The following is a 288011-nucleotide window of genomic DNA, read 5'->3' as shown; positions in this document are numbered from 1 at the left end:
TAGTACTAGTATACAGTCTGTCGAAAATGACGTGACAAATACTATCATCCCCGTCATATAGTGTACCCTAACCTCACATTTCATAGCTTAACTGAATAAATATTGCGAAACCAAGTTTGACTAATAAAAAAGTAGAAAAGTGCAGTTATTGTAGTTAAACGTTGGTAAATTCCTTTGTGAGTGAATTAGAATTAAGATCATTAACGAAAAGAATTCGATTCATCTTCTTGAAATAATCATTGTTAAAAATGTTTATACTAGCAACGTATTATACATAGATAAACTGCGTATGAGTAACACTACGTTTCAACAATGACTTTTAAGTCACATAGCTGAATAATGCTGTTAGTCTATGAACTGAAAATATAAAATTAAAACGTATAGATAACAAAACTGGAAACACATTTCTTAGTTTCTTAATTTGGGAGTCTCCATTGACTAAAGAGGTTTGTTGTTTATTATTCTTATTTAAAACGTTAGTGATATAATAGAAAATAGCTTAATTCAGAAGCTATTGAATCAATATTTTTAATTTCGATATTGAATCGGTATCTTAAATTTTATGATAACTTTTATGCACTTGGCTCTAGAGTAAGTGGCATGGCCAAGCGCGTAAGGCGTGCGACTCGTAATCCGAGGGTCGCGGGTTCGCGCCCGAGTCGCGCTAAACATGCTCGCCCTCTCAGCCGTGGGGGTGTATAATGTGACGGTCAATCCCACTACTCGTTGGTAAAAGAGTAGCCCAAGAGGGCGGTGGGTGGTGATGACTAGCTGCCTTCCCTCTAGTCTTACACTGCTAAATTAGGGACGGCTACCACAGATAGCCCTCGAGTAGCTTTGTGCGAAATTCCAAAAAACAAAAAAACAAACTAGAGTAAGTGATTCCAACACTCACTACACGAAAAAGGTTTCCCTGTACCCCTCCCCTTACAGCCCTCTTGTACTCCCGTCACTAAATTCGTAATGTAGTCTTTGTAATCGGATTACTTTATCTGGATACGTGCATTTTGGCTTTTATAACTCCTACTATTTCGGAAAATCAAGCGTAACGAGACGCACACTGGCTTTTATACAGGTTAGGCCCGGCATGGTCAAGTGGGTTAAGGAGTGCGACTTGTAATCTGATTGTCGCGGGTTCGCATCCCCGTCGCACCAAACATGCTCGCCCTTTCAGCCGTGGGGGCGTTATAAGTAACGATCAATCCCACTATTCGTTGGTAAAAGAGTAGCACAAGAGTGGGCGGTGGGTGGTGATGACTAGCTGCCTTCCCTCTAGTCTTACACTACTAAATTAGGGACGGCTAGCGCAGATAGGCCTCGAGTAGCTTTGCGCGAAATTCAATAAAAAAAAATAATAATGCGTTTAACACTTGTATATTATGTATTATTATAAAAACAACAATAAATATTTAATTAACCATTCTAAATCTTTATATTTTCTAATTTTTTTCACTCCTTACTGTTATAAGCTATATTTTTAATCAGATGCGTTGCTTGGTTCTTAAAAGACTAGGGGCTCAGGCCCATAGGTGCGAAAATTTTGGGTTTTTCAGTATGATACAGAGCATGTTTTTCTATTTTCATTTTTAAAACCATCAACTGGAGATTCGGGTCGTGGACCCCGTGTACAAGCGCCTAGCGACGCTTCTGTTTTTGAAGTTGTAATTTGTTTGTTAACTAGAAGGAGCTACGAAACATTAAGTGCACCTAGGAAATTCCTAGTTCACAATGGCCCATGTTGGGAATAGCGGTAAATCTATAGATTTATAATACAAAAATGTGATGTTATATTCCAGGACAGCTGCTATGGATATTAACACTTGTAGTAAAATAAGGCAGAGGATAACGTTTCGACCTTTTTTAGGTCATCTTAAGGTTAACAGACGTTCTGAGATGCATTAATCCTAGCATTGTTAATTATCAGAATGGTTGGAAGGCTACTTATAATTAGGCCTAGGACAGTGTTTAAACTTGTAGAAACGTTAAAGGAAGAAAGAAATTTGTTCTCGTCACGTGGGATGACAGTCAAAATACTATTACGAGATAATTTAAAATAGCCCAATAATAATGTTACCACATCATCTTGCTATTTTCTAGTTTTAATTAACCATTTTACCTCTATCTTTTCAAGTTCTTCATAATTTATTGGTCTGTTGTCATTTTTCAGTTTCCTCATGCTTTTCCATTTTCTATCAGAAACATTGCAATTTAATTCTTCTTTCACCTTTTTTAACTACAAACAATTTTAAAATAATAATTATGTTAAAGTTCATTTAAATTTATTGTATTCGTAATCTGAGGTTTGCGAGTTCAAGTCTCCGTTACACTAAATATACTCGCCATTTCAGCCGTTGGGGCGTTATAAAATAACGGTAAATCTCGTTATTCGTTGCTAAAAGAGTAACCGAAGAGTTGGCGGTGGGTGGTGAGGACTAGCTTTGCGCGAAGTACAAAACAAGCAAACTCTCTTTTAAAGTAAGGCCCAGTTGTATTTAGTCTATGTTAAAAGGGAAGAAAATGCGCTTAGTAGAAGTTTTTGGTTTGATAAAGTCTTCACTTCGTTAACAGGCATTTGGCTTACTGTTACTAAATTTCCGTGGGTTAATTAAGATATATTTTCGTTAATTTAGCGCGTTCTCTCTTTCCTTTGTGCTTAATACCATTTGTTTATGTTGGAAACAATTCTCGTATATAAAAATGTAGTTTGATCTGTTTGAATAATTATTAAATAATATACGAAATAATCAGCGCAGATTTTCTTTAATAGATTGATTGCTACTTTTGTCCTTTAAAACACTTAAGAGCGTCAAGGGAGCTTTTTTATTACTTTTGTTTTATAATACACAGTTAACATGCTGTAAGATCAGTTCTAAAATTACGTATATTTTACTACATATTACCACCTATGTCAACATATACACAACTTTTACAACCCCAAATGGCACCGTAGCATGTGTGCGGACTCACGCTGCTAGAAACTGCGTTTCGATACCCATTGCAGGCAGAGCACAGATAACCCATTGTGTAGCTTTGTGCTTAATTTCATATAATCGATCAATCAGTCACAACTGTTACATTTTCGGTGTGTAACACAATCCAATCGTGATAGGTATTTGGTTTTAATTTAGGGGTGATTAGAAATTTGTTGAATTTCTTTTCGTCCCTTGCTTGACGTATATGATAGTCATGCAGCTTTGCGCGAAATTCAAAACAAACAATGTTAACTTACCCATGACAGTATTCTGGAAGTTATAACACTATATTTCAAAAGTTTTTTCCCAGGTCTAGAAAACTGGAGACAGTTTGAACATGGCCTAATGATTATAATGTATTATCTAGGAGGGATCTGAGATCTCGGAATCAAGACGTGACTTACTACACACGCTTAGCACTTAAATTTCAATAAGAATTGCATTGTAGTTTTGTAAAGGAGACAATCAAACTCCGCTATTCGATTGAAAATGATTGTTTAAGGCAATTCGTGCTGTTGGCTCGTTCTCTTTCTTCTGGTCTGTTATGTTTGAGCTACGAGGATCTTTGACTTGACAGTTTAGTATTGTGTATATAAGGCGCTCTTGAGGTATACAAACATACTTAAATTGAAATTGTTCTGAATATTAAACACTCGGTTATCCTACAGTAGAATTTGAACTTTTAACATATTATGGTTCGTGTGATCTCGATAAATTCCTTTTATTTAATAATTCATTTGAAAAAAAATAAGTGATTTGTTTTTTGTAATTAATCAGAAGGCTAAACAGTGGGCTTTATCTGCTGTACTCACCACAGATATCGAAACGCAAATTTTACTATTATGTGAATTCACAGACTTATCAGTGTGCAACTGGGGATAAAAATAAATAAATAAATGCAGATTAATTTCAAAGTTCAAAGTTGTGTGTCTGAAAATCATGCTGAGGGCGTTGTTATCAGTTGTAACAATCGAGGACTAGTACGTAAAGTGGACAGTAGTATTAATGGTTCAGCAAATGTTTGAGGGGTTAAAGAGATTTTTTTTTTTTTAATTTAATAGAATCGTGTATTAATGGTTCGAAGTCAAACATTAACTTGATTAAGTGATTTCTACTCTTGTTTCGTAGGTTTGTCGAGTTAATTCCAGATTATTTTTAGCTGTAACACTGTTATGTTACATGTATTGTAGAATATTAAATTTAATTTGAGGTACAACGTCGATGAGTTACTGTATCACTACTAGTCTGTTGTTTTTTAGACTGTTGTAACGTTTAGTTAACGAGTTATAATTATTTTACTTATATATTTTACTAAATTTTGTTATCAACCTTTTCTCACTGTTTTGCGCGACTATCGCAAGTGATTAAAAAAAGCGTTGGATTTGTTGACAACGTTCAAAATTTATGCTGTATCACTGTTGAACATGGGTGTTATTTTGTGAAATTTGTATGAACAATACAAATAACAATGTTATACAATTGTAAATTTATAATCTAAGCTCTGATATAACAACAGAAAGATATTCCATAATGTTAAAGATGAATCTATTTTTACGTCAAACTTTGGTCTCAACATCGGAACGATGAACACCACAAACTAACATTTTATGTAAATAGCATTTACGTAATATATTAACGGTAATATGTGGCATTTGTGAGGATCTACTCTAAGAGAAGTTTTGATGCACTTTAACAAATTATTGAAGTCTTTTAAAAACAAAAGTTGCATGAAATGAGAAGGGTATAAATTGAGTTGTTTATATTTACTGATATCTACACATTCTCTTTATTATTACACAGAGTTAATGTAATTTTTTCTTTTTCATTTTATTTGTTTCAGGAAGGAATATTGTCAAACACACCACAGACTGTATGGTGGTTTGTGGCAGCTGACTTATGACAAATGACTGGAATGGTGGCTCTCAAATATGCAAAGTACATATAACTAGTATAGTTTTGTGTTATCTAGTATAACCACATATCATAAATGCATTTTTAATTTAAAATATGTTTAGAAGACTCTTTGAAAGTAGAAAATATTCAAAGAATCATTAATAACTTATTTTTATTTATTCTTTGAAATTTCATTCTTTTGGTAGAATCATGATAGCATAGGCAGCATTCTTGACATTGAGATATTTTCTTGGTACTGACAAGAAAGTTAATTTTTGAATGTCTTTATTTCTTTATCTCTTCAGCAAAAGGTAGATTTTGACATCAATAACTAATATAATGTGAGGTGAAATTAATCCTGAAGGTGTGAAAATTATCATTTGTGGCTTACACTTTTAGATTGGTAAGTCACGTCAAACTTTCCAAATGAAGATGTTTGACAGAAGTCAAGTTTCAGTGCTCTTGACAAGAACAGTTGATTATTTGTTGTGCATGTCTGTATTAAGGATTTTGTGTATCATGTTATTCCAAGGAGATCCAGATAGTCTTATGAATTTGATTAGGAAAGACAATTATAAGAAATCTGATACAAAACTGTTCTCATCTGTCAAGGACGTTCAATAAAGCTCTGCCCAAGAAACGTATTTACAGAAAAATTATACTTGCACTTCTCTTTCAGTCAATGACATTCAAAGAAGTAAATGATGGATTGAAGATTAGAGAAGAAGCTTTTGAAACAGCTAGATTGCACTTATGTCAATTGAAGTCTGGGTTTCAGAGTACAGTAAAACCTGTACAAGCCAGAAATATTAACATTTTGCAGCATTATCTCAATATTTCTCTTATAAAAGGCCCTCTGTATGGTGGAACCCATGTAACAAGGATGGAAGACTATATTTCACCTACTTCATCTATCAATAAGTTGGATTATAACTTGAGTAAGATGGGAATACATTTTTTTTGATTAAATATTAATTTATTATGTAGTTAATTTTTTAAAAATATGAAATTCTCAGACATTTTGCTACAGTAAGTATTGGTTTGATATATTCTGTTCTTTTTTCTGCTGCCATTATTTTTGTAGTTAAATTAGATTCATGATTTTTAGGAATATTTATCTTTTTAAGTGCAAAATTTTACTCTTTGAATAATTCTCACAAAAAAAAATAAATTCCTATCTTCCCTAATTTTAAAATTTCAGGAAAATTTACCATGGGTAATAGGTACAAGTGAAAATCTACACTGTTTCAAAAATTTAAGGAAGAATGAACTTCCTGTGGAATGGAAAGCAAATAATAAGGCATGAATGACAAGTGCTATATTTGTGGAATTTTTGAACAAATTAAACAAAAGAATGGAACAAGAAAATATGAATATTCTACTTTTCCTTGATAATGCAACTTGTCACCCAAAAGTTCAACTTTCAAATGTTCGTTTAGTCTTGCTACCTCCATGTACAACATCAGTTCTACAGCCACTATATAATGGAATTATACAGTGTATAAAATTGAAATACAGAAAATTGATGCTTCAGCATATTACTGCAAACATGGACGACTGTAAGAGAACATCTGAAATGACCATGAAAAGTGACATGTTAAATACAATTGCATTTTTAAGTCATTCAATCAAATGTGTAATAAAGTGCTTTCAAAACTGTGGATTTATTCTTAATAATGGCGGAGATTGTGGAAAAATTGTTTGTTATAACGATTCTAGTTAAATCCAAACTGATTGAGAAGATTGATTTAGATGATTTTGTGAACGTAGAAAGTTTTATGAATGTTGACAAGAATGTTTTAACAGAAACTGATGAAATTGATTTAAAATCTATAATAGAATTGCAAGATGGTAACAGTGTAAGAGATTCAGAAGATGAACAAAATGGAAAAGATAGTGAGGAAATAGAAATTCCAACTTCATTGCAAGTGTTAAGTTATATTAACACTATTAAATTGTATGCAAAAATCACAGAAGAAAATTAACTACATGTAAAGGGCGGAGAATTGGCATTCTTTTTAACTGCATGAGATAGCCCATTAAAAAAACAAAACAGTTGAAATTGGACACTTTCTTCAAATAAATTTAAGATTTTGTGTACTTTTGTATATTTGAATGTCTATTTTATTCTTATTCTAATAAAGATAGCATAAACAGTATAATAACTTCATTCACAAACATCTTGCTTCCCTTAAGTCAAGCAAGTACAACGTTCTGTTAAAAATTATTTATAATTAGCAAAATGCGTGTTCACTGTCTGAGTTGGAAATTTTACTTCGTCCATGTAATTCTGCCTTCGACAGGTTTTACTGTACCTACAATACAATTTGTTTAGCATTACTGCAGGTGAGCTGCAATGAAAGGGGTAGAATTCATATTGAACAAATCAACATGAAAGCTACATCTTGAGGAACAAAAAAGGTTAAAGTGGATGGTAAAACAGTTAATATCCATTGTTTTACTTGTCAGAAAGTAGAGTACATTTATTGTGACTATCTGAAATGGTTCTTGAATGCAACAGCTAGGATATCATGTGCCGTCATTTGACAAGAGACACAAAAGGATGTTGACAATGCCTTTGGTATATTATGTCACAATGGTGGTGTTTTGGAACAAAGAGTTGGTCAAATTCCAGTGGAAGCTGAAAACCAAATATCCTGCAAAATGCTAACAGAGTTTAAACATTTCTTAAAGTATAACTTTGATGCTTACATGGTAAATGATTGTGCAGCCAGGCATGACATTTACCCCTCGAGGTGGATTCCTGTACATGGCGATAGGACTGTCCAGAGAAGGCTTTGTTCTTTCAGTTTACCTCTTCTGGGACATGAACATCCACCCATGTGAAGGGGTGGAGATTATTCTGGTGCATTGTCCTAACACCACTTTAGCCTTGAATTCTTGTAGACAGGTGGCCTTGGGGTGTCCTCTCTTCCCAGAGTCATCTGGTTCACTTTGGCTTGGGTCAACCAAGTACCAGTGTTGGATGTTCTTAACAGGTGTTATAGACATTGTGTCTGATGCTGGTGGATGAATACAATACTCATGAAACCCTTGCATTGCTGCAGTGTCCTAGTTTGGCATTGCAGTGCATTCTCTCATGGGGCTACATGGTGGGTAAGGACAGTGAACACTGAAATGTTTTTACTTTAAGTGTGGATACCCCCATTCATGAAGAAAAAAAAAAAAAAGTAAAATTGAGAAAAACAAAATATTTGTTGAACAGCCATGAATGAATGACTTTGTTCAACAGTAATCATCACAGTTGATTTCTGTACCAAGGTTTTTCATTTTGCATTAAAAAGGGGTTAGAGGGTCTTCAAGGCTTGGCTCCATGCCAGTTGGCAGTCAACTTGAAGTGAGCAATGTGAAAACAAGCTTTTCCAAATAAAACCCTCTATTGGACTTTAGCCATTCTGCTTCCTCAAGGACTGGAAAGAAGTCCTAACTTGACTATACCTTGGTCACAGTTTTTTAACTTGTTTTCTTTTATCTGAGACTGATGCACAAATATGTTGTCTGTGTAACATTCCAATTGCAATAAGCCACATTTTACTGTTTTGCTGCTGTTACAACTCTCAATGATGGCACCATTTTATACATGTTTTGTCCCAAGGATGGTGACACTATCCATCTTAGAAATGTGTTTAGTTTTTTAAAGGCCATTAATCTTGTTAATGCTATTTAAGTTTTTTAACTTATACATTAGACACTTTTTTAATGTGATTCCCTTTCAAGAATCAAAGTACATCTAGTTCGATTTGAAATTAGAAAATGGCTGTAACGTCAAATAATACAAAACCACGACTGGAAAGGCCGACTTCAGATGACTAACGCTGATGTTTGAACTACCTGTTAGTCACCCTGGCAAGTTATAATAATTAAAATTTTGCTACAAGTCTTTTAAAACTTGTTACTTTCTGATATCAGCCATAACATCAAATAACTCAAAACCAGGACTGAAAAGCCCAACTTCAGGTAACTAATGCTGATTTTTGAACTTGTCCGTTAGTTATCCTGGCGAGTTATGGTAATTACAATTCAGAAAGACCTTTACAACTTATATCACTGTAGTGTTTTCTCTTACTGCTGTAGACTAGATATAAAAATTGGATTTAATGCTTTTTATGTTTTTAATTCAAAAATTGAACTTTGTTTTGTTTTACCCTGATTTCCTTTTATGAATTTTAATAATATTACTTAAAAATTTTAACTTTTTACTGGATGTTTGGCACAGATAGCTTAGTTGCTTTGCACCCTAAAATGCCAAACCAACCAACCAAGGTGTTTTTGTGGTGTGCTTAATCTCCACTCACAAAGACAGAATTATGCTGCTTACTAATTTTCTGATTTTGACATTTACATCATCATTCCACCTGCCACAGTCAATTGAGGCTGTTCATCTGAACTGTAAGGTACAGCTATACATTCCCAACCTTCTCAGGTGTTTCCAGTGTTAGCAGTTCAGTCATTTCAAGACAGCATGTCATGGTTCTTTAACATTTATTCATTCTGGTGGTAAAAACCACAGTGCCTGTGAGTGCAAACTGAAACCACACTATCTTAACTGTAGTGGTTTACACACCTCTCACTTTTATTCTTGCCCCAACTGGGTGGAGGAGAAAGAAATGCAATGTTTGAAGACTGTAAACAATATCTCCTACCCAGAGTCTTGGAAGGTATTGTCCCCCACTCTATCTCGGTTGTATATGCTGATGCACTCTATTCCAATGCTACAGCATTCACTCCGAACCATGGTGTATACTTGTCCTGTTGTAGATGATTCAGATGGACCTTTCAGGATTTCATATTACAATCATATTTCCAGTGGTGATTTACACCAGGATTGTATTACTGTTATCTCACTTTTCTCAAGTGTTTTGATGGAAATGAAAATGAATCATTTGAATGTCAAGAAAATGTACATTCATTAAGACAACTCAAAGTGCTCTCAGAATGAATTGCTAATTTTTGGAATGCTTGTTAGCTCACCAGCATGGTTTTGAATTGTAATTATTTGTGCATATTGACACGCAAGATGGAAAAGGATGTACTGACATGTATTTTGCTTCTGCAATGCATTATGTTAAAATATGTCAATATGTGAAATAATATAATATCTCCAAGGGAACTCTTCATAGCATTTCAGAGCAATGGTTGTTCATGAGAAAGTGTCTGAGCTTTAGGTTGAAAATAAAGTGTTCCATATTTCTCGGTGAGGTGATGTTTGATGGAGCTAGACTTCATATTTGAGTATTCTGGCATGAATTCTTTTGTAGTTGATTTGAAGGTCCCCTTTCACTTGGTGTTATCTGTAGATGTGGATGATAAGGAAAATGTTGCTCAAGATAAAAACTGTGAAAGTGATTTTATTGATGAACAAAACAAACTGGAGCTAGTGAATTATAATGATCACTACACATGCATTGAGGTACGTACATTGCAACAGCAAAACATCATAATCTACTCTGGAAATGAAGAGGGTGTTTGTTGAAAAAGACAATGAATGTGGTGTATGCAAGCACACATTCCAAATGCAACAGCAAAACGTCTTAATCTACTCTGGAAATGAAGAGGGTGTTTGTTGAAAAAGACAATGAATGTGGTGTATGCAAGCACACATTCCAAATACAACAGCAAAACATCGTAATCTACTCTGGAAATGAAGAGGGTGTTTGTTGAAAAAGACAATGAATGTGGTGTATGCAAGCACACATTCCAAATGCAACAGCAAAACGTCGTAATCTACTCTGGAAATGAAGAGGGTGTTTATTGAAAAAGACAATGAATGTGGTGTATGCAAGCACACATTCCAAATGGTGAGAAAAAGACAAATATGTCATTATGGTAGAACAAAGAAAGATTTACTCCTGGTGTCATTGAAACATGCAAAGAAACTCATTTATCAAGGTTGTGTGGATTTTATTGATACTATGAAATGAGGTGAGACAGCGTCATCAGTGAATGATTCTGGGACTAGGAAAAATGCTTGCTACAGTGAAAATATCTGTTGGATTTGTCAAGTGATAATGAGATTTACAGTCTTGATTAAATCATTGATAGGAACATGCAAGAAGCATGAAACATTGCAGTTGAAACCCAGAGGCACTTGGGAGCCATATTGAAGGATAATTACTGAAATTGTTGCACCATCCAATTACTCAGTTGTATCTACTCGGGCTCTTGCAGAGATCAAGAAAAATAATACCATTGATCAAGGGCAAAGCTATTGTATCTATGTAACAAAGAACAAAAACACAAATAAATAGCCAAGGTCTGAGCAGACAAATAAAAAATGCCACAGATACACCTAAGGCAAAAACCCACCAAAAATACTAAGTTTGCTACTGTCTACTTTGGGAGTTAAGAACTTGTGATAGTGTTGCAAAATCTGCAAATATTTTCATAAAACTTTGTGTGGAATTTTAGTTCAACCTGGAAAATGCTAAAATTAGTTTTATCTCATTCTGCAGTGATGTTCTAGATTAAGGTCTGTATCTCAGAATGGCTAGTATGAGTATTAACACTTTTACTAATAAAGCGGAGAACAACATTTAGACCATCAGCTCAAGTATGTTAAGGTCTGTTATGGAGCCTAAATTCTTGGTGCCTGGCCTTTGGAAGCATTGTTAACATAATAAAAACGGGGGAAAAAAACCCCACAAAACAGCTGTGGTAAGTCTGCCACTTTAAGGTAATAAAAAGACAAGTAATACTTTTATTCAATTACAAAAGTAAGTGAACACTGTTGTAAGTTACTCCAATAAACTAAAATGTGTGTGTGATTTAAGGAGTTTATCAGTACGTATAAAAGGTTTGCGTGGACTTTAAAATTTGTATTTATCATTTAATGGGCTAATACCCACAGAATACATTTTAAATGGAGCGTCATTAACTTCTCACAAAGTAAATGAAAAATGCAGCTGTATTGACCTTTTTCATTTGTTACTTTTGCTACAGAAATGCTCTTGTTAATTCATTTAATCTGAAAACTAATATTCAGTTAATTGATAAATGAAGTTTCTGTAAGAGGTGAAATGTGACAAATCTTGATAAAGCTCAGTAGAGATGATAAGACTTACAAATATAAAGCTACCACAATCTTAAATGCAGTTATGAATGTAACTAGACAAAGGTAATGTAACTGAATCAGTGATATAATGTCATATACACCCAAATGTTACTTAGTTAGTATTAACTATTTCTGATGAGAGCTTTAATGAACAGGAGGTAAAGCCAATAGTGGTCATTACATTAACCCTTTTCCGATGGTCATGGGTCAAAAGCCATGTTATGGCATTTGTTGACTTGCATTTAAAATTTTATTGAACTCCTGTTTTATTCATTTATGTCGGTAAAGTTCAAATCAACTTGTATATTATAATTCAAACTTTCATATTATATATGAGTTAATTTCTTAATTCAAAAATAAATACTTAAAAAAACAAAAAAAAACACCTAAATATAGATTTTATTTGTCATGTATGTTGAATGCAGCTCTGGTTAAAATTAGATGTTTTGATGCTAAAACGCAAAGTTGTAGTTTTGTACAAATTATGAACTCAAATTATCAATATTGACAAGCTAGAATATAAAATAAGAATCTCTTATTTTGCTGAGATATGACTTATGTTCTGAATCAGACATAGTAGTTCTGTTCTCTTTCTTTCTTTGAAATTGTCTGTCACATACTCTTATTACAATACATAATGTGAATAACCAATCAACAGCTCATAATTTCTCCCTACCAGTTTCCTCAACTGTTTTGATTTGTGAAAAAGCTACCACATTCTTTTGATTTTGAGAAAGTAAGTTGTGTCTTGAATCTGCTTGAAGTTTCATATTTTTTAAAAATCTAAATACATCTTAGTTACTAAGCTTAATAAATATTTACCCATAACTATTAGTCTGAAGATACAATGCCTGAAACAAAATGAGCAAAACTAAAACTTTAGCTAAAATGTGATGTGTGAAAAGTTAAAATTCAAACAAAGCATGCATTAGTAGATGATAGTGTTTTAGACCAGTAGTTCCCAAGTGGTGTGCTGCAAAATTTTGTAAATGTATGGCATAAAGTATGGCTTTTTGTGACAATGTAAAATAATCAAGTTTATTTAGGCCAACATAGTCTCATTATCCTAACACCGAGTGTCAAAGTAGAGTAAATAGGAAATTTCTGTATGCATGATGGTATTTGCATGCCCTCTTGGATGCAGGGTCAGATGTGTCTGCTATGAAGTTAACCTCATTTTCCTAGTATGCTATAGGTACAAAGAGTTTGGGATCCACTGTTCTAGACTATGCTTTTTTAAATTTGTAATGTTTCACCAAAGTTGTATTGAGATCACACAGTGAAATTTTGGTTTAATAAATAGGACATTCATAATAGTTTAGAAATGGTTGGAATATATAAAAATGCAGAGTAGTTTGTTGATTAAGTCAGCTAGCTCAGTGGTGTAAATTTTGAATTGGATTTATAAAAACTGTAGATATGAGAATATTAGTAAGTGAAGTCACTATTGGGACATTGCTTATTTGTGAAGTTTAAGTGATCTTTAATTATGCAAAACAAATTGTTCAAACAGTTTAAAGTATAATACCACATTTGAATTCTATTTCATGTTTACTTTTTAGTTCATATGTGTATATATTTTTCTGTTCCCTGTAAGTTATTTAAATGTGGAGTTGGAAATTGTTTCTTGATGCAATTTACAAAATAAGTTGATTAGTAGTTGAACTTCTTTCTAGAAGTATTATTTTAATCATTCTAAAGCATTTATACACAAAAATTATTTAACTGTACAATACTAATTACTAAACTTTGAAAGTAACTTTTTTATTTTAATATCTCTATTACCACTGTCACTTTAAGTTAAATTCCATTTTAAAGTTATGGTGAAAGCTGGCAAAATATTTAAAACCAAAGTGCTTAATATTTTTATGGTAAAAGCGATTTAAACATTTAATCCTTCTGTGATTGCATGAATATGGTTTGAGAAAGACAATGTATGCAGAGTCTATTACAATAAACTTAAAGTTCCATGAGCTAAAATAAAATTAAAGATTCTTGGCTATTGTGATCCATGTTTTTTTCTGTTTTTTTTTTACATGTTTGTATATCTTTGGTATTCTGTAAAGAACATATTTGATTATAAAAACTGAATTTATTATTTAGTCAAAAGAGAATGTTTTTACATATTTGTGGATCAAAAACTGACAGGTTTGTAATTATAAGGTTTTAAATGTTTTTGTTTATTTAGTTGTAAATATATTGTTAAATTTTTAATTTTTGAATAAATGTATGTAATTAGAACTAATCAGGAGGAGCTATGTATGTAGATCACAACTGGAAGTCAACCTAGTGATTATTATAAATAATTTAATGTACTATTCTTACTAAAAATGATTTAAAATGCATTGTTTTGTCTTTTGGATGCTCTTGGTGTTACCAGTGTTTTTGACGTAAAATTGGTAATGTGAAATTTTTCAGCTTAGAAGATTTAGGTTAGTCCTAAGTTAATATACTAACCTTATCATGCAAAATTTTTGTAATAAAAATATGTAACAGGTAACAAAATTAGATATAAAATGTTCTAGCGAACATTGTTTATAAAAGTAACACTAACCCTTTAAACAGTGGGAATGATGCACGTAGCATCATCAATTGATGATGGCTGCTGTTTAAGGGTTAAAAAAAATACAGTATAGAACTGTAAACAAAGTATTGTACTAGTGCTGTATAGTGATTCCCTGCATGCAAAGGAACTTTTAAATGGTGGAGGGGGTCTTTGTCTTGTGAAAACAAAACCTGTCGACTGTGTATTTGTGGATTTCTGTACATTTAAAATTTTGCCCTTATGTAAGTGTACTTAAAACCATTGGTCAATGGTAATTTCTGTATGTTACAGACACATTTTTTTTAAACAAAAAGAAACCCCATATTCAGAATGTATTTATCTTAATAATTACTTGTATGAATGGAAACAGTTTCACCATAATTATCTTGAGAATCATAAGATTTATACAGGAGATCTTGGATGTGTTATTTTATATCCATTTTTGAAGCTGTGTAAAGACAATTTCATTGATAATTTGTGTTGTTTTAAACATGCCACAATAAGCAAAAATAAATGGGGTGTTTCTCTATATACATTAGAAAAAAGCAATTGTGAACATTAATGTTACAATTGAAAAATTATATTCTTTCAATGCAACAATTGCAAACTTGAATAAAACATTACATGCCTTTGTTATTGTGTCAATAAAATATACCTTGGCAATTTTTAAGCAGTGGTCAAGCAAAGAAAACATACTTGAAAGGAATTAATGCAGCACCACGCTATGTGATTTAAAAAAGTACTGAGATGTACGTATTGTGTATTTATTAGTGTTTCCAAGATACACATAGATGTGTGTTTGTGTGCATTTATCAGTTGGTGTTTCCAAGATATGCATTTTAACTTCTAGTTTTTACTTGTACAAATATAGTGACTTTCCTTAGAGAAATGTTTAACAAACATGAAGGGAGCAATTTGGAGTGTTGTATGATGTCAAGGTGAAATAGATACTGTAATATTTCTCACTTTGATGGATTTGTTTTTTTTATGAAAGCTACATTTTTGCAAAGAGGTTTAGGTGAGTTTCTTGTTTCTGAAAAGAATGCCTGTGAAGAAGAAAGTATTTTCTCAGATTCTACCATAAATATTATATCCAGTTTATTAGATAATGAAGGTTATGAGAACCTCATGAAAAACATTTCTAAATTCTAAATCACATTCTTCACCTCAAACGATTAATCCTGGTAGTGAATCTGTAGTTCATAATAACAGTACAGGTGGAACCAGTGCTGGTAGAAAACTGTTAGGTTAGAAACTTGTGTAGAGTCTGATTTTAATTTTTTTCTAAAAGATAGTTATATTGTATTTTAAGTAACCAATATTGTACTTCCCCAGACAATTATAGTGCATATGTTAAATGTAATGGTATGTAAATGTTTCTAAATTGTTTAGTAATTTTAGCATTTCACCTTCTTAAAGGAAATTTCTCATGATATAAATCCCTAATTCTCACCCATTAACTTTATATGTCCAGACATCTTGATTGATCTTTTAATTAGTGTGCAAGAATGAAACTATATACTATAACTTTTAATCCTGTAAGTGTATCATTATTTTTTGTAAGCTTTTAATAAAGATTACAGAAAAGTTTTAGTTGAGTAATTTTACTAAAGGTGTGTCTATGCATTTATAGTTATAACCTTATTTAGGCTCTAAGTAGTATGATTTTCAGCTTGGTTAACATGATATTCATGTATATTTAGGTAATTAGCAAAAAGTAAAGTTTTTGTGGAATCCTTCCACGTATATTAACAAAAGTAAAAACAGTAAACTGATTTATGGATGTTAGTGGCTTAATAATTGGGTAAAATAAAGATAATTTTAGGCTTGTATACAGATAAGACTTCATTTTAATTAGTTATTGTATATAGCTGAACTATTGAAAAAATTGTAATCAGAATGAGCTTGCCCATTACGTAACTTTTGCTATTGGTTAAAAATAATGTATACTGAGTGACATTAAAATTGCAACAACTAGTAAAATGAGGTGTTTCAAACAGGTTGAGCAGTAACGGTACAAACGTGTCTGGATTTTAATCATGAGTATTTTCTGAAAACAGTTAAGTAGTTCAGATCTTTTTAATCAGCATGATCATGTGCCAATATTTAAACCGGTCAAAACTTACCCATCCCTTGTTGTTGTACATTATGTGAGAGTATGAAAAAACTTTTGTATGCAGTACACACTGTTCCTTTAGCCTGTAAAATGCTAGGTTTTAAATGTTTAATTTCACCACAAAGAAAGATACCACGGCTGATGCAAGAAAACAGAGATCAGGTAGTTAGGATGCTAATGACAGGGATGACAGCAGCCAGGGTCATAGCACACTTTGGGTGCACTTTCATGCATGTCCACACACAACAAGGGTGTGTACAAATTGTTTGAATGAGAACAATGTGAATGTTCTGGACTGGCCTCCATAGTTGCCCAATATGAATCCCATCGAGCATCTATGGGACATTCTGGATCAGTGCATCCATCAGCAGGATTCTGTCCCCAGCTCTCTCACTGAACTACATGCAGCACTTCTGGCTGAGTGGAACATCATCCCCCAGAGGCAGACTGACAATCTGGTGACATCTATGCTGCATAGGATCCAGGCTTTTCTTGTGGCAAATGGAGGACTTGCCCGTTATTAGTGTTCAGGACATTGAAATCCTGATTAAACTGTTTGTGTGCAGTTTCTAATCATTTGAATATTGTGTAGTGCAAAGACATGATGAATTCATGATATGTACATTTAAAACTTATGTTTAACCTAGCATATTAAAATTATTTAACTGTATGTACGTTGTTGCGTTTTTAATGCCTCAGTATATTTGCAAACATCAAAGAGAGTTGACTTTTTTTTTAAAGACAGTTTTTGATGGGATGGCATATTATATAGGTTTGATTTCTTGGTTTATGTCTCTGTAAGTCAAGATTATCAAAAGCTATATAATGAGCTTTTGTCTTAAAAGTTAAAAATATGAAACTATATATTTGTAACTTATGTTAAGTCAGAAGCTCAAATAGAGATGGAAAGAATATCTAAATTTGGAAACATGAGTTGTGTGATATAGAAAAATCAAGATTGAGAATTTAAGTATATCTTTTTTAATATAAGAAAGTAAAACATTAAAATTTGATTTATTATTACATTTTCATGCAAAATTTATTGATGTATATTGATAATAAGTTTCTTCAATTACATTTTGAATGCAACCACATGAAAAGGATATAACATTCATCCTTTTACCTGCCAATATCTAGAAAAGGTTGTGTAAAACTAAGCCTGTTATAACAGTCCAGTTTACACATGATAAAATTTAAATGTTTTAATATTGTTCTATAAATTTATTTAGGAAGTTTTAGAGATTAAAAAGAAATTGAGATTTTTCAAATGGAGAAAAGTATTTTTAATTTTATCTTGAAAATTACTTTGGATTTAGAGCAGTCATTACTTTGACTCCATATGTTTAGGATGAAATTCCTAGTGAAAGTACTGCACTAAACCTTCTAAAATTTTCTTATCTTACTCTTAATAACTTGTTAATATATTCACTTATGACTCGAGACTTATTGATTTTTAATACTTACTAAAAGCTTAATATGTTCTGTACATCTCTCCAGGTTTATTAAAAGTTACATTATGAAAACTTAAAGGTCTGTTTACAGTCAGTTTGTAGATCAAATCAACTGAACCAGGAGTGATTGAGTTAACATCATCTTGTTTTAAAGAACCATTTCATAGTGCTGGTTAACATGAGCCCCTTTTATTTTTTAACATGAACAAGAAAACTTATCTATTGGTTATTTGACTATTGCTACAAAATAATATGTTAGGATTATCTTAATACTGACTGAATATTTTACAGGTATTAAACACAAGTCCTCGACTACTAACAAAATTAAGAACTTCAGAGGTGAAGTCTTCAACATCTTTTGGGAAAAAAGTTTGTGTGTATTGTGACAGTGTTTGGTAACTCCTGTTCCCTTGCAAATCATGGGCTTATTCATTGTAGTAAACAAAAATTTACATGTGCAGTGTGTCGTAAGACCTTGCATCATTATAGCTTGTGAGTATTCATAAGCATTTTATTTCATTTTTTGCTTTAGTTTATCAAAAGGTATATCTAAATTTATATATAATTTAAAACTTTTATGAATTTATTGTGCTTAATTTTGTAGCACGTTTATGTTTATGTAATTTAGTAATGAGGTGTTTTGAGTCCTTTGTTGAAGATGTATTTTTCTTTGCTTAGTTTACAGCTAACAACCTATCTTTCCAGGTAGAACTGAAAACGTCTATTTCCCTGAAACACCTAAAAACAGTATCGTAAACTTTTTAAAAGAATTTTCACACAAAACTATCAACATAATTTTACAGAAAAGAAATCTAAAAACAACCTTGCACAAAAATATATTCTATAAACAACTTACAAGACAACATCAAAATTCTAAAAGCAGATAAAGGCAATGCTATAGTTATAATGAACACATTAAAAAAATGAACAACATCATCTCAGATACAAACAGATTTAAACTACAAATCCAACACATATGCGTGAAAACCAGTTAAACAAACTACTACTACAAATGAAAAAAAAACAACACAATCTCAGAAAACATTTATTCTTACCTACAAAAGACCAACTCATGCACACCACAACTATACGGCATCCCCAAACCTCACAAACCTGATATGTCGACCTACGAATTATTTAACTACAACCTTGGGAAATATACAGCGTGGATATTTTCTAAATATGCAACATCAGCCGGCTCCTTTTTCAAACACTTTCAACTTTAAATATATTCTTAATCAACTAAATTATAAAGCCTTAATTTCCAGTTTCAATGTAATCTCCCTCTTCACAGAAATCCCAACAACTGAAGCCTGCAAGATAGGTTTAGAACTATATATTAAAGACCCCAACCAATTAATACATTTCCCCAGCAACCAATTAGCAATTCTTATAGAATTCACTACCACCAAAACTAACTTCATGTTCAGTAACTAAAACTATCTACAAATAAATGGCGTAAGTACAGGGAATCCCATGTTACCAGTTCTAGTCAACATTTTCATGACAGATTAAAACACAAACATACACCCACCATTGTATTGGTACAGGTATGTTGATGATACACTTGCTGGATTCACATCTACAGAACACACATTTAATTTTTCCAATCACATTAACTCTACACCCGAACATTAAGTTCACCTGTGAACAGTAAAAAAACTAACGAAATAGCATTTCTTAACCTCAAAATCACTAGAACTGATACGCAACTCAAAATAGAAATTCACAGAAAAATCACCCATACTGGATTATACATTCCCTGGAACTCAGCACATGAAACAAAACAAAAACTCAACATATTAAGAAACCAAACAAACACAGCCAGACACTATGCTCACCCAATAAAATTAATGATGAAATCAACAAAATAAAACACTTCCTCAACAAATTTCCTCAAAAAACTACAGAACAAATTATATGCATGCACCTAGACCAACAACAAACAAACAACAATAAATCCCAAGATACAATAAACTACAAAACCTTATACTTCTGCATACCATATGTTCCCGACATCAACGTAAAAATAACCAACATTTGGAAAAAACATAAAACACAATGTTCCAGTAAACACCAAATTTATTCAAAAACCAAGTACAAAACTAAAGTCCATACTATGTAAAAACTACACTGAAAAACACAATACAAACATAATTTATAAAATACAATGCAACAACTGCCACGACTTCTATATTGGAGAAATAAGCAGAAAAATGGAAACCAGATTCAAAGAATGCAAAAAAATACCTTCACACATTTTTAGACACTGCAAATCAAATAAACACCCAGATATTAAGTAGGAAAACAAATGCAAAATCAAAGAAGCCCTACTTATACAGCAACTAAAACCAATATAAAGAAACACCTTTATACTTATACTAATTAATAACCTAACATCTGCATGCAACACCCCCTACAATCCAGTACCTGTTTATACTCTCTTCCCTAAGATATGTGTCCATTAATGGTCACATTCAAACTCACTCTTTCTTAAACTGAAGATGACCTAGGAAGGTAGAAACATTGTTCTCTCCATATCGGTAAAGGCGTTAATACCCATACCAGCCATTCTGAGATACATTTTTATTTCAAGTGGGTTTTTCATCATCAAGAATGACCTGAAGATTATTCAACTTCAAGTTTGGAGCACTAAAATCTGCAATACACTTTAAATGTACATTGAGACATGGCTAATGTAGATTTATATGTGTATGTGTTTTTATATATATTGTATTCATATTAAATTATATCTAAATGAAGTTAAATGAATAAACAAAATCATGAGGAAGGATTGTATTAAAAACAGAAAATCCCAACCTCTGATTAATTATATTGTAACTATAAAATTTTCAAGCCACAAACCAAAACACATTAACATGAAATTTTTTAAAATATGCTACACATTTTCAAAACAGATTCTAGGGTACAAGCTACAATGAGGGATTATAAAATGTATCCCAGGTTTTGGAGGTGACTGTGGAAGTAGGACTCACATTGCAGTGGGGATACACTGTCTCTCAGTCTTAACCTCCAATTTACTAGTGTCGCATAAGAAAGAGAAATTAGGAGAGCAAGATGTGGGTGCTCAAGCCCTTAATGTCCCACATCTATATCACCCTTCACTGCCTGCAGACAGTTGTGGTAAGGTGACTGCTCTTCCAAGTTAGAATAAGAAAAAGATAAATTTAAAAAGATGAAAAATGATAATAAATAAATTAATAAAAAAATGAAAGTAAGGTACTACCATTTGGGGTTAAAAAAGATTAAACTTGCCTCTTGAAGTTAGCATTCCTGTCCCAAATATGGTAGAGGCACTAATTAACATGATATTAGCAAAGTGATAGTTTACTGTAACTGTCATGCTTTTATATGCAGCTTAAGGTGTACATTCACATAAAGTAGTGCCAAGTTCTTAGATTACCTTATTTTTAATAAACAATTTTTTTAGTAATTTTTAATAGAATTTCACTGATTTTACTTTCTTTTTATTTATTACAGAATAATATAATAATTTTATCTAAAATTTCTTTATTAAATCCATTAACTATTAATTTTCTTCTCAGTGTATCAACATTATTAATGAAATATTGTAATTTATTACAAACTTTACAATATCTGAATAACTACAAAGTTATAATATTTTTAATAGGGTGGGTATGGCACATTACTATATAAGGAGGGTAAATCATAAATTGGAAAATCAAAATATTTTCTTTTATCAAAAATATTTATATTGATATCCTTTTTATAATTTACTTCTAAATGTTCATTTGTATGGGCTGGGTGGAAATGATTTTAATTTAAGAAAACATGTTGTTCACTATATGTCTTATTTTCAGAACTGTGAATTGAGGAGAGTGATTGGCATTATTTATAAGTGATTTTTACCTTGTCATGACTGTGATATCCTGGTTGTAAAATAACTTATCTTTACTTTGTATCTCTTATTTTGTAATCAGTCATGGTGTAAGAATAAAAATAAAAGAAAACATTTATAAAAATTAATTTATGAATAAAAGAATAATAACTGAATATTTTACATTTAGAAATCAACATATGCTTGTCCATGGCATCAGGAAGAAGATAATTTGTGATTTTAAAGGTTGTGAAAAAACCTGTTTCACTGAAAGTTCTTTGAAGAGACACAAAGAGAATCATCATCATTACACAGATAACACAGTTGTTGTGAAACATAAAAACAGAACTGGGAAAAGAACAAATTACCCTTCATACCATCTTGTACTAAACTCAGTCATTAGTTCAAAATCATTAAAAGTGGTTTGTTATGGTAATAAGGAGGAAAATATTAATAATAGTGGAGAGCAAATAGATTCTAGATTATTTCATATTTCAGTTATGGCTGTGTCTTCATGTCAGAATGCTAGATGTCCAAGTCTTAAACTAAAAAGCCTGACAGAAAATTTTATTTCTAGATCTTGGCAGAATGGCTGTGACATTGTGTTCTATAAATGATAAAGAAAATGGTATGTTGCAGGAAGAGGAGTATAATGTTCCAGTCACAACTTCATTAACTAGTTGTGATGTCCTTGTTCCTGTATCAGCTATGCAAGTCCCAGATTTTACTTCTAATGCTGCTTTCAGTTTAATACCTGGTAAGATGAATTGTGAAACACTGAAAACAAATAAAAAATTGCATCTATCACCTCAGACCTCTGGATATAATGTTAGCTCTTCAAATTGTGATAACAGTGAAGATGGAGTTGGTGATTCTGGAGATTCATTTAGTAAGTACATTATTTCAAATTTAGATACATGTTTAAAGTAATTTTGTTTTAAGCCCTAAATAAATTTGCATATCATAAATATTAAAGGGAGATGCACAATTTTGTGACACGTTCATTTGAGAATAGTCTAGAGGTCTTAATTTTGCAATACGTGTTGACAAAACAAGTTTATATTTCATGCTGTATTGATTTTGTTAATTATATTTGAATAATTTCTTGGACAAACATCATTGTGATCATAATTATCTTTCAGGAAGTTTCAACCAACCAGCATATTCTAACATAATTAAACTGAAACTGAAATCTTGTTCATCTCTAAATCGTCTTCATAAAAAACCATATATAGTTTATAAGAAAGGGTCTGCCAAATCCAGTGCACTCACCAAGTACAGGCCTGTTCCTGTTGATGAAAGAAAGTTTGTCTGTCCAGTGTGCCATAGGGCTTTCATACAACATAACTATTTGTGAGTATGAATAGAAATTATCAAAAGGTTTAACCTTGTCCATTTTCATCAGAATGTGAGGCCATCTTTAAATCATACTCTCTATCTGTAATTGATTCAGTAAAAATGATGTGTTAGAGTGTGTTTTCATTTAAGTGCTTCTTCATTCTAATTTTGTGTAATATTATCTCCTCTAGATGTTACATGTTTGTAATTAGGTTGACAGTCACCATATAAACTCTTAATAATTACATTTAGCTAATCTTCTTTATTACATTTGACTACTTTTGCACAAAAGGGAAAAATTAATGTTAAAAACTGTGTAATAATTTCTTTAATTCTGTTACAAGTTTATAACCAAAACTGTGTAATAAAATGTAAAGAATATGACCAGAAAATGATAACCATTAAGTATCTTAAAATTAATAAATAAATTAATATTTAGAGGTTTTATTGATATTTGTTTTAAGTTGTGAAATTTCTAAGATAATAGGGTAACTTCTTTAAAATGTTCAGATACATTATATTGACACACCTTTTGTGTGGTTAATTTTATTGTAATGCCAAAAAAAATCAAAAACATGATTAATGAAAGGTTATCTTAGAACATTAAAAGTTGCTTCCCTTGCATGTAAGTATAAAATATGCCCATAAAAAACTGCAAAATATAAAATGTGAAATCATAAACTTGCATGTATCTCCACATAGACCCAATGAACCTGCATACCAGATTTGATGAAGATCCATTTACAAGGGGTAAAGTAATGGTAAAAAAATGCAAATTATATACTGGAAAACTGAAAATTTATCTCTCTATCAACCCAATAAATCACTGTCAAATATGGTGAAATTCCATCCACGAGGGATGAGGTAGTAGTTAAACGTATAAAAACTGCACTTGGAAAATTGAAAATTTGTATTCATTCCCACTTGGACCTAATGAACTTCCAGATCAGTTTTGAAGATCCTTTCACATTCTGTGAAGTAGTTATACAACAGACAGTACTGTTATATATTATTACTCTATTTTTCAAAATTTATATAGTGAATGATTCTGTAAACATCTTTGTGGATGTGTATAACATACAATTTTTTTAGAAATTCATATTTATTTCCAGAAATTTAAGAATACAATATATGGTATTTTGCAAAACACATTTGTAGGTTTTTTTTAGACAAAAAAACTTAACGGCAGTTTCATTTAAACTTATTAAAGTTTTATATCAATGTTTTTTTAAAATTACAAATACAGATTATAAAATAATGTTGAAAAAATAACGTTTGAAATTTTTAATTATTAGGATCAGGCACATGTTTAGTCATCAGAACAAGAAACCATTTTCTTGTGATGCAAAAGGTTGTGAAAAAAGCAACACAAATTTTGCATTTTTAAAGCATCACAAAGAGTGTTACCATAATATTACAAGTGTTATCCAAGATTCTGATGCTGTTTCACCTCATCCTGATGATATTTCTACCACTTCAATTGTGATTTCAGAGACGAGTGGTTTAGAACAACTGTCTTCAGAATCACAACTGCAATTGAACACATTCAATCAGAACCAGTACACTTCTAAACAAATTGAAGTCCTATTAGATACTGGGAACAAATATGATAACAGACAAAGTCAGGAACAATACAACTCTCAAACCATAAACACTGCTGTTTCTCTTGTAGCACAAGATTATGGACAGAATACTCTTTGCTCACAGGACATAAATTCAAAACGCATGTTGGAGAAAAGAGAGATTGTAGAAAATTATTTGGATGTGAAAGAAACGCATGAACAAACAGCTTCTTTAAAGCTTCCAGATTATCAGAATCAAAGCAAAGAGAATAACTTTTCTAATTTTTCTCAACAGCAACAACCAGGAATAGTAAATAGCCAGGAAGCTCAGCAACTTTCTCTTGTTGTACCCAAGTTTCAGACTTCTCTTAGAAATGCATCTCCTACAGTTTTAACCAGCTACTTAGTCAACACTGATGTTGATACAACACCCATCACTTCAGGAGGAAGTTTATTTCAATTTCTTCAAAAACAGACTGTTTTCTCTTCAGCAATTTCCAATTTACTATCTAATAATAGTGGCACCAACGTTTTTCAAAACACACCAACTGCACTTCAAACTTCACATAGAAAAACATGCTATCCTCTAGTAAAACAGATGTTATATTCCTCCCAGACTCTTAATTTGAACTACACTAATTGGATGAAAAAATTGAACATTACCCCCGAATCATTCCATCCTCAATTTCGTAGTCATCATCCATCTGATCAACTGACATACTTATTTACTCAGGTAAACTTACATTATTTGTGCAGTACTTAACTTTTTGTTCCTTACATGTTGGTTTCTACTCTAATCTAACGTACTATTAAATTGCATTAAGTGTATACTGATATACAAATAGATTTAAAGATTTGTACTTTCTCAACTTGAATCTTACAAACAGCTTCGTGGCACTTTTTTATTTTAGTCTTTATTTTCTTGTTTGTTTACTTGTTTTGTATGAATGTTTGTAGCATTATTGAAGATCTGTTTTTTTTCTACTTAAAAATTATAATTAAAAATTAATACAGTGATATATTAAACTTTTTCATTCACCATCTAGATAGCAGCTATTGACATTTTTAATTATATTTTTGAATTACATTGAGAAGTCTTAAATTTAATATTCACATGGTGTCAGAATTTTGTATATGTAGCTGGGATTCTTTTACAGTAGGTTTTCATGATTTGTTGGAGATAGATTCAAACAGAAAATGGACAGTACACAATCAACTTGTTTAAAGTAATCTATTCAAAACAAGACAAAAATAGGTTTCCTATTGTGTAAAGAATTATGTACATAAGTTGCATCTATAACTAAATTATTTTATAATTACTTTATAATCCAACTGACAAGATGATTTTTTTTCTCTAACTCTTATCACAATAGTATCAGTGAATAGTTCACTTTTGCTACCCTCTCAGTGTGGATTCCTGTACATTGTGAGGGGACCTCCCAGGGAAGGTTCTGTTCTTTCAGTTTACCTCCTCTGGGATCTAAACATCCACCCACGTGTTTGCCATACGTGGTGACCCATAAAGGGGAGGAGAGGATCCTGGTGGTTGAGGGGTCCAATCCTAACATACCACTTTGGCCTTGAATTCCTGTAGATGGGCAACCTTGGGGTATGGCCTCCCTAGTGTCAATCGGCTGGTCCACTTGGGCTAGGTTCAACTAAGTACCTGTGTTGGATGTTTTATTAGGTGTTGTAGACATTATATCTGATGCTGGTGTTTGGGTAATGTGCTCACAAAATCCTGGCATTGCTGCAGTGTCCTTATTTGACATTGCAGTAGTCTCCTCATAGGTCTCCATGATAGGTGGAATCAGTGGGTATAGACAAATTTTTTTATTATGGATCCTCCAAATAAAATCTTAAATAAAATAATGAAAAAACAGTTCATAGGTAAACGACCACGTCTTGAAGATTCTGAGCGGCAATCTTCAACATCTGTAACACTTGTATCTCATTTTCTTGTAGTACATTCTCTTTCAGACAAACTTTTAGGGCAAATGTCTCCCCTTTTTCATTGAGAAGAGTCTAGAGCAGGGGTGTGCAACAGGCGGCCCGCGGGCCACAACCCGGCCCGCCAAGCCATTTAGTGTGGCCATAGTTGTTGTAATCTAATCATGTGGCCTGATCTGTAATCCAACGCAAATGGAATATTTTTAAAAGCATCGATCCTACGGGATTCCCAGGCTTCGACTCGACAAACTTCTAAAATTATCTTTGCTAGAGAGGAGCAGGCCGAATTCGATTGGTCGGCCTCCTTAGGGCATGAATAGGTGACGTGCACTAGCACTATTGTCTACGACTCAATGTCATGTCCTGAACTTCGCCTTCGCCCGCTGGCGACAATTTTCCCTAACCTCTGCTGTCCGTCATTCATTATTGGTGAAAATTTTATTACCTTTTACAGTTACTACAAGAGATTGAAGGTAAATTGATTATTATTTAGCATATTGTTGTGACTTTACTGAATTTATTAAAATTTTTGCTTTCAGATGCATCTGATTCTATGTACAGTGTGACCTCGTTATTCGCGGGGTTACGTTCTTTACCCTCCCGCGAATAGCGAAAACCGCGAATATTGGATGCAGTTTTAAAACGTATATGTATGCGATTATATACTATATGAAATGCTTCCCAAACACTAATGATACTTATACTCATTGATGCAGTAATAATGTAGCAATATTGCATACTGTTATGTATTTCACTAAATTGTACCGTGCGTTACCGGGCTGTGCTTTGCCGTTTGCGTTGTTGGGGAAGCTGAGGCAGTCAGCCAATAGCAGTCCAATCTTGTTTGGTGAAGACGACAATTGATAAAACGGCTTGATTGAGTAAATACAACAGAAATCTCCTCGAAAAGCCCTTTCAGTCTCTGTGACCTACAAAACGCAGTTCGCGCATAACCCGTGAATATGCGGGGCCGCGAATGGCGAACCGCGAATAGGCGAGGTCACACTGTATTTTGCTATTCTCAATTAATTTAAGTACCGGAAGGCTATGATCGGGATGCCAATTTAGAAACATGTGTTTCTGTCCATAAGAGGTTCCATGTGTAAATAAATTCTGTTTTTTCTACTTTGCTATTTTCGTGAGAATAATTTTTGTTTTGATTTCAGGGCTAGTAAAATGTCAGCAGTTAAGAAACGAAAAATTGATGATGAGGAAGGTTATTCAACAGTGAATGGTGCACAAAATATCTTGTTGTCCCACATAATCAAGGTGTTGTCTGCCTCGTCTGTCAAACTACAATTGCAGTCATGAAAGAGTACAATATTAAGCGACATTACGCAACTAAGCACTCCTCCCAGTTTGATGAAATTGTTGGTCAGGCACGAAAGGACAAAATTGAACATTTAAAACATCCATTGAAAAGCAACAAGGTGTTTTACCACTTTCAAGAAAAATTCAGAACTGGTGACAAAACTGAGTTTTAAGCTTTGTGAATGTATGGCAGAAAAGGGAAAGCCTTTCAGTGATGGAGAATTTATTAAAAATTGTTTAACAATATTCACAGAATATGCATGTCCAGAGAAAAAATATTTGGTGGAGCAAACTAGCCTTTCCGCTTTACTGTCTCACGAGGACAAAAGATCTTTCAGAGGACATCAAAGAAACTTTGAAAGAGAGATTGAATTCGTGTGAAGCTTTCAGTCTGGCTTTGGATGAAAGCACTGATATCAATGACACATCCCAACTTGTCATTTTCATCAGAGCTGTTACTGCAGGCTTTGATGTTTTCGAAGAGTTTTAGATATGGCAAGCCTTTCCTCCACAACCACAGGACAGGATATTTGTGAACAAGTGCTTAAGGTTGTAGAAAAGTTTGAACTGAATCCTTATAAATTATGTGGTGTTACAACAGATGGTGCTCCTTCCATGACAGGTAGGACAAATGGATTCACCAAGAAATTTCTAACTGCAATTGGAGCACAAGACGTAGTTGTAAGCCATTGCATTATTCACCAAGAGAGCTTGTGCACCAAAGTTCTGGATTTTGCAGAAGTCATGAAAATGTCGCCCAATGCGTAAATTATATTCAACACGAGGATTAAATCATCGACAATTTAAAACTTTTTTAGATGAGCTGGACAGTGAGTATTCAGATGTTTTGTACTTCTCTGCTGTACGTTGGCTTAGTAGAGCTGCTACTTTGAAGAGATTCTGGAATCTGCGAGGAGATTAAGTTCTTCATGGAGAGCAAACGTCAGAATGTGGACTTCTTGAGCAATGAGAACTGGCTGAATGACTTAGCATTCCTCACAGACATTACACAGCATCTGTCTGATTTAAACTTAAAACTACAAGGGAAAAGTCAACTTGTGAATAAGTTGTTTGAGCATATTTGTGCTTTTGAGAAGAAATTGGAACTTTTCCAGGTTCAGTTGAGAAGAGCCATATTGACCCATTTTACATGTCTTGCAACCAGGAAACTGGAATTTCTTAATCTGGATTGCACCAAATATGGAACCAGTGTACAAAAGCTGCATGATGAGTTTGCAAACAGATTTCCAGATTTCAGACAAACTGAAATTAGATTGAAATTGTTTGCTCAACCTTTGATTTGGCAGTGGAAGACAGTCCTGATGATTGCCAAATGGAACTCATTGAACTGCAGGCTGACATGGACACTAAAAGGAAATTCTCTGAAAACAGTTTGCTAGACTTTTACAAACTCTGTGTACGTGAAAAGTTTCCCAATTTGTCCGTCATGCACAAAGAATTGCCTCCCTTTTTGGTAGCACCTACTGCTGTGAGCAATTTTTCTCCAAAATGAAGCTCATCAAAACCAAATGTAGAAGTCAGCTGACTGATGAACATTTGACCAGTCAGTTAAGAGTGGCAACCACTTCTGTCAAAGCTGATATTGACAAGCTCTGCAAGGACTCTAAATTTCAAGTGTCGCACTAAAATGATCACTCATGCAAAATATAAAATATTATTGCTTGCATTTTGAGAATTTTTTTTAATTTATTGTGCATGTACACGAATAAGCTTGTTTTTTTAAGTGGCCCCGCTTGATTGATGAAGTTGGTTATATGGCCCACCGACGAAAAATGTTGCACACCCCTGGTCTAGAGGGACTTGCTGACTCTCCAAACTCAGTCAGAAAGCTTTGCTCTAGTGACAAATTGGTGGAAACATCCACATCTCAGCACAGTGAACTCCTCTTACATTCAAAGGCAATTGGGGATATACCTATTGAAGTTATGCCTCATGCTACTTTGAATTTGTCATGAGGGGTTATTGTTGAGAGGGATTTGAATAACATCCCCGAGTCAGAGATTCTGGCTGGTTTCTCCACCCAAGGAGTTTCTGCAGTGAGGCATATCTCCACTCATTTTAACATTTACATCACCATGTCCACCTGCCACTATTAAGGCAGGTGATTTTAATTACACACTACAGCCATACATTCCAAACCCTCTTAGATGTTTCCAGTGTCATTGGTTGGTATCCCAACGTGCGCTCGTTGCAGTGGCAAGGACTCTCATTGCGTCAATTGCAATGGCTCTCACCCATGCTACTTTTGCTCCTGCCCTAAATGGTTAGAAGTAAAAAAGGTGCAGTGTTTGAAGATGATTCAAAACATTGCTTACTTATCGAGCTTATCAGGCTCGAAAGTTGCTGTTCACCACTTCATATCAGACGTGTGCTGCTGCACTTCATTCTACTACTACAGTGGGACTGCAGATGGATCACTGTGTGCCTTCAAAAGAATCATTCTCAAACCAAATGAAAAGCCTTTTGACCTCCATGGTTAAAAAAGTTGATGAATCAATGTCAACACCCATCTCTGTCTCTAACATTCATTAGCAAACTCAAAGATCCACTTCCTTTGGTTTGGGGTACAGGCATTTCCTCAGGTACTTTTTCTCTCACCCCAAAATGCAAAATGATCATTTGTTCACGTCTTCAGTTGCTGGAATAACAAAGACCTAACCCTTCAACCCAGGTCAGGATCCATGGAGGTCAACAGATTTCCCTCGAATAATGACAATAAAGAAAAAAAAGACATGGTCGTAAACAAAAGGACTCTCCACCCAATTCACCTACACGTTAATAAAATTGGCCACCTTGATACAGTGGAAATTTTGAGGTTTATATTCTAATCTGGACAACATCAAAGCACTAATTGCTTCCTACCATCCTGTATGTCTTTTCTTATAGGAAACATTTATGAAACCTGCCAATACAGTCACCTTTTGGCAGTTTTTTTTTGTACAGAAATGACAGGCTGTCTGATGGATGAGTGCATGGACAGGTGACACAGTTGGTTGATCAGCATGTGCCCACTCTGTCTTTGCCACTCGACACACCCTTGGAGGCTGTAGCCATCTGTGTTTCCTTGGGTTGTACCATCACTGTTTGTTTTCTCTACCTGTTGCCTAGAGAGACATATGATCAATCAAACCTTGATACTCTCATTGAACAGTTGTCACCTCCCTTTTTAATCCTGGGATACTTTAATGGACATTATCTCCTCTGGGAAAGTGCTGATATTGATGGGAGGGGTCATTCTGTAGAGCGTATGCTCTCTGATCACAACCTTCCTCTTTTCAATACTGGTTCTTATTTTACTTATTTTCATGCACCTAGTCAGTCCTTTAATGTTATTGATCTCTCAGTTGGCTCCCCTTCACTGTTCTCCCACTTTTCATAGAGAGTTGACAATAACACATGATGCAGTGATCATTTTCCTATAATTTTGAGAGTGACTGGCCATGGTTGATGCAAACTGGCCCTCTTTCACTGCTCTTGCAGAACTTAAGAGGACTGTGTGCCAGCAGTAACTGACTATTATATAGACAGCTGCTCAATGTATTCCTAAATCCTCAACATGTTTTCCATGGAATCCTCATCCTTGGTGGAATCCTGCCTGCCACATGGCATGGAAGGTTCAAAAACGAGCTTCTTACATAGATATTCCACACTCTCGCACCACATTGCTTTCCAGCAGTTCCGTGCACATGCTCGGTGGGTAAGATGTCAAAGCCAGAAGGAACTTTGGATTAAGTTCACAACCATCATATCTTCTATCACCAGTTCAAAAGTCATATGGGACAAGATTTGGAAGGTCAGTGGGCAATATAATTCTGTCCCCCTCTTGATCTTGCTCTTGATGGCCAGGAAGTAGCTGATATCTGGTACATCACTGATACTCTGGGTGAAAGCTTTTGCCAGGTATCTAGCACTTCTGCTTCATCCTCTACTTTCTCAGCCATCAAGACTCGGGCAGAGCTACCACCTCTTTCTTTTCAAGCTGATTGTCTCTGTGATTATAATCATCCCAAACTGGAACTCAAACTGGCCCTTCATCGATCAAACCTGATAATATACACTAAGAAATGCTATGCCATATATCTCTTGCTCTTCTTCTGATTGTTTTTAACTTGATCTGGCAAGAGAATGTTTTTCCTGATGCCTGGTGCTGGGCTATGGTCCTACATTTCTCTAAGCCTGGGAAGGATCCCAAGGTTCCTTCAAACTATCGTCCAGTTGCTTTGATGAGCTGTTTCTGTAAGACCTTAGAGAGGATGGTTAATGCTCATCTTGTTTGGTTCCTCAAATCAAACAACCTCCTCTCGCCCACCCAATGTGGGTTCCAACAACAGTGCTTCACCATGGACCACCTGATTCAACTTGAAACGTCAATTAGAAAAGCCTATCTCAAACTATAACATCTTGTATCAATATACTCTGATGCTGAGAAGGCTTATGATACAACATGAAAGTATGGCATTTTGCGAGACCTCCATTTATGTGGGTTATGTGGGCATTTGTACATTTTTGTTAAGTTTTTATGGACAGGAGATTCCAAGTTTGTGTGGGTTTGACACATTCTCATTCTTTTCTACAGGAACTTGGAGTCCCTCAAGGCTGTGTTTTGAGTGTCACACTTTTTACTATAAAGATTAATGCCATCACTGAACAACTCTCTCTTACTGTTGCAAATGGGCTCTATGTTGACAACTTTCACATCGTATGTCAGTCATTGAACATGAGGTATATTGAGTGGCAGTTACAGACTGCCTTCAATTGTTTACTTAAGTGGACCACATCAAACAGATTTAACTTCTCTCTCTCTAAAACCGTTTGCATGCACTTTTGCCACTAATGGGGTATTCAACCTGATCCTGAACTCTGTATCAGTGAAGTTGGTTCTACCTGTGGTCCCTGAGACAATGTTCTTGGGGCTTTTCTTTGAATGTAAGTTGAATGTCAAGCAGCTACGTGGCCAAATGCACAAGAGCACTGAACATTCTCCATGTCCTCTCTTCCATTCCTTGGGGAGTGAATCAATGTTCCATGCTAAAGATATATTATGCTCTTATTTGATAAAAACTAGACTATAGGTCACTGGTTTATGGCTGTGCCAGGACTTCAGCCTTGAAGATGCTAGACCTCATTCATCATGAGGGATTTTGGCTCTGCATTGGTGCTTTCTACACTTCCCCAATTCAGAGCTTATACATAGTCTCATCAACCTCCTCTACCCCTCTGTCATTTGCAACTGTTTTTACTTTATGCTTCAAAACCTCAATCCTTACCACAGCATCCCACCTGTGGTTGTTTTCCTTCCTTGGTGAGCCATGCTTTTTCAGAACAGGCAATCTGCCATTGCTCCTTTTGGTCTTTGTATCCAGGTGCAGTTGGATGAATTAGGTTTGTCCTTGGATAGCATTGCTGTATCCACTGGTCAGCCCATCCCACCATGGCTTATTACAGTCCCCAAATGTGACCTTTCTTTAAGTCATCTGAGAAAAGCAGATACTCCTGATTGGAAATACTGTCATTTGCTGAACATCTTTTGAACCATCCTTCCATTCCTACTTATACAGTTGGTTCTCTGTGACTCTGTGGGCTCTGCCATGGTTTGTTTTGGGTTGGTGGTTGTGTACACAATCCCCTCTACAGTTTCTGTATTCACTGTTTAACTGTATGCCATTTCTCTTGCCCTGGATCACCTAGAAGCAAAGTAGTACTCAAATTGCACTATTTATACTGACTTGCTTAATTCTCTAGTGGCCCTGGAATTGCTTCACGTTAGTTCTCATACTGTTCACGCAGATATTCAAAACCGATTGGCCTATTCCTCTTTAACATCTACTTGTTCTTCCTGTAACATCCTGTTCTTCTGGATACCAGACTACCTTGGTATTTGCAGGAACAGGCTCGCCAACACCACAGCTAAATCTGTCTACTCTGGCACTATCACTGCTGTGCCTGTTCCATACATGGACTATGGTCCTGTATACAAGGCTCGGCTCCGTGCCAGTTGGCATTCAACCTGAAGTGAGCATCGTGAAAACAAGCTTTTCCAAATAAAACCCTCTATTGGACTTTGGCTATCTTGCTTCCATGAGGTTAAGAAGGAAGAATTTGTTCTAACTAGATTACGCATTGCTCACAGTTTTTTTAACTCAATGTTTTCTTTTATCTGGGGCTGATGCACCAATGTGTTGTGTGTGTAACACTCAGGTTACAATAAGCCACATTGTACTATTTTGCCATCATTATGACTCTGAAGGTCCACACCATTTTAAACATTTTGTACCAAGGTTTATCCGTAACGATAAACAGTGTTATTGGCTATGGTGACACTGTCCACCTGAGAAATGTTTTTAGTTTTTTAAATGCTATTTAAGTTTTTAATTTATAAATTAGACATTTTTTTTAATGTGATTTCCTTTTAAAAATCAAAGTACATCTAGTTCAATTTGAAATTAGAAAATGGTTGTAACATCAAATAACTCGAAACTAGGACTGGAAAGGCCATCTTCAGGTGTCTAATGCTGATGTTTGAACTACCCCTTAGTCATCCTGGTGAGTTATAATAATTAAAATTTTGCTACAAGTCTATTAAAACTAGTATTACTTTACTCTCTGAAATCAGCTATAACATCAAATAACTCAAAACCAGGACTGGAAAGGTCAGCTTCAGGTGACTAACGCTGATTTTTGAACTTACCCGTCAGTCATCCTGGCGAGCTACAGAAAGTCTTTCACAACTTGTATCACTGTGGTTTTTTCTTTTATTGCTGTAGACTAGATATAAAAATTGGATTTAATGCTTTTTATGTTTTTAATTCAAAAATTGAACTTTGTTTTGTTTTACCTTGATTTCCTTTTATGAATTTTAATAATTTTACTTTAATTTTAACTCTTTACTGGATGTTTGGCATAGATAGCCTAGTTGTTTTGTGCCATAAAATGCCAAACCAACCATCCAGCTTTTGCTACCCCTGTGGAGTACCACAGTTGTATCATGAACTTCAAATAATTATCTCCTTTTGATCAAAGTACACATAGATGGGTTCAGTGACTTTGGAGTAACCTTGACAAGACAAATTATACTCCTTATCTCTATTGAATTGTGTTAACTTCATGTTTTCTAACTTGTTTCTGACTGAAGTGTCTCTTCCGTTGCTTTGTTTGGTCACCTAGTATGTGTGTGTGTATATATAAACATACACACACCTTGTTCACAAAGGCCTTGAACTTTCTTTTAACTACACAAGCAATATTATAATGTAACAGTACTCACTTGGTGAGAAAAATACCAAAGGTTCAAATAATTTTGCAGCAACAACACTACAACACACAGTGTACGACTCTTAATAAGTATAACTATCACGTTTAAAATAATTACTTTTAACCTTCATATTATGAAAATAACCATTGATTATTAAGTCACAAAATAAATTAAATAGTAATGCTCACACTTAACAGTCTTGTATATCCAACTCATGGCATAGTCTTGAATTTAAATTGACATGTAATTTATAAAAAAAATGTCAAAACTAAATAAAATAATGTGTTCATAGCAAATGACTTCTGGAATATTTGAGCATGGTAGCAATAAAAATGCTCAATATATGAAATTGTTTATTGTTAAGAATAGTTTTTTGTTTTTTTTCTCATGAGAACATTTTATTATTAGCATGGAAAGTATGTTGAGTAAAATTTTAAAACTGCTTTTCTTAAATTTTATTAGATAATTAGTTTTACATGTTTGCTTATGCATTGCCAGAAAATTATTAGTTGTTTAAGAATCAGGAACTTTAGTTTTAAGTGTAATTTTCATACTTGCTTTTAGGGCAAGCCCTACAATCATTCAAACAATGTAACGACAGACTTGGGAAACATGTACGTATTTCTTTATTTCTGTTTTATATTTGTGAGTATATGTACACGTGTTTTGTAAATTTTTAGCAGTAATATCTATTTTTTAAATTTAAAATAAAGTTAGGTTCATTCTGTCATTTTATAGGAACAAACTAAATTTCATGAGGCTTAAAATAAAACACACTAACAATGAAAAATGTAGTGTGTATAATTACCACATTTTTTATTTCTTTAACTCTTTCAACATGCACTTGGTCAATTTGACTGATGACATTTTTTTAGTGAATTATTTTCAGTAAACTAAAAGAAAACAATTTGTCTCTGAGTATATTGAATTGTTTTTTTACTAAACTGTATGCAAAGTGAATATTAAAAATACTTCATCTCAAAATCTTATAATTTCGTTTGCGTATTCTCTAAAAACTTGTTAAATACATTTCAAATGTTTGTTTTAGTTAAATTATATTTTGTCTGTTATTTTCTCTGCCTTAACTCTATAAAAGATTGATCAGTTTGACTGAATGTAATCACGAAAATAAAATCAAAATAAATTTAAATTACCCTTTTTTTCTTTCTTAAATGACTTCAATTTGTAACATGAAACATCTATTGATACTTAACTTTATTGTTTTATTACATTTTGAACCACGTCTAACAATTGCTTGCACTGCTATAAGTTGTATGTCACTGTGAGGAGCATGCTCTTGAATTACATTACATATGAACTGCTCGTGCACTTGCCCCATGAAGACTTATTATTTATTGTGCCTAATCTAATGTTAACTAACCTAAAGAGATCTGTATATTTACATCTAAGTTGCATTCGTAATAATAAACAATGAATAAACATGAAAAAAAAAAGTAATGATACGTGTAATTTCCCCTAACTATTACAGTTTTTCTGGCTTTTCAATTATGGGATAAGTGCTTTTACAAATTTATCCAAGCTAGTCATTGTCTTTCATCTGAAACTTGTATTAATAGAGAAATTGAGAATTCTATGTTAAGAAGCCATTGTTATATAATACATCATTTCATGGATGAAAATCTTGGCTTTCTGTTGGTTATACATAATATAGAATTAAACATAAATGAGCACCATCAACAAAACAGAAAATGTGACAGCTGGGTGTGGCAAGAGTTTCTGATTTTCTATTTGATAGCTCTGGAACTAAACAAAATTGAAGGCTATAAAAAGAATGGTTTGACTAAATAATGATGATTTTGTGGTAATTTACACTAAATTTTGTACTTATTTGAGGAATGGTGAATAAAATAGAGAAAGGGACACAGAAAAAATGTCACATTTATGACAGAGAAAACTAAGGAGTTTTTATATATTGTCTTATAAAATTAAGAATTTAAAGCTTGTGTACTATTAAATTATGGATTATTAGCTATGATTTTATGCTATTTTAATTCGTATAACATGAAAAGTAGTTAGTTAAAATTCTAAATGTAAGTCACTAAAACTTTGTGACATGCACGGTGAATGATGCCTGGGCAGAGGGGTAGATAGTTACTTTCATGTTAAATCTAAACTGATAGTTTTATCTTGTATTGAAGCCCTCATATATGAGCCCATATATCTATGACATGAAAGGTTGTATTTGACTTGTAATATAAGCTAAATCCTTGTCATAAGTTTGGAAAGAATATATACCCAATGCTTTCAAACTCATTTTTGAGCAAATGAGAATTGTGACCCATTCTTCCTGGGTGGGATGCCCATGTTGAATTTATTTATAAGGACTGGTATCCCTCACACTGGGTAAATTGAAATGCTTTTAGTAAAGTGTTTTGTTCTGTGACACAGTAGAACAGTGCAGGCCAGCTTCAAACTCACAACCAGTGTACTATGAGTTCAAAATGCAAAGCCACTTAATCACACTACTTACCAAAAATCAGAATATCCATTCAAATACAGATTAGAATTTTTCTGTTTAAGGGAAATGAAAAATGGGATAAAGTAGCCATGATGAGAAACTCCTGAAAATCATATTTTTGTTTTTTTTCCCACTTGGTGGTGGTAGAAAGTGGTACAAATTTTGTCAGTTATAAAATTACATACATCTCCAATTGTTACTATGTGGTTCTATTTTTCCCCATCTACATCTCAGTTAATACATTTTTTGCTGATGTTCTTCCTTTCCTGGGAATAGGGTGGAAGTAAGTTATACACATGTGACTTGTGGTGCTTTTCAAGAGGGGAAATTATTATTAATTATATTGTGACCCTTGCATGGGCACTTGGATGGCTTTTGCAACTGACTTTTATATTGAATCCTTACCTTTTATGGGATGGAACAATTTGCTTATTTTAGCTGCAGAAACTACTTCTTGTAGGACTCTTTCTGGACATACATTTCTTTGCTTTCCAGTGCCATTAAATTTAAGGGATTTCCAGTCTTAGAAATTCTACATCCCCAACTTGAACCCATATTGATGAGTTAGTGCTTGAATGCTTTTCATTTAATTAGGACTGCAATACACACTTCTCAAAAGAGATTAGTTTTCTGTGGCATCACACTACCTATAAGATACCAAACAGTATTTTAATATAGTTCTGATGCGTGTCATTTCACCACAACTTTGTATTGGCTGTGTTTTTTATATAGCTCACTAAACTGCATATTTCAGATCATTTTAATATAATATAGACAACCTCATCTCTATTTCCCCTTGTGTTAAAATATTCTCCAGTATGTTGATTTGAAATTCTGTTTTCAAAAGCTTAAAGTATGTTCATGTTGGAAATATTGAGCATTTCATTTTTAAAAAGTGTTAAATATTAGCCTAAAATGTAAACACTTTTTTAGACTTTAAAAAAAAAAAGAAGAGAACTGGATAAGGTATATATATAGTTTTTACATATATTTGCAGAACAGACCTGAAAAGTATTATACAAATGTTTAAATATTTAAACAAGTACCATCAAATAACTCCAGTTTTTAATGAACCTTCCAGATCCAACAGAATCCAGTATACACCACTTCCTGTCAGTCAAAATCGTCAGGTTGCCATGATTCCAAACAGTAGTAGACAGTTGCTTAGCTCAGAAACACAATCTGCAGCATCACAGTTGCAGTTTTTAGCATTCCTTTGGAGTGTATCTCAAAACATTGGAGCTTTATCAGACTCTGATAGGCAGAAACAAAGACAATGGAACCCTCAAATCATAAATATTTCTTCCAACTTAACTGATGAAAGGCTTATGCCAAATACTAGTCATTCAGAAGGCACAGTAAATTCAGAACAGGCATTAATATTACAAGAGACTACCAAAAATAATTCAAATATAATTAAGACTGTTGACAACTCAGATTTAATGCAACTTTCAAAGTATCAGAATCAACATGAATATCAACAACCAGAGATATTAAATAGCCAGCAAGTTCATCAGTTGTTTCCTGATGTGTCTAGTTGTCAGGTTTCTCAGATAAACCCATCTCCTACAATTTTCGGTCATATGATCAAGACTCAAGATGATAGTACTATATACGCTACAATGGAGGAAAACTCCTTGTCATTTTGCAAGCAACAAGATCAGACTGTTGATCATTTGGAAAGGACTGGTTCTTTAACCACTTGTAATAGGACAAGCTATGTCCCAAATAAACTAATTGCACCTGGAGATCCTCTTCTAGAAAACAACCCTTTGACACCACAGGATCAACCAAAGTTTCCCAATTATCTTTACTTATTAGTTCCCCGTGGACAATCAGAAGGATTGCATTTTACGCAAAAGGCTTTTCTTCCTCCTTCGTATCCAAGTGATCATTCATATAACAAGGTATTGTACTTGTGGATTCAGGTAAAACTTGTTTCCTTTTTGTGTGTATATTTAAACTGATGAATTAGTCCAACAAAGTTTGGAGTTGATAGTTACATACAGAAAAGTTAAATTGTTAGGTATTTCATACTTAAGAAATGAATTAGGGTTAAGTTGGGCATTGAATGTTTTAATTTTCTTTCCTTCTTGTTCTGCTTCTTCAGATTTTGGTTTTTGTTAGCTTTAAGAATTTTATTGAAATTCTATTTAAAAATAGCATTTTTTAAACAAATTTTGTAGAATAATATTTATTTTTGACTATTGCTTTCCAAATTTATTTGTTTCTCATTGTATTACTTATACACAATGTTTTTAAATTCTAAATTGAAACAGCTATACTGAAAAAAAAGTTCTGTACTTTGTATCTATTGTATGGTATATCTGTTTGGAGGATCTGCTATACTTTTGACAACTAGAACTTTATTTTGTTAAATATTGTATTTGTTAGTTTTGATACCTAGAAGTTAGTTTTCACAACACTGACTATCACTTCATTAATCATATAGTCTTGTAGCCCAATAGGTTTTAGAATGTTAAATTTTGCAATGAAATTTTACAATCTGTCCATTGTATAGAGTTATTGTGGTATGGATTATTATTGAAGCTGTTTAACCAAGTAATTCTAGCTTATAATAATAGATTTACCCAACAAGTCACACTTACAAGTAGTTTTTTTAGCTACTTGTTCAAAATGAAATTTTTTGATTAACTAAATTATATATTTTTTAATATCGTGTACTGTTCTTCGATTTTTTTAAGAAACCAGACAACGTGTCAAGACTCAAATCTAGAAAAACGAAAATCTGGTTAGTGCATGTTTTCTTTATTTTATGTGCATGTATCAAGTATGGTAAACTGGCATGCAGGACAAAAATATCAATTTGGACAAAGCTGATAATTGGTATTTATAAAAATAAGTTTTTGTAGATATAAACTGATAAATTTACGGATTTTGTTACAAAGTTCTATTTTCTTGAAGTTAAGTAAAATGTGAAAGGTATTTCAGTTCTTACACACACACACACAAAAAGAAGCTCTTCAGTTGGTAGTGGAATTATGATTCATAACAATTGAAGATACATAAATAGAAACACCACTTTAAAGGTATGGGGCTGTTAGATCAGATAGTGTTGAACCATTAGTTCCTTCAGATGACAGTTTAGAAAAACTAAAGGGATTATTTACACAGCTTGTATAGAATGGAGGAAATAAAGAACAAGATAATAAGTATTTCAAGTGTAACTTGAAAATACGTATTGCCTGGAACTGCAAACAAAGTTTGTAGGAAATAAAAACTAGAAAGAGTGAATTGCTACAGGTGTGGAAAACCTGGCCAACACAGCCAACACTGAGGAATCAACAGCTATTAAGACTCTGAGGTATATGTCTTCAAGGCTAGGTAAATAGAGAAAATGATAAAGGACTATCCAAGCATTGAGAAACAGGAATTAGCTGGATGTAAGAGGTGAAATTCAAATTGGAATACCCAATCCCTCTCAAATGAAATAAAAAGTCCATTGTTTAAAACAAAATGATAAACAGGTTTATTGATGGGAAGCCTTGCAGTATGTTGATTAATACTGGAAACTTTTCTAGGCTTCATGATGTGTGGGTAATTCACATCAGAGTTCATATTCAAAACATACTTCATGGGGAAAAGTGTATGTGAAATTAGTCCAGCTTCAAATAGCTTCACAGTCAATGACAAAGAAATTTCTATGCACTACATGGCAATTGCCACACCAAATCTCGGTGAGAGCATTTATTGTACTGTGAGACATAAAGTACTAATACCAAGACTTGTGAAAAATAGCTACTGAGCCGTAACATAACCAAGCATTCAAGTATGTCCTGATGGAGTAAAGGTTGATAGAACTGTCATGGATCTAAAAGATAAACATTTTATTAGAGCTCTTAACACAACAATTTTGTAAAATTCATGTCAAAGGAACAATGCAAGATGTGATGCCATACAGATAGTACTTCCACATTATTAAACATTGAAAGTAGTTGCTTTTGAGGAACTGTGTAAGAAGTCTGATGTCAAACCTTTTGATAATGACAGTTTTCTGGGATGTGTAATCAGCACAGAAGAAACATCTACAGATCCATGGAAGATTGATTATATCTAGAAATGACCATCACTAAAGAACCTACTTGTGGCTAGACAGTTTCTTAAATTGTATTCCAGCTGTTATCATTTTGTAAAACATGAAAAACTATTTGCTTGAACTTCCCCATTCTACATTCTGAAGTACTCTGTCATCTCCATGACATGCCAGTAGCCAAACACTTGGGTTTTAAGAAGCCACTGGAAAGAGTAAGAGGAAACTTCTATGTTGTTGGGTACCAGGGTTCTATAGAGTATTGGCTATGAGTGGAAAGTTCCATGAAAGAAACAATATGAGCAATTAATGCACTATTGCATTGGAGCATCACCTGAGAGAGAGCTGTTAACAGTGGAAATAAATATATTATGATTGTGATGGGCTGTTTCACCACAGCCAAGGAATGGTCTTGGAGAATCTCCTGTGAGGAAACTCATCACCAAACTTGTATCAATATTTGTTGTTCTCATGAAACTTCAATCAGAACATGGAAAGAACTCTGAATCAGACTTATATACAGAAATGTGTCAGATTTTTTGGTTTAAAATGTCCAAGACAACAGACTTTTCTTGATCATCTGATAGCATATTGGAGAAATATAACTACACACTGTTAAATCATTTAGTCATGCATGTGGATTAATATTAGCAAATGTTGGATAAAGATCTTCTGCTGTTACTGCTGCTATCAGGGACTCTGTCATTACTGATATTCAGGAGAGAACTGAATGTTCCATTGAACTTTCTCTACCCTCATCTGGAAAATAATCATTCAGAAAAGTCTTACACAGTGAGTCTCTATGGTGGTAATGCAGATAATAATGAATCTCACGAATACAAGAATGGATAAAGTCCAAAGTTAAGCAGGTGCTAGGAGGGGATCATGTGCTGTACTGAAAATAACTAAGGATGTGGTTTGCCATATCTAGAAGAATAGATGATCCATACCAAAGATGACTGTTTTTTGGAAATATGTTGGTGAGAATATGATCAACTGGGTAATTCCAGAGAAGAATTTCTCCACAGAAACTCATCCTGGAGTTTCTGTCAGGACTACTTTTAGGAGGTCATGAAGGCTGGAGCCATTGGTTGAATCTGTGGAGAGAACCCCAAGCAACAAAAAGAAATAATACACCATTCTGTTTGTATACGATGGTCTTCAGAAAATAAAACCATAAAAAAACTTGGTGTATGGACAATATAGTGTAATTTATTTTTATTACGATTACTCAAGTACTTCAAAACTCAACAAAAGGTAATCTTGTAAACTGTATATTTAATATTTTTATTTATTTCTTAGGTAAAGAGTGCATGATATTAAAATTGAATAATTTTGTGGGAGTAAGCATATAAAGTTCTACACTTTATCACGAGTTATTTTAATATGTTCAAAAGTATATTGTGGAACACTTTTTTAATTTATCTAAATTCATATTTTGTATAAAATACATATTTTAAAGCAAGTCCTTTGTTGATGTTTTATGAAAATACAATTCATTTTTGTGAAACTACCACTTTTCCTTGAGCATTTTTGTGAAGGATTCATTTTTGCTAGAGTAACTTTTTTTAAGAAGTTTGTTTTTCAGTTCATTATATAATGAATATTTTCAAGAATTGCTTCAGAATTATTATAAAATGTTTGTAGAAATACATCTTCTGTGGATTGATTTTCATCTCAAGTTGTATTAAGTATTTGCAAAACAATATTTCAAAATAACTTTTGAGTCTCAATATTTCTATAGTGCTTTTTAAAAACATTTTTGAAGAGTTTTTGGAGTTTTCAAAGCATTTTTATTTATTGCAAATTGTGTAAAAAAATTGTGGTAATTTGCACAGTTGGGAGCAAATATGTGTGTGTGTGTGTGTGTATCTGCATGTAAATATATTTATCTATGCAAACACACATCTCTGGAATTCTGTATTTTAAGTCAAATACAAGTCTGCAACACATGAATATTGTTTTTTTAATATCTTCTGATGATCGCTCATTGATTTAATGATTTAAGATTACTCATTCTTGTTCATTAAACTTGTCATCAAATATGCATAACTACTACCCATATTATTGTTAACTTTGATCAAAGCTAGCTATCTACATAGATCAAAACTAAAATTATATAGCTAGTACTAAGGATAGCTATTTAAAGGTAATGTTTAGACTATGTTACTTATAATGATTAGAATACATTGTGTCATCAGTTTGGTACCCTCACTGTTGATGACATTTTTGCTGTAAATGCTTTAAAATCATGAGGTATCATTCAGCCCAGAAAGCTTAGGTTAACAATGCAGAATTATCATTGTAATAAAATAATAAGAGTAAAATAAAATAGAAATAATGCACAATAAAAATGGATATATTATACATTTTAGCCAAAATTTGTCTACACTGGTAAAAGTATCACTTTTTTAGAATGATGCCAAGTAAGAACTAACACACAGTGGTAAAAGTTGTATTTTGCTAGGTTAGCTTACTAGATTAAGCTTATTCCTAGATATATAAACTAAAAAATGTGAAATAATCTTTATAATAATAGAAATTGAAATTGGTTATAGTAAATGAAAGTATCCTTATGGAAAAGAGAGAAAGCTAATTACAGTTTACCTTTTTGGGCTTAATGACTAAGTTCAAAATGAATGCCATGTTTATAAAGGCTGCCACTTTGCACACATTCCATAAAATGCTCTGCTTACATGTCATCCACATGATCATTGGTGTAAATGTGGAACAAATGAAGTAAAAGAACAGGGTACCTTGTTATAAGGTCTGTTTAAAGTTTATCAGTTAAAAGGTATATGAAGCTTGTTATGATAACCTACACACATTATCCTGCACTTGTTATAATTATAACCCTGAAATTGTTGCTGAAAGACCTTTTAATTTGATCCATAGTATAAAGGTGAGTTTGTCATAATTTGCATATTAAGTATAATTTGGATTGAAATAATCGAAACAAGGGCTATTACACCAAGATCCCTTTCTTTCATAACAGTCACTCTCTAAGGCCATTCAAGAAATGTGTTGTTGCTAGTGGTAGGGCAAATAGGATTGTAGGTTGTATTGATAATAATATTGAATATGAATCTGAAGAGACTGTAATTTTATTGTACAGGTCACTGCTTAGACCACATTTAAATTCTTATGTTCAGCCTTTGGCTCCTAACCTCAGAAAAGATGTCAAATTGTTGGAAAGGGTTCGGAAAAGGGTTACTAGAATTGCGTTTGGGATAGGGGAGTTGTGTGAGGAGAGGCTGAAATCTCTCAAATTGTTTTCTCTTTAAAAAATAAGAATCAGGGAAGGATCAGATAGAGATGTGTAAGATTGTAAAGGGAATTGATATTGTTGATGTATCATCATTGTTTTTATATTTTAACAGTGAGAATAGTAAGACTAGGAGACACAACTATAAATTTTGACAGGGTAGGAGTCATCTTCATTTAAAAAGCTCTTTCTAGCAGGGTGATTGGCCTTAGGAATTGGGCTGTCTTCAAATGTTGTAGAGTCAGTAAGTTTAAATGAGTTTAAGCAAATGCTTGATAAGTATATGAGTAATAAGGGCTGAATAAATTTTTTTACTTGTCTTTTTATTTGAATAATTGAAATGGACCAGTAGGTTCCATGTTGTCCCAAAACATTGTTTTACTATACACTTTAGTGAATGAGCAATTATGTTTTATCACATTTTTTTGTTATAATGCTTTGAATATCAACACTCTCATAGATTTTTTATTCTCTGTGAAAGACCTAGTGTGAATTTTACTTCTTGTGTTACAAATTCTTTTGCTTATCTAAAACATTTTTATACAACCATGATAACAATGAAAAAGATACATGCATCACATTCACAGATTTCATTAAAAAATTGTAGGAATATAGCATTTTCCATTTTAGTATTAAACTGAATAATTTTAGGCTTTTTAAATATGCAAAAAAAAAAAGTGTGATGGCAGTTTATTTAAAATTTGTGTGTGTGTGTTGTGCTGTTCAGGTGCAATTATTCTTATACAGATTATAAGTACATAGTTTTATATACACATTTTCAGCGTTGAATCGAGAGCAGTTAAATGCACATTGTGCCACAAAAAGTTCAAGAACAGATTTGGATTAAATGGTCATATGAAACTACATGGTGGATACAGAGCACAAGTATGTAAATTATATAGTGAATATATGAGTATAAATATATAGTGAATATATGAGTATATGAGTATGTAACTTTTGAATACTGATGTTACTTGTTTCTGTTATATGTAATAATGCAGAAGTAATATTAGAAAATTACTTGCACATATATTATTTGTTATTCTTAATTTTGTATATTTTTATGAACTGTTCAGGATGTAGATTACTACTTGGAATGTTTTGAAAGACACTTCATAGGTTGTTTTATGTATCATTAGTCTTTATGATGAAACTTGTCAGTAACTGAAAATTACCTTACAGACAATGTTGCTGCTGTTCTAGCAGCATAAAGAATAAATCATACTTATTTATTCCATCATTAAAAATTATAGTTTTGTCTTCAGAATAGCTAAAAAACATTTCTTTCATAGCATTGTTTGAAATTGAAAATTCATTCAACAACTATTGTTTAAAGTATAGTCTTTGCTATATTTTTTGTATTATAACCAACTAAGTACGAGTTGCAGAGGCAGTAAATGTGACAAAATTGAATACACAAACATACATGTACATATTTTATGTTTTGGTTTGTCTTTAAAGTGATATTCCTTTAAACGTCTTAGTTGATTTGTATCAAAAAAAAAGTATGTGTTCAAGAGGAAGTTTGTATGTATTTTATATTTAAATAAAATGTCATATTTGTTACCACTGCATGTATGGTGGTTGCATTTGAGGACTCAGTAATTAGATGGACACCTGAAATCATATACTGAGCATCAGTTAAGTGGTTAGCATCTCTGGATAGTAAACCCAAATATTCATCATTCTTTTTATCTGCCTGTCTATTTTGTATGGAATAACTCTTAATTTATTTGTTAAAACAATAACCATATGAGCAGAAAATTTGCCAATTACTATATCTCTAGATGTTGACCACCTACACCAAATATAAATTTTAATTCTAGCATCCAGTGGATTATCTAACAGGACTGATTATTAGGCCTTATTGAAAAAAATGCTGAAGATGAATAGTGTCAGTTTTATATAACTACAGGGTGGCCCATAAGTCCCTACCCATCCATATGTTATTATGTTATATTCAATTATGCATGTATTGTAAATTTGTTTCTTTTTTTTTCAGAGACATATGGCCGATGTAAGCCCATTTACACTTGAAGAGCATATTGTGTATAATATGCAGTGAGAATAAGGGACAGCACACAGATACACTGGATACATAGATATATGGATGGGTAGGGACTTACGGTCCACCCTGTATATATATACATACATTGGTCAAATATAACTGAAATTCTCCTTGAAATATTCATTTGATAAATATAGTGACTTACTGATCATGTTGCACCTTTAATCCTTTTGTTACAGGCTCAGCATAATATACACTAGTTTGTTCTACACATTTGCATATGTTAAGTATTTGCATTATAACTTTTGATACAGCATGTGAATCTTCACAAAGCTTGATAGACTTATAGTAAAGATTAAAAGTATTTTGTATACAAAAATAAGATTTTTTAACAAAATATTTTTGCAATAAATTTGTTTATGAAAATAGTCTATTTCTTGGCATTTTGAATGCAAAGTGATTTCATGTTATGATTAAAGACACTATTCTTTGTCCCAAAAATCTCAAATATTATTTGCATAATCTACTAAATGCATGTCAGATGTTTGTTTTCAATAAGACTATTTTATTTTCTATTCTCAAACTGTGTGAGGTCTATTACTTGACCAACTTCATAAACATAAAAAAGTTAGGAAATAAATATTAATTATGCTTTTTTTCATGCTAGAATTATTACATATTAAAACACAAAAATACAAATGTTCAGTCCAAGTCACTCAAGTCTCATAACACTATAAATTTACATATATATTTATTATTGTTTTATATTGACCCTTCCAATCATGCCTCGCTAGTATTACATAATGTGCATTGACATGATGCACGTGCCCTTATGTTCAGTATCCAGTAATATAAAACTGATCTTAATGGACTAGTATTTTGTAATATACAGTCACATTTTAATTATTATACATTATGTATATAGATTATTACTAATTAGAAATAAATTAGTAAACTTATTGTTCTTAAAATATAGAACAATAAATCAAGAAGTAAAACAATTATACCCTTGTCGCTACCATCTTTGTATTCAGTTGTTGCAGGACATAAGTTGCTTAGCCTTTTAAAATTTTGCACTTGGAGGATATCAAACAAAATTGTTTTCAGGTTTTATATATGAGCAGTTGAATAACCAAAAAATCATAACTATACTGATACCACTGTAATTCCACTGTAATTTATTAAGCTTAGTAATTAAGATGCATTTAGATTTTAAAAAATATGGAACTTTCAGCAGATTAAAGACACAACCTACCTCCTTGAAATCTTGGATAAAAAGAATGTGGTAGCCTTTACACAGATTAAAATGGCTGAGAAAGCCACTCTGGGGACATTGTAAGCTATTGATTGGTTATTTACATGTCATATATTGAAGTAAGTGTATATAAGGGACAATTTCCAAAAAATGGGAAAGAGGTGAATGGTTCCACTGTGTTTGATTCAGTACATAAGCCATATTTCAGGAAAATAAAAAGATATGAGGTTCTTATTTTACATTCTAGCTTGATCATGTTAGTGATTTGAGTTCCTAATTTCTACGAAGCTATAGATTCAATGTTTCGAGATCACAAACATCTAAATTTAAACAATTCTGCATTCAGTATATGACTTGACTCACCAAAATCTATATTTAGATGTGTTCTTTTAATATGTACTTTTAAATTTAGAAATTATAATCTACAATTTGATTCCAGACTTATTGACATAAATTCATAAAATAGTAGTTTGATAAAATTTTGAATACAAGTCAACAAACACGATGACATGGTCTTTGACACGTGACATGTCACAAATGGATTAAATATGAGATTCCAAAAACAGCATTGATTTTTACTGGTGTTCTTTTTTGTTGAGTGAATTAAATTATGTTCCTCTTTTCTTTTTTTTTCCAAAAGAGATGCTGCTATTGCCTGAAACCTAGAGCAAATGTACGGTGTTGTTATATCAGATGCAAAAAAGTATTTCATTTTCCTCATTGTGGTCTCAAAAATTATACACTAGATGAATTCATTGGAAAGCCTGAGTAAGTACTTTCTTTGTTATGATCAAAATAAGTATGTACTGCCTAAATATTTTAGTGATATGTATGGCACTATAAATAAATATTCCAGTAAATATGAATTTCAAAGTAAGAAGTTGAATGTCAACATATGTTTCATTTTAGTGTTATGAATTACCTTTTTGTTACTTTGAAAATATTGTTTTTGACAAAGCTATAAAAATATTAAATCTTCCATACAAGATTGGACAATGTGATACTGTTGTAACTACTAACTAGCCACCAGATTTATGACATGAGGAAAAGTACCTTTAATATGGAATTTACTTTTCACATGGATTACACGAAGCAAGTACTCTATATATTCATGAATAAATCTTTATTATAGTTTATTCAAAATGCTTCATTAAACGTGATTTTTTTGTATATTAACTAAAAGACTGCCAAATTTTGTGAAAATATACATACTATATTGAAAGTTAGAAGTAAATCTATAGTCTCTAAACAAGTATAGAGAGGTTACATGGTCAGTCATATAGACTTAGACCCAATTGAGAGTGTTAGTTGAGTTAATCATCCAGCTCTACCCACTACAACATAAAATATTACAAGAGGATTTACAAAACTTTTATTGTTATGTGTTAGTGGTGCAAAATGAAAAAATAGTTACCATTACAGGTGTAATCATATCAATATATCATTTTTTTATTTTCAGCAGTGATAATAATTTATTATAGTTCCATTTAAAAAATATGTTCTTGTTCTATTTTAGTTGTTACTGTATAAATCATAGACCGAGGCAAGAAGTTCGAGAAAAGGATGGAAGAGGCTCAGGAGTATCTGATTTGACATGTTCTATCTGCCTATACCATATAGAGAACAAAGAATCTCATGATGTGCTTAGAGCACCTTGTTGCATGTATACATCTTTTCACAGAACTTGTGTTCAGGTAGGAAGAGGACCATCAACTGAACAAACTTGTATGTGTTTAGTGTTGATACTTAAAGGGTTGGTACAGACCATGGAAAGTCATGGAATTTTGTAAAATGAGGGGGATATTGTTGTTTTGTTGCACTTTGATCTGTATCTAACCACAAAAGTTAGATAAACGTTTGTCAGTATATTGTTGTTTTTTGTACAAACAAAAACAATACACTTATAATTGCTGCAACACAGTTATGTTGGTTACATATAATTTGCATGTTAGAAATAAGCACTGGACCAGTCAAAAGTAATTGGTGATGTAGTGCTCAGATTTTTCATCTTATGTGCTTTTGTGTATGTAGAAAAATAACAAGACTTGACAAAACTTCTGTAAGTAACAATGCAATAACAAAGTAACAATAACAATTTAAAAATCAAGTAAAAACTTTTCAGAAACATAGGTTTGTAAATCATGGAATATTTGACAACAGTAACTGTAAATTAAATTTATTTTGAAGCAAATTGAATCAGCATTTTTGATACACGCACATGGATGTAACTTTTTAATTTGCAAAACCAATAAAATGTCATTTAAATTTGACTTTTGGAAAAGTTATTGTGTTAGATGAACATGTACCAAGAGTCATTTGAGCATCTAATAATGAAATGCTTAAGTATGTAATTACTATTTCTAGTACATTTGCTATTATACTGACATCTTTTTTGAATAATGTTGTCACATGTTAGATTCTGATGCACATGGTGTGATATCTCTGAATTCTTAGTGTGTTTGTTTTTTGTAACTTCAATTTAATAGCATGAAAAAGACAGATTTGAGTAAATATTTGTTTTTTGTGAAAAGAATGGTGGTGTTGAAATGGTTTTTAAGGTCTAAGTAGACAGATAAAAACAAGATCTGTAATATTTTGTCAGTGGTGAAGTATATGTACTTTATATTTAAGAAAAAAGATGAACATAGGTGATGATGACTTCTTTACCAAAAGATTATAGTCAAGTGATTGACTTTGGTACTGTGCCTCTTTTGGAAAGAGGAATGTAAATAATCTGTTACATTCTATAAGAGCTATTCTGAAATGAGTAACAAGTGACTATACTGGTCATGCTTGTAATTTCAAATCATATTTAATTAGGTAACATCTTTGAAATAAACAGCATCTAGCTGTCATTTACGTGTGACAATTCTGTCAGTTTAGCATGCTTATAACATTTTCAAGTATATTTATAATAACTTTTTAAAATAATGTATTAGTTACTTAAAAATTGTCACTTTTTAATTTGAGACCAGCAAGTGCATTCATTTGAAATTAAAACAATGTTGTTAAAATATGGTGGCATTTATTTAACTGTATATATAATGATAGAAATATATTGTATGGAGGGTTAATTGTAGTTAATAGGAATGGAATTCCTGGCCATCACATCTATCAGTTACTTCCTCCATTGTTGATTGTTTCCATTCTGGGTACTGTGTTTCCTTACTTGCCTAATACAGTAATTTCAGTTGTAAGTATTTCATGGTGTAAGGTGTACTCTTTAGTCTTGGACTACACTTTTTGACAAACAATTCACTGACTTTTTTTAGGCTTGACCTTGAATGTCAAAGACAAAATTTCATTAGAATAACATTGAGGGACTTGAACAGTTTGTGATTGAATGGAATAAGTATAGTTTGTTTTTCAAGTATTTTACTAAACCAACCATAACTTTAAGGCATGGCTGTAAGTTTGTGAACATTTGAAATGATAGCCTATGCCAAATTCATTTCTTTGGTCCTTAATTTGGTAATAACTCCAGTAAATAGGACCAAATTATTGCAGTGATGTTTCTGATCTGTGGTTCTCTTTTACAATAGTATCCTTCAATTTGCTGCTTAGTGTTTGAGAAGTTTATAAGGTAAACACTCTCTTGTGCAATTTTTCCATTTTTATTTATAACTCTGAAACTTCATCATTTGTTTTTAATCTTGTTTTTTTTTGGTTCTGTATTGCTTAGTAATCTTATTGGAATATTTATTTTAAAAAGAAATTCATTATTTCTCCTCATACAAAGGCCTATCTGTGTTTTTATGGTAGTGCACAATGGTCAAGAATAAGCCTTGAACCTAATACGTATGTGGCACGTGTGCTGTCTGGATTTACAGCTCGGATCTTTTGCAGTATGTCACTGCATTGCACTAGTACGTGCACACTGCCATCTATAAAGTGTGCTTTTTTAATCCTTGTGTAATATAATATTGACTAACCAGACTGTTATCAACTCTAAATTTCTCCACATATCTCTTCTCAAAAACAACAGAATAATGAATACTGAATAAACTTAACGTAATACAACTGATGCAGAATAACATACAAAATTATGGCATAAATTGTTTTAAATGTGGTCCATTGTCATGAAAAGAACACATCTTCATAAAACCTGCATTAGAATTGTTATAAACATTAATTCGTAAGAATCAGAGGTAGGTTATAAGTAACACTTGTAGCACCAGTATGTGATATTAATAACAAAATTATGAGCAGTTATCCTCTGAGTTCCCATACTTGTCATATAATTACAGTTACTAATTTTATAAAGTACTACTAGTTTAGAAGAAATAGGAATTTTCTTCATCTTAAGTTTCCTTGAGTAGCATTTTTGGCCATCACTGCCCTCTGTTAGCACAAATTTTTAATGCACACTACTGTCCTTTTACACCCAGCTTCTGCAAATGATCATGCAGCAACTCTCCACCAATAGGAGTGTGACACAATTCCTGTAGTAACCAGTATAACAGTGAGTGTAAGAGTATTTCATTGAATTGGTACAAACATGCACAGTCAAATGTATTAAATATTATTAGAGCCATTTGGCAGTACAAGTTTACTTAAACGTATGCTATCAATATGTGTGACAGTTTAGTCTTCATACAAGTTGGAGATAAAACCTGAAAAACATCGATTAATATTGATTGCAACTTGGTTCCTCAATTTGAGTGAACACAAGGAAGTTGACATTGGATTGTTGTTTCATTTGAAATGTTCTGTACAGGGGTGAAATGACTAACTTCTTTCCCTTTTAAATATTAATAAAATTTTGTTTCTCCACTTTGTTAAAAGCTATAGCCATTCTGTTTATCTGCAGATAACAAAAACTTAATTTTTTAAAATTATACAGAAATCATCCAAAGTTGCATGAAATTTTGAACAGCTGTATGAAATGGAATTTTATTTTTGTTCAGTTTTACCATGAAAAGTTAAATCTTTTGAAATAAATTGGCTTATTTTGATGTATCCTGTCTCACCACTGGGAAGTTAAATATGTTGCATTATTCTGATTTATTACCATCAAGAAATAACACATGCTTACGTGGTCTGATCTATTCTGTATGGCCATCACGAATTAACGCATGTTGGAATATTCTGATGTATCCTGGTATAATAAAATACAAACACACATGTTAGCATGCTTTGATGTATCACGTTTCACTGTCAATAAGCTACTCATTTTGACATACTCTAATGAATTCTGTATCACCATTAAGAAGTAACATTTATTTACATACTCTGTATCGTGTATCACCATCAACATAATACATCAATATACTTTGGTGTGATCTATATTACTACTAAAGTGGTAATTACTGAAAGAAGTGTGCTTAGTTAAATACACTGATTGGAAAAAGAAATCATTGTAAATTTTAAATAATTGTGACTTTGATGGGATCTGTATCCATTTGAAGCACATAACCATCAAGCATACTTCATCCTTAACCACCTGTACAAACACGTTTCCATTACAAATATGGAATTTTCAAAGAAACCTTTAATTCTTCTTTCATCTCCAAATCAAGTTACAAGAGGAAAAAATCTAGTTGCAGACTTAATATTTTAAAAGCTATTATTACTTACTTGGGATCCATCTGAATATGATATGAGTACCAAAGAAAAAAAAAAAATTTATGTATGAGGAAAAAAGAAAGTAACACCATCATTTATAAAGAATGCTAAAACTAGAACCATGTGTCTTCTTGGGTCTGGATGATCAGTAGGTAAAAACTGAAAGCAGGTGTGTCTTAGTAACCTTGGTGATTTCAGCTCCAATAGTGTATATTAAAGTTGTTGCAGTTAAAAAGCTCATTTGGTACCTGCCCTGTGAAAGTGAGTTTTCTTGGGGCACCCCCGTTTCCCACATGTCCAAATCTTAGGCATTGGTTCTTTAGATCCCAGCCAAGGCAATATCCTTGCTCAGCCGTGAATCATGCCGTTTGAGTTGATGTTTCGTTTCGTCTCGTCTGCTGTTCTGTCTATGGACTCCAGCCTGGCCTACTTCCCTTGTACTGCCTTTGTCTCGCTCTCCTTCCTCACCCATCATTTTCATACTGCCCCACCTCACTTCATCGCCTTAAACGAGTCAAATAAAAAATACAGGAAAACTCCCACGTAAAAGTAAATAATCTTCCATGAGCAGGGACAAAGAGGAACTACTGGCCACCCCTGTTGGGGAGAGAATTCATCAGATTTCTCTTTCTCTAAACTAAATCCCTGCCAAGTTTGTTTCATTTCTTCTCAGGTCTGGGCAGTCAGCAGGTAAAACCACTTTTATCGCTACAACTTAAGAAAAACTTAAAAATAAAAATTTGGTTATAAGATGTACATTCAGATGCTTTTACATGTATAGATATGTCATTCCCAAATAGTTTGATTAGTAGGAGTATTGCTAGATTTTGTCAAACTTAAGATCTATTAAATAGTTCATGAGGTTGTGTATTGCAGTACATTTATTAACTTTTATATGTGGACAGTTATTCTTAACTAACCAATTTTTCATCAAAAATCCAGTTATGACTAACATGTTACTTATCTAATTTCAGCTTTTGATGCTTAGCCCTAAAACAGTACATGTTTTATGTGTTCTCCACTGTACTTTCCTGACTGTTGAACATTTGGTGTTTTGGTCACACATAATTTGTGTTACATTTATATTTTAGCTGTTTAGATAACCATAGACAGCATTTGTTTTATCTACTTGTGTTTTTTGTGTATATAGGTACAAACAAACCATTTTCAACAAGACTAAGGCCATTGTTTATAAATACTGTGCATAGATTTGTCAGAAAAACTTCACAACTAATCAGATTTATGAGGCTTCTCGCATGCACATGGTTCGTATAGTACTGAAAAATGTACAGAAACCTGTTTTAAGTGAAATATCATGAACAAAATATTTACATTGTTAATATTAATGCCTTTTATGCTACCTTATGTACTGAGTTGACAGCTTTATAAGAGATAATGAATTTGTTAAATTTTTAATCTGTAGTCATTCCTAATTTAAAAGTTTAATGCAGTCCTTCTCAAGTTTACTAGATTTTCTTGTCAGTCTGAACCCTCATAACCAAATTGTTCCTCTACTGTATTTCCTGATGAATACCTATATTTCTGTGTTTCAGAGGCTAGCCCTGCATGCAGGGCACTTCTTCAAGTGTCCTGTATGTAACAACAAAGATCTGTTTAACACAGAGATGTGGAAACATGGCATTCACACACAAGAACGGTAGGTGATAAATTTACAACTGTTTTGTGTTGTTTCTACAAAATTAATAAGGGTATTTCAACTTATGATTTTGTTGCTTGTAGTATTATGTATTTTTTCACCTACATAATTTTCTCAGTACTCATCCATACTGAGTACCATAACTTATTTTCTTTGAGGCAGTACTTGTTCTGCTTTTTTAGATGCACGTCCATTTTATTGTTCTGTCAGAAAGCATTTATTCATTGACACTGAAATTGTTGTTTTTTATGATTACATGTATGTTTTTCTTTTTCTAAAACAAGTCCACTTTCATCTAGCTGGGAACCTTTATTTTTATTTAGAACTTTACCTCTCATCTACATTAATATTCACTCTTGCAGCTACTGAATACCATCCTGTACTTTTTGTTTAGCATATTGAAACATGTCTGTAAATTTTACTTGTGAATTAAAAAAAAAATGATCACACATAGTTGTGGACTTGTGAAGTGGACATTCTTGACTGACTTGACTGAACTAATGCCAATTTTATCTTGTTAATATTTGAAAAACCTGAAAAGTAAACCACTTTTTTCTCAGATGTTTTTATTCAGTATTTTGCTCATTCCAGTTTTAACATCACAGTTTTGATTTAGGATTAACACCTTCCACAAGTTCTAAACTTTGAGTTTTATTTTTGCTTGATTTTCCATGACTTGTATGAAGGAAGGGCATTTGATATTTTGAATTTGAATTTGTTATTTTATTGAATTATTAATTTTCACAACTTTCAGTTACCTAGGAAAGAGAAAAAAACAGACTTCGGTATCAAATATTGTTTTTCTATTAACAGGAATACCTTTTTCAAACAAGAAGAAAATGCCTTCGGAGAACATAGAATAAAGTATTGCCAGTGTGATGCGACATACTGTATTTGTCCAAAAGGAAGAAAGTTTAGCTCAAAAGAAAGGTAAAAAGTGCATATTCAGATATTGAAAATAGAATCATTTTAATGCCATATAATTATTCTTCAGTCTTAAAGAGTGACTGTTCTATAATTTCAAGGAAAATTTTTAACAACTGATCACTTTCAGGATCTAAAAGTGTTATAAAACTGACCATAGGGAGGAAAAAAACATTACAGAAAATAAACAGCTAAATTCATCGAAATAAGATGTGAAAACCAAGCAAAAAAAATAACTTGAATTTGTTTTTCTAAACTAAAGTAGGTTAATTCAACATAAATAGATTTGAAAGAACATTTAAATAATGAACAATAAAGTTTTTACTTTTCAAAAGACTAAAAACTAGTCAGACAAATTCTGTGGTGGGGTATAACAACATGCACTATTGTTTTTAAAATGTATAAATATAAGGTATTATGTTTTCTGCTGGTACAGTGGTAAGTCTGCAGATTTACAACACTAAAATCAGGGGTTTGATTCCCCTCGGTGGACTCAGCAGATAGCCTGATATGGCTTTGCTATAAGAAAAACATACAAACACACACACAAAGTAATGTGTCTTCTCCAAAAGCTATCTCTCCTTCAAATGTACCCAGTTTTCAAATACTAAATTTTTGTAGCACAGTTAATATGTTCTTGAAGAATATTGTTTGTTATCTGGTGAAATTAAAGGAAAATGACTTGATGAATTAGAAATTTCAGATTATAATATTTTTTCATACAGATTTTGTTTTTGAGGACTTCAGCTTATTTTTTTAAAGAGTTATTAGTACATAAATATATATATATATATAAATGTTTGTTTTCAGTGACTGGGAGATTTTAGTCTGTAAGGCTTGTGGATCTCAAGGCTGTCACCTTCTCTGTAGGGATCCTGACTGTCCAAAACCTTTCTGGGAATGCCCTAGATGTGTAGATATAACTGAGAAATGTAAGAGAAGTTACTCATAGTAGCTGTAATGCTCACTTTATCTCTAATCTCACTGCTGTATGGTATGTAGCTATATAAATTTAAATTACTTCTTGTGTTTTAAGTCAAGCAATACAGCATAGCATTTTGTGGTTTGTAATGATTGTGTAACTTTAATTGCTAAGATGTGACACCTTGAAAAAGTGAAAATTTTAAGGTGCCATGAAAAAAAGAGATTTCAAACCAGGTGTTGAATGTAATAATCTTTACTTTGCCCACATATATGCATTATTAAGTTGTCCATATTATCTACAGGATTACTTATTAGAGGTTATGCTATTAATAAAATTATAAGAAATGTTTAAGATACTGGTAACTCCTACATTTGACTGTTCTTTTTTTGTTTTCAAACCTACATCAAAAAGAAAACTTTCGTGTAGTAAAGTTTTTTTTTCTCTTTTCTCTCCCTGTCTCTAAGTCAAACTAGCATTTTTACTTTTAAACTTGTAATAAGAAAATAGCAAAGGAACTTGCACAAAATAGTGATGTAGCAACTTATTGTTATTAAATCTTATAAAGACTGAGAGTAAAAAAAAAATTATTAATTATAATTGACACATATAAACTTATTACAGATTAATATAACTTTTTAATTTTAGTTGCTGTAGTAGATTAAGATGTTTGATTTGGAGTGATTAACTGTGTTTCCATTTCAGTGAAATGTAGGATGTCTGAAACTAAATCCAACAATATGAATGACAATGACTTCATGGAATTAAAAGCAAGTGGGGAAAGTAGCCATTCAGAACTTGCTCATAAAGTTTTGTTAGCACAAAACAAAAAGAGGACTGAAAATTTGGTAGAAGTTTCTGCCACATTAGAAGAATCTGGAAAAGAGAGAAACGATGTGACATCAATAACTGACTTTGACATAAGAGAAAAAATGTTGCATGAATGTAAAGTAAAACTAGTTCATTTAGAAGATCTGTATCATCAACACCAGAGAGATTTTACAGTGATGTCTTTTCAGGATGACAATTTTAAGAAAAAAGCAAATGTAAGTGAAGAAAAGAATTCTAAATCATTTCAAATCAGTAAACAGGTTACAGATAGTGATAAAGTTACTCAATCAAAAGTAACTCAAAAGGTTCAACAAACTTGTCATTAGGTAAGAGTGCCAACTTTGAGCACTGGAGCAACCCATGGAAGGACTTTAATGATGTTAATTTAACCTCCAATAAACCTGTATTCTTTCAGATAAATCATGGAGTAACTCCTGGAATGTATCGTTTGGATATATTTATGAGACAAGATGATGGTAAACCCCCAGTTAAGCTGGGATTTTGTAATCTTTCACTTCCATCAGTTAATCCAAATGACAAAAACCAACCAATATCAACAGTAACATTGGAACAGTTACTTTGTGATTCAGTTAGTAGAACTAAGGATGAAAACCAAAGCAATTGTTCCACTTCATCGAGTGAAATAAGAGACTTTAAATCAAGTTCAGAGGAAAAGGTAGGACCTGAATCTGTCTTAAAAAGTTCATCTTCTAGTAGTAAAAATTACCTTAAAGAATTGCAGTTGTCCAGGAATGTGGAACATTATCACAGTGCAAGTAACCATTTAGCATACAACCACGGAAGTAAATTACAAAAACCAACAAATGATCATGACATACCAGATTATATATCACCAACCTCCAACAGCAAAATGCATCTAGAAACAAAGGACGATAGAGTGCAAGAACTACATGTAAGTAAAGTGTGTGAAACTACAATCTCTTCTTCTTGTGATGTTCAAATCATTGATAAACCAGCAGATATCAACTGTAGATTAAAATGCACTGCTCAGAGTAAATGTGTTTCTTCAGATATGAATAGCTTTGGGGATGATTCTAATACACATTGTTTGTCCCAAGATACTGCAGTAGATGGTAACTCAGTCTGTGGTGTTGCATCAGAAAATGAAGACCAACATTGTATGGCAACTTTTCAGAGTATTCCTGCAAATTCCACATTCACTGAAAGTGTGACTACATGTATTAATACTTCAGGTGTATTGAAAACAGCAAAATATGATACAAATCAAAAAAATCTTACAGTTTTTGAAATAAGTAACAGTATAAGTAGTGTTTATGACAAAGATCAATCTGTTATCAAGCCAGAAGAAATTAGCATCTTCAGCTCTGGTGTTGAAGCTCAGAAAATAAAAGTAGACAAAGTGGATTTACACAGTACAGAAAAGTCCACAAGCCAGAAGCATCGTTCTGTTTGTGGACTGTATAAATATACAAGGGACATTCATGGTCAAAACCATCCAGTGATGGAGTCACAAGAAGTCACTATCTTCCATTCTGAAGATGAAACTGAACAAGGGACAGAGGAAGATAAAGTGGAACTACAAATTTCTGAAGAAATAACAAGCAATTCTCTAGTTCATTTAGAAAATACTTCTGCCAGTACCACTGAAAACTTAGATTTACCACAAGACATTGATCTCACCTGTGATTCAAATAAAACTCCAGAAGTGACTGAGGTTGATAGAATGGAATTACAGAAAACATTTAAACCCACAAACCAGAATAATTGTGTGTTTTTTGTAAAAAATAACAACTGTAATTTTCAAGATGATGACTTGCCAATAATTGTACCAGAAGATCTCAGTCTTATTCATCCTACTCATAGAATGGAATTAGAAAACACAAATAGATCAACAGGCAAGAATGATTCTATATTTGTTACAGAAGATAACTACAAGTGTGCTTCTCAAGAAGTTCAGCCAATAATTGTACCACAAAACCTTTATCTCAATGATTATTCACCTACAATACCACAAGTAACTGAGGTAAGTAGAATGGAATTAGAGAAAGCAAATAAATCAACAATCCAGAATGATTGCATGATTATTGCAGAAAATAATGAGTGTACCTTTCAAGATGAAGACCTGCCAGTAATTGTACCACAAGACATGAGTCTCGTTCACCCTACTATTAAAACTCCACAAATAACTGAGGCAGATAATATGGAATTAAAAAAGCAAATAAATCAAGAAGCCAGAATGATTACATGATTATTGCAGAAAGTAATAATAACAGTACTTTTCAGAATGAAGATCTGCCAGTAATTGTGCCACAAGACATCAGTCTCATTCCATCTGCACTTGAATTTCCACAAGTAACTGAGGAAGATAATATGGAATTACAAATTACTAATGTGTATTCACTAACAGATTCCTTGGAAGAAACAAGTGAATCAGATCAGATGGTTGAAGATATTTTGTCCACTAGACAATCTGAAGAATCAAGACCACCTAACCCACGTGACTTGAGAACACCAAGTCCTGTTTTATTTGAAATCTATAGCAGTGATGAAAGTGATTGTATTATTCTCAGTGACTCAGAAACTCAAACTAAAGACAAGTAATGTAACACCAGAACTTTGAATAGATGGAGAACACTACCTCTGCGCTAAACGGCACATCATTTTTTTTTCTAAGTAGCATCTTTTTACTTTTGTCAGAATTCAAGAGCGAGTGAGAATTGGGTGAAATTTATATGGATAACTGTATTTGGAATTACTTTTAAGTATTGGCTGTAGACTTGATAGTCTTCATAGTAACCAATTGTAATGACTCATTCTGATTAAATTATCTGTTTTATTCTGATCAGTAGTTAAAATGTTTTATGAAGAAGCTAAGTGACATGGAGGATGTCACCTTTCATTTAAGCAAATATGAAAATATTTGATTATGAAAAGCTAAGATTAATAATCAAATGCCTGCAGAGATTTTAGTTAGTATCAGTATACAGGGTGGGTCAAAAGTTGCTACTAGAGAAAATGTTACAAATACAGTTGAAACCAATTTAATTATGGTTTGTTTCAGAGTAATAGCTAGAGTTTAAGCTATAGTCTAAATGAAAATTTTTTATCCACTTTTACACTGCCCTTTGGTAAGATTTTTAAATGATGATTTTGTTTCTTCATTCTATCAGTTTTAATAGCAGATGTAGTTTTCCTGTATTATCTAGTTAAGTAAGGTGATGTCTGTATGAAGATGTGAATATTCCTTATTTTAACTTGCCATCAACAGTAAAGAAATGATTTATCTTACTATTGATGGCAGCTGTTGCAACTAGTGCTATTTAACTTAAGAATAAGAAGTGATAACAACTTACTGTAGAACTAGTCTTCCATATATATATATATAATTTAAATAAACATTGTAGTCAAACAAGTTCTGTTAGAAACTATTAAAGCATCAGTATTAACTTATCTAAGAGTAAGTGAAGTCAGAGGAGTCTGCACCTCTGTTTTGTAGTACTACATTAGTCAGTTTTGTCAATTGTATTTTTATATGAATTAAGTCAAATGCATGTAAGCATATACGTAACAAGGCATTTTTAAAGATTTTGTCTGTGTTAATGTTTAGTAAAATTAACATCACTGCCACATCCAAGTGCAGATTTATCTTGTTCATAATATTACCTGGGACACTATATAAATATTCTGTTTATTCCACTACGTAAAATAGATTTTCAAATTATTTGCATTAAGGTATTACACACATTCTCAGGGCATAATTTCTACACAAGTTAAAGGAACCATTTATATATGGCTTTTTATTTTACTTGTGTAGCTTTTGCTTGTTTTTGTGACCCATTATCCTGTGGTTTTTACACTTGGGTCTTACATGTAGAGATATTAGATGTCACTGATGATACATCTCTGTGTGTATGTGCATGTGTAAATTTGAAAAAAATGTTCTGTAGGCTGAATTTTATCAAGTGTATAATTAATGAAGTCTTTTTTTTTTTTTGGGGGGGGGGAATAGATCCATAGAAAAAAAATTGTTTTACATAACTGGTGTGTCAAGAAAAATGAAACACTAAGTGGAGTTATGCTGTTTTATGTTTTTCTTTCTAAGTAATATTGTAAAGGTTATTTGTACTTTACAAATGAATTTTGCATGTGTATTGTTTTACTTATAATTAAGATGTAATAATTGTTTTATGATTGTCTCACTACTGAATCTTATGAAAATAACTGGACTGTCAAACTGAGAGCCCGTAAAAGAAAAAAAGACATTGGTTTATTTCATGAATGTGTCCTTTGTTTACACAAAACATATGTTCATGCTGTCAATAAAAGAAGGTTGAGAGTAACACCAGATGTGTTAAATGATCCCCATTCTCCAGTACTCAACGTGTTCCTATGCCCTATGTCATGGATACTAATCCTCTAAAACATATCCTATAATGCTTCAAGTAAACATTATATCTTTCACACTTTTACCCATGGCTTTAGAAATATTCATTTTGTTACCATCCCATTTAAAAAAAAAACAATTTTTGTGGAAAAGAAAAAAAATTAATTGGGGTAATTGAACATTTTTTATTTATTAATTTGAAAGTAGTGTTTCCAAAGTAAATCTATATTGCTTTCTTGAAAATGAAGTAATTTGATGGGCTTAATTGTAAGAATTTTGTTGTATTTTTTGCTAAGTTTTAACATTAAAGCTGGATGGGGTGGGTGATGGTGGCTTGTTGGTTAGTTTACATGTACTAAAAGTATTAAAGATTTGCAACCTGCAACCACAGGTATTGACCAGCTGCCTTCTATTAATTCAAGAATGATTGATGATGATGCACAGATAGCCTTTAAGGAAGTTCAGCATCAGCATCACTAAGTTTACCATTGCATTTAGTAACAAAAAAGAAAAGACCAAATGTTAAGTACATGGCCAAACTTCTTATGTGTGGAAGCATAGGCAGAAGCTTAGCATACGAGACTGTGCATCTGAGGTTCCATGGTTTGTGTTTTTGAGAAAAAAAAAAAGAAGAAAAATCTGACCCTTGGGACTGTGGGTTACTACAGAGTTTACCAAATATCTCACTATTAGGTATAATAAGAATTGGTTGTGGGAGGTATTTATTAGCTACTATAGACTTTAGACCATTGATTCCTCTTGTTCGCTCTTCTATGTAAAATATTTTCTCAACCCAAACGAGCCATTTTTGCATATAAGATGAAACTGCTTAAATTATATTGTAATGTGAAAATACATTATAAAGTTAATATTGTAAGAAGTGGTCTGTGATATTTTGGGATCAGAACCAGCTGGTCATCAGATGGGAAAAAAAGCTAGGGACTACTCCTTTAGTTATCACCCAAAATTAATGGTTAATACGGATAACTCCAGTAGGTTTGTATAAAATTCAACAACAAACAAATGTATTGAGATTTTAATACTTTGGTTTTAAAGAAACCCCATTTAAGTTAGTCCTTATTTGAAATCTAGTATAATAGGACTTATCACTATTTTTTTTTCTTGCAAGCTATGGCTTCCATTAAATAAATTGTGTTGGGTTGCAAAAAACTTAATTTAATCTAGATGTATCATTGTTACTTACAAAACCTCAACTAGGTAAAATTCCAAACTATTATATTTGGTAAAAAAAATTATACAACTAGATTTTTAGTTAAAGAATAATTTGTGAAAAATTATGTGAACTGTGTTATGTGTCTGTATAAACAAAATTTGGGTCATCATTAATGTGCATTGTAATGACAGTTACTGTTTGCCTTTTGTTATATCGTGTTTTCTGTCCCCTTCTATTAATATAGAATGATTTCTTATTCTAGTATATATGCAGTTCTGTGTAACTCTGACAAGAATTATTAATTTTTCCTTTGCTCTAACTACCTGTTGTTCTGTGTTATTTCCTTGAGGTAAAGCTTTGTCTACTAGTTTTCTCAGATGGCACATTGTAATATTTCAAGATTGCAACCTTATTTTAGTAGAGGAATGAATCACATGGGTGTTTTAGTTGTTAGTCAACCTGGAAAAGTATGACATTGTATCTAAATATGTAACTTAATTTCTCATACTATAATATGTTTGGTACAATTTGAAGATTTATAGGTTTGTGCAGATTTCCAGAGAATTTAAAGTCTTTAATGAAAAAGTGATTGTCCTTTGGTGAATAAACACATTGGTTTTGTATTAAAAATAGATTTTCACCATGGTTTGTATTTCTGTCCAGTCTCCTCCTTTACACAAATTTGATTAGTCTCAGTGAAATTTAGAATTATTTTTGTGATATTTTTTATTCAAGTATACTAGACTTTATTCACTTTTGGGTGAAATTGGTTTCACCTTAAAATACTGCAGTGTAGGTGGATAGACAGCAGAAAATGTTAGCCATAAATAGGATATTATTGCTGAGTTTTCTACTTAAAGGTGTATTGCCAGTAATTTGAACCCTTATGTTACTAAATTTCAAGAAATGACTGTCATGAAGAATAGCATTTTCAACAAATAGAACTACTCATGATGAAGAGGGAGAGTTGGCCGCTTAAGAGATATCATTGGTTGAGTCTAGAAAAAGCCTTCTAGATGTAGAACTTTCATCAGCAGTTTAAAGCTGCAAGACTTTGATTGCATCTCTTTTTTTTTAGCATCATACTTGGGAATATCAGCTGACATCTGGCACACTGTAGACAGCAAATTGATTATTATCCAGAGAATCTCTTACTGAAAGGGAAGCATAGATAACTGAGGGTTGCCACAGTTAAGTGGTATCTGGTGAGTCTGAGCTATTAGGGAATGGTCTTTACAGGATCCACAAGCTATTATCAGCCAGAGTTATTCAACCCCTGCATTAGGATTAAGGCCAGTTCAGAAAATTTGTCAATCAGAGCTGATTACCAGGTAAATGAGACAATGGGCACTGAATGGTGAAGATGGTGGATCATAGGAAAGTCACAAGCCTCTTTGAGGTAGGAAGTATCCTGCCAGTGTGATCATGGATCACATAGAAACCTGAAGTTATACATTGTTGATGTATGAGCTGCCAGAAGTAACTTATCACTCAGCCATCGTGGAGCAGTGGCATACCACTTATTGAAGTCATGTCTATTACACTGTACCTATGTTGACTGAAATCTGCAAATGAGATACTTTGGCTGGAACTGCTTATTCACATATTCGTGTGAGTAAGGCAAAGTGGTTTACCCCTTATGTTTGAAGATGCAGTGAGAGAAAATTTAGATTATTTTTTAAATGTCTTAAATAGGTAGCTTCTTGGAACAGGTAGTCTCCAAATCAGGTATCTAAAGGCTGATTCTGAATTTAGATATTACAACTCTAAATTTCATGAAGAATTTTGTTAACGTGCAACTATAAACTGGGAAGATGTCTAAGCCAAAATGTGTCAACAGTTTGACCTTGTGGAAAATATTGCAATTCATCAGGCTGAGTCCAGAGCTTAAAAAGAGAAATGTTTAACCACCTGTGTGAATATTTTACATTATTTACAATGGTAGAAACAGTATCTACTGTGACAAAAAACAGATATGTTATTTTGAGCTGACTGCAAGAGAGTTAGAAGCCTAACTCTGTTTCTGTAACTCATACCTTTTTCCCTGAAGTATTTACTTCATGCTTAGACTTAACTGACTGCTCATCCTCCAAACAATGTTACAACCACTCTGATTTCAATGAATGAGCAGAGCTATTCTTGTCCTCTCATGAATGTTATTCTACAGTCTATGCCAATGATTCCTCTTCCTGGAGATTCTCTGAAACAGGGGGAAAGCTTTTGCTTTGCATGTGAAATGTTGAGTCATCAGAAAATTAACTGCTCATACCGTGCTAGTCAGCAAGGTGGCAAAGCTATCAGTTTTGATGACGTTTGACTGTAGAAAAACCAACAAAAACAGTACTGCTGCTGCTAGAATACCAGAAAAACTTTAAAAATCCACATCAGACTGGTCATTGTTTCATAAGAGTGCAGTAGACAGTTTGCCATAAGATTTAATGTATAACTCAGCTCTTGGAGATGAATAAAGTTTGGTACATGCCTATATTTGGGTACAATGACAAGAGAATTTTTGGTTGTTATAGGAGTGGCCAGAACACTGGTTGGTCTCGTGATATATCAGACCCTCCAAATAAAGTCACTACTCAGGCCAGTGGACACTGACTTCCTTCTAGAAAATGGATATATATTTTTGAGATCTTATTCATTGAACAAAAGTACTTGGCCAAACCTTGGTTTTGGCATTGATATCCATGGTGTGAGCATACTGCAAAAAGTATTGGTAAGTTTTTGATTTGAACATATCAACTGTTGTACTGTGGGAGAGTTATTCAGTGTCAGTAAGATTGGGCCTACTAACAGTGATTTGCACGAGTGCATGTGGGAGAGAAGTACAGCTCCTGTGTATACACAAGTAGTGTTTTGCAGTTTACTACAGATGAGGTTTGATGTGTCCATGCTGTATGATGCACTTTCAAATTTCATGCATGAAATGCTGCATTTCTTGTTCATAAAGCAAGTAACATTAGATTATGCAGTAATCTACCTAAGAAAGTAAGAAATGCCAGTGTTATTCTGGAGTTTTATCGTTAATCAGTTATCCAGTCTACTTCTGCAGTAGTTATGAGCACAGTAAGTGAAGCAGAAATAGCTGAAGCTAATAACAACTCTAGGGTTACATCCATCACATCCTATCTCAGAGCAAGTACTCTGTTGCCAACACATCTAAGGTTGCTATGAGATAATTGTTCAATCTGGAATAAATGCAGTGGCAGCAAGTCAGAGACTTGTTGGGAGAGAATATGCTGACATATTTGAGACAATATGGCCAACTGAGTTAAATGACAGTAACTTCTCATCACAGAAATACAGACAACATATTTCTGATCAAGCGACTGACGTACAAATTTCCCTGGAGCACGAGGAACTAAGCCAGATCTTTGATACAGTGGTTTACCAAGGTTCTACGTTGATTTTAGATGGGTGATTGCAGTAACTTTCATTGACTCCTCTTTTTTTTGTAGGGGATAGATGAAGATTACCACTGATTCAAAACATAGACTTGATATTCAGATACGAGCAAGTTCAGCTGAAGGATGAGAGCAGACCATACATTGCTTGTAGCCTGAGGTATGGCCAATAAGAGGTTTCATTATGCTATGTGGTCTGGTTAATGTTTGTGCCACTTTCTTCAGACTAATGGAGCTTGCATGAAAGGTGCTACAATTGGAGAAATGCCTCGTCTATATCTGATGTCTCGGTGTTTGATTACTCATTCAAGTTAGTGGCTGAAAACCTGACAAAGAAATTTCAGGGAGTTGAAAAATAGGCTTTAAACTGAAACCAGGAAATTGTATGCATCAGTGGAATTTCTTGTTTATCCTGTAGGAAGAGATGGAGGAATAACAAATCCCGTTAAAATAGCAGTGGGTTAAGACATTCCTCAATTTGTGATTGGGCAAGAAATCTGACATGGTATCTTAGCTTTGTTTTTGTCATATTATTGATAGTTCATAGCAAGCTTCTTCAAGGTCATAGCGTCATTGTACATTCTCACTAAAGTTGAGAGTATCATAGATACGGAGGGAGGAATGTGAACGGGCATTCTGATCCCGAAAATGTGCTTTAATGAAGGTTCCAGTGTAAGTATATCCATAAAAAAAAAAAGTTGAGCTCTTATTGGATATCAGTACCAGTAGAATTAAAACATTGTCATTGTACTTGCAGAATGAAGCAATCGTACATCCAGTCATACTCTCTCAAATCTACAACTGTGAAATGTAGACACAGGACAGTGAAAAAAGAATTGCTTGTAGTTATAGCCTTCATAAAACTACTCATACTATCAGGTCATCCCACAAGGTGAAGTCTGAGAATTTAATACAGTGCATCACAATTTCTGTATTTGTAGAAGGCTTTAATGACAAAATTATGTTGTAAGAAATGTATAAATATGTTCAGACAAATGAAAGAAACTAACCAAACTCCACTTTTGCAGATCATTATTCAAATAAACCCTTATGAAGAGAGAGAGAGATGTGTTTGAGGAGCACATTAGGCGTATAGTGCTTTGAATTAAAAAAGGCAATAGTGCAGCAGAAACTACACGAAACATTCAAGGTGTTTATGGTTCAGAGTCTCTCAATGAAAGAAAATGTTGAAGATGGTTTCAGAAGTTCAGATCAGGTGACCAGAGCGTAAGTGATGCGCCACGTTGAAATCGCCTTGTTGAGTTTAATGATGACTTGCTGCTGGCTGCACTTGACGAAGATTGTGCTGTAACAGTTAAAGAACTAGCACAAAAGCTTAATTTAACCCATTAAACAGCTCACCGTCATCTGCAACAGCTTGGAAAGGTGTCAAAACTTGAAAAATGGGTCCCCCATGATTTGATAGAAGCCAATCTTAGAGCAAGAGTGAACATAATTCACCTTTTCTGGACAGGTTAGTGAGTGGCGATGAGAAGTGGATATGTTATAAAAATGTTAAGTATTACAGACAATGGCTCAGTGCAGCTAAACTGACTAAAGCACAGCCCAAAATGGACCTCCACCCTAGGAAAGTCTTGTTAAGGGTTTGGTGGAATATTGTTGGTGTGATCCACTTTGAGTTGCTGCCACTCAATGTAACGATTACATTAGACTTCTATTACCAACAGTTAAAGCGAGGCCTGGCATGGCCAAGCGTGTTAAGGCGTGCGACTCGTAATCTGAGGGTCGCGGATTCGCATCCCCGTCACGCCAAACATGCTCGCCCTCCCAGCCGTGGGGGCGTTATAATTTGACGGTCAATCCCACTATTCGTTGGTAAAAGAGTTGGCTGTGGGTGGTGATGACTAGCTGCCTTCCCTCTAGTCTTACACTGCTAAATTAGGGACGGCTAGCACAGATAGCCCTCGAGTAGCTTTGTGCGAAATTAAAAAAAAAAAAAAAAACAGTTAAAGCGCTTGAATGTTACACTGAAAGAAAAAGAGGCCTGCCTTGATCAGTCGTAAAGGTGTTGTGTTATATCAGGATAATGCACAACCCCATTCAGCAACAATCACATCTGCAAAGATTGAAGAGCTAGACTGGGAAAAACTTCCACATCCTCCTTATTCTCCAGATCTTGCTCCATCTGATTATCATCTATTCCAAAGTTTGAAAAACTGGAAAATAGCTTGGAACACATGAAGATGTTAAAACTACCCTCTCTACATTCTTTTCCTCCAAACTACAAGAATTTTATAGAAGTGGCATTCAGAAGCTTGTGAATCGTTGGCAGGAAGCAATTAATAATAATGGAACAACATTATTGATTAAATAACATTAAAAGCGTTTCAAATACTTTCTCTTTTTCTGAACCTAAAATCGGATATTACTTAAGGGAAGCATGGCTATGTGTATTGGTCAGGTGGTGACACAATGAAGTCTGGGAGGACGAGAAGTTTAAGAGGTGTTAAGATGTGTATTCTAAGGGGAATATAGACATGTGTATGTATGTAGAAATGCTACTTAACCAATATAAGTTTTTAGCACTCTTCTGTCTAAAAATTCGTTTTATAACAGAATTGTTGTAATTAATGTGATTATTTTAAAATCCTATACATCTAACTAAACTTCTGACCGAGTGAAATTCATCTGATCGTACATTTGGAATCTTGAGTTTTACTGTTTAAGATCAAATTTTTAAAATTCTATCTCTTTCTTTGATAAGCGGGTCAGCTACTGATTTTTACCATCTCCACATAGAAAATTTTATGTTGCACGATGCAAAACCACTTAATTAAAAACCAAGATGGGCTTAATATGCCCAGGTGGTTAAGGAACGCGACTCGTAATCCGAGGGTCGCGGGTTCAAATCCTCGTCACACCAAACATGCTCGCTCTTTCAGCCGTGGGGGTGTTATAATATGACAATCAATCCAACTATTCGTTGGTAAAAGAGTAGCCCAAGAGTTTGCGATGGGTGGTAATGACTAACTGCCTTCCGTCTAGTCTTCATACGTATAATTTTTTTTTAAATTTTATTTTAGTATTGTCGCTATACTCTAATGAACTATTTTAAAGGGTCTGTGTCTTATGTGCATAATTTGTATTTATACCTTCATTACGTCATTTTTTATTTTATATTTCTCACCTCATTTTTACTGTGTTCACGGATACATTTTTGTGTTCAATATTAAAGGTCTTGTTTGTTTCTGTAAATTTGTTTTCTTGATTTCACGCGCTCTATTTGTATTTCATTTTACACTTTTATGTCAATGCACCGCCAACCACTTTAGCGAAAACACGTATATTTACCAATATAGAATATGTCCCTTACTCATGTTTAGTATAATTAAAGATTTACCGCTCTTTTCTCACACACGCTTTAAAAAAACAACAAACATTTATTTGATTAAGTATATAAATGTATAATAGTTGTTTTCAGCACATTTCTCTGTACTTCCTGCAAATGTTTTTTTCTATTCTATCCTTCTGTATATTTGACATTTGTTTTGTACAACTTGTACACACTGTTATTTTTATCGAGCCGTTTTCTGTGGCTACAGAAAAACTAAAATAGTTGTACTGCTTTTCAGATTATTGATTTTCACCTCCACTTAATTAACTGTTCACTGTTTGCCACTGTGTGTAATACACACACATTGCATACTGGAATACATCATGTCGAATTTAAACATGAACAAATGAAATTAAGTTGTTTTTTTTATTTTGTTACTTGTGTTGCAGTAGTATTGGCAAATCAGAAATTAAAACATATAGATTTGTTTGTTCGTCGTTGTGTTGTAATACATAAGCTACAGACCATAACTCATACGTTTGATAGAATATCAAGATATATCGTTGCACCCACAACTGAGCATTTGATTTTATGCAATAGACGACATTAAACATTCTTAAAGTTTGTAAGGTGGTAAACTAATTATTTCTTTTAAATGATGTGTTCTTTTTTATAACAAACTCTTCAAAAAAAGAAACGCAAAAAAGGATATTTTTTTATTTTAGAGAAATATATGTAATAACGTTACAAGCTCAGAGTATGTGATGTTACACGTGTTAAGGCACTGACTGTCAGACCAAAATGACAATAAAAGTTGTGCACTTTGAAAACGGAGGAAAACAACGGATTTTTCGCCAAAACGCATTCGTGTCCAATAAATTTGTTTGAGAGATCTGCATGTTCTGCAAGTGCAACATGTGCAAAATCCCTATAAAAGTGACGGGTTCTCGGTTTCCACAGCTCAGTGTTAAGCCATCGACACGCAATACAGTTACGCCAAGACTGACTGAAGCACAACGCAACAACGGCATTGGTCGCTTGGAAACAGGCGAATCTCGATCAGATGTTACCAGAGCTGTGAATGTCCACCCAAGCACCATCACAAGGCTATGGAATCGTCACCAACAACATGGATCAACTCGTGACCGTCCACGATCTGGCAGACAATATCGCAACATCCGGGTACGTCAGCTTCGGGATAGGACCACTACTGCTTCAACCATACTAGGGCTGCGTAGGATTTCTGATCAGACCGTACGCAACCGTCTACGAGATTCTTAGGACCCATGTGCAACCCATCATGGTGAACGTCAACGACGTTTTTCAACATGACAACGCCCGTCCTCACACAGCCCGACTCACCACTGTCTTCTTGAGACACTACAACATCAACGTTCTTCCCTGGCCCTCCAGATCACCAGATTTAAACCCCATCAAACATCTTTGGGACGAGTTGGACCGACATCTGCAATGGCGACAACCTCAACCGTAGACTTTACCTCAGCTTGCAGCAGCTTTGCAGGCTGAGTGGACAGCTATTCCACAGGTCATCTCATCGCTTCCATGGGCAGGAGATGCCAAGCAGTTATTGATGCTCACAGGGGCATACTCGTTATTGACGTTAAACTTCAACTAGTGAGCGTGGACTTCGCCTTTGCAGACTTTGGATGTTTAGCAGTGAATGTGCAAAGTTTCACACATGTCATACAGGACTACCCGGAATAAACTTGTTAACAATTTGTCTCAAATTTTGACTTTTGCGTTTCTTTTTTTGAAGAGTATATATGCATTTGCACATAGCATGTCGGTCAAAAAAGGTCATTATGTTATGTTCACCCTCATTACCTATTCGTTATGAAAAGAAACACTTGAAGTAAAAATGTATTTCAAGACGGCTGGTATGGGTATTAAAACTTTTTATTATAATCAAGTAGAGAACACCTGAAGATGTCCTAAGAAGGTCGAAACGTCGTTCTCTAATTTATTTTAATAAAAGTTTTAATATCCATACCAGCAGTCTTGAAATATACTCATTACCTATTGTTCTATGCCATACACTGTAGGTAACATTTTGTCTACTGATTGAGGAAATATAATTGCAAAACCGTACTATGAAAGCAAGCAACAGCTTCTTCTGGTGATAATTCGGGTGTTAAACAAGACAAAAATCTCCATTTTCAAATAGGAATGACCAGTTAAACGATTGTGCTAGTGACCCTGTGAAAGTATGATTATTTTCAACTATGCAACTGATGATTTCTCAGAATGAGACGAATTTTAAGATTTACAACTTATACAAATTTTTATAGAACTTCAAATCTCCCTCCTGAAAAAGTCATTGCTATATATGCAAATAAACACATTTAGAATTAAACAACAAAATCGTTTTCGCTACATGTTTGTTTACGCATCCAATCTTTATACAAACTCAGTTTCAGAAAAATTTAGAATTACTTTGCAATATTTCCTGATGGAATCTCCTCTTATATAATGGACCCTTATTCCCGACGTGACACGACCACAATCTTTCTTACTGTTACGTTTTACCGTCACTGTTTGTAACGTAACCATGTTTGTTTTTGCTCGTTGCGCTACCTTAATTTTTGCTACAGAAATCTGTCTAGTGAGAAGTCGATAATTTGTATTTGCTAGTATTCAATCTTTTAATGTCTCTTTGTCATCAATTCACACTTAGTGAACAAGATGTTCTTACTTCCAATGAGAAGAGTGAAAGGAAGGCCTTTTATTTGACAACGAGAATGGTTTAGTTATTAATTTAATAATTAATTGACTTCATTTATGAGTACCTTAAAGTACATCATCATAAATGTTAATCATATAATTTATTTGAATAAATTTTACATATAACTTTATTCTGTTTTCTCCTAAAGTATATTCCTTGGTGCTTTTTTTTCTAGTAGTCCCATAGTAAGTTAGCGGTAGTTCTACGGACGTAAAGTGCTAAACTCCGGCGTTCGATTCCTCATGGTGGACAAAGAAAATAGTCCAAGGAGACATTGTCTTAAAACAAACAACGATTTTTAGTAGTTTTAAATATTGAAGTGTTTTATGTTACAAATCACGATTTACAATAAAATGTAGGATAAGAAAATATTTAAATATAAGATGAATAAATCTTATATTAAAAGAGTGTTTTATTTTGTTGAATAAACAAAAGCACTACGTCTAAGATTTTTAAAATTATTATAATTTGTTTCTGTTTTAGAGCAAAATCACATAAGACTATATCCTGTGTCTACAGCAGGGAATCTATCTCCAGATTTTAGTGTTGGAAGCCCGTAAACTTGCGCTGTCCCATGGGCGATTATTAAAATTTGATAATACTTATTGTGAAAAATTTATTTTTTCTCTAAAGTTACGACCCGGCATAGCCAAGTGGTTAAGGCACTTTTTAATAATAGTTCCCTGATTTTCATTATGACATAACATTTTGAATATACCACATTTCCTAGATTTCACTATAGCAGTTGCCTCATAAAGATTAGAATCCGCTTATTGCCAATTTTCAATTGGAAGTGTAAATTTCAGCGTTGCAACCGTGGAAAAACATTTACGCACAGTGTCCTGTAATATGACGGTTTCTCTCAACAAAGTGAAAACTAAAACAAAGCGTATTTGTTGGGAGAAAAAGAACAAGAATTTGTTTATACATCTAAGCCGCATTGATCTATCTGCTGCGTCTACCGCAGGGAATCAAACCCTAGATTTCAGAAATGGAACTCCGTAGACTTACTGCTGTCCTACAGGGGAACGAGAAACGAGATATCAGATATACATTACAAAACTCGAAACTGTTAAACTTACAAAGTTATATATTATGCAAAACTTCAATAACGTAGTCCAAAATTTTGTAAGTATATTCTTGACCAATACTTATCATTAAAGTAGTATTCAATTCCTTATTTTAATTACTAATTAATGTAACTATGGATGACAAGTAAACACTGAACAAAAACTAGAAAATTCCAAAAGAAAATGTTTTTGCCTTACCTAAATCGTTGTAAACACTTTGGTTGATTGGGTTTGCGCATTTAGAAAAAACAACACAAAAACAAACAAACAATCATATAAATCACGCTAATATCAAAATGCAATAAGCGAATGGTAACCATGACTGTTAGTTTTTCGGTTTTAATCAAGGCTATTGATATTTGATGTAAACATACCTAATCAAGTTAATATTAATCAACGCTATTAGTTTATTCGCAAAAAGTGTAGTTCCTTTTATGTGAATGCCCTCAATCAAGAACAGGCATAAAAAACTTTTGTTTCAAATTATTTGTACAAAGAGATATCAGTGCATAATTGTCCATAACTTTTGACCTGATAGAGCGAAAGCAACAAGTCATCAGCAAAGTGCGTTAAAGCAGCGAATAAAATCTGAATCAGATAAGTCTGTACATTCTAATTACGTGTCTCTCGCTGGTACAGCGGTAAGTCTACGGATTTAAAACGCTAAAATCAGGAATTCGATTCCCCTCGGTGGCCTCAGCAGATAGCCCAATGTGGCTTTGCTATAAAAAATTACATACAAAAGCACTAAACAAACACAAGTTAAAAAACATTACTTAAACCCAATTCCTGGCAGTAATACATTGAACTGTAATTAGTTTTAGAATTGAAGCACACAGGCTGGAAATTTATACATGTAAAATAACTGTTTTTAGTCGTATGGGTTTGTCCTGTTGCAATAACTTCGATTCGTCGTAAGGCCCGGCATGGCCAGGTGGTAAAGACACTCGACTTGTAATCTGAGGATCGCAGGTTCAAATCCCCGTCACATCAAACATGCTCGCCATTTCAGCCGTGGGGGCGTTATAATGCTACGGTCATTCCAATTATTCGTTGGTAAAAAGTAGCCCAAGAGTTGGTGGTGATGACGAGCTCCCTTTCCTCTAGTCTTACATTGCTAAATTAGGGACGGCTAGCTTGAGTAGTTTTGCGAGAAATTCAAAACAAACTTATCATTCGTCGTAGTTTCTATGTACGACATACCATGAATGACAATTCTCAATTGCTCTTTCAAAATCTCATTATTTGTTATTTAAAGGATTCCGTAATAACTTAAATGTTTATATATTGTTTCCTACAACAATCTCAAACAGATAAACATTTTCAATTCGAACAAGTGTTTCGTATTTAATGTGACAATAACATAATACTAAAGACAGTGTTAAATCGAACCACTTGTCAGTTCAACATTTATGCTTGATTTTAACTTTCATCAAAAATTCTAGACATAAGTTAAGCTATTATGTTTTAATTTAGTAAATAAATATAAATACGTGCAAGTAAAATCCACAACAGTTGTTCTCTATCCCAGAACATGAACTTCAGTACTCACTACGACTGGTCATACCACCACTAGGTGCCCAAAATTTACATTACATTAAATATTACATTTTTATTTTGTAAAAAATAAAAAGTAATCATCGTAAACTTACCACTACACTTGTCACCTTTTCAGTTTGAAAGTCACGAACTTGAAAATATTTATAAAGTTTTACTAATTAAAGATTATTGCAAGGTATCACTTCAGGTTTTTAACGTAAGTACTCAAATTTGTATTAAATAATTTATTTGGGCCATTACCATGTTTTTAATGCAAGTGCAGGTCGTTTAGTAAACAACAGGATCTAACGGAACAATTCGAATTACAAGTCGCTTAGCAACTAGTAGAAAAAGAACGTGCCCTAAGTTTCTTTACAACTGAAGTCTAACAAGCTAAAATAAAATAGTTTAAAAGTTAATAAAGAAAGAAAGCCATATTATTGTTGTGGTTTGTTAAAACACAATACTAGAAAGATAAAATCAACAAGATAAAGTGACTACTTTTATAACAGCATTAGAGTCGAGGCAAGATTTGTTTCTTTTAATAAAAGGTTTTGTTTGTTTGTTTGGGAATTTCGCACAAAGCTACTCGAGGGCTATCTGTGCTAGCCGTCCCTAATTTTGCAGTGTAAGACACCACCCACCGCCAATTCTTGGGCTACTCTTTTACCAACGAATAGTGGGATTGACCGCCACATTATACACCCCCACGGCTGGGAGGGCGAGCATGTTTAGCGCGACGCGGGCGTGAACCCGCGACCCTCGGATCACGAGTCGCACGCCTTACGCGCTTGGCCATGCCAGGCCTTAATAAAAGGTAACAAGCAAGTTTGAAAGGCGAATCCATGATTTTGGTTAATGCCTGTCGGAGGATTACAATCATGTGTTGCTACTGCGATGGCTTCTTTAAATTTTCTCTTGTCGATATTACAGATCCTGACAATTATTTCTATATTCTTGAGGTCAACGTTGTGGTTTTCCTCACTAGTTGAATAATACAATGGCTGAAATTTTAACAGAAGCTTGTTCGATGTCTCTTGTATGTTATTTCATCTTAATGTTAAACAGGATGTTTGGTTTCTCCGATGTATTCTTTTTTACTTTCACGTGATGCACTGGAGACAATGTTTTTTTTTTTTTTCACGGATGTTGTAACTTAACTTTAGCTAAAAGGTTGTGTAGGTTAGTTGGGCTGTTGAACACAGCTTGAATGTTAAATTCACATTCTTCTTTTCACCTTTCTCCAAGTCTTGGAAAGTTGGATGTATCATCATCCTATGTTTATTTTTCTTATTAATGGAGTCTTCCCCATTAAAATTTTTTCGAAGGTCTTTTTTTACCAATTGTTTGGGATAATTATCATTAATAAAAGTCAGTTGAAGTTGTAGAAAACTAGTTTCTATGTATTCGTTATTATATATTCTATGCGTGCTGCATGCGTTTTAACTATATTTTCAACACATACGGGATGACAGGATTTGAAGGTTTTTTTGTGTGTGTAGGGGTTACTTTTCGATACAGTTTTTTATTTTCTGGTAATCATTATTCTATACAACCAGAAAAAGTAACCAGTTATTTATATCTAGTTCTTAGGTAAATTTCGTAGAAGCATATTGATTATTTAAATGTAATAATTTTTATATGGCGTGCTATATTTCTTGACTTTATAACATTGTTTTATTTTAGCTTACGAGGCTTTAGGCTTATAGTTTTACGATGTTGGTAGGTAACAAGTAATTCGAATTGTTCCGTTAGATTTTGTTTAATAAACGCATCGCACCCATCAAAGGCTTAGGTAATTGGGCCGAAAGTTGCGCGTTAAAAAACTAAAAGGGAGTTGATAATCCAAATAAATTACTTATTACAAATAATTAGGTGTTAAATCTATAAAAATGTACAATAAAACCATTCTTACAAAGTTAGAGGTAACTTTTCTTTTTAAACTATCAGTACGTTAATTCTAACTCCCCATTGTTTCCGGTATCACATTTTGAAGTTTATTCTGCGAACACAATATTAAAGTGTTTTGAGCTCATATATCAAAGGCAACTGCGGCAAAATGTTAAAGAACAATTTAAGTGCAACAAAATTCATTTTGTTCTTATACCAATTCATGATTCCACAAAGTAATTCATAACAAATTCCTTCCTTCTGACTTTTGATAGTTTAACAATAATAATAATAAAAAGCCAATGTATCATTTTATATTTGTACGCAAATTCCTTCAAAAACAATTTTTTAAAGTAAAACTCGTAAGTCCTATTAGGTATAAAAATAGGCTAAATTGATATTAACCCTTAGGTTAAGTTTTGAGTACTAACGATATTACTTCATAAAACGATTCAGTACTTCTTTTCACGCGTTACAGGTTTCATCGACTGTTCTTCAGTTTTTAAATATATTATCAATAACATCCTGTATATAAAAGATACTGGGTAGTAATGAAGGTGTGTTAAATATTATGTTTGTTTGTTGCATGTAGCCCACTTAATTTTGATGTGATGGGCAAGTGTGAAGGCGAATGATTAACAGCATCTACCGCCAAATGTTTTGTTACTCTTGTCCGACTGAATAGTAAGATTTGACAGTATTTTCGAGGCAATGGCTGGGAACCATGAACCCATGTATTCATAATCCAAGCATGATAACACAACTAGTCCATTTCTTAGCCCCTGTTCTCACTTGAGAATACATCAAACTACAACTAGAATGAGTGCAACACAAAGTAGAAAAACCCTTGGTTGAACCATTTACCCAGTTGAGAAGCACGGCCCTAGATAGTGGAGGACAACAGAAATGTTATGGGGAAAATCTAGAAAAGGCAAAAGATATGGGTGTGGGACAACTGTTTGAGGAGTTCTGAAAATGAGTTTTTAACCAATAATAAAATTATTTCAAAGGATCAGAATTGCAAGAAGTGATCTAGGCTGTGATCCTTACACTTTGTTCTTATTCTTGCTTTTCTCCTTGGGCAATAAGAGATCTATCTTGTCTTAACAAATTTTTATTTAATGATATACAACTAAAATCTAAGTCTATGAATGGGAGTTTGTATATGAACATTAAAAAAATTAGAGATATAATTATTTTGTTCTGGGATTTAGAAGTGATCTAGGCTGTGGTACTTACCAATCTGTTCTTATTCTTGCTTTCACCCTTGAGCAGTAAGAGATCTGTCTTGTCGTAACAAATTTTTATTTAATGATATATAACTAAAATCTAAGTCTATGAATGGAAGTTTGTATATAAACATTCAAACAATCAGAGATATAATTATTTCATTCAGGGATTTAGAAGTGATCTAGGCTGTGGTCCTTACAAATCTGTTCTTATTCTTGCTTTCACCCTTGAGCAGTAAGAGATCTGTCTTGTCGTAACAAATTTTTATTTAATGATATATAACTAAAATCTAAGTCTATGAATGGAAGTTTGTATATAAACATTCAAACAATCAGAGATATAATTATTTCATTCAGGGATTTAGAAGTGATCTAGGCTGTGGTCCTTACAAATCTGTTCTTATTCTTGCTCTCACCCTTGGGCAGTAAGAGATGTCTTAAAATTTTATTTAACAATATACAACTAAAATCTAAGTCTATGAATGGAAGTTTGTATATAAACATTCAAACAATTAGAGATATAATTAGTTTATTCAGAGATTTAGGTTTCTAGTGTCAAGATAAAAGTTGATTGACATGTACACATTTTTTGATATATTATTTGAACATGAAATTATAATATCTTTAATAAACCAGATTCACAAAGAATACATCAGAACTTACAAAATCTTACAAAGAAATGTACCTCATATTTATAGTCAAGGTTTTTGGACATGCATTTTAAGAATTAGTTTTAGATACTGAAATTTTGATTATGGAACAAAAATCCCAAAAAACTGGAGCAGCATTGATGGTGTTAATATATTTATATTCTTAAAACTTGGACACACTGCTTGGCACACTATAGTGTGTGTTAATACTACAGAAAACTTATAAGAGGTAAACATGCTTTGGACTACAGTTTCATAAATTGGTTTTGAGAAAGAGAATAACCTTTAAAGTAAAATATGCTTTCATATATTGAACACTATGATAATTCTGTACATCAAAAACTTTAAGGTTCATATCAGTTATTTTAGTTATTCATAAGTAACGCTATTTTTTACTGCAAATTCAGAGATTTATATCAGTAAATCTATTCAGTTTGAAATACCACAGTGATGCATCTAAAAGAATTAATCAGCTGTGTTTGGTAATTATGGTTGTATACTGAGTCCACTATGGAACTGTTCATTTTGTACCTGTTACTTGGGGATGGAGCTACTCCCATTAAATTCATATTAAAGAGCAGAGAGATAAAACTTTTTGAAAAATCAGTAGTAAGCTACCAACAGTAGAAAGCAAGCAGTTAAAAAAATAAAAAAATACTACAGCCCTTAGTTTTAGTACATGTGTACATAAATATTACTTAAATGATGTACAAAAAACAACCACCATATTTTGTTGCCTTATATAAAAGAGTTAAAATATACCCCAATGAAAAAAATTACAGCAAGAATAAAACAACTCTTAGGAAGATAAAGGGTTTCAAGTAGGAATAGTTGAAAGGACTTGAAAGCACATTACAGGCATACCTTTAAACATAAAGAACCTGTTATTAAAAAAAACACGCTCATGGGTAAATGCACACTCAAGTCTATTATATAGGGTATGAAACACTGTATCCATGCTCTGATGATCTTGTAGAAAATAAGCATTACCAATCAAACAGATTATTTTACACAAAACAGGATTTAATTAAAAGAAAAATTCCAAAAAAGGTGTACACTTCAATATAGACAAAACACTGTTTACATGAAAATAGAAACTATCAGAAATGTATTTACATGTTTTACATAAAATCTGACATGATTGTTATCAACATGGTTTCTTACAAGATAAAAAGCTATCATGCAAACATAAAAAATAATGATCACATTTGGAAATCAGTACAAATAAAACCACTGGATTATGTACATTTCAATACTGGATATTTCACAAGACAGTAAATACAAAAATATCTCATAGCGACAGATATCATAATTCTCTAATATGAGCTTTACACTTTTAGGGATGAATATTAGCCAAGTCCACAAAAATTTTTACACACGTACAATGATCATGCATCAAATAGTTTTGATAACTTCAGTTAAAGACCAGAATAAGCTCTAGTTTTCACTGATAGAATGTATTAAATCTCTAGTTCATCTAATATGGATATTATGACAAACATAACAGTCCACTCAACATTAAGTCACATTGTTTCTCATCACTTACTAACTGTATCAATATCTCTAAGTTTCAGAATAAAATCTGAAGTTAAAACTTTTAATTTATTCATAATATATTCTCTAGACAAATCACAATACATTAAAATTACAATATATTCCTTTAGACATTAATTCACAAGAAATTAACAATTTTTATTCTTTTACAATGATTTTAAAGAAATGAATGAAGGCCAGCATGGATATGTATATCCTTTACAGCTACAATTTGTATACCATTACATTATGACATCATTAAGTAAGAAAAAGCCACAAGGTTAAATTGGTTAAACTGAAATTAAGAACTTAGAAGAATGTTATTCAGCAAATCACCAAATACCAGAAACTGAACAGAACAGAAAATGTTACCCACTCTAATAAGAGAACGTTTAATTTATGTTCTAAACAATACTTCTTTCTATTAACTTTCCTAAATCAAGGATTATTTTTAAAGTTTAAAACACCTATAAAGTTTATTAAGAACAACAAATATTTATATAACACTTAAGTTATGGCACACATGAAAGAGCTACTTCCCTGGAGCTTCCTTATCATTCATTTAGTTCTTTTCAACTGGATTACTTTACAATATTGTATATAGATACAGATGGTAAAATAAAAACAGGCAAAAACCTGGAGATTCTTCAAAACTGTATGAAATGTAAATGACCAGACAATTCTCCACTTGATATCTCAGTAATTTTGTTTTTAACAGAAAGTATCCCAAGATAATGGGTATATAATAAAAATTATGTCTTCTGACTACAAAACTGTTTGTAGTAAAATGCCACTTTGAAAGTATAAAATAAAAAAAAGAATACATTCTGATTGTCGGTTTCTGTTTTAAACAATAAATTATTTCTTCAACCTTACACCCCCCCCCTTTAATGCAGGCAGGCTTGAGCTAATAGAACATGCATACCACATGGCCATCCAACAAGATTATTCTTAAAAAAAACAAAACAAAAAACAATACTATTATAACATTCATATTAAAATAAGGCCTTAAAAAATGAAGTATTGTTTTAGTTTTATAGCTAATATGTTTAGAGAAATATAAGCACCAAACTATCTTCACTTGCTTGTAACAAATCCATAGAAACTTATTTTGTTGAAAAAAATATCAATTATCTATACATCTAATTACAAAAGTTACCTTAAAATTCTTTGAGTAAAAATTTATTTTAAATAGAAGTTTACATGTAGAGAAATTTCATATTCTGATTGTAAAATTTAGTAATAAATTTAAAATATATTTAGAAAATTTAGTATGCTTACTGTACTTTGTTTTAACACATTACAATTTAGTAATACACTCTTAAAATACATTTGAGAGTTCTGTTTACTTAACCAATAGACTGAGTCTTCAAAATTTTGAGTTTGTCATTCCATTTGCAATGTTTTAAGGTTCATCCTTATTTACCATTATAAAAACCTCTATGGTTAATGCAGGTAAACCTTGATCTCCTATCCCACAGGTTTTATACTAGCAGCTTATTTTAGCATGCACACAAACCAAATGGGTGGCTCAAATGGTGTAGTCTTAGCATTATGACCAAAAATATGTGATAAATAAAATAATGACAATAATTTTTAAAACATTTTTTGAAAGACAAATGCCGAACTAAGTATTATGATTTTATAAAATATCTCCATTTGGACTTGTAAGCTTATCTGAGACAACACAATGTTTCTGTGATAACAAGCAGTTCAATCATCATTTAAGTGTTTAAACTTCCAAATGAAAACTGGCATGAAGAGTCATGAAACCAACAATTTAGATTTTTTCCAGTTATTATACATTATGCATAAGAAATTCTTCTGACAACAAACAAGGTAGAAATAGTTGCATTCAAACAAGTCTAAAGCCAACATTACTAGTTTCTGACATTGAAATAGTTGTTTTTGCAAGCTTTGTAAAAAATGCAAAGTTAACATTCCAATTAACTAGTGATTTTCTTGCACATCAAAAAAGCACTTGAAACACTATTTTTTTAAACAACTTGCCAAAATTTTAATATGCTAATCTGACATTTTAAAAAAAAGACAAATGGATGAAAATGTGACATCAGAGGAATGCATTACAAGATAACTAATTTCCCACCAAACAGAAGGTATACATGTGTGCATGGAAAAATCAGATAAAAGAAAAAGCACCTGTCACAATCTGTCTGGCAAATAATTTCTTCTTGTTTTTTCATGATTCATGACATTTTTCTTGTTAAATTACTTTTGGTTCAATCAGTGATTGTTCATGCTCAGCCACATAAATATACAAGTATTTTTCAGTAACAGAGATAATTTCTGAAAATGATGATGTATATGAACAAATGGTTTGTATACAATATTTCCTACAGTTGTGCTACAAGACTTGTGCACAGTTAGAGAGAGATCAGTTAAACTCACCACATGATAATAGAACTCATTTTCAACAGACCAAATAAAAACTTGATGTCAACAAAAAAAATATAAAACTTCCAATATTTAAAAACAATTAAAAAAAGAGCTATACAATATAATGTTTTCCACAGACTTCAAGAGTGGAAAACAAATTACATGTATATGTTGCTATTAAAGGCTGTAGGCTCTCAACATAACTTCTGTTCCGACATTTATACAACCTAGTGTGCCACAAGGGATTCTTATCACAGCCTGCAGCAACCTTAAAGCTTCTGTACAATAAAAGGAACAAGATGATCAAATATATACAAACTGAGAAGTTTTTGAGTGTCAACATTATAAAACTTACCTAATTATATTATCTATAATAATGGCATTTATTGGCTATTGCCAGTCCAAAACGACAAAATGAAACAAAAAAATATGTTGGAGTGTATCTATTATCTATTAATGGTTTTATTATACAGAAAACAAAAAATCCTGTTCAATTAAATTATATACAAATATATTTTGAGCAGGAATAGTTTCCTTTTAAGTCTTCAAATTTTTTCTCACAGTTCTAATTCACCGGATTTACACTATATAACAAGCTCATCTCAAATAAAATGGAAATTTACCTTCTTAAAATATAACTTACCAGTATTTACTTCCACCATTTAATGTGTTGGTTAGCCAACATTCCATAATACTACTGACAGTGGATACAATAAACTGGACCTTGTCCAGAAGTTGAGCTTTTTTTTTTTCTTCTTCTTAAACATAAACTGGCCAGCTTCCAAGTATATTCTTTGAGCTATCTCTTGGTATTACCATCAGTTGGACGATGAATCTTCATGTGAGCACTTCTAGCTTTGACCTTGCTAAAAACTCTAGAATGACAAAATCCAAGAACATTTTAAATTTGATTTCTGGTTATTCAGTGTAACATGATCATTTATTAAATTACATAACTCACCAAATCAGTTGCCTTAATTTCAACATCTTTCAAATCATGTGTGTATAACAACTGTCAAACTATTTAATTCTCAGAATACAGGGTCGGTCTATTTGATTGACCACATTACCTCTTTGTACTCAAGTCTTTTTAGATTTAATACTTCTAACTTTCAACATAGTGTGTATATATTTTCACAAAACTTGGCAGTATTTTAGTTAAAGTCACAAGTCTTTAACATACAAAAAAATCAGATGTTTAGCACTGTGTTCATAATAAAATAAAGATGTCTATGAATATAATGAGTATTTGTTTTGAATAGTCCATGTGCAAAGTAATTTTCATGTTAAAATTAAAAATACTTTTCATCTTATCTTTCCTTAGCATAATCCCTAAAACCCCTAAATGCACTGCAAACATTTTTTTCATTAAAACTTTGTTATTTTCTCTACCCTATCTCAAAATGGAATTGGTCAATTTGACTGACCAATCACCAAAACAATTAAATCTAAATTACCCTTTTTGTTCTTTTAAGAATAACTTCAAATTGAAACATGAAACTGCATTCATTTATCCTAAGTAGCTCTAAGTTCATAACAGTACATATCTATTTATAATTAAATTTTATTGTTTCACTGCCATTTACACTGCTTCTGACCGTTATCTATGCCATTATAACTGTCAATCCCTTGTGGCACATGCAGCTTGAGCATATATCTCGTGTCAACTAACCTAAACATACTCCAATTTTTTACATTTTAGTTATTTTTATAATTATACATAAAAAATAAACATGAACAACAAGAAATAAAATATTTAACCAATCTTCTCTTTTTGCTCTTGACTGAGTTAACCCTAATTAATTTTAAACTAATCATAGTATCGCACTAAATTTTTATTTAATTCAATAATGCACTAAACAATACAGAACAATAACATCCAAAAAGTAGACAAATTACCTTACTTCTCAAAACTTTTCTGGCTTCCTAACTAAGTGACAAGAGTAGTTACAAATTCATTTAAGCTGGTTGTTAAACTTCCCTGTTAAATTAAATATTATTATAAATGTGGTTTGTCTGAGCAATAACAATTTTTTAGAAAGTAACTTACATTAAATTTTGTACTCTTTCAAGGGGTTATGGATAAAATAGAAAAGATGAAATGCTAAGAGAAAATGAGTCAAGTCACATTGGGGGAAATTCAAGATTTTTTAAAATATTGCCTTGTAGAATTAAGAATGTAAAACTTAAATACTATTAAAATATAGATTAATCACTAATATTTTATGCTATTTTAATTGGTATAACAAACAAAATGTGGTTTAACAAAATTTTGAATGTAAGACTAAAACTTTGTATCATGTGCAATAAAGGGTACCTGAGGCAAAAGGGTTAACACTCTTGCTAAGGGCATTTTTTTCTGTGCATATCACAGTATTTTTTGTAAGTAAAATTCAAACTTTAATTAAACTACTACTTATTAACTTTATACCAATTAGTGTAGCATAAAATCATAGCCAATAAGCCATATTTTAATAGTATACAAATTTTAAGTTCTTAATTGCATAAAATATTTATTTAAAAAATCCTGAATTTCTCCTACTCCGAGAAGTGTCAAAATCATTCTCTAGATATCTACTCTTCTGTTACTTATTCACCACCCCTCAGATAAGTTCAAAACTTCAAATAAATGACTCACTATAATATCATCATTGCTCAGACAAAGCATAATTTTTATAGTCCACAAGCTTATTAGATTACAGAGCTTTCAAATAAAGAATCAAATTCCTCTTGTCACACCCATTTATCACATCCTGCCTTTCAGAATTTGTTAACATTTCTCTCTTACATGTAATACTATATTATTTATAACCAAGAGAAAGCAACGATTTTCATTTGTTAAATGAATTATTATGTTGTTTTTTGTACAGAGGATTGCCAATTTTTCTTTCAGTACAAGCTTCCTTCTTACGGGAATCATATCAACTAGCTTGGATGAACTTTTAACAGCTTTTGTTGCAATTAGAAAGCCAAGAAAATTGCAATAGTTGTGGGATATTGTCTGATATATCAATGTTCCTACTCTACATTCTTTCATGCATTATTTAAACAAATAAAAACCACTGAGTGCACTACTTCTATTAATATAAAACAAGTAGGGTTAATTGTCATGGAAAATATAGTGAAAAATAAAAGGCCCAAGTAAGTACTTTATTTCTTGTTTGTTTGTTTTTTAATGTGTATGTATCTTTATTATTATAAAAGTAACTACAATGTAAAAATAGAAACTGCTTCAGGTTAGATTTAGTAAAATAAATAATAACACTGATATAATAAAAGTTTTTATGTGGCACACATGCAAACAGTTTGTGGGTAATATAATTTGATATTGTTATGTGAGCTGTAAGTGACTTACAGCTTACAATGGGACAGACAGTAATTAAACATAGTTCAAAAGGCAATAAAACAATAAAATTTAAGTATAAACAGATGTACACTATTATGATTTTAAATATACTAAGGATAATCAAATGCAGTTTCATGTTATAATCTGAAGACATTCTAGAAAAAAAGGTATTTTAGGTTTATTTCAATTTTTTCTGGTGGTTACAAGGTTGGTGAAATTAACCAACCTTGTACAGAAAATAAGAGAAAATATAAATGTTTACTGGGGAAAAAAAATATATTTAGAAGATTTTAGAGATTATGCGAATAAAATTTGAGATATTAAGGGAGAAAATTTTTTAAAATCTTACAATGAAAATCACTTTGCACTTGAACTAGTCACAAAAAAGTTAATATATTTATAGACACCATTAAAAAAAATTTGATTTTTTTGCAAATAAAAGACTTGTAATATTTACTCACAAGTCTACAATTTAAATTTACTGTGTGTAACTATAGTAAATGAGACAAGCTTGAAGTAAAACAAACATTTGTTGCTAAAAAAACAAAAACAAAACAGATTTGTTACAGAGTATTTGTACTCAAAATATACAGCTGTGAATTGATGCCATAAGGCTACTTCAGACTCTGACAGGCTTGAGTGCAAAATAACGTTATGTAAAAAATACAAATATCCTTGCCCACCATGCATCTCCAGTTATTTTGCATTCACTTTTCTCTACCACAATCTGTTTTTAAATTCAGCAGTATAAGATATAATGAACAGTTAATAATTCTGTCATCAAATATACAATACCATGTTGAAAGGAAATCTGTAAAAAGGTTGTAGCATACATAATTTAATCCATATTTATGCACAGAAGGTTAATCAATTATATTCAACAAAAAATGTTTCTCATATCAGACTTGTAAACTCAGAATAATTAAAGTTATAATTTGTGACTATTTTTGTAACTTATTTGTTGATTATCTTCAATGATACTGACTATCAATTATTTTATGGGAAAGTAATCATTGTAACAAATACTCATACATGATTGATTACTCAGCTTTACTCTTACCATTTTAATACTTTAAAACAGACAATCTGCTATACCTGTTTGTTAAAACCACAATATTCTGAGAATGTCTCCCAAACAATTTATGTCATTTTAACCATCTCTTAAATATCACATTCCTTTCATTCACTATTTGACCAGCACAAAACATCATAGAATATGTTAATCTAGTTCAAAATAGATTCATTACATTATTTGAGAACTATTAAGTTAACAATGGTTTTGTATTTAATTACTACCTACATATAAGAAGACTTGAAATATGTTACCAAACAGTTATCCAAAGATTTTGACTAAACTGTTGTTTGTTTTAGAGCAAGGCCAGATCAGGCTACCTGCCATGTCCATTGTGGGGAACTGAACCCCAGACTTTATCATTCTGAGTCTGTATATTTATCACTGTCCCACCAAGGGACAATTAAAGTGGAACAAAGAGATAAAACTCTCAATTAGGGATACAATATTGTAGTTAAAAAACAATTAAAAATGTGTTATTGATAGTTACATATAAAATCACTCAAAATTGTAGTATTATTCCCAGAAATAACGAAAGTGTTGAATGACACCTTACAACAATAAACACATACCTTCCACAGACTTGGCAGGGAAACTGATCTTGTAACTGTGGGGCTGGTTCATAGCCACTAACTGGAATCTCTCTTCCTGAAGTGGTAGTGGTTGACAACAGTGATGACATGGAGCCAAACAGTGGTGATGTCTGGTTGCTGAACTTCAATGGGCCATTGTTTAGTGGTGTTTCCAGCCTTTTCATTTCATCCTGAAAGAAAAAAGCCTGTACAGTAAAAGATTTAGACCATTATGAGTAGATTATTTTTTGCAATTTGATAAAATAATCTGTCATAATTTGGTTATTTTGTAATTTTCATCAACCTGCTCAGTGTTATTAACACACTCATTAGGGGCCTGCCAGAGTTTGTTATTCAAAATTGACCTTTATATTTTCCATATACTAACATTTTCACTTCAGACTTGACCAAGTTTATGACCCCAAACTGACATTTATGGTTTCAATACCACAAGTTCCAACATGTTTTGTGTATCTTCATAAAATTTGTCCAGCTTTCAGTAAGCAGTACAAGACATTTACAGACATAAAATAAGAATCCCTTCCAGTCTGCACACTAAATTAAAAAACTATATCTTAATTAAAAGCCTTGACAATGAGTAACAGTAAATACAGAACATACTGAATAAGAACATGACTAGGAAAACATATTTTACACAGATACAGTTCTAAAAGTGATCTTTATCTCACAAAATTTCCATAAAAAAAGCCTCAACCACTGCATATTGAAAAAAATCTAAAGCTGCCAATAAATTTAAGACATGAATTTAAATGTTCTTCTGAACACTGCCAATCAATTATGTCACACCAATTCAACCAAATGATGGACATTTATTAGCCATTAATAAAAGCTTAAATACTTAAACACATCACAATACTTCTTAAGCCTCTAAAATTCTTGAAAGATAATAATTGGCTTTGTATTGAAAGTGTGCCCTACTTACTTTGTTGTCAGGAACTGTGTTTACAGAGTTGTAAGTAAAGGTGTCTTCATGCACTGGGTTTTGCAGGTTTGATCTCAAGTTATAGTCTATACTTTCTTGTTCTCGTTTCCTCCGTATTGACCTCAATCGTTTATATTCATCTGGACACACCTTCTTCCAAACATAGTAAAACTGCACACATTGCTTCACTGTTTTCGTTCCAATCTGAAATGTACTCAATGAAGTTACAACTAAACATTTATTGAAGATATATGATCCATTTTATAACTTCAAAACTTATAATGAGTATATTATAACAAATCCTTATATACCAATATTTTGTCACTAAAACCTACTTTAAACCCAAAAGAAAGATACTGATCAGAAAATTACAATGGTGTCATAAACAGTCCAGATTAATAACTACAAACAATGGAAAAAAACTTGCACAGTAGCTGACAACGAAGGTTACAAGCATACTTTTAATAATCTAATCATTCTGATATATTATGATCAAAAAGTGCAATTTCTTTTACATATATAGTCCATTTACTACCTGGATCTTTTTTTGGTATTTTGATTACAAATTTGGTCATCTCTTTTAACAGCACTAAATCAAACTCAATGCAAATCTTCTAAGTAGTATCTAGTTTCTGCAAGAAACAAATTTACAATTTAGTGTTTTTATAAATTTAAAGTTGTAAATATCCAAAATCATATCATAAGACACTTCCAAAAATGGATTACATTCTCTGTCTTAGAATATCAATGCTTTTATTAGTGATAAATATACATTTTATATATCCAGATAGTCTGGACTTGTTTGACACTTCTTTTAATACTTAATTTTCTGACTGAAGCACTTCCCAGCTTCAGTGGTAAAAAAGATGGCAAATACAATAAACTTTTAGCAGTGACCTATGATCTCATCTATCAAAGTGGTTTCACAATTACTTTTATTATGTATTGAAATTTTTGCCTACAATATTCTTGGCTATATTGAATAAATACAATGATTTTTATTAATAATAAGTTACTCTATTCAATAAAAAAAATTGAGTCTTTTGAATAGTTTATTATCACAGTGCTTATTAAATATAGCTAAACATTCTTGATGTTTAATCATTGAAGAAAACTCCAGCATTAAAACAAAAATATTAAAAGAATGAAAAGAATTAAAAAAGACTATAAAATTTTCAGAGACCTCTGGTTTGTTTCTAAATATTATAAACTTTATGAAAGTTTATAATATGTAGTGTAAACCACTGGGAGCTCTTCTGAGTAGCCAATATTTTGATAGTTTGCAAATTAAAGCTAAAGTGATTACTTTATTTACTCTATATTGACACAGACAGATCAGATCTTTTCAATCAAAGTATCTGATTTACTGGCTCTACCTGTTTGCAAGTTTGGGTTTCACTGATAACTGTTCAGACCATTTACTGTAACATCACAAAATTATTTCAGTGAAGGTCTGTAGTAACACAATTACCAACATTGAATGAAAAACACCTTAAACAAGACAAGAATTGTTAAATTTTTTAAAGAATGATGTTTTTTTTTTGGTAAATAAATATCCATACTTTGGGATGAGTGGAAAAATTCTAAACAAACTGACAAACCCATTATTTAAAAGTAAAACTCTCCAGAGTTGAAATTTTTTTAACACTTCTTTGTGAAGTTTACTAAAAATGTTTAAAATGATAGTAAGATTACATTATGTAACAAAATGTTTACTTTTTCTTGTTCCTGAGCAGAAAGTGTTATTTCCCAATTTCTTATGCTTAAAGTAAATAGAAAAGATCTATTTTTCTCTTCAAACTTTGCTTCTGTGACCTGGGTAATGAAATTTTCAAATGTACCAATTTTCCAGAACATTCCAGGTAAATTCAGTGCTGAGTAGCTGGATAGAGAATTTTCTATAGTAATATATATATACAGGGGCTCACCTCTCACCACTTCAGTTTAGTTCTAATTGCCTAAGTGAACACACAGACCTATCTGATCTTATCAGAGATGGCATCAAGAAGCTGCAAGCATTCTCTACATACATTCTGCTATGTACATGGCCAATTTATCAAGACAAGAGCAAAATAATGCTGTGTGACAGCATCTGGTAAAATGGGTGAAGCCTACAAGGCATATTCCAGCAAGCCTGTCGGGAATCAAGATAAAGCCCTGGGCACCTCATTTTACCCGCGAGCACTGCAAACAAACTCCAGAAGGTAAGACAGACAATTTTTGCTTGCTTGAATTGTAAGATTTTATATTATACAAATTTTAGACCTTTTAAAATTTGGTGCACTTCAAAAAGGAATACAACAGCATCAAGACCTTGCTAGAATCCTTGAAGTATGGCTGGGAGGTTATTGAAGACTTCAGAATGGTGGCATTCCTGATGGGTCTCCAAGGAGGCTTTATCAAGTTTCCCTGTTATCTTTGCCTTTGGGATAGCAGGGATACTGCAGCGCACTACAACAGGAAGCACTGACTACAATGGACCGAGTTCTTTGTGGGGAGGCACAATGTCAAGTGTGAGCCACTACTGGACTTCCAGAAGGTGTTGTTCCCACCATTGCACATAAAATTGGGACTTATGAAACAATTTGTCACAACTCTTGATAATGAGTCTGCAGCCTTCAAGTACCTTCGAAACTTCTTCCCTGAGCTGTCTGAGGCAAATGTCAAAGTGGGTGTTTTCGTTAGACTGCAAATAAAGATTCTGGAGTGCACAGAATTCCCCAAGAAAATCAGTAAGAAGGAAAAAAAAAAGCTTGAGGCAGCTTTGTTGCAGTGGTTCAGGGCTTCTTGGGCAATCACAAGGCCAAAAATGTGGAACTGGTTGGGGCTCTCATGAAGAACTATGGCAAAATGGGCTGCAGGATGTTCCTGAAAGTCCATATCCTTGACGATCATCTTGATAAATTCAACAAGGACACTTGAGCATACTCAGAGGAGCAAGGTGAGTGCTTCCACCGAGATATACTGGACTTTGAACACCACTACCTAAGAGCGTATAATGAAAACATGATGGGAGACTGTATTTATTATTATTATGTATTAATAACAATTAAAGCTGGAATGATACCAATGTTATTCTGTTGTGAGTTTGAAAATGAATAATTACTGTTATGATGCTACTATTCATGTTTGACCAAATAAATTAAAGAAAAAATTAAATTGCAAGGCACATGTCACATAAAATATTAATTATATAAATAGTACACTTCTGACCAATTATTGGTATTAAGATTCTAAAAATAATGTAAGAAAACAAAATCCTGGTAAAGAAAACAACACAAAATAAACTGACAAATTCATCACTTTTAAAGCTATTTAAAAAAAGAAAAATTGTAATTTACTTTTCAAACAGGCTGGAAAACAATTTATGCACAGTGTCTAGAATTACTTTTCTCACAAAGTTTGTTAAAATAACTATAAAATATTCCAACACTTTGTTAATGGTGAATTATGAAAAATAAACCAACCTCTTTAGACATCCTAAAGAAATCTTTATCACATTTATTCAAAGCATGATGGTATGACTCTACTTCTTCTGTATTCCATTTGTCAGTTTCTGTACAAAAATAAAGAAATTTTGTCCTCCAAGGTATCCTTTCTTTAAAGAAGAGAACATCTTTACACATACTTTTTTTTAAAACAAAAACACAAACAAAAAACAATTATTTCACTGTTTACTACTGGGAAAAAAAAGGGCTAAAGAAATCAATAAGTGTCTTGCATAAATGTAAGATTGAACATTTTCCCCATTTTCCTTTGCAAATTACTCTAAATAAACATTAAAAAAATGACACCTGAAAGGTGCTATATGGTTTGGATAGGATTAAAAGATAATTTGCATTTCACGAAAGTCAGGCATATATTCATTTGGAGAGAATCTTGGAACAAGATACAATTTCATTTTCTTACAAGAATGTGACAGAATAGTGAAAGTACTGCAAATGAAAATAACTGACATTCCTGTAAAAAATTATACAAGGTGTTTCTGCACAGTCATTCCTAATTTTGAATTGACACAATACAAGGAATTTATCTAGTCAACAGCTCCCAAACAGTGGGATCTGACCATCACTCTTATAACTCATCCACAGCCCCAAAATGATCAACAGAACAAACTATTGACTCACAGTACAAACAATGCTAACTACTGGGTCAAACCCAAAATAAAGGTTTTTAAAATACTTACCTGTATACTGGTAAGTATGAAGAGGATGACTTAATGGAAATAGAGGATTACAATTCATAAGCATCAAGATACTTTCCTATAAAGAAAAGATCAACAGTTAATAGTGAAACAGCAAAAATCAGCTGAATACTTTTGGTATGCACTTTTACTAAATCCTAATAAAAATAACAACAATTTGAAACAAAAAACAGATCAGAAAAAAATTATTTGAAATTTCTCACAAATGAATAATGCCAACATTGCATTATAAGTAGGGCCCAAAGCATGTGTTAATCAAAAGAGACTAGAACAGAAAAAAAAATTTACTGACACAACATGCATTTATCATCAAATGTGTGCATTTCTTTAGTATTTCTTTAAAACTATAGTTTTCATGGTATTGGGTTTAAATTATAAACATGTAAATCACTCAAACCATAACTAAAAATATGTATTCATTCATTATGAAAGTATATCTGTTGTCAGTGAATTAATCACACAGTCCTTAAGGTCGTTTCACAGAAATTTAAATCCAAGTAGATAATCATAAAACTATGTTTTTAGGAGTAAAGCTAAATCTTCTCTTTCAACATATTTTTTTTTTTACACCATTTAAAGTATGATTTGATAAATTTATGATCACATTAGTGGGATTTCCTAAAAGTGATCTACATATGTGAATTTATTTTTTTAATAAATTATTAATTTTAGAATTTTACTACTTAGGAGGAAAAAGTACATACCCCTAACACATCTTTTTAAATTTCAATTTTTCTACATCTAATTAGCAGTTCTAATTTTGTACCCTTTATTTTATTATACATAATTTCATATACTAATTTTTTTTTTAGTTTCTTTATATTGTGTTGATACTTTTACACTGCAGATGACAGTTTCATGGTTTATCAAAAATTTATCAATTCACATCTTTGAAATCCCTTTAGTATATCAATGGCATCAATCTTACTATTGAAAAGTGTGACACTTAATACACAGCCCTGAGGGATGCCAAGTTCCTGTAAAAAAGAATGGGGAAGTGTTGAGCCCACACAAACTTGAAATTTGTAATAAAAATGGACAAATGGGTACACAACCCATATAAGAGGAGGTCTTGCAAAATGCATCAGGTGGCATTGACCATGACCAGTCTCTTTCAAAATGATAGGAAAATGATAACTGACCTGTAGGTGACTGTCAACACTCCATGAAAAATTAGGGAGCAGACAGAGAGATCAACAACAGGAAAAGACTGACTAGGTGCATGAAAATAAGTATTAACACCAATAATGAAGAGAGAAATGTTGTGATCCAAGATGTCAATTTTCTTAACCACGGAGAGCAAGACTTATCATGTGGTTTGAAAACGACTCTATCAAAGGCACATAGAGACCTGTCTGCATTCCCACTTTAGCAGTGGAAGGTTGTGCAGCAGTATATGTCTGAGATGGAGTGGCAGACAATAACTTCCATACCTCTGAGTAGGAGATATTGTTTATAGTTTTCAAGCCTTTCACGTCTTTCTTCTCCACCCACTTAGGGCAAGAAGTAGAGTAAGAGGGGTGTGAACCACTACAGTTGATACAGTGTGGTTCCAGTTTGCACATGCAGGTATTGTGGTCTTTGCTACCACAACAAGCATATGTTAAAGGGTCATGACATGATGGCTTCAAGTGATGTAACCACTGACACTGGAAACATCTGAGAGGGTTGGGAATGTATGGCCATACCTTAGTTCAGATAACCTGCTTTGATTGTGGCAAGATAATGTGGTGATGTAAACGTCAATATTAAAACATAATTCTGTCTTTGTGAGTGGAGATCCATGAGAGAAATGCCTTGGCTGGACAAACTAGTGAGGATTTCCAACTTGGGAATGTTCTTTAAATTCCTCTCAACTATAACTCCTCTTGAAGAATTCAAAGTTACATGAGGAATAACCTCAATGGGTATATCCTCAGTGGCCTTTTATTTCAAGAGGAGTTTGGTATGTTGTGGTAAAGATTTTTCCACCACAATGTCTCCAGAACGTAACTTCCTTACTGACTTGGGGTAGCCAGCATGCCCCTCTAATCCCTTTTGAATAAAAAAGGGAGACATCTACCCTATGGATTTCATAGATAAGGAATGCAAGATTAAAAATTGAGGTACAGAATCTTATGATGACTGTGACTGTACAACAGAGACATCCACACATGGTCGTTTTATGATTTTTGTTTTTTATTGAATGGGGGGTATCCATAATAAAGGCAATACATTTCAGTGCTCACTGACCCCACCCAACATGGAACTCTACAAGAAGATGCACTACAATGCCAAACAAGGATGCTGCAGCAATGTCACAGTTTCGTGAGCACTATACTAGAACACCAGCATCAGATATGTGGTCAGATGTTTAGATCTCAAAAGATTAGAACAGAACCTTATCTGGGAAGTCCCCCTCACCATGTACAGGAATCCAAACAAAGAGGGGAACATGAGAATGGTGGGAATCCAAATGAAGTAATATTAACATCTCATTAGAAGTACCTTACTTTTTGGCTATCACTTAAAGTTTTTTAATTCTACATGTACATACACATACATATTTATAGTTATGTCTTTCTCAGGATTGTGTTTTACAAGAATATTTACAATCACATACAATCAAAACACTATGAAAAATTATAGTCATAAAATAATTTTACATTTGGAATCCTAGAAAAGTCATTTGTGAATTTGTCTATAAAAGCATGGTTATAACTGTGATATACTAAATATTTTAAAATAGGCTTTAATTTTTAAACCAATCTTTTTTTTAATGTAATAGCACTTTGTTTTTCACTATACAAGTAGTAGCAATTGTTACTAGACTGCCAGCTTATGGAGTTCACACTAAGGGATTAATTATATCAAATTAAAGCTAGATTTGATTTTTTAATGCTTCTCCTTTACTTACTTCCACTAAGCTGTCAAACATTCATAATTCAGGATTCACAAGTAATAACGCACACAGAGTGAAAAGTTTTATGAAAAAAAGATATGTAATTTTTTTTTTTTTTTAACTCAATACAACACAGTTTCTAAAGATCTACTAAGTATAATAATACTACATGAAGTAAGAACAGAGCTAACTTGCAAGTTTCCTTTAGACAGATGTAGCAAATGCAAAGCATATTCCTTGTTCCGTCCACTTCCAGGGACGACAGCACAGCAGGAGAGATCAAGAAAAGCCTCAACTGTTAAAAGAAAAAAACAATAATAAATTCTTGATTTGACGATAAAATTACAGAAGTATTAAGTTAAAAATTATACATTTGACAGGGTTCCTGCCATTCAAAGTTGATTAAATTCAATTACTTACTTTCCACGATGTTTCCCGACCTGTGGTGTCTTAATTATATTACTCTACTAAAGGTTAGACAATATAAAATGTTAATTAACTCAAACAAGGCATAGAAAGGTAGGATGATAATCTGGGAGTTTTATACTAACAGGCATCTGGTGAAAACATTATCAAAGAATATATGGGTGCCTATCTGAACATGTGTAATGTATCAATCACTGGTGGCTATGTATATCAGTAACTAAAGAGGAAATGGATGCATATCACAGGACTATCATGTTTTTCTTATATTTGTAACAAGGAGATAACTTTCAAAACCACTTTCCATTTGTCAAAAGAAAAGATGCCTGATTGTGAATTTATGTGACTGCTAGAAAGTTTTGTGTACAATTAAATGCAGTCTGTGAATCACAACAGTGAAACTACCTAATAATACTTGACATATGAATCAGTTATCAACAGTTAGGTCAAGAAGCTAGTGAAACAGACACTTAGCTTATTGCCAAGATTTCACAAGATGAAAAAGTTCTGCTGTTGGCAAGCACTATTAACCTTATGCATACAAGCAGACCATAGCATGCACACCACAACCTTTTTTACAGAGTTAGATTCAGATCTTAATCAAACAACTTTATTATAAATGTAAGTCAATAAATTTGGCATCAGTTATTACTTATTTAGGTAAAGAAACTACTGAAACAATTACTTGGCTTATTGCCAATATTTCATGAGATGAAAGTCTTTATTATATGCAATGTTAAGCAACTGGGAAAAAATATACACAAAAATCAGCTATATTTAGTTTTTAACTTGCACTTGAAATTTTCCACGACTTTCCATGCTATGACAATTATTTTTCAAGTTCCATGATATTCCAGGTTTTCAAGGACTCATGGAAGCCCTGATGCGAGTTAAATAATTAACTTAAATTATTTAAGTTAATGCTAACATTATAAATACTTTTTAATTTGGAATTGCAGACAAGATGCAAACAAAATAACTGCATAAATATAAACAAACAAGCACAGAATAATTAGTACTCAGTTGTGGCTGTATTCAGAAAAACTTGTCAGTAACATGTACAGAGGTGTTTTTGCTATTAAGCAAGCAAACAATAGATATTGGACAATCCTAGATTCAAAAATTTGTCTTCAGGTAACTACTGGTATATCAAATGGACAAACTGGGGATATAACAAGACAGCTACAAATAACTGCTAACAGTATCGATAATCAAATTATTAAACACAGGTGTCAGTTTGGTTTAGTTTTATTATGTTTAGTACCCTGCAAAATGGGGAGGGGCATCTTAAAACTCATATTCTGTACCATTCAAGAAATAAAATACAAAATGGGCACTAACTTTACAGTATTGTACACCTGAAAAGTTTGATTCCACAAAATAAATGTTTTTGTTTTATCACCTGTCTGTCTGAAAACTGTAAAATTTTTCCAAGATTATTGTTTTATCTCAGAGATTAAACTTACTCTCTTCATCTGTCCAATTTTCACCTGATGAAGGATCCCACAGTTTATCAGCTTTGTGTTCACACCAGAGGGCCTCCTTCTTGTTAGCTGTTGAAAAACAGTCCAGTTAAACAAGTTAAAATAAAACATACATGTTAATAAATGAAAATAAATGCAATGGGCAATGTTAAAAATAACTGACTGACCTGAATCAAACAAAGACCAGATTTGGTATATACAGATTTTATTGATTTAATGTTACTATCTGAATGAACTGAATAATACTGATAACCTAGAGAAAAAGCAGCTAATCAACAGCACCTATTGCCAATGCTTGGGCTACTCTAGTTTAACTAAATAGTAATATTTGAATATCACTCTTTAAATGCACCCAGGAATCTCTACCAACGTATAATACTGTTTTCTCATTTCAACACCCTTGCCATGATTGTCAAGTTTTGCAATGAGGACTTCATATAGCACAAACTGGAAATATCAATTAAAAGTTACCCCTGATCAAAGCACCCAGGAATCTCTACCACCATCTATTAGAGCAAAATTATCGAATATATTTTTTAACTTGAAAAGACGCTCACGAATTATTCCTCAACCCAATATAATACTGTTTTCCCATTTCATAATACTGTTTTCCTATTTCAACACCCTTGCCATGATTGTCAAGTTTTGCAATGAGGACTTCATATAGCACAAACTGGAAATATCAATTAAAAGTTACCCCTGATCAAAGCAAGTTACATATTTAAGAGAACATCTGAAAAAATCAAAGCACTGATTAGAATAGCTTACTTTCTTTATGCTCTTACTGATAAAAATTAGAACATACTGTTTCATCAGTTGGAAACCCTCAATGCCAGCAATACCTTTGGCAATAAACTGAACAATATCTCATGAACCCTAGTCAGCCTAAGATACCCAAGCCAATTCCAAATACACTTAAGAATTGCCAGACCTGATTTTGGTAGTAATAATAACATCATAAAATATATTTTTATTCTTGCTTGTTTGTTTAAACACAGAGCTACACAATGGGCTATCTGTGCTCTGCCCACCACAGGTATCAAAACCTGGTTTCTAGCATCACTAGCCTGCGGACATACCACTGTGCCACTGAGAGGGCTTTATTTTTGCAGAAACATGATAAACCATTTTAGAAGCATCTGATACTGAAGTTGTTTTTTTTTGTAGCACTGATTTGTAAACTTGAAGAAAATTAAAAGCCAAGTTCAGTTGGCCACTCACATAACAACATAGCTTTGAATTATTCAGAAAAAATGTAATAATCAGATTTCTTCAGAAGAATGCAAAGTTCATAGGATTGTGTCACATATACCTCCTTTATGCATTTATACACCTAACAATTAAAGAGATGCTTCTATAATTTACCTCTTGTTTGTTAGGGTTTGTTTCAGGTGCTAGGTTCACTATAAAAATGTTTAATTTAAAATGTGAGACAGAATATTGGAGTTCTATAGCATATGAATAAAACAACTTACGATTAAACATGGGCAGCCTGGCTTGGAACTGTGGCCCAATGTTGACATGACTGAAATTCAAGATAAATGTTGTGAGTTCAAGAAAATAAAAATTGGTAACATGAATATATAGTATCACTTATATTCTACATCAATTAAATCAAACTTAAAAAAAAGATTTATTTTATACTCTCTGTTGAGTTGGTAACGTTGTAAAACCCAACTTGAAAAGGTACCAGGACTATCACATTGGATAAAACCCTCATAAGCAAATCATTTTTACTGTAACCAATAACACCCATCAGTTAAAACTGTGTTATGTAATCTTAACAATAATATAACTTACTAGTAAGCCAAGACAGCTGATTATAACAATAGCATGCCCAACTTTCTCTTCAAGGTTACAAGCTCTTCATATCAATGAAAGATCATTTAAAGTTTATTTGTGATCAAGCTGTTATGAAATTAGTATAATAAACACTTTTTCCCATTTTATTTATTTACAAGAAAGGTGGTCAGTTTAGAATCTTTTTTTTTCACAAATTAATTTATTAGAAGAATGAGTGTGTCAATATAAAAGACAAAAACTGTACATGCCAGATTTGTGAGAATGTGAAAAATCAGTATGAGAGATATCATGTTGTTAACATATTACATCAATACTATGTCATACTTCCAAAGATGATACCCACTAATATGTAAGAGTCTGTAGATTAGTCACAACATACCCCCTGTGTTTATTACTTTGAAAATAGTTACAGAAAATGTTATTTATTATCAAATCTAATAATAGTTATCAATTCATGTGTTGATGAGTGGTTGAATTTTAAGTATTTTTATGTTATGGTACATAACATGTAATATGTATTGTTTATGCACTGCACTGTACCATTTGAGGTAAACCATGGTCTCATGTAACATGCCCAGTGTTGAAGTTAATCTCCAGTATTGTCATTTAGTCATCTGCATCACCCTTGTTAGTAGATCCCCACTTTTTGTAAGATGCATAAAGTATTTGCAACTTGTGATGTTGCAAACATCTGACATATTCCTACCACCCTTGTTCCTGAGTAACACCGGAAATATCAGCCACTTATTGGATGACAAATTAATGATGAGCTGAAGAAGAGAGACTAATCTATCATACTTGTGACAAAAAAAAGGACACGTTTAATGTTTGAGAAAAGTTCTAGTATATACAGCTTCTTCTGTTCATGTTAATAATTCAAAAACACAAAAGTTTCCTCGGAATGCCCAGAGAATTTAGGAAATACAACCACACTTCGAGTTTGTTCTGAGGTTAACTTCTCCTGATAAGTTCATTCCAGCAACTCAAATTACCCATTGCTACAGTCTGTTGGTCATTTACAGCCTGGATACAATGCACAATGTAAAAACAGTCTTCATATGATCCCAAAGTAAAGAACTCATAAATTAGATGCATGCTCATCCACAACAGCCTATATGTGTTCAGTTTTCATTCTGGACTGGTTTCCTTCATGTACTATATGCTATCGTTTTTGCCCCTTCTTTAGAACATACGTAGTTTTAGTTTTAAGATCCATATCCTCTAATAATCCTACAGTGTAACAGAAACTTTGATGAACATCAAATAAATCTTTCTTTTAAAGCCATTTATTAAGTTGTTCAATCTTTGATGAAATATATTTATCACAATGAGAGTATCATTATTCTTATCTTCTTCAAGCCACATCTCTAAGATGCTGAGACAAATTGTGGATGCATCAACCTGCACCCTCAACCACCACTGGGTACGTTACTGGCCACTTAAGATTCTACACTAAAATCTTTACTTACTGTTCTTTTTGATGCAGATACATGTACCAACAACATCAAGGAAATATGTGTTCTTTTCATTTATACAGATTCTGAGCAAATGGCTTTAAGTGATTTGAAATGAGTCCTCCGTGGATGAGGTAGTGCACTACTCCCAGTGTTGATACAGTTAACTGTTGCTTATGTTTTTCTGTGACTTGTCAATTCCACACATTCTACACCTTTGAAGCATTAGGAAACCAAGTCTTCCACAGAGTATGAAGACAAAATTTGCCACAAGCTACTGTCTCCATATGCTAGACATTATCTGCAGGTATCTGTTCTGTTGTCCATAAAGAACCAGTCTGTGTTTGATCATGCTATTTTCCTGCTGCATCCAATCATAATTTTGAAACATATTACCATTAATGTCATAAGTACAACCTGGTCATTGTTTTTTATGACTATTTGTAACAGATATAATGTGTAAGGTCCCCTAGAGCAACTAAAACACAATTTTCAATCCAATGTATTGTTCTGTGATGCAATTAGCTATTATTGCCCTTTAATGATACCCACATTTTCCAACAGACTCAGAAGCCATTGTCATTTTAGAATTTCATGCAAACTTCAGCAAAAGGCCAGCTTTGCATATCCACCCCTATTTTTGATTAATTTTGTTTCTGTATTATTCTATAAACTACCAATGTTCGCATACTAGTAATTATTATTTTTCCTTTTTTTTCTAGAGTTAATAAGTTATTTTGTTATTTTCATTTTGTTATCATCTCCTCTCTCTTTTTTGTCATTATTTCCATCTTTCAGTTATTTGTTTCAGAATTTTGGGCAAGAGCACACAAAATCTATCTGTGCATAGCATTCCAAATTTTGGACAGGATAGAAAGAAGACAACTAGTCAACAGTATCCACTGCCTACTCTAGGGATTCTTCTGTACCATTAAATAATGAGATTTGACTGTCACTCTTATAGCACACCAGGGCCCAAAAGTACAGACTACATTATACAGTAACAGGCATGTCATCAATAACAAATCTTTAGATTCACAGTCCAGGAATGCCAGCCACAGTCATGTAAAGCTCACCCATGAATTATGCAAATAGAAAGATAAGAAACCAAAAATGTCTTCAACTTACGGATGGATATCCGTTTCTGGGAGATCAGTCACCTCTTCTTCAAAAGGTAAAGGTTCAGGTGCACTAACGCTTACTAGAATTTAAAAACAATTACTACATGATATATATATACACATCTTTTTAAACCAAATGTAGAAATACAATCACATCAGGATTTGGTTATAATTTATTTCACTGCAACACTTGATCAAACAGAGGTTATTTTAAATGCATATCTCATGGACTATAAATTAAAACATTTAACTCATGAACAACATGCTAGTACTCCCAGTGCAATAAAATGTTTACATTTTGTAAGCATCTAACCAAATGGGATTATTAAAATAATTTAAAAAATTATTACATCCTTATCTCTACTTGATATGGCATTATGTAGATATTAAAAAAAACAAAGCAGGTAAAAGCATATTTTTTTTTTCTGAAGACCAAGTACATGATTCAATAAAAAAGTGTCACAGGCATAACACTCAAATTAAAAGCTGTGTAAAACAAATTTAACAGTTCTACAGTGGGTTAGACTATTAAGCCAGAAAACAAACACTAGCTCTGATGTTTCTGGTTTATTTCTTCAGATTTTCTTTGCTGCAACTTCTACTGTTTGCCAAATACAAAAATCAGTGAAAAACCTTAACATTTATGCTTCACTAACTAACCCATAATACACCATAGGGTTTAATAATTTATATTATACATCTTTAACACTAATGGATAAACAAAGCTAACTCACCTCTGCGACTTAAGAGGGAGCTTGGAGTAATAGGTGCAGACTTTGGTGTAAGACTGCCTGACCCTGGCAAGATATGCCAGAAAAGTCTAGAACCATTTCTAACAGGACTTAACATAGGTGGTGGGGTATACGGTGGAGGACTTGAGGTCTTATTCTCATACCCCGCTGAGTCTCTGAGACGTGGAGATCGAAGTCGACTATGAAAACCAGTAGTGCTTACATGAGGTGGTATGTAAAGTGGCTGTTTAAAAAACAACATAAAAGTTAAATGTTTCTTACCCTATAAACTTTCATATAAATACTTTAAAAATAAAGAACTTATCTTCACACAATAACTCTTCTGTCTAAACTGTAAATAGACATTTTCAATATTTAAGGAAAAAATCTTTATCAAGTTGCTATTGAACATAAAGATATTTATCAGCAACTTTTTCCTATACAGAATATTGCCAACCTGAAATTATTTATTCATAATCTGCACTTATTTGTGATTATCAGTCTTTTGTTTTGGTACTTATGCAAACTAAAAGGTAAATTACTATGATATACTTTGACATGGATTTTTTTTGCTTCATATGACAGTACTTTTTTTAATCTAGAAAAAGCAAAATACTGTACAGAGTACAACAGAACATAAAAATATTCTGAATGCATGCATATAACATTTCTTTAAACAAAACTATTTATTTACTAAATCAACTTTTTTTAAAGCCCACATTACCAGTAACTATTCAAATACTGTAAGATACTAGTAAATAGTTGATCTGATTAACAAATAATGAATTCTGAGAAGAACCATTACTGTCTAAATTTGGTTCCTATTTAATAGTTAGGAAAGAAAAAAAAATACTATTATGTATTTCAGACATCAGTATAATTTGTATTTTATGGTGAAATGAAGAACATAAAATTACATATATACCTGTTCTTACAATACATAACTCATATAAAATTATACATGATTTTTAAACCATGGAGGGTCTCACATATCCAGCAATTCACACAGTTTCCAAGACTTTTAAGGACTCCAACATCAAAATTAATCTAAAACTCATGCACAAGCCTCACATCTTTTGACCAACAACCTGAAATTGCCACCGAATTTTGCAAGTTGACTCTTCCTTAAATTCCAAGTCAAAATCATCATGTAACTGGGAATATTTCTCCCCAACTTTTTCAAGTACATGGAATTTGCAATCGCTATATGAAATATTTAAAACCCAAAAACTATATTATACATTAAGTTAATAGTAATAAGTTGATTGATTAAAAACGATCAACTGATGACTGGCCAAATAATGGTCACATATTTATCTTTTATTTCAACTACAGACATGGAAGTTTAATGAATTTAATATAAATAATGGAAATTGCATGAAAAAAAAAAGTTTACAGTTGATCATAAACCTAAATCTTAACAATAAAGCCATCCTACATATAGTTCAACTTTTCAAATGCTTTTTACTTACAGTAAATTATACTGAATTTAAACTGCAAGCTTAAAGATATATATATGTTGGCTACATAAAATTGAAGGATATTATAGTACCATAAAGCAGAATATCACACTTATAAAATATTTCACTAGATGAAAAGCTGGATGTCATTAAACACACACACATATATATATATATATATATGCTTACAAAATATGTGAAAAGGTAAGAAATATTAGGCTATCAATAAATACAGTTACTGAAGTCCACTAATATCTGTAATTGTAAAATTTGCTAATATTCAGAGGGATAATTCTGAGGCCTGAAAACTAATAAAACAAACATACACAAATATGGTGATATTTATGGTATTTAATATGTTTTAGTTTATTTGACCATTTTTGAAAAGTCAAAAAATAAGCAGTGAACTCATCAATTGACCAACTTGCCAACCTTGATAATTAGATAACACCATTAAGCAAAAAACCCTTATTGTACCTTATTGCACATCACTGTATCCTAGACAAATTTGGATCATATTAATAATTAATGTGGGTAAGTACCTGAGACTAACTTTTAATGACAATAAGTTGTATGGCTTCACATTTATGTTCTCACTTCCATAAACACAATTTGAATAGGACAGATTGATTTAAATGCCAAAGATGAAATAATTTACGAATGTGTTTGAAAACAGAATTGAAACAAACCTGATATTAAAAGACAATTTTCACCCAAGTTTCTTTTTTCCCCATCTGTTTGCCATGTTGGATTTATGACATCATAAATATGGCCACATCTTATTTTCTTAAAATACAATAAAGAGAAAGCAAATGCCAAACATATACTAATGTGTTTAAAAACTACACGTGAAGAACTCTATAGCAAAGCAGAGAAGATACTCAATTTAGTGGATGTGCACTCTCTTCATGACCCGATCTTATGATCTATGGATAACAAACAACAATCTTCACAACTGCCCACAAAGGGGTACTACCAATAACAAGCTTTATCTTTTAATTAATTATGAAAACCTTTATTTTATATTTCAGAATGTTCATTTATACAATTGCAATGCTGATGAATTCACTAAATATTCTACAGAAGCTGTAAAATTATTTCACACGTGCACACACACACAAAAGAAAAATATTTTAAATGGAGCAGTCTAGAGTATAAAATATAATGTATTACTGGTCATAGCATAAGTACACTAAATAATAACAAAATACAATCTACTGCTTCAAAAGCACAAACAAACCTAGAGTAAATACAATGCAAGTTGAATCATTACCCTGCACCCTCTGTTGCACTTCACTACAAGTGAATGTTTTCTTGATTTTTTTCAAATCACAATAGCACAAAAATGTTTATACACCATTCAGCAATACAACAGTTTGTAGAAAACTTAGATGTGTTACAAAACATTTATTACAAGCAATACACTTTTATTATCTATTCAAGATATCTCTTAACTTTTTTATCTAATAGTGGGGTGCTTCTCACCAAACATATCCAGCATTGTTTCTAAGGGTGGGGGTGGAAGATGAAGCTACTTCAGGACTGTGAGAGAATTCTTTTAGCCTCAAATAATGCACTTCAAATAATAAAATATTACTACAATTTTTAATGGTGAGGTCTTGTATTTCTTGAGTATTATTTTGCTTCTAATGATGATTTAAGTGGAAAATATTCATACACTATCAAATCCAAAATCATCATTATTCTCATTCTGACCATAGAATACTGGTATGTTTGTGACAATTTTAATAAAAAAATACTCCATATCTGGAAAATGAGACTCAAGCAAGAAGCATCCTTTGGCATAAATTTTGTTTTGGTACTATTTTCAAAACCTTTCATGATGAGGACCATAGTTAATTTAATTTAAAAACTGAACCATAAACAAATAAAACAATATAAGTGAAATATTCAGTTCTTGTATAGTGTTGTAACTTTATCCACAAAAAGAACCTTATAAATTAGAAACAGTTCTCCTAAGCACCAACATAATTGCACATATCAACTGTGCAGGAATTATATTTTATTATGGTGTGAATGTTTTTTTACAGACTGGTGAAATATGATACGAATTAATTACACTAGTCTTACAAGTTGTCTAAACACAGATTTTTAGTTATTTGGCTTCCAGACTGAAAGTTGTTCTCATTCATTTCTGACTGAGTAGCTGAGGGAATTGCTTTAAGGCTATAACAAGTTCAGAGTGAATGGATAAGGGAATTATTTTAACCTTTTTCCCCAGAGAACCCTCCACTACAAATGAGAGTTAAATGTTTTCACACTCAACATTTTATTTAACTACTTTTTGCTTATGTTATACCAATTAAAACAGCATAAAGTCACAGCTAATAATCCATATTTTAATGGTATTTAAGTTCTAGGTTTCTAATTTTACAAGTCAATATTAAAAAACAGAAATTTCCCCTATTGTGACATTTTTCTAGGAATCTTGTCTTCTCTATTTTATCCACTACCCTTTGAAAAAGTACAAAGTTAAATGTAAATTACTCACTATAGAATCATTATTATTCAAACCATAATTCTATAGGCTACAATTTTACTTAGTCAAAGAGTTATGAATAGAAAATTGGTCTCTCTTACCCCATTCACCTTAATTACATTCCTTCTTGCAGCATTTGTTAATACTTCTCTCTAACGTTTAAGCATACATTACTTATAACGAAAGAAAGTCAAGGTTTTCATCTATCAAATAACACAATGTATAATGTTGTGTTCTAAACAGATGATAGTCAATTTTACTTACAATTCAAAAAACTCATATTAAAAACTTAATGACTAGTTTGGATTAATTTGTAACGACTCTTGTCGCACAGCTAGAAAGCCAGAAAAATTTTGAAAATGGTGAGAAATTGTCTACTTTTTGCATGGATTAGTCTATGTTTCTTGGTGCATTATTTAATTAGAATAAAATGATTTAGTGCCTTATTACCATTATTATAAAATAGTAGGCTTATGTATTCTATAAAATCAACAACAAGAAAAAAAAAAGATTATGTAAGTACTTTATTTCTTGTTTATTCTTTATTAATTATTGTAAAAGTAACTAATATATAACAAGTAGGAAAGTTTTTAGGTTAGTTAAAATTAGATTAAATAAAATAAATAATGATATAATAAAATGTTTCATGAGGCATGTGAGTAGCATACAGGTAACGTAACATGATAGTGTAATGTGAGCTGCATGTGCCACAAATGATTTACAGCTCATAATGGTACAGACAGTAGTTAGACATAGTTTTAAGAATAAGCAAAAGTGAAATAAAACAAAAGTTAAATAGATGTATACTATTGTGAGCTTAAAGCTTAGGATAAATTAATGCAGTTTCATGTTACAATATGAAGTCAATTTTAGAAAGAAAAAAGGATAATGTAATTTTTTTTTTTTTGGTGGTTATGAAATCAATCAAATTAACCAATCCCATTTTGAAATAGGCTAAAGAAAATAACAAATAAAATACCCAGTTTTACTGAAAAAACAAAAAAACATCTTAAATGCATTTTAGAGGTTAAAGGGATTACACAAAAGAAATTTGAGATTTTTGAGATAAGTATTTTTAATTGTAACATGAACATTATTTTGCACACTGACTATTCCAAGCAAATACTTCACTAAAAAATGATTTTTTTGTGTGTGAAAGACTTATGATAACCGAAAGACTGCTAAATTTTGTGAAGATATACATACTACATTGAAAGTTAAAAGTATTAAATCTAGAAAGACTTTAAACAAGTACGAAGAGATCATGTGGTCAGTCACATTGACTGAGCCTGTGTTGAGAGTGTCAAGGCACTACCAAATTCAGAATAGCAAAGGGAATTATTTTAAGACACTTGTGCCTCACTAAGTCAGTTCAATTATTATACTTAAAGAATGTTATTTGTATGTCATTATTCTTTATTCTTGTATACTTTTTAAAAAAAATAATGATCTAATGTACAGGTACCATCACTATAAAAACATGCTTATTAGCAGGCTGATGAAACAAAGTAAAAAACAAGGATTAAAATGTAAGTAATGCTTTTTTTGTTTATATTTCTTATTTACTCTATAAAAGTAACTAAAATATAAAAATTAGAAGCTTGTTATGTAAAGTTAGATTAAGTAGAATACCATAAAATAATAAGAATAAAATATTTCTAAATGAGGTATGCTTGCAAATTGCTCCTGTATTGTGTCATTCTATAAGGTAACTTGAACTATGGTGTTCCTGTGTTCACTGAGTGATTTATAGCTTATATCACCAGGATTTTTCATTGGTCAGATTCAAAAGGTAATAAAACAATAAAATTAAGCAGAAACAGAGGTAGAATGTTATGAGTCTTAAGCTATTTTAATCAAACTGTGGGTTTCCTTTACATAAAGTTATAGGATACAGAAAATTACAGATAAAATATACAGCTTTACTGAAAAAGGAACCTCCTAAAACATTTGTTTAGGAACTTTTGAAGGTTATGCAAATAAAAACTGAGTTTGAAGAAAAGTATTTTTAATCTGAACATGACACCTCATACTTGAACCAGTCACCCTGACTCCATACGTGCACAGAGAAATCTTTAATATAAATATTTAATTAAAAAACTTGATATTTTGCATAAAAAAAGAGGTGTAATGTTTACTAAACATTTGCCAAATTTCATGAAGGTATATCATGCACTTTGAGTTATAGTATGCATACTTTCATAGTGGTTGCAAGGTTGTGTAAAATATGAGCCTGTGTTCATGGGGTTAAAAAAAGTTTAATCAATTTTATGTCCATTTCTAACAAACCAGCTCTTTTGGGCCTCACAATCTTTGTGGCTCAACACTTAGAAATTTTCTAGACATATGTGAACCACTGACTTTGTGCACACTGGTGTACAGGAAGAACAGCTGAATGTAACGTTTGTGTGATATAATACAATTACCTTATTTTTGAAGTTGTCAATGGCCAATGGGCTCATACAATAAGCTGATACTCATTTCTGAATTTTTGTTCTTAATCCTAAATCTTATTTAATGCTCTTGTTATGGGTTTCATCAAATTGGCTAAGTTTATGACCCAAAATTGAACTTTAACTTTTAATGTTTTTTGATATCTTCATGAAATTTTGCAAGCTTTTAGTAATTATTAAGAAGCATTTGTAGTCAAACAATCAGAATTCTTTAATGAAGCATTGTTACTAAAATGTCTCAAGAGTTTCATGTAAAGATCACAAATACTTTTCTTCATTTGAAATACCTCAAATTTCATTTATATAATCTCAAACCTTCTACATAAATTGCAAACTTTTTTTAGAGTAAAAAAATATTTATTTTTGGTTATTTTCTCTACACTAACATACAGGGTTAGTAAATTTGACTGGCTTCATAATCATCATTAAATAAAAATCTAAGTTACCTTTTTCTTTATTTCTAGAATGACTTGAAATTGTAACATAAAACATTTGGTTATCCTGAATAGCTTTAACCTAGTAACAGTATACATCCGTTTATACACAAGTTTTGTTTTATTACTCACTGAACCATGTCTAACTACTATTTGTGCCACATAAATTATAAATCACTTTGAAAAAATGCAACTTATATTTTCACACAGCATCACACTTAGCTGAGAATATTATCTGATAAGTCACAAGTTATACACAAAGTAAAAATATAGAAGGAAACTGTTCCTAACCTCTGGTCTATGTTTTCTCTTCCGACGAAGAGGGCTTGGAGGGAGATTATCCGGACTGAGAAACACGTTATCATCATCATTACTTTCATCCAACATTCTACAAGGGGAATTGACAGATAAACCTGATGGAACTGACAGAAAATTTACCTTAGAATCAGTGGAAGTCAGTGAAATACACGTTTCTGAGGCACTTTGAGCAACTGTTGGCTCTTCAAGAGACTGACCATGTAGATCCCGCTTTTCTTGAACATTAAGTACAATATCATTCTGCACTAAATTCACAGAACTACCATCATCACCATGAAGAGTACAGAAATCAAGGGTATTTGTCTGATGGTCTGAATTAACATCTAATGTTAAGGCATTTTCTGTCCTTAAGAAGTCCTCAGCAATTAAAAAGGATTCTTTGGCATCTTCTGTAAGCGGTGGTGGAGAATGAGCAGCTTCTGTGTTGTTCAACTGTTGTTGTTGAAAAGCTTCAGCTGCTTCTACAAAAAGACTGGTAGAAAAGATATCATGAGAGAAAAAGTCTGTTGAATTTAGTTGAGTAGGTGTAGTTGGAGTTGATGCTGCATGAAACACCTCAAGCATTGGAGGTGGGTCACCTGGATCAGAACCAGTTCGGCCTGTCCTCTTAAATACAGCTTTTTTTCTAATTAGGTCAGCCAAAGCATTATTAATAGAACTTGCACATGGACGTTTGGGTGGGATAAAGTGATCAGAATCCGAATGTCTTCGAGTTTTTTCTGTTGGTGGTTTAGGAATCCTAAACTGCTGCTTCAAGTCTCCAATTTCTTTTTCAAAGTCAGAAGATGGAAGTGTTGTGGTAGGAATAGAGGCATCACTGGAAGGAGCACCACTAAAAGCACCTGGGTCTGAAATAGGAAAATTCGTAAAAACTGGACTATCTTGGGGAATAGGACTCAACATAGGCATTTGAGGAGTATGTGCCTGAACCTGTGGTGATAGTGCAACCTCTGAACTTTGCTGAACAGCCTGCTCCAAAGGTGGAAATGCAAATTTTGTTCCTTCAGTCTTTACTACAAAAACTGCAGAGGTTGAGTTTTCATGCCCTATGTTAGCTCTTTTTTGATTAATTTTTTCCTCAATCAGTGCACGAACATTCATACTTGCTGTTTGTAATGGTGGATTATGCCCACTTCCTTCTTGTTTACGCTCAGCTTTCTTTAACTCTGTCTCTTGCTGAATTGAGGGAAAAAAACAAAAAAAAACGCACCTAAGTATTCACAATGTTTCACACAAATTATAATAATGTAGAAAATAGCCAAACAGAAAGATCTGGTTTCTTTCACCTGAGTTTTATAAAGAAAAGAAAATGGTTATCTGCAAATGCTCCCTTTCATTGTAATACACTTCACATACATATAGACAATTACATAATTGCAAAAACAAAATGTATGAAATAGAAATCAATATACAACTGAACAATTAACTTTCAGCACCATGCAGGGAAAGTGCATTTTTAATTTCTAATGATTTACATATTTAACACAGTGGTGTTAAGAAAGTGTAGTAACAGTGGGAATACAAATTCTGTATACATGCATTCTTTTTACTGTAAATGTAAAAAAGGCAGAAAACTAATTATGCACAAAATATTCTGTGTTTCTACTAAGTACTACAATCTGTGACAAGTGTTTGGTAGTTTTTGAAAAAGCTACAATAAACAGTGAAAATTTCTGAAATATTCAATTTTTAATTAGATGATTAGAGCATGGTTTAATAGCCACACAGAAGCAGAAATTATGTGGCAGATACACCACTATAAAAATTATAAAAATGAAGAACCAAAAAAAAAAAAGACTAAAATATAAGTACATTTCAAGTACATCCTTTAAGTATTATTATAAATGATCCATAACAAATGGTAGGCCACAGAGTCGTAAAGTTTGGACGAGGCATTCCCTCAAAAACATGGTTTTCATTTGAAATGCACATTCTTAGACTATATCTCAATACAGGTGAAAAGCAGAGAAATTCACTTTTAATTACTAAGGAGCTATGGTTTTCTAGTTGAAACTAAGAAACATTTTCAATCTGACTTTTTTTTTTTTATAAGGAATTATTGTATTCTTTGTACAGGTATTATTGTAATTATCTTCAATGAAGACAATTACTTAACTGATATACACATTTAACAGGAGTACAAATTGATCTGTTTGTAGACATTTAAAGGTTTGTCAACTTGAAAATGTTTATTTTTCTACAGAAATATTTCAAATAGGTGTTAAATAATATACTAGTTTATTATGAAGAATACTCAAGTGAATAAATATTAATAAAAGCAAGATACACAAATTTTTAAAATATTGATGGGCTTACTTTGCAAGGTGATATTTTTCTGGAAATCATTAAGTAGTTTGTATTTGCCTCTGCTATATAGTTCAAGTCTAACTTCCTAGTTTGCCTTTTTCCTTTTCCTCTGTAAAGATATTCTTGAGGGTGGAAACTCCCAAAAAGTAAACCAAATCAATGCTATTACTGTTGGGTTGTTGTTAGACTGCACTGAGGAGTATATGAATTTATACCTATGTAAACTACCTCATTTGTTACACAATATTTTAACTTTTTTGCTACAAAGTTTGGTGCCTGCAAATACCACCCCACCCACAAATGATCGTTTTTTTTCTGGCATAAAAAACAGAATGAATTAGACAACAGGACATAACCAATACATTTTATCAATTAATGCACACACGTATCAAGTCTTGACAAAATATATAATACAAAATTTACATACTTTTTTGAAGTAACCACCATGAAGTCTCATGTGACCATTTAATGCTGGTATGTTTTTGAATTTCCTCTGGCATAAACTGCATTCAACAGGCTTTGGTTCACAGCTGAAAAATATGTAAAATTACCTTACTTGTATTTGGTTAAATGTAAGAAATATTTTAACACAACACTAACAAAGTTTTAAAAAGTTACAACATGCAATTTGACAATAATTTTAAGTTTCTTGGATGCAGTAAAACTACCCTAAAACAGTTTTATTACATTTAAAAAAATTACATTAACATTTTTTTAAAAGTATAATTCTCAACCCTTGGTCAACAGAACTTGAAAGATCTACAATGAGAAAGACCAACTTTCTTGTTTATTTTAGTGTAAGGATGTGCAACAATTACTGCATTAGCCATCCCTAATTATGAAGTGAAAAATGAGAGAGAAGAAAGATGGCTAGTCATCATCATTTAATGCCAACTTTTGGGGGTACTGTTGTCAAATCCACCAGTGGAATGTTTTAATGGTAACAGAGCAGATTGACAGACCTCAGATGCACATTCTGGCAGAACTACTGGGCTGCAATCTAACCTAAATTCAATTTGTATATGAAATTTCATCAACTAACATACTTATTTCTGGCAGTGCTACCTTTATACACTGTAGGATCAGCTTCCACAGACAGACAAACCTGAATATTTGTGTGGTTATCTTTGGCTGAAGAAGGGGCCTAATGAGGGAAATAAATTTGAGAACCATTACACTAAAAGACAACAATGTTTCAAGTTGGTCATTTTATAAAATATAACACAATGACTCATGCACAAAACAAAACTACTAACTTGATTCCTGAATTTGTAGGTGTGGAGTTCTGTATGCTGTAGGACTTGTCCTGAAAATAAGTTTTAAAAAATATAATAAAGTTAACCACGTCTTTAGAGTATACACTTCCATAATTTGGCAAAAGAAGAAAAAAGTTCAAATTTTAATAATAAGGAGCATTAAAAACAGACATGTATCACTCCAAGAACTTTGACTACTGTAAGTTCAAATTAACATATTAGATCTCAAAGGTTATTAAAGCTCCTGTTATTAACTGTAAAATGGCACAATTCATAAAATTATTTATACGACATTAAGTTTTTACAATGAACACCTTTAATGTAATAAAATTCTCACAGTTTAAAAGCATGTCTACAATATTTCATTGTTGTATTTAATTAATCCACTCCATATAAATTAAACCACTAGTATCACTGAAATATATAGACATAATAATAACTTTCAAACTACACTTATAATTAGCATGGATAAATATATAACATAACCTTAAACATAATGCCAGATTATTGTTATTTATTTTTCATATAAACCTAGTTTTTTCGTTGTGAACAAAACCATAACTTTATATTCTTAGCAATAAAATGACCTTCAAGTAGTTACTTACCTCTGAAATATCACAAATATTTTCCTTGATGAATTGCTCTCATGCTGTCAAAAATCACATGACTAGATTCTGAATGCCTTTAACCCTTAAAACAGAGGGAATGTTGTAGGTAGCAGCATCCACTGATGATAGTTGCTATTTAAGGGTTAATACAATTCTAAGCATGTATCAACTTAGCCAGAGTTCTCTTTTCTTCCAACTTCCACAACTTTTTGTGCCTTCTTCACAAGAACATGCAAAAATTTTTCTTACAGACCACAAATAATATATATTTTGTAGTTGTGATAAAAAAACTATATTTCTCAGTTGTGCAGAGGTGGATATATATATTCTATATATATATCTATAGAATGCAAAATTTTAATAAGGTAGGCTTATTTCAAAACACTAAAAACCAAAAATCAAACAATGAGATGGAAGAGGGAAGTAGAACATGCCATAAGGACCAATGATTCACCCAAAGATGTGATTAAAAATAATTTTACAGAGTCCCAAACAAGAGCTAAAATAAATATGCTGAATTATTTGCAGGAGAACTGAATGGACCATATTCATACAAGACTGGACCAAAATCAGGACATTCAGAAATTGTTTTTCTTAGCATGTACCTCATCATTCTAGGTAGCATTTATCTACCTGTGAAGTCATATACATTCTCAAGTGTGATGAGTACAGGTAGCAGCATAATAGTTAATCATGGACAGAGTGTAATATGTTGTATCCTGTTCTTCAAATGGAGGATTCTTAGATGAGACATGACTAAGATTCTCTCCTACATCTTCATAGGAAATGACTAGCTAATTCAGGCTTTTAGATGGGTTAGACAATACTAAAACAGATGCAACAGGAACACCAAATAAGGTTAAAAAAAAAAAAAGTTCCCCATTGTGGTTGTAGCTATGGAACACCAGCTGTAAAACAGTTGTCTCCATATGGGGTGGAAAGACACCAACTGAGGCATAACCCATTCGTTCAGTGTCAGCCCAGAGAGTGGATTTTTTCTATGACAATTACAGAGGTATTTATAACATGTGATAATCATCCCAACTGAATGAATACATTCAAACAACATTTCATATTAACAGATTGATTCTTTAACCTCAGATGACCACATAACTGTTAAATGGGGTGTTGTCAAGTATAGCTATGCTTAGATTATCATATGAATAATAACTAAACATAACATAGAACTACTGGGAATTCCATCTGGCTTGAAAAATTAAAACCAGAGGCAATTGGAATTCTAAAGATGAAGAGAGAGTTATAGGATATTAAATTCTGAGAATGAAGTCATTCATAAACTGCCACTTTATAGAATTTACTTTCAAGAATATTGTAACTGAGATGCCAAAGACATTACCAAATAGCAAATTTGGCAAGATTTAACCCAAAATTCAATTTTAAGTTATTTGGGCACCTCACAGCAAATTAAACAGATTAACGGTTAACTGCACTAGCTAACGTTAAATATAACAAAAGCAAGATCTAAGAAGTATGATTCAATGTAAGGTATATAAAAAAAACAACAAACCTTTTCTGAAAACCATTGAAAGTTTTGTTTTGTGAAAGATAATGAATAGCCATGAAAATACATAACCATTTTTCTGAATGAGCATCAGCACCAGTCATTGTAGATGACACAACAGATCAGAAAAATTTACTATCTCTCACAGCTCAAATTTTAGATAAGAAGGTTCGATTTCAGAATAAATATGAGGTATTTTGGGAAAACAAAGTGTGTTAAGCATTGAGGGCATAGATATTAGAATGTCTTGTGATCAACATAAACAATAAAAGTCATTAAGGGATCAAAACAGGGATAAAAAATGTAGCATTAAACCTGAGTTTTATCTGTGGCAATGTATAAGAACTTAGGGTTATTGAAAACAATGAAGATAAAACAGATTGATGGCCTCTATACCATTTGACAGTAGCAGATAAGGCAGCTCTGCAAAAGGTCATAGGAAAAAATTATGAAACAAACACACAAGGAATGAGGCAACTGGTTAAGGGGTTAGAGATAAAAAAGATAATATGTAATAAATAATGCCAAAAGGCAGTCCTAACTCAATCGACAGACAGCCAAGGATGTCAAACAGTGATGTCAAATAAGTTTCCAATTTCTTGATTCCTTTAGAAGCACAAAGAGATGGGAATAAAATCTTGGAGAAGTATCATAAACAATTTTGCCTCCTTTTTTGAGCAGATCTAAGGTTTCCTGATACAGACTCTGTATGCAAACTGTACTGAAAGGAAACAAACAACTGGATGAACAGAAAGAGGAGGACAATGAAAATTAAAGTAGAAACCAGACTAAAAGATCCATCAAAGTGTTTTAATATGATACTTCACAGCCTGAATAAGAAATTCAGTTGAAATGGAAGTCTGTTTAAATCAAGAAGATCCACCTGTTTATTTCTACATCTGCCCATTCATTAGAATTGAAAGAATAGAACAGAGCTGGCACAAATTGAATGAAAAGTTGACAAGAAAGGCAAATCTAGAGGAAAAGTATTACTTGCTGATTGTCTAGAGAATGATCGATGACCAGAAGTCAGTAAACATGATAAAACTGTGATCAGCTCTTTATGGAATGTTTCTCTTGAAATGCAATATAGTTCAGATTAGATTCCTGCAAAGAAAAACAATGTAGGAAAAAGGATCTTTTAAAGATACTGAAATGTTGAAATGGGAAACTACTGCCTTGCAACATAGCAAAATGTCAAAAGAGAACACAAGAGCCATGTGACATCAAAAATTACATCAGTGAGAACCACAATAAATGAAGACTACGAAGTAGAAATTTGATTTTAATTAAGGAATTGAAAAAACATGAGTAGCTAATAACTGTGGTAAAAAAGAATGTGAGAGGTAAGAAGTGTAGTGGAAGATGGCCTCACCAAAAGGCAATCCACATAGTGTGTGGGCTATTTACATTTTGATCATTTCCAAGAGTATCAACAATTTGAACATGAGGAAAAAAAAAACAAGAAATAAAGGTTTAAGAAATGGGTTAATAATTCAACATGATATTAACATCTTCAAGCATGTAAGAAACTGATTCAAGATTTAAAATACAACATAATGAGAAAAATAAAACAAAAATCAGACCATCAATAATAGCATTGAGACTAACTGATAAATACTGCTCTACAGAAATTCAAACAGGCCTAAGCACAATACCAGTTTTGTTTATCATTATGAGAAAAGGGTGAATGTTATGCAATCTGAGTGTACATATGATAGTGAAATTTACCAAGGACACCAGCAGATGATAAACCATTGATGATCAAAGTACACTGATAAAAGAAGTCTGAAGTCATTGCTACAAGATCTTCCTGCACACTAGAAGCAGACTACAAGTTGTAGAATTTCCATTACTGGCAGAAGCATTTACATAATTGACTTCAAAGTACATAGTGAACAAAGTTAACTGCATGAATGTCAACAAAAAATTATGGATTAAATAAAAAAGGCACATTTTATGTACATTCTCCTAATGTATGCCATGTATTGTGTTAAGAACATTTAGAGCCCAACATCATTTTTATTAACAGCACAAGTCAAGGATCAGAATATTACACTTCTACATTCCTAAGGAATTTCATCTTTTCAGTTAGCTTTCCTGATTGGGAGTCTATGTTCCATTTGTATTCCTTTAGTTATGACTAAGAAAGTGAATGTATTGCATGGATTAAATGAAAAAACATATAAATATGGGAAAGTAATCTTCCTGATAGCTTTCCCTTGAGTGAACATAACTTCATTATATCTATCCCTCCTAGTATTTCAGACAGAAACATATGGGATTCAGAACCATTAATCACAAATGAGATGTTGTATTGATAAAAACCACAGCAGTTTATAAAATCAAACTTGTACGAATCTGAATTTGTAGATAGCTGCTTTTAGTTAATCATCTTTACACTCAACTTACTACCAAAGGTTAAGAGTTCAGTTTGCCAACAGTTAAACACTTACAATATGTAACATTTAAAAATGATATACACATATTAGTAAATTAAAAGATACACTCAAAACCCAAGAATCTAAGAAATAAAATATCTCAAACAGCTGATAAAATACAGGTGTCTTTCTTGAGATAGATAACTAAAAATAAACATGTAACCTGAGCAAAGTACTGTATCTGTGCCTATATACCCAAGATTGGCTGATACTGGAATTTTTAGATATTGTATTGGGGTGTTTTCACACATCCAGATGTCCCTAAAATATGCATGTATGTGTATGTCTATACAACCATAAACACACTAGTGGCATGCAACAGCCTTCAAACAACTCACCCACTTACCAGACTACAAAGAGGATGCATTTTCATCAGAATACAAAACAAGTAATTATTAAAGTTGAATAACTCCTTCTCTTAAATTCATTTTCTTGTAAACCTTTAAACAAATCAATAAACATTCAAGGAAAAACATACATTACAAAAGGCAAGAAAACAAATTTACCAATCTAGTCTTAACAATCAGATAATAAAAACATCAGGGAATTCTTTAGATCAGATTGGTATTGGCAACTAATGTGGAGATCGATCACAGACTAAACTGAAAAATTATTTCTTATATGAAGATATCATGAATCACAACTTCAAAAGTTCTAATATGTTTCATATAACTAATTAGCAATAACTTGAACATGAATCATATAAGGAATAACAGAAATACAAGTTTACCTGAATCCAGGAATACGATATCTGACCAGCTGGGTGAGGAGTACGAAACAAAGGAAGAAACGATTGTTGAGAAATATGCTGCTCTTTTGATTGTCCACTGTGAATTAAATCAATAGGCTGGGAAGGAGTCAATAGCTGCTGTAGCAAAGGAGTGTGGTTTTCTACATGTGGAGCTTCAGGAACAGTTGGTGTGTTTGGAACAGAGTTGGTGCCACTATCGTTGGGTAGAGAATTAGACATTTCTGAAGAGAAAACAGTTTGCTCTTGCTGTTGAAGAAATGGGAATAGGTTTCCTCCTGAAGTGATGGGTGTTGTATCAACACCAGTGTTGACTGAATGGCTGGTTAAAACTGTAGGAGATGTATTTCTCTGAGAAGTCTGAGACTTAGATACAACAGGAGACAATTGTTGAGCTTCCTGACTATTCAACATTCCTGGTTGTTGTTGCTGCTGATGTTGTTGAGAAAAATTAATCTCTTTGCTTTGATTCTGATGATCTGGAAGCTGTAAAGAAGCTGTTTGTCCACTTGTTTTGATTACATCTGGAACATTTTCTGAAGTCTCTCTTTTTGGTAATGTTTGTTCTGAATTTCTTATGCCTTGCGAGTGAAGAGCATTCTGCCCAAAATTCTGTGCTAAGAGAAAAGCAGCAGTATTTATGGTTTGAGGATTCCATAGTCCTTGATTATTCTGTCTATCATCATGCTTATTTCCAGAATCTGATGAAACTTCAACTTGTTGAGGAGTGTTCTGATGGAATGCTAGAAATTGAAGTTGTGATGCTGCAGACTGTACAACTGAGCTAATCAGCTGCCCATCACTATCTGGAACAATTGCAGCCTGGTGACTTTGACTACCATGAGGTGGAGCATACTGGATTCTATTGGCACTGGAAGATTCAGTTAAAACGGGAGTCATAGCACTGGTTATAACACTCGTTGGAAAAGAAGAGTGTAGAGATGTTAGTCCTACATGTGCCATGGCTGGTATCACAGCAATGTGACCAGGCTGAGGGGGAATTGTAACAGGTGCTTGAGTAACAGTGTTGTTATTATGATGATTCTCTTTGTGCCGCCTCAATGACCTGGCATCACAATAGCTTTTTCCACAACCTTCTGCATCACAAGCAAATGGCTTTTTATTCTGGTGGGTGAGCATATGGCCATTCCTAACAATAAAAACAAAATACTTTTTACATTTAGCACCTTATTAACTTATAAAAATATTTTTGATGTGCATATCATTTAATCATATTTTAGGACAGTAGAAGCAAAATCACTCGCTGTGTAATTATGTGACCTATAAGTTTACAATAAAATACTCAATGTGTATGTATGTAGAATTAATTCAACAGAGTAAGCATGCACTTAATTTGTATTTTAAACAAAGCGTTTCACTGCCTAAAAATTCCGTGAAATTGTGCTCTTTTGCCAATGAAGACCACAGTAATAAAGAAATAAAATTTTGTATTGATATTCATTGCAGAATCTACTCTATGTGCCTAAACATTATTGATTCAACAAATTAGATAATTAAGTCATTCTCATACCTGTCGTTCAAAAAAAAGAAAAGAGTAGAACCAAAAAAAATAAATACAGATGACAAACATAAACAAATTAACCGTATGTTAATATGAAATACTGTTTCTTGAAGTAAAATTCTGAGAGAAACATTTGTTAACCCTTTTGCAATAGGCTTGGTATAAAATACAGGTTTCTATACACTTTTGTACATGCTAAGTATTTATATTTTAATGCAGGATGTGTACCTTCACCAAATTTGGTAGACTTAAAGTAAACAATACATGCCTTTTGTACACAAAAGTTAACATCTTCCTAAACTTATAATATATTTCCAATAATACTTAACTCTGCTGACAATACAGCTTTTTTTCAACATTGGATTTGCCTATCTTAAGCATTTGTCTCCTGTGCTCCAGTCTTTTATATCCACTTAAACACTTTCAGCAATATCTAATTTGTAAATGTCTTCACCCTTATCAATTTATCCTATATCCTGGTACTGTATATAAGCACCTCAGTTAGATAATGTAATCCCTTTTTCAACACATTAACAGGCTCTTAGATGGAAGGCAGGGAAGGAGAGTGTCAGTGGAGACAAGTATTATTGTATCAATACATTTTCTCTTTAAGAAAATATTAATTTCTAAAACATACTTATCATCCACTGACACTATAAATGGAATCCCATAATGAGGAGTTGAAGGGGCAGTGCAGGCATGATCCATACAGAAAGTTATTGCACATAAGTGTTGTACCAAGATAAAAGTGGTGCAGAAGTGGGGGTGACCACAGTACATTCAGAACCCATATGCTCTACAATCAAAACCTAGTTCCTATATAAAGGGTGGAAAAATACATGAGTAATCACCATTACAGGCCAGTCTCAACCAAACATCTGAGGTTTCGCAACTTGATCTCCATATCTCATTGGTGGCAAGTGTTACTGGACTGCAATTTTATATACACTGGTGGCCAAAATCTTAAGGCCAATTAAGATAAAGAAAAAATATGCATTTTTCATTGTTAGACTCAACCACTTATATGAGTAGAGCTTAAAAAAATGAAAAGGGAAAATGTAAACACTATGAAATTAGCCTAAATACTAGCTGGTCAAAAGTTTAAAACCATACTGAAACAAAGCATTAATCAGTAAACATGTAATGAAATTTAGTCATTTGTGTTCAAGCATTAGCGTTGTCAACATCTACCACTGACATCTCCTGTGTTACATTGGGTAAAAACATGGCAAAGGCTAAAAAGCTGACAGAGTTTGAATGTGGCAGAATTGTCGAGCTGCAAAAGGAAGGTCTCTCTCAATGTGCCATCACTGGTGAGATTGGGCGTAGTAAAACTGCTGTTGCAAATTTTATTAAAAGACCCTGAGGGATATGGAAGGTGAATTTCAAGTGGTTGGCCCAAGAAAATTTCACCAGCATTGAGCAGGAGAATTTGATGGGTTGTCTGGCAAGACACCAGCAGATTGTCGAACCAGATTAAGGACCTTACAATAAGATGGCATCTATGAGAAAAAGGCTTTAAAAACTGTAAATGCCTTCAAAGGCCACGCCTCCTTCCACATCACAAAACAGCTCGGTTAAACTTTGCCGAGAAGCACCAAACATGGGACATAGAAAAGTGGATGAAGGTTTTGTTCTCTGATGAGAAAAAATTTAACCTGGATGATCCAGATTGCTTCCAACAGTACTGGCACGATAAGGATATCCCACTGGAGACATTTTTCTATGTGACACAGTGGAGGAGGTTCCATCATCATCTGGGGTGCTTTCTCCTTCCATGGAACAATGGAACTTCAGGTTATACAGAGGTGTCAAACAGCAGTTGGCTGCACTGGCATGTTGGAGAGAGCATCCTTATTGACTGAAGGCCCTCGCTTGTGTGGAAATGACTGGAACTTTCAGCAGGACAACGCTGCAATCCACAATGCGTGCAGGCCAAAGGACATTTTCATGGCGAATAACGCGATTCTTTTGGACCATCCAGTGTGTTCATCTGAACTGAACCCCACTGAAAATGTTTGGGAGTGGATGACAAGGGAAATCTATAAAAATGGATGTCAATTCCAAACAGTGCACAATCTTCATGAAGCCATCTTCACCACTTGGAATAACATTCCAGCCAGCCTTCTGCAAACACTTATATTGACCATGCCAAAGTGAATGTTTGCAGTTATTTGCAATGCAGCCATGCAACTTACTACTGAGACCTCTTGTTGGGCATTTCCTACCCTGTTTAGGACTTCTTTTTGGTATGGTCTTATACTTTTGGCCAGATAGTATTTAGGCTAATTTCCTAGTGTTCACGTTTTCCCTATTAAATGCTAAAAATGTTTTTTATTTTTATTTTCCCTTTTCTTATTTTCATCTTTTGAAGTTCTACTCAAATAAGTCGTTGAATCTAACATTGCAAAATTCATATTTTTTTCTTTATGTTTATTGGCCTTAAGATTTTGGCCAGCAGTGTATGCATATATACATACACACACTTTTTACTGAATCCTAACCTGCAGCCACAGAGAAACACATTTTACACCAGTGGAACCATGATGAGAAAGTAAATAACAACTCACTGGACAAACTTTCTCCTCCATATGAAGAAGTCCAAAAGGCAACACCTCAGACTCAGTATTATGGGATTGTGTATGCTGTACTCAACCAAAGGAACAAAGTTCATCCAGTTTAAAATCATGAACATTCATCCTAACTCTTCGAACAAGCAAACAAGTGATATTCCATTTGCCCCTGAAATTATGGGAGAAGATGTGGAACCTTCACTCAATCAAGGGCCTAGGATGGGACCAGTCTGCATTTCCAATTATGAGGAGATAGTGAAGCCCCTTCCATGAACAATATATGAAACCAGCATTGATAAAAAAAAAAAAGGGGCTACATACACCCCAACTGGACAGAGTAGTGTCAAATATGAACTGGAATTACAAGTACACTCTTGCAGAGGCTGATGCCACTCCTACTGACAGCTGGAAAAACATTCAGGGACGTAATTAGGAGAGCCTCCAACTTTGATCTCTTCCCCAAGTGTGAAGGAACACACTAACACTTTAGAAGGAAAGCCTCTGTCCACCACCCTAGCGACTGGAAACCAGATGCAATAAGGACTTCTAGCTCTACTAGTAGAATCTGGAAGGTAACGTATGTTGGAGATTGATTGATTGATTTAGTGTTTTATGGCACAAAGCAGCTAGGCTATCTGCGCCAAACGTCCAGTAAAAAGATAAAAATAAATTAAATGTAGTAAAATACATAAAAGGGAATAAATGTAAAACAAAATATCATTGAAAAACAGAAAAAGTATAAAATCAATGTTGACACCTAGTCTACAATGTTAAGAGAAAAAGCAGAGTAAGAGAAGTTGTAAAGGACTTTCTCTAGCAAAATGGTAATGATCATAACCCACCAGGAAGACCAACAGCTAAGTACAAGAACCACCGTCAGTCACCTGAAGTTGGCCTTTCCAGTCCTGGTTCCGGGTTATGTTGTCATAACAGCCATTATCAAAAGGTAAAATAAGAAAAGTGTTAAAAGACATATAGCAAAATCAGAAGAAATTAAAAGTAAAGTAAATATAGTAAAATTCGTAAAAGGAAACAAAGGTATAAACAAAACAGCAATTAAAACATAAAATGGTGTAAAACCAATGTTGACATCCAGTCTACAAAGTTGTAGAGGACTTTCTGTAGCATAATGGTAATGATCATAACCCACCAGGATGACTAACAGGTAAGTACAAGAACCACTGTCAGTCACCTGAAGTTGGTCTTTCCAGTCCTGGTTCTGGGTTATGTGTCATTATGGCCAGTACTAAAAGGTAAAGTAATAAAAGTGTTAAAAGACATGCAGCAAAATTATAAGAACAACTCGCCAGAATGATTCTCTTTGATTCTCGTTGAAAATCATAACGATGGCAGGAAAATAAAATGTGGCTTACAGTGATTTGAGTGTTACACAAACTACACACTAGTGCATCAGTTCCAGATGAAACAAAACGATGAGTTAAAAACTGTGACCAATGCATAGTCTAGTTAAAATAACTTCGTCCTTCCAAACCTTATGGAAGCTAGACGGCTGAAGCCCAATATACGGTTTTATTTGAAAAAGCTTGTTGTCACGTTGCTCACTCCAAGTGGACTGCCAGCTGGCACGGAGCTGAGCCTTAAATACAGGACCAAAGTCCATGTACAGAATAGGCACTGTGGTGATAGTGCCAGGGCAGATAGATTTAGCTGCCATGTCTGCAAGCACATTCCCGTGAATACCAACATGGCCTGGTATCCAGAAAAACTGGATAGAAGTAGATGTTAATGAGAAATGGGATAGTCAGTTTTAAATATCAGCAAGAACAGGGTGTGAGCCAATGTGAAGTGATTCCAAGGCCAGCAGAGAACTAAGGGAGTCCGTATAAATAGTGCAGTTGGAGTACTGCCCAGTTTCAATATGATCCAGGGCAAGAGATATGGCATACAGTTCAGCAATGAACACAGAAGCTGTAGAGGGGATTCTACGTGCAACCACCGAACCACAACAAACCATGGCAGAGCCCACAGAGTCACCTGATCCTGAACCATCCATATAAATTAGAATAGAAAGGGTGTTCGAAAGATGTTTAGTAAATAAAACACTCCACTTCCAATTGGAAGTATCTGCTTTTCTCAGATGACTTAAAGAAAGGTCACATTTGGGAGCTGTAATAAGCCATGGGGGGGGATGAGCTGACCAGTGGATTCTGCAATGTTTTTCAAGGACAGACCCAATTCATCCAATTGCATCTGGATGTGAAGGCTAAAAGGAGCAATAGCAGATCATCTGTTTTGAAAAAGTAAGGCCCACTGAGGAAGGAAAACACATCCCAAGTGGGATGCTTTGGTAAAGGAGCGTAGTTTCGAAGAATACAGTAAAGACAGTTGCAAACTGTGAAGGTGCAGAGAAGGTTGATGAGATTCCACATATAAGCTCTGAATTGGGGAGGTGCGGAATGCCCCAGTGCAAAGTCGAAATCCTTGATGATAAATGGGGTCCAGCATCTTTAAGGCCGAGGGTCTGGCAGAGCCATAGACCATTAATCCATAGTCGAGTTTTGAACGAATAAGAGCACAATATATCTTTAACATACAACATCGATCTGCTCCCCAACTAGCAGTAGAGAGGATACGAAGGATGTTCAGCGCTCTTGTGCATTTGACTCACAGCTGCTTTAAGTGTGGTATAAAGATCAGCTTATGGTCAAAGATAAGCCCCAAGAACTTGGTCTCAGGGACCACTGGCAACGAAACTTCACCAATATGGAGCTCAGGATCAGGGTAGATATCCTGTTGGCGGCAAAAGTGCATGCAAACTGTTTCAGAGAGAGAAAAATTAGAGCCGTTCACCGTAGTCCACTTCAGTACAAGATTGAGGGCAGTTTGTAGTTTGCCACTCAATATATCTCATGTTCAACGACTGACACGAGATGTGAAAGTCGTCGACATGGAGCCCGTTTGAAACAGTGAGAGGTAGTTGTTCAGTGATGGCATTTATCTTTATACTGAAAAGTGTGACACTCAAAACACAGCACTGAGGGACTCCATGTTTCTGTACAAAGGAATGGGAAAGTGTCGAACCCACACGAACTTGGAATCTCCTGTCTATTAAAAAAATTGTTTTATAAACATGGGTATATGGCCACATAACCCATATATATGGAGGTCTCGCAAAATGCTATACCTCCATGTTGTGTCATAAGCCTTCTCAATGTCAAAGAATATTGAAACAAGATGTTGGTGTTTGAGAAAGGCTTCTCTGATTGATGTCTCAAGTCGAATTAGGTGGTCCGTGGTGGAATGCTGTCGTTGGAACCCACACTGGGTGAGCGAAAGGAGGTTGTTTGATTCGAGGAACCAAACAAGACAAGCATTAACCATCCTTTCTAAGGTCTTACAGAGACAGCTCGTCAAAGCAATTGGACGGAAGTTTGAAGGAATCTTGGGATCTTTCCCTGGCTTAGGGAAAGGTAAAATAATAGCCTGGCACCAGGCATCAGGAAAAACATTCTCCTGCAAGATCCTATTAAAATCAAGTAGAAGAATATCAAGAAAAGCAGGAGAGAGATAGCGCAGCATGTCATAGTGTACATCATCAGATCCAACAGATGTACTGTCAGACCAATGAAGGACAATTATAGTAAAAAAAGACAGTCAGTTCGAAAGGAAAGAGGTGAACGCTCTGCCCGAGTCTTGATGGCCAAGAAGGTGGAGGAAAAGCAGAAGTGCTAGATACACGGCAAAAGCTTTCACCTAGAGTATCGGCGATGCTCAGTACATCAGCTACCTCATGGCCATCAGAGAGTAAGATGAAGAGGGGAACAGAATTGTAGTGCCCACTGACCTTTTATATCCTGTCCCATATAACCTTGGAACTGGTGGTAGAAGATGTGCTAGTTGTGAAATTAATCCAAGATTCCTTCTGGCTTTGACATCTTACCCACCTAGCATGTGCACGGGCCCATTGGAAAGCAATGCGTTTTGAAAGTGTGGGATATTTACGGAAAGTATCCCAGGCCCATTTTGAACTTCTGTGCCAAGTGGCAAGCAGGATTCCACTACGGACGAGGATATTGTGGAAAATGTGTCGAGGTTTTAGGAATACACTGAGCAGCTGCTTGTATAATACAGTCAGTTACCGCTGCCACACAGTCAGCTATTAATGGCTGACTAACGATGGCAGGATCAAGTTCTGTGAGAGCAGTGAAAGTGGACCAGTCTGCCTGATCCAGCTTTCACAAGGGTATGTGGGTAGGGTGGCATTGACCACGTCCAGTCTCTTTCAAAAGTATAGGAAAATGATCACTGCCTATTGGATTATTGTCAACCCTCCATGAAAAATGTGAAAATTATGAAGGGGAGCAAACCGAAAGATCAATAGTGGTAAAGGACTGACTAGGTGTGTGAAAATAAATGGAAGAACCAGTATTGAAAAGAGAGAGATTGTGATCAGAGAGCATACGCTCTACAGAGCGACCCCTCCTATCAATAACAGCACTTCCCCAGAGGGGATGATGTCCATTAAAGTCCCCCAGGATTAGAAATGGAGACGGCAACTGTTCAACGAGAGTATCAAGGTCCGACTGATCATATGTCTCTCCAGGGGACAGGTAGAGAAAACAAACAGTGATGGTATGACCCAAGGAAACACGGATGGCTACGGCTTCCAAGGGTGTGTTGAGTGACAAAAACAGGGTGGGCACATGCTGATCAACCAATAGTGCCACCCCTCCATGTACTCGTCCTTCACCACAGCCTGTCATTTCTGTACACAGAAAACTGCCAAATGGTGACTGTATCAGCAGGTTTTAGAAATGTTTCTTGTAAGGAAAGACATACAGGATGGTAGGAAGCAATCAGTGTTTTGATATCATCCAGATTAGAACGTAAACCTTGACAGTTCCATTGTATCAAGGTGGCCATTTTTAATGACGGGAAGGCAAAGTGGCTGGAGAACCCTTCTGTTTACAACCACGTCTTTTTTCCTTACTGTCTTTATTTGGAGGAGGTCTATTGACCTCCATGGATCCTGACCTGGGTTGATGGGGCAGGTCTTTGTTGTTGGAAGGGGATTACAGTCATTGAGAACACGAACGAATGATTATTTTGCATCGTGGGGTTGGAGAAAAAAATGTATCAGAAGAAATGCCTGTATTTGAAACCGAAGGATGTGGATCTTGATTTGTTGGACTGTATGGGAGGAACAAAGATGGGTGTAGAAGTCAATTCATCAACCTTTTTAACCATGGAGATCAAAAGGCTTTTCATTTCTTTTGAAAACTATTCTCTTGGAGGTACAGAGAGGTCTGTCTGCACTCCCACTGTAGTTGTGGAAGGAAGTGAAGCAGCATATGTCCAAGATGGAGTGGCGGACAGCAATTTCCGAGACTCAGGATAACTAATGTTATGGGTCATTTTTAAACGCTGCACCTCATTTTTCCTCCAACCATTTTGGGCAAGAATGAAAGTAGGAAGGGTGGGAACCATTGCAGTTGACACAATGTGGGTCCATGTCACACTCATAGGCATCGTGGTTCTTGCCACCACAACAAGCACATGTCAGGGAACCACGATAAGATGTCTTTGAGTGGCCGAACCTCTGACATTGGAAACATCGAAGAGGGTTTGGAATGTACGGCCATACCCTGTACATTAGATAACCTGCCTTGATGGTGGCAGGTGCACGTGGTGATGTAAATGTCAAAACAAGGATATTTGTTGGCAGTGTAACTCTGTCTTTGTGAGTGGAGATGCGCCTCACTGCAGAAACTCCTTGGGTGGAGAAACCTGCAAGAATCTCTGACTTGGGGATGTTCTTCAAGTCCCTCTCAACAATAACTCCTTGTGATGAATTCAAGGTAACATGAGGGGTAACCTCAATAGGTACATCCCCAATTGCCTTTGAATTCAAGAGGAGTTCACTGTGTTGGGATGTGGATGTTTCAACCAATGTTTCCAGATTGAAGCTTCTTTACCGACTTTGGAGAGTCAGCAAGTCCCTCTAGCCCCCTCTGAATAAAAAAGGGGGACATTTTCCCTAAAGGTTTTTCTGAAAGAGAATGTAATATAAGAAAATGGGGTACAGGTGTTACAGATGTTGAAGATTGCTGCTCAGAGTCTTCAAGACATGGTCGTTTACCTATTGACCGGTTTTTCACTATTTTATTTAATTTTTTTATTGGAGGATCCATAGAAAAAAACGAAAATTTCGGTACCCACTGACCCCACCCACCATGGAGCCCTACAAGGGGATGCACTACAATGTCATGCAAGGACATTGCAGCAACACCAGGGTTTCGTGAGCACTATACCCAAACACCAGCATCAGACACAATGTCCACAACACCCATTGAGAACTTCCAACACTGGTACTTGGTTGACTCTAGCCCAAGTGGACCAGCCGATGGATACAAGGGGGGCCACCCGTCTACAGGAATTCAAGGCCAAAGTGGTGTGTTAGGGTTGGACCCCTCAACCACCAGGATCCTCTCCTCCCCTTCATGGGTCGCCACACACGGCAAACACGTGGGTGGATTTTTAGATCCCAGAGGAGGTAAACTGAAAGAACAGAACCTTCCCTGGGAGGTCCCCTCACCTCAAACAGGAATCCACACCAAGGGGGTATGTTGGAGAGCCCCAAGGAACAGTGCAACTGGTGAACCACATTCAGTGCAAACACATTCCCTAAATTTTTAATAGTAAACTGGTCCTGATTTATTCAATCTGATGATTAGCAGAGACAGGCAGAATCTTCATTAGCTTGACTCATTATAATCCATGAGTGGAGGTCCATAATAATATGGTAATATCATCTGGTTAGTGCCTAAATGATTTTATGAAATAACTCCTTCTACAGAGCCTGTTGCACCTGGTAGTAAAAATAATCAAATTGTTTGCTTGTGTGTAACTGGATAGAGAAAAGCACACCAATCTGTATAACACTTGCTACAAAGTGGGATCCAGTGGAAGCAAGATGTAAGAGACCCTCAAAATCTCAAATATCACTTCATTGATCTTTCCAACCTCCTTAATAGATTCAGTTTTTTTTTCAGACAAACTTTATATTTTACCTATTATTTTTTCTACTGTAACTATATAGGATTGGTTAATTTGACCAACCTTGTAACCATCATAAAAAATTATGAAATAATCATAAGTTATATTTTGTTATAGAATTTATAATTTGTATAATTATATACACAAAAATACAAATGTTTAGTCTCAATTTTGTAACCTTATATATATATTATTATTTTCATTGCACTCACTCTTCCAGCCATGGCTAGCTAGCATTATAGAAGTAGCAATGACACAGCACATGTGCATTAATGTTACTATATTCAGGAATATAAAACTAACTTTTACAAAATACTTTGTCTTAACTGTGTTTCAGGGGACAAACATTTTGTAAAATAGTCACATTTCAGTTATAATACAGTACAGACGTATTTATAAACAATTCTCTTCCAGTTATAAATTTTAAACTCATTTTCTGCTTGCTGTAGGTTGCTAAGCTTTATAAAATTTCCCAGTAGAGAATGCTAAACAATGTTTTTAGGTTTTATATACATGTTTGAAATTACTGAAAATAATAACATATTTTATCTGTATCATAAAACACCATTATAATTTATTCAGCTCAATAACTAAGCTGCATATTGATTTAAAAAATATGAAATTTTGAGCAGACTAAAAACACAACCTACTTCCCTGAAATTACGTTTCAAAAGAACACGTTGACATCGTAATACGTCAAAATTGCTGAAAACACTACTAGGGACACATTCTAATCTTTCTTGTCATAGCCAGTAGTAAGTGTATATAACAGCATGTTTCCAAAAATGGAAAGAGGTGAGCAGGGCCACCATGTGTGATTCAGTACAAGCAATATCCTAGCAAATAGAAAAGACAGGAGGTTCTTATATTATATTCTACCTTGTCAGTACAGGTATTTAGAGTTCCTAATTCACAAAAAAACTACAGACTTTGCATGAATACCATGAACATCTAAAACTGAAACAATGCTTCATTAAACATACCATGTGACAGAAAAAAATTGATATTAAGGTGTATTTATTTTAGTTACTTTTAAAATAAGAAAATAACTGATGTATAATACTAAAACTTGAATTAAGGTCTTCAATTTGATACCAATCTTACTGACACGGATTCAAAAAATATTAATTAAAAAAAAATTTAAGTGCGAGTCAAAAAACACAATAACATGACCTTTGACCCACATCTCATGTTGATAACTTTAAGTTAGGTTAATCAACCTCACGAGAGATTTATAATTTATTTATTTATAAGTCTACAGATGCATAATATTTTATTTTTTACCTTCTACTGAAGAGACAAATTCTTTTCTCTCATTTTTTATTTTTCTTTTCTGCTTTTTTTAATGTAAGTTGTACAAAATCCTTTTTCAAGAATAATCACACATAAAGAATAATACACATATCTGAAAGAAAATATATATTATCATGTTCACATGAAAACTTGTAATGCCATATAGTTTAAAATGCAAGTAATTTTTATATAGTAGTGAAGACGAATCTCTCCAAAACTTTTGATTCGTATTTTGAATATGCTATATTTTCAAAATTAGTTATCATAAGCACTTACATATATATTTATCTACCTTTACACACACACATAAATTTGCATTTTAAATAAACATAGTATATGAACTTTACTGAATATAAGTACTGAAAGTATTTTTTAATTTCAGATGTAAATTTTTAATATATGACACAAATTTATATAATAAATATACATTTATTCTTTGCTGAGTTTCTGACTTCCCTCTTTAGTCTAACTTTCTAGTTTCTAATTTCTAATACGATGGTCAAAAAACAGATGGGTGGACAACAGAGAGTAAGTACAATATGTACGGTCAATTTTTTTCTTCACGGGTTAGATAGAGAACCAAGAGTAAGAATTATTTGAACACTATTGCTATGGGTGTCCTTTACTGTACACGTAACAAGGTTTTAGTGTCCTATATTCAAAATTTCATTCAACTAATTTTGGGTTATGCTATATTAATAGACCTAAAACCTTAGTTAATAATTCACATTTTAATAGTATAAAAGTTTTAAGTTCTTAATTTTACAAGACAATATTTAAAAGATTCTGAATTTCCCGTACTGTAACTCATGTGACACATTTTCTCTATGTATCTTATATTAATTTTATCTACCTTCCCACAAAAAACTATGAGTATAAAATTAAACATAAATAATTTGCTATAAAATTATCATTGCTCAAACAAATCATAATTTTTATGGCCTTCAATTTTGTTTGGTTACAGACCTCTCCCTATCACACCTACCTGTTACATCCTCTCTTTCAAGATTTGTTAATAGTTTTCTCTTACATTTAATTATACATTCCTTATAACAAACAAAAACCAAGGTTTTCATCTATCAAATGACATTGTACAACATTGTGTTGTGAACAAATAATCATTAATTTAACTTAGAATATAAGCTCAGTTCCCTTGGGAAAACTAGCGACTAGCTTGGATTTATTTGCAACAGCTCTTAATTAAAAGTCCAGAAAAATTTTTAGAGACAGGGAAAATTATCTACTTTTGGCATGTTATTAGGCAATATTCTTTGGTTTATTATTTAATTAAATACAAATTATGTACTGCATTACTACCTTTAGTATAAAAAAGTATGGTTAAGCCCCATCGATAATAGACAGAAAAAAAAGATTCAATAAGCACTTTTACTTTTTCTTGTTATTCATATTTATTAATTTATTATAAAAGTAACTCAAATGTAAAAATATGGATTTTTTTTTTGTAGGATTAGTCAGAAGTAATTTAAGTAAAATAAATATTTCATATGGCATGCTCATGAACAGCTCATAATAGCTCGTGGTTAATGTGCAGCACATGTGGTAGTGAGACATGGTTCAAAGGGTAATAAACAATAAAATTTAATTATAAATAGATGTATACTGTTACTGACTTAAAGCTACTTAGCATAAATGAATGTAGTTTCACATTACAAGCTGAAGTCATTCTAGAAAAGAAAAAGGGTAATTAGATTTTTTTTTTTAGGTAGCTACAAGATTGGTCAAAGTGACTGATCCTGAATTGAGAAAGTAACTAATAAAATAGAATGTATCAACAAAAACAAACATGTGAAATGTATTTAGGAGGTTTTAGAAATTTCATCAAGGATATTTGAGATTTTTGAGGTGAAAAGTATTTTTAGTCTCAACCTGAAAATCACTTTGCACACAGAATATTCAATATATTCACGGACAAAACTTTATTTTAGTTTATTAAAAATACTTCACTAAAAATGTGATTTTTTTGTATGTTAAAGATTTCTAATGTTAACCAAGAAACTTACATAATTTGTGAAGACATACACACAATGTTGAAAGTTAGAAGTGTTAAATCTATAAAGACTTTAAATAGGTACAGACAGGTCAAGTGGTCAATCAAGTTAACAGAGTCTGCACCGAGAGAGTTAATGATGGTCTCTTATTTTCACAAAAACCATAAAAGAAGTTACTGAAGCATTTTATTCATACTCACAAATGATCTTGTCGTTTGAAAGCTTTATGGCACACCTGGCAAACAAACTTTCGTTCATCACTATGAGTGAGCTTGTGTTTTGTGAGTGCACTGGAATTGGCAAATACCTTGTTACAAACTGGACATGGTTGGTTCCCAGGACGATTTGGTGAGGAAGATTTTATTGGTCGAGATTTAACTTGCAGTTTATTCATGTTAGTGTCTGTTGGTTTGCGACTACTACCTGCAAAATTTGTGAGTTTTTAAAAATCTTTTTCATTGAAGCACTACCTGACTACCAAGAATATAAACAAATATTTTAAACCTAGAGATGCTTTGAATATCCATATACTAAATAAGCCTGAGAAGACCCCCCCACACACACACACTTCATATTTTGAAAATGTGCAAGAAATTTTGTAAAGACTTACTTCAACAATTTTAAAGGATAGTAAATTTCCTCAAATTTTTTTCTTCCAAACATACTTACACAAAATTCAAATATAAAACTGTCTTTAAAATTTAAAATTCAAATTAAATGTAACCACCTTACCTAAGAGTTTTCCAGAAACACTAATTCCACCTAAATTATCATTATGACCTGAAGATTCCACAGCAGGGTTAAATGTCTGAGGTGAAAGATGCAAGTTGTGACTTGTTTCCATGAAGGCCTCATGACCTACTTCACCATCTAATAAACTGAATGTTGTATTTGTAGTAGAATCTGGAAGTCTAATGCTTCCTCCTACACCAACAGTCATTCCAGGAACAAGTAGTCCATCAAAACCTGTTAGTGAAGACGTAGTTGGTACCTCGTACCCTCCTTCTTGCAACATATCATGTTCATTATAATTTATGGCACTTAACATAGCATCGCCTCCTCCCTGATATCGCAACATCTGGTGGGGTCGAGAAAGAATGCTGTCTGTCAGACTTGTTAGACTAGGACTTGGATGTCCAGCATCCTGAAGGGAAGACACAGCCACAACTGACATAGGAGATAGCCTAGAATCTACTTGCACTTCAATGTTGTTAATACTTTTCTCCTGCTTATCATCAGAACCCAATACAGAGGATTTTGGGCTGATGGATGAAGTTGAGAGAAGCTGATGTGAAGGGGAGATCCTTGTTTCTTCAGTTAAGTTACCAAGTTCTTGTTTCACAAGACCTTTTGTATCTAATAGTTGACGAGCAAGACTGCTATCTGGTGGAAATAGATACAGCTGCTGGTGTCCAGCACCACCTAACACAAAAAATATAATTATATGTTAAAGATTTTAACAAGTTCTGGAACCAAGCTACAAAATATTCATGTAATGTAGTCTAAAATGTACAGAATTGTTCTAACAATAATGTTTGTTTCCAAATGTCAGTTTCAGTACTTTAGATGAGTCAAAATAACCTCCATTCTCTTAAATGGGATTTGCACACTTTTCATAATAAACTCCCATGACTTTCCAGAACTTTGGAAAAAATTCCCACAGTCACACAAATGAAACTTACAAAAGCAGTACACGGCATGGCATGTAAACACACACAAAAGATAAATGAAACTGTTCAGATATTTTTATGGTCATTTAAACTACAAATTCATTCACCATTTACAATAGTTCTTCCTCTTTTAGAAACATGCCATTATCATTTTTTCAACAGGTGTAATACTCATCACATGTTGAAAGATAGTTTGCATATCAGTACAAGCACAGACGAGAGAAAAGAAAAATAGTTTGCAAAGGTAAACCTGTATTCTGTATACAATTTTAGTAACAGGTTAATTCTAATTAGTTAATTTTAAATTACAATAAATTTTTGCTGTAATCATCATTGTGAGGTGAATAAAACTGACAATCAGGGAGACAGGACTCATCTTTAATAGTCATCCGAGATGACTGAAAACTTCCTCAGATGTCCAACTTAAATCTCAGTGTTGTCTGATGGACAGCTTGTGTCCCAGAACAAATCCTTACTTAAAAGAGCATCATAGCCTATGGTACACTCATGCATATAATAATAATAATTTATGTTCTTGACAAAAATCATCAGTAAGTTCCCTAACAACGAAATTGAAAATTTGTACACCCCACAAAAATATCTTCTTTGTCCATTTTTTGTTTAAAAATGAATTTACTCTGCACAAGAGAAATGTTGGTATAATTCACCAAAATGAGCTGAGAACATTAGTAAAAGTTTGCTTTTGTGATTGGCTAATAATGCTGTTTTTGTCATTAAACTTCCTAGTGGAAACAAAATACACATCTGTGCTGCCTTATGCATGTTAATTTTGTATGGAGTCCAAACGAGTACAAATGGCTATGCAAGGCAAGAAAGTAAACTGGATGCAGTTCAGTTACATCACCACACACCATATTGTGTTATGTCTGTCATACGAACAATGTGAATATCTTAAGTTTGTTTCTTGTAACAAAAAGTTAATCTCAATTACACTTGACTAAAGCTTAAGCTTTCATTACCAGATTCTTTTTAAACACACACACATAAATATATCACAAAAACAAAACACATTTAGTATCTTATGCAAAAGTGAAAATTAAAAATGTTTTTCTTAATAGTAAATTATTCATATGTTGGTTTAGGTTTAAGACTAAAGTTACTACTGGTCATACCAACTATTGTATTATCTTCTTCTGTCAGCTTAGCTGCTATCATGGATTTGCCACCTGATCCATGATTAAGAACAATAGGAATAGCATCAAACATGCTAAAGGATTCCAAAGCTCTTGTTTTGTTCTTAATGAACTTTATTTCTTCACACCCTTCACGACTCATAGGTATTGCCTCTCCCGTATTGCCAATGTCAAAGTTCTTTGAACACAGTTTATAAGGCACTATGTTTGCCTAGGTCTGTCTCTAGCAATAAGCGATATTGTGTACTAGAAAGCTAATACACGCTGAATGTATTTATCTGATGCACAATGAACACCAACAGTTGAATCCAAAACCTGAACTTTCAGCTGTACTGAATTATGCACATAGTTAGTATTGGCACAGTGTTTTCTAAATATGTATCATTTATGAACAATTCATTCTTTCTGAATGACTAGTTAAAGTGAATCATAAGAATTAAGACACAGTCCACCTGAATCAATTCTTTTGATCCTACCAAATGAAAACTGACTCAATGCTTTACTGATTCTTGTACATATATCCTTTTTTAATAGAAAAACTGACTCAATGCTTTACTGATTCTTGTACCTACATCCTTTTTAAATAGAAAAACGAACTCTATGCTTCATCAATTCTTGTATCTATAATATAGCTTTGTTACTAGATGCTTTTCAAAATTCTTGATCACTGGCATCCACAAAATTTCTTACTATCCTAAGGACTACTTTTACAAATTTATTTCATTTTAACATTATACTCCCTTTAGCTAACATATAAATAAAAACACTGAAAATATAGCTTACAACACTATTATATTTCAGGACTGTAGAGTTCCTTGAACAACCCTAATACACACATAAAACAGTGCACTAAACTGCCCATTCACAAAATATTTTTTATGTCTTTCTCTTCCAAAGCCTGTGGTATGCTGAACTGAATGACCTCATATTTGTTATTGTCGCTGATTGTCCTTTCACTGGAGCAGGGCTCTTCCTAGGTAGTTGATCAAATTAATCCACTAGCAGCTCCACCCTTGAAAATCCCCTGCAAGTAGTCTCAACAGGAACTCTGGTACCCTCAGCAAGTTAATTTTCTGTTGACAAATTCTCTTCTGGAGTTACCCAGCTGACCATTTTTCTCATTAAGATACATTCAAATACAACCATGGTGGATAACCTTGGGTTTAGATCACCTCCCCTCCTGCATTCTATAAACCATGTCAATGATTCTTTTCGGTATACAGCCCTTCCCAGCCACTTACTTAACTTTAGAATTTGGTCTTTATATCAGTATTACAATGTCATACAGCATCACCTCAATGGAATTCAGTCGTATGTGCATTAACATAACAAAGACATTTCGTTTTATAAATATAGGTAATTTATATCTTTTCTAGGGTAATGTTATGAATGATACTGATGGTGTTCCTCAGTTCCTCTGCATGTTCTTGCAAACTGATTGGTGACTATCCTTTGGATTCACATACAGATGGCTCAATGGTACTTTAAGTTCTCTTCCAAGCATGAGTGATGATGGCTGCCTGTAGCTTCAAGTACCACTACTTGATAACTCAATTAGCAGTGAAACATCCTGATTCCAATTTTTCATGCATCTCTCCAGGGTGCTGTCAGAAGATGCACAAATAGCTGCTATCCTAGTCCTTTTGATCCTATTTCCACAACTTAGGCTGATCCCCGATATGACTGAAGTTCTAAAGGTACACCAAAACTTCTGATGTGTTTCTTTAATAAAGTTTTTGATTCATGGTTAGCAACAACATATGCTTCTGGCCATTTGGTGAAATTTATTTATTCCCAAAGTTACTCTGTGGCAGAGGACCGAGCACAATGAAAGCAACACTCTTAAACAGTGCTCCAACACAATACTTCTCTAGCTGCCCATAGTGTTCCTTTGATGGACAATTTCACTCAGAGTAGAGTTCTTGCATTTTACACCAATTTTCTACAAATCCCTAGCACTCAATCAAATAAAAGCATTCTCTTAATTGTTCCAGTGTTTCCTTAGCACCTATGTGTCCAGTCAGTGGAAAGTTGTGAAGATGATGGAGCATTTTATGACACAAATTGCAGATGTAATAACTGAAGTCTTATTTGTAATATAACAAGCCTTCTAGTAACCATAATGAACATTAATGTGTCTGAGTCATCTTTTTCTTTGTGTTGTATGGAGCAACTTTTTGCCATAAGGACCTTTCCATTTTGTTCATAATCTACTGAATAACTGATTTTACACTTACATCATTTATCTGAGTTTCTTTCAGTGGATCACAATAGCTCTTTATAACTACTGGATGTCACATCTTCAATTACACCTTGTTGTGCTTTAAACTAGTAGTCTTTACTACTACTACTTTTTCTTATACTGTTTACAATTTTCACTTACACATGGTAATTAACATAATTTGTCAGCATTATCATAGTCCCATCCACGGCAGTGCACGAGTTGTACCCTTGAAAGTTTTGAAGCTATTTTGCTATTTGACCTTTGGGATTGCAAACATTCATTAGCTACTTCATTGCTGCATGATGTATTACAGAATCATTCAATTAAACAATGACAGAAGAGCACAGTCCAAGATGTCCTTTTAATTCATGCAAGTTTTTTGCTGTTGGCCAATTCTCAACTAAGTCAGCCTTATATGGATCTGTATATACTCAAGACTGCCCTGAGTATATATGCCCCAGAAAAGGTGCCTGTTGATAGAACAATTCACACTTCTTAGGATTAATCTTATAGTTTTCTATCTTCAACTGATTCAGGAATTTCTCTTCCTCTTCACAAATATTTTAAAGGTATTCCCATGTGCTTTTGTATCATACAGGCAAGTACAATGTTTCAAGGTAGCTCAGACAATGCATTCCACTAAATGTTGAAATGCAGCATGTATATTATTGGGTGAAAATATGCCCAACTCCAATCAATGTAACTAATAACAAATTAATTTATTTCTTCAACTTACAGTTGTACCTGTAGGCCCAAGTTCACATTTCCACTTTCAACTGATTTACTCACTAATAGTACAATGGCTAATGTACAAATAAACTCCAACTTCAAAGCTCATCAATCAAGTAAGCAGATATAAATTAAATGCAATATTAATTAAAATACTTCATGGAAGGACTGTCACTATCAACTGAAAACTGATTCTTGTATTTATAATAAAACCTTGTTTCCAGACATTTAGCAAAGTCTTAGATATTATAGGACTACTTTTACAAGCTTACTTAATCTTAATACCATGCACCTTTTGTAATGACATCTAAATTAAAACACTGGGAGTGTAACTTACAACATAGCTCACCATAACCAAGTGCTTCAGTCTAAATGTACTAATTCTGTTTCAGTGAATGAAACAAACGAAGTTTTTAAATTGACTTGAATCAAATGAGTCAATTGAATAAAGTGAACTGAACTGCCCATCACAAGTATTTTCAGTTGTTTTACATATTTAAATATTGGTAACACGCACACATACACTTGCCTATAATTTTGCCGTAACACATTTTTCATACTGCTAGAGCATAAATTAAACATTTTTTAGTATCAACACGTTTAAATTTTTATTAAATCAAAGTATTTATTCTTTACTAACACGAGCATGCATAAAAATTAAAAATCAAGAATCACAACACCCATAATTTAAGCATATTACATAGTTGCCACACACACACTGAATTTTTCCATGACTCAACATATTGAAATTATTTTTAAATTTCAGCACTTTTCAGAATCTGTACACACCAATGTTTACAATAATCTACAAACAAAACTGTCTGAAGTGTTTAGCTGTCTTTTTCCAAATGACAGTTTTAGTACTTTTGTTAGGTCAACATACATTAATAACAGAACATGTATAAATCCTTCTATTAAAAATAGCCTAAAAACATACAACGTACATTTTTTTTTGTCAAGCTGATGAAAGAGTTTGATAGAAAATTAAAAATGAAAAATTAAAATGAAAGTACTAACTGAAAGGTAAGTGAAGAGCAGCTTGCAAAGATTCCCCATTTCCATGTAATGTTAATGTTTCAGCAACACTTGAAGGTGGAATCATAACATAGGCTTGGCTGGAAATAGACGAGTGGTGGGTAACACTAGTCAACCTTGATTCTTCAGTTATTTTGAGGGTTGTTGTGGAAGGAGAGGTGGGTGGAGAGGACTGCTGCTGCTGAAACCCTGCAGACATTCTATTCTGTTCTTCGAAATTGAAGCCAAGTATAATTTAGAATTATATTTGTTTTTTGAAGGTTATCCATAAGGAGAAAATTATAACTTCACTCGTACAGTTGCTGTTTTCTGTATGCTTCAGGATAGCAGTTCCAACTATCCCCACATCCATAAAGCCATTTTTTTCTAGTACCTACATGAATCTGAAAGTACACAAACAGGTAAAAATAATCTAATAACAGTAATTTAACAAGAAAAATGAAGTCTATTTAAAACTATACCCGATAAAATATTTTAGTTCCAAACCATAATGTGTAAATGATGAAATTTTTATAACATGTAATGTTTTTCCATAGGAAGCCAGGCCATTAAAATGTAGCAGTTTGTATTAAAAAAATCTGAAAAAATAAGCATATAATTGTGGAATGAATTATTCCTACCTATTTAACCTAAAGCAATGTCTGATAAGGCTTCCATTTTGTTTTAACTATGCAATGGAATAGAATGATATGCATTATAATTTACTGAAAGACTACCAAAATGACAAAAAAAAATCATTATATAATGATTTATGACTGTTTTTGAGTAGTCAAGTTGGAAGACTTAAAGATTACAATAATGTGTTTGGTATGGTTAATAACATAACATTTTGTGTAATGTTTTATTTCTTGATGTGTAAAACTGGATCACTGATACTAAACAATGCTTTCATACAATTAGTACCATCTCTTATGATGTGTTATACAGAGTACACTCAAATTATTTATTTTTATATAAATTTGTCTTCTTCCATGAGACTTGTGTATTGCAAAAGATTTCTCTTAACACTGTTGCTTGTAAACATTTAAATGCTATGCTTACAACATTTATAATTTGAGTTAATTACAAAGTAAACTACCTACTAATATAAAGGAGAGAGCTTGAGGGAATTAATAGGTTTTTGGTTTTGAAGATATAGGTAATAAGTTCTTAGATGTTAGTGATAAGTTAATGACAACATGGATTTCTAGTTTGAAACTGTTAACCCTATGAATACAGGTGGGTCAGATGTGCATTTCATAACTTTTTAGAGTTACATTCAACATTTAAATAATTTTATAATAATATATATCAATAAACTTGACATCAAAAGTAATCTAAAGGTTTGTATTATCTCAATTCTTATTCCCCAAAAATTGTCCCTTTTCTGTCAGGAGCCTCATTTATTAATATCTAGAAAATTTTCAGTCTATTATCATGAGACCTTCAAAGAAAGGCAAATAGTTTGAAATTAATTTATATGAAGAGTACAAGAACTGGAAGTAATTTATTTGATATTTAAAACTTTGAGAGGTTGTATAATCTGATGTGACTGCTCTATTTGTGAAGTGAAATGAATAAACTGGAAGTGCAAACATGACCACTTCGGATAATTATTATTAATTGGAGCTATGGCTAGTTCTGAGCTTATTTACTGTGCACTTCTAAAAAGTAAATTTATATGAATAGCTGTCCTGAGTTTGGTATTATCAAGTTGTTAGGTGGAGAGATGCCTTAACCTCTTGCTAAGAATGAATCAAAGTATGAATGTCATGATTTTTTAAAGGAGCTACATTCAAAATTTTAATCAAACTACTTTATTTTCTATATAAATAAATTTGCTATCAAAATGTAGACAACAAATATTTGTAATTTAATAAATATTATAAAAATACTTATTCTCCCCTAGTATGAGAATTGTGACATTTTTTCTCTAGAGCTTCTCTCTTCTCTAGTTTATTTACTACCCCTCCAATACGTATGGAATTTCAATATATATTACTCATTATAATAGATATTACTCTGATAAAGCACAGTTTTTATAGCTTTATCTTATGTACTTACTGAGCCATAAACAAGAAAATCATACCCACCTGCCACATCCCACTCTTTTACAAACTGACAATAGTTCAGATGTTTTATACAATATTACTTATAACTAATAGAAAATAAAATTAATGAACTGATGTATTATATTCTGCTATTCTTGATCGAGAGAATTGTATATTTTGTCTCCAGTCTGAATTTTTTTCTTACATTATGAATTCAATAAGATCAGCTGATTTTTCAGGTTCTTATTATACAGTTAAGATAAGTCATGTGTCACAAGCTATATCATACATCATTTGTTGACTCACACTCAAAACTTTATTGAGCTAGTATTTCCTGAATGTATTTCATTAAGTTTGATATCAAATTATAGATAATTTAAATTTTGGTATGAACCATTAGTTAATTTCTTAATTTAAAACTATATTTTACAAAAGAAGTCCTAAATATAAATTATGTATCACATGTTATGTTGAAAGAAGCATTGGTTAAGATTAAATGTTTGTGATGTCCAAAATCTATACTTTTGTATGAAATAGGAACTTAAATTACCAATATCAAAAAGGTAGAATATCAAAAAAGAACCTCGTATTTTTTCTATTTGCTGAAAAATTGTTCATACTGAATGGAACACACTGGCTCCACTCACCACTTTGGAAAATGCTCTTTCATACACTTTATCTATGATATGTGAATAACAAATCAAGCTCAGAAAGTCCCCTTATGACTTTCCTACCCATTTTCAAGCATTCCAATATTATATCATTCTTTCAATACAAATATTCAAACAGGCAAGTTTATTTTATTTTTTTAGACCCAAAAACAGTTTAGTTACCAAAACTTGATAAATTATAGTGGAATTCTATGATATTGATATAGTAATTTATGATGTTTTGGTTATTTCAAATAAATACACTTAAAAAAATTTTTTTTTCCTGATGGCAAAAGTATTTTTACTCTTACAATGAAAATTACTTTGCATGTCAGATAATATGCAAAAAACAAAAAGGCATGAAAAAAACAGTTTAACAAACTTTAAGATTTAATAATAAAAAAAATATATTTTGTGTATGAAAGCCTTGTAATGTCTACTGATAATCTGCCATATTTCATGAACATATGCTTACTAATTTTATAGTAATAAAATGAAAATTATAACAAGGACAAAATGGTTATGAGGTTGATTCTAGGGACTGGTCCAGTGCTGGAAGATATTATTTTTGTGGTTACGAACTGGGTGGATGCAAATAGAAAGGTTGAATCCAGTAGCACACAACATTATTTTTATAAGTTAACATACTTTAGCTGCACCTCTGATAGTAACAAGGCCATAGTGACATTTATGATAACGGTAATCCTAACAATATTGCTGTTTATAACAACATGGAAAATTTAATTTTTTTTTACATTCATTTATAGCTCTAATATTTTTAGGCATATAAAATAAATTTTAAAGAACTTGCATTTAAATTTTTTGAGCAGCTAAATTACTGTGTGTTGTTTCTAGCAATTTTAACAAGTAACAATTATGAAACTTAAAAGTTCATTTGTATATATGGGCTTCCATAATCTAGAATACCATTAGTATATACTTTAATAACTTGAAAGTAAGATGGAAAAGGGTGGTTTAGTAAATATGAAAATGGTAAAAAACAAAAAAATTAGTGTTCCTGAAAAATTTGACATTCTAAATTGCTTATAAATAAGCCACCATAATCCTCTGTTATGTGTACATGTGCTTTCTTAAAGCAAAGACACAAACTATATGTGTGTGTTCTCTGATAAAAATCAAACTGCTGATTTTAGTGTTGTAATCCAAAGGCTTACAGCTGTCCAATTTGGGACTCTCCAATATATGCAAGATATAAAAGACCATTTAATGTAGGTAGTATTAATTATTTTGCCAGTTAATATTTCATGATTGTTTGTATTTATAACAGAGTTAAAAGATGACAACTGTTGAATGTTGTGTTTGTAAGTTATTGATGTTGAGGCTGTGGAGACTTGCACAACATATCTATTAGATATATATTGACAACAAGAGAATGGGAAGAGAATCAAAACTAAAGCCAAGTGAAAGAGTTTCAGTCAGAGAAAAGTTAAAAAAAAAAAAAAAAAAAAGTTAACCTCTGTAGAAGTAAACAGCCTAATGGTTAAGTTAAAGTGAGATTAAGTTTCTGACATTTTAGGAAAATAATTTGTTTCATCATATGGTGTTCTAAAGCACCTGAATTTGTCTGTGTGGACTTTGATAAAAAGCAGTTAATTATTTGGAAGTAGGCCAAAATACAAAAAAATACAAGTATCAGAAGTTTAGGCTAGAACTGCAGTAACTTAAGAGAAAATATACTGATACTTCTGTGATGAAAAATTAAAGAAAGAAAATGGAAGAGGTGAATTATACACCGATAGTGTGTAAAATAAAAATATCTCAGCTTGTCAACTGAATTTGCTCAAGTGAATATTTGATAAAAAAACTGTATAGTATTTAACGTACAATTATGATACGCAAAAAGAATTTTTGTACATATGTTTAACTTTATTTGAATATTATTTTAAAACAATTTATTTATTTTATCATTGAATTTATTGTCAATGTCATATACATACTGTAGAAGAATCTTTAGCCCAACACACCTATATATTTAACTTACTTCATATAAAATAAAAAAGTTCTTAACATTTGGCAAACTATAGCCAGGATTGCAGTGTTAAATGGTAATAGAAGAAAACATGAATGAGAGCAAAGCTCACCCAACTGAAGGAAGAAGGATCCAAAGAATAATAAAGAGTCATGGCCAACTGATCCAAGCTGACCAAATTTTATGAACATAAGACAGATGCTTTCTTAGATATGAAAGGTTTGCTCAAAGTCAGAACTGGAAGAAAGGTGACTGAGCAGTCTGTCTCAGCCCATCCCACCAATAAAAAAATCTACAAGTATATGCTGGCATGATGTCAGAAGGTGACATGGACTATGATAAGTTAAAAGTGGCTTTACAAAAACAATATAGACTTCCTGAAGGTTTTCACCAGAAATCTAAAGATGTCAAACCTAACACTGGAGAAACTATATTTCAGTTTGATGAACATCTATGGTGATACTTCACAAGATGGACAGATGGACCAATTTGTACAATAACAGTATTATGTCACATGGTCAGACATAATACTATTCCTAAAGAAGAAATCACCAAAAGACACAGGAGTTGATGAAGCTGGCAGAACAGTATATAGAAGTCCACTGAGGGGGGTATAACTGTTAAGTCCATAAAAATCCAGCTAACTTGAAAACCAGTGATGGTTGATTAAGAGCAAGATTCTATCAAAGGTGACAGGAGTTGATAGACAGAGTAGAAAACATGCTGTGTTTCCTATAAAATGGGACACATTGTGAAGGAGTGCAAGTCCCTCACTAGCAAGCAACAGAAATCTCAACATAAATCAGCTGGAGCTATTTACAAAGATAGTGCTGATAAGAACTGAGAAGAGTGACTGTCACTATGAATGCTGCTGCCATAAGAAACAGAATGAAGACAACTCATCAGCCTCGCAAGAAGAAAAGTTCCATTATCATGATTGACCACTGCATGGCTACTGTTCAGCTCAAGTCAGAAAATGGATCAAAAGTGATTAAAAGATGCCAACTAATCATAAAATTCCAATATATGAAGGTTATATACTTATATATCAAAGATAGAAAAGTGAAAGTTGTAGAAGACATCAAGTGCAGTAAGAACAACCAGTCTAGTATCTGATAATCAGACACTGTGCATCACTGAAAGTTATATAAATATCATATAATGTGTTTATCACTTTCAATTCTCAACTGCAGTGATATTTTTGGCTCACTATCGTTATCTTTGTTGTGTACAACTTTTTTTATTGCTCCCTCTTTTCTGAATACTTATTTTAAATGTTTTTTAAATAATGTTTTCTCCAAATAACTGATGAATTTGTTTTCCATTATATCTTTTGAGTTATTTGAAGTTTTCCATACCTAACTATAGTTTCTATATTTTCTGAATGATTTGGCATATTTTCTACTGGTGTTTGTGTATTTTACAACTAACCAATGTTTTGCAAATTTTCTCTCTAATTATCAATTAATGTCCATTGTTTATCACTTGATAGGGTCTCTACAACAAATTACCTTTTTATTTCTATATGTAACTACTGTTTCATGCAAGTTATATATTTTAGGAATATTCTGCACTACTATTTATATAAGGTAACAGATACATCAACAGGTAAAGTATGGCTGTGTCTGCTAATTGATGGGTTGGTTGGTTTGGTGTTTTATGGTGCAGAGCAACTATGCTATCTGTGCCAAACATCCAGTAAAACAAAACAAAACAGTTTAATTTTTGAATTAAAAATATAAATAGCATTAAATCCAATGTTTATATCTAGTTTACAGCAGTAATTGAGAGTTGTAATAATGGCAAGACAGTAAAATGTGGCTTATTGTGACGTGTCACACACACAACACATTGATGCATCACTCCCTGATAAAAGAAAACGAGTTAAATAAAATGTGACCAATGCATAATCTAGTTAGAATAACTTCCTCTTTCTTATCCTTATGGAAGCAAGACAGCCAATGTCAATAGAGGGTTTGATTTAGAAAAGCTTGTTGTCACGTTACTCACTCCAAGTCAACCACCAACTGGCACAGAGCCAAACCTTTAATACAGGACCATAGTCCATGTATGGAACAGGCATAGCAGTAATAGTGCCAGAGCAAACAGATTTAGCTGCAGTGTCAGTGAGCTTGTTCCCACAAATAACAACATGGCCCAGTATCCAGAAAAACTGAATGGAAGTAAATGTTAAAGAGAAAGGGGCCAGTCAATTTTGAATATTGGCAAGAACAGGGTGAGAACTAGTGTGAAGCAATTCCAGACCCAGTAGAGAACTAAGCGAGTCAGTATAAACAGTGCAATTTGAGTACTGCTTAGCTTTTATGTGATCCAGAGCAAGAGAAATAGCATACAGTTAAGCAATAAACACAGAAACTGTAGAGGGGATTCTGCATGCAACAACAAACCATAGCAGAGCCCACAGAGTCACTGATTTTGAACCATCTGTATAAATAGGAATGAAAGGATGGTTTGAAAGATGTTCAGCACATACCAGACAGTATTTCCAATTGGGAGTGTCTGCTTTTCTCAGATGCCTTAAAGATAGGTCACATTTGGGGATTGTAATAAGCCATGGTGGGATGAGCTGACCAGTGGATACAACAATATTATCCAAGGACAGACCCAATTCATCCAACTATGCCTGAATATATGAAAGCCAAAAGGAACAATGGCAGATCATCTGTTCTGAAAAAGCATGGCCCACCAAGGAAAAAAACACAATTCCAGGTGGGATGCTTTGGTAAGGATTGAAGTTTCAAAGCATACAGTAAAGTTTGTTGTAAATGGCAGAAGTGTATAGGAGGTTCATGAGACTCTGTGTTTAAGCTCTGGACTTGGGAAGGGCAGAGCCAAAGTCCCTAATGATGAATGGGGTCCAGCATATTCAAGGCTGAGGTCCTGGCAGAACCACAGACCAGTGACCCATAATTTGGTTTTGATCATATAAGAGCACAATATATCTTTAGCATAGAACATTGATCCATTTTCCAAGTGGTGGAAAAGAGGACACAGAGAATGTTCAGTGCTCTTGTACATTTGACTCATAGCTGCTTGATGTGTGGTATAAAGGTTAGCTTATGGTCAACGATAAGCCCCAAGAACTTTGTCTCAAGGACTAAAGGTAACATAATTTCACCAATATGGAGTTCAGGTGGCAAAAGTGCATACAAATGGTTTTAGAGAGAGAAAAGTTAAAACCATTTGCTGTGGTCCACTTCAGTAAATGACCGAGAAAATTCTGTAATTGCAGCTCAATATACCTCGCATTCGACGACTGACATGAGATGTGAAAGTTGTCGACACAGAGCCGTTTGTAACAGTAAGGAGTTGTTCAGTGATGGCAATAACCTTTATACTGAAAAGTGTGATATTCAATACACAACCCTGTAGAAAAGAATGAAAAGTTTTAAATCCACATGAACTTTGAATAGCCTATCCATTAAAAATTAAAAAAGGGCAAATGACCATGTAACTCCTATAAATAGAGGTCTTGCAAAATGCCATACCTCCATGTGGTATCATAAGTCTTCTCAAAGTCAAAGAATATTGAAACAAGATGTTGGTGTTTGAGAAAGGCTTCTCTGATTTATGTTTCAAGTCGAATTAGGTGGTCCGTGGTGGAATGCTGTCGTCAGAACCCACACTGGGTGGGTGAGAGGAGGTTGTTTGATTCAAGGAACCAAACAAGACAAGCATTAACCATCCTCTCTTAGGTCTTACACAGACAGCTTGTCAAAGCAATTGGATGGTAGTTTGAAGAAATCTTGGGATCCTTCCCAAGCTTAGAGAAAACTAGGACAATAGCCTGGCACTAGGCATCAGAAAGAACATTCTCTTGCCAGATATAGTTAAAAACAATCAAAAGAATAACAAGAGAAGCAAGAGATAGATGCCACAGCATTTCATAGTGTACATCATCAAGTCCGACCGATGTATTGTCAGACCGATAAATAGACAGTTCGAGTTTCACCAGTGTAAAGGGGCTATTATAGTCACAGACACAATCAGTTCAAAAGAAATGAAATGATCTCTCTGCCATAGTTTTGGGATGGTTAAGAAGTGGGAGAAAGAAGCAGAAGCACTAGATACCTGGCAAAAGTTTTCACCTAGAATACTGGAGATGCTCCAGGTATCAGCTACTTCCTTGCCATCACAGAGATCGAGAGGGGGGACAGAATTATATTGCTCACTAACCTTTCAAATCTTGTGCAATGAGACTTTGAAACTGGTGATGGAAGATATGCTGGTTGTGAACTTAATACAAAATTCCTTCTGGCTTTGACATCTTGCCTACCATGCATGTGCACAGACCTGTTGGAAAGCGATGTTGTTCGAGGGTGTGGAATACCTGCGAAGATTATCCCAGGCCTGTTTTTGAGCCTTCTTGTGCCATGTGGCAGGCAGGATTCCAACACAGATGAGGATACTGTGGAAAACGAGTCGAGGTTTTAGGAACACACTGAGCAGCTGCCTGTATAATACTGTCAGTCACTGCTTCTGCATAGTCGTTTATTGATGGCTTACAGATAATGGCAGGATCAAGTTCTGCGAGAACAGTGAAAGAGAGCCAGTTGGCTTGATCCAGCTTCCACCAGGGCACGAGTCGAGTGGCATCCACCACAGCCAGTCTCTCTCAACATTATAGGAAAATGATCACTGCCCCATAGGTCACTGTCAACACTCCATGAAAAATGAGGGGGAGCAGACAGAGATATCAACAGCAGTAAAAGACTAACTAGGTGCATGAAAATAAGTATAAACACCAGTATTGAAGAGAGGAAGGATGTGATCTGAGAACATATGCTCTACAGAGTGACTGCACCCATCAATATCAGCACTTCCCCAGAGGGGATTATGTCCATTAAATCCCTCAGGATGAAAAAGGGATAGGGCAACTGTTCAGTACGATCATCAAGGTCCAAATGCTCATAAAGGCAAGGTGGAGAGAGCAGACATCAATGGTATGACCAAAGGGAACACAAATGGCTACTGCCTCCAAGGGTATGTTGAATGGCAAAGACAGGGTGGGCACATGCTGATCAACCAACAGTGACACCCTCTATGCACTCCATCACACAGCCTGTCATTTCTGTACAAAGAATACTGCCAAAAGGTGACTATACTGGCATGTTTCAGAAATGTGTTCCTGCAAGGAAAGACATATACAATGGTAGGAAGAAATCAGTGCTTTGATGTCAACCAGATTAGAATGTAAACCTTGACAGTTCCATTGTATCAAGGTAGCCACTTTTATTTATGTGTAGGCAAACTGGGTGGAGAGCTCTGTTTGAAATCATGTCTTTTTTCTTTATTTGAGGGAAGTCTGCAGACTTCCATGAATCCTGTCCTGGGTTGATTGAGCTGGTCTTTGTTGTTAGAAAAGGATTCCAGCAACTGAAGACATAAATGAATGATAGTTTTGCATCTTGAGAATGGAGAAGATGTACCCAAGGAAATGCCTGTACCCAAAACCAAAGGAAGTGGATTTTGGGGTTTGCTGGAAATGTATGTTAGGGACAGATATGGGTATTGAGAATGATTCATCTTTTTTTTTTTTTTAAATTAAACCATGGTGGTCAAAAGACCTTTCACTTGGTTTGTAATGATTCTTTTGGAGGCACACAGAGATCTGTAGTGGACAGCAACTTCAAGCCTCAGGGTAAGTAATGTTTTGAATAGTCTTCAAATGCTGCACCTCTTTTTCTTCCAACCATTTAGGGATGGAACAAAAGTTGACACAATGAGGATCCATTTCACACTTGCAGGCATCGTGTTTCTTGCCACCTAAACAAGCACATGTCAAGGAACCAAGACATGATGTGTTTCAGTGATCAAACTAACAACACTGGAAACACCTGAGAAGATTTGGAATGTAGGGTTGTACCTTGCAACTAAGATAACCAGTCTTGATGGTGGCAGGTAGACGCAGTGATGTGAATGTTTAAGGACATTGGTTGGCATCTAATTCCATCTTTGCAAGTGGAAATATGACTCACTGAAGAAACTGCATGTGTGGAGAAACCAGCCAGAATCTTCGACCCTGTGATGTTCTTGAAATCCCTCTCAAAAATGACTCCTTGTGATGAATTCAAAGTAGCGTGAGGTGTAACCTCAATAGGTATATCCCCAATTGCCTTTGAATGTAAGAGGAGTTCACTGTGTTGAGATGTGGATGTTTCCACTAATATGTCACCAGAGCAAAGCATTTTGATTGACTGTAGAGAACCAGAAAGTCCCTTCTGAATGAAAAAGGGAGACATCTATCCTAAAGGTTTATCTGAAAAAGAACGTAATATAAGAATATGAGGTACAGGTGTTACAGATGTTGAAGATTGCTGCTCAGAATCTTCAAGACATGGTTATTTACCTATAGACTGTTTTTTCACTATTTTATTAAGATTTTTAATTTGAGTATCCATAATAAAGAGAGGGACATTTTGGTGCCCACTGACCCCACCCACCATGAAACCCTACGATGGGATGCACTACTATGCCAGGGTTTAGTGAGCACAATACCTAAACACCAGCACCAGATACAATGTTCACAACACCTGTTGAGAACATCCAACACTGGTACTTGGTTGACCTGAGCCCAAGTGGACCAGCCGATTGACCCTAGAGGGGCCACCCATCTATAGCAATTCAATGCTAATATGGTGAGTTAGGGTTGAACCTCTCAACTACCAGGATTCTCTCCTCCCCTTCACAAGTCACCATGTACAGCAAACATGTGGGTGGATGTTTAGATCCCAGAGGAGGAAAATTGAAAGAACAGAACCTTCCCTAGGAGGTCCCCTCACCACGTACAGGAATCCACACTGAAGGGCTAATTGATGGGACAGCTAAAAGTTCCCAGAGCAAAAAATGAAAGGCAAATACACATGGCTTCAAGGTCTCATACGTAATATGGAGTATAAAACCTACATACAACTTGACAGAAAATATGCCAGGTAATAAAAATTTCAAAAGTACACAAGAAATACCCTTCTCCACAGAAACCTCCAGAGAAAGTTGGTTGATTTAGTGTTTTATGGCACAAAGCAACTAGGCTATCTGCACCAAACGTCCAGTAAAAAGGTAAAAATAAATTAAATGTAGTAAAATACATAAAAGGGAATGAAGGTAAAACAAAACAGCATTGAAACACAGATAAAGCATAAAACCAATGTTGACACCTAGTCCACAATGTTAAGAGAGAAAGCAGAGTAAGAGAATTTGTAAAGGACTTTCTCTAGCATAATGGTAATGATCATAACCTGCCAGGAAGACTAACAGGTAAGTACAAGAACCACCGTCAGTCACCTGAAGTTGGCCTTTCCAGTCCTGGTTCCAGGTTATGTGTCATAACAGCCATTATCAAAAGGTAAGGTAATAGAAGTTTTAAAAGACATGTAGCAAAATCGTAATAATAATTAGCCAAATGTCCGGTAAAAAGGTAAAAGTAAAGTAAATATAGTAAAATTCATAAAAGGAAATGAAAATAAAAACAAAACGGCAATTAAAAACATAAAATAGCGTAAAACCAATGTTGACATCCAGTCTACAAAGTTGTAAAGGACTTTCTGTAGCAGAAAGGTAATGATCATAACCTGCCAGGATGACTAACAGGTAAGTACAAGAACCACCATAAGTCCCCTGAAGTTGGTCTTTCCAGTCCTGGTTCTGGGTTATGTGTCATTATGGCCAGTACTAAAAAGGTAAAGTAATAAAGGTGTTAAAAGACATGCAGCAAAATTATAATAACAACTCGCCAGAATGACTAACGGGTAGTTCAAACAGCAGCATTAATCACCTGAAGTTGGCCTTTCCAGCCCTGGTGTCGAGTTATTTAATGTTCTGACCATTTTCCAATTTTCAAATGCTGCACCTCTTTTTCCTCCAACCATTTTGGGCAAGAACGAAAGTAGGAAGGGTGAGAACCATTGCAGTTGACACAATGTGGGTCCATGTCACACTCATAGGCATCATGGTCCTTGCCACCACAACGAGCACATCAGGAAACCACAACATGATGTCTTTGAGTGGAAAAACCCGCGAGAATCTCTGACTTGGGGACGTTCTTCAAATCCCTCTCAACAATAACTCCTCGTGATGAATTCAAGGTAGCATGAGGGGTAACCTCAATAGGTGCATTCCCAATTGCCTTTGGACTCAAGAGGAGTTCACTGTGTTGGGATGTGGATGTTTCAACCAATATGTTGCCAGATTGAAGCTTCTTTACTGACTTTGGAGAACCAGCAAGTCCCTTCTGAATAAAAAAGGGGAACATTTGCCCTAAAGGTTTTTCTGAAAGGGAATGTAATATAAGAAAATGAGGTACTTGTTACAGATGTTGAAGATTGCTGCTTAGTCTTCATGGCGTGGATGTTTACCTATTCACTGTTTTTCACTATTTTATTTTAATTTTTCGTAGGAGGATCCATAGGAAAATTGGAAAATTTCAGTACCCACTGACCCCACCCACCATGGAGCCCTATGAGAGGATGCACTACAATGTCATGCAAGGACATTGTAGCAATGCCAGGGTTTTGTGAGCACTATACCCAAACACCAGCATCAGACACAATGTCCACAACACCCATTGAGAACTTCCAACACTGGTACTTGGTTGATTCTAGCCCACATGGACCAGCTGATTGACCCAAGGGGGGCCACCCGTCTACAGGAATTCAAAGCCACAGTGGTGTGTTAGGGTTGGACTCCTCAACCACCAGGATCCTCTCCTCCCCTTCAGGACAGAACCTTCCCTGGAAGGTCCCCTCACCATGTACAGGAATCCACACCAAGAGGTCCAGAGAAAGTCAAGCACAATACAAAATGGAGAGATCTACAAAAGACTGGAAAGAGGTATTAAAGACCCATCAAAACAGTTTTACTGAGAAAGTCACACCTAAAGACAGTCAGAAGGATCTGCATAATAAAAAGAATGCGGGTTGACATTTCCAAGCTGGACAGAATGTTCTAGTTCTGCTATCTACAGACAACAATAAATTCACCAACAGTGGAAAGGATCAGTCACAGTATATGAAGTGTTAAGTTGAAAGCACTATAATGTGAAAGGTCTACCATATTGAATTGTTAAAGAAGTACCTTGGGGAGAGAAGGAGACCTTACAGGTGTAGCTGTCACAGAAGCAGAATCTGAAGACAATGACTTCACTAGAGAAGATAAGAACCTACTAGGCCTATGACTACAGGGTGAAGGTGAGATGTGCAAATATATGTACAACAGTAAAGAACTGACTGGTTAGAAAAAGAGAGAGGAACCACATCTGGTATGCCAGTATACAGATAGATCAGGAAAAACAGACCTCAGGTAACACATGATCAAGATTAAGACAAGGAATTCTATCATGGTGAACCTGTATTGGAGATTCCATAGTAGTATAGAGACAGACAGACAGTGGAACTGAAAATGTTCATGTAGACTATACGAAAAGACACAGCATATTACCTGAAAACAGTCTTTTTATATGGTGAAAACAGTACTGTTAATATTCTTGAAGAGGGGCTTATGTCAGATATAAAAGACTGCTTAGTATAAGTAGCATTAATTATTTTGAGTTAATATCTCATGAATATTTAAATGTTTGTTTTTTTATAATAATAGAGTTAAATTCAGACAACTGTTGGAAGTTGGAAGTCATTGATGTTGAGGCTATAGAGATATCTTAATCTCTGTTAAAAATTTGAAAAGTGACAACCAAAAAGCGAGAAGAGAGCCAAAACTAAAGCTGAGTGAAAGAGAGTTTTGATCAGAGAAAAGTTAGAAAACAAAGTTAACCATTGTAGGAGTGAGTAACATAATGGCCAATATGTTAAAGTTAGATTAACACCTCTGACACTTTAGGACAATAACTTTAGTTAAATAGTGTTCTAAAGCAGATGATCCTGCCTGTGTGGACTTCTATATAAAAGCAGATGATTACTTGGAAGGAAGTCTAAATATAAGAAAGCAGATGAGTGTCAGAAGTTCAGGATACAAATGCAGTAACTTACGAGGTAAGTGCATTATACACCAATATTGTTGTGATAAAAAGAAAAAGCAGAGACGGAATAAATAAATTACACTCTGAGTGTTTAATATAAAAAGAGTCTGGCTTATCAACTGAATTAGCCTAAATGATCCTGTAACAAGAAAACTGCATAGTATTTAAAGTAGAACTATGATATATATATATATCATAAAAAATCTTGTACAAACATTTGTTTTGAGTATATTATTTTAAACAGCCACAAGATAAGTGCATGCTGTTCATTTATCATTGGATTTACCACCATGTCATAGATACCTACTCTGTAAGAGTCCTAAGCCCAACACACCTATATATTTAATTTACTGTATCTACTATACAAAAAGTTTCCTGACAATATGCGATATTACTGAGTATTATGCATACAACTTAATTTCCTTGTAATTCTGTGATAATTCATAATTCATTACATATGGAGAAATGTATGACATCAATATCTGTAAAAAACAGGAAGGAAAACTATTTAAGATAACTGTTTCACTGTATTTCAAACAAGTTTATAAACAAGTTATTGTTGACTTATAGAAAACCTGCTCTCCCTCAGGCACGAAAAGTACATTGTGGGAATACTTATTACATATAAAAAGAGCTGAATGAATTAAAACTAGGTGTTTGTCCTGGAACATATTTCTTGGTACATATACAAAACCACTTAGGCTTGACACATAGCAATCCATTCCACAATAAAAAGGAATAAATCAATAGGCATACCCACACAGGCCAGTACTGCAGCTTGAAATCTAGGTCACAAAGACCTTACCCAGCATCTTAAAGCTTCTAAGTTATACTCCATGAGATTTAATGTTCTTGCTTAACTACAAAATATGAAGCAAATATTAATTCTACAGCAATAATTACTCATTAATTAATTTAAACTAAAACTTGAAAAAGTCAAAAAATAAAGCAAACACATATTTGTACTTACTGATTGAAACTTTAAAATAATGAAAATCTTAGCAACTGTAGAATTTCCAGTGTTTTATTATTCAGCAGATTATGTATATAAACAAACTTATTTTGTGTGGGAGAAAAAAAAAAAAAAACTTGATTTATTCCACTTACATTTGTGTATTGGAAATCAAAAAAAAAAAAAGCTTAAAATGTTACAGATTCAAATGAATTATTAGTAAAGACACTTTTATTCAAAGAGTGATTTTAGTGAAATCTGTCTCTAGCCGTTCTGTCAAACATCATCACCAGTCTTATTTCCTTTGTTCTGATGTGACAAGAGCATTACACACACTTATCACAAGTGCAAAGACTCATGAGCTCAAATATCTTACAGATATTTGTGTTGATGAATTCTACAGAACATTTCCTTTTTTCTTATGAAACATCTGTCTGATGATGGAAGATTTTGTTGAAAAGAATAAAAAAAGTAACTGACAAGGTGAAAGGCTTAGGATGTTCACAGTGGAACTTAGTTACATATGCAAAACTCAGGAACAAAGCTTGAAAAATAAGTAAATCCAGTGTTACACTTTTTTTGAAAGCATCAAAATCAGATTTTTCAATCTATCAAATGATTGTGTCACAGAAAAGGGAACTTAAATCACTAACTTGTGTTTTGTGTTATAAATTTTCCCCACAAAGAATTAGTGAATATACAGTTTTATCTTCATGTACAAAAATAAACACTCATCACAAAATAGCATTCTCTTTTCAGCTTTCAATAAAACAATGCCAATAGGTTATGAAGTCTTGCAGTTAGGATATTATGGTTAGCAACCAATATGCAATCCTTCTCCTGTAATAGTTATCTCAGATCTTGAGTAGTTCTGTTATACTTACATTCCATTACAAGAATTAAAGTGGAATTCTAAGTTATGTTTTAAACACCATGCATAGTAAGAAGTTAAAATACATGAACATGTTGACTGTTGACATTCAAATTATATTTTAAAATCTTTGTCTTAAGATGATCCATAGAAAGTCTTTATAATTACAAAAGGAAAGCATCATAAAACTACACAGACCTCATTATGGTTTGCCAAACTAAAAAAAAAAAAATACAAATGTAGGTGTTCCACAGAAAAAAAAAACATTTGAGAACCACTGTACTAAGCTGATCCCATATAAAAGCATACAACTTTATATCCATGAGAGTATGCATGTTTTACTGTTTTGTTAACTTGCATTTACATTTAGAACCAGTTCATAATTTAGTTATGTTTATTACTATAATTAGGTAATTACTTTCAGTATCCATGCAGTATTTTGACAACAGTACCACAACTGTTCTTTAGAAATACCTGTGAATGAAACTACTTAATAAAAATGTATTCTTTTTTCAGGCATTCAGAAGTTGGTAGCTACATTTTGTTTCATAAAAAAATTATTGCTGGCATGTAGATGGATGAAAACACCTACAAATATGTCAAAAGAAGTATTCAAACATGTTTCATTATAGCAAATAAAGAAAGGATGGTTTGTTTGAGAAGTTAGAGAAATATTACACAGAGGCTACATATCTGTGCTAGCCAGCCTTCACAATGAACTAATAGGACCAGAGGGAAGGCAACTAGTAACACCTACTGGCAACTCTTGTCTAACTAAGAAGTACAATTTATGGTGTTACACAATATAACTTTGTGGTAACAAGTCATGAATTATGATTTTTCAGACTTAACAGTCCAGCATTTAAGTCGCTTGGTCATATTTAGGTCTAGGAAAAAATGAGTGTTCAATTATGCACTATTATCATAAACCTATGATGAAGTCAAAATTATAACAGTAATCTATAAATAATGGTTGATATTCTAATGAAAACATTGTGGAAAGGTTTAGTGTGAACTCTTAGTTTATTATAAGAAAGATCCTTTTAAAGGTTTCATTTTACTGTGCCAAGATTATGAAATTTTAATTAAAAGAGAATATGAAAGTTCACCATTGTCACACCATCCTAAAAAAAAATTGTGAATTTTCTGAAGACTCGGCAAAGAGTTGTAGGGAACAATCCTTCCATGTTACAGTTTTCAGTTTTTTCAACTAATGTATTTAAGTTCTTTAATGAGATAAAATTAATATGATTAAAGCATAGACCTTGTAATAAACTCCTTCCCTGTATGTTACAGGGAAATTAAAAAACAAGCTAACTGTGGTTACAGTCTTACAACATAAAATCTAGCTTAACAGATTATATGATGATTAGATATATGGAGAACAGTAATTATTTTATTGACTTATTAAGTTGCTAGAAAACATTTTTTGCTTTTACTTTTGTAAACATTACTGCTTCAGAGCACTACATCACTGTTCTTACCTAGACAAAATGATACAAAACAAACAATGTTATACATGTCACTTTTCTCTAGAAAAACAAGCCTACAACACAGTAAATATTATTTGCTCTTGGTGACTGATCAATGTGGCGTGTCTGTGGCATTTTGTCCTAAATTCAGAGTGAAAGGCCTAATTGACCCCAGATATAGAACTTATAATGTGGTTGATATACCGTTATACAAACTTCTTTACTTTCACTCAGAAGTCCATATTAATAATTACCAACTTGTGAATATATTTTCAACATAGTTAAGCAATACAAGTTTTCGGAAGTAAAGCAAAGCATGGATTTTGAATTCAAACTACCAATATAAAACACAATTTATCTAAAAAAGATTTTTCTTCCATTATTAATCCTAATGATAGAATACTTGAAATAAAATCTATAAGAAGTTATTAAGTTCCAGAAAATTCTGAACTGAAGAAGTCTAACATTAAATAAAAATGTATATATGATCTTCAAGCCAAAACTAAATGGCCAAATAGGCACATCACTTAAATTGACAAACTTTTTATCACACAGAGTAACAAATATATTCATTAATTATTGCAAAATTATTGCAACAATATTATAACACTGTTTTTGTGTAAAGTTTGAAAACCAACTCTTTGAAGAATACATTACATAATAAAAATTATAAAAACCTTTAAAACTGTTAAATAACTAAGACACTGATTCCAAGAAAGTACAGAAGAATATATGAAAATATGTGAACTACACTGCATTTGGTACACCTGGCACAACAAGGCCTTTTGCCAAATACCAGGACCCACAACATCAGCTGTTTTATAGGAGTGGTCTAGGTGTTTGTTGTATAATCAAACTGTATGAACAATTATCATAGTGTAAACTCACTTGAGTGAAATTTGATTATTTTCTATTACACAAGAATTAGTGCAAGAATTAATAACTCAATATTATTTATCATTACTAACTTCTATTTTTACTTTAAGTTCAATCATTATCCAGAACTTGCAAACCAACAACTTCAGTGATGACGAGAAACCCACTTGTTGAGAAATTTATATGCAAAAACCTGAACCTTTCTTTGTGAACCTGACGATGACCGAAGAAGGTCGAAACGTTGTTCGCTCTTCTATGTAGTGTTTTCTCAGCCCAAACGAGCCGTTTTTGCATATAAACCAACAACTTACTGAAGCTGGTAAAAAAAATAAGTACAAAAGGGAAAAAGATTACATTAGTAATTCCAAGAACTTCTGAGTCAAAGTAAGGAACATGCTGTGAATACTTCTTTAATCATAATATATTTGTAGTGAGGTAGCTCTTTCATGTTACCGAGACACCCACACAGTTAGGATCAGCCACTTGTATCAAAATGAACACAAATAACGCTTTTGCTATGGGGTCAGTATAATATACACAAGTTCATCCACACATTTGCACATGTTAAGTATCTACACTATAACTTTTGATACAGCATGTGCATCTTCACAAAATTTGGCAGACATTTTGTAAAGATTACGTGTTTATTGTACACAAAAAAATAGTTTGATGAAATATTTTTAGTAAAGAGTTGTTTGTGAAAATATGTTTTGTTACTAGTCTGAGTGCAAAGTTATTTCATGTTATGATTTAAAAACTTTGTCATCTCAAAAAGCTTAAATATTATTTGTGTAATCTTTAAAACCTAAATACATTTCAATTGTTTATTTTTGGTAAGACTTTATAACTTTTTTATTTTCTATGCTATAATTATGCAGGGTCTGTCACTTGATCAGGGTTCAACATTTTCTATTTAAAGCCGGACATGTCCGTTAGAAAATCAGGGTTGACCGGCACTTTCCCATCTACCATTGAACATCGTGACCGGTGGTCATATTCCTAACATATCAGACACAAATACATCGTCCCCTCAAAAATAAGCGAGGCAAAAGCTGTGTATGCACAGCCCAAAGATTTTGCTTAAAAGTATATTCTATAATGAGTGGAAAATAACTTGCAAAATTTAAGATGTAATTTAAGACAAAAAAAAGAAAGCAAATTTAAAAAAAAAGTCGTGAATGCTCACAAAATGCACTTTTCAGGTCACCTTATCCTTGCTGTCCCGGATAGTTACATGACTGCCAAACATTCATGACAACCTGACCATGGCATCTGATAGTAAAAAACCGGGAAACTCTCACAATCTATTTCAGTTTGGCTTCATGAGCAAGACTAATGAATCAAAAGACAATACTATGGAACCCCGAATGAAAAAAAAAACAAAGCTTGTTGACCCAAGCCCAAGTGTTAAAGCAGACTGTCACTGCTTGTACTGGCCCTAAGCCTACTCATCATTTCCAGGATGAATGGAATAGAGGCCGACCATGGCTGGAGTATAATAACTCTACCGGACTGATGTTTTGCTCAATTTGTCAGAAATATGACCAAAGTTGTGGAAGGCAGAAGAACACCTTCATAACAGGATCTTCCAACCTGAGAGCAAGTGCTGTTAAGCAGTATGAAAACAGCAAAAGAAACACCTGATTTAACTCCCATGATGAAAGAATTGAGCACACTTAACCAGACTGAGAAAGATCGTTTGCTTGTGCTGTTCAGGACTGCCCTTTATATGGCTTTGAATGTCAAACCATTCAGTGATTTTCAAGAGCTTCTGTTGCTGCAGAAGCACAACTTTGGTATGAACTTAACAGAACATTATGCCAATGACAAACAAGCAGTCATCTTTACAAAGTATATTGCAGAAACAATTAGAATTAATGTCATATCTCATCTGCACACCTCATTATTCTTTGGCATTATGACTGACTGCTCAACAGACACTACCAACATTGAGCAGGAGATAGTCTATGTAAGATACTTGGTGAGTGACTGTTACCCAGTAACCCACTTCCTGTGTTTGCAGTCATTTGAGAAGGCTGATTCTGAACACTTGCTACAAGCACTTAGTTCAGGTAAAGATTTCTTAATTACCTGGGATGAGAATTTTCTGGATTTATCCTGAATTCCTAATCAAGAAAAATTAAAATGGACAACATTTCATGTACATTTGTGTTTTAATTCAGGTTTGCATAGTCATTCCATTATTAATATACATCAGTGAAAACTCAAGCGTTTTTCAATTGATTTAAACCAAGAAGAATCATGTATTTACCACTGACAGAATTGGAGCTTAACCTAGCACAACTAGCATAATAGATAATGGAGAAATTGAATTTTCCAAAGTACAAATTTACTTTTGTTTTTACATATATATACACAGAAAGTAACTAATATTGGGTACTAATTTTTTGAACTTGCAGCATTGTCCATATATGGCAAGTTTCCTGACTGGCTTGAATCAATTATATGCCTGACAGCTGATGGGGCAGCTGTCAATTTTGGCACAAATAAAGGACTTGCAACAGATAAAAGGCACAAAAACCTTATTTGATAGGGATCCACTGTGCCAGTCACAGATTGAAACTTGCAATTAAAAAGACCATCAAGGACATCCCTCAACTTGATAGTATTTAAACCTTTGGAAGTTTTATGACAATTTGCTACAGAGCTAGGCTTGCCTCAAAGAAGCTGGTAAAGCCAACAAAAGGGATAGGAAGCCAGTGGGTGGCCTACAAAGAGCACACACTGGAGTCAGTTTCTCATAACTGGTCAGGTTTAGCAGAGCATTTGTATCAAGTAAAGCTGCATGACAAAGGGGAATGTGGACAGAAAGCTGCAGGATTATACAGTACTTTGAAAAGCCTTAAATTCATCCTGTACATGGATGTACTCTTGGCACTTCTGCCTGTTTTGACATCTCTTAGTCTCAAAATGCAAGACAATTCTGCAACTGTGAACATTGTTTCTGACAAACTCGCTGTTTGCAAAGAGAAGCTAGGCAATCTGAATCATGTTGAGAGATCCCAGAAAATTGTTAAAGAGCTCACAACATGTGAACAAACTGGCAAGTGGTTACATAGAGGAAAGGTGATTGCTGTTAGTAGTCAGACAAGGGCCAGAGGCTCAGAAAGTGCCACAAAAGAGACAGTTGCTCAATCCGTGGCTGAAGAAACTGCTATTTTCATAGTTAAAATTGTCACATATCTGAATGAGAGATTTGAATAATTTGATAAGGATTTTACTGGTGCCTTTCAAATTTTTGAACCAAACAACTGGCCTAAAAGCAAGGAAGCATTGTCATCTTGTGGCCATAATGAACTCCAGACACTACTGGACCACTTTGATGCTCTGCTAGAAGCTAAGGGTTTCAACATTGCAGCTGATATTTGCCAAACTGACTTACATGAGACACTGCTCGAAGCCACAAGATTTGCCAAATCAGATGAGTCCCTGGCTAGTAGTGCAAGTAGATTGTGGGCCCACATGTTAATTCAAATTACTCTTGAGGATGGTAAACCTTTCCCTGGATCAACAGTGTTGGCCTTGGTATGCTTCATGCAGGTGATTTCCATGCCACCTGCTGAACCAGAACGTGGATTTTCCCAAATGGCAGTTATTAAGGATGACTGGCAGTCCAAACTAATAAATGATTCTCTTAATGAAATGACTTGATGACAATAAAATTAGCCAAGAATAAGACCTGTGATCTTGCAAGCACAGAATTACTGTGCAAGTCTGTAGAATCCTGGTGGAAGGACAGTAAAAAAAACAGACAGTTTGTGAGTCCATATGGAACTCGCACACGTAGAGGAAATAGAGATACTGAGTCTACATCAGGTAATGTCTTAGTGCTGGATAACTAAATCTACCAGTTTAACTGATGTGTTATTTTTACTGGATACAAGGCTTGTTGCCACTTGCTTTGAAATAATGTTTCAGTGCCAAAAATGATTCTGTTTTATATAATAATTGTTTCTACTTGATTCCTTGTTTTCGGTAATGTCTGGTGACAATTTTGAGGTGTCCTGCTAAAATTTCAAATGTCCGGCAAGTTTCACTGTCCAACAGGACATGTGTCCTGCTGAAAATTTAGAATATTTCTACCCCTGCTTGATCAACCTCATACCCATCATAACAAAATTAAGAAATATAAATTATTTTCTTTGTGCTAGAACTATAACATAAAAATACAAATATTTAGTTTAAGTAGCTTAAGTCTCATAATGCTATATATTTATACACCTTTTTATTATAATGACCTTCCAGTCATGCCTAGCCAACATTATGACTTGCATTTATGCAACAAACATGCACTCATGTTACATACAGTTATATATAGTTTACCTTCAGTCTCCCTTGTCTTTTCTGTGTTTTAGTGAGCTAGTATTTTGTAATATACAGTCACATTTCAATAATAACACATTATATATGTATACAAATTATTACCATTTAGAAATAAATTATACTTATTTTTATTAAAATATAGAACAATAAAACCAAATTTAAAGTAAAGTACTTCTTATGGCTACAACCCTTCAACCTGAATACTGCTGGATGTCCCCAGAGTAATTTTATTCAGCCATTTCAATCTTTGGAAAGGCTACCATGTTCTTTTGATCCAAGATTTCAAGAAGGTGCATTGTGTCTTTAGATTTTAAAAAAAATATGAAACTTTGGGCAATCTAAAGACACAATGTACCTCCTTGAAATATTGGATCAAAAGAACGTGGTAGCCTTTCCACAGATTGAAATAGCTGAGAAAACTATTCTGGGGACTTTCTAAACTACTGATTGGTTATCCACATATCATATACTGGAGTAAGTGCATGTAAGAGACTGTTTTCAAAAATCAGAAGAGGTGAACAGGACCACTGTGTTTGATTCAGTACATATCTCAGTAACTTAAAGATAGGAGGTTCTTATTTTATATTCTAGCATGATAATATTAGTAAGTTGAGTTCCTAATTTGTATAAAACTTTGAAAACTTAGTATTTTAACATCATAAACATCTAATTTTAAACAGTGCTGCATACAACATACCATGCAACTCATGAAAAATCTATATTTAGACGTGTTCTTGATATTTAATTTTAAATTAAGCAATTAACTGGTATATAATTGGAATTATAATCTGCATTTTTATTACAAACTTATTGACATAAATTATAAAATAGTAGTTCAATAAAAGTTTGAATGCAAGTCAACAAATGCAATGACATGGCCTTTGACTCACAGCAAAAAGATTAATAGTATGCACTATTGATCAATTAAATTTAAGGGTGGACATGCAACTATTAAACAAAAGTACCTATAGGCAAAATAAATGTACAAGTTATTCCATACAAATCAATAATGATATAAGTGCAATATTAAAAGTGGCATATTATCATCATTTTGTTCACACCAATTACTTATAAAATAATGTTTTCTTATAAAAACATGTTTTAATGATGCTTACAATTCAACAGGACTTCATTTTAGAACATTACAACTAGAAATGAATGTAACAAATCACTGACAATCTCTTGAAAATGCATATATTTTATATATTCATCTTATGATGATGGTTTTTCTTGCAAAGTTTATGATAATCAGATATTATCTATATGTGAATGTGTTTTGTGTTCAATAATTAACACATCATTTTCAATTCTTATCAACCCCTACTTGACCCTTAATTGTGTTGTGAACAGCTTACCGAATGATGTATCCACATAAAATGTTTGTTTTTGTTATAAATAATAGCTGTTCAGATTTGAAACATGAATATTCAAATTAACTTACCTGTTGTGAAGGTAACATGAAACTTCATCTCGATTGCCAAAAATTAGACTAACAAAGGTTTACTCTTAACAATAAGTCAACCATATTGTATCTTCTATGTTTAGTGCTAAAGAGGCCTGTCACCCAATATCAGGCCTGTTGGGATGCAACAGACATATAAATGGTTGAGAAATTACTCATATTATCAAACTACATATACAACAAATGTTACGATATAAAATAGATTAAGCTGGTGAAGTACAACTATGAGCAGTTTCATAAAAGATAATGGGGTTTCAGAAACAAACTATTTCACAATAAAAATCAAAAGAATCCAAGAACATTAGAACTCACTAAAATACCACTTAATCATATAGATAAGTTTGTTATGAAGGTGTAATCAATGTGCTGTGATGTACATTTCAAACTACAAATTACTAAACATGCTAGCCTATAGATACTTAAACTTCATTCTGTTGGTTCCTTTACATATTATATATTTTCCTAAAGGGGACCAACAGATTAATAACAACTGGTTTAGATTACTTTTACAATTACATGAAAAGCAATGGTAATATTAAGAGTAGTGTCTTATAACTAAATTTTTCCTAATGTTTAAACTTTGGACTAAATTTGTCAGAAATTCAATAATGGTTTGTTTAAGTACTTAGTTCAAAAGTGAGGTTAAATTGATTCAAATTGTTATCAGTATGTCAACAAAGAAAAGTGGAAATTAAAAAGAATGACCTCATAATTCTATTCATACAACTAATTTTAATTTTATGCACTACAGCCAAGCTATTGACTCTGAGTTAATGATGCTAATGTAATGCTATTCATTTTTCTAATAGCATACAGACTAAACAATAAATCCAATAACTAATTCTGTATGTGACTGTTATCAAGTTCCACTTTCACAGCTTACATTGCCACCGATTTCAGCAACATATTTTACTAAAATTGATACTAGAAGTATAGGCCCAATGTCAAAACATTACTTTTTTTATTTCCAATCTTTTAAATACTTTAACAATGCTGGAATTTATTATTTAATTTGCTGATGTTAGCCTAAGTTTCTCATTAACTCCCAGACCTCTTTAATCGCTTAATCTTAAGTTTAAAGTACGACAAAGGAATATTTAAATACATTTCTCAGTAGCTGAACCTAAATTACTTTCAAATTATTTCACTTTCACTTGTTCCACAAGTATGTTAAACTACAAAATAGGCTTAATAATCCTGTGCTCGAGGATTTTGTCGAACATCTCGTGTGCGACATAGTGCCTGCAAAATCAAAAGGTCTCTTGAAGTTATATAAATCCGAGTGCAGTAATGATACAAACGGTTAATCTAAGGAATGTTGTATCAAAATTTGCATTTACTTACATCTGACTCGCATTAATCCTTTATTACAAAAAATATCCCAAATCTTGCAACACGTAATGAAATACACATAGCCACTTTTCACCACATAACAATGTGCAGTTTCAAGAATATATTTAGTCGTCCAAAAAAATAGTGCCAAGGTCTTGACGTTTACTTCCTGTATTACATACTCAGGAGCATTTTACTTGTGATGTGTTAACGTTATAAAAGTGTTTACACAAATTTTGATTTGAAATTAATTGTATAAAAATCAGTAAATATTCTTTAAAACCAGCATTGCTGCATAACACTACAGTACAGTGACTACCGCTATTTTTAAGGAAAAGTAGTTCTCTTGGCGAAGGATATAGCATTGTGGGAAATCTTAGCCCTCACAAGGATAAATTACTTTCATCAAAATCTATGATGTAAGCCACAGAGTGCGACCAATAGAAAACCTTAGTACATCACCGTTTGCCCTTTGCATTTTCTGAAACTTAAAAACAGTGAATGTTAATCTCTACCTTGATAGATTTCATGACAAGATGGCAACTTTAAAATTAAAGCAGTACTTGAATTATGTAATTTCAAATTTTTTCGATGGTACTGCTAAAATTTAATAAAAATGAATGTTAAACATTGAAAATTTTCACAACAGTTGGTTAATAATGTCAGAAATAATATTTTTAACATTAACTTTGCTAGTGGTCATTTTTAATTTCACTGTAATAAACAATCGAATGCCATATTGTTCAGTTTTATCATGACTGACTTATTGTTCTACATTATTTTTACTCGTAAGCTCTTAAGCAGAAATTTATAATTTTAAAAAAATTATTCGCTTGGTTTATACACTAATTTAGGCTTTGAAATAATAAGCTCGATAAATAATTTGAAAAAAAATTGCCGTTCCGTTTTTTTAAATAATAATACGGCATATGTTGCTTAAAACAATGTTAAACGAAGAGAATGAACAAAATAATAATTTGCTAAAAGTTATGAAGAATTGGGATATAACCTTTATAGGGGAGTTAGTGCTAAATTCTGTCCGTATAGTAAAATTTGACAGCCCTCCAGAAGGGTCGTAAACTTACTTAATACGAGAAAAAGGTACTACTAGATCAGATAATTGCGAATGTTTGAATTGTTGCTTTTAAAACACTTCGTAATTAATAGAAATTTCGTATGTGAAATGCGATGAAATCTGGACACTCCAGAAAGAAACCAATTTAATGACCAGTAATAAAACACCAATTACACGTTCTTTATGTATTTTCATTACATCAAAAATACTTTTCTTTTTCCTATTTATGTGTGTGTGTTCATCTTTCCAAGTATAGGATAAACAAATATTAATTATATAAATTTTGACTTATATTAAACATGTTTACATATCAATTTTAATATTATATATAGTGTATTTGAGTTATTAATTCCAAAAGAATAATGCTAGAATTAATTTCTAAACATCAATAAAAAAACTTCAATAAACTGAATCTGTATAGTATAGTGCAAGGAAGATTTGTAAAGAATATTCGTTTTTATTGTTTTTCTTTTCAAAGGACATAGTTAAGTAGTTTTTCATAGCGTTTATTCAAATCACAATTGATAAATGCAAAATTATCAATTTACTGTAAAACAAATTATTAAATAGGGGTTACAATTTGTATGTAAAACACTGTTCTTTCTGCCAAAGGCTAGTTTTCTTTCATGTTGCTTCAAATGTAGTGTAACATTAACATATAATAAATAAACCACTCTTTAAGAAAACTTGTTGCATAAAAATGATATTAAATATTTCAGTTTGTATATTTTATACTAGTATTAATGTTATTTTATGCATTTTAAACATTAGTCCTAAAAGTCACGTATAAACTTTGAACACTTAAAATGAATCTAGGTAATAGGGGAAATATTAAAAAATAAAGTGTAAAAAAATATGAAAAATAAAGAAAATTAGATAAATAGGTTAAAAAAGTCAAAAAAGTATTTTGGAAAGCAGTGTCAATAATAGCTATACCTAAGCTAATTATTGAAATCATGTAGATAAAATGAGTTAATAGTTAAACTGTCATTAATACAATTTTCTATACCATAGCTTTCCCTTATAGGCTTCCTTATACTCTACTATTCTGTTTATTCTGTCTTACAGTTTGTTTGCTTTATACATCTATATATACTGTTTTATATATCTGTTTCTGTAATTTTCCTTGTCTTCTTTTCCATTGCCATTATTATTACCACCGAGTTAAAGTATATTTCATATACAAGTTGTAGAATTATGTTAGTGTTGTGACATGTTTGTTCATTGGGTGGTTTCTCTTGGATTATCTATCTGGTAAAAATGATATGAAATCCAAACTATGCAACAATAACAAATTAGTTTATTTCTTCCATAATGTGTACTACTGTCTACTGCTACTTGCACTTGTAGGCCTAAGTTCACAAACAACATTTTCACTTCCAATAGAAACTGTGATACTAGTGTCAATCATGTCTAAAAAAATAATGTGAAAAAAGCTTCCATTCAGAATGTTCTTGCTAATAAATCAACTGACTAGATGTATTAACTTTCACTGTCTAACATTAAACTGAACTATTTTGAGTACACATTTGAGTTTAAAAATACCTTATCAACCAATTACTTATTTGTAAATCAAAAGTATGTAGTTTTACTTTTATATAAAGTAAAATAACGTGTTTTTCTAAATGTTTTGTGCATGAACTATCTGACAATTCTTCTGTACAACCAATGTACTAAGGAAGTAAGCCTTTTATGTGTAGTATAGCAATTAAATAGCAAAAGGGTTCTAGTTTAACATGAGTATTTGGAAAGTTTTTATTTTTTGTACTTTAAATTTTTAAGGATTTATTAGTGTTTTATATTCTGTAATTGACCTGCAATATTTGTAAATACATGGTAAACTTTAAAATATTTTAAATATATAGTGTCATAGTGACTAGAATGATGAACTTTTATTTATATACAAAGTAAGATCTATTTAGGTTTGAGAAGCGTAAAGCATAAAACACCATATCTGACTTTGTATTTGATTAGTAAATACTCTGTGGTTCATAGTCAGTGTTTATTTGTTTTGTATTGTAAACTTTAGGTTGTTTTAAATTTTATTTGCTATGGGGTAATGTAGCCTTTATTTTCACACTGTATAGATTAAAAAGTTCACATGGCCCCATACAAAAATTGTGTTGTTGAGACTTATGTAGATGGTTTAGTGGACTTTAGCCCAATTTTACTAAGGTTAGAATGAAAATTAAGGCATGATTTTTGCATAGATTTTGTGTGCTTAATACAAGTTGAAGGTAAACATATATATCCAACTCTATATTGTGTATAGGATCTTTAATCTTGGTTAAAGGGTGATATTAAAACATACAAATTTTCTAGGTGGCCACCAGGGTTAAACTGGTTTTGGTACAGATGGAGAGTTTTAAATATTCATTGGCCAGATTGTGGTATTTGTTGGTGAACTTTGAGATATATATATGGAACATAAAAGTTAATAACATATTCTATGCTCCAAGTAATATCTTAGCTAGATTTTGAGGGAAAATTTTCTCCCTCATTTTGATCTAATTTATTTTAATCCTGAACCATGTAACAAGAGAACAATTAATAACATCTACAATTATGTATGGCTGAGCAATTAGTGGAGTATACTAATTAATTTTCATGCTTATTAATTAATTATTCTCATGAGACTTGGAATAACCACAAACAGTTGTAATTGGAAACTTATTTTGATTAGTTGGCTATTTTTGCAAGTCATAACACTAATTGATTCAACCAAACAACCTTGAATTAATGAAATATAATATTGAGAAATCATATTGGCAATATTTTGATTATTTAAGATAGCTGAAAACAGTGATAATTGGGTACAATAATTTTATCTAGTTGATTACTTTCATGGCATTAATTTATTTATTCATAATTTATGTTTAATTTATTATTTTAGTTGATGCTCATAGGTAATAAGGTTAATTGTCCTGCACTACAGTTCTGTTATAAGAGAAAGTTTTGTTGTAATGGAATAAAAATTATTTTTTCCTGTATGATTACAATGACTTTCATTGTATTTTATTTCATTCATTTTCTACGGTTTTACCTCGGAATACTTTATTACTGTCCCAGTTATATATACCCAATTTGAAAATAAGCTTGTACTAGCATTAAAAAATCTATATGTATCACTAAAATCTGTTGACTAAATGAAAATTGAAAAAAAAAAAATCCTTTTTGGATAAAGAGAAGTAAATGAAAATAAAGTTTCACATGTTCAAGACTTTTTTGAAATATTCTATTCATGTTGTTCTTCAAATGGAGAAGTTATGTAAATATTTCTGCCTGAAGTGCAAAAACAAATTGATTACTATGGTCAGTACTCAATAATACATGGCTTTTGATTGAGACCGATGTTATGATTACTTTACCATAGATTTAAATCCCTTCTACAGTACTGTGTTTGTCATTTTTCTCTTTGTTAACCAGATGGGGCTTTCTTATCATATATGTGTAGTTTTCCTATACATTGTTAAGAATTATATACATAAGAGATCCAAATCATTTGCACATCTCTGAAAATGATCATTGACTTCTTTTCAGCTAGTTGCTTCTGTTTTGTATTTTATTAGTTACTTAATGTTTATCCACATTTTGTGGCTTTTCCTACTTTTGGAAACATCTAGGTCAGTTGCTGAAGTTTCTTCACCAGGAAGATGTAAGTCCCTCTTTTTGAAAACAACAACAAACAAATAAAAATCAAAAGGATTCCTACTTTGTTTGAGAAATATTGTGGCCTTAAAAAGCAATATGTCTACATGTTCAAAGATACTGTTCATATCTAGTTCCATGTGGAGACAGCTGCAACAGAAGTATCTCTTAACACTTGTATAATCTCACCAATATTTCTCACTTTTAGACTTATTTGAATATAGGAATTTCACATGTTTTACTTATGGCAAAGCCACTAAGGCTATTTGCTGCCATCCCTATAAGTTTGAACTACTAGCTGAAGGAGAGGCAGCAGGTGTTTAGCACAATACCACCTGTGATAAAGGATTGACTGTCACTCTTATAATTCTCACAGTGTGTGGAATGTTTTATTGTATCTCATAGATTTTAACTTGTTTTGACAGCTAGCTTTGAAATCCCAGATTCTACCATGGAATAGGTACATGCCCCTAAATACATAGTAGAATAATTGTTATTTAGAGAGTATCACCTTCCATTTTTATTTCAGAAGCCATTCTAAGGGTTATATGTAGAAAAGATATTTAATGTATTAAATGACGAGAATTTATAAAAATAAAACAAAACTGTCAAACACACTTTTGTTATTGATTCACTTTTTTTTTTTCTATTAGCATGTTATATTTTATGTTTATTGTTCTCTATAACTAGTGTTACAAGTTCAGCTAATACTATAGTTTTCTTGTTTGGTGTGTGTTTCATTTAACTTAAGCATTGGTAAAACTGTTAGACTTAGGAGACTCTTTATAGAGAATATGCAGTATAATTGTTTAGGGTTAGTCTATGTAAATGAAAGTTTTAAAATTCAAAGCTTATACTATTTGTACACTTTCATGAGTGAACCACTGTTCAAATATTTCTATGTGTAAGTCGGTGATTAATACTGCTTCAAATTTTATACAGCCTGAGTAACTGTGTCTGTGGCCATAATCAATTGTGATAATTTCTTTCAGTTGATGGGAGAAGTGATTATAACTTCAACAAAATTTGTTGGAATTGAAACTTTTGAACAAGTGATTATGTGATGTGTTATATTGGAATGAAACACATAAAGAACTTGAATAACTGTATTTTTTTATTTTTGATAACACATAAAATGTTAAGAATAACCATCGTTAGAATGGCTGATCTCCCCCTACTCCCAGTTAATACTTATTTTTGTGTTGATAAATTTTGATGCTATACTCCCTCCTCTCACAAAATTAGATTTTCTGATTTTATGCTGCCCTCTATTTGTAAACTTTTTTAAACCACACCACAAGTCTTAACCCCTTAAAAGTTCCAACGTGTCTCCCATGTAACTCATTATGTGTCACCTCTTCACCAATAAAAGAACACTACTATCACCTGACACATGTAACTCCTTCCATGCACCACTACCAAACTATGGCTTCTAGTTTGGCAGTGCTTGAGTGCAGATGTATTTCTTTAAAATAATTATCACTTTAGAAGTAGTTTAACTTCCTTCATATTAACATCATTTCAGTTTTCCTTGAGAGCATTTTTTCACCAGTTTCATGCCACAGATGAATTCTGAAGATGCTGTTACCACTTGGGGTGTATATCACTTGTCTGTTCCTTCACTTTTGGCAACAAGCATAGGCAATCTCTCAAGGGAATTCAAGGCCTTTGTTTGCAAGGTGATGAAGCTCCTGCTTCAGCTTCACTTTGGATCCTGCTTTGTGGAGAATAGTGCCTTACCAAGTATTCTGTCTGAACTCTGAATGGGTTCCACTTAGATAGCTATTACCATTTGCAGACATCTGTCCATCAAATCAGAACTGTAGGCCATGTTGATTCCTATATTCCCTTTGCTGTGTATGCTCACCCCTGCAATGGAGTATTTCATAAGATCACTTGAGTGTAAATTCCTTATGATACTTGCATCATAAGTTGCTTATCATGGACCTCACTACACATGGATGGCATGGGTAAACCAGAAGGGGATTGCTGCCCATCCTGCAATCTTTCAATTGAATAACTCAGTGTGATCTGCTTTCGAAAATAGGGTTTTTTGATCACCCAGTGTACTGTCTTGCATGTTACAGTCTCTCCAGACTTCCAAGTGCAATTTCCTCCATCTTTCCCTGAAGTCATTACCACTTACCAGTTCCAATCTGCTGGGGTGGTTGATGATAAAGGCAACCTGCAAGATGATATCCACAAAGATGGCTATAACCATTCAATTTAGAGTAAAGTGGTGATGTTCTGTTAGTGCAGAGGGAATTACAAGATCCCTGTGGTGGATGATTTTCCCTGAGTTGAAACACCTAAATGCAGTTATTCAATTAGGTGTCCTCCTCCTACCCTCGTGTGGATGTTGGTATCCAGTGAGTGAGGTTTTGGAGATTGAATGAACCAATCACACAAGTCCTCCTAAAATTTTTGGGTTGTCCATCTTTTTGGGTTGTGTCTCTTTGTTGCACCATCCTCTTCCATGTGAATATGCTCTCTTCTTGTTCCCATATTTGGTTCTCCTGATTGTATCACTTTTTATGGCAAAGAGATACCTGGCTCAGATGTGGTGCAGTGCCCTTTTTCAAATCTTATCTGTTTCTGACAATTAAGAGATGTTCTTCAAATGCTTCCAGCAGATGCATCTCTGCTTCTCTTGCATTGGTCACTCCTCCAATTCAATATGGGATTAAAGCCAATTTTGTGAGAGGAAGGAGAATAGCATATTGGAAGTTATGATTTTTCTAAATTCAAATTTATTTCTTATAGTTACCTTCCTCTCCACTATCTTTCGGTGCTCTCCTCTTCTGCCAAGCTTAGAAGTGATAGTTTGATGGTGGGTTGTGTAAAGGGAGTCACAAGTGTCAGGTAATAGAAGTATTCCCCTACTGGTGGAGAGGTGATGCATAGTGATCTGCATGAGAGGTGTTTTGGAACTTTGGATTCCAACAGAAGGAGACTGAAGACTTGTGGCATGCTTTAAAAAATTTTAGCAAATAGAGGGCAGCACAAACTGAAAAAAGATATTTTTGTAAGAAAAGTGAATAGGAAATAAATTTTGTTTTTGGAAAATTTTAACTATGGCATGTTTGTCTAATTGGTAGTTATGTTTGCTTTTGTACAGAAATCAAATTTCTCTTTTTTTAAGTGGTCACCTTAACCTTGTTGAAAAGCTTTGTCAATGGAGTGCATGCATCTTGGAAGTTTAGGGACAATGTTCTGAGCTGCTAACGGAAATCTTCATTAGGTCAAACTGTTTGGAATTCACCAAATAGGAATGTGGCTATAGTCATGATAATGTGTTTAAAGTTCATTGAACTTCAAGTCATCATTGCAGTTGAGAGGTGGTTCATATGTCTCAACGTTGAAAACTTGTTTTCTAGTGTCTAGAATTTATACTTCATTCCAGTTGATGTTGTTCAGCTAAAGCAGATTTTTCTGGATAGAGAAATCTAGTAACACGTTGATGTTTTGTGACTTGTTGTTTTATGTAATTCTGCTTGTTTCTCCTGAGTAGGCTTTTTCATAAGAACAAGCTGTGTTTTAGATAATATTTATCAGTTGATTTTCATTTTCAAATGTTTTTCTGAATCTGAAATAGACTTTGACACTGAACTGTTTAAAACTTCTTATGAATTTATAATTTATTTTGGGGATAAAATGCAGAACTTCAGTTTTCAGGGGCTAATTCTGTACATTTTGAAATAATTGATTTTCATTTTTCTTGTGTGATTGGATGATACCATTGGGGTAACCACTTGTATGAAGAACTTTCTACAAGTGTTGTTTTTCAGATGGGAATTAGTTGCTGTTACATATCTTGGAAGCTTAATTAAATAGGCAATTTATAATGCTTTTTGTAATAGAATAGGGGTAATTCAATTTGAAACTTAGATACCTGTTGGTATGAGATGGTTTTTCTTTACAAAGAATTTGTGAGGTTATGGCTTTGTTTATGGAAAAGAATGTATAGGAACAGGAGGGCACTGTTTTTCTTAGTTTCAGAAGTGAAGTGGATGCTTTGGTCTAAAAAAAAACAACTCCCAAAATGTGTATAAGGAATCTAAACTATGGTAACCAAATGACAAAAGTCTGATAAAAATATATTTTCCATAAGCATATTTTTTTTTAGGCAGAGTTTAAACTTCTGGCTTCAAATTCTTCCACATAAATACCACTGAGGACATGTAACAGAAGGAGAGAGGGAAGGAGCTGAGACTCGTAAGGAGTCTGAGTTTGTAAAAAGAAGGCCTCATGAAACTGAAAGTGTTGTAGTAATAGTATAATAATAGCTCCATGATGGTTTGTTTGTTTAGAATCAAGCACAAAGCTACACAATGGGCTTTCCGTGCTCTGCCCACCATGGGTATCAAAACCTAGTTTATAGCAACATGAGAGTCTGCAGGCACATCACTGTGCCAATGTGGGACTCCATGAAGGAATTAAAACTTAATGAAGCTATTGTCACACTACACTAAATTAGGAATCTAGAAAACTTAAAGAATTTTTCAACATCATGAATTGTCAAATAGCCCTCAATTGAGGTTAAGTGTAATCTTTCATTGAACTTTGGACTCCTTTACTGTTATAAGACCATAAACATTGTCCATGCAGCTTGAACTGTAAGTCAAATATGATAATGTTTCAATACATCCTAACTGGAGCTCTTGTGTGCAGCCACATTCCTGCATGATAGTTTGAACAACCTGAATAATTTTACCAGATGACAATGTACATTAGCAAGTTTGAAATGTCATTCAAAAACTTTATGAACATTTGCAGTCCATTAACAATGCTTTTTAAATTTACTTTTCTCTGTCTAAACCTTCTCTCAAAATTAACTTAATCTCCTAACCCCAAAATCAATAGGATTCTTCCCCATTTCCAAGGGAAGTGATCTGTAAAGTTTAAATTAAAACCTGATGTTTAGCACTCTAGTTATCATGCAGAAGGTAAATATTTACAGATAGACTTTTACAGTCTGGGGGATAAATATACTTATGTAAATAAAACTGGGGAGTTGATGTACTTTTGCAATTCATTGGTTTTTGTGTCCAGTTTGTTGGTGAAGAATGAGTGCATGCTGCAGGAATCTGCATTATAAATTAAATTAGGAAAGTTATCTAATAACTAATTCATTTTCATTATTAATAGAAGCTTAACTAAATATATGATGTTTCTTGATTTATTTTTCTAGCTTGGACAAAGGTTATGCTGATTTTCAGTTTTCATGCAGCGTATTTTAATATATCTTATATAAAATTTGAAAAACTATTACTCTTGAGAAAGTGAATTGTTGTTGTACTAAGTTGTTGTGGGATTAAAATTATGGCTTTATTATTTATTACTGTACTAAGTATACTTATGTAATCAGAGATGTAAAAAATGTATAAATTTTTGTATAAAGCTAGTATTCATAAAAATATTAACTTGTTGATACTGGACATCTTTTGTTGTGAATAATAACATGTATTGATCATGTGTATAAAATAAAAGGTATCTTCTAATAACCCCCTATGAAATTATGACACTAGTTTTGACTAGATAGTTATCCATTATGTGCATTAATTTATAAAGTATAAATTCTAGTTACAAACACCTTTAAATTATGAGGTGAACCCAAAGCATAAACTATCATGTGGAACACAAATGTCAAACTCAGGCAGGTTGACAAATAAAATGCATGTTACTCAGCTTTCTTTTTTGAAATATCTCATGAGTGAAAAATTATAGTTTACATCTGTTTTCATGTGTCTGTGTAGCAGAGTATACAATAAATTTCATTCTAGTAATATATCTAACAAAGTATCCAATGCAGAGATTAGCATCTCTCTTAATTTACATTTATTTACTAGTTCTAGCTGGAAGTGCAGGTGTATTTTTAATGTATAACCACAGACACATTCATAAAATAATTAGGTTGTTTCATCAATGATCCAAGTCTTTTTCAGAAGATTTAGTTTTAATGAAAAACATTTCACAATTTGGCTTTCATCATTTTTCACGAAAATAACATTGTGATAATGGACAATGTGCAATAGAAACATACAAACATAATACTTAAGACCTGAAACTACATATTATGTAAAACATATTATTTTTGGCTCCTAAAAGTTGCTTAGTCATTAGAGATTTTAATTTATGTATAATATTAAGCCAATTTATCTTTAGTGTGTAAACAAGTTGTTTTTATCAGTGTATCTCATTTAATTACATTAGCTTACTTCTCTTAATGAATTTATTACCTAAATGTCAGGTTAACCTGAGCATTAGCTTGGATATTAAAAGAAAACAGAGAAGTACATAAAAAGAAAAGGGAAAGAAAAAATTTCTTTTATTTGGGTCCTAACACTTTAGAACTAAAAATTATAATTTTTTTCTAAGTAAAATAATGTTTTAATAATTCTGGTGGTAACCTATTTGGGAGACAATTTTATTATATAATGACATCTGGTAGTGATCCTAATTTTACAAAATAAGTTTAGTATAAGAAAAATATGTAGGTTTTATAGATGGCTTCATTCCATGCATGGTTATGTGCATTTCAACAGAAAAGTACAAACCAGTAATATAATATTATTAAACTTGTTCTATAATAATTATCTAAACTCTCAAAAGTATAAGCAGAAATCTAACTTCTGTTTGCGCGTAGTGTGTACGTGTCTCTTCCTATATATATATATATATTAATATCCATGTATGTCTTTCCAATTTTATCATTTTCCAAAACCGAAGTCAAATTTCTCTAATTATTTACATTTATATGTTTTAATGTGCCCAAATAAACATTTAACTTCTCTAATAACGTGTGCATATTATGCTCAACATTAAATTAAGTAGAGCCAAAATACTACAATAGAAAAGAGCAAATGTTTATTTATCAGCAAAATTATTTTAATGGACGCAGTGTTATCTTCAATAACAGCAATCATACGTTCTAGAGTATTGCAAATATTTGTAATTTTGTTTAGTTACATGATTGGTCTATAATTACTTTATGTAGGAAACAAAGTTTGAAAGAATGGAACAGTTGAGAACCTAAAATAATAATAAAACAGGGAGAGACAGCATGAAAATACTAAACATTTCCCAAGTGTTTAGTTTTTCTTGATTATCTGCTAATCTGGCCTTAATAGAGAGGCAAAGACAACATTTTCCTAGAGCAGCAAAATGTAGAATTGGCAAAGAATAGTAATAGCCAAGGGCAAAAATGAGAGTTTGAACAGAAAATAAATGAAGGTAAGGGAAGATAAGACAACAGAAATAATGACAAGCATTGAAATGAAGAACACTGTTTTAACACAATATAGCAAAATTTGCACATACTGTACCATGTTAAATAATAGACCTTACTTCACACACTTCATCAAACCCAATAATGCATATGTTTGGCCTAAGGTCAGCACTCTTGGGTTCAATAACAACTAAACTGTCGGTACTGTTATTATTGAACTCTCAAATCACCAAAAAATTGAAAACAGGATATTCTGCATTAAGTCTACAAGCAAAAACTTAAAACAATACTAAATATTATTCATGAAATATTTTTCAATATTCAAAAGGCACTACACCACTTGAGAAACTGTTACTTTTTTATGATACTTACTAAATACTAATATCTTTCACAAAAGTAGAAAAAATGAATTGCAAAGCCACATCAGGCTATCTTTGGGGTCCACCAAGTATAACTGAATCCCTGATTTTTAGCATGGAAAATCTAAAGATTTACTGCTTTCCTACTAGGGGGCATGTTCTTCTTTATAGTATATAATTTACTAGTCTAGATGCTTCAAGTACTAATCAACAAAAGGCCTTTTTTATTGTAATGCTACAACTAACACTTCACTCTTGATGCCTTTTTGAAATTATTTTTAGCCTGTTCATACTTGATATTGAATTGAATCAAAAGTAAATAGATCCCAGGTAAAAACCTTTAAAGTTACAATACTTTTCTAACCAAAGGGAAACAGTTTAATTTTTTCTTCAGATGTAACAACTGCAACATCTTATATCACATCAGTCATTATTATAAATTTCATAGTCACTAAGAATAACACAATCACTTTCATCACTACTACAGATTTCATACACAAGAGGGCTTGGTGTTCTTAAGTCAAGTGGATTGGATGGTCTCAAATCTTCATTTGTAACTTGTATTTCCATGCTGTTTGCCCCTGTTATTTGTGAAGTTTTATGTGCAGGATGAACAAGGCTGATGTTTTGTGGTACAATTATTGGTAAATCTTCATTCTGAAAGCCACACACATTGCTATTTCTTGCAAAATATATGCAGTTATTTTGGCTTATGGATTTATTAATTTTTTGTAATTTTATACTGTTTGTCTCAGTAGTTTGTGGTGTTTTATGTAAATGATGGGTGAGATTGATGTCTTCTGATACAATTATTGGTAGATCTTCATCCTCAGTGGTACTCACAGAATTTTGTATTAAAAGATCAACACAGTCATTCTGGCTCATTGGTTCACTTGTTCTTTGTATTTCCATTCTAACTACCTCAGTTATATGTGAACTTTTATTTGAATAATTGGTGAAACTGATGTTCTCTGGTACAATTATTGGTTGATCTTCATCTTCAGTAGAACTCACAGTACTGTTTGCTAAAAAGACTACACAGACATTCTCTCCTGTTGATGTATTTGTGTTTTGTGATTCCATTCTATCTTCATTATTAATATATGAAGCAGGATGTATGAGACTAAAATCTTGTGGTACAATTATTGGTAAGTTATATTCTTGAAAGGTACAGTTATTATTATTTTCTGTATAAATTATGCAGTCAATCTGGTTTGTAGGTTTATATAGTTTTTGTAATTCCACTGTACCTACCCCAGTCACTTGTAGAATTTTATTTGAATCCTGGGCAAGACTGACATCTTGTGGTAGATCTAAGTTTCCAGTGGTACTGACAGAACTATTTTCTAAATGGATTAAACAATTGCTTATTAATTCTTCAGTAATTTGTAGTTTCATTTTGTCTTCCTCTGTTCCTTGTTGAGTTTCATCTTCAGAATGGAAGATAGTGACTTCTTGTGACTCCATCACTGGCTGATCTTGACCATGAATGTCCCTTGCATATTTATATGGTCTACAAACTGAATGATGCTTCTGCCTTGTGGACTTGTCTGTATTGTGTGAATCCACTTTATCTACTTTTGTTAGTTCCTGAGTTTCAATACCAGAACTGAAGATGCCAATTTCTTCTGGCTTGATAACAGGCTGATCTTTGTCATAGACACTACTTATACTGTTACTTATTTCAAAAACTGTAAGATTTGTTTGGTTTGTATTATATTTTGCTGTTTTCAATACACCTGAAGTACCAATACATGTAGTCACACTTTCAGTGAGTGTGGAATTTGCAGGAATACTCTGAAAAGTTGCCATACAATGTTGGTCTTCATTTTCTGATGCTACACCACAGACTGAGTTACCATCTACTGCAGTATCTTGGGACAAACAATGTGTATTAGAATCATCCCCAAACCTATTCATATCTGAAGAAACACATTTACTCTGAGCAGTGCATTTTAATCTACAGTTGATATCTGCTGGTTTATCAATGATTTGAACATCACAAGAAGAAGAGATTGTAATGTCACACACTTTACTTACATGTAGTTCTTGCTTTCTATTGTCCTTTGATAAATGTTTATGTGGCACATGCTTTGTTTCTGGATGCATTTTGCTGTTGGAGGTTGGTGATATATAATCTAGTATGTCATGATCATTTGTTGGTTTTTGTAATTTACTTCCTTGGTTGTATGCTAAATGGTTACTTGCACTGTGATAATGTTCCACATTCCTGGACCACTGTGACTCTTTAAGGTAATTTTTACTGTTGGAAGATGAAGGTTTTGAGGTAGATTCACTTCCTATCTTTTTCTCTGAACTTGATTTAAAATCTTTTACTTCCCTAGAAGGAGCAGAACAATTACTTTGGTGTTTGTCATTACATTTAGTTACAGAATTACTAAGTAATTGTTCCAGTGTTACTGTTGATACTTGTTTCTTTGAATGATTGCTATGTGTTGATGGAACAAATAGATTGCGGAATCCCAGCTCAACTGGGGGTTTGTCACCACCCTGTCTCATGAATATTTCCAAACAGAATGTACCAGGATTTACTTGATGATTGATTTGATAGAAGATAGGTTTATTTGAGGCTAAGTTAGCATTATTAAAGTCCTTCCAAGTGTTGTGACACCTCTGTGGGCTATCATTCTTATTAAATGGTAACTGTAATGAATCTTTCCAATGTACTTCAGGTTGACAAAGTTCATTATCTATAAGATGGCTACTCATCTGAAAAAGTTCAGAATTCTTTTCTTCAGAGAATGAAATTCCTTTATTTACATTTTTACTTAGGTTGGAGATACCATCTTCAAAAGACACCACTGGTTCATTTCTTTGACTGCAAGAAAAAAAACATTCTAAAGAAACTGGTTTTACTTTATACCCATTTGACTTTTTGTCTCTTCTATTAACACGAGATAATGAAGTAAGATCATTGTTTTCTTTCTTGAAGTCCTCAAATTCCACTGAATCTTTATCTGTAAAATGTGTTTCTTCTCTGCTTCTCTTCTGTGGTAGCACAGTGCTACACATACAGGTAGATGTTGAAGAGCTATCTTCCTCACTTGTTTCTATTATGCATTCTTCATCAACATGAATTTTGGGATATCCTGGTTTAGCCAGTCTCTTTTGTTGTACTAAGAAGAAAGTAATGAAAATTAACCCACAGAAACCAGCAATATTACTTAACTATTAGGTCATTTTTATCAGTATGACAGTAAATAAGAAACTGCAGTAAAACCTATTATAATAGTAAATAAGGAAATATTTATTATCAAAATTTTCTAACATAAGTTAGTGTTAAATTATGCATTCTTTTTCTGTTTGATTTCAGTTGTACAAAACTGAATAATTATAGTAACTTATTTAATAACCTCCTTTTTTTTCTGTACAGTTTTTTACTGAAACATTACTTAGAGAAGACAGATCATGACTGGTTAGTAAAAAGAGAAACGTCAATTTTAATTGTATTATTGGACAAAAAATAAAATTTTTTACTTTTGGATTATTTTTCATAATTTTGTCCTTGTAGTAGCTAATTATCAAATACTAGAATAACATAAACACAGTTATTTCTGTTCGATATACTATCTAATTCACTACAGGTAAAGCTCTTAATTAATTCTTCTAAACTAAACAACAACAAAAATAATATACTTATAAAACTTTTATTGCCTGATATTACAGAGAAAGTAAAACTTTCAGCAGGGTCAAACACTTCATATGCAAAAAAAAACAAAAAAACAGCCATCTAAAAATATTCAGTGCCATAAAAATTAAAACAATGATTATTATTATTATTATTATTATATAGACTTAAACTATCTCCACCAATTCCAGTATTCTCTGTATTTAAGTATTTGCACCAACATGCATTCTATTTTTCATGCTACTATTGGTGGAAGCTTATCTATGTTATGAATAAAACTTGTGGCATATATCCAAAAATCATACAAGTTTAGTAACAAGAAGTGATTTGTTAGGCAGCACCTCCCAGTTGATATTGTCTTCACAAGAAAACTAATGTTATCTGATCAGGTACTGAGTTTTCTTATTACCAATTTCCTATTGGATTTTAAAACTTGTAATAGTTAGAAATTTTATACTACAGAATTAATTGATGTTATTTTAACTTTGTTTTGCTCTTATTCAGGTTGCTTTATGGCTATATGGTCATCACTATTTAATCCAAAGTAGTAAATTGTTTATTGTGAAAGTTTCTTCTTTCAGTGAAGAAATACTGAAAATTTGGTTATGCAGCTAACTTCTAAAAAGTAAACGTGTATGCTGTAATACTAAAACATAACAGTAGTTGGTATGGAGAAGTTAAACAGTGTCGTTAGCACAGTAATATTACATTATCTGAATAGATATTACAACATCCCTGCATGGGGGCCAAAGGTAACCTGAAAGGGTTATCTATTTTAACCACTCATACCACAATATAATAGTGTGTTTTCTGTTGGTCAGTCACTAGACACTAAAATGATATCACATAAGAAACATTTAAAGTTGCAATTAATACTGTCAGTAACACATTCATTTTGTAGGTTACAACATAGCATGACATATTAACTTTAAAATCAAGAAATAAAAATGTTTAATAGGGTTAACCTTGGTTTTATTTACTCTTGAAACAGGATACTTATTGTTATTAATTCCATAATGATTTTCAAATTTAGCAAGTTAAGTTTCATTTTGCAAAAGAAACTTACATTAGTTTTTACAGAGTTTGACTTCAAATTTAAACTACTTGAATACTGTCTAAATTACTAGGTTATTACTAGTGACTTTGGTTATTTATTTCAGTAGCTGTTTAGTTATAGATACAATACGTATTGCTCCAAAATTTTTGTAAGCACTCTTATGAACAGGTAAATCAATACTTAATTGTTTGAAATAACAATCTAGAAGTTAATATTTTCTGAAATTGAAAACGTATTTCCAATAATACTTACTTCTGCTCACACTACAGCCATTACTTGACTGATAGGCTTTCCTTACATTGCCCATCTAAGTAATGGTCTGATTTTTTCTTGCTTACTCCAGTCTTTTATTTTCCACTTAATTGCCCTTTGTGATATCTAACTTGTAACACTCTCCACCCTCATAATGCAGCCTCTATCCTGGTACTGTATATAAGCCCCTCATTCAGATAATATTATCACTTTTTTGGGACTCCCACATTTTGCAGTTTTCAACACTAACTCTTAGTGGGTAGGAAGGGTGTGAGGGAAGGTAAGTATTACTGGAAATACATTTCTGATTCAAGAAAATGTTCACTTTCAAAACATACCTCTTTTCACACTACAGTTAGAACCTTATATTGATAAAGTAGAGTAGCCAGAGAGGGCATTATCCAAACAGAATGCACCTGGATAGATTATGGTCATGCCACTAGGTGATTTACTGTAGGGGAACTGTACTACATCCAGAAGAGGTATGCTCTTCACCCAGAACCTAATTCATGCACTGTGAGTGGAATTTGACATGATCCATTATCAGGAATGACCAGACCCCAACAAAATAGCTGAGGTTTCACTGCATGGGGGTTGAAATTATAGAAATCGAAATCATAATAACAAGGTTAGCAACATCGAAATGGGTGAACCTTCTCCTCAATCTGAAGAAGTCCAAAAGACAACACCCCAAACTCAGAATGACTGAATCCTGTATGCCATACTCAAGCTGCAGAAACAGAACTCATTAAGTTTGAAATTGTGAACTCTTACCTTCACTCTCTTACTGAATTGACAAAGTAAATTACACTTGTTCCTCGAATTATGGGGAGGATGTTGAACAAATTGTGCTCAATCAAGGATCCAGGATGGAACCATTCTGTTTCTCAATTTACATTGAGGCAATGGACCTTCTTCAATGAACAATGCACTGAACCAATGTGGATGAAAAAGAAGGGCCATGCTCAATCCAACCAGATGACTGAATGTCAAATATGAACCAGTATTATGAGCAGGTTTCCACATAGGGTGGTGCCTCTCCTGGGAAAAAAAGAAATCCAGGATCCTGGTTAGAAGGGCCCCCAGTACTGGAGGAAGTTCAACTGAACACTGCAGGAATAACCTCTGTCCACCACCTCAGTGACTGGCAACCAGGTGTGGTAAGAGGGGGGAGGAATGCACTTCAGGAATAATGACTTGGTAACAGTCCCTGATCAATTTATTCAATCCAATCATTAGCAGGGACGGTCCATGATAGTTTAGTACAGTAATATCTTCATCCTCATTTCTAAAGAGCCTGTTGCAACCTAGATAAAATATATTGTGTTAATAGTTACTAATGGTGAATTAGTTTGATAAAAAATACATTTATTTGAGCAACACTCCCCACAGAATGGGATCTTGCAAAAAAGAGGTAAGGGATCCTGGAAAGTAAAGAAGAGACATACATTCATCATTAAAACTTACATTGTATGCATACAAGTCAGGAAAAACCTTGACACAATGCTAAATACATATGAAAAAGAATGTACATGTCATACACGCAAACAAAGCAAAAAAAGTTTGTTATGGACACTTGCAGTACAATCTAAGGATACAATCAAATACCCGTAGCAAACACTGTCGGGAATTTAGTGAGGGGAAATAATTTATGAACTGGAATAGCAACAATGATCGTTTGTTTCTGAATAGCTCCATACCAGGATGACAATCACGTCGTAAATGTGCAAGAACGTGGAATCTTCTTGTGACAAAAATAAAAAGGCATTCTCTATCACCTCTAAAGGTGTTAGTGTGGGTATCATAACACTTCATAGCCTTCACTGGATATAACAAATGACTGGGATCTGATTGGTCATAGAGGTTAGATTGGTCAGATGAATCAGTGAAAAGGATTTATCCCCTTCTTTGGCTGCCAGTGTCTCAAGAAGGAAGAACCTTTTTAGGTATATGAGGACATATGTTGAATAATAAAGTGTCCTGTGCACAAGCAATGCAAAAAACTTCACTGGCAACACAGGAGAGCACTGGGAACTCAAATAATTTTCATCATGAGTATCTAAAAGTAGTTGATAAAGTCACTTTATATCAGGTGATTAAGGAAGATGCCAAACCCTTCTCGAAAAGCCAGGTCAAAAAATGAGTTATGGTTGGTATTTCTGAATAAAGTGGGTTCAACCTCCTTGCCACACACCATTGTTAATATATGTGCTGTTTAGGTTGATAACATCCATTGTGAGATTATGCAAAGATTAAGATAGATATGTGGCAACTTTAGAAGGTAAACTCCAAAACCATGTGAAGGACTGCATAATTCACATGCACAAAACTCTAGCTTCAGAATGGCTGGGTGTACAGTTTTGAATTATGGCTAACTCAATGGAGATAGAGACAGCTTAGGAAGAAATGGGAACACCTGAAGGTGCCTCAGAAGAGAAAACCTGGGTTGAACTAACCAATCTGGTGCTATCAACAGAACCTGAAAAGGAATTGGAGGGATCATAACAAGCACTATGGAAAAGCACAAAGGCACAATCCTGTCCAGTCCTGAATGAATACATCTATTGCCAGTGCCTGAGAGTGAGGTACCAGAGAGCAAAATGGCAGTAGTTGAGTGTTTCAATGGGCAGCAAATGTACTGATCATCAGAGTCCTGAATGGAGAGCAAATCCAATGGAAGGCCTTGTGATGCAGCATTCATTTTGTTAGGATAATCTAGTTAGGTTAAGACAATTGATGGGCAATGTGAGACATCACTGTTGAATTTCTGAAGAGAAACATTTCACAATGTTATACAATAGGTCATTTGATAGATAAAAACCTTGACTTTTTAATGGTTATTGGTAATATATAATTAAATATAAGAGAGAACTATTAACAAATCCTGAAAGAGGATGTGATGAGTGTAGAAGGAGGAGCCCAATTTTCTATGCAATAGTTCTGTAGTCAAACCAAATTGAAGACTATAAAAATTATAATTTGTTTGAGGAATGGTAATTTTACAGTGAGTGAGTTACATTTAATTTCATACATTTTCCAATGGTGGTGAATAAAATACAGACAAAATGCTTAGAGAAAAAACGATTGTGTGTGTCACATTAGGAGAAATTCAGGATTTAAAAAAATTGCCTTGTATAATTAGGAACTTGAGACACTGCCCTTTGAACAGCAAGAAGTGTAGGGAAGCCTCATCATTCATCCATGTGCCCTAGAAATCCTGACCACTGAGATATGGTGCCCCATCCATGAAGTGAGGCATTTGTGAAGAGATGGATCTCTAAACAAGGAGGTGGCAGAGGAAAACATATTGCAGTATTGCTTCAATCTAATTACCACTCGAGACAGATGATCATGATCCTGAATAAGGAGAATGGGGAGTCCATTAGATCACTTTTCATAATCCATTGGTCAGATAGAGACTACTAAAAGTATCTCATGTGTGCCTGTCCCATATTAATGAGGAATTTTGATGATTCTCACATCCGCACAAGAGAATGAACCATCTGCACAGTCAGAGAAAGAGATGAGTGAAAGTTGGATTGCTTGTTCCATAGCATGAAGTCGTATGGGAGCCAGCTAAGCCAATTTGAGAAACATGTTGAAAAAAATACTCAGATGGCTGATATACTGTGGTAGAGAAAGAATAGATTTCTTGACTCTGATAATAAAGCCTGCCTTGGTTGCTTCTAAAGGTAGAATGTGGATGTGACATTTCACCAACTGACAAGATGGTACCTGCAGTAACCAATTGTCCATGCCAAAGTGTATGTGCACAGACATCAGAAATGAAGGTAATGAGTAAAAGCTCATATAAATTGTTTGAACACAAATGTTGCAGATAACAGTCTGAAGGACAGAGCCCTGAATTATAGCCCCTGACCCTTGTGCACAAAATTCAGATGATGGAACAACTCCAATGTGGAAATGTGCAGATAGGCATTAGTGCCATCAAACTTGGTCATCTACTGTCCTTGTAAAATTGCCAAGGCAGAGTGAAGAATGACTCTATCATGAACCTTGGAGAATCTAAGAGTTGATTTAGATAAGAAAGATCAATGACCAAATATTAAACTACTTTCTTCTTTGGTGCAACAGACAGACAGGAATAAAACCCTGGAAAAACTTTGAAGTCTCTCTCAACTGGCCCCTTGAACAACAAATTTCTAATGGTGCTGGAACAAAGTTCCAAAATCTGAGAATCTGCAGGAAGTGAAAACACTACAAGTTGGGTGGTGAAAATGTCAATTGAACAACTAATCCAAATGAAAGGACCTGTAATACCCTTGTTTCTACAGTAAAGGTTTTCTATATATCCAGAAATTCTTATGGGGGGTGAGCCTTCATAGTCCCTAAAAGTATATGGTAGTCACCTTCGCTGCTGGTAGCCTTTCAGTCGAGTGGAAGAACCTCGTGGATATAGATGGAATCTACTCTGGGTACCAATGGACCAAGGGACTTATATTTGGACATTTGAATACGGGCATAACTATGACTTTCATAGGAGCCAACAACAACAGGTATGAATGCATATGGGTGACACCAACCCTTGATTACAAAGACTCTGGAAAGCCCACAAAAATCAAGGATTGAAGAAAGGGGGCTTCATCTAAATCACAGAGGACAGCAGCTAGAAGATGAATTCCTTTCAAAAACAAATCTGCATATCGAAAAAGATATTCCAACCAAGAAACTAAGGATAATGTAGAAATTGACAATCAAACCAACATTGATGCTAACAGTGGTCTAAACTAATCACCAAATTGATGTGGCAATCACTAAGAGGCTTCTGACAAAATATGGAGGGATGATAAATGGTTAGGGTCAGATGATTCTTAGAAAAATATGATATTTTCATTTTGATCACAGACTCTGTTCTGGAACCCTAAATTTTAGGAGTGGGTGTAATCTTTGAGAGTCTAAGTATGTATCCATCAGGTGGTGGTAGGCTAAAGAATGTTGTTTTTACAAACATAACAGATAAGGCATTGCTATCCCTTCATGTAACTGAACAATAAAACTACCTACATAAGTCACAATATCAGGAAATGGAGAGAGAACTCAGTATCTGCCCTCAGACCTTACCACCACTGTGAAAATTGTAGACTTGAAAGCAACTTGGAAAAGACCCAAGCATCACACACTTAATTTACCAACTTAATAAAAGGAACTGGAGGTGGAAAAAAAGCAAACTTAAATTATCTCCAGAATGACCAGGATCACCTGCAAGTGCAGTCTCAGAGGCCCCTGGAGAAATACCACTAGACAAAGATAACAGACAGCTTCAACTGAGATTAACCCCACCCAATTGTTGAGTGATACTGGATATCAGAGGTCAGATCAGAAAGACCAGGATAGAGGGTATACTGATGTAGATGGAGAGTGTCATGACACTCATACTGGTAAGGGCAATTAAATGGGAAATAAAAACTGAAGTAAGTGAGAAAAACCAGACCAATGCTTAGATTCTCAAAAGAAGGATATACTAGCAGTCAAGTAATAGCTGTAGTGTGAGAAAAGTAAATATGTTTTGGGAAAATGTACACAGTACTGTTGCAACAAGCAACTGTTAAGTGAATCAATCTTTCATTGCTTCTAAACGTTTAACAGAGCACAAACGTAAAATATAACTTTAAACTATCAACTAAATAAAGATTTAAACTAAAAATCAACAGCATAAACTTTCCCACCATAAAACTTTATATTTTATCTGTTAATTTCTCTACCCTAATTCTACAGAATTTGACTGACCTTGTAACCACCACAACAAATTGAACTAAATCTAAATTACCCTTTTTTCCTCTCTAGAATTACTTCAAATTGTAAAATGAAACTACATTAATTTATCCTAAATAGCTTTAAATTCATAGTGGCATACACCTGTTTATACTTACGTTTTATTGCCCTTTGAACCATGTATAACTACTATTTGCAGGATATAAGTTGTAAATCAGTTCATAAACATGTAACTCATGCTAGCTAACCAACTGCACTAAATAATGTTATTTATTTATGTAATGCATCAAAGAACCAAGAAAAGTAATGTGCAAAAAAGTAGACATTGTTCCATAATTAACACATTTTTTCTGGTTTTCTTTGCAACAAGAGCTGTTAAAACTCTAGCTGAACTCAAAGTGTTTCATGTGGTATTGAAGCTTGAACTGGAAGTGAAATAAGCAATTATTTGTAAAGAAAACAATGCCATATAATATGTCATTTAATACGTTAAAACCTTATCTTTCTACTGTTTATAAATAATACAATATTAAATATCAGATAGAACTCCAAAAGAGGGAATGTGACAAGTGAGCATGGCAAAAGGGGTTTGATTTTATAACTTATGGCTCTCACACTAAATAAGATTGAAGGCCATAAAAATTATGCTATTTTTGAGAAATTACAACATTACAATGCATAATTTAAATTTTTGTACTTTTTGGAGGGGTGTTAAATAAATTACAAAAGACTAGTGAATAAATTAGTGAAGTTACCAATTGCAGGATCAATGGTATTGGCAAGAATTTTGTAAAAGTTGGGAGGGTACGAATTATTTCGTGTTTTATTTTTATTTCAGGATTTTGTTACAAATATGGGTGTGTTTTTTTTAAATTTGGGTTTAGTAGATGGTTTGTTTACTAGATTTATTTGTTTGTGCCAGGTAGTTTTAAAGAGAAAATGTCACAATTCTCTTATTAGGGGAAATTCATGATTTATATAAAATTAAAAACCTAAAATTCATATAGTATTAAAATTTGAATTAATAGCTACGTGTTTATATCAAATTTATTTGTATACCATGAAAAGAAAGTAGTTTAATTACATTGTGAATGTAACTCATTACATCCTTGTGATATACACAGTAAAGGATACCCATAGTGTTAAAGTATAGTGAAGCTGATGTTTTATCATTTGTCATTTAGTTTCTTACTAGAAGTATGTACAATATCATGTTGAGCATGTAAAACATACCCAATAGTGCATGTTAAGAATTTTTTGTCCCTGATTCCATTTTGTTTAATCTTTATTTGTTAGCTACCTAACATGCAAAAAGATAGAAATTAATTTAGTAATAAGTAATAGTAACAGTAATGTTTATTTTTACCTTTCAACGTGACAGCTAGACATCCAGAACACATCCAGGAAAATGGTTGAGTTGAAAATTCTTTACAGAGAGCATGGCAGCCTTGTGATCCACATGAATTACAAATAATAATCTCCCATTCACTTAAAAAACAAAAACAAATAAAAAACCTGACACATTCAGTAACAACTACTGACAACAGGAAGGGCATCAACTGTAATTCACCAAGTAAACAAACCAGAAACTTATATAACAATATTTATGATATAATAAGGCACTTAGACTAGTAAGCTAGTGAGCAAGACTCTGTACAAATAGTACTGTAATAATATACTATTGTGATACAAGAAATGTTTTTATAAAAACCAAGAAATTACCATAATATATTTGTGTTATTAGAGAATAGCTAAACAGTGGCCTATCTGTACTTTGTTCATGGTATGGAATTAGGTCCTGGATTTTAGTGTTGTTATTCTGAAAACTTACTAGTGGCCCACCAGGGAACACCTTGAAAAATGTCACTAACTCTACAGAACTGTTATATCTCAACAGAATTCATGACCAACATCTAAAACTACAACTCAGATCCAAAAGAGCATTATCATTATGTAGTAGAAAATTGTGATTAAAATGTTTATTTTTGATGATAAATTACTTTAGGTGTGTAGAAAATATGTATCAAACCAAAAGTTATACATTAACTTGGTATAACATTTTTTGCCTAACAAGTTTAGGTAATGAATCCACTGTCAGTTGTATTATAGAGGTATTTTACCTACATATTTTAGTGCTGTGCTACATGAATACTATATTTTTTGGCATATAAGATGCACTTTTGTTCCAAAAAAAGGGGTCTCAAAATTCCCCTGCATCCTATACACTGAAGGTAAAAAGTTTTATGCCCTCCAGGGCATACCATACCTTGAACAGCAAGGACTAGAAACTAACAATCAACCTTTACACTTCCCTGGGCTTGTTTTCTTTCTCTCATAGGATAAAGAAAATGGGTTATTATGAGAAACGACTATAGAACAGTGTTCCATTAAGGGGACTTAAATTAGACATTGTACTAACAATACTAGTCATATCCATAAAGAACACAATGAAAACATAAGTTTGGAAACTGATAATAATTGTGAGCACAAAACTCTACAGAGGCAGCTAACCATATTTTATTTTATTATGTACATTACTTTTGAAGTACTCTAAAGAATAATAAAAGATTATGCTGAAGTTGAACAAATAAATAAATGATAACTGTAAAAAATATGTTTTCCCTAAAGATAACCTTGAAAATAGGGGTGCATCTTATACAAAGGTGTGTCTTGTACACTGAAAAATATGGCATATATAGGCTCTGAGGACTTAGGTTAGTTAACTAAATAATATTGTTTTTAATGCATGAAAAGAAATTTTATTCTAAAACTGACATTAACATATTTGTTTGTGGCATCAACGTATAACTCACATGATAAAGTTAAGTATTTTCCCAAAAGCTATGTAGCCTGATGACCTTGATTTTCATACAACAGATAAGTTATAGAAGTATTTAAAACAAACAATATAGAATATTTCACACTTTGATGAGTAAAGTAGAATTCAAATACTGATAAAGGATTTTCAACCAAATACACCAACTCCATGTATTCCAAAACACTGTATAGCAAGTAAAGCAAATTTAAAATACAATGTACACTTGAACTAATTTGTGTTTGAAATAAACATAATTTAACACTACATGGTTATTTATTTTCTTAATGGTTACTTTATTTCTGATCTTAAGATTAAGTGAATATTTAAGGGTTAATAACTAATCACAACTTTCTCTGAGATCATTTAGACTTTATTAATGTAATTTGTGTATTATGTGAATGTGTTGTCATTCACAGTGCATAATACCTAAAAAAACACAAACTTCCCATACTTTGGGGTTATCTTAGTTTATAATTATTTACATGATGTCAGATCTAATACTATTGTATATATTTGAGATGGTAATAAAAAAAATCAGGCAGCTTTCTTACCCATTAAAGGACATACTTTGAATATGCAAATAAGGTTGTAAGCATAATTTTCATGTAATATAAGAGTAACAGAAATGTTTTTTTTTTTTTGAATAAAGTTATGCAACAGGCTGTTTGTACTCTGTCCACCACAGGGAATCAAACCCTGTATATGAGCACTGTAAATCTGTAAAATTACAGCTGATCCACTGGTGAACCATAGTTGTGAACTAAAAAAAAGCTAAAGTTTACAGAAACATATAATAAAAATAATTCCAAAGAGTTATAACTTAAGCACTTCTAGTTTTTGCTTATATACCAATGAGTTTGGACAAATTATCTTAAATGCAGGAAGCTTAATTTCTCTCCTACATTAATGCCCTGATAACTTTTTTAAAAAATTGAATCCTGCTTGTCTACCTTCTTTTAATATAAAAACAATCATGTGTTAATAAAATTACAAATTTTACATTTTAAAAATTATATACAAAAAGATTTTTTGATACTGACACTTAATTCAATTTAAAATTCAACACATTTTCTTTGCCACAGAGCTGTTCTTTTTACCTTCCTTTTGAGCTGAAATTTCTTCCATTTGGGCAAATGCAATGTATTGCATCACAATGGCAATACCTTTCTAACAGATCTTGGAAAGCATTTTGTTCTAATTCCCAAGATGCATCCCTATTAATTAAAAAACAAAAATACTGAATAATTTCGTTTTTAAGACTAAGTTATGATAGATTGAAATAAACAATCTTGTGAAAAGTACTTAAATAGTTAAGAAAATATAAAAATATGAAAGGCTTTTAGTGGCTTTTTAAACAATGAATTTGAATTGTAAAAAAAGTAATAGTTGTAACTCGTATGATAGTATGAAAAATTTTATACTGCAGTAATTGAAAAATTTTAAAACAGGAAATAACATTAAAACCAAAGATGTAATCAGCATGATTACAGCTTGTTTCTTTGTTGTTTGTACAGCCAAACTCTATAATATGAAGTTGTTTCCTTTATATATAATTTTAAAAACCTTAAAATGTCCAAAAAGCAGCAAAAAAAAAATATGTAAAAACATAAACTTGTGTGTATCTCCTTATGGATCAAACAAACTTTAATGCCAAATTTGGTGAAGATCCATCAACAGGGGTGAAATAATGGTAAAAAAAACACAAAAAAACTCATAAAAACTGCAAAATACAAAATTGAAAATTTCTTTATGGACCTAATGAACTTTCATACCAATTTTGATGAAGATCCATCCATACCTTGTATTTACACAGACATAAAACAGACAGTACTATTATATTTATATAGACAGCAACAGTGCATTAGATCTGCATATGACATATTTATGATGTCATATCTGCACTCTGAAAATTGAAAAAATAAAGTTCTCTGTGACAGAAAATAGAGATGAAATGGGAAAATTATGACCCCTACTGCAAATCTACATGCACACAAAATAAAAATTTCATGAAGTTAGGGGTTGCATATCGCATAATAAAAAAGTTTTTCCAGTATCATATAAGCAAGAGTTCCATTATAGTATATGGTAAAGAAAGCTGTACACAAATAGCCAGGGACAACAATTTATAAATATATCATCTATCTGCAGTCTAGTTACATTAAAGATATGATAAACCAAGTTGGCTTGAGGTAAAGAAATATTTGACTAAACATTGCTGTTTTTTAGTTGTTATTATTAATATCGTACAAATATAACTTACAGACACATCTAAAAACCTAAAATTAGAGAAACAAATCTCAAAGCTGAAAGCCTTAATACAATTTTACGAAACATGAGTATAAACAAGGCACAATGATGTTATGCCTTCATTCACAATCCTGTTTTTAATGTGAATTCTCTAAAAACAAATGAAAGCAACACAAACTGTAAATTTCACACTTACTGTTTTGGTATGTGTATACCATATTTCAGCATTTCCGTATTAAACAAATCTTTGTTGTTGCACAGAGGACACTTGAAGAAATACCCTGCACTCAGGGCTAATCTCTGAAATATACAAAAATTAGTATTCATCAGGAAATGTTAACAGGAAAGAAACTGAGAGTTACCAAAAAAATCAGTAACTTTGAGAAGAACTGTATTAAACAAAGAAATTACACAGACTAGAAAAAATACCACCAAAAGAGTGGCTGTTTGAGCTAGTAATTACTAATCATAACATAATTATACATAATTGAACAAAAAAATTAGAAAGAACATTTTTAAAAAAAGGATTTTTCTGGGAATTACTGAATGGAAATAGTGTTTCAATAAAGATATAATCAAACAAGTACAGTCCTAGTGAAATGTGTCATGTTCCTGTTGTGATGAGAGTACACATAAAATTGTGTTATGTGATAAAGAACTGGTAGTTGCACATACTGAATCTTGAACACCAAAAGTGTGAAAATATTTTTATGGATTTTTGTTTGGGATGCCATTCAATAAATGATGTACATTATATTTATTATTTTCATCACATACATATATATATATATATTCATGCCATGTACATTATAGCAAAATCATTTATACAGTAAGAAAAGAATATGATTTTAATTTTCTGTTACAAATCAGTCTTGTATTTACAGTAACATATTAAGCTACAGATGTTAAAACACAAGTTGTAAACATTTGTTATTCACTAACACTTCACTTCAAAAATTCTTTTACATTTTCCAACACTTGAAAAATTACTGGCAGAGGGAGTCGTGCATATATGATAAACACAGATACAAATTTTGACTATAGTCTGCTTACATATAGTTCTTCTCTTACATTTATGTTTGACAAATATCAATAAATCACATAACTTATCTATATAACCTAACAGTAATTTGTGTAAACATTTGTTGATACAGCAAAAAGCAATTAGAACATTTCATCACTATATTGAATTTAATGTTATCCTGAGTAATTTTTTTTCCATAATTTATAACAAAACATCAACATTAGTTACATTTTCCAACATGATTCTTGAGCTACATAATTATGAAAAGTGAAATAGGTGCAAATTGGAAATTTAGTGCTCTTTTATTTTTGCTGTGGTCTTCCTTACCTGAACACAAATCCGGTGAAACCATGAATAATTGCAACAAGGAGCTCTAAGCGAATCACTTGAGACTTTGCTGTCCACAGAGTACAGACATATTGAACATACTGAATCAGATTCTTCTAAGCTCTTACCATCCTTTACATTCACTTCTTGTCTAGGTCGATGAACACCACAGAAAGTACTGAAACCCAAAGTAATAAATATATGAAAGTAACATTTTTTGATTGAGAGACTTAGTGAATAAATGAGGAAAAATTAACAGATATGATAATAGTAAATTGGTATTAACTCTTCACTAGCCAGACATTTTATTATGTACCACTGAGATCTGGATACAATCAAGTACTTATTTTACTACGACAGCTTACATGTCAGTAGCTAAAGTAGCACATGTCCAAGATCAAACTATGTTTAAATCAATGTAAATTAGAATTATTATTATTAATTATTGAATATAACCTCCAATTGATTAGATTTTATTATATTATACATTTAAATTTATTAAATACCTCAATCATACTTTACTAAAATCAATCATTGTACTTTTATCATAAAAGGACCACTTAATTCAAAATTATCTGTAACATTTCTAAAGGTTAATCAATTTATCAACTTTCTTTTTACTGATCATAATATGTATACAAATGTTTTTATAAATAAATATCATAGTCATTTGTTTGAAGTTACCACAACTCGCTTTGAAGAAAATCTTACGCTAAATAATGGACAGAAAGGTTATTTAGGTAACTGAGTGATAATCTTAAAGAACTGATTGATAAAAAACATTTATCATATTTGTTTTAAATTTACTGGTTTGTGAAGCTTAAATATGCAGAAGTCTCCTCAAATCAATAAAAATAAAGAAGGTTCAAATAATAAAATTAAATAAAGAAAAAGAACAATGGACATCCAAATACCATAATTTTCAAATATTGCTCTCAAATTTCAAAACAAGTTCATTAGTAACATTTTGTAAGGAATATTCTGGTAGTATTATATGTTTGCCTTTACCATAATGAAGAAAATACTTACTCATATGTTCCAAAAAATTGGCTCAGAGAATCATTCTGGAGACCACAAGGAAAATGAAAAACTTTTTTGCATTTTTTGTTGCAACAACCTACAGTGGCTCCATATTTTCCACAATAAGTACACTTCTAACAGAATAAACAAACACAAACTTTCTATATTTTTCTCAATTCTATATAAGCAAGACAAGAAAAACAAACTGTGTCACAGTATTTTTGATAACACTTACTTCTTCTCACACATTAGTTTTATCATGATGAAAAATTTTCTTCTTTGCCCATCTAAGCACTGGTACAAATCCTACTTAGCTTACTCTGGTTTATACATTCCACTATATTGCTCCCAGTGAATTTTATCTTATGACTCTTGCCACCTACATCAATGCGCCCTCTATACTCAATCTATATATAATCCTTATGTTATTATTTCTTATCCATTTTTACAAAATTAGCAAGAAGCCTTTTTATGGCTTTATAATTCCAATTCACACACCACTCAATCTGAAGAAACAGAGATCATCTGGCCTGGGATAACAAAACCAAATCTTAAGTCCTGGAATTATGAAAAAGATGTGAACCAAACAAAGTTTAACCAATGGCTCATCAATGTGATGTTCTGCATGCAGACTTACAAGAATCTGAAGACCCTCTTTCATGATCAAGAAAGACTGCACTCACACAACTGTATTATGAAGTGTCACATCTAAATTGAAATTATGAGAAAGCTCCTATATAGGCTGGACAAGCTCCACACTCAACATCAGGGAAAACCATCCATCTTTGCTCTCTTCTCCTTAAGTGGAATAAAGAGCACAAACATCACTCAGGAGGAACAGATCTCTGTCCACCACTCCAGTGACTGGAATCTAAGAGTGGTAATGGCTCCCTTGTTCCATTAGTAGAGAGTGATGATGGGTGACTCATGCTGGGGAATGATGATCCAGAGAGAGTGCGATAGGCAAGACACAATCCCTATTTTGAAAAGCAAACCAACTCCTATTTGTTTAACTCAGGGGTTAGAAGGACTGGGCAATCTTTTTTGCTTCATTCATTATAGCCCATGAGTGGCAGTCCACTATTGTATATTGTCCATAACCCAAAAACACCAAGGCCATTTTATGGAACACCTTATCTCAAGAGAGCCTGCTGATACCAAGAATCTAGTTATTAGTTTACTGGTAGCTAATGTGGATTTGTAAAAGCATACCTGACCCAGCAACACTCACCACAGAGTGGGATCCAAATGAGAATAACAAGGTCTCTGAAAAAGAATAAAGTTACTCATCTCTGTCACAGTCAAGTCAAGATGTGTAGAATAGTTAGAGAAATAGCCAAAACCTATCTGAGAGGAGAGACTGCTAAATCCTGTAAACAGTGTAATATAAAATATTAGTTGTGGTCCACATAACAACCTGCACAATTCTCTCCAACAGGCAACGAAAATGAGCTGCCAGGGACATTGATATATGCCAAACATGATGAGATGAGACCCTAAGAAATCTCTACTCCACCAATGAAAGACTAGAGCAAGCTAACCAACTGATGAATTTACTTTGTCAAAGTGACAAGGAATAAGTATGTAATACCAAAGGATCCCAATGGCTAAACAATCAGTGCTGTGTGCCTAGAAATGCTTCAGTTTATGCCACAGAATACTGGAAAGCCCAAACAAGGCATAAACATTTATCTGGATTCAAATGGTCTTATCTCTTTGCCTAGCTACTGCATTTTTAGGTAGAAAGAATCTGTCTGATACAACAGAATGTAGTTAGAATGTTATAGTATCCAGTGAACAGAAGAAAATATGTTTTTAGTGAAAGACAATTTGGGAACATGACCTCAAAAGATGAATGTGTTAATGCACGGAGGAAACACTGTAATATCCCAATTAACAATCTGAAAAGGGTGATGAGGATGGATAACCTGAAATGATTTCAAAGAAATGACAAAGCTGGGTACTCAAAGCTTATCATCTCTTATAAAAACAAAGAGTAACTCATAAAGCTGCCTTATGCAAAGTAGTACCAAACTATTATCAAACAACCATGTAAAAAATGAGAGACATGTGATGCAGTTGGATGTGAAGGTTAAACCCATGTCTAAGAAATAACTGATAAAAGTCAACCATTTATTCTGGTAAACTTCCAAAGAAGGATGTCAAATGGAATGTGTTAATAAGTATGTTAGTCCTTTATGTTGTGAGATGGCTGCATAAAATCCAGATGTTAAGTCAAAAAATGTCCACTACTGAATAGAAAATATCAGATTAAGGCTGACAGAAGAGAGATGGATGAGTAAAAACCAGGACTGACCAAGACAATATGGTGCCACCAGAAGAGCTCAAAGGGACATGTAGTCTTGTACAGTAGACAAATTAGAGGGAAAGCAGAAAGATGATGACCCATTCAATCATGGCTGAGAGCTTCTACTCCCAGAGCAGAAGGTGAGATACTAGAAGGATGGGAGCTTAGCAGTCCAGCATGAGGCAAAAATATCTACATGTGGTTACCCTAGAAAAAACCAGATCCAACATAAAACTTGAGCATGAAGCATCCATTCCATAGGAAGAGTTTTAATGAGACAAGATAACTGATTGGCTACTAGATTCATTACTCCTAAAACACAACAAGCAACAAGAATAATTTGGTGCTTGTGAGCCCAAAGGAGAAGACCCACTGTCTGAAAACAAAGACCTGGAGTGAGTACTCCCTTACTTTGAAATGTATGAAACTATTATGGAATTATTCAAATGAAGTATTACCACATTCCATCATAACAATTTGAGATCTTGAGTCATAGCTTGTTTAAGTGCTAAAAGTACTAAGAGACTGATATGAAGAGAAGCTTCCTCTAATATCCAAAGTTCCTGAAATTCCACACTTTCTATATGAGCACTTTAGCCTTGAAGAGAAACATTTGTGAACAGATGTACCCCTGGCTGTGCAGATGGAAGAGGGACACCTACTACTGTGTTGTCCCTGTTCAACCACTAACTAAAATCTACCAAACTGGAGTCCAACAGTCTTACTGGACAATCCAGCACATTTGTGCAAATATTCCATTAGTCCAATAATGGCTACTGTGTGTGTGTTTGTGTGTTTTTCTTATAGCAAAGCCACATTGGGCTATCTGCTCAGCCCACCGAGGGGAATCAAACCCCTGATTTTAGCATTGTAATCTGGAGACATACCGCTGTACTAGCGGGGGGCATAATGGCTACTAAAGGATCTTGGTAGTCCTGATCTAAAGGAGAGAGACAATTAGATTTGAAAAAATCACCTGTTCCACAGCCTGAAAGCACAGAGAACGAGATTGTGCTCAGCTTGGTCTGGAATTGAAAAACACCCCTACATAAGATACTATGTTGGAGTAAGAATGGTATTTTCCTTTTTGATAAGAAACCCAACTCTTGCAACTTCTGATAAAAGAATTTGAATGCACAGTTTAACCAAATGGCAGGAAGGGATGAGAAAAAAAGTTATCCACAGAATGAATGGTGAATGCAAATGCTGGGGCAGTGGAGATGAGGTTAAAAAACTATGACTATCCAACAAAAAATGTATGAAGCAGATGTTAGGCTAAATGGTACAGCACAAAACTGAAAAACCTGGTATCATCTATGCAACTGAGATAATACCTTAATGGTTGGAATAAGAAGGTAGGCATCTGCAAAATCAAATTTTGTCACCCACAGTCTGAGTGAAAAGAGCCACCATAGGGAAAGAAATGACTCCATTATAAACCAAGAAAGCTGGAAGTGACAATGACAAATGACTTGTCAATAACAAGTTACCAATTGCCAGTCTTTTTGGTTCCACTTATAGCCAAGAACAAAAACCCTCAAAAGGAGGTGATGTGCCCTATGACCTCTTTTTTTTTCAGAATATTCTGAATAACTTGAGCTCAATGGTTGAAAGTAAGAGAGCCCTTAGAAAATGGAAAGCAAACCAGTACAAGAGACACAGTAGGAGAAATTTGAAATTAATGATGAATTTACTCCTAATAACCTGAATGACCCACTGCTTTATCCTAAATATCTCCCATAATTTCACAAATCCTTTCAGATTAGACTCTATGATCTGACCCTTAGGGTATTCACTGATTCTAAAACCTGTGCTCCACCCTAAAGGAAGGTCTCCACTGGCAAGGTCGAAATCACGTTTGTGTTTCAATTGATCATGGTGCTAAAGCAGGATGTCTGGAAACTCAAATGGAAGATGAGTATACTATCCTGTAGAAAAATTTTGGGGCAGTTAAGGACCAAGTGTGGAATAGAAATTGGGCACATCTGCTCTAGACTTCATGGAATCTAGAATTCCTGCAAAAATAACTGTCTGAGAAAAGAAGCTTCTGAGATCCCTAAGGGCTGATATAGGAAGGTGAACTCCCTTCAATAAGGAGTTCAAGGATGTTGGTGAATGAATAAGATCCTCCAAACATTGAGCAGAGGATTTATGATAGGCCTCATATAAGTATTGAATGTGATAAAAAACTGTTGGAACTAATACATGAATTCTGGAAACTTGAGATTGATTAAGATTAATGGTGGCATCTATTCTAGAGCCCAAAACAGGAAGTAGAGGCTCTAGCCTGTGAGAGTCCAAATAAGTAGTCTCCAGACAAAGAAAAGCCAAGGCATATTAATCCAACAATTTATTTGCAAATTTCCTTGCACACACAGTAATATCTGGCTAAGGTGGAAGAACCAGGTAAACAGAAGAACTAGAGTGCCCAAGTAAAGAAGGTAAAAATGCATAAACGACAGGAGAAATACTTACAACATTACAAACATTGCATACTAATTGTAAAATGAGCACAGAAGACCCAATGTCTATCTGAGGTTCAGAAGTAGCTGTTTGAGCAGTCTAGAAGGGTGCTGGAAAATAATCTTAAGTTCTCACAAGCTCTTGATCTAAAAAAAAACTAAACTTCAGAGCCAACAGCAGAAAAGTATCAGACTGCATGTTAGACTCCACCTCTTTGCATATGAGGTACTATATGTCCACTCTGAGTAACATTAGATTCATGAAATGTTAGAAGAGGGACATTAAGTAACTCCTTGCCTGAGATATGAACTTGAGTATTCATATTCAAAAGGTTTCTCCAAAACTTTTCATCATAAATCCAAAAAAGAGCAATAATCTCAAGCCACATGAAAAATATCTAAAATAATTAAAAATAAAAGGTTGTAAATATAATAAACAGTGCTGAAGAAAAACCTGCTATAAGCAAATAAGATATTATTTTTGCCATAAAAGAAAAGAATATGAAAGAATAACAGGAAGCTTATATATGGATGAAGTATGAAGGGTGAATTGATACAGGTGGAGGGAGTCATAGGATTAGAAGTCACTGGGGGAAATATAGTTGGGTGTAAAAATTGGAGCAAGTTAGAATTCACACTAATGCTTAGCCAGGCAAAGAAGGTAAATGGAACCTTTCATCAGGATAATGCCAAAGTGTGAGAGGAGGTATGTTTCAGAATATATTTTTTTACAGTGAAAATTCAAGACAAATGTTGTACAGGCACTATATTTTAGCTATAGAGTTGTTTCTTTTATGAAAACTTAGAACTGGCTTGAAAGATAAACAAGGAGGAGGAAAACAAAAAGGTTATAGATATAAAATCTGGAGTGAAATAAATCTTAACTATTTCTGATTACTGACTGATCACTAAATTGTATATTTAAAACTAATTATGTAATGTTCCACTCATAGTTTCAGCCCAATAATTGTAAAAATAGTTATATTATGGTTTATGTAGAAGAAAACACATAAGAGTAAGGGCCTCTTCCATTTCTGAAGAAACCTATAACTATGTATCTATCTGACAGAAGTATCACTGTAACAGATATCTTTCACCAGAGTCTCCTAGTAATAGCAAATAGAAGGGAATACATCTGTCATTAGGATAAACTGACCAAAAACATCAGGAAAAAAATTCTCAATAACCCAATTTTGAGGATTTAAAAGAACTTTAAATAGGTACTTACCCTTAAAACACTGAAAGCCTTTCTTTGCTAAGTTTGTTACCATGCTGCTTAAAACCAGGAGACTCAAAGATCTGAATGCTCTTGAGACAGCAAAGTGTATGTATTATACACCCATAATTCTCAACTCTTTTATCTTCCACACAACTTATTACTTGTAAGTCAGCATATCATATCTGATTTCCACCATAATTAAGATTCCTAAGTTGCACTCATAATGGAAAAGCATCTATTGTGTGATTAAAGAGAAGTGGTGTGAAAGTGTTTCAGTACAACTAACTCTTTCAAATTCATTTTACTCCTAAAAATTTTAAATTAAAATCATGTGAAGTTACCTGTGAAATAGGAGATGGAAACCACAGAGAATGAAGATTATAAAAAAATATATGCAAGAAGATAATGCATACGTATAATTTAAGGTCAACATAAGCCATCCCATCCATTGAACTAAACTTTAAAACAAAAAAGTAAAATGCTCAAAGTCATCCTTTATTACTCAAATGTTTATCAAGTCTGCCCTTAAACTTTCTGAAATTAACTGTATCCATCACAGCTGAAGGCAACACAGTCACTCTGCAGAAAAATAAAACTTTCTTAACTAAGTTTGTCTCCTACCCTGGCAAAATTTATATTTATGTTCCTTATTCTCAAAACTAAATAAAATAAAAGAGGCATTAATACTACCAATTCCCTTAATCTAAAATCACTTCAATCAGATCCCTCAAAAACTTTCTGTTTAAGGGATCTTGACCTTTAATCTCTCCTTGTATGACAATCTTTCCATCTCAAATGTTATTATAGTAGCTCTCTTCTAAACACATTCCAACAATTCAATGTTCTTTCCAAAACATCCAAGACTGAACACAACACTCCATATGTAGTCTAACCAATGATCCACACAATGAAATTATAACCTCTTTTAGACTTGTATTTAATATTTCTATAAATACAATCTAAAATCCTATTTGTCCTGCCAATACAAGTAACAGCACACCATTTGAATAGCTTAAGAAAGTGATCAACTAGAACACCACAATCATTTTCTTCCATAACACTGTGTAGGTTATTCCCATCCAAGCCATACTTATAAGTAAAATTATAACCCATATGCATTACCTTACATGTATTATACTTAAAAGCCATCTACTATTAATTTGTCCAACTCATCAAGTAATACAAATTGTTTTGTAAAGTTGCAGCAGCATCCTTATAGCCAGAAACATCCAAAATTATAATATTAGCAGTAAATTTAGATGATCTATTGGCCATTCCTACATCTATATCATTTACAGAAATAAAAAAGAATAATGGTTGCAACACTGAGCCCTGCAGTACACCATTTGTGACACTGATCCAGTCTAACTGAATTTCATTCATTACAAACCTTCTGTTTTCTCCCTTCTAGCCAGTTTTTTCATCCAATTAGCTAACATATCACTCACACCTCCAGAGATAACTTTTTTAACAAGACTTTTACAGTGCACTTTGTCAAAAGTTTTCTGAAAATCAAGATACAATAAACATACACCCTTACCCACATCTACATAAATAGTAATTGATTCAAAGAATACCAAAAGATTATTATTCTCTTAATGAAACCATTCTGATTCAAACAAACTTTTAAATTCTGTTAAAAGAATTTACAAAGCACTTTTTATCAGACTTCCAAAAGTGTTTCCCACCACCAACATATGACTAACAAGCCTGTAAGTACTGGAAGAATATTTATCAACTTCCTTTAAAAGAGAAGTGACATTAATGAATTTTCTATCTTTTTGTACTTGCCTGTTATCCAAGGACTTACACAAAATCATAGCAAGTGTCTTATGTATCCTATCCTTAACTTCCTTCAAAACCCTTGAATAAATAACTGATTAAGGAACTTCACAATTCCATAAACTTCTCAGATTTTTCTTAATAGGTTCATAATGTTGATATGTGCTATTACTAAAGAAATGTGCATGTGAAGTAAAACACAGTGTTGGTGTATCAAGGATAGAGATTTGTTACAAACATTCTAGGGAAGCTGCAGTAGTAAACTCCGAAACTCAGCCAAAATTGAAGGTAATCAAAAGAAATAGGAGAGAAGGAAACTCTCCGAGATAATAAGTCTGAAGATAGATGACATTGAGAAACAAAATACCACTGGAGGTGTTTCATGCAGGCAAACCTCAAGGGAAGGACTTTGTGAAATGAAACAATCATCCCAAAAAGAAAACAGGATGCCTCTGGCAGTAGGTGTGAAAAACAAAAGAATATGAGGATGAGAATCCAAGGTTAACAACATCACAAAAAGTGGTGGTAGTGGTCCTTGCACTATGCTAATCCAAAGTTCCAGATGTATCAAATACTGAGTTTATACTAAATGAGAACTGGAGTTGTAGATGAGCAACCAAAAACATATAGCCAGTTGAGTGTGCGCATGAGATTAAATGGATAAGAGGGTCAGAATAGGCCAGACATTCATGCAAAAGTTGATGTTGAGTAAAAAGAAAAAAATTAGTTAAAAACTATAGTACTAAATAGAAAATATATAAAGTCAAAATCAAGCCAAAGGGAAGAGCAGTGTGTTGCCCCATATGAACCCACACAATGATTACTGATATTTAAATGGAATTTAATGTGACAAACTATCATACCATCCACAACAAGAATAATGGTTGCAACACTGAGCCCTGCAGTACACCATTTGTGACACTGATCCAGTCTAACTGAATTTCATTCATTACAAACCTTCTGTTTTCTCCCTTCTAGCCAGTTTTTTCATCCAATTAGCTAACATATCACTCACACCTCCAGAGATAACTTTTTTAACAAGACTTTTACAGTGCACTTTGTCAAAAGTTTTCTGAAAATCAAGATACAATAAACATACACCCTTACCCACATCTACATAAATAGTAATCGATTCAAAGAATACCAAAAGATTATTATTCCCTTATTTGGAATTTAATGTGACAAACTATCATACCATCCACAACAAGAAACTGTAATAATCAAGAATTAACAAGTTTAGTGACATTGCCAAAGTTCATACAAGCAAACACACACACATATCCAAATTACAGGTCCATAGAAGATAAATGTACACAAAAGCAATATTGTTACTGGTGCAAGTATGAAATTACAGCTTAACAGACATATCAATTCAACATGGGATTGTGGCAAGATAGAATTAAAACCTATACTAAATATCTTATACATTCCAACTCTTACATTATCAAAATCGAGACAAAGTTTCCAAACGATAAACAAATCAATACCTCGTTCCACCAACAGGTACATGGGGAGTCCCTAATTCAAATTCCAAAGCCTTCTGTGTCTATTGTAAGAAATCCCACGTGGTTGTGACCACACTAACCTCAGAGTGAATCTATTTATATGTATTCTTAAGCACTTGGTTAACAATGATGGCATAATTATAAAGTAACAAAACTGTGAAGACATACAACATGTATGAAGGCAATATAACAAAACACTCAAATATACAAATGAATACATTATCTTAAGGGTAAATATCAATTTTCATATATTCAAGTATTGTGCATGAGAGAACTAACTGTCTACGGGATGAACATGTGTGTGATTGGGTTTCTGGCTTTGTTTGGTAGGGCATAAAACTCAGATATTGTTAGAATTTAGATTCAAAAAATGAAATTGAGCTAGTTGTAGGTACACAGTGGACTGATAAGTACTCTATCCCTATAGCAAAAGATAAAAAGATGGGATGAGAGAAAAATAGGGATATAAAAATAAGTAATTCTGTATGTCTGATAACATCAACTAGCAGCCACAACTAAGGAACTTTTGTAATAGCCTCATATTCATATATTACATTTTAAAATGAGATGTTTTCAAGAATTGATGAATTAATACTGGTCTCCAAACTCCAAATATTCTTGGAACCACAAAAGATGAAAGTAAAACTCTGAAGTAGTGTGAATTATATAAATTTTTTCCTTTACAAAAAACGTTTGAGATTCTCTGATCCATATTGGAAGAAAAAAAGACATTATAATCAAACTAAAGGACCTAGTGAATGCAAGGGTCACAGGGTTAAGGGTCCAAGAAATAAATAAAAGATTCAAAATGACAAAATAGGAGAGTCATCTGGAACATAAGAGAGTCAATGAACGGGTAAAAAAAAATCCACTTTGTATACACCTGTTTGATCATGTAGCAGAGTTGAAAGCAATGAGAAAAAGCCACTGATGTTGATGAAAGCAGAATAGGAAGAGAGACAGCAAATGTTACTTGCTTATCATTTCAAATGTAATAACTACAGTCTACAATAAGTGAGTCAAAATGCCAAAACCCTATTCAGCTCTTCCTGGCATGCTTCTTCTAATAGGAAACAAGTGTGAATATGAAATCCTAAAGGAAGTACAGTGAAGATAGGATACTTACCCTAGATCAGTTGAGAATCTGAGAGGGGGTATTAGTAAATTCAAGAACAGGACAACTGACCAAAGTATAAAAGGAACAAAAAATCCCCATGATAATAGAAACTGTTAGTGAGAACAACTGTTAATGAAAACTTCAGGGAAATTTGATCCTGACTAAAGCAATCAAGAGAATAAGAGTAGCTGATAACTAACAATTACTATGAAAAATAAAATCTAAAAATGAGACAACTCACAGTGTGTGGCACAGAACATTGACGATGGATCAAAGCAGAAGACTATGAGGAAAAGCCTATCATCTACCCACATAAAGAAAAAAATGAAGGTTAAGAACACAATAAGTAAGATGACTAGAACAAGATGACCCTCATAACAACACCATTAACAATTAGATAATTTCTAAAGGAAACTGCAATAATGCAACAGTCAGAAGAAGGTGAAAAATATAAAGATTCAAACATTGAATCAAATCATCCATCACAACATTAGGATCCTCAGCTATAAAAGAAACTAGTTTAGAATTTAAAAAATAAAATAAAAAAGAGAAGTTAGACAAGAAAAAGCTTCTTCAAAGCTAGTTGATAAATCATTTTCTGCAAACAATGAAAGTTAACATATCTGAGCTAAAGCTTTTTTTTTACCATCACAAACATTTTTTTATATGTTCATTTGATAATCACAAGACAAATTGTAGGTGTTTTGCAGATGAGCATCTATATGAACACAAAACACACTTTGTACATCAGCAGAAAAGCAGACTTAACAGCCTGAATATATTTAATCAATAAAGGCTAACAATGCTACGACAGGATCTACTTGCACTCTAGAGGCAGACTATTTATGTGAGACCTCAAAGAAGTTGCTGAATTTTCAATATTGGTGGAAACATCTGCAGCAGTAGATACAGTTGACATATGAATTCACATTGAATGAAATTAGCGGCACAACTATTGAAAAGAAATTCTGAATTATGGTAGGAAAACAGAACCTATGTAATATCTCCTAATGCATCAGCAAGTCACATGGAAAGTGAGAGAGAGAGAGAAGAACTATGGTAAGTGATGCATACCCTGCATTGCATTAAGGTTATTCAGAACTTTGAGTCACATTGTTGTTAACAGTATGAAAAATTCAATAAGGAAAGCCTTTTTGGTATTTCTGAGTTAAATCTACCTGATTTTAATTTCATTTGTATTATAAAAATATGTGCTGAACAGTACTCATTGATATACATAAATCAGATTCATTACAGTTATAATGAGGATAATTTTAGCATTGTCAGTTAGTTTAAATGATACAGAAATAATAGCATGGAGGATTTTGAGACTTTTCTACACAACACCATCACAAAATAGCATCAATTATATGTTTTCGAAAAAACAAATTTATGATGGTTACAATACCAGTCTCTTTCCCCTTCGTACTTCTCGCAAAATATCACTAGGAAAAAACCCAAGAATTCCATCCTCATCAGTCTTTCCTCTCTGGTTCAGACCACTGGAAAAAAGCTGTCAAATGCAAAATCAAATTCAAGAAGGATTTCTTACAAACAAAAGATATATGGTTACACTTAACTTTTTAACTTGACATTAAATCTAACCAAGTATTTATTGAAATGTTTTGTTTTATTTCTGAACTGTTGTAACATATTTTTTTATTAATGCTTTCAAATATATTTTATAAATCTATTTTAAAGCATTAAGGAGTTACTGAATCAAGTAACATAATTCATCGATTCTAACAAAATACAGAATTAAATAACAACAACACTGCATGGTGGTGATTTAGGTCAATCATATCAGTCAATTTAAAGTTCTCAAATTTATGATGCTTTTCTTTAATTTTATATTCATTGTGAGCCAAACTGTTCTTTTAATTGCAACTACTCTTTTCTTTCTATAAGGAATATGCTTATCTTGAATATTTAAAAACCTATCATTAAAAATTCTCCATATGTGATCGGTATCTCCAAATAACTCAATCACCTTATTCACAACAGATAATTCTTGTCACATCCCTTCAAAATTTACTTTTTTTTAAATTTGTGACCAAAATGTCATTATTCCTGATTTCCATATTCAACAAAACATCAAACCTAATACAGTAATGATCTCTTGCACCAAGATGATTCCCAGTTTCCCTCTTATCAACCATTTAAATATCAGAAAGTTAACAATAAATCTAAAATAGCATTGTTTCTAGAAGGTTCCTTGACCAACTGGTGAAAAAAAAACACCTTGAACAGTTTCCAAAACCTTTGGTTTTACTCTATTGTTTCACATTTTATGTGCCTGAAATTAAAACCATTCATAATTACTATTTTATTAACAGATGAAATCTTAATCTCATTGTAAGGTTTCTCATTAATTTCACAATCCACCTGGTAGTCTGTAAAAAATTTCCAGTAAAAGCCTTTTCCTTTTACATCTGCTAACAGAAACTCAAATGGATTCAATCTTCTTGCTTTAATCTTTGATATCCTCAACTTCAACAAGATGTACTCTATCCCTACTAAATGATATGTAACCCTGCATGTCAAAGAAATCTCTGTCATTAAATTCATCAACGTTTAACCATGTTTCAGTTATTTTTAATATACCAAAATTCTCCATTCCTACTAGTACTCTAAGGTCATCTGTTTTATTTCTTATACTTCTAACATTAAGATATTAACAATTAAACCTACCCTGATTACTACTTATAAACTCATTTCTTATGTTAAACTTTTTCTGCATCTTATTCTTTTTGCATTAACTTTATCCTGGCCCTCACCCATGTCATTTCTACTTTAAATTTATAATTTTCCTACAGTGAAAATGTATTTCCAAAAGGTAATTATCTCATAAGATTAGCTATTCCTTTTTGTTGCTACCCTCTATATGCAAACATTTTATTGCTCATGTCACTAACCTTATGCACTCCTCTATTAAAGTTAAATGATTTCAACATGTCTCACTTCTCCATCAATAGGAATATAGTACACTTAGGTAACATGTGATGCATTGGAATTGACTGGAGAGGAATGGTTGGAATATGAGCACAGGGAAGCACCTATGAGAAAATTATAACTTCTCATACCATACTTCTCCCCATTCACAGGATTAGCTAGAATCCCACACTGAGTAGGAGGTGGGAAGAGAGTAAGAGAAGAATAGATAACCCCGCCCCAGAGCATCTGAAAGATACTTCTGTAAATCAGAACATTAAAGCTGAAGACCTGAAGAGGGGAACTGCACCACTTTCATCCAGATTTACTCTTCGCTATGTGTGTGATGAGTAAGAAATCAGGACAAAAATTGAGAGGAGTATATCTTAGTGAAAAAAATGTGGTAGGAAAGTTGTCCTAACCAGAGAAAGATATTATATCTCAATCCCACAATAAAAAAAATGGGTAAACAAGGAGGCACCACAGTGCATAGAGTGGCTAGAACATAGTGGACTATACATGGTAAGCCAATTACATCAAAAACCTCCTCACAGAGCACTGACATCTGTGAGAGGGTAGGATGGGGATTATATTATCATCACCTCAAAACCAAGAACCAGGAAACTGAGAACCACTTTAATTCTTGGGAAGGACATAGGATTAGATCTGAGCTAGTGATTTGGTATTTGGTATCCAACAGAAATCTAACACATGCAATCAACTCCTCCAGCTGTGACACAGGCTGTGGCAATTCATATAGCAATAATGTCTTTGTAAGAAGAGAAGAATGAGAAATAGCCAAAAATAGAACCAGAACAATCTCATGCACCACTACTGTGACCCACAACACAGATAGATAGAGGAACTTGAGGGAGGAAAATAGACAACCTGAAATTTATGTGAGGACTTATGTTTATCAGTCCACTCTAAATCCAAAATGTACCAACATCAATGCAAGAGGCAGATGAAGGTTTACAATCACAGGAATCAATTGCATTTTGACATCTCACTCTATTTTATGGTTAATTGTAGATCAAATGATACTACATCATTTACACTGGCAGAACACCACCTCTCTACACTGAACTGAATGGTTATAGCCAATTTATGTTGACACCCATCCAGCAGAATACCTCCATGGTCAACCACCACAGCAGTTTGAACTTGTAAGTGGTAAGAACTCCTATACTCCAAAGGGAGGGAGAATGTGTTGGAGAGACTAGAGGAACTTCAACACCCAAAACAGTGTAATAGATGGTCATGAAACCCTATTCTGAAAAGCAGACCACACTGATTTGTTCAGTTAAGGCATGGCAAGAATGGGAAGTTATCTCTTTCTGCCTTATCCATGAAGTCCTCAAGTGATACATTCTGCAATGGGCCAATTTATGAAGAAAGTATAGCATGGTTATTTGAATATTGCAAGGTTATTCACATACAAGCGATTTTGTTAAATATCTCATCTGCAAAGTCTGAAAAGAAAAGCACTAGTCAACATGGCATACAATGCAGATTTAGTGTTAAAGAATACTTGGTCCGGCACCACTTGCCACAGAGCGTGTTCCATGTATTGAAAGTACGAAGAATGGGCCCCTGTAAAAAAAGGAAGCATTAATGAAGACTTACCCATTGTCAGGGTTGCACAAAAGTACAGCCATAGGTGGAAGGCAAAGAACCATGAAAGCAGAAACTGCAGTATGTTGTAGATAATGGAAGATGAATGTGTTAGGGTTGATCCACGTGCTTGATTGTAGGATTTCCTCCAAAGTCTGACATAGAAAATGCGAGGTGTCAGATTAGATGAGGGGTTACATAAACGTATGGTGGGAAGGGGACAAAGAGAAATAAGCTAACTGAATCAAACAACAAATCCAATTGGTGAGGGTAAAAGGGGAGAGATCTCTGAATGAAGAGAGTTGCCATGGGATAAAAAGACGGAAATAGAAACCATGAAAGGAAGCAGTGTGGGAAATACATGCATGAAAGTCTATCTGCATGAAAGATAAAAAGGAAATAGGAAAAAAGGAGGAATTACTCTCATGACCCCCTGATGTTTTGGGAAAAAAGGAATGATCCAGATAAAGGAGAAGATAGGTATGGTGGTAAAGTGTGCTTGTAATGTCAATGAGTAACAAGCCAAACTGCCAATGCTCATAGGCCAAAATGAGAAGAAAATATGCCTTAAGGAACAGGTGAAACAAAGAATGCAAGGAAGTAGGTTTGAATGAATAATACGGGAATATGTGACCCTATTAATATCAATATCCAGAAGAGCAAGTCACCAAGGTAATGGGAAAGATGAAAGGTATGGAATAAAGCTGTATGATAACAGGAGGAGAATGAAGCCCTCCAGCTGAAAAACCATGTGAGAAAATCATATACACCAGCAATAGTAGGACAAGCAGCAGGAAACCCCAGAGCTTAGGCTCATGTGTAAAAGACCTTCCATTTTCACTAATGTACTTGCAGGAAGGAAAAATGGATGGACTGAGCCAAATGAAAAGCTAAATGATGGGAATAACCAGATCCTCTTGCCAAGAACTGGACAAAAGCCAGGTGTGAAAAGTGCAAGATGTAGAACTGGTGACTGGGGTTTACAAAGGAGGCAGGGTGATAAGTGATGTGGTACAGAAGGGAATAACTGCAGTTAAAGTAAAGGAAGAAACTGTGTATGATGAAATCAGAAGTACCCAGCAAGAAGTAGCATGGATAAGGGAAACTACCCAGTGAAGCAACTGAATAGGAGAATAAACATATAGTACTTTGTATGACAAATTCTGGCTGAAAGCATTTATAGTCAAAGCCTGAGGATGAGGTACTGAGAACAAAAAGAGAAATAATTGGTGAATGATGGGGGAAGCAAATACATAAATGGGAAGAAAACCCCAGAAATTGCATAGCCACCTGAAAATGAGAGGATGAAGGAACATCTCTGTCGGGTAAATCTTGTTAAGGCAATAAAAGTGATCTGCTATAAGATTGAAAGCACCTTGGATGTGACAAACAATTAAATGAATATGTTGCATGTCAGCCCATTGAAGGAGATCCAATGTATAAAAAGAGAGGGATCATAATTGAGTGTCTCCTTAATAACTGATACAAATGAACTAACATTGTTGAATTGTCAAAATGGAATATTACCAGACAACATCTGGGAATGGGAAAAAAGTAATCCAAAACCCAATGAATGGCAAGGAGCTCTAGGACATTGGTGTGATATGTAAAGACCAAATGCTTGTCAACAGACCAAGAACTTGAAGCCTCCTGGTGATCAACCAACACACCTCAACCATGAAAAAAAGAATGCAATCATAAATATATGCAAGTCCAGATGAGGAGGAGGAAATGCTACACCCACCAATTTTTGGGTCTTGTCCAACCACCAAAGGAAATCATCTACAAGGGATCCTCAGCAAGGTTCCATTGTTTATGCAGTCTACTGAAGTGAGTGCATATAAACATGCAGCCAAGGGAGATTAGTGGTATCATAAAAAGCCCATGTCCCCAAAAGTGATAGAACTTTGTGTGCAGAAAGTGAGGGAGCACACAGGGCATGGCAAATATAGAATGGAGTCAGAGAGAAGAATGTTGGACCAAGCTGAGGTGAACGTTGAAAAGACATCTAAATGCACAACGTATTGTGAAGAATGCAGGAAAGATATCTCCAATTTGATTAACAAATCTACTTGAGCAGCTTCAGGAAGGATCTGAACTGTATGGTTGGTCAACTCCTGCTTGGAATGGGCCAGAAATAGCCAGTCATCCATTTAAAGTTGAAAACACAGCCTTTGGACATGAAAATGAAGAGCAAAAGCTTTCACCACATGACAAAAACATATGGAGCTGAAGTCATCCCAAAGGGCAGAGCACAGAATTGGTACATTACCTCTCATAGATAAGGATGAGATTTTATTGAGATGGGAAATGCAGCTAGGGGTCAGAGACATCAATCTTCTTCACCAGTAGACTCAGAGAAAATGCCCACCAAAGAGTGAGGTAGGATTACACGGTGAAACATGGGAGGTGAATAAAATGACTGATATGGGCCATATTGATAATGGTATTCCAGTACCTGGTACTTCTTGGAATCACAAACAGACAAGAGTAAAACTACGATAAATGATGTGGAACAGGTTTGATCACCTCTTGGGTGATGAGGTCCTGTATCACTTTTGATACATGCTTGCAAGTTATGGGATTCCAAGAATAAGGGTAGGAAACAGTTACCTGGAACAAGGGAAGTGAGGCAAGAAATGGAATTTTGAATCCCTCTGACAAAACCTAATGAGTCTAAAGACTGATGGTGAAAAGACACTGCTGATGGATGAAGACTGCAATTCAAACTCCCACTGGAGCTATCCCATCAGTTAGTCATTGAAACTACTTGTAGTGTTGTGTCATGCATCATCAAGAAAAACAATGAACTGTGGCATCATGAGGAGGAGAGGCAAGTAAGAGCTGGGAAGGACAGAAAACCAGAACTGGCATCATACTTGGCTCCAACTGTGATAAAATGGCTATCAAATGTGAAAGGGTAGATTGTTGCTGGACAGTACCACCCAAGACTCCAAGGGCTACAGGCCTGTATCAAAGATAAAACATCTTAAAAACTGAGAAATACACAAGTCCTGGAGATAAGGATCAGGTAAACTGGTTCAAGATAAGATAGCATCAAAACTAAAAGGTTCTAACAACAGATACACTACACTATTTTTTGTGTCAATAAATCTTTAATTGATTGATTAAACAGAAAAGAGTTTTTAAAGAAAGGTAACTATCAATCTACATAATTACCTAATTTACCTTAATGAGATATATAACAAACAGTTATATATTTTATGTAAATGTGTGTAAACTTCCGCTGGCATAATGTAATGATTTTCAGACTTCTATATTTTAAACTACTTAATATTTTACTTTACAAGATTAAAACTTACCATGCAGTAGTAATGTAGAGAAAACTTCTCACTATGAAATATTTGGCCAAAACGGAATGCATCATCTTCTTTCAATCTACAGAAAATGCACTCTGAAAAACAGACAAACAAAAAGAAACACACCAAAGACCATTACTGATAATTAAAATTTCCATTACAATTACTGAACATTTCTTCATCACACAAGGAAATCATAAATAAGATGACAAGTCAGGAAAATCTACATTACTGTTTTAACTCTGCAATTAATAGAAACTCTCAGCTACACTTAATAATAACGAGATATGAAATTCAGTTAGTACACACTGGTACCAAGCACCAGAACTTATTCTGGCTGTTTTTGTCAGAAAGTATTTATTCATTGACACTGAAAATCTCATTTTTTATGTTTTTCTTCAAAGCAGCATATTTCACCCAGCTGAAGACCTTACTTTTTATTTTAAGAATTTCACCCCTGATGATAATTATCTGTGCCAAATGTTAAGTGAAAACAAAATAAAGAAATTCAAGTATAATGTATAGATGATGATGGTAGACTTCTGATCTTTTGATCCTTAAGTAATAAGGAAGTATCCATATATGTTCCAATCAAATAATTATGATTTTCAATTGAATAAATCTCAGAATTGATTTTTTCTTGGAAAAAATAAATAATTAAAGGTTTTTAAGAAGAAAAAACTTGTCTATTTGAAATGGCTTAAATTAACAAGGAGAAATAAAGTGCATGTAAAGAAGATGAAGCAAGTACTTAAGGACTAATTCAAAGTAAATTTAGATTTTAATAAATATGTACAATGAACTAGTCTTGTAGAATTTATGTGACAATATGGTAACAACGTTTGAATAGTTAAGTCTCAGTAATAGCTAGAAAGTTTGTTTAAATGTTAAAATTTAATATTTCAGATGTATTAAAAACTGTTTATGCACTTTCCTTAATTAATATATGGATATTTTCCTTAAATACACAACCCAGTGTTCAGTTTTGTGCTTAACAAGTAACAAACTATTTTTTTCCATGATGACTAAACCATATGTACCTGGTACTAGTATTTTATATTGATATACAAGTTCTTCTGTGAAATATCTTATTTTCTTTATGATATAGTATATTTTAATTTATGATTCACTCTGTTTCTACCACTTGTTACAATGTTTTATAAGTTTTTTGTTAAAAATGTATTTTAAATGCTATATAAATCTACATATTTAATGAATTTTGTTACTTGTTATTTTATACTAAATATATGTTTTAGTTATTCATGTGTATGTATAGGTAATAGCTTCTTTAGGGTTTCATGAATTTAATTCTTCACATATATTCTGCTAAGTATAAACCAAGTGTGTTTTGTATTTCCTTGTAAATATGAGGCATTTGTCATTAAGGTATGCTCACTCAGTCAAATCCAAGTTTTTTGTGTCATTATTAACCCCTTCCACAATGGGTTAGGTATAACACACATGAGTTCATTTACACATGTTAAGTATTTCTATTACAGTATTTGATACAGCATGTGTATCTTCACAAAATTTGGTATGCTTTTAGTAGTGCATGTTTTTGTATACAAAAAAATCAGATTTTTTTTAATGAAATATTTTTACTAAAATATGTTTGTGAAAACAGTAAGTTTCATTACTACCCTGAGTCAAACTTGTTTCATGTATTTGGTTAAGAAAATTATTCTTCATCCCCCAAATCTCAAATATTATTTACATAATCTCCAAACACTCCTACATACATTTCAAATTTTGCTTTTGGTAGGACTACATATTATATGTTATTTTCTATACTCTAACTATGTGGGGTCTGCCACTTGACCAACCTCATAACTATTATAAAAATTAGGAAATAAATATAAATTATGCTATTTTCATGCTAGAGTGACTACATATTATAACATGAAAATACATATATTTAGTCTAAGTAGCTTAAGTCTCATAACACTATATACTCTTCAAAACAAGAAATGCAAAAGGGATATTTTTTTTATTTTAAAGAGAAATATATGTAATTACGTTACAAGCTCAGAGTATGTGATGTTACACGTGTTAAGGCACTGATTGTCAGACCAAAATGACAATAAAAGTTGTGCACTTTGAAAACGGAGGAAAACATCGGATTTTTTGCCAAAACGCATTCGTGTCCAATAAGTTTGTTTGAGAGATCTGCATGTTCCGCAAGTGCAACATGTGCAAAATCCCTATAAAAGTGACGCGTTCTTGGTTTCCATAGCTCAGTGTTAAGCCACCGACACGCAATACAGTTACGCCAAGACTGACTGAAGCACAACGCAACAACGCCGTTAGTCACTTGGAAGCAGGAGAATCTCAATCAGATGTTGCCAGAGCTGTGAATGTCCATCCAAGCACCATCACAAGGCTATGGAATCGTCACCAACAACATGGATCAACTCGTGACCATCCACGACCTGGCAGAACTCGTGTGACCATGCTCGCACAAGATCGCTACATCTGGTTAAGTCACCTTCGGGATAGGACCACCACTGCGACGTCTACTGCCTCAACCATACTAGGGCTGCATAGGATTTCCGATCAGACCGTACGCAACCGTCTACGAGATTCTTAGGACCCATGTGCAACCCATCATGGTGAACGTCAACGACGTTTTTCAACATGACAACGCCCGTCCTCACACAGCCCGACTCACCACTGTCTTCTTGAGACACTACAACATCAACGTTCTTCCCTGGCCCTCCAGATCACCAGATTTAAACCCCATCAAACATCTTTGGGACGAGTTGGACCGACATCTGCAATGGCGACAACCTCAACCGCAAACTCTACCTCAGCTTGCAGCAGCTTTGCAGGCTGAGTGGACAGCCATTCCACAGGATGTGATTCGTCATCTCATTGCTTCCATGGGCAGGAGATGCCAAGCTGTTATTGATGCTCACGGGGGGCATACTCGTTATTGACATTGAGTGACGTGAAACTTCAACTAGTGAGCGTGGACTTCGTCTTTGCAGACATTGGATGTTCAGCAGTGAATGTGCAAAGTTTCACACATGTCATACAGAACTACCCGAATAAACTTGTTAACAATTTGTCTCAAATTTTGCCTTTTGCATTTCTTTTTTTGAAGAGTATATATTCATATGTATATTTTTTTATTATATTGACCTTCAAGTCATGCCTAGTTAACATTACACAACTTGCACTGATGTGGTGCATGTGCCCTCATGTTATGTGTCCAATAATGTAAAAGTGACCTTTAGTCTTCCCTGTGTTGGCTGTATTTTAGTGGATTATTATTTTGTAACATACAATTACATTTTGATTATTATACATTATATACATGTACAAAGATTATTACTATTTCTTAAAATATAGTCAAGCAAACAGTTATCTCTTCTTGTTACAACCTTGTATTTGGTTGCTGCTGGACATAGGTTGCTAAACCTTTTAAAATTTGCATGCAGATGATATCAAACAATATTTTTTTAGGTTTTATATATATGGTTGAATAAACAAAAGACATAAATAACTACACTGACACCACAGAATTCCACTATAATTTATTAAGCTTAGTAACTAATATGTATTTAGATTTTAAAAATATGAAACCAAGAGCAGATTAAAAACACAACCTACTTTCTTGAAACCTTGGTTCAAAAGAATGTGGTAGCCTTTTCAGACATTAAAATGTCTGAGAAAACCACTATGGGGATATTCTAAGGTGTCAACTGGTTATTCACATGTCATATATTGTAATAACAGTATATAATGGACCATTTCCAAAAAGGGAAAGAGTTTAACAGGGCCACTGCATTTGATTCACTACATATGCCATATCTGAGCAAAATAAAAAGTTATAAGGTTCTTATTTTATATTCTAACATACTAGTAATTTGAATTCATAATTTGTACAGAACTATAAACTTAGCATTTTTGCATCATAAACATCCAATATTAGACAATGCTGCATTCAACTTACCATGTGACTTGTTAAAATCTATATTTAGGTGTGTTATTTTAATATTTACTTTTAAATTAAGAAATTAACTCATGTATAACACTGAAACTTGAATTATAATCTAAAATATGATTATAAACTTATTGACATAAATTCATAAAATAGTATTCAATAAAATTTTGAATGCAAGTCAACAAATGCGATGACATGGCCTTTGACCCGTGACTTGTCACAAAAAGTTAATGTTATTCCTATCCTGATGAATGAACACCTTGAAATTTTAATAAATATAATAAAAAATGTTGAAATAGTTACTTAACTATTATTAAGATTTGATATTTTGTTATTTAACAAAATTTATTTAGTGCAATGTTAAAGTAAAAAAAAATCTGACTTTCATTTCTCTACTGCTCTGAGGAGCCTTGCCTGTAAACAACATACTTAGTTTTGTTTTTACAACATTTCTTCTCATCCAAAAGTTTATTCTTTCCAGCCATCTACACTGTCTTGGTTCTTGTATGATTTACCTTCTCTGTTAGTGTTTTTATACCATCTAAATCAGCTGAAACTTACATACTTCAAACAATTCAAAGTTATTTTGAGTATTTTGTCACTGTATAGGGTTTTTAGACTGTGATATGCTTCACAACAGTTTTCTATGATGGTGAATCCTAGATTTACTCTATTTTTATATGTTTGTTAACCACTTTTACCTGTTTTGCTGCCTTTACATTGGCTTGAAGAAAGGTTTATTAGTCTAGTATTGCGTTTGATTGAGTAATGAGATTTAATTACTAAAATTATGTGACTATATTTACATTTACTAAACTTTGCTTCTTGATTATTAAACCTTTTGATGTGTTTGTGATAAATATGAACAGTACTTAATTTAACAATGTGTGTGTATGAGAAAGAGAGGGTGAGAGTAAAGACCTTTAAAAACGTTTCATGAGACACTTTTCACCCAATTATGAGAGATTCAGAATAATATACTACAACGTTCTATTTAATTGAATTTCTTTTAAAATTTTTAATCACATGCATACAGGAATATATGTATGGGTTTAACAGTAGGGAACTGGTTATGGAATGCCATTAACTACTTTTATAGTTAATCACTCTTATGAGTTGTTCCACTTCAGAGCTTCTAATTCTCTTATGTAAGGTGTCATGGAATTACATAGTTTAGTATACTATGTATCCCCTACAGTGAGATTGGATGTGTAAAGATTTGTAAATAGCTGGAGATTATGCCTTCCCTACATTTATTTATGGAACAACCAGTGATGTGGGAGAGATGATGCTATTATAGTTTTGTATGTTGTAATTACAATTTGTCTCCAACAACATATTTTTTTTAGGTCTTCCAATGGATATCACATCTGTACTCATCAACTTTCATCTGTATTTAGCATAAATAATGCTGCCTTTCACTTTCTTTAACACTGTATTTGATCATTTTTTAACTGTGCACAACATTCTCTCTAATTTGCCACCTGCTATTTGCAACTACAACTCTTGGCTGTAAAGTAATTCGACCATTTGAGAACACTACATGAAACATTAATCATGTTTTGTGTGGACTAAACTAAGTCCACTGATATCTGTGAATGTGTGTGTTGACACCACTCAATGTCTGACATGGAAGCACATATGAATTAAGCCTGCTGTAACTAACTTTAATTATAGAAATGAAAGCAGCTATGATATTGCTAGGATTCTAATATGCATATGTCTTTACTGGTTTTTCACATAAGTGTACCTGAGCTAATTCCTAAAAACATAATTTTTTTTTAAGTTACCAACTTAAGAGTTTTAAAACTTCCTGCTGCCAAACATAATTAATCACTAGTGTTTACTCACCTTAAGCAGGCTATACTGATGCTAAACTGTGAAAGCTTGTTGCAGTATCTACATATCACACCAACAAAATATGTGATGGAGAATAACATGCACATTTAACAACCAGCTTAATATATTTTAGACAAGGTTAGCTTAACATACTTATTCATGTTCAGACATGGTTGAAGCAGTTTAATATATAAAGTTCATAGTTGGATAGAGAACTTTGTTTCATTGTTGTAGTTGTGTGCTTTTTCATGCATGTTTTGTATTAAATTATTTAAGCCAAGTCTGAACTTGAATTAGTACGTTTTACTATTGAGCTGAAACTTGAAGTTGTCATCACCAAATATTAGCTTAGTATTAAAATGGCAAAAAAATGGTGTGGTAGATATATTTATTTCTGAAACATTTTTCTTTTCAATAATCAAGAAAGTACTTCCAAGATACCAGGAACTGCATTCATTGCAACTGCTATAATTATGTTGTGCAGTTTTTCATGTAATTTCAGTTTAAAACACTACAGTAGATAAATTATCTGATTGACAGGCCATACTAAGTAATTTTAATTAAAATAAGTTACAATAAAATAAACTGCAATGAAGGCAAATTGACTGCAGTAAGTATTTATGAAAACTATCAATGCTGAGTATGTAGAATGATCTCAGGCAGATACATGCAGCCATCTAGTTAATGGTGTATGTAGCCTGTGTTAGTGCATTGGTCCTGAACTATGTTTTGTGCTTCTCTTATCATTCAGTGGATGATGCTTAATAACATTCTGGTTGAATTACTGGTGTTAAGTTATTAGTTAATAATAGCTTTAATTTTGTTATTATTTTAACTAGTTAATTCTTACCTAGTTTTTATAAATAGGTTCACAGTCACACACTGACATTTTAAAATTTTCTTTTAATTTTATTTACAGTAGTTCTTTCACTGTGAAATTAGAACTTTGGCCTTTTCTTTGGTTAAAGATTTTTAAGTTTTACTGTACTTCTTGAATTTTTTTAAAATTAATTTTACATTCTTTTTTTTCCTTTTACACATTTTCTTACAATATAACCTGTTCCCCTAAGAGTTTAGAGTGTAGTTGTAACTGTTCGTTATCATATAGAATTTTTCATTATCTAAACAATTCTACACAAATGTCTGTGTATGTGTGTTCACTTATAGTTGGCAAACTGCTGGATTGACTGTCACAAAACCTGGCATGTATTGCAAAGCATGAAAGTAGCATGGGAGAGAAGAATTGGAATATCAGATTGTATTTTATTTATTAAGTATGAAGCTTCTCATAGTAATACCCACATTAGACTACTGTTACATGTAAGTTTTACAGTGTAACTACTTTCTAAAAAAGATATGCTGTGACAGCTCTCATTATTTAAAGGTAATATAATTCAGTTTAAAAATATAACTTTGTAACATATTTTGTTACATATGTCAGTAACATACTTATTTTGTTACTTGATAGAGCTTTCATTGTATAACTAATCTGTTTACACTAGTATAATAAACGTAGATGGGAAGCTACTGTATTCAAGAAGTAGTTTGCATTACAATAGTATTTTGTTAATATAAAATATTAGTGTTCACTTTAAGTACCACAGTTTTAATTTTCCTATACTGAAAATATGTTTCTGATAGGTAGTTATCTCTCTCAGAAAATCAATTATTCTCATTCTGTGCTGCCCTCTATATGTGAACTTTTTCATTATGTATGCCACAAGATTCAAACATGCCTCTCCTGTAAATCATCATGCATCATCTCATCACCAAACTATAACTTCAAAGTTTGGCAGAAGATGTCAGCACCAAAGATATGTGGAAAGGAAGGGTGAAAAGTATGAGGAGGTAAGTAACTACTGAAAGCATATAACCAGTACTGAAAAATTATAACTTCCTCTCACAAAATTAGCTATAATCTCACAATGATAAAAAAGAGGAACCAGTGTAAGGGAACGTCAGAAGCATCCCCCAAATGCATTTTAAAGTATACCTTATGAAATGAGAGATTAAAATTTGAATTCAGAAGAGGGAAATCAAACCACTTCTGAACCAGATATATTCTTCATTCAACTGTGAAATGTGTAAAATATAAGGCAGAAAATGACAGGAGTACATCTAAGTGGGATAGAATGTGGCAGAAAAGTTATTCTAACCACAAAAATATACTGTAACTCAATCCCACAATGAGAAAGGCAGGTAAACAAAGTATGTGCCCATAAGTGTAGAGTGGCGAGGGCATACTGTTTAAAGCAACTACATGCAAAACCTGCCCATGGAGTAACACCATCTTTGCAAGGATAGAATGAGGATCATACCATCTTCATCCTTATCCAAAGAACTGGAGAACTGAAAACCACTCTGATTCTCAAGTATGACATGATGATTAGCTCTAAGCTATCAATCTGGGAATTTGACATCTGGTATTGAAAGGATGTCTATCTCATAGAATCAACTTCTCCAACTGTAAAACAGGCCAGGACTATCTAAGTGGCAAATATATCTCTTTAAGAAGAAAAGATGAGGGATAGCCAAGAATGGAACCAGAACAATCCCATGCATCACCACTGTGAAACACAGATGAAAGAAACTGATGAAGGAAGATAGAGGACTCAAAACCTCTGTGATGACTTATATTGATTGGTGGGGTACTGACATCCATGTGAGGCTAGGATGAGGGCTCCCAATCAAAGGGGTCAACTGCATTCTGATGTCTCACCCCATTGTCATTAGTTGTCACAAAGGTATAAAGTCATTTGGACCCTAAGAATGCTACCACTCTACTCTGTAGCTGAATGGTTATGGTGTGAAACTCCTTCAGCAGAGTGCCTCCATGTTCCACAACCCCAGTGGCTTGGAACTGGAAAGTGGTAAGAACTCCTATGCTTCACTCATAGAAAGGAAGGGGGTAACACAATGGGGAGCCTGGAAGAACATCTTCACCTGAGAGAGTGCACTGGGTTACCACAAAACTATATTTTGAAAAGCAGAATGTGTTATTCACATCTGGCTTAGCAGCAATCCTGTTTTGTTTTACCCATGCAGTCCATGTGGAATGAGCATGTTTATGAAGCAAAATAACATGAAAACATTAACTTACAAGTGATTTTGTGGAACATTCCATCTCAATGGTATGCAGGTGAGACCATGGAAAATAAAGTGTGAGTCAACATGGCTGTACAGTGCCAAGTTCGAGTTAAAGAATACTTGGTTAGGCACCATTCGCTACAGAGTGAGATCCATAAGATAAAGAACTAGAGAAAGGCCCCTGAAAATAAAGTATCAAGAAGAAACCTTGATATGATAGAGATAGTGGGATATGAATGTAGTGAGTGTAGTCCACATGCCAGATTGCAGAATCTCCTCCACTGGATGATAAGAATGAGAAGCAAAGGAAAAAGTGAAGTGTCAGATTCAATGGGAGGATACCTGTAATAAGTTCTGGGAGGAAACAGTTATGGAGGAGTAGGCCAATCAAATGAAAGGGTAGATTCAACTGGTATGGGTAGAAGGTGAAGGATCCTGAAGGAATTAGGATTGCCAGGGAACAAGGAGTCAGGAACATTCTCTGGAAAGGAGCAGTTTGAGCAATATGACAATGAAGAGCTCTGGTCAGGCATGGAAGCCCATTTGGATCCAATTGAGGGTAAAAACAAGAAATGGAAGGAAGAGAAATAAGAGAAAAGAGGAGCCAGCCTCCTGAGATGCCAAGGTCTGTGGAAGAAATGAACAATCTGAATAAAGGAGAAGATAAACAGGGTGATAAAGGGTATGTTAAACTTCAGTAATAAACAAATTTAATTGGTAACATCCATATAGTGAGATCCACACAAAAATGAACTAGAGAGTGGCCCCTGAAAATAAAGTATGAATAAAATCTCACTACTTGGCAGAGCTGGGCAATAAGAAGCAATCAAGAGAACTCAACAAAAAAATGGAGTGGATGAGACAAATCACTTGATGAAGTAATTGGATGGGTGCATACACATAAAGATACTTGTGTGACCCATCCTGGCTGAAGACATCAAATTTCTGTGAATAAGGTACAGGTATTTTGTTGTTGAGGCTTGTAACCACAAAGGCATCCACAATGGAAGAACTCCACAGATGGCAAAGATCCCCTAAAACAAGGAGATGTGATGCTCACTCTGAGGAATATATTCAGTTGGGGCACAAAAGACAATTGGCACCCAAATTTAAAATGCCTGGGACATAACCTGCAATTTAATGCATGTGAGCTGTGTGAGTTAAGTATAAAAGACCCAACATCTGAAAACAGAGATCTCTGGACTGAGTGTCCCATGGCAATTGATATGTGTTACTACCATAGAACTATCAGAATGAACAATACCCATACAATGCTGGGTAAGAATAAACAACTGATGCAATACCCAACACAGGGCTAGATGTTCAAGAACACTGATATGCAAAGTGCTTTCATCCACAATGGTTAAAGCCTCCTGGTGACTGATCCATGCATCCCAATCCTGAATAGATGCATTCATGAAAACATGTAGATTTGGACATAGGGGAGGAAGTGGCATGCTCACCAGGATATGGGCTTTGTCTAACTACCAAAGTAGATTGTCTCACAAGGAAGAGGAAGAGAAATGGTGAAGGAAAGAGGATCTCCAGCAAGGTTCCATCAATCCTGAAAAGATCTTATATCAGCATGACTGAGAGGGATCAATAAAGTCACTGATGTTCACATCCCCAAAAGTGATAGAACCTTGTGAGGAGTAAGTGATTAAACCAAGAGGATGCAGCAAACCAACAGTTCTATTCAATAAAGTCATAAAGGAGAAAGCTGGGCCCATCTTGTATGAGTGGTAAAAAAAAGGCCACATGACTGGACAAGCTACTGAGTGGAACTGAGGAAAGACTTCTCCAGTTTGATCAACAAGCCCACATGAGCCACCACTGAAAGAAAACCATCAAGTATGACTGGTCAATTCCTGTTTTAAATGAACCAGGCATTCAAGTGACAGTAAAATTGTAATCACAGAACATGAACATGTTGAACAAAAGCTCTGAATACTCAGCAAATATGTAATGTGCAGAAGCAAGTATACAAGGGAAGGCCCAAAGTGATAAACCACCCAGATATAGACAAACTGAAGATAATAATGAGATTGATGTGATACTGGTACAGGTTTATATGTAAATAAGCATTGGAGACATCAATTTTGGTCATCCACCCCAGAAAAAGCATCCATCTTGTGGTTAGAAAAGACTCCATAGCAGATCAAGGTAGTGAAATGAAGCAGTTGAGGTGCAATAAATCAATTTTCAGCTATTGGAGGTGGAGAAGGAGTTTGATAACAAATCCTTCTGACAGAACCTGAAGAATCCATTTATTGTCAGCAAAAGGAACACCAGCAATGAAGACCCTTGAACAGCTGAGCTCTCACTGGGTAGTCACAGGTATTGGTGGAGATAAAAGATACATTGTCTAGGAAAGTAATGAGAAGTACCAAGAGTAAAAGAAATGGATAAAGGCTTGGAAGGGGAAATGGTAACTGAAGGCATATGAAGATTCAACTGAGACAAATAGACTATGATATTTGTAAGGGTGGATTGTTGTTGGACTAATACCTAAGGCTCAGAGTATTAGGTACCACATCAGAAATGGGGCCAAGCATAAATCCATAAAATGTGTCAAGGGTAAACAGACCTGAGCCAATATGGCATCACAATATATAAGGTCAAAACAACAAAGAAACCTAATGTCATAATAGAAAATATGTAGATAAAGTGGATGATAGAAGAGCAAAAGCATCTCCAGAGAATCCCTCAGGATTACTTTCAAGAGTTTCAGGTAGGTGTATGGAAGAAAGATACTGTATTAGAGTAGTACGAGTAAGATGAAAGTGGGAATTATTTGGCATGAGTAAGACTAACCGATGATTAGGGAGGTGCTCCCTGAATAAGCATTAAGAAACCTGACAACTGCTGGTCTACAAATCAGTAGTCAGCATAATAGTAAGAGAGTGCAAACTGACCTGAAGGCTGCAGGGGGCTAGGCATGCTGATCCCCTGAATTAATTGCAAGGCAAATTGATCAGTATGAACTAGCTTACCAAGTGAGGGAGAAAAATAAAATGGGTTTGAAAGATCACTCCTGCAATAAGGAAGGATGAGGTACATAAGAAATAAGGGAGAGGGATAAAACTTTACAAATCTGAGATGCACAATCCATAAAGACTACAGTAGACTTATCAGGTTGGGATGGAAAAAGATTATCAAAGTCCTAATTAGTTTGCATAGAATCAACCTGTATTTGTCCAATGTAATGTTTGATCTCCTAACATATAAAAGTAGATAAATTCACCATTGGGTCACCAATACCTGAGGCCTAAGAAATGTCATAATTTTTCTATGTTGGAAATGTATTTCTGATATGCATTTTCCTCTTCTCAATAGATTAATTTTCTCGTTCTGTTCTTCCTTCTATATGCAAGATTTTTTTATAAAGTATGGCACAAACCTTCTGCATCCCCTATTGGAATAAAAAATTTCAACATGTCTTTTATGTAAATTATCATGTGTCATCTTTTCATTAATAGGAGAGCACTACTATCACAGAACACATGACTCTCTCTGTGCACCACTACCAGACCTTCACTTCAAAGTTTGGGAGAAGATATAAGCAACTGAAAATTATGGTGTGGTAAGTGGAAATATATTTTCACTATAGGAAAATTATAACTTTCAATATGGTATTTCTCTCTTACTACCAGATTAGCTAGAATCCCACACTGAAAAGGGGGATTGACTTGTGAGAAAGAAGAGCAGATATATCCTTCTGAAAAAGTCCAAAGCATGCTTCTGTAGATAAGAGAACCAGATCAGATAATCAGAAAAAGAGTACCACACTACTTCTGAACCAGGTAGTTCCTTTCCAAGATCAGCTGGAAACAAACATGGAAGAAAAGAAAGGGAGCATATCCATGTGGGAGATAAGTCAGGAAAATTATCCCAACAGGAGAAATATGGAAACCCAATCCCACAGAAATAAAGTGGGTAATGAAGGATGTGTCCCTTGATATTGTATGGCTAGTGCTTGGTAAGTCAAATATATCCCAAATGTCCTTGCTGGGTGTCAACATCCATGCAGGGGAATAATGAAAATCATACTGGCTTCACCTCAACCCCTAAAATCATGAATATGAGGAAAACAGTGATCTCAACCCATAACAAAGGAGTAGCACTGAGTCAGAGATATGAGGAGGTGTCATCCCATATCCAAGGGAAGTCTGTTGCATGCAACTGTGTGACTGGTAAGAAACATCCAAAAGTCAATAATATTCCTTTCAAACAACAAAAATAGAAAAGTTCCGAGTATACTCTCCATGACCCACTACACAGAAGGCAAAATCAAGATGGGCAATCCCAAACTTGTGTGAGGACTTAAGTTGATTGGTTTACTTGATATCTGGGTGCTAAAATCTGCTTAAAGGTAGAATGAGGATACCAAACTGATTGAAGGGGTGAACTGCATTGATACAACTCACTCTGTGGTATGTGTCACTAAATTCAGAGGATGGTATGCCTTCTACACCAGCAGAACACCACTGCCCTACTCTGAATTGAATAACACCATGTAACAAAATTTTTATTTTTTTTTGTTCCTAGGCAGAAAGAGTTATTTCCCAATTGCTTATGCCTAAAGTAAATGGAAAAGACCCATTTTTCTCTTCAAACTTTGCTTTTGTGACCTGGGAGCATACAACAAAAACATGATGGGAGACTGTATTTGAGGGCTGATATGCGAAACTGATTTACATTACAGTCGCTAATCTCGAAAAAATACTCACTTCTAAACATTTTTGTACAACTTTAGTATAAATAAATGTAAATCTTGATTCATATGTTGTTTTATTCAGACCTTATGTAAATAAAAATGTGCAAATTTGCCCGTTTTTACATAGAAAATAGGTTAGTTTCTGAATTTCATTATCCAGGTCACAAAAGCAAAGTTCGAAGGGAACAATGGCCATTTTTTTGTGCTTTTACAACATAATCAATTAAAAAATAACATATACTGTCCAGGAACAAAAATTGTGTTACACAGTGTAATTATCCACTAGGATGTTTCCATAATCAACCACCCCAGCAGCTTGGAATTGGTAACTGCTAAGAACTCTCATACTCTACTGGATAAAGAGGATGGGGGAACAGTATCGGAAAGCCAAGAGAAAGAGCTATACCCAAGACAATGCAATGGGTGATAAAGAAACCTTATTCTGACAAGCACAACATACCAATTTATTCAATCAAGGCATTGGAGGGTGGGCAGCTATCGCCTTCTGCTTTACTCATGTCATGCAGGGGTAGTGAGGCTGCAGGCATCTACAGCCAAAGCCCAAGGATGGGAGGTGTGGTACCAAAACAAAGGTAATTTGTGATTTAGAGTGGTGGCAAATCTATCAATACCCCATTGATCACAAAGCATCAAAAACAAAGGGGATGAAGGGATCACTGCACTGGGTAAACCTAGTCAGGTCAGGAAAGAAAATTCCCCACAAAGTTGAGAGCACATGACACACCATCAAACAAATGTGTTAATCATGAGCCCAAAAAAGAAGATCCAGTGTTATAAAACCCTGGGATTTTGAGTAGATGCCACCTTGGTGATTAATATGAGCCACCAATGTTGAGTTGTCAGAATGACCAAACAATCTCTGGAAATGGAAAGAAAGTGATCCTAAGCCTGTGTGATAGCAAGGAGTTTGAGGATGTTGACATGAAGTGAATGTTTCCTCACAGACAAACAGGCAAAATTGAACCCAACAACTGTTGTTCCAGATATGAACAGTTCACCTTACAATAAAAGAGGATGGACTGATCCAAAGCCAGCAGGAGATGGGGCATACCAATTCTGTCAACTAACTGGGAGGTGAAACATTCAGTGTGAACCCAAATATCAGGGGACAGGGGAAAAAGCTAAATACAGTTGGGAGGCAGAATCATGTAATAGGGAAGGATGTGTGTCATAATAAATAGAAGCAACAGACAAAATGTCCTGTGCCTGAGAATTGAAAACTGAGAGAGTCAATAAGGGCCTAACACAATACCAAAGTAGGTTTGAGAAGGCAAGGCAAACTCTAGAAGGGTGGAGACAAACGATCAAATTCCTTATCAGCCTGGCCAGACTCAAAAGGGTCAGGAGGAAAAGGGGAAACAGGAGAAAACAAAGACTGTGCCATATAATGTTCAATCTCCCTGTGAAGAAAGGCCAAAAAATCCACCATCAGGTTGTTTACTCCTGTGGTCTGAATTATGGCATCAAACGAATGAGGTGTACCCAAAGTGGTAAGGTTTACTTCATAATTAATGCTTGATGCAAAACAAACAAGCAAAATCTTTCTCGGCAAAAGAACAGTAAATCAAACACTTTTAAAAGCAAAAGTGGATAAAAATTCTTGAAATAGAGGAAATTAAATTAAGTTAAACCATTTCAAGGAGTAGATTTGGATGGTTTGGTAGTGGCACACAGAGGGAGTCACATGTTTCATGTGACAGCAGTACACTCCTAATGATGGAGAGATGATACATGATGATTTACATAAGAGACATGTTGTAATAAAGGAGTGTGTGGAATGCTTATAGTATACATCATAAAAAGTTCACATAAAGACAGCAGCACAAAATGGAAAAACTAATCTTGTGAGTAATGGAAAGTACATGAGTAACCCCCAAAGTGGAAATGTTAACTTCAGAATTCGTTCAGAATTGAGCATCGTTGGATCTTCCAACACGACAATGACCCTAAGCACACATTGAAATTTGTGCAATCCTGGTTGCAGAGGAACCATATAAGTGTTCTGGAGTGGCTATCGCAGTCACCCGATCTCAACCGAAATGACAACGTTTGACATGAGTTGAAGACCAGGGCTCATCAGTGTCATCCGAAAAACTTGCAAGAGTTGGAGGCCTTCTGTAAGGACGAACGGAAGAAAGTACCAGTCGAGTATTGTCAAACGATCATGGAGGGTTATGAGGAGAGACTGTGCCAAGTAATTCACCTGAAAAGCTGCAAAACTGACCATTAAAGTAGACGCATGAACACTTTCTGCTCCTGCTATGTTTGGTTATTTGTTTATAAACAGTTTATTTGTCACTCAATTTACATAAAAATTTATGTAGATGTGTGTTAGTATAATATTTATAATATACTGTACTTTCATTATCCTAATCTTGATACTTTTTAAGTTATGAGGAAAAAAAATACTCATGATGCAGGGGTACAAACACTTTCTCTTGTAACTGTAGGTAACTGATAGATAGCAATTGAAGAAACAGGCTGAATAAAAGCAAATCCATTTAAAAAACAACAACTTTGTAAGGAAACAAACAACAGAGTTTGTCCAAACCCAAGAGTTGCCAAACAAGAAGTTATAGTTCAGTAGAGGAATCTAGAGTCACATGAGCATGCCATGCTCCTGTTGGTGAGGAAGTGATATATGATGGTTTACAAGAAAGAAATGTTAAAATCTTGAAATTCCAATAAGAGGAAGCAGAAGGCTTGTGGCTTACATGAAAAAGTTTGCAAAAGCAGCAATGAACAAGAATAGCTAATTTTATGAAATGAGGTAAGTACTGTATCAAAATACTGAACTTTATGCATTTCTGACTATATAGTATAGAATTTTTACGACTTAAATAATTTTAAGTATAGTATTTTCACACAGTTTTTATATTTAAAATCCACCTCAATGACTCATCCAAAGTTTTGATTAAACTTAAAATATGTTTTTTTCAAAAATTAAAAGTTACATTTGTTTTATTTTTGTTACATGCTAATTTGCATAATTATGTAGAATTTACACTTTCTTACACTCTAATTTACCACTTAGATTTTTTGCTCATTCTATTGGATTTTTGTTCAAATTTGACCCATAATATGTTGAAATTTGTTAAAATATAAAGTACTTCTAGAACACTGAGAATTCAGTCTCTCATTATCTGTCAAATTTATGAATCATGAACTGCATTAAATATTTTCTTGAATATGTATGTATTAAACGACCTCACCCAATTCAAGGTGTTTCAGACAATGCAAGTACACCAAGATACTTTACTTTCCTTTGAGTAGAAGTTTTCAACATTATGTTACTATCTTATTTATTATTAAAATCCAAGATAATACTTAATAACATAAGATATCAAAATGTTATTATAACACAGATAAGACTGTCTTGGTTATGGAATGCTAATTCAAATAATGGGGTAAAAAAAAACTAGTTTAAAACACATCTCTTGCAATACAGAGCATGAACATATTATATAATTTTTAAACACACAGTAATATACAGATATAACAAAAAAGTGATGCCTTAATTGTCCTGTTGTTGTATTTACGCTTTTATTTCAGTTTTCTGGCATTTACTTTGAACTTAAATATTTAACTCAAAACTTATATAAAATCAAACTAATGTCTGTATAAATAGAACTAAACTTTTCACTTTTTTCTTTATCATTCAAAAGTTTTACTTGCCAAGAAATGTTTTCAATATGGAAATGAAATGGAAAAATGTTGGGATGCAGTTAGTGCTTATCAATTAGTAGAATTTAATAAATTGATTAATCGTTAGTCAATTATACATTAAGCAATTTTATTTACTATTTTACCTATATAAGTCAAGTATAATATATATAAAAAACACAGTCAAACAAACTCTTACCAAATGTCTTGAATTTTTTCATAGATGTCATTTTTCTGTTTTATAAATGTCACTACATTGTAAGAAAAAAATTATTAGGGTCACAAAGTTAATATGGTACTATTACCTATACAATTATCAGTAACTTTAGGTTTATACAGAGCTCCTGAGCTACCACATTTTTTAGTCAAGAATTCAACTGATCACAGTTACTTATGCATACATCTCTTAACATTTTATTTTTAAAAACAATATATATATTTGAGAATTGCAAAAATATTTCAGATATACTACTGGATAATTACTTTGGCTGAAATAACTATTCAGAATTTAATAGAGCATTAAATTCATTCAAGAAAACATTAATTCCTCTTTTCTTGTAGTAAGAATAACAACAAAACATTTAACATATACAGTGTTCATTAACTTGGCTTCCCACAAGGTGAACTGTATATATATATATTTACAAAGATCAACTACTCTACAAATGAGATACTTTTCTTGGGAAAAACAGTTATGAAAGACCAGTTAGTTGCTTCAATTGCATATGTAGGTTACTGTGTTGACACATATACAAAAGAACACTCGTTAATTATTTTCTCTTACCTTATACAGATCTAATGAACATAAATTATATTAGTAAAATAGTGCTTGTTAATATACTGCATGCATTTACATTTTGAAATAATTTGTTCTACAGCAAATTCTGTGACTTTAGAACGTTGCATGCATGTTATAATTTTTATTAGATAATAGAATCATTAAAAATAATTTTTGGTTTATGTATTAGTTTCACTAATAACTTTACTTGGTACAAGTCTTGAGATTTATCTTTATTTTAGGGACAATCCTGGGGAGTTATACACGAATCATCTGTATTAATACAAAGTAAAAACTTACTTGAAGAGAAACATTTAAACTTACATAATAATGCAATTCTTTAATACCAACATTTTAACTGTGCTTTCATAAGGATAAAATTCAATAAAAAAAAATCACTTGTATCAATTTTTCGAGTGCACTGTTACCCGACTTGTATTAAACAATAATTTTTTGAAATCAAAGTAATTACTTTCTAAGAAAAATGTCAAATAATGTGCTTAAGTCAGCACTTTGCACATTAAATGCTTACTATTTTTACTATCAAAAAAGAAAATTATTCAGGCATGAATGGAGATAAGAAAGTGAAGCCATTGCTGAATCATAACTAGAGAGAATAAATAGTTGCTGAGGTCTACAGTTAAGTAAAAGCAAAGAAGCTCATACATTATACAGAGAGTCGAGTATATTATATTAAAACAATTTTTGAGCTCAACATGTTACATTTGATGTCACCATGACTGGTTAAGTTCTATCTGATGGCTGTGCATCTTAACATTATCCCTGAAATAAATTTGCCATTACAAAAAGTATCATTAAAAGACTATCATGACTAAAGCACACCATTTTCCCCAACAGGTTTCCATAATCCATCTAGTGTATGAGGACAAATGTTACCCAGACCTACTTCTGCAGCCTGATCAAAGAGAAATCTGCAGTTGCTGTATCTGGCAACTTTACCATACATCTTTGTATGAAATAGCTTGAATACCTTTTTCATTCTCTAGCTTTATAAGGTATGGAATACCTGAAAGGGCAGTATGATTGTCACACAAGGGGGACAGAGTATTGATCTAGTTACAGCTGAGAGTATGCTGAGTTTACCATGGCTTTTGTTCCACTCTCCTGATCCTTAACTTGTCCCTGGCACAGTATCTAATGATGACAATAAATTTGTTTGAAACTTTTTTACAATGTGAATGTACTACTTTAGAATTTCTTTTTTCTTTTTACCCACAGATGATTAGAAAATAGCAAAACCAATCAGACTAGTTCCACTCTCCAGAGCATCAGCCTTTGAGAGTGAACCTTAATGAGGTGTAACACCAGAAGAACTACACAGCATTCACACAACATCAAACACAGATAGGATTGCACAAAAATGATTGGCTGACTACCTGAAGAAACGTGGACCTTAGACAAATTGAGCTGGATCCATGCAACATCAATTTCTGGGACTCACTACACAGAAGTAGAGTGCAGGAAACAATATCATGCAACTGAGGTAGAATGAACAATCACAACCAACACAGGTGTGAGAACTTAAGTCAACTGGTTCTATTCAAATCCAAAACCATTCACTGGAACTGTCACCCAGTCAATGGTAGATCAAGGGATCTTATCCAGAGTAGTGAACTGCAATGTTGTAGATCCACTCCATCCATTTTATTATACAACTGTGATTCACTGGTAAGCAACAAGGCCTCCTATACTCCACTAGATGAAGGGAAGATGGGGGAGAATACAATGATCAGTCTACAAAAATGCAGACACTGATGACAATGCAAAGGGTGACCACAAATTTCCTATTTTTAAAAGTGTTTCAGGCACTCTTTAGCTATTTATGATCATTAGCATTTTGTCAATAGATGAATATATTGTATAAAAATTTCACTTGAAAACAAAAGAAAATTTTCCAAGCTACCAGAAAAAAATACAACTGTTTCTGAGTAATTTAATGATGCTGATTCTAAACATTATGTCAAAAATTGCTAATCACCTCTAGCTTTTGATTTATGTTAGATTTATCCAAAATATTCATTACAATAACTTTTTTATAACTTTATTTATTCATTGAAAATTACCTTAAAGAAAGTTCAAACATAATACATAATAACAATAATACCAGTTTAACAAAGCAATGAGTGTAATACGATTATATACTGAAAATACATTCAGGTATGTTCAAAACTTGCACTGTTGTATTATTTTTATTATAAATGTTGCATCATTTATGTGCTTTCAGTTTCACACTTTAAGAACTAACAGTAATCTTCCATCATTACATAAATCCATTATTCTTGATAACACTGTTGTATTATAAAAATATTATGATGAAAGTGCTCACCATGCCCACTAAACCTATATCATTTGGAAAAAAAGTCTAAATGGAAGTGTAAAAAGTCCATCTTAGACCCCTGTAGTTCTTCAGCATGTCATCAATCATCACAGCACAGTTTTCATCCCTGTGATTTCCTAAGAAATTTCGATAGCCAGTGTGAATAATATTTAATGCAGCAAGCTTGTGTTTTTTTTATTGAGTACTATTTCAAAATTATCATTCAATAGTACTTCCCGAATCCATTGCCCAACAAAGATATCCACTTTTATATTTGCTTCACTAACTTTGGAAACTTGTTAATCAGATATTAGAAACCATTACCATTTTTGTTCATTCCTTTTACAAAATTTTTCATGAGTACAAGTTTAATTAATATGAAGTTAGGGCAGAAACACGTTTAGAGGACTCACTAAAGGTTAATACTCAATAGTTTCCCTGATATTTAATTCTTTCTGATTGACCACTCCTTCTTTTTGAAATTATATTTATCACCTTGTAAATCCCAGAGATACAGAAAGTAACAGTGCAATAACTTTTAGCTCACTGCACATTTTACACCTATGGTGGACATTTTTGATGGCCCCAGGTATATTCTGAATGCTTTGACGAATTTCTTTCATGTTCAGAGCATGAGCAACAGGAGATTTGCAAAAGTACAGTTTTCATGTTAACTGTAGAGGAGTCAATAAAAAGTTTTCATTCTTGACAATGATGTTCAGTAGCTAATCCTTGCATTAGTACATTAACATTTGCTGTAGTGAGAAGCAAGACTTTGAGGGTAACTTTGGTAAACTGAAACTCTACTTCCTGGAGTTAATAAATTTCATTGCTGTAAATGAGAACCAAAACATTCTCCATGGTGTTTTGGTAGAGACAAGTTACAAATCAGATCATTTAAACCTTCTTGTGTGATCAGTTGAGAGAGTTTATGTTAAGATGTGACAGGAATAGAATTACTAGTTGAAAATGATTCACTGTGTTATTTTTGGGTTAACATTCCTGTTTCACAATTTGATTGAAGATGTGGCACTGGAAAACCATCCCTTTGAGGTATTGGTCTCATTGCAAAATCAATACCTGGATATTTAGTGTATTGTTAAGTTTTGGATGAATATCTAGAAACATTATTAATGCAATTGGGAGCTCCAATTGACACACTTGTTCTCTTGTTTTTTTTCCTTACCAATCAGTGTTATCTTGAAAATTATTCAAATATATCTACCACTGTTTCTGCTTAGCACAAAGTAAAAAAACATCAGTTAATAGTACAAACACCCAACTAATGACTTAATGCAGATTAGTTATAGTTTTTTTTTAATTTTTTGTCTATCACTCATAATTATGATAAACTATGGTAACTGTAATTTTTACAAGAGATACTTAACAAGTCCTCTGATAGAAGTTATTATATAATTGAGCAAAACACAGCTCTTTCTCTAGAAACTATGGAAGTTTTGTACCTGCAGATGATCTGCCTCTAATTAAGTGAGCATCTGTTCAGCTTAAAAGTTTGTGGTACTTATTATACACACCACAATGAAAAAAAATGCATTAATTCCTTTTGAAAATCATCTACATCCCACCCTGTAGTAGCTATAGCATTTTGCCTTCTTATGCAGTGACATGCTAACAACTGACCACAGATACTTGCCACTTCTTCCATTTATCAAGCAATTGGGTGCCTAGGTCTTTATCTAAAAACTGTTAGAAGTCTGGACTTAAGCATCTAATCTGCTTGTAATTTCCTGAGCATCTTCTCAACTCATAGTTTTTGGAACAGCTATATCAAGATAAAAAACTTTGTGGTGTCCTTTCTGTAAGGATAAACTGTCCACATCATACTGAGCACCACATTTTGAACCTAGCTTATCAAAGTACAAATTGCCTATATCTTCAAATTTTGAAATGTTAATCATATCACCAAACCTTTCTGGTACAGCATCTATGGATTTGGTTGCATGCATGTGCATGTTAATTGCATTGGGGTTTCCATGTTGCTTGTTCTTTCTTGTGTGTACTTTGTATCCATTTCTTAAGTTCCTAATGTACTATTGACCAAAATAAATGCACATATATACAAAAACCACCAATGAACAACTGTTAGCAGTGTTGTAGCTTGGCAATGACACTACTGATTTAAACTCAGGAAGCATGTTATAATATCATTATCCTTCACAGTTTATTGGGGTGAAATTATGTGAAATACAACTAGCCACCTTTTCAAAGAAAAATATGGATACCTTTTCTTTGCATGATACTGATTTTTGGATGCAAGCTAGCCAAATTTTACATGTTTCATTGCAGTTTAAGTGTCAGTTCATACATAGTTCTGGGTATACAAACCCCACCCATCATGGGAAGAATCCAAGTTTACAAGTAATTCACCTTTCACTTAGTTCAAGTAGTCGCTAAAAAAAAAAGAAAGTTGATTTACATATAATGGCAGGAACAGATACTTAAGAAGGTAAGCAAAAAGACAGACTCTTAAGACTACACATGTGGAAAGAATAGAATTGACTTAAACAGAAGAGTTGAGGCATTCCTATGAAGAAATTGTTAAGCCAGAAAAAAGAACATAAGCAATGTATTGTGATTAAGAATGACAAAAAAATTAATTTCTTTACATGGACAAGATTTAGGAATGCTTGGAAGATACAGATATTTAACTGAACTCAACCATATACTTCTTTCACATATGTACCAATGAAGAAAATAATAATGCTAAGTGGCAAAAGTCAAGTCTGCCCACCAAGATCATCCCCTCATGCTACAAAAAGAAAAGTTTAGATTTACAAAATTCTTAGAGGTTCATACATTTTTCCCATTGGCAGTCTATTTAGATGGAAAAAAGGCAGGAAATACAAACTTTGCAGTTAAGAGTAAGCCACTTCAGTTTATAAAATTGATATATAAATTGTTTTCATAAAAAGTATTTCTGATCAAAGTTATACACATCTGTAATTGTTTGCCTGATATGTGTCTTTTGTATATATAGATTTCAATGGATTTAGTTTAAATTTAATTTTGTTGTTTTGGTGAGGAAGTTTCCCTGGTGGTCTGACTGATCTTGTATCATCTTGAATTTTCTTACATTGTAAAGTAATTTATGGATTGTTGTTCCCACAAGTTACGCATTCATTAAATCTTATTCTTCCAGTTATTAATTATGAAAGATGTTTGTATCTGAAACCTGTTAGGGGTACAAAACATCAAAAGATAGCTATTACATTGGTTTCATAATTAATTATTCTACAAAGTTCTAGTGTTTTGTGGTTTTTTTGCTAGTTTTAAACCAGCAGCTATCACAATAATTACTTAATCTCAATGCCCAATGAAAATTTTTAAAATTTTAAATGTTTTTGCGGGTTTACGCATGGCACAAGCGTAACACATATCGATTATTTATAAGGCCAAACAAGTAAATCACAATCGTCCACACCTGCACCTTTGGGTTTGTGCTGTGACTGATACGTATCACTCGCTGGGATACTGTGCAACAATGGTGGTTGTATTAGTAGTAGGCCTAATTGTTGTCACTCTGCGTTAAACCAAAGGCAGTACCTTGTAATTAATTAAAAACAAGAGAAGGACGTTGCAAATCTGCATAATTTAGTTCGACAATATACACAATGAATCTGAAAGGAAATAAAATAAGCTATAAGTATAATAGGCCTGGATATATTTTTTTAATTATCCAATTGTGACAAATTGAAGACATACAGTGTAAATAAAAACGTTTTTGTTTCAAATAACAACTCTTATTAATATAAACAGACGTTCACGGTGAAAAATAAAAATTGTAAAGCTAAAATTAATATAAGATGTTACAGACTTCATATTCTCATTAAATCCAACTTATTTTTACGATCTTCGTAAGGTCGTGAACTGTGACGATAAATTTCAGCACTGTTTTGTAACTTGTAAAAGAACCTCAAAACTGTTCAGTGGCTGTTGCCCTCTCCTCTTCCCAAAGAAAACAACCCCTTAAGTTTTCGACGGTTAGTTGCTTATTTTTATTTATCAATTGTTATAGTATTCGCTTTCATATGCACACGTAAAATATTCTGTAAAGAATCTCTTAAACAAGTACCTTTTTTCAGTTTGTTCTTACCCTTTGTAACACTCGCGACAGCTTTCATAGTTTAGACTTAAGAGTAGGGTCACATATGATCCTTTGCTGTAGAATAGTCTCAAATTATGGTTATTTGGAGTATTTATTTGTTACTATCTGTCCGTAAATATATATATATATATTCAAACACATATAATTTTCAAGTGAATATTCACTGATGTTTCCTAATTAATACTGTGAATTTCGCCTGTGGCAAATTTAAGGTTGTATGGCTCCAGGAGCTCATCATTTTTTGTGTAATGTTTCATAGAATAAAATTATCAATGGACCCTCATTAAGACCATGGGCATTGAGGCTGAGCCCCCTGTAGCCCCAACCTAAATACGGTCACGTGGTATGTATTGACCAATCTCAAATTTTTTGTATAACTCTTAGGAAACCTTTGGTAGTTTTGCTATAATTTATGTTAAAAAAGAAGAGTACTTAAGTGGCGTGATTGGCGATATAAACAGGCATAAATTCAAACCTTAGAAATAGAGAGACCAGTATAATGAAAGAATGTTTAAACTTCTAATATATATATATATATATATATATATACATCAAATTTAATGTTTCAGATACTGGGACAGGCTTTGTTATTGTTATAAACTATATTTGCAATATTTTAATTTAGTTGTTCGCTGGAGGACTTATAACGTTAAGATCGCATAACTTTTTCAAAAGTGGCTCTACAGGGTGACCCGTAAGGCCCTACCCATCCATATGTTATTATGTTATATTCAATTACGCATGCATTATAAATTTGTATCTTTTTTCTCAGAGAAATATGGCCGATGTAAGCCCATTTACACTTGAAGAGCGTATTGTAACATGGCGTCGCATAATATTATGCAGCGAGAATGAGGGACTGCACGCAGATACACTGGATACATAAGATATGGATGGGTAGGGACTTACGAGCCACCCTGTAGAATCACTAGGACATTTATGGATATAAGTGATCGAGAGGATTTGCAAAGCATTTATAAAGAAGGTTACGTTATAAATACAAGAATTAGTGAAGCACTGAGCAAGCTTTTCAGCTGGCACAGTGTGTGCGTGTGTGTGTTCACAGCAAAGCCACATCGGGCTATCTGCTGAGTCCACCGAGGGGAATCGAATCTTTGATTTTAGTATTGTAAATCCATAGAGTTACCGCTGTACCAGCAGGTGACCAGTTGGCAGAACGACAGCCATTCACTGAAATGCTTGACCATTGTTAGTTATTGCTATTTTCAATTACTCAATCAATTAGCTTTGAATTTGAAATAGTACTAGATGTCAAGAAATATATACGTGAACAAGTAATAATATTATTAGTCTGTAGTAAATACTAAAGAATAAATAAAGTGATTTGATATTGTGGATTGGATTTTTCAATAATTGAGAAAACTCACTTAACGAAACTACACATTGAAACATCTTTGTCAGACGTGGGATTATTTTGGTGGAAAATACAAACAAACAAATCCACGATTGAGATTGTGGCTTTACTAAAAATTCGTAGACAAGAGGGGCGAGAAGAAAGATACTACAAATTATAGAAATAAGACAAAAAATTAAAATATTTAGAAGAAGGGGACATAAGATCTAGAAGAAAGAAACAGAAAATTTAAAAGAGGAAAGAGATAGAAAATCAACAAGAAACAGGTCAAATTAAAAGGAAGAGAAAGAAATTTAAGAAAGAAGTTAAAAAGAGTCAAAGTATTTAAAGAATAACTAAGATTAAAATAAATCTGATAGAAGAAAATACTGATCAAATAACTGGAGATATACAGATAAAATACAATGACAATATTGAAGAAAGACATCAGTAAAGTACAGAAATGCTGTAATGACAAACTTCATGAAGTACTTTTAAAATTAAATCTTTAAGGTAGAAAAGAACAAAAAATAAAATATTTGGAAAATTAATTGTTGATGCAACAATTAAACCAGCCACACCTCATTGTGTATCTTCCCAAGAACTGCAACCTGAAACAACATTTACTGCAAATTGTAGAATAAAAGAGCATATGTGGCTTAAGCATTTCACAACTACTGCTGTGCAATCTGTTACTACAAGACATTTTTGGACTACCTCAGCCATGCCTCTACAGAATTTATTTAAACCAATGGACTAAGATGAAAAGATATCATGGGATGCATATTAGGCTCACTTTAAAATAATTTCTGAAAAGAATAGATGAAATAGTGAACAATGAGCTATTCACCTCACTACTCATTTAAAAGGACTAACTTTAACAATATTAGGTAATATTCCAGCTGATATCCATAAGAACTATCAAGCATTGAAAGTGGGTAGCTGCCTTATCTAATAGGTTTGGAGTAATACACTAAAAGGAAGAATCCAAAGCAAAGATGTGAGGCTGTACAGTTTGTACTTCCACATCAAAGATCATCATTAGCAGTCTCCTTTGAGGAAATATGGAGGAAGTGTGACATAAATTTGTCTAATGCGAAATTATCATCTCACGTTCAAGAACTTTATGATCAGCATTGTATAGGTTTTACAGCTTCTTAATGCCAGAGATTACATGACTTGTACATAGAATATCATGACATCTTCAATGGACCTCATGACCTGAGTTGAAATGCAATATCCAGGGACCACGGAACGTTTTTATGAGTGGGGGGGCTAACAGGCGGAGTCCAGGGGCAAAGCCCCTGACGGGGGTTCAGGGGACTCTGTCCCCTGAAGCTCCTCGATTTTAATCATATTGATAACCCATTCTGAGGCCCTGTTAGCAGTTCTTCTTCTAGTGGGGACTATAAAAAAATAATAATAAAATCGGTTTTCTCTTTCTGTGCCTTCCAGTATGACTTAAATTAATCTTAAATTACTGTTTAACTTTGCTACTTTAAATTCTGCAACATCAACTATCATTAGCAGGTCCTTACAAGGAAATTTTCTAAATAGAGACTTAACAAACCTCATTGAGATATTCTGATGCTAGATGCTAACCTAAATTTAATGAAGTAAAATGTGTTTCGATGCGATGACGCAAGGTTTGTTGTCAAGGGACTAGGGACGTTTCAGATTGTGTTTGCGGGGAGGGGAAGGGGACTGAGTATGAATATGCATTTAGGTTGCTTACAAACTTAGGACTGAAAAAAATCGAAATAGAGCTAGCCTTAGTATCTCAGTAAAATTATATACATGGATGACACGTTACTTCATCAATGCATAGCTATATTAATGATATTTTAAAATGGAAATATAAATGAATAATGCCACAGTTGCTCTACTGGCCTATTCACCTTTATATATCAAATTTCATATGAAAACTGATATCATAATTTTACTGACCTCATTATCATATCGCAAAAGTATAAACTGATGTACGTCGATGGATAGAAATACAAATCACTTTCACCAAGGAAGAGTAAAATTACCGTATGTGATCTAATGATGGGAGCAACTTCCTCCAGCAAAGTCGTGTTCCGTGAATACACCGAGCTTCACCTTCCTTCTGTCATTCTTTTGTACAAAGTCATTGGCAATAGAAACGAGGTATAACGATGCTGTGCGTTCCTTGTGCATGTGAAGAACTGCCAAACTATTAAAACGAGATTGGTTCATTGTTGATCGTAGCCATGTCTTGAGTCTTCTGGCCGTCGAGAAGCTCCTTTCTCCTACAGCATTAGTTGATGGGTTAACAAGCAAGAGTTTGACTAGAATTATCACTTCCGAGATTAGGCATCTTTGAGGTTCTTTTAGCTGCTTCACGGCCAGATAAATGTCGTTGAAGCATTCAAAGTGACGATCTTCAGAGTCACCGCATAACAGCCCATTGAGGAGAGGTAGTTGTGCCTTGAGAGAAAGGATGTCCAGATCATCACCGTATTTGTCCGCCAAGTACTTCAGCTCATCAGGAGTATCCTCTTCTCGAAGACATTTCAAGAGGAGATCTTCCATATGTCGATACGCCTGGAAGCCTGGCTGATCAAAATGAAGGTTGATTGCATTTATGGCAAGGTCAAGAACCTCAAAGTACTGCATTCTGTAGAATTCCTTGGGAGACGACGGGAACGATGGCTCACCGGTTCCTACCTCAAAACGCTTGGGCGCTCTCTTCTGTCTTGGCATTTGAGGTTCGGAACTGTTGAGCTCCATTGTGTTTCGGTGCACTTCTTCATATATCTTGTCAAAATTACCATCATTCCTCATTTTATCAAGAACGCCTGCTACCAGTTTTGCATTTTGTTGCCCCTGTGCTGCAGACATGCAGGTCTTCTGCAATGTTTTTGACAAATTGTCCGTCAAAGAGTACACGGCGACACCAAGATGAAGAGCGAAGAAGTACTCAAATTTCTCCATTTGGGATCTGATACCTATTATTCGTGCCCTCATTTCAGAGTCTAGACGATCTTCCAGACAAACGTCCCACTCCAAGAGAAGCGCTTCGTATTTGGCAATGATGCGGTCGAAGCTTTGGCTGCGAACTGTCCAGCGAGTTGGGCAAATCACCTTTAGACCTGCTGTTTCTAGGTTGATGTCAGCTTTTATTTTTTCGAGCAGACCTTGACGCTTTGGTGAAAATTTTATAAGCTTGCAGATTTCGTATGTGATATCTAGGGTATCAGCTAACAACTTAGACCCTTTTGTTGTGACATATACTGCCAAATTTAAGGCATGCCCATGGCAATGTGTATAGTGTGCCTTAGGAGCATCTTTAAGGATTTGTTCAGCAACACCTCTTCGTGATCCAGCCATAGGACCTCCGGCATCGTAGCACTGGCTGATAACATACCCATCCCGCGCCGGTCCGTACGAAGCTATCTAGTTAGCTGCGTGCGGCCGACCGGCCAGCGAGGGATCGGGGCCATGCGCACACCCGTGATGTTCAAATGCTGCACTTGAAATTTAAAAATCACGCGTGTGCGCAACGTGTACACATCGAGCATGAGCGACAATAAGGGTGAGAATCGGTGCGAGAACTCCGGGCGAGAACTGTAAGAATATCATTTTGAGCGATAAACTTACCCATATTTAGGTCAAAATGGATTGGGGGGGGGCATATTGAAGGATTTTCCGGCACAAGTCATACCCCATGTTTATGGTTTTCTTGGGAAAAAAAAAAGTAACCTATTGGAGCGGCATACACCCATTAGGCGAGTACCTCTTCCCCCCCCCCCTACCGCCCGCGCAGTTAGAACGCACACATGAATGTGACCACGTGGCGGATACGGCAGTTGCACACTGCTAAATCCAAAATATCTTCCGACCATGTGATGGGTGGATACAATCACTGAATCTATTACCAGTGGCAAAATTAACCATGTTTAACTGAGCAGACACAAAATGTTCAAGTTTTCCACATATAAGGTCTAGGTTTCAGGTTATCAAAAATTTTACAGGACTATGGACATAGGCTGATTATTAAACATGGAACTTGATTAAGGCCAGACGAAACACATGGAATTTTAGTAATATGTTTCAAATCAAATGACTTTGTGTTGTGTTTTCACTTCATCAAACTAAGCTGTGCGTAAAGCTGTATGCCTGTACATAGATTTGTGAATGCAGTTCATATTCTTGGAATTCACAATGTTCTCGTTTCTTTAATTATCAAAGACTCGGCATTTTCTGGAAATCTTAACTGTAAAATTGTAATTACATTGGGGAAGGGGGTGGAACGGGATATTGACAATTGAGACCAGTCTCACGTACAGGTCATGTTTCCATTTATGTTTTGAGTATCAAATTCAGGGCTGCCACTCTAAACTTTTATTAATAATTTTTAATTAATAATTATAAATAATTACCCATACCCACATGATTACTGATCTTTATTAAGTGGGATTACCTTGAACATCATTCTCATTGGATTTGCTCAATTTTAACAAAAGTTAACAATTTAGAAAACCCCACACCCCTGTGAGTGTCCAAACTTGATTAAAACCATCCCGCGTGTCAGAGTTGTGCACAGTAGGCCTATTAAATGCTTAATTGTAAGTAGATAGCCTATAACTTACAAGGCTACAATACATAACATAACTGTCCAAGAACAAACGGACAATTATTAATCTAAGTTTATTTTGTACCTCACTCTCCTGATCCTCACTGGTAGAAGCATGATCCATCCTGAGCTTAAATTCTGTATCAAGGCATCTGAGGGAAATTTTGGAGTCGTAATGAGACGCCTGGTAGGTTTTAGAATTAGTCTGAGCCAACTTCGTGTGTAGTTTATCATGCACACATGTACGTTATGTGTGTGCATACTGTGTCACGTTTTGTTTCGGTTCTTAGAATGCATATATTCGTGTGTGTTGTGACAGTTAGCTCGCCACCACGCACGCAAGGTCCACGAATGAAAAAAAACATCGTCACATTCTATTTGAAGTCACGCAACAATACGCGCGCACAACCCCATGCAACACATACATGATTGATATAGTGTGTGTCTACATCTCTGTAAGATAACGGTCATAATATGCAATGAAATACAGGGCACGGTATGTAGTACAGATCCGTACGCGCGCCGTAGGCCTCGCTCGTTTATTTATTTATTTTTTATGTCGCGCACCTACGTCACCGCTCGTGTAGTCATGTAGGAATTTAAATAGGGTAAAACAAACGATATTGATACCAGCAGGATGCACCAAGCAACAGAATAATGAAAATTTTATTTTAACCAAGAATCAAAATATTATCTATCTGCGACATTTCATTTTTTTTTGCACTATTGGAAAAAATGGTTGTTAGCCAAAAGTGTGTTGGAATCTGCTTTGCCTTTCTCCAGTGCTAAATAAAGAAATACTTAATTTGAAATTATTCTCTGCAGCACATTTCCTGAATTTACATTTTCTTGATGCTTTGAAACTTCTTTGTTTTATATCAGTGGACATGAATACCACAGACCAGTTGTAAAGAAATATTTTTGTGCTGTAATCTACATTGTGTTATTCTGAAGGTTATGTTGAATGCATTATTTTTTCTATTTGATTATATAGTATTGTAACATTTGTAAATTGTGATCATGGAATTAAACTTTCTAAAACCTTGTAGAACTTAGACAATGGAACAAGAAACAATGACTGTTGAGATCCTTATGCTTGTTAAAGTTCAACATTGCAATGTTGACAGGTGGAACAGGTGGCATCTCACTACAATCCAACATGATTAGTAATTAATAAGGAACATTCAAGGCTGGAAAGACATATTGCAATAGGGAACACCATGAGATATGGTGATGGATTCTAACAAATCACAATGGTACATCTAGCCATCCCAAAGAGAACTTAATATAAGAACTGTGCATTAGACGATGCATACATGAATCTCCAGACGTTTTGGAGAAGGTGATACTTTATACCTTGTCCAGTGGCCAGGGACTCGACAGGATGTGATTATGAGGTGTAGCTTAACATGTCATGTTATCACAGTGACACTAATGGCACATGTTATAGGTTGCTCTTCCTAAATACATAGGTACCACAGATTTACAGGAATGTGCATGAATTTGTATGACAGCAAATGGGTGAAAAAACAGTGTCAGAATAAAAGTTAAAGGGTTATGATTAAGTGTGGTTGTGCTATGTGTTTCAATCATAAAAATAAGTTGATTCTGGGCAGGCTGGTCCATATCTTGTCTGTGAACAGCTCAATCATATTAAATATGAGTTACAGTGATCATGTTATGTGCTTAAAATATGGTAACAATCTTAAAATTTACATCACTGACAAGCTTCTAGAGAAACAAAGGTGTATGAGCAGGTTGACTCTGAATATTGAGTCACATTACCACATCACAACTGAAGAGAATTAAGAGATTGGTAATGCATAACCGGCTATCTGTGAAGAAACAGATGAAGAAATGCTGATGGAAGTGCAATTCATATGCCATGGTGGTAATCTGAGATGACAACAACCTCTTAACCATTACTGGGATTAACTCCTTGCTCAACAACTAATATGATTGTATAATCGAAAAATCATAGATTGAAATGATGGGGCACAGCTTTCTTTCCAAGCTCTCAACTAATGTTCATGGTACAATATATACATGATACACTGTGTAATTGTTAGTTTATTAGTTCAAAGTTAGAATAGTTTGTTGATTGAAAAATTGGATAATTTTTTTTCATCTTTCTGAGCACTCAGATTCAGTTTTGTGTTGAATGTTGGCATGTTTACTGGTATAAACTTCCTGAATGAACTCATGATCTTGGGCATTAATTAGCATGACTTCGTGCAGTGTCATTGAGTAAGATTTCCTCTGGTAGTCTCGTCATTAAGTGCAGTAAGGTAGTTGTGCTCTAGAAGAGTAAGAGTTAAATTTCTTCCATTTTGATAACTGTTTATCTCTGTCATATCTTGTGTGTATTTGATATAACAAGTTTTTCCTGGTTCCTAGATGTCAACATTAACAAGATAAAGATAGAAATTTGGGCTGACTGAATAATTATAATTCTGTAATTAAGAAGGTGTTTGGAAGATTTTAAGTACCCTTTAGTGTGTGTATGTGAAAAATATGCTATTGATTACCATATACTGATGATGGTGACATAATTAATATGTGACAATGGATTCATAAATTGGACAGCATGAGCACATTTTCCATGAAAGTGTTATATACAAGGCTATAACTATCAGACCCTTTATTACATAACCCTTTATTAGGGTTGTGATGCAAAATACTAAAATGTGATACATTTGGAGTAAATATATAATGGTTTGCTTAGACTACATTGAGATATAATACAAGATGTACTATTTGGATTATTACAGCTGGTAAAGAATATATGCAGTTTAGTCTCAAACTGGAATATTCATAAGCATGGGATTTTTCATCAAGGGAAAGACACATCGTAACAATAGAAACTATATCCTATTGATTTTTTGTGGCCATAATTTCTACCTTATTTAACGGTATTATTGACTTTTTAAAATATTTGACTATGTAGTTTCCATATTGTTATAGCAGTTACATGTGGTAAAAAAAGTTGTTACTTTGGGTTTGTTTCTTTGTCCTCTAGTAGGTGACGTCTCCTCTGTCCACAGAGATATTTCACTATTGCAAGTGGACCCTGAATGGACCAGGTTAATTAGTACTGTAATATTCTTGGCTGCCCGACTATGATATTGACAGCCAACCAATGATGCCAAGGTACAAAGGTCATGAGATGATACTGTTTATTGGACAAATAAATCAATTTATGTTCCAGCTTTAGGCACATTTTATTTTGTTCAGTTTTTGGTTTTCATTAAGAACAGTTTGGAAGAGATTCATCTTGAGAGGCACAAAACTAATGAGCTGTTCACTAATCCAACAGAGGTAATTTTTCACCTCTCTACAAGTATGCACATTGTTTTCATCAATGTAAGGACAACTAAGATATTTGTGTGGTTTTGTCTTTATGAAATGAAGTTACAATATGATAACCAGTTCTTTCAAAATGAAAGGAAACATATATTAGAAATTGTGTTTAGTAGTTTTGACTTCTATGATTGAATAATTTATGAATATTGGCAAATAATACGTAATGTTTTATTTTGTTATTTCTGAGCAAGTTAGGGGTAATGTATCATTTTTTTATTAACTTCATTGGCTGTAGTGTTATAGCATAACATTAACATTATTTTTAATGTTGTAATTGAAATTTTAGCTATAGGGTGAATCTCTAATCAGTCTAGAATATTTGAAAATACTAATGAATGAGAGACTTAGTAAAATATCTAGAATAAGGATCAGATTGTGAGTACGAGTTAGACAGTTGGTTAAATTAGCTTGAATCCCAATGTGTTAATGAAAGGTGGGAAATTACTTCCAAGGTGAAAAAAGAATGATTGGTGTAAAAAGCAGGTGGTTACAAAATTCCAGTAAACGAGAAGTTGGAAGTTACTCGTAATGTAAAAGTTATTTTGCACCTTATGATGTGTGAGTAACTTTCATGGAGGAAGAGTGCATTTTTGGAACTGACATCTTTATGAACAACAAGGTAATTACTACACTTCAGGTTGAATATCTGGAACCACCAAGAAGTGAAATACATAGACCAGGAGTTATTAACAGTTCTTTATCTAGTGACTAGAGTCATATCAGAACTAAATCCTTTGGCATTTTTAAACAAATTAGTGGTTTGAAGAGCTTTTCTGGATGTGAAGAATAAAGATGTCATAATAAAAAAAGAATTTAGAAATATTTATTATTTGAAAGTTGATGACTGGATTTAAGTAATAATCAGTGATGATGAGAAAACCCACTTGTAGAGAAAAATATATTAATAAATATAATCAAACATCTAAGCACCCCCTCTACATTCTTACACTCAGTTACACAATCCCCTTCAAACATGTGGTCAGCTATCGGTCAGTTACCTCTTTCTTTCTTTGTGAACCTGATGATGACCAAAGAAGGTTGAAACACTCCACTACATAAACATTTTCTCAACCCAAACCAGCTGTTTTAGATATATTGGACTGAAGTTTGAGTCATTGAGTATGTTAAGAATTTTAGTAGCAATGGAAGTTTTGATTTTGAACAACAAGCTACCACTGACCATTCTGTAGCTATTTTATTGCTTGTAGAGTGTAAAAATATTTTGGTAGCATTTTAGATGGTGCCATAAACATTAAAATAATTTTGTCTATCAAAAATAATTCATATACCATTTTTACAACTCCACCAGTTTTTATGGAAAATGAAACTCACCACAAACCTGTTTTGAATTTTGTGCCAAGCTAAATTATGGCTATCTGTGCTAGACATCCATAATTGAGTAGTGATAGACCAGAGGGTAGGTAGTTTATTGTATTTCAGTTTTTATGTAGTAAGAAATTTACTGTGAAGCTAGGTATGTCTTTACAGTGCACTTTATTGTATTTTAGTTTTTATGAGGTATGAGACTCGTAAACTCGGGTATGTCTATTACGTGTTACATTTTGGTTTTCAAAATACAGTAAAATAAAAATAGTACTTGTCCCTCTTAAGCTAGAAAAGTGTGTGTGTGTTAAATTGTAACTATTATAAAAAATACCCTTTTTTTACTCACAGCAGTTAAAATAAAATGCCATGGTACTGTTGAATACAAAATTGTATTTATTTCTATTTTAATAATTCCATACAACCTTTATAGCAGGTAAAATATCAGGAGATTAAAAAAAAATGACAATTGAACATTTAACTTGTACACTACATGATTTAAATAAGTAATACTGCATGTTCCTTTTGGTACAAGTTTTTATTTTATCTTAGACAAAAGTAATTTTGTACCTAAATATAGAAGTAAAAGAAAGATTAATACTATAGTGATTTACATGAGAGCTAACTTTGTTGCACTGAAATATACTCAGTTTCTGGTGAGAACTTTTCAAATAGTAAGCTAAACTATTCCTACATTACACACTTCCTTGCAGTTTTCAAAAACAACAAAATTTTTTTGTTTTTTATAAAATAATTATACATAGTGGTTGAATTGGTATTTTTTATTTTCTTAAATTAACACTGAAGCTGAACAAGTAAAAACATCTGTTTAAGTAAATGATACATTCTATTCCAAGTTGTTGATACAACTTGTATATAGTACTTATACCAGACGTTTTTTTTTTCTTGCACTCTCAGGAAAACACTAGTTTTATCTCACTTTATATTCATCTTTTTAACATTGTTTTCACTTGCTACTAACTACTGTGCATTCATTATTTTTTTCTCATGGAGACAAAAATAATGTCTTCTACATGTCTATGGCAGTAAAAATAAACTGTTTTACTTTACACATATGTCTACAAATGTAAATATGTACTACCTTTAATCCTACATATATATGTTTATGGAGGTAAACATATTATGTCTTTTCTTCTTTGTATATATGTTTGTAGTGTAATTCTGCTTTTTTCTTGACACACTGCCAACTTCATTTTGTCTTGTTTCAAACACTCTTTTAATTTGTTGGAATATTCAGCCACAGAATCTACATCAGTTGGTCTTTTTTCTTGGTCTCTCAGAAGTGCAAATCGTGGTCCATATAATGGTAATGACATGTTTCTGAAACTGTTTCCCAGGTAACTGGTGTCTTCTTTAACTGGCTGAAAAACATTATGAATGAAAAACGTAACAGACAATATTGTTTTATTTTTAACACATCAAGGAAACTTATGAGTAGAAATCTGTCCTCATAAAAATATTCTTTATTTCAACTGTAATAAGTCACAAAAAATAATTACTAGAAAGCAGAGAAATCCAAGACACTTAACTGGGACCTGTACTCACCTGATGTAACAATGGTACTGTATGTGTTTTATTGTTCTTTTCTGTAGCTGTATGTTGCTTTTCTTCCTTCATTTGCATCATACGAATGTTACCTCCTTCTTGAATTTTCAAATCTGTAACACTTTCCTGTAGTCAAAACAAAAATTTTTGTTTGTACTGTTTCTTGTTTGTATTTATTACTTACTCATAATCATAATTGCTATCCAGTAACAAATATAAACAGTACAAGTTAACAAATCAGTTGAATAATAAATAATGTGAGATGTATAAGCTTAGCAAGGATCTTGATGAATATTTGTAACTGAGCTATCTGTTAATATCTGTAGCTGATAACTGACATGTATAGAAAAATGGTTTTAGAAAATTAGATATAAATTTGAGTACTTCAAGTGAGAAAATTAATTTGGATCAAAGCAGTTGCAAAGTACAGAACTGTTGAACTCTATTACATTAAAAATATTCTCTAGTCTGTGTTGGACTTAGAGTGTAACCCATGCAGTAACTGCATGGGAGCCTTGAGCTCCAGAGAATTGTTTTTGTGTTTTTGATTTTGTGCCAAGCTAAATGAGGGCTATCTGTACTAGCCATTAATAATTTAGCTGTGATAGACTAGAGGAAAGAGCAAATTATTTCTTGGACAACTCTTTTACCAAAGAATAGTGAAATTGACTGTAACATTATAATCCCCCACAACTAAAAGGATGAGCATGTTTAGTGTGATGAAGATTCAAACCTATAACCCACAAGGTGTGAACCAAGCACTCTAACCTCCAGGCCCTCAAAGCAAGGAGCTGCAATTTGAATTATCCTATGGAGGCTTTCAGCACTATAATATTGTGGGAACCTCAAAGAGTCTAAATCAAATATATATACACACCAGTTAGTAATAATATTCTGCAAAATGCTAATAATATTTTACAACTAATTTTAAGATTAACTATCTTCATGGCTTATTATGCCTATCCATATTTATCAGATTTATTAACATACCATCCACTTCCAAAACAAAGCATATCCTTTACTCCATTTCAAGAATGTCTGTATAATCTTTGTCTCTCTCTCAAGAGCTTCCAGGTACTGTAAATTAAACAGAAGAACCGAGTTTCATTTGTTAATGTGATCCAATTGAGTGTTGGGTACTGAAAATAATTACTTAGTGTTCTATATTACTCAATCATATATTTAATTTTTAGGACTTGTGGCTCCATGACTACTTCTTATCAATGTTAAATGAGAAACAGAGGAGGATAAACTGTGCATTTTCTAAAAGCTGGAAAATTATAATTAAGTTAACATAAAAATGTCCATTTCCATTGTTTTCACTTCAATGTATATTTAGTTTGTTTATAAAATAAAAGAGTAAAGTCTTTGGCCATAATTTATGAAGACTGGACCTAATTTGTACATCATCTCTGTAGTATGTACTGTAATCTCCGAATTATTTTTAAGTTCACAATTAGTTAGTTGCACTTGTTATTTTCTTCTGCACAATCTTAAACATATCCTGTTTCAGTGATTGGGTTATCCACAACCCCTTTATTTTTTAAGCAACATCTCAAAAGTAGTCAATCTGATATTTTGATGGAAACATTATAAATATTACAAATCACATCTCTTTGTTCAAACAATTCTATGAAGGCTTACTTATACTTTAGCTTATTGGTTTCACTTGAGAGTGGTCTAATGCTAATCTAAGATCAAACTTGTATGGAGAACTCCAGTAAATGGGTGCAAATTTATATTAATAACAATGTTTAGAAGCAGTTTTAATAGTATTTATATAAAGTTAATACCTTATGTTGGTTTTCACACCAATTTTAAAGTTCCATAATATAAGTTCTCTAATTTTTTGACCAAATAATCCTGTTTTTCTGTCTTTCTAATAAACAGATAAAAAAAATGAAAGATATCTTTTGTCTTCTCACTCTAGAAGGCAGCATAAGTTAACTTTATTTTGTATTTACATTTCTTTTCAAGAACTTTTCATATTTCTTCATTGAAAAATTCTTTAACAAGTATAACAGCAAGAAAATAAATTATTCTTAATAAAAAATAATGTATTAGGGGTGAAAGGTGATTTAAATTCAAAATATTAATTTAAATATATATATTTTTAATATAAACTTATTCTCTGACTTTCACTAGTTTTCCTTTGTTATAACTATCATTTATAAAGTCATGATAATTGTAAAATATCCATTAAGAACTGACAATTTTGTGCAAGAACAATTGGACTACATTGTTTACCTTATCTAGTACATCAGAATGGCAGATAACCATAACATCTATGGCAGCTAAATGATTGTAGATAGGAGTGACGTTAACTCCAAATGTGCGTTCATGGACCTAAAAACAAATTTTCCTCAGAATGAACAGCATAAATATTTTAAACACAATGCTAAAAAAAAAACAAGGAAAAAATAACAAAAGTTACATAAAATCACACATCTGATTATTGTAAGAAAAATCAGAAGAGTATAATAATAATAATGATAAAAACAAACAAATCTCAAACATAAAACAAGACAGAATTTTAAAATTAAATAAATGATATTTACTGTGCTTTTGAAAATTGTTAATAAACAAATACAAGTTATTGTTTAAAGAAACTCTTTCCATGTCAAGTGGGTTAAGTTAACCCATCTTAGAAATGAGAAATAATATATAACCAACCTTGAAAGTTGTGAATCTATACATACTATAAAACTTTTAATTTACTCAGTGCATTTTTAAGAAATTTAGCAAACTTATAGTAAACATTATAAATGTTGTAAGCTAAAAGTTATATTTGAATATTTCGATCACAGATTTTTCTGTGAACATAAAAAGCTTCACTGAACCAGTCTGAGAGAAAGGTAATTTTCTCACTAAGAATAAAAATCCTTTTTTTTTTTTCACAGTATAGTTTTCATATTTCCTTTTGTAACATCCAAATCAGGAGTTTTTTTTAGTAAAACTTAATATTTCTATCTGCTCTCTTCTTAACCTTAACACTACATATATCTGTAGGAAATCATCAATGTACAGTGAAATAAAAAGTTGAAAAAAATAGGCATTGCTAGGCACTGTCATATGAGATCCATCCCCGATTGTACTTGACAGTGCCCCATATTCCTACATCCCTGATTGTACTTGACAATGCCCCATATTCCTAGTGACCATCTTGAAAAATCAGAAGAGAAAACCATGATTGACATCATGCTGAAGATTTCAATGTCTATAGGTCTGAGCCCTGAATCTTTTAAGCACCTAGTGACTTCTCTTTTGAAAAATATAAACTAAAATTAACAATGACTTTTTTCTTTGTTGTTTAATTGCATACTTTTGTGAAATATTCATTTTCTTATATTTAAAATTTCGACTGTTAATCTTTTAACATTTGTTTTTGTTTTAATTTTATGTTTTTTTTTCTTGTACTTTGTTAACATCTTCCCTACCTGAAAATGTATTTCTGATAGGTGCTTAACTTCTTACACAGAAAGCTATCTTCCCTGTGCATCTGACTGAGATTTGCATACCATTAACCTTTAGGCAACTCTCTCCTCAACTCACAAGATTTCTTGTGATTTGCATTACTGTATAATGACATTATTATGTAGCAAAAGCCATCCACAAATTGGAGAGCGACACAACATCCCTGCACACCAACTCCTCAATGCTTTTACACTCCTGATACTAAACTGCATCAGAAGTGGGGAGAAGAGGGAAATGTATGTGTGAGAAGGTTAGTATTTATCAGAAGTACATTTTTAGGTTAGGAAAATGTTAATTTCTGAGGTAATACACACCTCTTCATATAGATATCTAGAATTCCAGCAGAAAGATATCATAATATACTCAAGTGGTCTAGCAGAATACCCCATCTCAACAGTGGGAATACATGAAGCTAGGACTGATTGTATGAATGCTTTCTGTTATCCTGACTTGAAGTGGAAATTTTGGGAAGTGTACCCTGGGATGCATGACCAGCCATCTGGCAGGATCCTAGTAGCAAATGCTATAAATCAAAAGGATATGTACTTACCCATTTAAAGATGGTGGGTATACTGCATGATGGCTAACAGAGGTAGGCAGTGACCTTCAAGAGACAAGATAACCAGATGAAGAAGAGAGTGGGCAATAAAGTAATGAAAGGTATTCCACATGCAGAGCATGAATGATCTTATCCAGCTATGGATGAGTAGTGAGAGAATAAGAGGTGATAAATCTGATGGAACAAAATGCAGGCTATCTACAAGCAATAACTTCTAACAAAAAGGAGACCAAACAAGGAATGTAGCAGACTGTACTAATAAAGAAGAAAATCTGTCCCTGGAGAAAGAGGAACTATAAGGAATGAAAAGTGGCAGTTGAAGGTATAAGCTAAGGAGTGATGAACAGTACAAATGGAGCAGAAACGTTTGTCTGGATTCTAATAAGCATAGAAGAGTGAAATAAAAAGAAGGTAGAAAGGAGAAGGTAAGAGGTTTCCTTTCCAAGTGGCTTAAGATCAAATAAGGAAAACTGAACAGGAAAAAGAAGAAAATAAAAAGAGGATGGGATGAGTCATTAGCATAAAAAGGAGAACAACTGCAATCATAAACAAGAGGAAAAAATAATATGCCTAAAGAGAAGGCATTAAAAGTTGTAGATTGGTAATGGTGTGAATGTGCATGGGTCAGACCATGTAAGATGACACTGAGGTCCTAACAGGGTGCAAGAACAGAGCAAGTATATGAGTTAGATATACAAGACTCTTTCATTTGAATTTATTACAAGAGTTACGAGAAAAAGAGATGGATATGCTCTTCAAAAAGAAGAGGTGTGTGTATATTTATATATACTAAAAGGTAACTTACCCAGTTACAATCTCAAAAAGAGTAAAGGATGACAGTACCTCAACATGGAAGAAACAGATACCCAAAGCAGAGAATAGGAGATGAACATATGAGATGTAAGAGTAGGAGGAAGTAGTAAATCCAACGTTGTGGGGATAGGTTCAACTCTCAATGCATATAAAAGAGGAAAGGGTGGAAATTAAGAAAAAAACTAAAATGAAAAGGATTGGAGGAGAATGGAATGTTCCAATGAAGGGGGTGTTTGAAAATACACACCCCAAAGGGACTAGAATGTGAGGTATGTAACAATAAAAAAAACTTTTCTAAATGGAAAACCCAACCATCCAAGCTGACTGTTGAAGGAATTGAAGAGTATGTTAAGACTACCCCTGTTTCAAGGAGGTAACTGAAGCTAGACATCCAATGAACGGTGTTAGTAAAATTCAGACTGTCTCACAAAAGACATATGGAACCAAAACAAGTCCAAATGTCAAGGCACAAAACTTGTTTCCAATCACAGATTTAAAAAACTGTAGAGAAGAATGTTTATCATGTACATTTATAGTCATGCAAAAACAGCCTTAGCTGAGTGTGATCAAAGACTAAGTATTAAAACAAGGAAGACCCAAGAAATGATTGTGGTGGGATCAATTCAGATCCCCAGTCATCAAGCAAACGAGATAACTGAAGAAAACCTGTAGCTGTGACAGGTAAAGGATAGTCAGGCACCAGACATAAAAAGGATAAAGATGGTAATATCATAGAATGAAACAAACGAGTAACCAAAAACTAGAGGAAGTATCCCTTAAAAAACCCAAAATGTAAACAGAAAACCAAATAAAGAAAAACATGAAACATTAAAAGTGTGAGCAACAATAGGAGAAAAGAAAATAATAAATGTCAGAAGAAATCCACCTGAAGTTAAACAAAGGTAAGATGGTAAGCCAAAAGAAGATATGGTTAGTAGGTACGAAAAATGCAAAAGAAACAGCAAAGACAAAATGAAGATACTATAATGAAAATGTGTAAAAGAGGTCTAGCAAATATTGCAATAGAAATATGGAAGGCATTCCTTAATAACGTCAGGAAGAATAGAGAATTTTTAGTACATTGGAGAATGGGTTCAGCCACTACATAGAGAAGGTGAGCAACACATGAAATCAAAGTTCTGGTACAAGGGGAAAAATATAAATTAAATTAAATGAATGGTAAGATGTATAAGGTAGTGATTAAATGAAATTAAACTGTAAAAAGTGTAAACTATAAAGCAAAACAAAATGAAATAATTAACAAAGTGAAAAATGGGAGAAAAATGGTATAGGGAATGCATCCCTTATGATGTTGAGTTGGAGGAAAATCTGGAACCATGGTAGATATGAATATGTCTATAAAACTGTGAGAAACCAATAAACTATTTAATGGTATGAAGGATAAATTATAAACTAAAGGAAATGAATGGTAATAAAGTAGAGGTGAAATGAAACTATAAGAAACAAAAATGAATTACTCAACATATTCAAGTGGGAAGAAAATGGTATAAGAAATGAATCCTGTATAATGTAATGGTCAATAAAAACTGGAACCAAAGTAGCTATTAAACCAAAGCAGAGAATAGGAGATGAACATATAAGACTAATGAAATAAGATAGTGAACAGAATTAACGAGGAAATTAAAATTAGAACTACTGTTAAATTGAAAAAGAACAACAACCAGTTAAGCCTAATTGAACAGTACCTAACAAAGGGTAATATAAGAACAAAAAGAAAAATGAAACTGAACAATAAATAGCCACAATATTGGAAGAAATCTTTGTGGGCCCCAATTCAAGAGTTCAATTTAAACCAAGCAAAGAAAAAATTATTTATGAATGAAATAGAAATGATGATTTAAAGTAAGGGAATAGTACAGTTAAACTAATAAATGGCATACAATGTTAAGCTTAATTGAGTGGTATAGAAGAAATAAACAATGAAGACTAATTATGAATTATAATGTAACTTAATATTAACTGATCTAAATAAGCATGGAATTCACATAATTACAGATAATAATATTAACAATAAAACTAAAATGTCTTCTCTCTCCTGTATGGCAAATGGTAAACCATGAAGCTCGAGGCAATGTCCGATGAAAGTCCAGACAGTAAAGGATCAAACTGGTGATGAAATAAGGCAAAAACTGTCTATGGAGGAACATGAATGAAAGCCTATATAAATGAGAGAAAACAACATAGAATTTCCATACTGGAAATAAAGACTACATAATGGGAACAAAGGATCAAACAATTAAAATCTAGTGGTGATAAAAGGCTATCAAAATCTCTGCCTGTCTGAAGAGTGTCAGTGTCTATAGGAGGAACTGTGGGTGAGAACTGAAGAAAGAGGCCAATATTTTTAATGTTCAATCTTCTAGAGGATAAACACTGATAAAAACCTATACCAGATTGCTTGTATCTGTAGTCTGTGAGATAGCATTAGTAACAGGTGAGGCATGACCCCTGAAGTGGTAACATTAACTTCAAATTGCAATTGAAATAAATTGGGATAAATAAAAGCAAATTTCAAAGTCTAGAAAATCTGAAAGTTATAATAAGTGAAGACTACTTTGTGAATATATTAAGTATGAACGTGAAACAGTAAAGTAACAGTATTTTAATGCCAGTTTGGTAAGCATTAATATTGCGTTTATTATAACACTTTCACCAGTTTGTAACCTATTAGTTTTAATTCTGTTACACATGATTTGCTTAACAGTAATGCTAACCCTCAATGACAAAAATCTTTGAATCAAGTAAATAATATGGTTATTTTAATGGGTTAACATTACTGAAGATATCCATCAAAACATCACCACCCCCAGAAAACTTAGTGCTTCTGAAGCTCTTTGTGGAGTCTTCATTGAACCTTCTCTTATTGCTATAATTACTTAGTTGCAGTCAAAACAAGTAATAGTAGATGAGATATAATCTTCTACTATTTTCAAAAGTTTTGTATCCCAAGTTTCATTTTCATGCTAATGATAAGTTTAGCATCTTATAATTAGATCAACTAATTTTTTTATTACCTTGTTCAGTAAACTAAGTCTTTGGTGGTCCGCTGACAACAGGGAAAGCAGAGAGTGTTTCAAGTGACCAATTGACCACACTAGTTGCTGAAGTTGACTTTTGACATGGCAATGGGATACTGTAGCCAGATTACCATATACACGATCTTCATCATTATTCTCCTAATTAAAATAAAGTAATTGTCATTAAAGAATACAAATGTATGTGTTAAATTTTTGTTCAAACTTATTATGGGCTCACACATTAGTTTGGATATCTAGTTAAATAGTTTCTTATAAAATAATAATTATTTTGATGTTTTTACCTTACTATAGAACTTAAGTTTCTCTGTTAGAAACTACATGAAATATTTAAACTTTTAAATTTTGCAATATCCTGAAACATCAAATCTTGTACACAAGTTGCTGATTTAGTTTTCCATAACAAACATAACACATACCATATACTTAATAAATGGTTAAATGAGACTTACATAAATTCATAGCAAATGCACAATGACTTGATAATTTATACATATGTACACTATACATATATATATATACATATATATGTAACATATTAAATGACCAAAACTTTTACAATGATGTTTAAGCATCTTAAAATTTTATCAATAATGTTGATGTGCGTGTGTGTGTGTAAGTCAAAGAAACAAAATGACAGATAATAAAAGGGAAATATAAAGCAAAATAAAATATGCATATTTTTTTTTATATACACAATTTTAATATTTCCTTAGTAAACACTTTAAGTATTTGAAACTGTTTTATTTTTGCATTGTGATTGTGTAAGGAATATATAAAGCAATAACTGAACATTCAAAATTTTTAAACTTTACATTTTATCACATATCTGCCATTTTAGTTTTGTTTTGCATTATTGTGGCATACATGTTGCTATAGTATACCATTTTTGTCTTTTCAGAGAGAAATTAAGACTTGTATGTGACATGCCTCTAGGCAAATGTATTCTAACATGTAACTACACAAACATACTGATTCTACACAATATCTTTTTAATTTTTTTTATAAAATAAATAACATCTATTCAATTATAAGTAATGTATGATATAAATAGATATATATACCTGTCGTATGCACAGGCTGTCTTCACATCCTGCTACGGAAGAAGAAATTAATCTTTTTATCACATTTTCTAAAGGAGAGTGAACTGCTAACAACCATCCAATAGCAAGTAAGACTTCTCTACTTTCTACTTTAAATTCAGGGGTAGGGTAACCTAACTGCATCAATCTAACTTGTACATCCTGCTGACAATCTGTGGAAATACATTTAGCATTAAAAATATGGAAATAATTTATTTTACAATTCTTGGAAAAATATTTAAGCATTTTATAATTGCTGATACCACAATAAACAAAACTTGCACACATAATCAATTATATTTTAACCATACTGTTGGAGAGAAAAACAAGTAAACAACTGGACTCCTTTCAATCAGCATTAATGCCAACCCACAAAACAATTTACAAAATATTTTAAGAAATAAAATTTGTCAAATAAAATAAAGTTAATAAAAATAATTCTTTTTATATAATCTATTCAATAAACCTCAACTAACCATACATTTCAGAGATAATTCTAACAATCTGTTAAACCACTAAAACAATAATAAATTAGTGGACAAAGAGTAAAATGAATTCAACTTACATTTGTTTGTTTGGTTTGGAATTTTGTGCAAAGCTACATGATGGCAATCTGCACTAGCCATTGCTAATTTAGCAGTGTAAGACTAGAGGGAAGGCAGCTAGTCATCACCACCCACTGCCAACTCTTGGGCTGCTCTTTTACCAACTGTCACACCATAATGCCCCCATGGCTGAAATGGTGAGCATACTGGTATGATGGGGATGTGAACTCGCAATTCTCAGATGGCGAGTCGAATGCTCTAACAACTTGGCAGTACTGGGCCAAATATTAGTTATGTAATTTAATAAAAACATATATAGTTGTATTAAAAATTATAGTAGTACAATTAAAAACTAATAAGTGAACCAAGTATTCTCTAATTACTTGAATCAAATTTGTTAGTACCTTAGTTACACTCTTACATATGTAACTTGAAAAGTTTGAGAAAAAAGAAGTCTTATATAATAGTTAAGACTAGTAGATGTAAGAATATTGTTTTGGTTAAAAACTTAATGTATTAATACCACAGAAGGTTATTCTGTATGATAACAGTTAAATGTTAATATACAGAAAGATCAAGAATGACAGTTAACTTTAGTTATTGTTAGCATTAATGGTGTGTATTAATCAAACTGCCTACCATTAATTTAAACACTAGTCATCTTCATAACAACATGAAATTTTATTATTCTTGAAATAAAAGGTGCCTTATATTAAAACCTAAGAACCTTGTTTTACTGACATCATGACTCAGAAATTCATTTCAATGTGCTGTGAAAATGATAATTGGAAAAAATAAAATCAGAAATGAAAAAATGGTAAACAAATATATGAACTTAGTTTGAGCTAGAGTAATGTTATATAGCAAAATGTATACTTGGAAAAAAAACATTTTCTCACATGAATACTGTTTAATAGTGAAAATCTTTAATGATGGTTTCCTTTTGGTAACATTGCTGTAAAATTAGTACTGTATGTAAAAAATAGGTATTATTTACTTTAGAATATAACTAATGTAATAATACTGTGAGTTAGCTACTGATTAAAGTGACTCTGACCTGACTTAGTTTCACACTGTGTTTTTTTTCTTGTTTGTCCAGCTTTTCTCTTTCCTTCTATGGTGTTTACAAGTTCTTCCAGTAAGAGCCTTAATGGTTCAAACTAAAAATACAATGTTAAAAAAATATTTAAAGCATCACTTTACAAAAAAACAATTGAGCACTTATAAAGCTAACTTTAATGTTTCCTTCTTGGTGACAAAAGCATTTTAATGATTACTTGACAATACCTAGATAATAAAAAAGGTTTAACTGAATTATCAACATATGGATTTCTACAACAAATTAAGAAACAAACAAAAATAATTTCTGCATCTAGAAATAACAGCTGTTCAAATGAATAAAACTGTAACCAGGATTTTAGTTAAAGTTTGAGATTCATTTATTAAGTTTCATGCATAGTATAATAAATTTTGTTTTGTTTTGAATTTTCATACAAAGCTACACAAGGGATATTTGTATTAGCCATCATTAATTTAGCAGCATAAGGCTAGAGAGACTGCAGAAAATCACCACCACCTATTGCTAACTCTTAGGCTACTCTTTTACCAGTGAATAGCAGATTGCTAATGTTATAATTCCTCCATGACTGAAAAGGTGAGCATGTTTGGTGTGACTGGGATTGAAACTCACAACCCTCAGATTAAGAGTTGAGCACCCTAACCATTGGTCCTGCCAGGTCATATTTTGTTGTAAGTTCTTCGAGTAAGCAATAAATACAGCACATTCAGCCAACAAGTGTGTCAATTAACAATTTTATTGTATTTTAACATATACATCTGGTATTAGTTTAAAAAAAATGAAACCCCTTTAACAAACCCCAGAAAGCCACTCAACTCACTGAAACTCTTTATCTTTTAAAGAGAATTAAATAAGTATAAACAAAGACAAAAGATTGTGGATAGGATGAAAAACATTTTTCTTTCATAGATACTGCCCAGTAAAACTTTGAAACAATGATAAGATAAACTATTTTATAAATAATGTTAAACATACATAATACAGTATTTCTTAAGTCAGCCACTATTTATTTTTTCTTATTACTAAAAGTGTGCACTTTGGTAAAAGAAAAATCACAAGAGGTAAACTCCATTTATTCCATTGACATAAACTGTGTTTGAAACTGGATGATTTAAGGAATTCCAATTCTACTTCTTATCATAACTTATGGACAACAAATCAAATCAGGGATAATTTAGTCCTTCACATCTATAACAAATTCATACTTCTGGGTGAAATAAAAAAATTAACCCACTAATTACTTTTCTAAAATCAATTCCCATCTTAAATTACTATAATTTCTTGTTTCCACCAATCTAAACAAAACATTATTCCATGTATTTATCACTCTGTTAGAAAAATAAATTGTCTTAACCACAGCCTAGATTGTCTCTTCCAAATCTTGTATCCTCTCACCACAGTCTTAAAAATACTTTTCAAACAATCAGACCTTTATCTTATAACCTCTTATATACTGTTATTTTTAAAGAAAATAATTATTAAATCTCAATCTGTCCTTAAGATAACCCTTCAATCCTAGTATTTCTTCTCTTAACCCTCTCCATTTAAAAAAAGGAAGCTAAGACTATAAACAGCATTTTTAGTTAAACTTAACTAGTGATTTTTAGAGAAAAACAATTACTTTTTTCAGTTTTTTATAGTACATCTATAAATATACCCTAAAATTTTAATATTTTTTTATTACTAGCAACAGAGCACTGTTTCAATTACTTCAGTAACTTACCCACCTCTATTATAAAATCTTTTTCTCCAGTCATGCTACTGGGCTGGTACCTATCTACATTAAAGGTGTGGTCAAAGTAAATTTCATTACCTTGGACTTACTATAATTAGAGGCCATTTGCCAAATAGTTTTCCAACTTAACATTCAATCCAGGTAATTTTGCAGAACATCAACATCTTCAATATGGCTAGAAATATCCAGAAATTCAGTATGATCTGTATATTTTACTTATTCATTAATTATGCCCTCATCAATTTATCATTAATGTAAATACAAAATAGCTAAAGTACTGACTCCTGAAGTACTCCACTAATAACAAGGATCCAGTTGGTTGGAGTCCATTAAAAACCACCAGTTGCTTTCTTCCATTCAACCATCCTGCTAATCCAATTAAAGCCATGAGCTCAAGGATAAGAAAAGTATTGATTTTGTAATTGAATTATGGAATATATTTAGGTTTTAAATGGTACTTTGCAGTTCTAAGTATTTTGGGAGGGTTAGTGCTTATCACATAGGTAAGCATTAAACACAGAAAAAATGTAATAATTTTAAAAGTTCTTGTCCATTTACCCTCTTTACTTGGTTTATACCTTTGGTTTTAACTGGTCATTCTCCAACCTACACTGATGCAATTTTCATAGTCAATCTTTTTTTTTGTGGTGCCCTTATGAAAATTTAAGTCCAAACCTTTCCTTTCTCCAGGTAATGGCCTCAAAAATTAACAGATCAGTAAGATGAAATTTCCCTTTGGTGAATTCATCTTTATCTTCATTAATAATACTATTTTTGAATAAATAAATTCAGGCTTATTATAGTTTTGCATGCAGTTTACACTCTTGACATATTATGCCTATCTTGATCAGATGGTGACAGGAAACAGTATAAAAATGTTACGAGTTTCAAACATCTGAGTGAACAAAACCTTGAAGAATAGCTTTTATTTATTACTATGTCTAAGGTTAATATTACAAAAACTCTGTTGTAACAAAAATACAAAATTATTAAGGTCCATGTCTTGAACCTAGTTTAGTAACCGAGTTAAAATTACACATATTGTCTCATGCCATGTTAAATTATACTGTGTATGAACTTTAGTCTTTGCATTACTTTGTTTTTTAACTATTCATTACTGGTCGTGTTCACATATTTTATAATATAACCCATACTGAATATTTTTTTTTGCTTTTTAGTTAGCCAAAAATTATATATCACTCATTCTTTTATATAAAATCCATAATAATCCCAGCATTAATTGATAGGATTAATTACAATATTAATAGTATTTATATTTACAGTTTTTACAGGACTTGTATAAAAATATTACCCTATTATTAATATTATTTATGTACTATTGTTTCATAGTAGCCGAGTAAGCAGGCCAATGGTAATGACATGTATCATATTACATAATAACAATTAAATGCAATTTGATGCATTAATAGTTTAGAAAAATGCTTACAAATTTACTTAAACGCCAATAAGTTTGCAACACAAGCCTTAGAGCAGCATTATAATTTTCACAAACTCAATAACTCGTTATTTATGTTAAACGACAATAATTTGGTTGTTTTTGTGTTATGAATTAATAGTTATAGTCATACTTCCACTAACGTGACAGATCTGTAAAATTACTCACCCCTTCCTTTTTATTAAATTTACCACAACGAAAATCTTCTGGAGTAACTCGAGGGAATTCGAGCAGTGTCAGTAATTTACAAAGCCATCCAATTGTTTCTTTTATTTCCATACAAATAAATATTAAGCCAAAAATCTTGTATTTCGCAATTAATCACACTTATAAGCGTTGTAATGTACCATCAATAAATATAACCATCAGCTACTCGATAGGAGACGCTACTCCGATTCAGATGGCGTAGTAACCTCTTAAAAACCAAAACTATACACTGCTTTTTCCACTAATGTGGCTCTCAATTTTACGTTCTCGCAGTTAGCATGAGTCACTTGGAAGAGTTTGTCTTAATACTGATTTTTTAAATTTTCTATGAAGTATATCTTGGATGGAAATACTAAGGTTCTGTCATTACAACAGAGTTATGTGTATTTTTTCTATCTGATTTAAGAAGTAAAACTGCAAAAGCTTAATTTTAAATGTAAGAACAATTCAATAAATATATCTATAAGCAGTCTCAAGTGGATCAGCCTTAAATCTGATAGCTTATGATACTAAAATACTGGGATTTGATACCTGCGATGAGAAAAGCGTATATGGCCAACTGTTCAGCTTTGTACTTAACAAAAATAAACGAACACAATTTCCGAGTATAATGGATTTAATTTTGAAACATGGAACTTAGTGCAGAAAGAGCCCTTTCCGAGACGCAATCCGAACGTTTTAGTTTTTACGTTTGCCGCTAGGAAAAGTACTGTGACGTAATAGTTGCCAAACAAACCGCCAACGCCAGCGCGTTGAATGTAAATAAACATGGCCAGTGCATACGGAGAAACAGAGGCGAAGTCTGTTTTGATTTTGTATTCTGTACAGTGTCGAGTAGCGCCATATCAATTCGAACCTACTCTGAACGAACCTAGAACAGTTACTTGTGACAGAGATCTGACAAGTTCTAGTCAGGATCAGCACCTTCATCATCACTCATACGAGCATCATCAGTATTATCAGCATCTGTCACTTGTGATACAGAGGACTTCTTAGTAGCAGTTGATGATTCTGCAAAAATCAGTGAAAGAATTACATGTATAAGAACAATGTACTGTTTACCAGCAATAGTTTATAAAAAATAATCAAAATAATATTAAGAAGACCAATCTGACTATTGAATACTGTTAAACCATGAATGAAAATTTCATATTCATATTCAAACTAACTTACCAGTACCACAAGCAAAATCTATTGTTGGAAGATTTTCTGTCTGGGTAGCTACAGTCTTCAAGCCAGATGAGAATACCTGTACACCTCTGTAAACAGAATACCAGCCAGTCTGTGTCCCTCTTGGAATACTTGGGATAGACTAAAACAATAGGTTTTTATTTAGGTATTGAAATAATAACATTTCTTCACGGTTAGATTCAAATTAATGTAAATAAAATTATACATCAATTATTGCAATTTATGAATGTTTAATCTAATAATCATGATCTACTTACAAGAGTCTGAATAGACACACTCTGAAATGACTCAGCTCTAGAGTCTTGGCTGTCATCATCAGGGGTGGGCTGAATCACAACTTCCTCTACAGAAGTAGGCACTGTGTCATCAGCAGCATTTTCCTCTAAAAGCTGAAAATATAAGATTATATGTTAAAACAACATGCTTTATGAGGTTATGAGATTTACATTTAATATGACAATGTCAAAGTACTGTGTTAAGATTAATTTTATTATGATGAGTTATGGAAATATGTCATGGAGTTTATATTTGATTTTTTTACAAGTATACAATTTTTTTTAAATACATAACATGTACTTGATTACTTCAACATGTTCAAGACATAGTCTTATTTTAATTTATTTTGAAATGTTAAATTTGAAAAATTGAATTCTTCAAACTTTTCACATTTAGAAATGATACAAAAACATCTACAGAATGATCTACCAGCTTTTAAACTTGGAATATACTCTATTTGGGATAGATTTGTCCACTGTCTAGACTAGAAAATCAAGGTTTCAGTGACTTTCAGGTGCCACAAATGCAAAACACGCTCATGAATGTGAAATGTATATGTCTAGTTACATTCTTCAAAAACTTGTACTTTTTAAATTAATATATTATACTAGTTATTGTGTATCGCTTTATACTGCAAACGTACCTTTAAGTTTGTTCTTTTCGAGGTGACAAGGGATGGTTTCAGAGGGATGAAACCTCTACGCAGCAGGCTGAGATCAGTCCTCAGCTCTACACGAGGAAAGATGGTGGGGACGATCCTGTCTACTGTCGATGGTTTTTTTTCAGTCTCAACCTACCTGGCTTGAAACCCACAGAATCCAAAACAGTGGGATCTGACACAAAACATAAGCGTTCAATGTGATCTTGACAAAGCTTTGCATGGTGTGAAGGTGTTCAGTTCTTCCTATTGGCCATCCGCACCCACTGTTGCCACCTTCTCGGTTCCTTCTCCTTGCACAGAAACGAAAAGAAGCTTTTGCCCGATGCCAAACCGTTTTTACAACCATAAGCAATGCAGTAAACCATGTTATCATAAAACAAACATAAAGTAGCAATATGAAGACAAAAAATAGTCTCATAAAGTATGTAATCCGAAAAAAGCACCAATAGATTTACATAAAACACCAGCAATGAAAGGAACAAAATGGTTGGCGCGCAACGAAGCGTGTTTGGCAACTATTACGTCATAGTTGTAAAACGTCACGGAAACAGCCGAACGACCGAGAGAAACTTGAGTTCGAAGACCCTTATATTTTGTTTCATTTTTTACTCAAAAACTAAAGTGTTTAAAAATATGGCAACTACACAGGAATTATACCTAACCAAAGTACAGTTTCTAAGGCAATTATTAAATTTGTTGAAAATTCAGCTTTAATATCGTTGAGTCGTCACAGTCAGTATACAATAAGCTTCGGAATCTGTAATTGTGACAAACGCTTATTAATAGGAAAACTACAGATATTTGACCAGGGATGTTTAAAAATTTCGAACATTACCAATTTCAGTGAATTAGCTTCAGACGTTATTATTTCTCCGAGGACATTAAATATCTTCTTAGGTAAAAAGTCATCTTGTAAGTGGTGTAAGGTCAGGCAATAATAGACAGCTAGCTATCTTAAGCGAAGTGTAACAGTATCAACTCAGAATTAATTCGCTCGTTATGGACCTGGATCATCGATAAAATATTTAGTTCCAGACCGTATAGAAGATTGAATATTGTTTGACACATTTCTGTATATAAATAATTATCTGTAATTGCCGTTATTATAAATTGTATTGTTGCTTGTACGTTAACATATATTTGTGTTAAGAAAGAAAATTGTGTGTATCAATATTGTTGACAAATATTATAAATTTGATAAATATCGACATTCAGTTAACTTCTAAATTCAAATTCAAATTTTCGGTTATTTGAAATCGTAATACGTAAGGTACCTAATATAGTAAATCGAATACTTCTTCGAGACAAAGTATAATACGTGACATAAGCAACTGATAATTATATATTTAATATCGCATTCTTTCAAGTGGATTTGTGAGCTCCTCTTGAGACGAGGGACTTTTTGTATATTAAAGCAACTTGTTTTAAATCCATTATTTGAGAAGAAGAAAGTAAGGTTTGTTGAATTTCACGCAAAGTTTTTCGATACCAATACAGATATTCTAAATGTAATTCAAACTTTATACATTATACCACTAGGGCGTGAAAAACACGTATCAATAGCATGCAAATTTGAGAATCGCGTCATACTCAAGTGTTGAGAAATATGCAAAAACATTTCCAAGAATAAAAGCATCGCTTGGTTCGAGTAGCCGAAAAGTTGGCGGTGGGTGGTTATGACTAGCTGCCTTCCCTCTAATCTTACACTGGTAAATTAGAGACGGCTAGCGCAGATAGCCCTCGAGTAGCTTTGCGCGAAATTCAAAAATAAAACAAAGAAAATCGCTTGGTGCTCAAACTATTCGGATATTGGGCCCATAGGCGAGTCTTTTCGGCATTTGGGTATAATATTGATCATACTTTTCTGTTCTGATTCAAAACGGTAAATAAAATAACACAAGCAGCCTAAAACATAACGTATGAATTTATAAGACAATACTGACGCTCTTAAATCGAGAAGACTAAGTTAAATTAATTTAGTACTTTACACCTTTGCTTCCTCATATAACACATTTAATTGTAAATTCACAAACACAGATCTTTCAGAACACAACTGCACAGCTACAATAACCATACTAACTAATATTATAATTGAACAAAATAAATGGACATGGCCCTGAAAAAGAAGGTAGTTACAAAAAAACCAAAAGAAATCCAATCAGCTTATCTAATAACCAAATAAAATTTCAACAATTAACAATAGTTCAGGAGAAAGAAGAAATTGAAGTAGTACCTGACCCTTCCAGGTATCTAAGGCCTAAATTCCGGTTAGAAAAACGTACTATTCTAATTTTTCAAGACTCTAACTGGGAATTCAAGGAACGGACTCCGTGTGACATCGCCTAGCGACGGCTCTGATAACAAACCTATAAATAAAATATTCAAAAATATTTTGAAATATTGGTTGTAACTGATAATGATATATTTAAACCGGGCTTAAATGAATAGAACAGAATAGCACAGTTCACCTATTACTAAAGTTATAAGTGAGTGGTGCAGAAAGGAACTGCAAAGTAGGGGGCGCTTGACTATACATGAATATTTTACAATGAGAGATTGAGAGTATAAGGATCTTCTAATAGTAGTTCTCTTGTTACCAAAGACAGTTCATTCTAGGAGAGGGAGATGGGGTGGAGGTCTGGAGCATACCTATAAGAAAGTTAATATAATTATGCAATTCATAGTTGTTATACAAGTCAAATATCCAGAAATGGTGGTGTTACATCACCTCTGGTTTGATGCCTCTGTTAGTGCTAGCGTTTTGTGATTAAAAGCTAGAATAAGTATACAAAACAAATACCGAAGGTTATTCGGTTTTATAACTATAAAATTGTATAGCAAAATATTATGAACAAAAATAAAGAAATATCATGATAATGTGGATCTCACGTTTTATTGAAAAAACAAAAATATTCACTTTTGAGATCCAGTTCTTATACTAAGTATTTTCTAAATAAAAATCACATATTATTTAATGTGAATAATTCATTGAAGATATAAGGATGGGTTAAGGAGCCAAACATAAGTTTTTTGTTAAATAAACGTATTAACTCATTATGCATTCATATGGTTATTTTCTCTATCCTTGGTAAAGACACTTTGAATGAAAAGAGTAAACCATATGATTTCATGGTGTATTTCATCAACAAAATAAATTTTCCTCGTATTAACTAAAGACAATGCACACAAGCTTATTACCTCTTTCAAACTACAGCCCAACGAAATGGTCTTGTATAAATAACTAGTTAAAACCATTCACGAAACAAAGGGGAGGGCTGGGGAGCTCGATTCTTGTTATTTGTTATAAACTTCTAAAATACGTATAAATAATATATTATAGATACATATTCATATTCAAATACCTTAATATTTGTCTTTTAATCTGATCTACTTTAAAAGAATGAGAAATAAATTTCAACGCTAAAATCAGGGGTTCAATTCCCCTCGCTGGGCTTAGCAGATAGCTCAATGTGGCTTTGCTGTAAGAAAAACACACAGAAATAAATTTATTTTTTGTTGTTGTGCGGTTATCGGCTATTACAATACACATAGAAGACATTCTTATCCATAATACGTGTTTCAAAATAGGACTGACGGTAAACCAACCACCTCCTTAAAAAATCGTGGTTATTTGCCTGTTAAAAATCTTGCCGTTAGTTCCTTTAATAACCGAAACAGACAAATATTTGGACAGACTTTTAGTCTATATTATATTCAGATTTATCTAGTATTAAATTCTCGGTCAAACATAACGTTATAAATATACCCAAGTCTCCAGATAACTAAATATTTCTTTTATAGAAGTATTTCTCAGTTTTATAGCTTTTAAGAAGCGATGCTCGTACTAAAAATTCTGAAACTCTTTTTAGTCAGACTCAAAACTAATACTTTTCTAGTAATAAACTTCGGCAAAAATAACTTCGTAAGAGATACACTAGCGCTCAAAGTATCTTACTTTATAAATTTTTTTTTGTTTATTACTTATACCAGTTATGATAATATCTTGTTACGTGTGTGAAGGGACGACAAATATTTTTATGTACCATCCGATTTTAGTTTCGTAAAAATGAAGGAAAATCAAATAGCATGATACAAGATGCCTATATACTATTCCAGATATTGGAGAGGACATTAACCTACGATGACTGACGGTTCCTGTATCTTGAATGTTGAAAATAACGTCCATAAGACGGCAATACTTGTACTTAAATAATAATGGAATAATTCCGTAAAGAATCAAAGCAGAACAATGAATAAATTATAAGAATAGCCAAAGATATTAAGCAAAATAATAAAAATAGAAATAAAACTAAGTTAGTTAAAGCAAATATTTACAAAAATAGAGAAAACTAAGCCTTTAAAAGCGAGGAAATAGAAAAAAGCGTTCTTTGAGATAAAATACACGAAACGTAGAACAAACTTTTTATGGAAACGAGACGCTGCTGTTCATTTGACGATTGGTTCTCAGGTGATTTAAAAGCTTCCATTCAAGATTTGATCTCAGTATGCCTGTTTTGTTTTTTTTCTTTCACTGTCTTCTTTAACAAACAGGAAAAAAGACAACAATATAACATAGATCCAATGAACGCGGGAGAGCATTCGCCCCTTTTATATATATATATATACATACAAGTGGGAGCGGCAATGACCACTCTTCATATCGAATAATTTTTACGAAGTCGAAAATACAACGAAACGTCAATTGGAGATTCTAAATTTTCGTTGGTCAATTATAATACCTCCCCTACAAAAAACAACAACAAAAAAACACACACACACAACGTATATATTTAACAGTACCACTAGTACCCAATAAAAATAACCTGCTTGTATACGGAACATCTGACAGTTTAAGATATATTGCAAGTTACTTCTTCTGGTTAAAAAACGAAATTCTTACGTCACTGCATAGAACTACAGTAATCAGTGTAAGGATAAATGGGAGTTTGAAAGTTACCCTGGAGATATGCAAGATAAATTTTTAAATAAAAAAGGCCTTAAATAAGATTGCTTGTCTATAACTATAAAATGGTACAAAAAGTGTTTCTCTAAGTCTTCTGATTACTTTGAATCAAAATGTACCTTGAGTTTTCATCGCAACCCGTTAATTTACGAATTACACACAAAACAATTGACTTTATTATCGCATTAGGTATCAGATAAAAGCTACTTTAAGAAAAAAAGGAGAAGTTATATTTATAACATTTTATTCCTGTCTTCTGCAGTTATATACCAGTAACAATAATACTTAAATATATTTACTACGACGTTTTATTTATAGTCATTTTTTGTCCAACAAATGCATAATTTAAAGTCAGGAAGAAAGGCGGCTTGTTTTCAACAAGAGAAAAAAATATATACAGATAACGTCTGACATTTTAAGATGGTGTGTTTTATTGGATGTACACAAATTATATTTACTGAGTTCTACGAAAATTTTATGATTTGGAAATGTCAGAGTAACCATAGTAACGGCATGCATACTAAACATGTACACACACACGACGTATTTGATACATATTCGCTCTCAAATCATAAATAAATAAATACATATATTTAAGAACAGAGATACTTGGCACACTACATGAATGAAGGAAATTGAATACCATAATAAAACACTAAAATAGTAACTCTGTTGTAGAGAGAGAAAAGTATGAACATTGAAATTTAATTTACATATTCTGATGTATAGCTGATTCATAACTGAAACATATAAGAAAAAACAACAACATTGTGTGCTAAAACAACAGTTGATAATGCATCTTAGCAAGGATTTCAATAACATATTTATCCATTTTTTAATATGCGTGAAAGTAGAACATCTAAAAATGTTTACTAATGTCACAACGAGATGAAAATGTTACCGTTACCACAGGACTTGAGACATTAAAAACATTGTGAACAAAGTCTGATTTTTTAGTAAACTTTGTCTCATATATCGAAATATTGGGGATAAAAGTTTTATCTTTGCATTTCTTTTGCTAGTTAGATGGGTGTATGTTTTTCTTAGAGTAAAGCCACATTGGGCTATCTGCTGAGTCCACCGAAGGAAGTCGAACCCCTAATTTTAGCGCTGTAAATTCGTAGACTTACTATTGTACCAGCGGGGACCTGGTTAGGTGGTCCCAATGGTTTAAAGTGGGTCACATTTGCACACAAAGACTGAAATCATGACCGACTAGTGTTTATGCATGTGAAGGAATTTATAGTTAAACATCAATAGATTGACTTGTAAATACGAATAAGAAAAAAAAACAACAACACTGGAATATCATAAGAAATTAATAAAAGAAAGAAAAAAGTATGATATTCTAGCGTTTTCTTGTAAATAAATAAATATAAATGCATTTCTTATGCTTTCTAGTAATTAATTGATTTGGATACATAAAACTTTGTAACCCTGATGTCAATAAACATAAACACATCCCATAGATCAATGTTTCGTAAATTTCTTTGAAAATACTTTTAAAAGTTGTATTTCACTGATTTGGGGAATATTTGAAAAGGATCCATTTACATGAAAGTTCTTGGGATTATGCTTAGGCCTTAATAACGAATAAACGAGAACGGTTTATTTATAAACGATATCACACAAATGAGTGAAATAAGTTAAAACAGTTGATTCACTTCACAAAGCTGGGCCCGCCCGTAAGCGCGACTAAGGCGCGGGTTCGCGCCCGCGTCGCGCTAAACATGTTCGCCCTCCACTCGTAATCCGAGGGTCGCGGGTTCGCGCCCGCGTCGCGCTAAACATGCTCGCCCTCCACAATCCGCGCGGGTTCGGGCGTGTATAATGTGCCCTCCCAGCCGGTCAATCCCACTATTCGTTGGTAAAAGAGTAGCCCAAGAGTTGGCGGTGGGTGGTGATGACTAGCTGCCTTCCCTCTAGTCTTACACTGCTAAATTAGGGACGGCTAGCACAGATAGCCCTCGAGTAGCTTTGTACAAAATTCCCAAACAAACAAACACTTCACAAAGCAAACAAGTACTAGTTTCTGATTTCGTTACGATTAAAATAAATAAATCAAGACTGGAAGCTTTATTAGTGTTCATCATAATATGTTGTTTTTTTTTGTGCTTATTTTATTAGATGTGGTTAACTTCCGAAAACGAAACTAAAACCAACACGGAGACACCACTTTCGACAGTCGCGTGGTTGATAGCGAATATTCTTCTGTCGTATGCAAATAGGTGAAATAAATATTTTAAGAGTCAAATAAAGTTGTGTGGGTACTGAAGATCCATCTGTTGGTTATGAAAACGTCAGTTGGTCTGCACTCATCCTTTATCTTGTCAAACCGTCTGAAAGAATTTCACCATAAGCAAGTGAACTTACTAACATTTTTGAAGTCGTTTAATTTTTTTAACACGATAAAAAATGCGTAACACCGACGCTGTAGCGGTTATGGGAATAAGTAAAAAAAAATTGCGATCAAAACTTGACGAACTAGGGAAATCCCTTTCTGTTAATCGTAAAATATTTATGAAAGTAAATTTTTCGTTTCACATACATTTCTACAGAACAGTTTCGGATGGACGTTTATGCAAATTAGTTAACACGAGTTTATTCTATTTGCGTTTGTTCTCCAGCAAAAGTGTATTATTTTCAATTCAACTGCTGTGAACACTTCTTTAAAAACTAATGTCATTTCATCGCTGAATTTAAGAGATTTGTTGCCCTTGTTCCTTTAAGAAGAATGACACTTGTTTAGGATCACATACACATACAGAATTAGGAAGTAATTTAAGAATAACTCGAAAACTTCCTGAAGTTAAACCTGCCTGTCCTTGTCTCGGATTTTATAGCAGTGTTAAAGCGCGAATGTAGTTCAATATCATCGAGGTTATACGTGCTCCCAGAAGAATATTATCGTCCATGAAACGTCGCGTGCATACAAAGATTTGTCACGTTGAGTAAATAATTTCGTGAAAGCCAGTATTCTAAACGTTCCTGGAATTACACCTAAGATTTCAAGCACATTGTCTGCAAAGGATACTTTATAAAAAGCGTACTTATTGTGCGGTCGAAGGTTGTAAGATAAATTATAAATTATGAAACTAGTTTGTATAAATGGCCAAAGGTTAAGTTTTTACTTAACAACTTGCCAGTGAAAAATACACATCCAACTTCTCAACAGATTAAACCGCATTTTCATACAGTTATAACTGGGTTAGGCTGCATGAATATGCGTGATAAAAAGAGAATTGTTTCAATGATTAATTTTGTTTGTTTCTTTTTTCTATTAAGTACAAAATAACAGAATATTTTTAGCGTCATAAGCCTCAATGGCGAAGTCTTTTTATTTCAATAAATGTAAATGTAAGTTACATTTTCACAAAACTTTCAAACAACATCTTACTCTTTTCAATAAGATGAGCCTATGTTTATCATAACGATAACTTAGCGATTAGCTTATAACACTAGAATTAGATGATCGATCCTTGCTTTTAACACAGCATAGGTTGTCCACATACTGTGTGGCGTTTCTTCTTCAGCAAAGAAACTCTGTTTTTAAAAATATTTTGTCACATTTTGTCCAAATACTCTATATATAACCTCCTGTTTGATTACAAGTCTATCGAATTGTACCTATCTTTTCTTAATTATTATGGTAAACCTAAACGTCTTTTGATTACGAATCTACATAAATGTACCAATTATTATTATTACTGTATTATTGTAGAATTCTGTTTGAGGCCAAACCATAAATGTTCAAAAGCCGAGTATTAAACAGTTTCAGCTATTAACCAACAAATATCGAAATTTTATAACTACCACGAATTTTTAACCTTTGAATAGTTTTTCGTTATCTTAAAACTTATTGCTATTTTTTACCTTGTGGTCAGCCTTGGATTGTGGAAAGTGTGGGATGTAGAATATTACACAACTTATATAAATGCAAACATATGGCACAGAGTAAAACAAACGTCATCGTATAAGATTTTCTTGGTATTTATGGTGGAGAGAGGAAATATTTTGTTAATGTTTATTACGTAATGATTTAATTTATTTAACTTTCAAAAATCTAGGGAAAAATTCTATACTTTCAATCTGCACTCCCCATAGAGCAGTAAGTCTGAAGATTTATAATTCTAGAAACCGAGTTTTAATGTTTGTTTGTATGTGAACTATGCGCAAAGCTATACGCAGGCTATATGCACTAGTCGTCCCTAATTTAGAAGTGTAGTTAGCAATTAGTCATCATCACCCACCGCTAACTTTTGGGCTACTCTTTTACCAACGAATAGTGGGATTGACCGTACATTATAACGTCTCCACGGCTGAAATGACGAGCATGTTTGATGCGACGTGGATTCGAACCCACGATTCTCAGATTACGAGTCGAGTATCTTAACCACCTGGTCATGACGGGTCCCAAATTTCAATATCCGTGCTGGGCACAGCATAGTCGGCCCGTTGTATAACCTTACACTTAACTCCAAACAAAGAAACAAATATTTAGTCCGAAGACTATTAAAATTAAGCATATCAATTTATTACGTAAGTTTAGGTTGTATTAATAGCCAGCAAACAAAGCAAGCTCAGGGTGAACAATCGCCAACCAATCACATGATTCTGACATTTGTACATAAAAAACAACAACAACAAAACCAATTATAGTTCGCTATATAGCGTTATTAAAAGTCATAATAAAAGTATCTCATAATAAAAGCTCAGTTGTAGTCATCAGGTATGATTTAATTACGATAAAAGTAACGTAGTTTGTTAGTCTTACATGACGGGGTCCGGCATGACTTACTGTTATTTACTCCACCTTTCTCTATTGATCTAAGACTATTATATTATATCATATCTTATAGTCTACTAGTCACTTAAGAAGGCCCGGCATGGCCAAGCGTGTTAAGGCGTGCGACTCCTAATCTGAGGGTCGCGGGTTCGCATCCACGTCGCGCCAAACATACTCGCCCTTTCAGCCGTGAGGGCGTTATAATGTTACGATCAGTCCCACTATTCGTTGGTAAAAGAGTATCCCAAGAGTTGGCGGTGGGTGGTGATGACTAGCTACCTTCCCTCTGGTCTTACACTGCTAAATTAGGGACGGCTAGCACAGATAGTCCTCAAGTAGCTTTGTGCGAAATTCAAAAAAAAAACAAACAAACCAACAATCAGTTAAGAATTAGTCATTATATCTTGAACATAGCTGCGATTTTATCGCTGTTAGTTCCAAATATTAATTATTCCCACAGGAAGTGTACATCAATTAGCGTTAGAGTGTTTAGTAAAATACAAGTCTTCTGGGTAACACCACTGATTATTTTTTCAATTATTAGATTGTAAACCTACGATTGCTGTGGTGTGTATACACACATATATATACATAACGATTTCACAATACACTGGCCACACCTACTTCCCTATATATTTCAGCGAGTGTACCATTTTCTACCTTCCGGTCAAATTTAGATTGTGGAAAATGAAAAAGCTCAATTGTTCAGGTGTCTGAAACCAGATGAAAACAGATAAATAGGACGCTTATTATCAAACGTAATGCTTGAAAAACAAATTACAGTTTCTTCCCTCCTTACGGTTCAATGAAGACGTACAGTGCTGAAAACTGGCTTTCGATACCCGTGTTGGGTATAGAATAAGTAGCCCATGATGTAGCTTTGTGCTTAATAACATAAAAACAACTATCAATCGTCGCTACTTCATTTGTTAATTTCCACCGTTCCTATATTTGATTTATTTACACAGAAATCTACACACACAATGTTTTTTTGTTTGTGTTAACTCTGAAATGAGTGACTTCGTGATGACGAGAACCCACGCGAAGTAAAAAGGCAGATGGTATGGGTATTAACCTGAATATGATCTAAGAAGGTCAAAATGTTGTTCTGTAATTTAATTAAAGTTTTAAGACTCACACCATCTGTCTCGAGAATACAAATAACTGACTTGTTTCTATATGGTTCACTATCAGTATGGGTCCACATATTGCATCATGTTGAGTTATTTTATGTTTTTCTGTCACAACACTCATTTTCTAGGTGAAAAGCACAGTAGAAACTACTAATATTACTTGCAATATTCGTGCTGGGGCGAATCCAAATAAATAGATATCAGAGAGTCAGAGATGGGGCACCCTCCTCCACCTCTGTAAAGTTGAAGACTTGTAATTTATAATATCTCTCCAAGTCGAGTTCATGACACCTTCCTTTGATTTTCACCTGTCACTTCCGTTTGCAAATCGACAATAAGAATTTCAAATGGCCAGCACTTTCTGCTATCATCGGAAACACCATTTTCTTCATTCACGTAGCTGACTGTTAAAATCAAGATTTTAAAGCGACCTCTGGGATCAACTTCTATCAAACACATAATCACTAATTGACTAGAATGTTGAATAGTCCTACCGAAGAAACTATTCCTTCAAAGATCTGTTGTAGGTTTTAAATAGATAATAATTTGAAAAAAAAAGAGAAGATTCCTTTACAGCTGTCCTCAACATTGTAAACGGTCCAGACCTTTCTATACAGGAATCCGACTAAAATTGATCCCAGAACACAATTAATATAATATTTATATTATTTACAACTCTATTATTTCTTTATTTCAATTTCATAATTCATAGTTTCTTTCAATTTTTCTTTATGTTAGAAAAAAATGGGGATCTGAACCCCTTGTTCCCCTGTTATAATGGTATTTGTTTGTTATTGACCGGCACATTATAACAACCCCACGGCTGGGAAGGAGAGCACATTTGCTGTGAAGGGGATTCAAACTCGCGACCCTCAGATTATGAGTCGAGCGCCTTAATCATCTGGGCCCAATTACTAAATTTTCACAATAAATTACAATATTTATGCTCACTAGTCCACGCGTATACATACACATACATAGATAGATTTTGGAAAAGAACGAATAGAGTATTTCTTTTTGTCTTCCCTTTCCTAAGAAGAGTGAAATTGAGATATAGGGCGAGCGTGGAAAGTTACTTCAAAGCAGGCAGTGTTTGTTTCCGTGAATCACAGAAAAATTGCAAAAGAAAGTCAACATGTTTTAGTCCATTTGATTACATTTTTCGGTCTTACATGCAATCTCATAAAAGTTTATAATACCATTTCATATCAATAAAACCTGTAAGTAAACATTTATGTAGCTTATATTTTCAAGTAGTATATCTTATATATATTGTTTGTCTGAACGTTAGTCTGTCTCCCGTTTGAAAATCTGTACACGCAGGCAAACCTGAACATTCACTTTAGTTAAAGTTTAAGTTAGAACTTACATTTCATAATTACATTTTTAGCAAATCATATATCCAATATCATAAAAACGATTAGAGATGTCGGAGTTATTCAGAAACACTGGGAAAAACAAAGTGAATTGGACAAATCAAAACTCGCATCCACTTGTTCGTGCGTGGGAAAAAATACATTTAATTTTAACCAGCTTGTTTCTGTTCAAAGAGTATTTGAAATTCTTGCGAATAAAATTTGTGTTGCTTTACTAGTTTCTAAATTAAAGCACATTTGGGCTGGTGTCGTCATTTATGAACTTCGTAGAGGTAACTAATAATTTACTTTCCTCGTTCTCACCCTATTAGAGGGCAGTCAGGAATTAATTGTTACAATTATAAAGTTCTTGGTGTGAAGTTAACTCACATGTTTTAACTAAAAGAATATGAACATTTCAATAATCACAGGTTTTATGACAGCAGAAAATAGCTTAGAAAGAGTTCCTAGTTGTCAAGAAAGCTCTCTTTATCTGAAGGGCACATGTGTTATAATTAATAAAAAGAGTGCCTTGTTTACAGCGAAACAAGCTCTAAGCTTCTATTTAATTACAACAGATGTCAGGACAAGCAGCTACTTTCTGATTCATTGCTACAATGTTAAAACTGACTGACCAACAACAGTCACGCTGTTGGAGCACACTATCTGGAGATCATCCTGTCCACTTTGACAGTTCAGAGACTAGCTTTCATTATTTTCACAGCCACTGTACAACCCTGTTGGAGGCCAAGTACTTTCGTCAAGTGTAGGTTTTAATCAGCGATGTCGAGAATACCCACTTGTAGAGAAAAATATATATGTAAAAACGGCTCGTTTGGGTTGAGAAAATTTTTTACATAGAGGAGCGAAGAAATGTTGTTCGTTCCTCTACGTACAAAATGTTCTCAACCCAAAAGAACCGTTTTTACATATATATTTTAAGTGTAGGTTTAATTTCAGCTTGTAAACATTTAAGCAATTTTCGCCTTGTAATGAAAGAAGATTGCAGAATGTCAGTCTCATAGACAAGTCAACACATTTTCAAAGCTTTAAGTTTATTGCTCTTTTTTTTCCTTCAGGTTGATGGTTAGACATTTTCATTTCATCTTATAAAGTAAACAAAAAACAAATTTAACCCTGTTGGGTGTGATTCCAACAGCGCGGAAGTCGTAACGAACCACGAAGTTTATAGATTCTGAAACTACAAATTTTCTTAATTAGTTTCTTCCCCTTAAGATAGTTTTGTACGAACGTTAATGTAATATGCATTATGTGCCTAAATCCATGGCCTAAGATATAATCTTGAATTTGTCATATTGTATTAACTACTCACATTTAGCTACAAGACGACGTGCCTGCATCTCACTTAAATTAATAGTATTGTAATTTGTACAATATTCATTGAATTTGGACTGCATAATTAATTCAAAGTAATAAAAAAAATTCACTTTCTGGTACAACCTCTCTGTACTAGGAAACAAATCTGCTGGTATAAATGCAATTACAAACTTTTTGAAGAAGAGAAATTATTTAGGTGATCTGAAGTCCGTGGTATCAAAATGAGTTCCGATTGGAAGATGAAAACGAGTTTAGCGTAATAATAGGTGCTTATATTGCTCAGATGAAACGGTTCGACATTAGTACCAGATTGAAATTTCAAATTTAGGTTTAAGAGTGAAAACTCAGTCATCGTGATAAACTAAACTTGGTTAAACTGAGCCTTCAAATGTCTGCATTAATTATTTAGTAATGTCAACGTGTGTTATTGCTTTGGACTCTTTTCACAGCGAAATTGTTAGAGTAGCCATTACCAACACATCGCTGTTTCCACACGTGAACTTCATGTGGTTTGTTTGCTTTAGGATTTTTGCACAAAGCTACACGAAGCGCTATCTATGTTTATTATGCAAAAATCTACAAATGTGAATACCTGTGCTCTGCCCAGTGTGGGTACTGAAACAGGATTTTTAGTGTTATAAGAATTCAGACTTACCGCTGCGTCACTGGGCGACAGGCTATCTACATACAGACGTCTCTAATTTCGAGCCGACAGACAGCTTGTCGACAGTATCCTTGGGCAACACGTGGAAAACTCTTGTCTGACTGAATAGTGGGATTTGGTTGTCATTCCTAAAAAGACCCACGGTTCCAAAGTGTGGAGTGAGTTTGTGCAGCAACGGGCCGTGAATTATGACCCTTAGGTTCGTTCGTTTAGAATTAAGCACAAAGCTGCATAAAGGAGCTATCTATGCTCTGGCCGCCACGTGTATCGAGAGCCAATTTTTAGCGGTGTGAGTCCGTAGACACACCACTGTGCCACTGGGGGGCCATGACCCTTCAAATTTACAGTAAGGCCACGTTGACTACCAGCCATCCCTTACCGAAGTTCACATGAAGAAGATTCATTTAATGGATCTAGCTGGACTAACAAGAGTCGAACTTGTAGTTTTCACTGTGCACAATATAAAACATAAGAAAACTTGAATTAGCAATCCGTTCACTCCATTAAGAAAAACTGTCAGTATCATTTCCATATAAACGGATTTTTGTATGAGATTAGTTGACTACATTAATCTATTTATTTCACGATTATAAAAAAGATACCTAGTTGGAGAAGCCAAAGAAACTATAAAGTGTACGGCAAACTTGTCATACTTTGTGTGTAAAAGGAGAAAAAGTCTGAGTTAAACATTTAAATCTTCTGAAGTTTTGTTTTGAATTTCGCGGAAAGCTACTCGAGAGCTATCTGCGCTAGCCGTCCCTAATTTAGCAGCATAAGACTAGAGTGAAGACAGCTAGTCAATACCACCCACCGCCAACTCTTGAGCTACTCTTTTACCAACGAATAGTGTGATTGATCGTAACATTATAACGCCCCCACGGCTGAAAGGGCGAGCATGTTTGATGCGACGGGGATTCGAACCCGCGATCGAGCGTCTTAACCCACCTGGCCATGTCGGGCCAAGAATGATGTTACAGGTAACTTGTTGTCTTTAGAGCTATATCTTCTATAGTAGATTGTGCTCATTCTCACGGGCAGGATTATAGTTTCCACTGTGTCAAGTTTCTGTGAATCTTACATTACACTTTTTCCAAACTTTCCAAACTTCTCTACTACATGTAGACATTTTCCTGTAAAACAACTCTGGGCAGACTAAAGTACATTGGAGGTGGATCGGAGGATTTGATGTGATTCTAGTTTTTCGACAATTCACTTCAATACGTGAATGTTGTTCTTCGGAAAGAAGGGTTTATACCAGTAAACCATAAACGAATGTCCAATTAATCTGCCAGGAACCATATAGGTATAGGTGATAAATATGTCGCTCGTGGCGCCACGTCTCGTATCAACTGCGACACACCATTAAATTAGCACAGACAAATTACTCTTATAAAATTAAATTAATCTTCTACAGTGAAAGCGTCTGTTTATCTTTGTAACTCAGTATGGTTCCTTCAGATTAATTTGTGAAAATGGACGGATACAGTTGTCTACAAATTCAAAGTTTTATGAATGTTCAAATGATCAGTGGAGTTTTATTTTGCTAAGTGAGTAATTTTGTTTCTGTGTTAATTGATGGACGGTTTCACAGAACTTTTTCCATATTAGATTGAGGAATGTCTTTGTTGGAAATCTTCATACTTGTAATATTGCAGTCTCATTCGTTTAATGGCTCTCCACATGAGGGACACGTCTAACCACTCTGTAAGAAGAATCATGGAGCACTTTAAATCCCGTGATTCACCTCATAATCCGAAAAGAATGTTTAAAACATCCCTGTTTATAGCATAGCCGAATGACCAATCATTTGCAATTCAAATTACATAACTGATCATAAGGTGCTCGGTTTGGGTATGGATGAACACAAGGAGATGAATTATATTATTTGCTCCCAGTCTGTGGACTTATACTACTGAAAACTGAGTTTCGATACCCCTGGTGGGCAGAGCATGAATATGTCTTTGTGTAATTTTGTGCATAATAACAAAACAAACAATTTTATTATTATATAACAAACATTTAGCTGTATCACAGTTAAACTAATATATATATTCTAATAGTTATTCAAATGCTATATACATTGTATTTATTGAAATTTATTAAAAAAGTTTACACTTAAACATTAATTTGGCAAAAAAATAACAATTGTCCTCAGTGGAATTATTCGTTTCTACGGAACTATTTTTTCTAAACATTTGTTTGTTATTATTTATTCATTCGTATTTAATTTCATTAAAGGGTACATAATTATAAAACATTAGTGAGTATACGATGTGTTAAATTTAACCAAGTGCTCTTACGTGATCATTAACTCAAAACGAAATACGGGAGCGGCCATTTTATTTTTATATATTAGTCACTTTCGTCGATTTCTCATAGACTGTTATTAATATACTGTTTATACAAGACAAACTCTAATGTAACAACTATGTGAATCATCAAAAAACAAACAAACCTATTATTCAGACAAACAAGAGTAGCCCAAGGGTTGGCGGTGGGCGGTAATGACTAGTTGCCTTTCCCCTAGTGCTAAATTACGGATGGTTATGCGCAGACAGCTCTTGCGTAGCTTTTTTTTTAAATCTAAAACAAATAATTTGTCAGTTATCATTTCACCATATTACTTGTGTTTATATCCGTTTAACTCTATGAAAAATATATTTACATCAAGACATTTCTACTATTCAAATTTATGTACTTAGTTAACGTTCGTTTTGTTTTTTGTCAGCTTGAGGGATTTTGCAGCAATGTTTTATTATTTCATTCACCATTTCTAATCAGAATGTAGCTTGGTATTTCCAACTGGAACGGATCGTTCTCATCACGCGATCTAATTGGCCAGGTCAAAAACATCATCTCAAATTTCGACCTCCTGACCAAAAAGAATGTGTCCAGTCGATTGCACGTATCGACTAACCTGTTACTCTTAACCGTCATAATTGCAATGACCCTTAGCTGCAACTTAATAGGCTTTAGTATGATTAATACACTGGAATTATAACTTCTAATCCCGCAGTCCGGATTGTTAACTGCTAGTAAGAAAAGATAACACAAATAAAATTTTTTTTTGAACGTTATAAATCGTAAAATATGTATCAACGCGTATTCCATATAGAGTCTGTTTGTTTGTAATTAAACACAAAGCTATACAATGGTTATCTGTGCGCTGTCAACCATGGGTCGCGTTATAATGTGACGGTTAATTCCACTATTTGTTGGTGAAAAAGTAGTCCAAGAGTTGGCGGTGGGTGGTGACGACTAACTACCTCCCATCTAGTCTTACAAATTAGAGACGGCTAGCGCAGATAGTCCTCGTGTAGCTTTGCGCGAAATTCAAAACAAAACAAAACAAAACAAACAAACAACCATGGGTATAAAAACTCCGCAGACATGTACCACTAGGACTCCCTATACAGAGCTAACAGTAAGTGAACGGTAGCTGTACAAATAATGTACTGGCATATATAATTCGAAAAAGGAGCAGTATGGATTATAAAGCTCTTTCACATTCATCTGTTTAATTCACTTACTTAGAGTACGTGTTTTCTTCATATTCATCTGTTTAGTTCACATACTTAGACAACGTGTTTTCTTCATCAATCATTTGTTCAGTTTACTTACTTAGACAACGTGTTTTCTTCATATTCATCTGTTTAGTTCACATACTTAGACAACGTATTTTCTTTATATTCATCTGTTCAGTTGACTTACTTAGACGACGTGTTTTCTTCATCAATCATTTGTTCAGTTTACTTGTTCAGTTTACTTACTTGGACAACGTGTTTTCTTCATATTCATCTGTTTAGTTCACATACTTAGACAACGTGTTTTCTTCATATTCATCTGTTTAGTTCACATACTTAGACAACGTGTTTTCTTCATATTCATCTGTTTAGTTCACATACTTAGACAACGTATTTTCTTTATATTCATCTGTTCAGTTTACTTACTTAGACAACGTGTTTTCTTCATCAATCATTTGTTCAGTTTACTTACTTAGACAACGTGTTTTCTTCATATTCATCTGTTTAGTTTACTTACTTAGACAACGTGTTTTCTTTATATTCATCTGTTCAGTTTACTTACTTAGACAACGTATTTTCTTCATATTCATCTGTTTAGTTTACAAACTTAGACAACGTGTTTTCTTTATATTCATCTGTTTAGTTTACAAACTTAGACAACGTGTTTTCTTTATATTCATCTGTTTAGTTTACTTAGACGACGTGTTTTCTTTACACATTTAGTGCTATGCCCTGGATAAATCACAAGTTACAAGCAAAGCGTAGAGTTTTAAATGTTGAAGGTGAATTATTTGTTAAGATAATGTTTTACAAAATAAAGATAATATAGTGAAGTTATACTTGTCAACTGAGAATAGGTGTTTCTTATGTTTTAAATAGGTTTGTTTGTTTGTTTTGAATTTTGCGCGAAGCTACACGCGGGTTATCTGCATTAGTCATCCCTAATTTAGCAGTGCATCTAGCAATTAGTTATCACCACTAACCGCCAACTCTTGAGCTACTTTTTAACCAACGAATAGAGGGATTTACCGTCACTATATAACGCCTCAACGGTTTAAATGGCGAGTATGTTTGGTGTGACAGGAATTAGAACCCAGATTACGAGTGAATCACCTTAACCACCTGGCCATCTCGGGTCCTGAATAATTAGATTTGATCACCACTTTCTCATTGCGCACCCACAATTCCAATGTGCGGAATGCGTTTCTTCGGTAAAGGATTGCGAATTATATACTCTCGGATAAGGGATAGAAGAAGTAATCACCATTTGTATGACTTGTATCATTCTTAACAACCTGAAATAAAGCACAGTATATAACTGTATAAAATAAAAACAGAAATAAAAAGATCTAATCTGCATAAACTTTAATAAGACATATTGATATTAGTCATTTTAATAAATTCTATTTTCTCTATTATTTGGAATGTCTTTTACGTTGCTAATCTGGTTCTAGGAAATTCTCTGAGTAATCTAGTATTTTCTCAGTCGTTTCTTTATGTTGGCTACAAAAACACTTACAATTGCAGCACTTTGTACCAACTAGATTACATACACGCTAATGAGGTTTGTGGGTTCCATACACTTTTTTTGCAAAGAAAATGGTCCAACATCACATGGCGATAAACCAATTACCAAGTTTAACACACCTTATCTTTGGGAACTAAAATAGCCATAACGTCAGAAGAAAACCTGGTTAGAAGTGTATAAAATCATAGGTGTGCGGTAAAAATACACAGTAAAAGCTGTGTCATACAGGATAGAAGTGTCAAAGATACACAATAGAAGTATTTGATACATATGTAATAAACCTAGAAATGGTTATAAAA

The 288011-nt window shown here is 33.3% G+C and overlaps 6 protein-coding genes and 1 long non-coding RNA gene across 40 annotated transcripts; 2 read left to right on the top strand and 5 right to left on the bottom strand.

Annotated features, from left to right (window-relative positions):
• Positions 1-2928: 2928 nt before the first annotated feature.
• On the top strand, positions 2929-64482 carry LOC143226086 (uncharacterized). 6 transcript variants are annotated; one of them, XM_076456585.1, is made up of 17 exons: positions 3962-4096; positions 4813-4907; positions 5545-5803; positions 18341-18541; positions 22099-22797; positions 23051-23261; positions 24542-25541; positions 35907-35956; positions 38903-39728; positions 40527-40573; positions 45920-46022; positions 49041-49168; positions 49917-50094; positions 55519-55622; positions 56436-56552; positions 57357-57478; positions 58174-64482. In XM_076456585.1, exons 5-17 carry the CDS (start codon positions 22497-22499, stop codon positions 58623-58625), a joined length of 3639 nt encoding a protein of 1212 aa, XP_076312700.1. In that variant the 5' UTR covers positions 3962-4096; positions 4813-4907; positions 5545-5803; positions 18341-18541; positions 22099-22496; the 3' UTR covers positions 58626-64482. The 6 variants fall into 6 exon arrangements, with proteins under 6 accessions (XP_076312697.1, XP_076312694.1, XP_076312700.1 ...); XM_076456581.1 differs by having other exon boundaries at positions 3962-4100; XM_076456580.1 differs by having other exon boundaries at positions 3962-4100; positions 5171-5803.
• A 15048-nt stretch (positions 64483-79530) lies between these two features.
• On the bottom strand, positions 79531-167023 carry LOC143226089 (uncharacterized). 2 transcript variants are annotated; one of them, XR_013014286.1, is made up of 19 exons: positions 166885-167023; positions 140885-141285; positions 134823-135512; positions 134291-134513; positions 119659-120826; positions 114358-114407; positions 113529-113631; positions 110768-111970; positions 103633-103873; positions 102906-102978; positions 99996-100045; positions 98503-98589; positions 96805-96908; positions 93715-93790; positions 92996-93084; positions 89529-89732; positions 88586-88776; positions 84239-84470; positions 80879-83873 (listed from the first exon to the last, which is right to left on the bottom strand). XR_013014286.1 is itself a non-coding variant. In XM_076456592.1 (18 exons), the coding sequence occupies exons 2-18, from the start codon at positions 141099-141101 to the stop codon at positions 84395-84397; spliced, it is 4845 nt and encodes a 1614-aa protein (XP_076312707.1). In that variant the 5' UTR covers positions 141102-141285; positions 166885-167023; the 3' UTR covers positions 79531-84394. The 2 variants fall into 2 exon arrangements, 1 of the variants encoding a protein (XP_076312707.1); XM_076456592.1 differs by having other exon boundaries at positions 79531-84470.
• Positions 167024-178447: 11424 nt separating this feature from the next.
• On the bottom strand, positions 178448-246396 carry LOC143226081 (uncharacterized). Of its 13 annotated transcripts, none has more exons than XM_076456554.1 (11): positions 240050-240208; positions 235966-236093; positions 233040-233091; positions 215571-215662; positions 209111-209204; positions 197319-197443; positions 196290-196467; positions 195135-195238; positions 193789-193905; positions 191240-191361; positions 178448-182319 (listed from the first exon to the last, which is right to left on the bottom strand). In XM_076456554.1, the coding sequence occupies exons 4-11, from the start codon at positions 215633-215635 to the stop codon at positions 179606-179608; spliced, it is 3519 nt and encodes a 1172-aa protein (XP_076312669.1). In that variant the 5' UTR covers positions 215636-215662; positions 233040-233091; positions 235966-236093; positions 240050-240208; the 3' UTR covers positions 178448-179605. The 13 variants fall into 13 exon arrangements, with proteins under 13 accessions (XP_076312669.1, XP_076312665.1, XP_076312666.1 ...); XM_076456550.1 differs by having other exon boundaries at positions 209111-209215; positions 240050-240207; XM_076456551.1 differs by lacking the exons at positions 235966-236093; positions 240050-240208 and adding an exon at positions 246122-246396 and having other exon boundaries at positions 209111-209215.
• On the bottom strand, positions 243477-244013 carry LOC143227229 (uncharacterized). The gene has a single exon (XM_076458708.1). It carries the CDS (start codon positions 243990-243992, stop codon positions 243480-243482), a length of 513 nt encoding a protein of 170 aa, XP_076314823.1. The 5' UTR covers positions 243993-244013; the 3' UTR covers positions 243477-243479.
• LOC143227455 (52 kDa repressor of the inhibitor of the protein kinase-like) lies at positions 244043-244790 on the bottom strand. Its single transcript, XM_076458899.1, has 2 exons — positions 244118-244790; positions 244043-244077 (listed from the first exon to the last, which is right to left on the bottom strand). The coding sequence occupies exons 1-2, from the start codon at positions 244788-244790 to the stop codon at positions 244043-244045; spliced, it is 708 nt and encodes a 235-aa protein (XP_076315014.1).
• On the top strand, positions 245728-250221 carry LOC143226085 (uncharacterized). The gene is made up of 2 exons (XR_013014285.1): positions 245728-246223; positions 249056-250221. It is a non-coding gene; the product is annotated as an uncharacterized LOC143226085 (long non-coding RNA).
• Positions 250222-251100: 879 nt separating this feature from the next.
• On the bottom strand, positions 251101-266938 carry LOC143226083 (tubulin epsilon and delta complex protein 1-like). 16 transcript variants are annotated; one of them, XM_076456567.1, is made up of 10 exons: positions 266255-266508; positions 264913-264996; positions 262875-262977; positions 261838-262092; positions 261255-261445; positions 260170-260331; positions 254536-254634; positions 253279-253365; positions 252289-252414; positions 251101-252104 (listed from the first exon to the last, which is right to left on the bottom strand). In XM_076456567.1, exons 4-10 carry the CDS (start codon positions 261896-261898, stop codon positions 251847-251849), a joined length of 984 nt encoding a protein of 327 aa, XP_076312682.1. In that variant the 5' UTR covers positions 261899-262092; positions 262875-262977; positions 264913-264996; positions 266255-266508; the 3' UTR covers positions 251101-251846. The 16 variants fall into 16 exon arrangements, with proteins under 16 accessions (XP_076312682.1, XP_076312680.1, XP_076312681.1 ...); XM_076456565.1 differs by lacking the exon at positions 264913-264996 and adding an exon at positions 264709-264805; XM_076456566.1 differs by lacking the exon at positions 264913-264996 and adding an exon at positions 264720-264805.
• Positions 266939-288011: the final 21073 nt, after the last annotated feature.

The sequence above is a fragment of the Tachypleus tridentatus genome, chromosome 9, assembly GCF_004210375.1.
Source record: "Tachypleus tridentatus isolate NWPU-2018 chromosome 9, ASM421037v1, whole genome shotgun sequence".
In the NCBI taxonomy this organism is placed as follows: domain Eukaryota; kingdom Metazoa; phylum Arthropoda; class Merostomata; order Xiphosura; family Limulidae; genus Tachypleus; species Tachypleus tridentatus.
Note: the sequence above shows the minus strand (reverse complement) of the source record. Positions and strands in the feature narration are given on the sequence as shown.

Bases quoted from the DNA above. Each gene is read 5' to 3' on its own strand.
- LOC143226086 (XM_076456582.1), top strand. From the start codon at position 22,497: ATGGCTGTGACATTGTGTTCTATAAATGATAAAGAAAATGGTATGTTG. The intron at 25,542-35,906 runs GTAAACTTACAT...ACTTGCTTTTAG, and splicing joins TGACATACTTATTTACTCAG to GGCAAGCCCTACAATCATTC. The intron at 55,623-56,435 runs GTAGGTGATAAA...TTCTATTAACAG, and splicing joins GGCATTCACACACAAGAACG to GAATACCTTTTTCAAACAAG.
- LOC143226089 (XM_076456592.1), bottom strand. From the start codon at position 141,101: ATGTCTGCAGGGTTTCAGCAGCAGCAGTCCTCTCCACCCACCTCTCCT. The intron at 113,632-114,357 runs GTTAGTAGTTTT...CATATTTTTCAG, and splicing joins CCTACAAATTCAGGAATCAA to CTGTGAACCAAAGCCTGTTG. The intron at 93,791-96,804 runs GTTAGCTCTGTT...TTTTCTTTATAG, and splicing joins TGTCTAAAGGAAACTTGCAA to GAAAGTATCTTGATGCTTAT.
- LOC143226081 (XM_076456551.1), bottom strand. From the start codon at position 233,070: ATGACATCTATGAAAAAATTCAAGACATTTG. The intron at 197,444-209,110 runs GTATTGTAACCA...TTATTCTGTTAG, and splicing joins TACGAAGGGGAAAGAGACTG to AAGTGTACTTATTGTGGAAA. The intron at 191,362-193,788 runs GTAAAAAGAACA...TTGTTTTTTAAG, and splicing joins AATTTCAGCTCAAAAGGAAG to TGAATGGGAGATTATTATTT.
- LOC143227229 (XM_076458708.1), bottom strand. From the start codon at position 243,992: ATGGAAGATCTCCTCTTGAAATGTCTTCGAGAAGAGGATACTCCTGAT.
- LOC143227455 (XM_076458899.1), bottom strand. From the start codon at position 244,790: ATGGCTGGATCACGAAGAGGTGTTGCTGAACAAATCCTTAAAGATGCT. The intron at 244,078-244,117 runs GTGAGCCATCGT...GGAATTCTACAG, and splicing joins GCGTTTTGAGGTAGGAACCG to AATGCAGTACTTTGAGGTTC.
- LOC143226083 (XM_076456562.1), bottom strand. From the start codon at position 266,365: ATGGAAATAAAAGAAACAATTGGATGGCTTTGTAAATTACTGACACTG. The intron at 260,332-261,254 runs GTATATATATCT...TATTTTAATTAG, and splicing joins ACAGCCTGTGCATACGACAG to GAGAATAATGATGAAGATCG. The intron at 252,105-252,288 runs GTGAGTACAGGT...AATGTTTTTCAG, and splicing joins CAGTACCATTGTTACATCAG to CCAGTTAAAGAAGACACCAG.